The following is a 288,358-nucleotide window of genomic DNA, read 5'->3' on the forward strand; positions in this document are numbered from 1 at the left end:
AATAAAAATATTATACGCATTTCAAAAATATAAAGGTAGTGCAAAAATCAATTTTGGTTGATTTTAAATATTGCTATGCAATATTTGGTAATTTGTAATTTTCCTTAGTGTTCTCTGGCCCCATTTTAACCTGGTTTCCAGACTCCACCAAGGGCTGCATAGCGTCTTTGTTTCTGTGTTAAACACAGACACTGAAGGGGATGATTTACTGCTTTGTCCCCGTAACCCTCTTACTTCTCTTCTCATCTGTCTGAACATGGGATGGGGGGGGGGGTTAAAACCCCATCCCTTTTGACAACACTACCTTTTCCCATACATTTGTACATTTTTACTTTTGATCAACATTTAACAAGTGGTTTCTAAATCACCCAGGGTACCTTATGCAACAGAGTCAATAAGAAACAAACCTATTAACAAAAACATTAAGATACCAGGTAGCTCAAAGCACAGTGAATTGATGACATTCAAATTCTGAAACCAGTACATGATTACATGATTGTATTAGTAATTGAAACCTTCCCACCTTCAACATGAAAACACAAAATTTGACCTCATGAGCAACTCATGTCACTTTTAAAGTTAAAGACCAAATAATCCTTTTTTATACTTGTACTCTGCAAGATTCTATGTGTTTTAAGGTCTGTTTCCCAATCCCCTAACATGCAGCGCAGTGAATGTGGCAGAATTGAGAACCCCTTCGTGCAGGGTTCTATTCCTGGTGCCTCTGCAGAGCACATATCTTTTTTTTTCTTTTTTTTCCCCGACCCCACGTGTTGGCAATACAATACAAGCCAACTGGACGCACCTATGCTGGTTACTGCCAGAATACAGAAAGGAGCTTAAAGGGTTTTTTTCAACTGTAGCTTGAGATTTCCAATTGTCCAAAAAGAACAAACACTGCAAGGGGGTCGGTTTACTTTTTCTTTTCTTTTCTTTTTTTTCTTTTTCTTTCCCTTAACCTCTGGGACACTCCGTCCACCTAACGTTGTTTCTCACTCAGTCACCTTTCTCCGCGTCCTGTTAGTGGCCTAGACGGACTCGCGTCACTAGGAACCGCACCTTACAAGGACCACACTTCGCTTCGTCAGCGGCTCTGAGCCTCAATGTCTCATCCACTCAAAACATTCACTGGAGTGTCCCCATACAAAAATAAATACACATACATACAAACCCCCATACACATACAAACCCCATGCACCTCCCCAATCCCCTTTACCCACAAACTTCCCAAGACCGGTGGCACTTTACTGCTCTTCTACCGGCAAACCAGCGGCACACTACTGCTCTCTACTGGCTAAACCCAGCGGCACTTTACTGCTCCTACTGGGCGGGGCTGATCAAACCCCTGACTCCCACAAAACAAGCTGTGGAGCCTACCTTTCCCCTGGGTACCCTTCTCCCGTGCAGCTGCTGTCTTTCTTCCGTCTCTGCTGCGTCTCCACTCAGGTACGGGGTGGGGGGCTCCCCCTAGAAAATGTAGGGTGCGCGCTTGGAGCCACCAACGCCGACCGAGCTGTTCGCTGAGCAGTGACGCCCCGGTCCTTCGTCCTTGTCCTCAGAGAAGGCGGATTCCCGGCCAATGCACCAAGAAATGTAGCCTTATTGGAGTTCACCGATTGGGTCTGCGTTGCTCCGGGACAGGAGGAAGGAAGTCAAAATGACACCGAGGTTGTTTCAAAGAAAGAGTTTATTCTGCTCTCCGGATAGCAGAAGGAACCTGCGTGGTGAGTCCACAGCAAGTACAAAGAAATGACAGGTTTCATGCAGTTTATATATCATCCAGGCACCCTCTCACTCCTCCCCTAGGAGCCCAACCACGTCGGCGTACGTACACAGGTTGACATCACATATGTTCCTGCTCTGGTACTCTCAACCATAAAGGGATCTTCCTTCCTGCACTCCTGACCATAAAAGGATATTCCTGTTCCTACTCCTATCTTGGAGCAAGAGGTCACTACTTCCGAGAACATGCTCTGGCGTTAGTCCCAGACTTGGGTCTCTGCATCATTTGTGTTCAGAACATAAGATATGTCTGTGTCTGTTCTACTGGTAGAGTCAAGGCCAGTCTTGCCGTCAAACTGATAAGGGAGATAGCTGTGTTCTTGTTTTGCATTTGCTCAACGGCTGAAGTTTATGCATTTTAGCTAAGGAGAAATGGGGATTTTGGTGCAGTTTAAAAACTGCCTGCACAGTCAGTTTTTGGGTTTTGGAAACCCAATTCCTTCACCTCTCCACCTTGAATCGAGAATTTCCGCGGCTTGACCACTGAGTTCCCTTTCCTCCACCTGTGGGTGCATGGGGATTTCTCTTTCTTGCCCCAGAAATTCCCTCCCTTCCCGGTACGGTGAGAGTAATGACCTGTGGAACACCGGGTGCAGTTTCATGTTGGTGGGCAAGTTGAGTCTAAAGGCCACAGGATTCACCTGTTGTGTTACCTCGAAAGGTTCCAGTCGCCTTGGCCGTAATTTCTTACAACCCCCTTTGAATGGTAGCCCTTGGGTTGACAACCACACCCGGTCCCCAACCCTTATTCTCTCCCCTTCTCTGTGGTGCTTGTCTGCCTGCCTCTTGTATGCTTCCTTCGCCCTCTCCAGGTTAACCTTAAGTTGTTGGTGTAAAGCCTCCATTTCTTCCACAAACCGCTCGGCCGCCGGCACACTCCACCTCCCCTCCCCCTCCCCTGGGAAGGCCCTGGGGTGACACGCGTAATTGGCCATGAACGGACTCATCCCCGTGGACTCATGTTCAGTGTTATTGTATGCAAATTCGGCCAGCGCTAGTTTTTCCACCCAATCGTTCTCCCTTTCGTTGACGTAGCAGCGTAGGTACTGTTGGAGTGTATGCTATTAGCTCTTTCTGCTTGTCCGTTGGTCTCCGGGTGTCTGGCCGTCGAGCAGCTCACCTCGACGTCCAGCAGGCTCACGAGCTTCCTCCAGAATCTGGAAGTAAATTGCCTTCCTTTGTCGGACAAAACCCTCAAGGGGGTGCCATGCAACCTGAAGACGTGATCTACAAACAGCCTAGCTGTTTCCTCTGCCGTCACTGCATGCGAGCAAGCAATGAAATGGCACATTTTGGTCAACAAGTCAACTACCACCATGACTGCTGTTTTCCCCCTGGACTTGGGTAAATCGGTCATAAAATCTATGGATACCACCTCCCATGGTCTTTCCGGGGTGGGTAAGGGTTCCAGTAACCCTGCGGGTGCTGCCTTCTCCCCTTTAGCCCGCTGGCAGCGTTCGCACCCCCGTACGTATTCCCGCACATCTTCCCTCACCCTTGGACACCAGAACTGCCTGGTGACAAGCAACATGGTTTTGTGTTGACCAAAATGCCCCGCCGTGGGGTTGTCATGTATTTGTTTGAGTACTCTTCTCCTCAAGTCCCCTTCTGGTATGTACAATGCTCCCCTATAGTACAGTGCCCCTTCCTTTTCCTCAAAACCCTCCTGATTTTCTTCTGCGTCTCTGATCTCCCTGATTTTTGTTTGGGCGTACTCGTCATTCCTTGTCAACCCGGCTAGTTCTCGTCACTCTACCACTACTCCCCCACACACCCATCGGTCCTCCGGTATCACATGTGGTAGTTCCGGCGCTCCCTCTCCTTCCAAGTACTCCGGTTTCCGGGAGAGGGCGTCTGCTCTGACGTTTTCCTTCCCCGGCACGTAGCGAATTTCAAAAAAGAACTTGGAAAACTCCTGTGCCCATCGCACCTGTCTTTGGTTGAGGACTCGTGCAGTCCTCCAATATTCCAGGTTCTTATGGTCCGTGCACACCTGGATCTTGTGTTGCGCGCCTATTAGAAAATGTATCCAGCGTCGAAAAGCTTCATGAATTGCAAGCACTTCCCGGTCATACACCGTGTAGTTCTGTTCTGACTTGTTCAGCTTCCTTGAAAAAAAAGCGCACGGCCTCCACTCGGACTGATTTCCCGTCTGGAGCAGTACGGCCCCCACCGCTCTGTCTGACGCGTCGGTCTCCAGCCTCATAGGCTTCTGCAGATCCACGTGTAAGAGCTGCTCTTCCGAAGCGAACGCCCTCTTTAGCCTTTCAAAGGACTGCTGTGCCTCTTCTGTCCATTCAAACTTCTTTTTGCTGCTGAGACAATCGGTGATGGGTGCAGTTAAGTGGGCGAAGTTCTTGATAAACTTCCTATAGAAGTTCCCAAACCCCAGGAACCTCTGCACGTCCTTCCGGTTCTTGGGAGTCTTCCATTCTAGCACCGCCTGCACCTTGCCTGGGTCCATGGCTAAGCCTTTGTCCGACAACCTGTATCCCAGGAACTCCACCTCTCGGGCGTGGAATTGGCATTTCTCCAGTTTGACCCACAGCTGGTGCTCCTGCAGCCTTTTCAGCACTTCCCTGACGTCCTTAACATGCTGCTCCTCGTTCTCCGAGTAGATTAACACGTCATCTAGGAAAGCCACGCAATTCTTGTACAGCAGGGACCCCAACACGTGGTGCATGAAAGCTTGAAAGCAGGCCGAGCCTGATTGTAATCCGAAGGGCATAACTAAGTACTCAAAGGCCCCCAGAGGGGTGAACATGGTGGTTTTCCATTCATTCCCCTCCCTCATCCTTATCAAATTGTACTCCCCCCGAAGGTCCAGCTTGGTAAAAACCTTCCCCTTCCTTACCCTGGTCAAAATGTCATCAATTCTGGGCATTGGGAAGGTCACTGGTTCCGACACAAGGTTGACCTGGCTCTGGCTCTGGCTCCTGGCTCTGGCTCCTGGCTCTGACTCCTGACTCTGACTCCTGACTCCTGACTCCTGACTCTGATTCAGGGTCTCGCTCTGATTCAGGGTCTCGCTCTGGCTCTGGCTCTGGCACTCTATCAAGGACTGTTTCAGACTCAGGCTGTGGCTGTGGCTTTGCCTCTGTTTCAGGCTCAGGCTCTGTTTGAGGCTGTGTCTCTGTTTCAGGCTCCGGCACTGTATCAAGTACTGTTGCAGACTCAGGCTGTGGCTCTAGGCTGTGGCTGTTGCTCTGGTTCGGGCTGTGGCTCTTTTTCAGGCTCTGGTTCTGAATGAGGGCTTGGTTATGGCACTGATTCAGGGTCTCGCTCTGTCTCTGGCTGTGTCTCTGTTGCACCAAAAACGGTGGTTTGTTGTTGTTGTTGTTAGTTTCTTTCTTGGGTGGGACAAATGTTTAGTTGGGGCGGTTTAGCATAATTGTTTCTTGCTTTGTTTTTCTTTTACTATTTTTTTTGGTTATTGTATAGTTTGTATTTTGCTTTTCAAGGGGAAAGGGTCAGGGCTGCCTGGGAGGGGGCCTCAGCCAACAGAATGGCTGGGGCAGGTTCCCTACCCAATCTCTGTTATCGCTGGTGGGAGGAGCAGTTGCGCTAAGACCAGACCACGTCTTTACCGAAGATCTGGTTCTGACGCTGATTCTGATTATCTGATTCTGGCTCTCTATCAAGGGCTGTTTCAGACTCAGGCTGTGGCTGTTGCTCTGGTTCTGGCTCTGGCTCTTTCTCAGGCTCTGGTTCTGAATGAGGGCTTGGTTCTGGGCCTGATTCAGGGTCTCGCTCTGGCTCTGGCTCTGGCACTCTATCAAGGACTGTTTCAGACTTAGGCTGTGGCTCTGGCTCTGGCTCTGTTTCCATTCTTACAATGGAATGTACACAAAACAATAATCCTCTCTTAGATTTTTTGGGATCTCTTTATCTAAAATACTCATGTCACCGTTACTTCCTCCACATCTCCAACAAGCATTCGCCAAATTTTTATACATTCTTGATCATCTGGAAGGAGTGAGGTACCACCTACGAGCCATTTTCATCATGTTCTCTCTTATATTATAGCTGGCTGTAAATTTCAAATTTCCATTCCATCAGTTTTCCCCATCTTTTAGCATAATTGGACGGCCCACATCTTGGGCCCACTTTATCATTGAAGCCTTAACCTCCTCATCCATTACTTCGTAGTCTAAAAGAAGTCTATAGATTTTTGCAATTAATTTGGTTTTACAATTCAGTAGTTCTCTTTCAAATCTTGAAGGCTCCTTTTCAAAACCTATCTGCTTATCCTGTCTGAACACTTCATTCACCTGGAAGTAATCTAGCCAACTAGAAAAGTGATCTTTTATTTTCTCATAACTTATCAATATTAGTTGACCCTCCTCCCCCCCCCCTTAATATTGTGTTATACGTTATCCAGTTCTCTTTGATGTTGTTCCTTTTTTTAACAGCGATTGCTTCTAGTGGAGAGTTCCATCTTGGGGTTTTCTGTTCCAAATATCTTTTGTATTTTCCCCATACCTTATATATAGCATTTCTTATTATATGATTTGAAAAACTCCTATGCGTCTTTATTTTCCCATAATTAAGATAGCCATGCCACCCAAAACGGGTGTCATGACCTTCTAGATCTAAAATATTCCAATTTTTAAATAAATACCAATCTTTCAACCGGAGAAGACATGAGGCTTCGCAATATAGCTTCAAATCCGGTAACCCGTAGCCACCTCTTTCTACAGTATCTATTAATATCTTATGCTTTACTCTTGGTCTTTTACCCTTCCACAAAAATTTAGAAATTTCTTTTTGCCACTTGTTGATACTGCTGGTCTTTCCTGTAATTGGAATCGTTTGGAATAGAAAGAGTAGCTTCGGTAAAACTATCATTTTAATTACCGAAATACGGCCCAGGAATGATAAATTTAACCTTGTCCATGTCTCCAACTGTCTTTTGATATCTTTCCAACAATTGGTATAATTATCTTCATATAAGTTAATATTCTTTGGTGTTATCCATAATCCTAAATACTTGATTTGGGGGTAGATTTTAATGCGTATTATTTGTTCTAATTCTGCTTTTTCATCTGGCGACATATTTTTAACTAATAGCTTTGTCTTGTTTAAATTCATTTTGAACCCCGCAACTTTACCGTAGCCATATATTATTTCCAACGCCTTTCTTAAACTCTGTTTTGGTTGCTGCGTAGTTATAATTAAATCATCAGCAAATGCCCTCATTTTGTAACTTCTATTTCCTAGCATAATCCCTTTTATTTCTTTTTCTTCCCTAATTTGTTTACATAAAACTTCCAATGTTAATATGAAAATTAAGGGGGATAGTGGGCAACCTTGTCTGACCCCTTTACTGATTTCACACTCCTGTGATAAATTTCCATTGATTATGATTTTAGCTTTTTGTTTTGATTTTATTGCTTCAATCCCTTTTATATACTGTACTGTATACCAAAATCCATATGGTGTAATAGACCTTTCAGAAATTTCCAGAATACCCTGTCGAAAGCCTTTTCTGCATCTATAGCCATTAAGACTGCCTTCTTTTCTATTCTTAAGTCTAAATACGCTAATAAGTGTATAATGTTTCTAGTGTTGCTATAAATGTGCCTCCCGGGCAAAAAGCCAGCTTGGTCATTGTGTATCATCATCTGGAAGACTTTTTTTGATCTTTCGGCTAAAATATTTGCATATAATTTATAATCGTTATTTAGAAGTGCGATAGGCCTATAGTTGTTAATAAGATTGTCCATTCCCTGTTTTGGAATTAATGCAATAAGGCTGTCTTTCCAAGAATCCGGCATGGTTCCGTCTTTTAAGATACTTCTTAATGGGTCAGACAGTAAGTCCTCAATTTTTTTATAATATATTGCCGGTAGGCCGTCTGGCCCTGGTGGCTTTCCTATCTTTGCTTCCTTAATTGCTCTTTGAATTTCGTACGATGTAATATGGGCATTCAACAGTTCTTTTTGTTCTTTAGTAAGTTTCGGAAGACAGTTGTGTTCTAAATGTTCTTTAACTTCTTCTTGTTTCATTTCCTTCCTTATAGATTTATCCTTATCGTTTCTCTCTTTCTTTAGGGTTGTTTATTATTTTGCCTTCGCACTTAACTCTATTTATAAGCCTTTCTGCCTCTCTCTTCTTTAATTGCCATGCTAATAACCAGGCTCAGGTTCTGTTTCAGGCTGTGTCTCTGTTTCAGGCTCCGGCGCTGTATCAACCACTGTTGCAGACTCAGGCTGTGGCGCTATGGCTGTAGCTGTGGCTCTGGTTCTGTTTCAGGCTCTGGCACTGTATCAAGCACTGTTTCAGGCACTCAGGCTCAGGCTTCTGCTCTTTATTAGGCTTTGTCTCAGTCTTTGGCTCTAGCACTTATTCTAGCTCTATTTCATTTTTTTAAAAAATATTTATTAAAGTTTCAAAAAAGTTACAAAAATGAGAAAGAAAAAAAGAAAAAAAGAAAAAAAGAAACAAAATACAGAAAAATAAAAGCAGTTAAAAACATTTCCATGTCTTGTCTTTCATTAACTTATTTCCCTGACCTTCTCACACCTCCCTTTTTTGTACTCTAGTTCACTTAAGTATTCCAGCAAATCCTTTCCAACTTGGTTTTTATCCTAATAGTTTATCCTAATGTAGTATAATATTACATTCTGATCTTTCAACAGTTAAAAAATCAATTTTTACCTAATCTTTTGTATCATTTCTGCTAATACCACATTACTTCATTCCAACATCCTTCTAACATTCCTGAATTTTACAATGTTTCTGTAGATAAACTTTAATTTTTTTCCAATCTTCTTCCACCAACTCTTCACCTTGGTCTCGGATTCTGCCAGTCATCTCCGCCAGTTCCCTATAGTCCATCACTTTCATCTGCCATTCTTCCCGGTTGGGTAAATCTTGTGTCTTCCAATACTTTGCGATGAGTATTCTTGCTGCTGTTGTTGCATACATAAAAAAGGTTCTATCCTTCTTTGGCACCATTTTCATTATATTCTCTCTTAAGGCAATACTTAATACCTGTGGTCCATAACTGTTCCCAGTCAGCCATCATAATGTTATGTCCAACATCTTGAGCCCATTTAATCATAGCTGATTTCACCGTTTCATCCTGAGTATTCCATTTCAACAGCAAGTTATACATTCTTGACAAATTCTTAGTTTTAGGATCTAACAATTCTGTTTCCAATTTTGATTTCTCCACCTGAAACCCAATTTTCTTATCCAAATTATAAACCTCCGTTATTTGATAATAATGAAGCCAATCCCATACTTTGTTTTTTAATTTTTCAAAACTCTGCAGCTTTAACCTGTCTCCTTCTTGTTCCAATATCTCCCAATATTTCGGCCAATTGGCCTCCATATTGAGCTTTTTCAGAGCCTTTGCTTCCATTGGTGACAACCACCTTGGAGTTTTGTTTTCAAGCAGATCCTTGTATCTTATCCAAACAATAAACAAAGCTTTCCTGACAATATGGTTTTTAAACGCTTTATGTGCTTTGACTTTATCATACCACAAGTATGCATGCCAACCAAATACATTATTAAACCCTTCCAAATCCAATACATCAGTGTTTTCAAGAAATAGCCATTCCTTCAGCCAACAAAATGCGGCTGACTCATAATATAGTTTAAGGTCTGGCAGGGCAAAACCACCCCTTTCTTCAGCATCAGTTAGTATTTTAAATTTTATTCGGGGCTTCTTGCCCTGCCAGACAAATCTAGAAATATCTTTCTGCCACTTCTTGAAACATTCCATTTTGTCCAAAATTTGCAATGTTTGAAACAGAAACAACATCCTTGGCAATACATTCATTTTTATCGCTGCAATTCGGCCTAGCAATAAAAGCTTCAAATTTGACCATATTTCTAAGTCCTTTTTCACTTCCGTCCAACATTTTTCATAATTATCTTTAAATAGGTTCACATTCTTAGCAGTCATGTTAACCCCAAGGTATTTCACTTTCTTAACCAATGTTAATCCTGTCTCTTTCTGAAACCTCTCTCTCTCAACCGGTGTTAGATTTTTCTCTAAGACCTTAGTTTTCAAGTTATTCAACTTAAAACCTGCTACCTGACCAAATTCTTCAATCAATTCCAATACTCTTTTAGTACTAGATTCTGGCTCCTGTAATGTCAATACCAAATCATCCGCAAATGCTTTCAATTTGTACTGTTTAGCTCCGACTTGTATACCTTTAACCAATTGGTCCTTTCTAATCATATTTAGCAAAACCTCCAGGACCGATATAAAAAGCAATGGAGAGATTGGGCACCCCTGTCGTGTTCCTTTCTCAATCTTAAACTCTTCTGTAACTACGTTATTCACAATCAATTTAGCTTTTTGTTCTGAATAAATTGCACCTATACCGTTTTCAAAACCTTGGCCTACCCCCATTCCCTGTAAATTTTTCTTCATAAAACTCCAAGAAATATTGCCGAAGGCTTTCTCCGCGTCCACAAATATCAAAACTGCTTTTGTATTGATATTCACTTGTAATTTTTCTAAGATGTTAATTATATTCCTCGTATTGTCAGACAAGTGTCTCCCCGGGAGAAAGCCCGCTTGGTCTTTATGGATTTCTTCTACCAATATCTTTCTTAACCTTTTAGCCATGATATCAGCGAAAGTTTTGTAATCCACATTGAGCTATGATATAGGGCGGTAGTTCTTAAGCTGTGTCTTCTCAGACTCCGTTTTCGGTATAAGTGTAATATATGCTTCCTTCCACGACTCTGGTGCCTTTTTCCCTTCCAGTATTTCATTGCACACATCATTTAAAGGCCGTACTAACCATTCTTTCAAGGATCTGTAATATCTTGAGGTCAAGCCGTCCGGCCCTGGGGATTTGCCCAATTGCATGTTCTGAATGGCTCCTTCAACCTCCTGGTCTGTTATTTTATAGTTCAGCATTAGCTTATTTTCTTGAGAGATTTTTTGTAATCCATTTGTTTTCAAAAATCGGTCAATGTCAATTTCTTTCTGAGTCTCTTGTGTATATAAATGTTTAAAATACTTCTGAAAGCACTTCCGAATCTCCACTGGATTCTGTATATTCTTTCCCTCCACTTCCAAATTGGTAATAGTATTAAGCTTTTGTCTTTTTTTCATTTGCCAGGCCAACAATTTCCCACATTTATTTGCCAATTCAAATGTCTTTTGTCTCATCTGTTTGATCTTCCATTTGATTTCCTGATTGATCAGTTTCGTGTATTGTACTTGATATAACTTTATCTCTTTCAGGATTTCCTGTGATTTTGGTTTTGCTCTCAGTCTCTTTTCTCCTTCCTTTATTTTCTCCAGAATTTTATCCTTTTTTTCATTTTGGGTTTTCTTCTTAATTGCGTTCTGCTGTATCAAAAACCCTCTCATGACTGCTTTACTTGCGTCCCAGATTACTCTTTTTTCAACTGTGGTGTTCAAATTTATCTCAAAATAGTCTCTCAAGTTCTTTTGAGCCTTTTTAGTCACTTCTTCATTCCTAAACAAAGTGTCATTCATCCTCCATCTAAAGGAACCAATTGGTGTTAGTTTCATTTCCATCTTCACCGCATCGTGGTCGGAGCAAGTTTTAGGGCAAATTTCCACTTTTCTAATCTTCGGGGCCAGCCCCCTAGTTAGCCAAATTTGGTCGATTCTTGTCCATGTCATTTTGGCCTCAGAATAGAAAGTTCCTTCTATTCCCATGGGGTTCTTAGTTCTCCAAATGTCAACTATGTCCATATTGTCAGTCATATCAAAAAACATCTTTGGTAGTCTACCATCTTTTGTTACTACCTGTCTCTGTGCCTTATCCATATTAGTGGACACTACTCCATTCATATCTCCCATCAAAATCATATTATAGTCCAAATAGTCCATCAGAATCTCGTGTAGCTTCTTGAAAAACTCCGATTTCCCCTCATTTGGTGCATAAATACTGTCAGGACTGCCTCTAGGTCCCAGCTCACAGAGGACCAACGCACGGTCGATGTAATGTACAAAAGTCTTTATTGAAGTTTAGTTTCCATTTCAAACCCCAGAGCGCGCAGCCCTACGTCTTGACTCTAGATCGGCGAAGTCCCCTCTGAGTCACTATCCCTTCCGCACCAGTTCAAGATCCTAGCCCGGCTCCACCTCCTGCGCTGTTACTTCCTCCTCTGGGTCCTTCTGCCCCCTGGGGTTTCCCCCTTCCTGGACTCTTCTGATGCTGACCCCCCTGAGTCTTGCCCTTCCTTCTGCCGGGCTTTAGGACCTGGCTCCCTATCCGGGCTCCCTGCTGTGCCGCTCGCCTGTACATTTGAACTTGGCGCGCGCGCCCAGCCGGTAACCTTCCTCCTGACCGTTTCCCCGCTCTCCGATGTGGGCGTGGTAAAACCTGACTCATCTCCTCTCGCTGGTGGTGAGAACACTGGTCCCGATTCCTGGGACCTCCCCTCCCTACTGCGCTCTGGTGGGGAAGCTGGTCCTGATTTCCAACTGCTGCTCAGGGAGAACCCGCTGGCCCCTTCCTCCTGGGGTTTGCCCCCTGGAGCCCCCCTTGCCCTGGCCATCGGCGCTCCCTTCTGTGAATCTTCCGATTCGCTGGAGAGGCTCGTGGAATGACTCTGGCCACTGTCACTGCCTCCACCCCACTCGGATTCCTCCTCCTCGCTCTCCATTTGCTCCCCCTCCTGTGTCTCTGCTCCTGAACCCCTGACAAATACCTAATATCAAAAATTTCTCTCCCTGTGATTGAATTTCAATTGCAACAAATCTTCCTTGATCATCTTTAAATAAAAATTTCCGTAATAGGCTCTCCTTTGCATAAAGTACTACTCCTCTTTTCTTTACTTTATATGATGAAATAAATTCTTGTCCTAATCTTTTATTACTTAGAATCTTCCTGTGTAGCCTTATCACATGTGTTTCTTGTAAACAAATCAGGTCCAATTGTTCATTTTTTTAAAAATGAAAGACTCTCCGTCTCTTTTCCGGGGAGTTAAGTCCATTCACATGCCAGCTTAATACTTGCAGTGCCATGATGTAGTTACTTTGCTTCTCCTCCTTCAGCACCTAGTAGTTGTTTTAGTTCTAACAATGATGTTGGTTTCCCTCCTTTTGGTGGGCTTCTGTCCAAAACTCCTGGCTCTTTTCCAAATTCTTTCTGCAGATCTTCTCCGTGGTCTCTCAAAAACTTGTCTTTTTCCTCAACTGATCTGATTTTTATCTTCCTTCCTTTAAAGCTAAAGAATAGGCCTTGGGGGAATTCCCACCTGAAGATAATTTTGTTCCTTCTCAGAAGGGCAACCAAATCTCCAAAGTTGGACCTAAGATCCAAAAGATGTTTCGGTATATCTTTAAAGATTTCCACTCTTTACTGCAGAATTGTCAAAGGAGTCTGAAAGTGCAGACCCAAGATTTTATCTCTCTCTTCCTTAGATCGGAGAGTAATCAGACAATCTCTTATTTTAATCTTCTTTCCTCCTCTTCCCAGTCTGAAGGCCCTCACGATTTTAAAGTCTTCTTGTTTCAAATCCGACTTCCAAAACTCTGCAAATTCCTGTGTCAAAAAGTCTATCAAACTGCCCTTCTCCAATTCAGGTACTGCTCTAATCCTTAAGTTCGTCTGTTTTTCCTTGAGTTCAATCATAGAAAGCGTCAATTTCTGATCCTTAATTTGCCTCTCCAAATCTGGGACTTTCTCTGTTTCCAATTGAACTAGTTGTCTTGAATTCCACGGCATCAGCTTTCTTCTTGGCTTCCTCTGCGGTCTGTCGGGTCAGAGTTGATTCCTGCAGCAATTTCTGAATAGATTATGTGTTGGTGTTCACCTTTTGTCCCAAACTATTTAAGCTTTCTGTATTTAAATCAATTTTAGTAGTTGCTGCATCTACCTTCGATTTTGTCTCATCCACTATCACCTTTGTCTCTTCGACCCTCTTATTTGTCTCTTCAGCCCTTTTATTAAGTCTCTCCAAAGATTCATTAATCTTAGCCAATGCAGCCGCCAGAGTATCTTCTGATGACATTCCACTAGGTTTAGGTTGTGATGGTACAGTCACTGATGAAGTGGGAAGGCCAGCAACTGATTGTCTTCGCGCCCAATTCTTCCCAGACCTTGTTGTTTTGTCTGGGAATTGTGAATCTACTTTTTCTCTCCCATCTGCCATAACACTTAAACAATAGAGAGGCCAAGGTCAATCCCAGCTACGCAGTTTGTCTTTACAAGTGGAAAATTCCCCTGGTAACAGTTTAACAGTTTCAGAATCTTCCTCTAGGGGGAAAAAGTTGCAATAGTCCAGGAAAAACTCTTTTTAAACTCAAGCAAGAAAAGAAATAAACAGTTCAAATTTTTGTTACTTTTCAGTTACTTTCCCTCTTTCTTAGCAGCAGCAGAGGAAACTGGCCATAATGTATCTCTCTTGCTGAACTAACTGTCAGCAAGTCCCCTGTTCACAGTCAAAGCTCAGTTCAAAGCACGGCAGTCTTTGTCTATTGGCAGCCGTTCCCAAGTTTAGAGCGGTGAATTTTAGGATTTTTCCCTCTCTCTTGCAGGTATATACGGTCCAAAACTTCCCCCCTCCTGCCCCTGCTTCCTTGGGGGGGGGGGTGTTACGATATTTTAGTGTTAGAAATTTAGTCCTTTCCAGTCAGTTTTCCCAGGCTTTAGCTTGTTTTCTCTTTGCTTTGATCTATTTACAAAAGAGGAAGGCGGACTTCCTGCTTAAACCTTCCCCGCTTTGGTGTCAAATTAAGTCTCTCTTATACTTCCAAATTTCCCCTACTCACAGGTAGTTGCTTTTATAATTTTCACAAGAAGAAGTCAGCGCTCTCCGGTAACGGCTGTGCGGCTTCACTCCGGGGAAGAAGCAATCAATTCACAGCACCGCGCCGCTCACCCGCTTCGCTCCGGAACCCGTAGTCGAGGTTCCCCACGAATTTGGGGGGCGCAAAGGGTGCCCGCTGAATCCCACGCTCACAGGCTTCGCCTGCCTGTGGTTTTGGAAGGGTCTCCGCTTTCGCCGTAGCTGTAAGACCCGATTCCCCCGAGGCAAATCCCTCCTAGTCAGAAGGATTCCGCCATTACCGCCATTACATTTATATATATATAAATTTATTGATTTTCCAAACAGTTATACAATTTTACCCAAAATACAACAAATTGTTTCTTTTTTGAACTTCCTTCAGCGTCTCTGACAATCATCCGTATTTATAACTTTGGTTACACATTCCCTTCTTTCGTATTGCCATTATACTTCCCTTCTCCCACTATTTCATATTAACAATACTTCTCCATTTTTACAGTGCCTCTTGAAATCCCACTAGCGTTGTGTTCACGCCACATATGTTTTTCAGATAATCTACAAACTTTCCCCAGTCTTCGATGAACTTTTGGTCTTTGGTGTCTCAGCCTTTGTCTCTGTTTCACGCTGTTTCTATGTTTCAGGCTCTGACGCTGTTTCAAGCCCTGTATCTGCCTCTGCCTCTGTTTCAGGCTCTGGCACTCTATCAAGCACTGTTTCTGGCTCTGGCTCTCTTTCAGGCTCTGGTTCTGAATTAGGGTTTTATTCTGGCTCTGGCTGTGTCTCTGGATCTGGCTGTGTCTCTTCTTCAGGCTCCTACGCTGTATCAAGCACTGTATCAGGCTCTGCCTCTCCCTCTGCCCCTGGCTACGTTTAAGCGTCAGGCTCAGTTTCAGACAGTGTCTCTGTTTCAGGATCCAGCACTCTATCAAGCACTATTTCAGACTCAGGCTGTGGATCTCGGCTGTGGCTGTGGATCTCGGCTGTGGCTCTAGGCTCCGTCTGTGGTTCTGTCTGTGGCTCTGGCTCTCTTTCAGGGTCTGGTTCTGAATGAAGATCTGGTTCTGACTCTGATTCAGGGTCTCATGATGGCTCTTCCTCTGACCCAGCTATGTTTCAGGGTCTGGCTCTCTTTCAGGCTCTGGTTCTGAATTAGGGTTTTGTTCTGGCTCTGGCTCTGGCTGTGTCTCTGACTCTGGCTCCAGCTCCGGCACTGTATCAAGTACTGTTGCAGACTCAGGCTGTGGCTCTAGGCTGTGGCTGCAGCTATGTTTTGTGCTCCAGCCCTGTATCATGATGGCTCTTCCTCTGCCTCTGACCCAGCTATGTTTCAGGGTCTGGCTCTCTTTCAGGCTCTGGTTCTGAATTAGGGTTTTGTTCTGGCTCTGGCTGTGTCTCTGACTCTGGCTCCAGCTCCAGCTCCGGCACTGTATCAAGTACTGTTGCAGACTCAGGCTGTGGCTCTAGGCTGTGGCTGCAGCTATGTTTTGCGCTCCGGCTTTGTATCAAGCCCTATTTCTGGCTCTGGCTCTGGCTCTGGCTCTGGCTCTGGCTCTGGCTCTGGCTCTGGCTCTGGCACTCTATCAAGGACTGTTTCAGACTTAGGCTGTGGCTGTGGCTCTGGCTCTGTTTCCATTCTTACAATGGAATGTACACAAAACAATAATCCTTTCTATATAAATTTTCCAATACATTCTGAAAACATAATAAATCCTTAATTGTTGTCCACCTCCTTTTAGGTCCTTTATCACTCAAATGCTAGCACGGAGTCAAAACTATTATTGTATTTTTGAACATATCTTGTATAACCATCCCATTTTTCTGCAAATTTTTGCTTTGAGATTCCTCTGAGTTTGCTAGTCAATTGAGCCGTCTCCACCAATTCCTGTAATTTGATTTGCCAATCTGTTATTTTTGGAGCCTCGTGATCTTTCCATCCCTTGGCCACAAGTATACGAGCTGCTGCGGTTGCATACAATAATACCTCTCTTAGATTTGTTGGGATCTCTTTATCTAAAATACTTCATAGAAATGCCTCCGTTTTTTTCGTAAAAGTTATCCCCATCATCTTTTTTATTTCACTGTATATCCCCCCCCCCCAAATCTTAATCTTTTCACAGGTCCACCACATGTGGCTCTCTGTTTCAGGCTCCGACGTTGTTTCAAGCCCTGTATCTGCCTCTGCCTCTGTTTCAGGCTCTGGCACTCTATCAAGCACTGTTTCTGGCTCTGGCTCTCTTTCAGGCTCTGGTTCTGAAGTAGGGTTTTGTTCTGGCTCTGCCTCTCCCTCTGCCCCTGGCTACGTTTAAGCGTCAGGCTCAGTTTCAGACAGTGTCTCTGTTTCAGGATCCAGCACTCTATCAAGCACTATTTCAGACTCAGGCTGTGGATCTCGGCTGTGGCTCTAGGCTCCGTCTGTGGTTCTGGCTGTGGCTCTGGCTCTGTTTCAGGGTCTGGTTCTGAATGAAGATCTGGTTCTGACTCTGATTCAGGGTCTCATGATGGCTCTTCCGCTGCCTCTGACCCAGCTATATTTCAGGGTCTTGCTCTCTTTCAGGCTCTGGTTCTGAATTAGGGTTTTGTTCTGGCTCTGGCTCTGGCTGTGTCTCTGGCTCTGGCTCCAGCTCCAGCTCCGGCACTGTATCAAGTGCTGTGGCTCTAGGCTGTGGCTGTTGCTCTGGTTTGGGCTGTGGCTCTTTTTCAGGCTCTGGTTCTGAATGAGGGCTTGGTTATGGCACTGATTCAGGGTCTCGCTCTGTCTCTGGCTGTGTCTCTGTTGCACCACAAACGGTGGTTTGTCGCAAATTGAAATTGCAGAGTTATGAGAAGCTTAAAGAGAAGGTGCGAGACTGGTTACACTATTTTCAAATAAGAGAGGTGTACAACCAGGACAAAAAAGTGGGTTTCCAGGTGGAAAGATCAAAGTTAGAGACAGAATTGCTAGAACCCAATGCTAAGATTGTATCAAGGATGTATAATTTGCTGCTGAAATGGAACACTGAGGAAGAAACAGTAAAATCGGCAATGATAAAATGGGCACAAGATATAGGATACAATATCATGTTTGCTGACTGGGAGAAGTTGTGGACCACCGGGATTAAATTTACGGCATGTAATGCCCTAAGAGAGAATATTATGAAAATGATGTACAGGTGGTACATGACCCCAGTCAAGCTTGCAAAAATTTATCATTTGCCCGATAATAAATGCTGGAAATGTAAAGAAAATGAAGGTACATTCTTTCACCTTTGGTGGACGTGCCCAAGGATTAAGGTTTTCTGGGAGATGATCTATAATGAATTGAAAAAGGTATTTAAATACACTTTCCCTAAGAAACCAGAGGCCTTTCTCCTGGGCATAGCCGGCCAATTGGTGCCAAAGAAGGATAGAACTTTCTTTATGTATGCTACAGCAGCAGCAAGAATATTTATTGCAAAGCATTGGAAGACACAAGACCTACCCACTCTGGAAGAATGGCAGATGCAAGTAATGGACTACATGGAAATGGTGGAAATGACTGGCAGAATCCGAGACCAGGGAGAAGAGTTGGTGGAAGAAGATTGGAGGAAATTTAAAATTTATTTACAGAAATATTGCAAAATTTTTGAATGTTGATGACATTGAAATGAACTGAAGGGGTTCTAGCAACAAGGTTAAAAATAAGATTGGATTGATAATAGATAAATTAATTGGATATGAATTTGCTGAATTAATTTTCAAAAGGGATACAAAAAAGGGAGACGTGAGGAAGTCAGGAAAATAAGTGAATCAAAGATGAGAAATTAAAAAGAGGGATTTTTGTTTTTTCTTTTTAGTGTTTTTTTCTGCTTTTCTTTTTCTATAAGTTAAATGTCTGTATTTTTTGTATTTTGTAACTTTATATTTTTGCGTATGTGTTTTTTCCTTTTTCTGCTTGTTACTATTCCTTAAACTTAATAAAATATTATTATAAAAAAACAAACAAACGGTGGTTTGTTGTTGTTGTTGTTGTTATTTTCTTTCTGGGGTGGGACAAATGTTTAGTTGGGGCGGGGATTATTTAAAGTTTATCATAATTGTTTTTAATTTGTTTTTCTTTTACTATTTTTTTAGGTTATTGTATAGTTTGTATTTTGCTTTTTAAGGGGAAAGGGTCAGGGCTGCCTGGGAGGGGGCCTCAGCCAACAGAATGGCTGGAGCAGGTTCCCTACGGGGGGATGTATTGGAACACCCAATCTCTGTTATTGCGGGTGGGAGGAGCAGTTGCGCTAAGACCAGACCACGTCTTTACCGAAGATCTGGTTCTGACTCTGATTCTGATTCTCTGATTCTGACTCTCTATCAAGGGCTGTTTCAGACTCTGGCTGTTGCTCTGGTTCTGGCTCTGTCTCTTTCTCAGGCTCTGGTTCTGAATGAGGGCTTGGTTCTGGCACTGATTCAGAGTCTCCGTCTGGCTCTGGCAATCAAGCAAGGACTGTTTCAGACTGTTTCAGAGTGAGGTACCACCTATGAGCCATTTCCATTATGTTCTCTCTTATATTATAGCTGGCTGTAAATTTCAAATTTACATTCCATCAGTTTTCCCCATCTTTTAGCATAATTGGACGGCCCACATCTTGGGCCCACTTTATCATTGAAGCCTTAACCTCCTCATCCATTACTTCGTAGTCTAAAAGAAGTCTATAGATTTTTGCGATTATTTTGGTTTTACTATTCAGTAGTTCTCTATCAAATCTTGAAGGCTCCTTTTCAAAACCTATCTGCTTATCCTGTCTGAACACTTCATTCACCTGGAAGTAATGTAGCCAACTAGAAAAGTGATCTTTTATTTTCTCATAACTTATCAATATTATTTGACCCTCCTCCCCCCCCTTAATATTGTGTTATACGTTATCCAGTTCTCTTTGATGTTGTTCCTTTTTTTAACAGCGATTGCTTCTAGTGGAGAGTTCCATCTTGGGGTTTTCTGTTCCAAATATCTTTTGTATTTTCCCCATACCTTATTGTAATGGGAATTGGGGTTGCTTGTGCGTAAGCCACAAACTGCTCCAAGCTGGTTGTATGGCTAAACCTTCCCCTGGCTTGACAGCCCTTAAAACGCGGCTGTCTCAGTCACTGGCAGAATCCGTCAGTGGGCGTTTCCTGAATTTCTTCCAACATAAAAATTCCTTGACTCCAAGTCTCCGCCTAGCTTCTCTGCGCGGAAGCTTTCTGCGCAGCGTAGGCGTGCCAAGCGGAGGTCCTGTGCTCTCCCCGCTGATCTCACTGGAAGAGTCTCGGAGCCTTCCCTCCGAAGTACTCTCAGCCTCCCCTTTCTTCCTGGTGTCACCTTGATTTCCTTCCCCAGCGGAAGCTCTCCCTCTCTCCTTGCTAGTTCCCTCTCCGGCATCATTGGGGAGCCTTACCTCTCCTCTTGGCTCCGATGGCAGTTCCCTGACATCCACCTTCCCCCCAGGGCCCTCCTCTCCCCCCGTCCGTTCCTTGGACGGTGATGTGGGGAATCCCTGGAAGGAACTATCCCCTTCCTCAGATGATTCAGAGCATTACCTCTCCTCTTGGCTCCGATGGCAGTTCCCTGACACTTATATATAGCATTTCTTATTATATGATTTGAAAAACTCCTATGCGTCTTTATTTTCCCATAATTAAGATAGCCATGCCACCCAAAACGGGTGTCATGACCTTCTAGATCTAAAATATCCCAATTTTTTAAATAAATACCAATCTTTCAACCAGAGAAGACATGAGGCTTCGTAATATAGCTTCAAATCCGGTAACCCGTAGCCACCTCTTTCTACAGTATCTATTAATATCTTATGCTTTACTCTTGGTCTTTTACCCTTCCACAAAAATTTAGAAATTTCTTTTTGCCACTTGTTGATACTGCTGGTCTTTCCTGTAATTGGAATCGTTTGGAATAGAAAGAGTAGCTTCGGTAAAACTATCTTTTTAATTACCGAAATACGGCCCAGGAATGATAAATTTAACCTTGTCCATGTCTCCAACTGTCTTTTGATATCTTTCCAACAACTGGTATAATTATCTTCATATAAGTTAATATTCTTTGGTGTTATCCATAATCCTAAATACTTGATTTGGGGGTAGATTTTAATGCGTATTATTTGTTCTAATTCTGCTTTTTTCATTTGGCGACATATTTTTAACTAATAGTTTTGTCTTGTTTAAATTCATTTTGAACCCCGCAACTTTACCGTAGCCATATATTATTTCCAACGCCTTTCTTAAACTCTGTTTTGGTTGCTCCGTAGTTATAATTAAATCGTCAGCAAATGCCCTCATTTTGTAACTTCTATTTCCCAGCATAATCCCTTTTATTTCTTTTTCTTCCCTAATTTGTTTACATAAAACTTCCAATGTTAATATGAAAATTAAGGGAAATAGTGGGCAAACGGAGACGGAATGCCACAGGCGAGACCTGGTCCACGATAGGAAACGGGCCGGTGAAATGGGCGTCCAGCTTCCGCGAAGGTCGAGAGGGGTGGAGGTGGTGAGTGGAGAGCCATACCAGGTCACTGACGTGGAGTTCCGGCCCCACCTGGCGGTGGTGGTCGGCCTGGGCCTTGTACGCCTCCTTGGCCTGGCGCAGTTGCTCCATCAATAGCTGTTGCTGGGACTGGAGCTCCTGTAGCCACTCCGTCACCACAGGGACCGCGGATGCCGGCAGCACATCCGGAAACAGCCGTGGATGATAACCGTAACTGGCCTGGAACGGGGTCTGCTGGGTGGACGCATTCACCGCGTTGTTGTAGGCGAACTCCGCCAATGCTAGGTGGTCGACCCAGTCATCCTGCTGGTAGCTGCAGTAACACCGGAGGTACTGCTCCAGCACCGCGTTCGCCCGTTCCGTCTGGCCATCGGTCTGTGGGTGGTAGGCTGATGAGAGACAGACCTCTGTCCCAAGGGTCTGGTGCAAAGCTCGCCAGAACCGGGATGTGAACTAAACGCCCCGGTCGGACACCACACGCTCAGGTAGGCCATGCAGGGGGAAGACATGCTGAAGGTACAGCTGAGCGGTTTCCTTAGCTGAGGGTACGGATGGGCAGGGGGCACAGTGCACCATCTTAGTGAAATGGTCGGAGAAAACTAGAAGGCAGGTACAGCCACGAGACGGGGGTAAGTCCACTACAAAGTCCAGAGAAACCGTGTGCCAAGGACGTGGTGGAACTGGCAACGGCTGAAGAAGGCCGGGGGGTCGCCCGGTAGGGCCCTTGGCCCGCCGGCAGACATCACAACCAGCGACGTAGCGAGCCACGTCAGCCTTCAGGCAGGGCCACCAAGCCTCACGGCTTACCAGATGGATGGTCCGATACCGCCCAAAGTGTCCCGTTGCTGGGGCATCATGGGTCATCCGGAGAACCTCAGCCCGCAGTGGCCCTGGCGGGATGTACAGGCGACCGTGGTGCAGCAGAAGGCCCTGATGCAAGGCCAGCCCTGGATACTGAGGGCATGACCCTTTGGCCAGTTCCCGGAGTCGTTCCTGGGCCCAAGCGTCGACCCGCTGCTGTTCCAGCACCCGAGCCTGCAGTGGCTCAGCCTCCTGGGTGGCCAGGAATGCAGCCGGTGGTAGGATTGTGGTGGGTACTGCTTGCTGTACCGTGTCTGCGTTGTCTTCAGGTTTCCGGGACAGGGCATCCGCCTTCTGGTTTTGGGAGCTAGGGATGTAGCGGATCCGGAACTGGAACCGGGAAAAGAACAACGCCCACCGGATCTGCCTTTGGTTCAGCTTGCGGGTGGTCTGGAGGTACTCCAGGTTCTGGTGGTCGGTTCTCACCTCCACCGGGTGTCGTGTCCCTTCAAGATGGTGGCACCAGACCTCAAAGGCCACCTTGATGGCCAGTAGTTCCCGCTCCCACACGGTATAGTTACGCTCTGCTGGAAGGAGCTGGCGGGAATAGAAGGCGCAGGGTAAGAGTGGCACATCAGGTCCGTACTGCTGAGATAAGACGGCACCGAGAGCCGTACTGGAGGCATCGGTCTCTACCACAAAGGGTCGAGAGGGATCAGGATATTGCAAGATCGGCGCTCTCTGGAAACAGGCCTTCAACCCCTGAAAGGCCTCCTCTGCCTCCTTGTCCCAGGAAAACGGCATCTTGGGGCGCAGTAGCCAGGTCAACGGGGTGGTGCAATGAGCATAATCTGCAATGAAGGTTCGGTACTAGTTGGCGAACCCCAGGAATCGCTGTAGGTCCTTGCGGTTCCGAGGTGCTGCCCAATCCCAAACCGCTGCCACCTTCCCAGGATCCATCTGCACCCCATCTGGAGAGAGTCGGTGACCAAGGAAGTCCACTGACCGCTGATGGAACTCGCACTTGCTGAGCTTCGCATACAGGCGGTGCTCCCGCAAGCGCTGCAGCACGGTCCGGACATGACCCTCATGGCGAGCCGGGTCACGGGAGAAAACCAGAATGTCATCCAAGGACACCACCACGTACTTGTCTAGCAAGTCCTGGAACACGTGGTTGATGTACCGTTGGAACACAGCGGGCGCGTTGCACAATCCGAAGGGCATAACCAGGTATTCGAAATGCCCGTACCGGGTCCCGAATGCTGTCTTCCACTCATCCCCGGCTCGGATCCGAATTAAATTGTAGGCCCCCCGGAGGTCTAGCTTGGTGAACACCTGCGCCCCTTGCACCCGCTCCAGCAACTCCGAAATAAGGGACAAGGGGTACCGGTCTGGGATGGTAATTTTGTTCAGGGCCCGGTAATCATGGCAAAGGCGAAGCTCCCCACATTTCTTCTTAACGAAGAGCACTGGTGCAGCGGTGGGCGAGGTAGAAGGCCTAATGAAACCACGCTCCAGGTTCTTGCGCAGGAAGTCCTGCAAAGCTTTGCGCTCTGGCTCTGTTAGAGAGTATAAGCGACTCACCGGCAGGGGCGCTCCGGGCTGGAGGTCTATGCCGCAGTCAAAAGACCGATGCGGCGGCAGCTGGTCTGCCCCCCGTTCCTCGAACACGTCGTGATAGTCCCGGTACCCGGCGGGGAGCGTTGATGCAGCCTCCTCAGTGGGCGCAGCTGCTAGCATCTCGGACTGAGCATGGGAACATGGGTCTGGGAAGTGCACAGTCCGTTTGACCCAGTCAATCTGAACATTGTGAGCCTCCAGCCAGTCCATCCCGAGCACCAGGGGGAACCGGGGCATGGAGGCAATGTCCAAAGTTCGCATCTCCCGGTGCTGCTGGAGACACAGGACCAAGGGCTGGGTCTCCTGAGTAATGGCACCTAAATGCAGGAGCCGTCCGTCAATTGCCTCCACCTGTACCGGTTCTGGCTTGTTCTGAAGTGGCACCTGATGTTACGATAATGAAGCAATGCTGCTGCAAAGTCCTAGCTTGAAGAGTAAACATGATGGGACTGTCTGTGGGAACAGAGGGGCAGTCATTTCACAGTGCGAAGCACCGGAATTACCTCAGAGTGTAATATGAGCTGTACAGGAAGTACAGGAAGTGTTTTGTCTCAACACTGCTGGAGTATGGAGAGAGCAGTCATGTTTTTTGTAACGCTGCAAAGACAGAAATAAAAGCATGTAAATACATTTCTGTCTATCTCTTTCCCTTGCCAGGGGGAGAGGGGGTGTGTTCTTCTCACGTTTGAGAAGAATCGCCGATCGAGACCTTGCCTGCGCTTGCTGGGGAATGCAGCCAGGGAGGTCAACAGGGAATCAAGCCAGGTGCCTGGGACTGCTGCCAGCTTCTCCTGAGAAGGGCTTGAATTTCCCGACATATGGTAGCACCGAGCCGATGGCATCGATCCATGAAAGCAGCTAAAGAGCTTGATGGATCGTACTTCATCCTCTGCAGGGAGATAAAGGAGTTTGTGGTAGCGTGCGGATGGAGGCTACAACGAACGGCTGAACACCTGAGCAGACGTTTTTGCTGATAAGCAAGGAGCAACGGAACCCCCAAGGTATGCCGATTTATGGGGAAAAAGAGTGAACGCAGATTGATTCTTCTCTGGTTCACAAAAGCTGTTTTTTGGATAAGGAAACAGCACTGGGAGAGTGCCACATTCCTGGCATTCTTGGGGCTGATAACGGTTTGCTGCTCAAAGCCTGGAATGTCCAGTTGCTAAGCAACGAGACGTCAGTCTTTTCAGCTTGAAAAGTGGAAAGTTACTAGCCAACACGGAAGTGAGGCTGGGACTGTAAGAGGCAAGAAAAACAACGTTTGTTTTGTCTGCCAATCTCACTGCTCTTGGAGGGACTTTCCAAAGCAGCCTGCGTTTACCTGCCAGGTGCAAAGAGTAAACAGCCAGCTATTGGATTTTAGAAGGCTCGAGAGTGAGAGCTCAGACTTGGATTCAAAGTGGATACCAAGAAGGGGGGAGGCTTACCTTACCCACCTCCACTGACTAATGACAATTATGCCTCATGGTCTGTAAAGATGAAAGCCCTGCTTCAGAATCAGAGGATTTTGGGGGTGATTGATAACCCCATCCCTCCTGCACCAACACCAGGTTGGAATTCACAGAATGTGAAAGCCAGGGCGGCCATAATTCTGTGTGTCTCGGATGATCAACTTGTGCATATTCAGGATTTGGAATACGCGCGTGAGATTTGGCAAACGCTGCGTAGAATACATCAAAGAGATGCTGGTTCTTCAGCGTTGCTGCATTTTGAAAAGCTGACCAATCTTAGGCTAACGCCTGATGGGGATGTACAAGAGCATCTGACAGAGATGAAATTCTTACGCCAGCAGATGGCGCAACGCAATTTTCCTCTACAGGAAGAGATATTCTCTTTCATGATTATTAACAGCCTTAATCGGACTTATAAAACGGTTGCAAGTCAGCTGGGTTCTCTACCAGCCAGAGATCTAACGGCGGAGAGAATTTGTGCCGTGATTCTCAATGAAAGAGACAGACTTGCTGCAATAGTTGTCAAAGACAGGGGGAGAGAAGCTCGGAGTTCTGACACCCCCACTGCTAGTGCAAGTGAAGAACAGGCTGTTGCTTTGAACGTTGTCCGTTGTTTCAATTGTGGACAGACTGGGCATCTTCAGCGGAACTGTAAGAGGCCGCGTCAACAGAAAGGAGCTAAAGGGAGCTCTGCAAAGCCTGAGGCGTCAGGCAAAAGTCGTACCAAGTCCCAGGTGAAACCTGCAAAGGCTTTGATGGCACTAAAAGCCACACCAGAAGTGGAAAACACTTTTGTTTTGGACACTGGAGCGACACAACACATGACGTCGCACCGAGGACTGTTTTCTACGTTTAAGAAGCAAAGCTTTGCTGTGAAACAGGCCAATGGCCAGGAGCTGGAAGCGACCAGGTTTGGAACTGTGTATCTTGAAAGTCTGAACTTGACTATTAACAATGTGTATTTGGTTCCTGATTTAAAGTTCAATCTGCTGAGTGTTTCGCAGATCACAAAGAAAGGACTGACTTTGTCCTATGATAGAGAAAGCTGCAAAATCTTCAAAGATGGAGAGCTGTATCTTTCCGCCAGAGAGAAAGATGGACTGTATTTGTTGACTTTTGATCAAAGTGATTGCATAAAGTGTAATGCATCTGAATCTAACATAATTTATCTTGCAGGTATGGCGAACGACGTCCGGAAGGCGACCAAAGTTAGCAGTGCATTTCAGCGAGTGTATGCTGATGTGATTGGTCCTCTAGCCCCATCTAGAGGCAATGCAAGATATTATCTTGTGTGTGTGGATTATTTCACTCATTATGTATGGATATACATATTGCAGAAACCACAAGAAGCCTTAGAAAGGTTTAAAGAGTTTTGTGACAAGGTTAAAACTGTTCATGATGCTAACATTGATTGTCTTTTCACAGATGAAAAGCCAGTTTTTCTTTTACAGGATTTTCAGGATTTCCTGGATAAGAAAGGGATAAGGCACAAGACTGCTGTTTCTGCAGGAGCATGGAAAAAAAGTGTCTGTGTGCAAGTGAACAAAGAATTGCAAAATGGGATGAAGGCGCAATTGCTGAGTTCACATTTGCCACATGAGTTTTGGGCGGAATCGCTATTGTGTTTTTGTTACTTGTGGTTGAGAAAGGTTTCAAAAGGTTTGGGATGTTCTCCTTTTGAAAAGCTATTTCACAGAAAACCTTCTGTAGCCCATTTTAAGGTTTTTGGGTCTCAAGTCAGGACTGAAGCTCCAGGTGGAGTAAAGAATGCCAGAGGCATTTTTATGGGTTATGAAAAGGGTCTCTACAGAGTAATTTTGTCTGAATCTGGTCAGGTGATTCTCACAAAATTTATAGAGAGTGCTCCTGAACAGGAGAGAGTAATTGTTCACACATTTCCCACTGAGGATAATTCAGATGATGATGATGATTTTACTGACTATAGTGGTACTGAGAGTGACAGTGATAGCTCAAGGAGCTCAGTTGACACAGTCATTGAGAAGAAATCTCACACAATGGCTAGACCTTCACAGGTAGAGGACGAACCACTGTTTACTATTGGAACTGGTTCTCCAAAGAGTCCTGAGACTGAACCAGTGAGCAGAGAGGATCAGCACTTCATACGCAGGTCCGAGAGAGTTACAAAGGGTGTACCACCCAAGAGGTATTCAAAAGAGTTTGCTAACTCAGCTGTTGCATGTGTTACTATTGTTGACAACTCAAGACAGGTTGAAGCTGTGTCTAAGTCAGAGACAAAGACACAACAGGGAGTTGCTAAGCGTAACACTACATTCCCTAGCCAAGGTAATGCAGATGCACTCATTCCTTGGAAGTCAGACAACCAGAGAGGTACGCTGGGGAAACCAGTGGAGGGCAGTTCCAAGGGTGGAACTGAAACAACAGGGGAGTGTTATATGTATAACAACTGTTTGTTTTCTTCTCTGGATCAAGCTATGTTCGCAGCGCACCTTGATTCTTATGGGGGAGTATGTTACGATAATGAAGCAATGCTGCTGCAAAGTCCTAGCTTGAAGAGTAAACTTGATGGGAATGTTGGGACTGTCTGTGGGAACAGAGGGGCAGTCATTTCACAGTGCGAAGCACTGGAATTACCTCAGAGTGTAATATGAGCTGTACAGGAAGTACAGGAAGTGTTTTGTCTCAACACTGTTGGAGTATGGAGAGAGCAGTCATGTTTTTTGTAACGCTGCAAAGACAGAAATAAAAGCATGTAAATACGTTTCTGTCTATCTCTTTCCCCTGCCAGGGGAAGAGGGGGTGTGTTCTTCTCACGTTTGAGAAGAATCGCCGATCGAGACCTTGCCTGCGCTTGCTGGGGAATGCAGCCAGGGAGGTCAACAGGGAATCAAGCCAGGTGCCTGGGACTGCTGCCAGCTTCTCCTGAGAAGGGCTTGAATTTCCCGACACCTGGTGATGGGCAGCAAAAGCAGCGTCCATATAGGAGCGGGTTGCCCCTGAATCCACCAGAGCATGGGTAAGAATCCAGGGCCCACCTGGAGGGTATAGACGTACCGGGACCATAAGGTGTTGCAATTCCATTGGTGCGGGCCCATTCTGCGCTCTTTGGGACCCCAGGTAGCCAGGGCCATCAGCTACTGGGGTTGGCGGTTTCCCTGTGGCTGGCGTTTCTCAGGACAGGACCGGGCATAGTGTCCGCTTCCGCCACAGTAGAGACATAGATTCCCCTCCCGACGCCGCGTCTTCTCCGCGGGGGAGAGGCGTGGCCGCACTGCCCCAAGCTGCATAGGCTCCTCCGATGACTCGGCTGTGGCCGTGGAGCTGCTGGTAGAAACTGGCGCCGAGAACTGGAAGTGCCGGTGGCCCCGGGCCTGACGACGGTCCTCCAGCCGATCGTCTATCTGTAGACTACGTTGAATGAGGGTGTATAGCGTGGTGGGGCGTTCCATTGTGGCCAGCTGGTCCAGTATCTCGTCTGAAAGCCCCTCGAGATACTGGTCCCGAAGAGCAGAGTCATTCCAGGTCAAGTCCTGTGCCAGCAGCCGGAATTCCGTGGTGTATGCAGCCACAGTGGACTTGCCCTGTTTCAACCGCCTGATTGCCCGGTTGGCTTGACTCCCCTTCTGGGGGTTGCCGAATGCGGCCTCCAAATGATTGCAAAACCCCATATAGTCTGTCAGCAAGGGGGAGTCTTGTCTGAGCAGCGGCAACGCCCACTTGGCCGCCTGGTCCTTTAACAAACTAATCAAAAAGTGCACCTTGGTGCGGTCGTCAGGGAAGTTCCGGGCTCGCCCCTGAATATACAACCTGGCCTGGGCAAGGAACATGGGAAAGCTGGCCGGGGCCCCATCAAATTTCTCTGGCAAAGCCACTGGGTACTTGCCAGGAGCTGGGGCGTCGGCCCCAGGAGCCGGTAGGGCGTCCAACCGCTGCTGAAGTGCCGTAACCGCATTGCTGAGCTGCTGCACTGTGTGAGTCAAGGCTTGGTTCTCCTGGGCCAATGCCACCAGCGCAGCTGTTTGGTCGCCATGGCTTCTGGCTCTTCCCGAACGCACCCCAATGAAGGGGGAGTGCGGGTGTGGTGCGAGCAAACTGCTGGTCCCGGGGGGAAGGTTACCGTTGGCGTAGTCAAAGTCCGGTCCTGGGTCACTAGCCTGGAAACAGTTCACAAGAAGCGGGGCGAGGTCCGAAGTTATCCCCATCATCTTTTTTAATTCATCGTATATCCCCCCCCCAAAAAAATCTTAATCTCTTCTTGATCATCTGGAAGGAGTGAGGTACCACCTATGAGCCATTTTCATCATGTTCTCTCTTATATTATAGCTGGCTGTAAATTTCAAATGTACATTTCATCAGTTTTCCCCATCTTTTAGCATAATTGGACGGCCCACATCTTGGGCCCACTTTATCATTGAAGCCTTAACCTCCTCATCCATTACTTCATAGTCTAAAAGAATTTTAGTCTATAGATTTTTGCGGTTATTTTATATATTATATATATTATATATTATTATATAGATTATATAGATTATATATCTGGAAGATTTTTTTTTGATCTTTCGGCTAAAATATTTGCATATAATTTATAATCGTTATTTAGAAGTGCGATAGGCCTATTGTTGTTAATAAGTAGATTGTCCGTTCCCTGTTTTGGAATTAATGCAATAAGGCTGTCTTTCCAAGAATCCGGCATGGTTCCGTCTTTTAAGATACTTCTTAATGGGTCAGACAGTAAGTCCTCAATTTTTTATAATATATTGGCGGTAGGCCGTCTGGCCCTGGTGGCATTCCTATCTTTGCTTCCTTAATTGCTCTTTGAATTTCGTACGATGTGATAGGGTCATTCAACAGTTCTTTTTGTTCTTTAGTAAGTTTCGGAAGACAGTTCTGTTCTAAATGTTCTTTAACTTCTTCTGTTGTTTCATTCCCTTCCTTATAAAGGTAAAGGTAAAGGTACCCCTGCCCGTACGGGCCAGTCTTGACAGACTCTGGGGTTGTGCGCCCATCTCACTTAAGAGGCCAGGGCCCAGCGCTGTCCGGAGACACTTCCGGGTCACATGGCCAGCGTGACAAAGCTGCATCTGGCGAGCCAGAGCCGCACACGGAAACACCGTTTACCTTCCCGCTGGTAAGCGGTCCCTATTTATCTACTTGCACCCGGAGGTGCTTTCGAACTGCTAGGTTGGCAGGCGCTGGGACCGAGCAGCCGGGAGCGCACCCCGCCGCAGGGATTCGAACCGCCGACCTTTCGATCGGCAAGTCCTAGGCGCTGAGGCTTTTAACCCACAGCGCCACCTGCGTCCCTATATTCCTTCCTTATAGATTTCTCTAAAGAATTCGAGAAATCATTTCTCTATTTCTTTAGGGTTGTTTATTATTTTGCCTTCGCACTTAACTCTATTTATAAGCCTTTCTGCCTCTCTCTTCTTTAATTGCCATGCTAATAACCAGGCTCAGGTTCTGTTTCAGGCTGTGTCTCTGTTTCAGGCTCCGGCGCTGTATCAACCACTGTTGCAGACTCAGGCTGTGGCGCTATGGCTGTAGCTGTGGCTCTGGTTCTGTTTCAGGCTCTGGCACTGTATCAAGCACTGTTTCAGGCTCAGGCTCAGGCTTCTGCTCTTTATTGGGCTTTGTCTCAGTCTCCGACGCTGTTTCAAGCCCTGTATCTGCCTCTGTTTCAGGCTCTGGCACTCTATCAAGCACTGTTTCTGGCTCTGGCTCTCTTTCAGGCTCTGGTTCTGAATTAGGGTTTTGTTCTGGCTCTGGCTGTGTCTCTGGCTCTGGCTCCAGCTCCAGCTCCGGCACTGTATCAAGTACTGTTGCAGACTCAGGCTGTGGCTCTAGGCTGTGGCTGCAGCTATGTTTTGCGCTCCGGCTTTGTATCAAGCCCTATTTCTGGCTCTGGCTCTGGCTCTGGCTCTGGCTCTGGCTCTGGCTCTGGCTCTGGCTCTGGCTCTGGCTCTGGCTCTGGCTCTGGCTCTGGCTCTGGCTCTGGCTCTGGCTCTGGCTCTGGCTCTGGCTCTGGCTCTGCTCTTCTGCTCTTCTGCTCTTCTGCTCTTCTGCTCTTCTGCTCTTCTGCTCTGCTCTGCTCTGCTCTGCTCTGCTCTTAGATTACTTCGTAGTCTAAAAGAAGTCTATACATTTTTGCGATTATTTTGGTTTTACTATTCAGTAGTTCTCTTTCAAATCTTGAAGGCTCCTTTTCAAAACCTATCTGCTTATCCTGTCTGAACACTTCATTCACCTGGAAGTAATCTAGTCAACAAGAAAAGTGATCTTTTATTTTCTCATAACTTATCAATATCACTTGACCCTCCTCCTCCCCACTTAATATTGTGTTTAATGGTTATATGGGGTTGCTCGTGCGTAGGTTGCCGCCACTCCTGGCTAGGTAGCCTGGTTAAACCTTTCCTGGCTGGACAGCCCTTCACTTCGTGGCTGTTCAGTCGCTAGCAGAATCCGTCAGTGGGCGTTTCTTGAACTTCTTCCAGCAAAGAAGTTCTTTGACGCCAAGTCTCCGCCTACTTTCCCTGCGCGGAAGTCTTCTGCGCAGGGTGGGTGTGGGTAGCAGAGGACCTGTGCTCTCCCCGCTGGTCTCCAGCGAAGAGTCCTGGAGCCCTCTCTCCGATTCCCCCATCCGCCCCCCTTTATCCCTGGTGTTACGCTGATTTCCTTCCCCAGCTGCTGAGTCCCCTCTCTCCCTGCTTGGCCCTTCTCCGGCATCGCTTGGGAGCCCTGCCTCCACTTCTGGCTCCGATGTCAGTTCACTGACATCCACCCCCCCCCAGGACCCCCTCCACCCCCGGCCCGACCTTTTGACCCAACTTCGTCCTTTTCCTCAGCCGACGATGCGGGGAATCCCCGGAAGGAGCTGTCGCCCTGAGGATTCAAACTCCGCTTCCCGCCCGCTCCGATCTCTTCCCGCGGGGTGGCCCTCCCAGTCCGATTCCTCTTCCTCTGACGCCTCTCCTCCCTCCTCTTCGGAGGCAGGAAAACCCACAAAATCCTCTTCAAGATTGTCCTTTCAGGGCTCTACCATCGCCATCGATCCCTGGCATTGAATGTGTTGGCCTAGTGTGGGGCTCCGAGGAGAGCTTGGCTGTTTGGCTGGTGTACCGACCACCTAGCGCACCAGCAGCCACCCTGTCAGGCCCATTGGAGGCGGTGGCTGGCTGGGCCTTGGAGTTCCCTAACCTATTGGTATTGGGGGACTTCAACATCCATGCTGATGCCACTCCCTCCTCATAGGCTCTGGACCTGGTGTCTTCCATGGCGACACTAGGGTTCTCCCAGTTTGTTTCGGGCCCCACACATCAAGCAGGCCACACGCTGGATTTGATCTTTGGCGTAGGTATAGATGTGATCATGTCTCCTTCGATGAAAGTGCCATGGTCTGATCACTACGCTCTGAAAGCCAGGATTGACTTTCCACCCCCACCCTGCTTAGGTGGCGAGCCAATTTGGGCTCGCCCACAGAGGCTGATGGACCCTGATAGATTCCGTCAAGCCTTGCGGGACCTTGCTCCCCCTGGCGACTCATTGACTGAGCTTGTTGAGGGCTGGAATATCCAGCTCTTGGCAGCCATCGATGAGATCGCACCTAAGCGCCCTCTGCGACCCCGCAGAAACAGGGCTCCCTGGTTTACCGAAGAGCTCCGGAAAATGAAGCGGGACCTCAGACGGCTAGAGCGAGTATGGCGGGGTGCCCGTGACGGAGCCTCAAGAACATCTTATAGGGCTTTTATGAAAACCTACGAGATGGCGGTGAAGGCTGCTAAGAAGTCTTACTTCTCGGCCTCCATTGCATCCGCTAGCTATCGCCCGGCACAATTATTTAGTATAATCAGGTCTTTAACGTCCCTTGAGGGACAGCCAAATTTAAATAATAATTTGGCACATAGCTGTGAGGCATTTGCGAGCTTTTTTGCGGAGAAGGTCTTGTTGCTCCGCCATGACCTCCCTGCCAATTTGGATACAATAAAGGAACTGGAGGCCCCTCGACTGTCCTCGGGTCCAGTATTGGACCACTTCGACCCGATATCCCCAGCCGATGTGGACAGACTCCTCCGAGCTGGAAAGCCCACCACCTGTCCTCTCGACCCGTGCCCGTCTTGGCTGATTAGAGCGTGTCCAGACGAGGTGCGGGCCCTCCTGGGGGATATCATCAATTTGTCCCTTGGCACGGGGACATTCCCTGCAGAACTGAAGGAGGCAGTGGTGCGCCCGCTCTTAAAGAAAACATCATTAGATCCTTTAGATCTATTCAATTACCGCCCGGTTTCGAATCTTCCGTTCCTGGGTAAGGTGATTGAGAGAGCGGTTGCCGAACAGCTTGGTAGGTTTCTGGATGAAACATCGGCTCTGGATCCATTCCAGTCCGGCTTCCGCACGGGTCATGGGACCGAGACGGCTCTGGTTGCCCTAACAGATGATCTTCGTAGACAGCTGGATCGAGGCGGGTCGGGGCTGCTGATTCTTCTAGATCTGTCAGCAGCTTTCGACATGGTCGATCACGAACTACTGGACCACCGCCTTGCCGATGTGGGGATTCAGGGCACAGTCCTTCAATGGCTGCGCTCGTTTCTCTCTGGTCGGGGACAGAGGGTGGCGCTTGGGGCGGAATTGTCATCGCGCCACTCCTTGGTGTGTGGAGTACCTCAGGGTGCGATAATCTCCCCGATGCTTTTCAACATCTTTATGCGCCCCCTCGCCCAGCTTGTCCGGAGTTTTGGGCTGGGTTGCCATCAGTATGCTGATGACACCCAACTCTATCTGTTGATGGATGGCCATCCTGACTCAGCCCCAGACACACTGACCAGATGTTTGGAAGCTGTGTCTGTATGGTTACAAGGGAGCCGGTTGAAGCTAAATCCTTCGAAGACAGAGGTCCTGTGGCTGGGACAGGACGATATGGGATTGGGGGGGCAACTCCCATCTCTTGCGGGGGTGCAATTAGTGCCAGCACCATCCGTTAAGAGTTTGGGTGTAATCTTCGACACCTCCCTTTCCATGGAGGCACAGACTGCAGCTATAACAAAGGCAGCATTTTTTCATCTCCGCCAAGCTAAGCAGTTGGCTCCTTACCTCTCTCGCCCTGACCTAGCCACTGTGATCCATGCGACGGTCACCTCCAGCCCTGGATTATTGTAACTCGCTCTACGTGGGGCTGCCCTTGAGACTGACCCAGAAACTCCAGCGGGTGCAGAATGCTGCAGCGAGACTCCTTACGGGGTCTTCGCTACGAGACCACATTCACCCGGTGCTATACCAGCTGCACTGGCTCCCGGTGGAGTACAGGATCAGGTTTAAGGTGCTGGTTTTAACCTTTAAAGCCCTATACGGCCTAGGACCCTCATACCTACGGGACCGCCTCTCCTGGTATGCCCCACAGAGAAGTTAGGCTGGCCTCAACTAGAGCCAGGGCTTTTTTGGCTGTGGCTCCGATCTGGTGGAACGCTCTGTCACTAGAGACTAGGGCCCTGCGGGACTTGACATCTTTCCGCAGGGCCTGCAAGACAGAGCTGTTCCACCAGGCCTTTGACCAGGGCACAGCCTGACTCCCTCCCTCGGCAATCTTCGTGGAGCTCTGGCACAATGGTTACCAGTGGCTTGATTTGAACCAATTTTATAATGAATGATTTTAGAGTGTTGTTTGTGCTGTACTTTTGTACTGTTTTATTGTTGTTAGCCACCCTGAGCCCGGCTTCGGCTGGGGAAGGCGGGATATAAATAATTTTATTATTATTATTATTATTATTATTATTATTATTATTATTATTCATCTGTGGTACCAAATTGCTCCTCCCAGAATCTCGCTAGTGGTTTAGGTTTATCTGGGAACAGGCTGTGGAACTCCTCCGCAAGATACCCATCATTGATAGCCTCCGCTGGAACCCACGTGTTTTCTGACTCGGGTTCTCCCTCCCAAGCTACCAAGTACTCCACCTTGTGCCCTCACCATCTTGAATCGAGTATTTCCGTGGCTTGGTTGTGGTGTTCCCAAGTTCATCTTAAGTTGCTGGTGCAAGGCCTCCATTTCTTCCACAAACTGCTCTGCCGCAGGTACGCTCCCCCCTTCCTCCCCCCTCCCCGGGAAGGCCCTGGGGTGAGACCCATAATTGGCCATGAACGGGCTCATTCCTGTGGAAGCCCACCTCGACCTGTAGCAAGCCCATGAGCTTCCTCCAGAACCGGGAAGTAAATTGTTTCCCGCGATCGGAGATGACCCTCGAGGGAGTCCCATGCAGCCTGAAGATGTGATCTACAAACAACCTGTCTGTTTCCTCTGCCGTTACCGCATGCGAGCAAGCTATGAAATGGCACATTTTTGTTAGCAGATCGACTACTACCATGACTGCTGTCTTCCCCCTTGATTTGGGCAAATCTGTCATAAAATCTATGGATACCACCTCCCAGGGTGTTCCCGGCGTGGGTAAGGGTTCCAGTAACCCTGCGGGTGCAGCCCTCTCCCCCTTTGCCCTCTGGCAGCGGTCGCACCCCCGTACATATTCCCGTACATCTTCCCTTACCCTTGGCCACCAGAACTGCCTGGTGACAAGCAACATGGTTTTGTGTTGACCAAAATGTCCCGCTGTTGGGTTGTCGTGGAGTTGTTTGAGTACCCTTCCCCTCAAGGTCTCCCCCGGTACGTACAGCGCTCCCTTGTAGTACAGTACCCCTTCCTTTTCCTCAAACCCTCCCTGGTTTTCCCTTCCGTTCCGGAGTTCCCTGATTTTTGTTTGAGCGAATTCGTCGTTTCTAGTAAGCCCGGCTAGTTCTCGTTTCCCAACCAACACTCCCCCACACACCCATCGGTTCTCGGGGAACACGTGTCTGACTTCCGGTGGTCTCTCTCCTTCCATGTACTCCGGCTTCCGGGAGAGAGCATCTGCTCTTACGTTCTCCTCCCCCGGCACGTACCGGATCTCGAAGAAAAACTTGGAGAACTCCTGTGCCCATCAAATCTGTCTCTGGTTGAGTACTCGCGCAGTCCTCCAGTATTCCAAGTTCTTGTGATCCGTACACACCTGGATCTTGTGCTGCGCCCCTATTAGCAGATGTCTCCATCGTCGAAATGCTGCATAAATTGCAAGCAGTTCGCGGTCATACACCGTGTAGTTTTGCTCCGACTTGCTCAGCTTCCTCGAGAAAAAGGCGCACGGCCTCCAGCTCTGCTGGGGCCCCGGCTGCAACAGTACCGCTCCGATGGCCCGGTCTGACGCGTCGGTCTCCAGCCTCATTGGCTTCTGCAAATCCACGTGCAGGAGCTGCTCTTCCGAAGCGAACGCCTTCTTCAGCCTTTCGAAGGATTGCTGGGCACTTTCTGTCCAGACGAACTTCTTTTGCTACTGAGACAATCTGTGATAGGTGCTGTCAAGTGGGCGAAGTTCCTGATGAACCTCCGGTAGAAGTTGCTGAACCCTAGGCACCTCTGCACGTCCTTCCGGGTTTTGGGGGTCTTCCACTCCAGCACCGCCTGCACCTTGCTGGGGTCCATAGCTAGGCCCCTGTCTGACAACTTGTACCCCAGAAACTCGACTTCTCTGGCATGAAATTGGCATTTTTCCAGCTTGACCCACAACTGGTGCTTCTGCAGTCTCTTTAGCACTTCTCTGAGGTCTCTGACATGTTGCTTCTCATTGTCCGAATAGATTAAGACATTGTCCAAAAAGGCTACGCAGTTCTTGTACAGTAGGGACCCCAACACGTGGTGCATGAAAGCTTGAAAAGAGGCGGAGCCCGACTGTAATCCAAATGGTATAAGTACTCAAAGGCCCCCAGGGGGGTGAACATGGTGGTTTTCCATTCGTCCCCCTCCCTCATTCTAATCAGGTTGTACGCTCCCCTGAGGTCCAGCTTGGTAAAAATTTCCCCCTGCCTCACCCGTGTTAAAATGTCGTCAATCCTGGGCATTGGGAAGGTCACGGGTTCTGATACAAGGTTCAAGGCCCTGAAATCTACGACTAATCTAGGCTGATTAGTATCCTTTTTGTCCACAAAGAACACCGGACTGCCCCCCACCGCCTTTGATTCTCTTATGAAACCTCTTTTCAGGTTCTTGTCAATAAATTCCCGCGACTCCTGCATTTCCCGGTCAGACATGGCATACAGTTTACCCACTGGCAGCTGAGCCCCTGGGAGTAAGTTGATGTGGCACTCAAAGGGCCTATGGGGGGGTAGTCTATCCGCCTCCTTCTCGCTGAAGACCTCCTGTAGGTCAGCATATTGTGGTGGCACCTCCCCTTTTGGCTCCACAGCCATCCCAGCCACCCTGGCCACGGTCATCCTTGGGTCGTCCCCCCCAGACAGTGTTCCAAGCAGTGAGCTGACCCAAAGGTGACCGTCCGCTGATGCCATGCCACTACTGGATCATGTAGTGCCAGCCAGCTCATCCCTAATATTATTGGGGGTCCTGCCAGTGTCGCTACGTGAAAGGCAATGGTCACTTCCCCTCCCAGAAGTTCTCTGCCATTGATGGTGGTCACTTGCAAGGGGAAATCTAGGGGCAGCAGGTGGAGTTGGTGCTCCAGAGTGAAGTCCTTGTTGAAGGAATTGCAGGAGCTGCCTAAATCCAGCAGCGCCTTCACCTTGACTGGGTGCCCATTTGGGAGTTCTAGCACCACTTCTATGGCTATAGCTGCCTTGGGGGGGGGGGGTCTGGCTGGGGCACTTCTATTGGTTGCTGGCCTGGCTGCTGTGCCCGCTGAGTGGCAGCCAAGCGTTGGTGTTTCCCTGCGCCTGCCCCTTTCCCCCCTCCTCCTCACAGCCAGCGGCTCCCACCATCCCTTGCCATGCCTTTCTTTGAGGGCAGACCCTGGCAAAATGTCCTGGCTGTTGGCAGAGGAAGCACTTCTTGGGGGTTGTTTCAAGCCCTGTATCTGCCTCTGCCTCTGTTTCTGGCTCTGGCTCTCTTTCAGGCTCTGGTTCTGAATTAGGGTTTTGTTCTGGCTCTGGCTGTGTCTCTGGATCTGGCTGTGTCTCTGCTTCAGGCTCCTACGCTGTATCAAGCACTGTATCAGGCTCTGCCTCTCCCTCTGCCGCTGGCTACGTTTAAGCGTCAGGCTCAGTTTCGGATAGTGTCTCTGTTTCAGGATCCAGCACTCTATCAAGCACTATTTCAGACTCAGGCTGTGGATCTCGGCTGTGGCTCTAGGCTCTGTCTGTGGCTCTGGCTGTGGCTCTGGCTCTCTTTCAGGGTCTGGTTCTGAATGAAGATCTGGTTCTGACTCTGATTCAGGGTCTCATGATGGCTCCTCCTCTGCCTCTGACCCAGGCTCTGGTTCTGAATGAGGGCTTGGTTATGGCACTGATTCAGGGTCTCGCTCTGTCTCTGGCTGTGTCTCTGTTGCACCACAAACGGTGGTTTGTTGTTGTTGTTGTTATTTTCTTTCTGGGGTGGGACAAATGTTTAGTTGGGGCGGGGATTATTTTAAGTTTAGCATAATTGTTTCTTGCTTTGTTTTTCTTTTACTATTTTTTTAGGTTATTGTATAGTTTGTATTTTGCTTTTTAAGGGGAAAGGGTCAGGGCTGCCTGGGAGGGGGCCTCAGCCAACAGAATGGCTGGGGCAGGTTCCCTACGGGGGGATGTATTGGAACACCCAATCTCTGTTATCGCGAGTGGGAGGAGCAGTTGCGCTAAGACCAGACCACGTCTTTACCGAAGATCTGGTTCTGACTCTGATTCTGATTCTCTGATTCTGGCTCTCTATCTGGAAGGAGCCATTTTCATCATGTTCTCTCTTATATTATAGCTGGCTGTAAATTTCAAATTTACATTCCATCAGTTTTCCCCATCTTTTAGCATAATTGGATGGCCCACATCTTGGGCCCACTTTATCATTGAAGCCTTAACCTCCTCATCCATTACTTCGTAGTCTAAAAGAAGTCTATAGATTTTTGCGATTATTTTGGTTTTACTATTCAGTAGTTCTCTTTCAAATCTTGAAGGCTCCTTTTCAAAACCTATCTGCTTATCCTGTCTGAACACTTCATTCACCTGGAAGTAATGTAGCCAACTAGAAAAGTGATCTTTTATTTTCTCATAACTTATCAATATTAGTTGACCCTCCTCCTCCCCCCTTAATATTGTGTTATACGTTATCCAGTTCTCTTTGATGTTGTTCCTTTTTTTAACAGCAATTGCTTCTAGTGGAGAGTTCCATCTTGGGGTTTTCTGTTCCAAATATCTTTTGTATTTTCCCCATACCTTATTGTAATGGGAATTGGGGTTGCTTGTGCGTAAGCCACAAACTGCTCCAAGCTGGTTGTATGGCTAAACCTTTCCCTGGCTTGACAGCCCTTACAACGCAGCTGTCTCAGTCACTGGCAGAATCCGTCAGTGGGCGTTTCCTGAATTTCTTCCAACATAAAAATTCCTTGACTCCAAGTCCGCCTAGTCTCTGCGCGGAAGCTTTCTGCGCAGCGTAGGCGTGCCAAGCGGAGGTCCTGTGCTCTCCCCGCTGATCTCACTGGAAGAGTCTCGGAGCCTTCCCTCCGAAGTACTCTCAGCCTCCCCTTTCTTCCTGGTGTCACCTTGATTTCCTTCCCCAGCGGAAGCTCTCCCTCTCTCCTTGCTAGTTCCCTCTCCGGCATCATTGGGGAGCCTTACCTCTCCTCTTGGCTCCGATGGCAGTTCCCTGACATCCACCTTCCCCCCAGGGCCCTCCTCTCCCCCCGTCCGTTCCTTGGACGGTGATGTGGGGAATCCCTGGAAGGAACTATCCCCTTCCTCAGATGATTCAGAGCATTACCTCTCCTCTTGGCTCCGATGGCAGTTCCCTGACACTTATATATAGCATTTCTTATTATATGATTTGAAAAACTCCTATGCGTCTTTATTTTCCCATAATTAAGATAGCCATGCCACCCAAAACGGGTGTCATGACCTTCTAGATCTAAAATATCCCAATTTTTTAATAAATACCAATCTTTCAACCGGAGAAGACATGAGGCTTCGTAATATACCTTCAAATCCGGTAACCCGTAGCCACTTCTTTCTACAGTATCTATTAATATCTTATGCTTTACTCTTGGTCTTTTACCCTTCCACAAAAATTTAGAAATTTCTTTTTGCCACTTGTTGATACTGCTGGTCTTTCCTGTAATTGGAATCGTTTGGAATAGAAAGAGTAGCTTCGGTAAAACTATCATTTTAATTACCGAAATACGGCCCAGGAATGATAAATTTAACCTTGTCCATGTCTCCAACTGTCTTTTGATATCTTTCCAACAATTGGTATAATTATCTTCATATAAGTTAATATTCTTTGGTGTTATCCATAATCCTAAATACTTGATTTGGGGGTAGATTTTAATGCGTATTATTTGTTCTAATTCTGCTTTTTTCATTTGGCGACTGTCAGAGTTGCCTCTAGGTCCCAGCTCACAGAGGACCAACGCTAGTCAGTAATAACGTATAAAAGTCTTTATTGAAGATTAGTTTCCATTTTCAAACCGCAGCGTGCAACTCTACGTCTTAGAACCTAGACCGGCGAAGCTCCATCTGAGTCTCCGCCTCCTAGACACCAGTTTAAGACTCTAGCCTTACTCCACCTCTTCCGTTGTTCTTTCCTCCTCTGGGTCCTTCTGCCCCCTGGGGTTTCCTCCTTTCTGGACTCTTCTGACGCTGACCCCCCTGAGTCTTGCCCCTCCTTCCAGCGGGCTTTAGGACCTGGCTCCCTATCCGGGCTACCTGCTGTGCCGCTCGCCTGTACATTTGAACTTGGCGCGCGTGCCCAGCCGGTAACTTTCCTCTTGACCGTTTCCCCGCTCTCCGATGGAGGCGTGGTCAATCCTGACTCATCTCCTCTCGCTGGTGGTGAGAACACTGGTCCCGATGCCTGGGACTCCTCCCCCCCACTGCGCTCTGGTGGGGAAGCTGGTCCTGATTTCCAACTGCTGCTCTGGGAGTCCCCGCTGGCCCCTTCCTTCTGGGGTTTCCCCCTTGGCACCCCCCTTGCCCTGGCCATCGGCGCTCCCTTCTGTGAATCTTCTGATTCGCTGGAGAGGCTCATGGAATCCCTCTGACCACTGTCACCGCCTACGCTCCCCTCGGATTCCTCCCCCTCGCTCTCCATTTCCTCCCTCTCCTGTGCCTCTGCTCCTGAGCCCCTGACATCCATCCCCCCCTCAAAGGCCCCCCTTCCCCCCTCCCCCTCTTCAGGTGCGGGTTCTGGGTGCTCCAGTGTTGTGGGGGTGAGTGCAGGATACAGTTCGTCCCCCGTGGCGTGCAGCCAGCCGGATAAGTCCGGGAAGTCCTCCATGGTGTCGTCGACGGCGATCTCCTCTGCTTCCATCTCCTGGGCGGTGTGTTCGAACCCGGGATCTTCCCCCAACTCTCCCATGACCCCCTCTTCCCGTCGCCTGGGGTGATGCTGCGTGCAATGGCCCTCTCGGCAGTTCTCTGCGCCACCCCACCTCAGGTTGATCCTCCCACCAATAGGAGCCCCCTGTGCCAAACCCCGAGAGCGATCCCTCTGGAGAGCTAGTCTCTAGCGTCGTGTCCTCAGCTGAAGAGAACCCCTGAAACGTGCTGGCTGAGAGTGTGGGTGTGAAAAGATATTCGTCGAAATAATCTGCCGGCATGGGCCTGTGTGGGAAAATTGCATGGAATTCGTCTTTGAGCCATTGCTCCTCCACGGCATAGTCCGGTACCCACCTGTTGGCGCTGACCGGGGTGTCTTCCCTCGCAAGGAGATATTCAATCCCTTCCTCCCCCATCTCGAGTCTAAAATCTCTGTGGCCTCGTTGAGTGGCTCCCCTCTCGGTGACCTCCCCCCTTCGTGGGCGCTCCCCTGAGCGGGTCTGGTGCTGTCCCTGGCGCCTGAAACCTGTGAGGTGCCTTGTAGGGCGTGAGCACCGATCTATGAAAGACTGGGTGCATTCTGGATCCCTCCGGGAGTGTCAACCGGAAGGCCACTAGGTTGATCTGTGCCTCGACTTGGTAAGGGCCTATCTGCTTGTGTCCGAGCTTCTTCTTAGCTAACGATCTGGCCGGCACTGCCTGGGCTGCCAACCAGACCCAGTCCCCCACCCGGATGTCCTCCCCAACTCTCCTGTGTCTGTCCGCTTGCATTTTGTACGTGCGTTTAGCTAGCTCTAACTGCCTTCGGAGTTGCTCATGGACCTCCTGTAACTCTGCTGCCAAGGCCTCTGCTCCCTGCGGCTCCCCCTCCCTCACTTTCTCTAAACCCGGGAAGGTTCTGGGATGCCGCCCATTGTTGGCAAAAAACGGTGTCACCCCCCGTAGACACGTGTTTCGTGTTGTTGTAGGCAAACTCGGCCAGCGGTAGGTAGTCCACCCAGGTCGAGGGCTGCTGGTTCGCGTAGCATCTCAGGTACTGCTGCATGATGGCGTTGACCCTCTCCGCTTGTCCGTTGGTCTGCGGGTGTCTTGCTGACGCTAGGCTGACCTTGACGTTCAGGATGCCCATCAGCTTCTGCCAGAAGTTCGAGATGAACTGGCGCCCCCGGTCGGACAGGATAGACCGTGGTAGGCCGTGCACCTTGAACACGTGGTCTATGAACAGCTTGGCGGTCTGCTCCGCTGTGGCCACCTTCGCGCAAGGAATGAAGTGGGCCATCTTGGTGAGCAAGTCTACTACCACGAGTACTGCTGTTTTGCCCCTCGAGCTGGGCAGATCAGTGACAAAGTCCAGGGCCACCCTCTCCCACGGTTCGAGCGGGGTCTGTAGCGGTTCCAACAGTCCCGCCTGCGGCCTGTGTACTGGCTTGGCCCTTTGGCAGGTGTCACACCTATTGACGTAATCCGCGACTTCTCCCCGCATCTTGGGCCACCAAAAGTCTCTGGCTACTAATTCCACAGTCTTCTCTTTGCCGAAGTGCCCAGCGCTGGGCGCGTCGTGTAACTGTTGCAGTACTCTCGCGCGGAGGTCGTCTCCCGGCACGTAGAGGGCCCCTTTGCGGATGAGCAGTGCGTCGCATATCTGGAACTCATCGTCCTTCGCTGTGCCGCTGCGCACCTCCTCCATCTTGGCTCGTGCGAAGGAATCTGTTCGCAGCGCGCGACGTACTGCGTCCAGGTCCACCGCGGCTGAGGCGCATGCCCACGCTTTCGGTGTGAAAATGTGCTTGGCCGCCGCCGGTGCCTCTTCCTCGAGATACTGCGGTTTCCTGGATAGCGCATCCGCCATGATGTTGTTGTCTCCCGGGATGTATTCTATCCTGAAGTCGAAATCTGCAAAGAACTCCGCCCAGCGGATGTGTCTCTGGTTCAGGAACCTCGCCGTGCGCCAGTACTCCAAGTTCTTATGGTCCGTGCGGACCTGCACTGTGTGCTTGGCTCCGATGAGGAAGTGCCGCCACGCCTTGAATGCTGCATGAATGGCCAGCAACTCTCTGTCCCAGATGGTGTAGTTCTGCTCCAACCTGCTGAGTTTCCTGGAGTAGAAAGCGCACGGCCTCCAGTCCCCCTGCGGATCTCGCTGCAACAGGACTGCCCCCACGGCTCTGTCTGAGGCATCCGTCTCAACCCTCATGGGTTTGCTGGGGTTCACATGTAGCAGCTGTTCTTCGGATGCGAAGAGACGCTTGAGCTTCTGAAAGGACTGCTCCGCCTGCTCCGTCCAGATGAACCTCTTCTTCTTGGAGCTGAGGGTGTCGGTGATGGCCGCCGTCTGCATAGCGAAACCCTTGATAAACTTGCGATAAAAGTTGGCAAAGCCGACAAACCTCTGGACCTCCTTCCGATTGCGCGGGCTTTTCCAGTCCAGCACCGAGCGGACCTTGGCGCTGTCCATGGCGAGCCCCTTGTCGGACAGCTTGTAGCCCAGGAAATCCACCTCCGTCATGTCGAACTGGCACTTCTCCAGCTTGGCATAAAGCCTGTGCTCCCTCAGCCTTTGCAGGACTTCCTTGACATCTCTCTCGTGGGCCTCCAGCGACTCCGAGAAGATCAGGATGTCGTCCAGGAAGCAGACGCACTTCTTGTAGAGGAGACCCGCTAAGACGTGGTGCATGAAGGCTTGAAAACAGTGGGAACCATTTTGTAATCCAAAAGGCATAACTCTATATTCATAGATGCCTAGCGGCGTAAACATGGCTGTCTTCCACTCGTCGCCCTCCCGCACGCGTATGAGATTGTACGCTCCGCGTAGATCCAACTTGGTAAAGATGCGACCCTTCCTCACCGTCGCCAGCAGGTCATTGATTTTGGGCATGGGGAAGGCTGTGGGCTTGGTTTTCGAATTCAAAATTCTGTAATCAACTACAAGCCTCTTTTTGGGCGTGTCCCGCTTCCTCACAAAAAACACGGGACTGCCCCCCACTGCCTTGGATTCTCGGATGAATCCCCGCTTCAAGTTGTGATCTATGAACTCCCTGAGTTCCTGCATTTCATCCTCAGACATGGAATACAGTTTCCCCGTCGGCAGCGTCGCCCCCGGCAGGAGGTCAATCTTGCAGTCGTAGGGCCTGTGGGGAGGCAGCTTGTCCGCTTCCTTCTCGCAGAAGACCTCCAAAAACGCCTTGTACTTGTCGGGTACTGCTTGCAGCATGCCTAGTCGCAGTTGTGGAGCATCCTCTTGCCCCTCATCCTCCTGGTTAGTCAGGATGCAGCGTTCTGCGCAGTAGGAGGAGCCGAAAGTCAATTGGCGCTGGTACCATGCTAATGCCGGACTGTGCCGGTCCAGCCAGCTCATGCCCAACACTATGGGAGTGTCTGACAGTTGGGTGACGTTGAAGCTGATGATTTCGCGGTGATTCCCAATTTGCATCACCATTGGCGGCGTTTGCTGTACCACTTGTCCCCCTAGCAGCTCCCTGCCGTCGACTGTTACCACTTTCAGAGGCATCGTGGCAGGCAGGAGCGCTATGCCATGTTGAGTGACGAAATCCACTCCTATAAAGTCTGCATTGCTGCCAGAGTCAATGGTAATAGGGACTTCCATGGTGAGTCCAGTGGGCAGCTGAAGCGATGCCGTGAGTTGCACCACTGGTTTGGGTGGGAGGGGGTCTGTGGGCTGTAAGATCCCTGGGGACTGCTTCACTGACTCGTTTGGCTGGGCCCCCGTTCCTCTGATTCCAGCCAGACTCCGTCGTTTCCCTGCTGTGGTGCACTCTGCTGAACTACTTCTGTTACTGTCGCTGAGGCTGCAGTGTGCTTGTGAATCCTCTGGGGACACTCTTTCACCATGTGCTGAGCACTGTCGCAGATGTAACACTTCCTGTTCCCTCTAGGAGGCTTCGGTTTGACTGCTCCCGGCGTTAGGGCTCTGGCTGCTGACTGAGCCTTGGCACCACCTAACTCCATCGGCTCCTCTCCCCCTCCCAATGGTGGCGTGGATTGAGCGTGCGCTGTCTCCCTGGGAAAGAAAGGAGGTGCTCTTGCTGGTGTGCGTCCCCAACGCCCTTCGTCCTTGCTCCAGAAACGTTCCTCCAGCCTCACCCCAATCGTCAGCGCTCTCTGGATCACGTCTTTAGTGGTCTGGGGTCGCTCCCCCCTCGCAATTTCGTCTTTCACAGCCCCGTTCAACCCCTCCCAGAACAGGTCCCTGACGGCAGCTGACTCTTTTTCCCATCCCAGCGCGTTGACCAAAGCAAAAAAGCGGGAGTGATATTGCCTTACAGTGGCTCTGCCTTGCTTCAATCCATGTATCTCTTTCCTGGCGATATCTACATCAATCTCCGATAAAAAGCACACATCCATCGCCTTAAGGAAGGCTTTCGCATTTTGGAGGGCTGGGTCTTTATCTCGGTACAGATTCCGCAGCCACGCTTTAGCGTCTCCGTGGAGATGCGTTAGTATGAAGCCTACTTTCTCCTGCTCATCTCTAAAGTCCTTCTCCAGCAACTCTAGGGCGAAAACCACGTCTGCTCTGAAGTTAGGATACTGCTGCAGATTCCCATCGAAATGCGACACAAGGCTGCCTCCTCTCTTTCCCAGCCCAATCCCCTCTGGTCTGGTTCCCGGCGCCCCCTGTTTAGCCAATATTTCCAACCTGATTTGCAGATCCTTGCAGACAGCAGCGGATTCTTCTTCCCTTTTCCTGAATGCCAGTACTTCCGAGTTAAGTTGTGCCACCGCGTTTTGCAGGGCTGTTATTTGTTGTTCGGTATTCATCTTGTCCTGCCTTCGTGAGCTCGCGAAGCACCAATCTTCGCCCCTCGCTGCGTCCACTCACGTTGCGAGGTTTTATTTTTTTTGGCAGATGGAGCTTACTGTCAGAGTTGCCTCTAGGTCCCAGCTCACAGAGGACCAACGCTAGTCAGTAATAACGTATAAAAGTCTTTATTGAAGATTAGTTTCCATTTCCAAACCGCAGCGTGCAACTCTACGTCTTAGAACCTAGACCGGCGAAGCTCCATCTGAGTCTCCGCCTCCTAGACACCAGTTTAAGACTCTAGCCTTACTCCACCTCTTCCGTTGTTCTTTCCTCCTCTGGGTCCTTCTGCCCCCTGGGGTTTCCTCCTTTCTGGACTCTTCTGACGCTGACCCCCCTGAGTCTTGCCCCTCCTTCCGGCGGGCTTTAGGACCTGGCTCCCTATCCGGGCTACCTGCTGTGCCGCTCGCCTGTACATTTGAACTTGGCGCGCGCGCCCAGCCGGTAACTTTCCTCTTGACCGTTTCCCCGCTCTCCGATGGAGGCGTGGTCAATCCTGACTCCTCTCCTCTCGCTGGTGGTGAGAACACTGGTCCCGATGCCTGGGACTCCTCCCCCCCACTGCGCTCTGGTGGGGAAGCTGGTCCTGATTTCCAACTGCTGCTCTGGGAGTCCCCGCTGGCCCCTTCCTTCTGGGGTTTCCCCCTTGGCACCCCCCTTGCCCTGGCCATCGACGCTCCCTTCTGTGAATCTTCCGATTCGCTGGAGAGGCTCATGGAATCCCTCTGACCACTGTCACCGCCTACGCTCCCCTCGGATTCCTCCCCCTCGCTCTCCATTTCCTCCCTCTCCTGTGCCTCTGCTCCTGAGCCCCTGACAGCGACATATTTTTAACTAATAGTTTTGTCTTGTTTAAATTCATTTTGAACCCCACAACTTTACCGTAGCCATATATTATTTCCAACGCCTTTCTTAAACTCTGTTTTGGTTGCTCCGTAGTTATAATTAAATCGTCAGCAAATGCCCTCATTTTGTTACTTCTATTTCCTAGCATAATCCCTTTTATTTCTTTTTCTTCCCTAATTTGTTTACATAAAACTTCCAATGTTAATATGAAAATTAAGGGGGATAGTGGGCAAACGGAGACGGAATGCCACATTGGAGACCTGGTCCACGATAGGAAACGGGCCGGTGAAACGGGCGTCCAGCTTCCGCGAAGGTCGAGAGGGGTGGAGGTGGCGAGTGGAGAGCCATACCAGGTCACTGACGTGGAGTTCCGGCCCCACCTGGCGGTGGCGGTCGGCCTGGGCCTTGTACGCCTCCTTGGCCTGGCGCAGTTGCTCCATCAATAGCTGTTGCTGGGACTGGAGCTCCTGAAGTCACTCCGTCACAGCAGGGACCGCGGATGCCGGCAGCACATCCGGAAACGGCTGTGGATGATAACCGTAACTGGCCTGGAACGGGGTCTGCTGGGTGGACGCATTCACCGCGTTGTTGTAGGCGAACTCCGCCAATGCTAGGTGGTCGACCCAGTCATCCTGCTGGTAGCTGCAGTAACACCGGAGGTACTGCTCCAGCACCGCGTTCACCCGTTCCATCTGGCCATCGGTCTGTGGGTTGGAACACAGCGGGCGCGTTGCACAATCCGAAGGGCATAACCAGGTATTCGAACTGCCCGTACCGGGTCCCGAATGCTGTCTTCCACTCATCCCCGGCTCGGATCCGAATTAAATTGTAGGCCCCCCGGGGGTTTAGCTTGGTGAACACCTGCGCCCCTTGCACCCGCTCCAGCAACTCCGAAATAAGGGGCAAGGGGTACCGGTCTGGGATGGTAATATTGTTCAGGGCCCGGTAATCATGGCAAAGGCGAAGCTCCCCACATTTCTTCTTAACGAAGAGCACTGGTGCAGCGGTGGGCGAGGTAGAAGGCCTAATGAAACCACGCTCCAGGTTCTTGCGCAGGAAGTCCTGCAAAGCTTCGCGCTCTGGCTCTGTTAGAGAGTATAAGCGACTCACCGGCAGGGGCGCTCCGGGCTGGAGGTCTATGCTGCAGTCAAAAGACCGATGCGGCGGCAGCTGGTCTGCCCCCCGTTCCTCGAACACGTCGTGATAGTCCCGGTACTCGGCGGGGAGCGTTGATGCAGCCCCCTCAGTGGGCGCAGCTGCTAGCATCTCGGACTGAGCATGGGAACATGGGTCTGGGAAGTGCACAGTCCGTTTGACCCAGTCAATCGAACATTGTGAGCCTCCAGCCAGTCCATCCCGAGCACCAGGGGAAACCGGGGCATGGAGGCAATGTCCAAAGTTCGCATCTCCCGGTGCTGCTGGAGACACAGGACCAAGGGCTGGGTCTCCTGAGTAATGGCACCTGAACGCAGGAGCCGTCCGTCAATTGCCTCCACCTGTACCGGTTCTTAAGGCGAACACTCCTCCTGGGAGAAACCAGTTCCCTCCGCCTCTCTGCCCTAAGCCTCTGCAGTTCAGGAGAGGCTGGGGAGTTACTGGACCCAGGGGGAGACTCTCCTTCCTCTGGCAGGGCCGGGAGAGGCGCACCTGTAGGCACTGTGTCCTTAATCACCTCTGGAGCTAGAGTGGAATCACCTGGTGCCTGCTCCTGATGATCCGGCACAGGTGCAGGCTCTTCAGATCCAAGGCCCTGCCCCAGTTCAGCCGGCCCTGGAGGCAGGGACTCCGGTGCTGGCTGGAATTCCTCCGGTTCAGCCTCTAAATCGGATTCCCAGGCCATCACAGCTATAAATGTGCCTCCCGGCAAAAAGCCAGCTTGGTCATTGTGTATCATCACCTGGAAGACTTTTTTTGATCTTTCGGCTAAAATATTTGCATATAATTTATAATCGTTATTTAGAAGTGCGATAGGCCTATAGTTGTTAATAATTCTGTTTTGGAATTAATGCAATAAGGCTGTCTTTCCAAGAATCCGGCATGGTTCCGTCTTTTAAGATACTTCTTAATGGGTCAGACAGTAAGTCCTCAATTTTTTATAATATATTGCCGGTAGGCCGTCTGGCCCTGGTGGCATTCCTATCTTTGTTTCCTTAATTGCTCTTTGAATTTCGTACGATGTGATAGGGTCATTCAACAGTTCTTTTTGTTCTTTAGTAAGTTTCGGAAGACAGTTCTGTTCTAAATGTTCTTTAACTTCTGTTTCCAACTTCGATTTTTCCACCTGGAAGCCAATTTTCCTGTCCGAATTATAGGCCTCTCTTACTTGGAAATAGTGTAACCAATCCTGCACCTTATCTTTAAGTTTCTCATAACTCTGCAATTTCAGTTTGTCCCCATCCTGTTCCAAAATTTCCCAATATTTTGGCCAGTTCGATCTCATGTTAAGTTTTTTCAAGGCCTTAGCTTCCATGGGTGAAAGCCACCTTGGGGTTTTATTCTCCAAAAAATCTTAATATCTGACCCAGACATTGAACAATGCTTTTCTGACAATATGGTTTTTAAACGCCATATGAGCTTTGTCCTTACCATACCATAAGTATGCATGCCATCCAAAAACATTATCATGTCCTTCCAAATCAAGAATTTCTGTATTCTCAAGAAGTAGCCATTCCTTTAACCAGCAAAAGGCTGCCGCCTCGTAGTATAGTTTAAAGTCCGGCCGGGCAAACCCCCCTCTATCCTTTGCATCAGTAAGAATTTTATATTTAATTCTGGGCTTTTTGCCCTGCCAGACAAATCTAGAAATTTCTTTTTGCCACTTCTTGAAACAGTCCATCTTGTCAATTATTTGTAAGGTTTGAAACAGAAATACCTGACCAAATTCTTGTATTATTTCCAAAGCTCTTCTAGTACTAGGGATTGGCTCCTGTAATGTCAAAACTAGGTCATCTGCATAGGCTTTCAATTTATAATGTTTGGCTCCGACCTGTATACCTTGAATCTGTTGGTCCCTTCTAATCATGTTCAGCAAGACCTCCAGGACTGAAATAAAAAGCAGAGGGGAAATTGGGCAGCCTTGTCGTGTCCCTTTCTCTACCTTAAATTCTTCTGTAACTGCGTTATTCACTATCAATTTTGCCTTTTGTTCTGAATAAATCGCCCCTATACCGTTTCCAAACCTTTCTCCCACCCCCATCCCTTGCAGGTTTTTCTTCATAAAACTCCAAGAAATGTTGTCAAAGGCTTTCTCTGCGTCGATGAATATCAATACTGCTTTTGTATTAATATCAACTTGTAATTTTTCCAAGATGTCAATTAAGTTCCTTGTGTTGTTTGTCATATGTCTGCCTGGGAGAAAGCCTGCTTGGTCTTTATGTATGATTCCCGCTAGGACTTTTTTTAATCTTTTAGCTAAAATGTCAGCAAAAATTTTATAATCCACATTAAGTAGGGATATGGGGCGGTAGTTCTTAAGTTGTGTCTTTTCTGACTCATTTTTCGGTATAAGCGTGATATAGGCATCTTTCCACGACTCTGGCGCTCTTTTCCCCTCCATAATTTCATTGCAGACCTCCATTAATGGCTGAATTAAATAGTCCTTCATTACTTTGTAATATTTGGAGGAAAGCCCATCTGGGCCTGGAGACTTGCCAAGCTGTAAATTCTTAATGGCACCTTCAACCTCCTGTTCAGAAATTCTGTCATTCAATATTAATTTGCTCTCCTGAGATATATTTTGTAATCCATTTGTTTTTAAGAATTTCTCGATTTTGGTCTCATTCTGTGGTCCTTGTGCATACAATTGTTTGAAGTATCTCTGGAAACAGTCTTTGATCTCCTGTGGGTTTTGTATAATCCTTCCATTTACTTCAAGATTGGTCACTGTATTTAATTTTTGTCTTTTCTTCAGCTGCCAAGCTAGCAGCTTTCCACACTTATTATCTGATTCAAAAGTTTTTTGTCTCATTTGTTTAATCTTCCATTCTATGTCCTGATTAACCAATTTCAAATACTGTGCCTGATATGACTTAATTTCTCGCAGGATCTCCTGTGATTTTGGTTTAGACCTTAATCTCTTTTCTCCTTCTCTGATTTTCTCCAAAATCTTTCCTTTTCTTTCCTCTTGAAGTCTCCTCTTTATAGCATTTTGTTGAATCAGAAAACCTCTAATAATGGCTTTACTTGCGTCCCAGATTACTCTTTTTTCCACAGTTGTCTTTAAATTTATTTCAAAATAGTCTTTTATAATTTTTTGGGCCTTCTTAATAATTTCAGGATCTCTAAACAAGGTGTCATTCATTCTCCACCTAAAGGAACCAATCGGTGTTAATTTCATGTCCATTCTCACAGGGTTATGGTCGGAGCAGATTTTTGGGCAGATTTCCACCTTCCGAGTCTTGGGTGCCATCCCTCTTGTAATCCAAATTTGGTCAATTCTTGTCCAAGTCATGTTAGCTTCAGAGAAGAAAGTTCCCTCCCTTCCTAGGGGGTTTTTAGTTCTCCAAATGTCAATCAAGTCCATATTGTCTGTCATTTCAAAAAAAGTCTTTGGTAGTCTTCCATCTTTTGTAACTACCTGTCTTTCAGATTTGTCCATATGTGTTGACACAACTCCATTCATATCTCCCATCAAAATAATGTTCTGGTCCATATGATCCAACAACGTCTCATGCAGTTTCTTGTAAAACTCTGATTTCCCCTCATTAGGTGCGTAGACTCCAATTATTAATACTTTCTCTCCTTGTATTTGTATTTCAATTGCTACAAATCGTCCATGTTCATCCTTGAAAAGAAATTTTGGTGACAACTTCTCTTTTGCATATATCACAACTCCTCTTTTTTTAACTTTGTCCGATGAGATAAATTCTTGACCTAGTCTCTTGTTTACCAATAATTTCCTGTGGAGTCTTGTTATATGTGTTTTTTGTAAGCAAATCAAATCCAATTGTTCCTTTTTTAACATATGAAAAATTCTCTTCCTCTTGCTAGGGGAATTAAGACCCCGGATGTTCCAAGTTAACATCTGCAGAGACATGTTGTAGTTATTGTAAAGTTCCTCCAACTGCTCCCAAAAGTTGTTCTTCTTCTGATGGTTGTGTCTCTTTCTCTAGTCGGTTCGACCCCAAGGGGTGTCTGTCTAGATCAGGTGGTCCCAATCCTAGTATCTCCAAATCTCTTGTCCTTGCCTCCCTTCTTAGTTCTTCCCAAAGTCCTCCAGGAAACTCACTTTATCTTCCTTTGATCTTATCTTTATTTTCTTTCCTTTAAATGTAAACGAGAGGCCTTGCGGAAATTCCCACCTGAACAAGATATTGTTCTTCCTTAGTAGGTCAACCAAGTCACTGTAGTTAGTTCTGAGGTCTAGTAGGTATTTTGGGATATCTTTGAAAATCTCGATTCTCTCACTTCCAATCTCCAGTGCTTTCTTGTAATGCAGGCCCAGTATTTTGTCTCTTTCTTCTTTCGATCTTAGTGAAATCAGGCAGTCCCTCGCTCTGTTCTTCCTTTTGACTCTTCCCAGCCGAAAGGCACTCACTATCTCAAATTCTTCTGAATCTAGACCCCAAAAGGTCTCAAATTCCAATGCGAGAAACTCTACTAGTTCTGCTTCCTCTGTTTCTGGAACTGATCTTAATCTCAAATTGGCCTGTTTTTCCTTAAGTTCAATCAGAGAGAATTGTGCCTTGTAATCATCCAGTTTTCTGTTTATTGGCGGTATTTTTTCCTCTACCGCCAAAACCCTCTCCCTGGCTTCCTCTGCTGTCTGTCTGGTCTCCTTGGATTCCTGCAGTAACCTGTCAATTGCCTGGGTATTGGAATTCACTTTCTGTCCTACGTCATTCACTTTTTGTCCAAGGTCTTGGATAGTTGAGGTGTTTAAATCTATCTTAGCTGTCAGATTCTGTAAAGCTGAAAGGATCTTGTCCAGTGTTGTAGATTCTGGTCCTGCTGGTCTTGCTCCCTTAAATTCTTCTCTTTCTGTAGCTTGTGAAGCAGAAAGACCTGTTACAGATGCTCTTCTAGAGTGTTGTTGTTGCTGTGTCTGCAGTTGCGACTGTTGTCTGGTTTTATATTTTATTACTTTCTCTTTCTCTTGTGCCTTCTCCTGCGGCTTATCTTGTGGAATGTCTTGATCCATTCCTGTGTCTCAGAAAAGTCAAGGTCACTTACACAGTTCTCACAGCTCCCAGGTTTATTTCTCAGCAGTGAACAAAAATAACAGCTGCAGCGGAAAATCCCCAGCTATAACAAAGAGTTCCTCTAGGAGAGCAGAGTAGCAAAATGTATCCTGGATGAATAGTTTTAAAACAGTATCTTTACTGGCATGTCAATGTTACTCAAAAAGCAACAGTTACAGGCTGCTTGACAAATTGCATCCCCACGAAATCGGCGTTGCTCCCCGAATCGATCGTGAGGGGCACTTCTAGGGTGGTCCCATTTGGCAACTGAAGTGTTGCAGTGAGCTGCACCGCTGGCTTGGGTGGTAAAGGGTCTGTGGGTTGCAAAGATGCTGGGGACTGTTCTACAGATTCGCCTGGCTGAGCCCCAGCAATTCTGCTTCCAGCCAGGCATTGTCGTTTCCCTGAGGTTCCTCTTCCTGGATCACTTCTGCAGCTACCGTCGCTAAAGCTGCAGTGTGTTTCTGGAGCCTCTGGGGGCACTCTTTCGCCATGTGCAGTGCACTGTCGCAGATGTAACACTTCCTGGTCCCTCTAGGAGGCTTCGCCTTTACTGCACCGGAAGCTGGGGCTCTGGCTGTTGCTTGAGCCTTAGCACCACCAAGTTCCATCGGCTCCTCCCCCTGCCTCCCCAGCGGCGAGGGATGTGACTGACTGAACTCCCTGGGGATGAAAGAAGACGTCCTCGCTGGTGGACGCACCTGACGTTCTTCCTCATTGTGCCAAGGACGTCCCTCGTGACGTATCCCAATCGCCAGAGCCCTCTGCACCACCTCCTCCAGGGTCTGAGGTCTGTCTCCCCTGGCAAGTTCGTCCTTTATGGGACCGCTGAGACCCTCCCAGAACAAATCCCTCACAGGTGTGCAGTCTTTCTCCCAGCGTAACGCAGTCAGTAAAGCAAAAAATCTGGAATGGTACTGACGCACAGTGGCTTTGCCTTGCCGCAGTCCAAATATCTCCCTGCGTGCAAGATCCAGATCTACGGTTGACTGGAAGCAGGCATCCATCGCTTTAATGAATTCATCAGAATCGCGGCGGGCAGGGCCATCTTCACGCCACAAATTGCGCAACCAGTCTCTGGCCGGCCCATGCAAGTGAGAAACAATAAACCCCACTTTCTCCTCCTCATCTTTAAAGTCATGACGAAGCAAGTGCAATGCATACAAAACGTCTGCTCTGAAATTGGGGTAGTGCTTCAGGTTCCCATCGAAGTGGGTGACTAGGCTGCCCCCCCCCGCCTTCCAAGTCCAATCCCCTCTGATCTGGACCCTGGGAACCCTTCCCTGTTTGCACGCTCCCACCTTGTTTGCAGGTCCTGGCAGCGCTTCTCCATTTCGTCATGCTTCTTCTGAGATGCAAGGACTGCAGCGGTGAGTTCGGAAACTGTAGTTCGCAGTGCTGTCAGCTGATCCTCCGCACTCATGGCTGTCACCGTTTGTGAGCTTTGCAAAAAAAAAAATTTGCGTTCTTTGGGAGGGGACTTACTGTCAGAGCCACCCGAGGTCCCAGCTCACAAGAGACCAAAGTCCAGTCCAAGTTATATACAAAAGGTTTTATTGAAGAACATTGTTGTCGTTACATCCAAGCTCCGTGGCTCCGCATCTGTTACCCTTAGATGTTAGAAGTCCCCTCTGAGTCAGTCCCGCCCCTGCACCAGCTTAAGAGGCTTGTACTGCTCCACCTTTTCCTCTCCTTCCTTTTCCGCAGGGTCTTCCTGCCCCCCTGTGCTCCCTCCCTCCGGGACTCCCCCGAGGCTGAGTCTTCTGCCGCCTGCTCCCCCCTCCTTCGTGCTTTGGGACCAGGCTCCTCCTCAGGGCTCTCCTCATTTCCGCGCGCCTCCACATTTGAACTTGGCGCGCGTACGTTGCCTCTGACCTTCCTTTCGACCGTTACGCTACTCTCGGTACTACACTCCTCCCCTTCCGGCAGGACGTTTTGCTCCGAACTCCTTCCCCTCTCTGCTTCCTGTTCTGCTCTTTCTGACACACTGGCAACTCCACCCCCTTCACTCCGTTCCGACGGAGAGACCGGTCCCGATCTCCAACCCCCACTGGGGATTCCCCCTTCGTTCCCCTGCTTCTGACTGCCTCCCTCTCTACTGCCCCTTGGCCTGACCAGGGGGGCTCCCTTTTGGGAATCCTCCGATTCACTTGACGGACTCACTGACAACCTCGGGTCGTCGTCGTCCTCTTCCTCGTCGCCCTGAAACCCTGACAGTATTCTTTTGCAGAAGTCTGCAGTAATGCTTACAATGTAATGCTTACAATGTCTCTTAAGCGGTGCAATCAGGGTGGCCGTTCAATTACTTGAGGCAGTCCGGGATCAAAGATTGAGTGGTGGGTTCTATCTGTTAGGGTGTGAAACCTAAGACGCTGGCAAGTTAGCAATGTCATGTGACTTTAAGTAGTCAAGCTCGTTAAGTTGTTAAGTTGCTCAGTATATAAAGAGTGTTTGTTTTCTCTGCCTGCGGGGCGTGAAGCAAAAATGTCTGAAAGCTCCGGAGGCGTTTCTGTTATCTGTCTGCAATAAACCTGTCTTTGGAAAGACAGGCTTCCCTGTGTTGTTATTTCTTTGCTGCTGAGACTCTGAAGCTTGTACTGCAACAAGAATCTCTGCACTGGATTTAATTAATGCTCTGCAAAGAGAACTGTTGCTGGTTGCGCAGCGGAAGCATTTACTGGACCAGTACACAGACTCTCTTAGGTTATGGCTCCTTCTATGTTTCTACAGCTGTATTGTGTGCAGAGAAAGTGAAAGCAGCTTTCGGATGAGAGAAGACTGGCTTGGTCGTAAATCCAGCTCTTAAAGGAACTGAGAGGCTGCAGAAAGTTGAGAGAGCTGCGTAAGTGAAGATTTACAGCTTCATTAGCTGCAAAAGGCTAGCTTGACCTCCCGTTGTGTTTTTGTTTTGTTAATAAAAACAGAGGACGGTGGTAGGTTGCTAGTGAAGAGACGGAGGGAAAAAAGGTTTAAAAGGCTTCAGAGGAGGCTGGAGGCGTCTGAAAAGTGAGTAAAACAAATCTCAAGGGGAAAGAGAAGCAAGGGCACACAGAGGGAGTAGCAGCCGACCCCAAGAATGGCAGTGGAAAATTTCCAGGTTCCCTTTACAAAGTTGAACTCTGCTAATTACGTGCAGTGGTCTAAGAGGGCTCAAGTCTGGTTGGAAGCCAAAGAAGTGTGGGCTGACTATGTCCAGAGGCGAAAGCCGTTTGTGGCTGTTGCAGTAGATGCCACAGCAGAGCAAGAGGCTGCTGCACATGCTCAGAACAGGGAACATGACAAAATGGACACGAAAGCTAGATGCATGTTGATGGTATCGATAGACGATTCCCAATTACCTCATGTGGAAAATTTAAGGTCTGCATTTGAAATTTGGGAAGCTCTTAGGCGAATTCACCATAGAGCCACGCCCGGAGAGAAGGTGAGCATTATACGTGCTTTGTATGAGTTGAAACTGAAGCCAGGGGATAGTGTGGTTGAACACACGTCACAGATGACTGAGTATTTCAACCGACTGTCATCTCTAGGTGTGAATTTTCCTGAAAATATTAAAGTTTATACTCTGCTTAGCAGCCTGCATGCAGGGTTTGAAAACTTAATACTAACTTTACAAGTTTTGCCAGAGGAGCAGCTGAATATGAATTATGTGACTGGTAGATTGTGTGAGCAAGAATATCAACATCATCGAAAACGTATTGATAATTCAAATACCCCAAGGGTTGGATGTTCAGATAATTCCCAGCGTGGGGGAACTAGCAGGCAGAGCTGTAAGGAAGTCTCACAAGTGTCTGCTATGGCCAGCAAGTCATGTTTTCGATGTGGCAGCAGGTTTCATTTGATAGCAAAGTGTCCTGAAAAGCAACAGGAATTTCAACAGTCCAAGGTCAGTTTCCGGAGCTACAGGGGAAGACGACGTGAGAGCTACAAGAATCAACGATCCAGAGGGGGAGCAGGTGCTGATAAGGGACTATCTGCAATGGCAGCACAACAGAGTCCTAAAAGGAGCCAACAAACCTTGAAGTGGATAATTGACAGTGGAGCCAGTCACAGTTTAGTTCCAGCGACATCTAGTGGCAGCTTGAAGAACTGCAAGACATTGCCAGTTGCAAAAACTGTGACTATAGCAGACAATAGTAAACGAGAAATGAGCCTTAAAGGCACAATTTATGTTAATTGTTTGCAAACTAACCTTCCTGTTTTTGTTCTTCCAGGAATGAAGAATGGACTTTTGAGTGTGTCATGCCTGGTAAAAAGTGGTTTTAAGGTTGAGTTTGAAAATGATGTGTGCACCATTTCGAAACAGGGGAAGGAGCTAGTTAAAATTCCCTGTGAAGATGGGCTTTTTGTTTTGGATGAAGAGCAGTTAGCAGCAGGTAGATGTTCAACAGGTGAAGCGCAAGCTAAGTGTGTAAATAAGGCTCCTCATACAGGTTGTGCACATCTACTACACAGAAGGTTAGCTCATAAATGCTTTAAGTATGTAAGCAAGATGCCAGATTTAGCTGAGGAGTGTAACATTAAACCCTGTCCAAATTTTCTGGATTGTTGTGCTTGTAAACATGCTAAGGTTAAGACATGTAACTATCCTAGATCTGACAGAGTAAGCAAGAAACCCTTTGAACTTGTGCACACAGACGTGTGTGGCCCTATGCCAGTCAAATCGCTTGGAGGTGCGAGATTTATGCAAATTTTGGTGGATGATTTTTCAAGGGCTAGTTGGGTTTTCTTTCTGAAAGAAAAATCGCAAGCAGCTTCCATCCTGATGGATTGGATTGAAGAAGTCGAATGTAAATTTGACACCAGGGTGCGTAAAATACAATCAGATCGTGGTGGGGAATATGTGAACCACACGCTGGAGACGTGGTTAAAAAGGAAAGGTATAGTTCATAGACTTACCAATCCCTATTCACCACAGGAGAATGCAGTTGCTGAAAGAAAATTTCGAACATTACAGGAAGCCATTACTGCTTTGCTGTTTGATTCTGGACTTCCACAGCAGTTTTGGGCTGAGGCTGCACTGTATGCGAATTATACTTTTAACAGAGTGTACAATAGCACAGTAGGCAACACTCCTTACTTCATACTATTTGGGGAAAAACCAAAAATTGATCATCTAAGAGTTTTTGGATGTCGTGCTTATGTGCTGGTGCCTAGGGCACAACGTAGGAAAGGCGATCCTAGATCTAAAGAAATGTTGTTCTGTGGTTATCAAGCAAACACAAAAGGTTGGAGATTTGTGAATGTAGAAGGCAATCAAACGAAAATCACAATCAGCAGAAGTGCAGAATTTTGTGAACAGGATGGTTGGAATAAAATTCATGGAAATCCTGACATACTATTTGACGTGGTGAACAGTAACAACGAAACTCAGGCCCCAGGGCAGGTATTAGTTCCAGAACAGGCTGAGGAATTTGAGTCTGAGGACAAGGGTGAGAAATCGTTTAGTTCACCCAAGTCTGTAAAGTCAGAATCTTCTAGCTCTAAAAGTTCACCTGTACAGCAAGAGAGTGTAAAGTCAGAATCAGAAAGTTCTTCAACTACTAGTGACAAACAGGTGACGACTAGTGATTCTGGGTCAGAGGGGGAAACTGAAGGAACATCACAGGAACTGTTAAGGCGTTCCAAGCGTGCCAACAAAGGTATACCTCCTGAAAGGTACCAAGCTATTAGTGTTTGGGCTGGTTTGGCAAATTGCGAACCTGAAAGTTTTGAGGAGGTTGAGCAATTACCCCAGGAGGAGGCCAGTAGGTGGCGTGAGGCCATGCAAAAAGAGTTGAATTCTATGAAAGAACTGGGTGTGTTTTCCATCACCAAACTGCCAGAAGGTACCAAGGCAGTAAGTTGTAGGTGGGTGTACAGGATAAAGACAACAGCGATGGGGAAACCAGAGTACAAAGCAAGGCTTGTAGCTCGAGGTTTTACGCAAAGAGAGGGGTTACATTATTCTGAAGTCTATGTGCCCACTTCAAGGAGTGAAACCCTACGGGCACTATTAGCAGTTGCTGCTCAGAAAGGGTTCAAAGTGAAGCAATTTGATGTCTCTACAGCTTATCTTCATTCAGACTTGGCTGAAGAGCTCTATATGGAGCTTCCGCCAGGATTGAAAGTTGGTAAATCAAATCAGGTATGGAAACTACATAAATCTATTTATGGACTCAAGCAATCTGCTCATAATTGGAATGAGTGTTTGAATGACGTTTTGGTAGGCATTGGTTTTAGCAGGAGCAAGGCTGACAATTGCTTATATTTCAGAGGTTCAGGAGATGCTCAAGAATCTTTGCTTGTCTATGTAGATGACCTGATTTATACTTCAAAGACACAAGAACAAGTAAAAAAACTAGCCAAAGAGTTAAATAAACACTTCAAAGTTAAGAATCTTGGTGATGTAAAGGTCTATCTTGGTGTTCAGATAGATAGGACCAAAAATGGCAGTTTTCTACTGAATCAAAAAGGCAAGATATTGCAAATGTTGAAAAAGTTTGGCATGACAGAGTGTGCAGGTGTTAGAACACCAATGGAAATGGGTTTTGTAAAAGACAATGAGTTCAAGGATAGTGCTGAATTCAAGAGTGCTGAAATCTTTCAGTCAGCACTGGGAAGCTTACTTCATCTTTCGCAATGGAGTAGACCAGATATTGCTTACACTGTTAACTTACTCAGCAGAGAAGCTTCAAGACCTAGTGTAAATGCATGGAAAGGAATTCAAAGAGTGTTAAGATATTTACAATACACCAAAGATTTTTGCCTTGAATTATCTGCTGAAGGACAAGCACAGATTACTTGTTGGGCAGATAGTGATTGGGGAAATTTAAAGGATAGAAAATCAGTGTCTGGCTGTGTAATAAAATTTGGTAACTCTCTGATTGGGTGGAGATCCAAGAAACAGAACCTGATTGCTTTGTCGTCAACGGAAGCTGAGTTCTGTGCCTTATCTGAGTTATGTAGAGATCTAGAATTTTACAAATGCTTGGCACAAGAGATGTATGAAAAGGCCATCACTCCAATCACTGTATGGGGTGATAATCAACCGTGTCTTAAGTTAGCACAAAATGGGCAGTTTAAAGGTCGTACAAAACATTTGGATATCCGCTTTCAAAATGTTTGTCAAACGGTAAAAGCAGGAATTGTTAAATTAAATTACTGTCCCAGTCATGAAAATCAAGCTGATGGTTTTACAAAACCGCTTGGGTTTCAGCGGCATGAAAACTTTTGTGAAGAAATGGGTCTGAAGTAATTTTGTTTTTGTATTGCCAGCGAGAGGGGGTGTTAGGGTGTGAAACCTAAGACGCTGGCAAGTTAGCAATGTCATGTGACTTTAAGTAGTCAAGCTCGTTAAGTTGTTAAGTTGCTCAGTATATAAAGAGTGTTTGTTTTCTCTGCCTGCGGGGCGTGAAGCAAAAATGTCTGAAAGCTCCGGAGGCGTTTCTGTTATCTGTCTGCAATAAACCTGTCTTTGGAAAGACAGGCTTCCCTGTGTTGTTATTTCTTTGCTGCTGAGACTCTGAAGCTTGTACTGCAACAAGAATCTCTGCACTGGATTTAATTAATGCTCTGCAAAGAGAACTGTTGCTGGTTGCGCAGCGGAAGCATTTACTGGACCAGTACACAGACTCTCTTATATCCCCCCTTTCTCTTTTAAGGGGGGGGGTCTCCTGTCAGGCAATGCAATTTAGCTCTTTATAACAAAGTCCATTTCTTTGGTTCCAAGCTTCTTTATCCCTTGCTTTCAAACTGTCTACAGATCGGCAAAGCGGGCTTCCTGTTTAGACTCTGCCGATTTCAGGTTCAAATTCAAGATCAAAATCCCGGATCAAAGTATCAAAGTCAAGTTCAGGTTCACTTCTATTGGGTCTTATTCTTTGATCCTTCCAGATTTCCCCAGATCTTACTCACGGGTAGATGTTTCAGATCGATGTTTCACAGGAAAAAGGTCAGCGCTCTCCAGGCAATTGCTGTGCAGCTTCGCTCCGTAGAAGTAGCGATCGACTCCCAGCACAGCGCCAAACCCCCGCTCCGCTCCGGAGCTCTTTTCAGGGCTCCTTTGACAGTTCGGGGGGCGCGCGATGTGCCCACTGAGTCCCACGGCCCCAGGCTTCTCCCGCCTGCGGGTTTTTTAAGGGTCCTCCGCTTTGCTGCAGCGGTGGACCCGATTTCCACGGAGCTTCTCCCTCCTGTCAGAGGGAATCCGCCATTACCGATAGGTTAGAACCTAGTGCTAAGATACTGTCGAGAATGTATAACCTGCTGTTGAAATGGAAAACTGAGGATGAAACGGTTAAATCTGCTATGATAAAATGGGCACAAGATATTGGTCATAACATCATGTTTGCTGACTGGGAACGGTTGTGGACCACCGGTATGAAATTTACGGCATGTAATGCCTTAAGAGAAAATATTATGAAAATGATTTACAGGTGGTACATGACCCCAGTCAAGCTAGCAAAAATTTACCACTTGCCCGATAATAAATGTTGGAAATGTAAAGGAACGGAAGGAACATTCTTTCACCTTTGGTGGGCCTGCCCAAAGATTAAGGCTTTCTGGGAAATGATTTATAATGAACTGAAAAAAGTATTTAGGTATACTTTCCTGAAGAAACCAGAGGCCTTTCTCCTGGGCATGGTCGGCCAATTGGTGCCAAAGAAGGATAGAACCTTTTTTATGTATGCCACAGCAGCAGCAAGAATACTTATCGCAAAGCACTGGAAGACACAAGACTTACCCACCCTGGAAGAATGGCAGATGCAAGTCATAGACTATATGGAACTGGCAGAAATGACCGGCAGAATCCGAGATCAAGGAGAAGAGCAGGTGGAAGAGGACTGGAAGAAGTTTAAAGTTTATCTACAAAAACATTGTAAAACTTATGAATGTTAAGGGCATTGTAAATGAAATGAAGGGGTTCCAGTGATTAAGATAAATAAGAGTATAAAGGTAAAGATAAAAAATGAATTTGAATAATATGATAATTGCTGAACTAATTTTAAATTGGAATACATGAAAGGAAAGCGGGTGGAAGCAAGGAAAATAAGATCTGGAAGGTTATTAATTCGAAACAGAGTTTGTTTTTAATCTTGAATTGTCTTTGTTATGTTTTTTATTGTCGTTTTCTTTTTTTTGTCTTTTGTTGGTATTTTTTGTTGTATGCGTTTGTTGGGTTTTTGTGATTTGGGTTGTTTTTACTGTTGTTAATTTCTGTGAAATTTAATAAAATATCATTTAAAAAAATAAATAAAGAAATGTTCTTTAACTTCTTCTGTTGTTTCATTTCCTTATAGATTTCTCTAAAGAATTCGAGAAATCATTTCTCTATTTCTTTAGGGTTGTTTATTATTTTGCCTTCGCACTTAACTCTATTTATAAGCCTTTCTGCCTCTCTCTTCTTTAATTGCCATGCTAATAACCAGGCTCAGGTTCTGTTTCATGCTGTGTCTCTGTTTCAGGCTCCGGCGCTGTATCAACCACTGTTGCAGACTCAGGCTGTGGCGCTATGGCTGTAGCTGTGGCTCTGGTTCTGTTTCAGGCTCTGGAACTGTATCAAGCACTGTTTCAGGCTCAGGCTTCTGCTCTTTATTGGGCTTTGTCTCAGTCTCCGACGCTGTTTCAAGCCCTGTATCTGCCTCTGTTTCAGGCTCTGGCACTCTATCAAGCACTGTTTCTGGCTCTGGCTCTCTTTCAGGCTCTGGTTCTGAATTAGGGTTTTGTTCTGGCTCTGGCTGTGTCTCTGGCTCTGGCTCCAGCTCCAGCTCCGGCACTGTATCAAGTACTGTTGCAGACTCAGGCTGTGGCTCTAGGCTGTGGCTGCAGCTATGTTTTGCGCTCCGGCTTTGTATCAAGCCCTATTTCTGGCTCTGGCTCTGGCTCTGGCTCTGGCTCTGGCTCTGGCTCTGGCTCTGGCTCTGGCTCTGGCTCTGGCTCAGGCTCAGGCTCATGGTCTCACTCTGACTCTGCTCTTAGATTACTTCGTAGTCTAAAAGAAGTCTATACATTTTTGCGATTATTTTGGTTTTACTATTCAGTAGTTCTCTTTCAAATCTTGAAGGCTGCTTTTCAAAACCTATCTGCTTATCCTGTCTGAACACTTCATTCACCTGGAAGTAATCTAGTCAACAAGAAAGTGATCTTTTATTTTCTCATAACTTATCAATATTAGTTGACCCTCCTCCTCCCCCCTTAATATTGTGTTTAATGGTTATATGGGGTTGCTCGTGCGTAGGTTGCCGCCACTCCTGGCTAGGTAGCCTAGTTAAACCTTTCCTGGCTGGACAGCCCTTCACTTCGTGGCTGTTCAGTCGCTAGCAGAATCCGTCAGTGGGCGTTTCTTGAACTTCTTCCAGCAAAGAAGTTCTTTGACGCCAAGTCTCCGCCTACTTTCCCTGCGCGGAAGTCTTCTGCGCAGGGTGGGTGTGGGTAGCAGAGGACCTGTGCTCTCCCCGCTGGTCTCCAGCGAAGAGTCCTGGAGCCCTCTCTCCGATTCCCCCATCCGCCCCCCTTTATCCCTGGTGTTACGCTGATTTCCTTCCCCAGCTGCTGAGTCCCCTCTCTCCCTGCTTGGCCCTTCTCCGGCATTGCTTGGGAGCCCTGCCTCCACTTCTGGCTCCGATGTCAGTTCACTGACATCCACCCCCCCCCCCAGGACCCCCTCCACCCCCGGCCCGACCTTTTGATCCAACTTCGTCCTTTTCCTCAGCCGACGATGCGGGGAATCCCCGGAAGGAGCTGTCGCCCTGAGTATTCAAACTCCGCTTCCCACCCGCTCCGATCTCTTTCCGCGGGGTGGCCCTCCCAGTCCGATTCCTCTTCCTCTGACGCCTCTCCTCCCTCCTCTTCGGAGGCAGGAAAACCCACAAAATCCTCTTCAAGATTGTCTTTTCAGGGCTCTACCATCGCCATCGATCCCCGGCATTGAATGTGTTGGCCTAGTGTGGGGCTCCGAGGAGAGCTTGGCTGTTTGGCTGGTGTACCGGCCACCTAGCGCACCAGCAGCCACCCTGTCAGGCCTATTGGAGGCGGTGGCTGGCTGGGCCTTGGAGTTCCCTAACCTATTGGTATTGGGGGACTTCAACATCCATGCTGATGCCACTCCCTCCTCACAGGCTCTGGACCTGGTGTCTTCCATGGCGACACTAGGGTTCTCCCAGTTTGTTTCGGGCCCCACACATCAAGCAGGCCACACGCTGGATTTGATCTTTGGCGTAGGTATAGATGTGATCATGTCTCCTTCGATGAAAGTGCCATGGTCTGATCACTACGCTCTGAAAGCCAGGATTGACATTCCACCCCCACCCTGCTTAGGTGGCGAGCCAATTTGGGCTCGCCCACAGAGGCTGATGGACCCTGATAGATTCCGTCAAGCCTTGCGGGACCTTGCTCCCCCTGGCGACTCATTGACTGAGCTTGTTGAGGGCTGGAATATCCAGCTCCTGGCAGCCATCGTAGAGATCGCACCTAAGCGCCCTCTGCGACCCCGCAGAAACAGGGCTCCCTGGTTTACCGAAGAGCTCTGGAAAATGAAGCGGGACCTCAGACGGCTAGAGCGAGTATGGCGGGGTGCCCGTGACGGAGCCTCAAGAACATCTTATAGGGCTTTTATGGAAACCTACGAGATGGCGGTGAAGGCTGCTAAGAAGTCTTACTTCTCGGCCTCCATTGCATCCGCTAGCTCTCGCCCGGCACAATTATTTAGTATAATCAGGTCTTTAACGTCCCTTGAGGGACAGCCAAATTTAAATAATAATTTGGCACATAGCTGTGAGGCATTTGCGAGCTTTTTTGCGGAGAAGGTCTTGTTGCTCTGCCATGACCTCCCTGCCAATTTGGATACAATAAAGGAACTGGAGGCCCCTCGACTGTCCTCGGGTCCAGTATTGGACCACTTCGACCGGATATCCCCAGCCGATGTGGACAGACTCCTCCGAGCTGGAAAGCCCACCACCTGTCCTCTCGACCCGTGCCCGTCTTGGCTGATTAGAGCGTGTCCAGACGAGGTGCGGGCCCTCCTGGGGGATATCATCAATTTGTCCCTTGGCACGGGGACATTCCCTGCAGAACTGAAGGAGGCAGTGGTGCGCCCGCTCTTAAAGAAAACATCATTAGATCCTTTAGATCTATCCAATTACCGCCCGGTTTCGAATCTTCCGTTCCTGGGTAAGGTGATTGAGAGAGCGGTTGCCGAACAGCTTGGTAGGTTTCTGGATGAAACATCGGCTCTGGATCCATTCCAGTCCGGCTTCCGCGCGGGTCATGGGACCGAGACGGCTCTGGTTGCCCTAACAGATGATCTTCGTAGACAGCTGGATCGAGGCGGGTCGGGGCTGCTGATTCTTCTAGATCTGTCAGCAGCTTTCGACATGGTCGATCACGAACTCCTGGACCACCGCCTTGCCGACGTGGGGATTCAGGGCACAGTCCTTCAATGGCTGCGCTCGTTTCTCTCTGGTCGGGGACAGAGGGTGGTGCTTGGGGGGGAATTGTCATCGCGCCACTCCTTGGTGTGTGGAGTACCTCAGGGTGCGATACTCTCCCCGATGCTTTTCAACATCTTTATGTGCCCCCTCGCCCAGCTTGTCCGGAGTTTTGGGCTGGGTTGCCATCAGTATGCTGATGACACCCAACTCTATCTGTTGATGGATGGCCATCCTGACTCGGCCCCAGACACACTGACCAGATGTTCGGAAGCTGTGGCTGGATGGTTACGAGGGAGCCGGTTGAAGCTAAATCCTTCGAAGACAGAGGTCCTGTGGCTGGGACAGGACGATATGGGATTGGGGGGGCAACTCCCATCTCTTGCGGGGGTGCAATTAGTGCCAGCACCATCCGTTAAGAGTTTGGGTGTAATCTTCGACACCTCCCTTTCCATGGAGGCGCAGACTGCAGCTATAACAAAGGCAGCATTTTTTCATCTCCGCCAAGCTAAGCAGTTGGCTCCTTACCTCTCTCGCCCTGACCTAGCCACTGTGATCCATGCGACGGTCACCTCCAGCCTGGATTATTGTAACTCGCTCTACGTGGGGCTGCCCTTGAGACTGACCCAGAAACTCCAGCGGGTGCAGAATGCTGCAGCGAGACTCCTTACGGGGTCTTCGCTGCGAGACCACATTCACCCGGTGCTATACCAGCTGCACTGGCTCCTGGTGGAGTACAGGATCAGGTTTAAGGTGCTGGTTTTAACCTTTAAAGCCCTATACGGCCTAGGACCCTCGTACCTACGGGACCGCCTCTCCTGGTATGCCCCACAGAGAAACTTACGGTCTTCAAATAAAAACATCTTGAAGGTCCCAGGCCACAGAGAAGTTAGGCTGGCCTCAACTAGAGCCAGGGCTTTTTCGGCTGTGGCTCCGATCTGGTGGAACGCTCTGTCACTAAGAGACTAGGGCCCTGCGGGACTTGACATCTTTCCGCAGGGCCTGCAAGACAGAGCTGTTCCACCAGGCCTTTGGCCAGGGCACAGCCTGACTCCCTCCCTTGGCAATCTTCATGGAGCTCTGGCACAATGGTTGCCAGTGGCTTGATTTGAACCAATTTTATAATGAATGATTTTAGAGTGTTGTTTGTGCTGTACTTTTGTACTGTTTTATTGTTGTTAGCTGCCCTGAGCCCGGCTTCAGCTGGGGAGGGCGGGATATAAATAAAATTTATTATTATTATTATTATTATTATTATTATTATTATTATTATTATTATTATTAATCTGTGGTTCCAAATTGCTCCTCCCAGAATCTCGCTGGTGGTTTAGGTTTATCTGGGAACAGGCTGTGGAACTCCTCCGCAAGATACCCATCATTGATAGCCTCCGCTGGAACCCACGTGTTTTCTGACTCGGCTTCTCCCTCCCAAGCTACGAAGTACTCCACCTGGCGCCCTCACCATCTTGAATCGAGTATTTCCGTGGCTTGGTTGTGGTGTTCCCAAGTTCATCTTAAGTTGCTGGTGCAAGGCCTCCATTTATTCCACAAACCGCTCTGCCACAGGTACGCTCCCCCCTTCCTCCCCCCTCCCCGGGAAGGCCCTGGGGTGACACCCATAATTGGCCATGAACGGGCTCATTCCCGTGGAAGCCCGCCTCGACCTGTAGCAAGCCCATGAGCTTCCTCCAGAACCGGGAAGTAAATTGTTTCCCGCTGTCAGAGCTGCCCAAGGTCCCAGCTCACAGAGGACCAACGCCAGGTCGTTGTTATATACAAAAGTCTTTATTGAAGTTCAGTTTCTATTTCGAAGCCGTGGCGCGCAGCTCTACGTCTTAAACCCTAGACCGCCGAAGCTCCGTCTGAATCTCCTCCCCCCAGACACCAGTTTAAGACTCTAGCCTTGCTCCACCTCTTCCTTTGCTCCTTTCTCCTCTGGGTCCGCCTGTCCGCTGGGGTCTCGCCCTTTCTGGACTCTTCTGATGCTGAGTCCCCTGAGTCATCCCCCACCCTCCGGCGGGCTTTAGGACCTGGTTCCTCATCCGGGCTACCTGCTGTGCCGCGCGTCTGTACATTTGAACTTGGCGCACGCGCCCAGCCGGCAACCCTCCTCCTGACCGTTCCCTCACTCCCCGATGGAGGCGTGGTCAGCCCTAACTCATCTTGTCTCCCTCATGGAGGAGACGCTGGCCCTGATACCTGGGATTCTTCCCCCCCACTACGCTCTGGTGGGGAAGCTGGTCCTGATCTCCAGCCGCTGCTCTGGGAGTCCCCGCTGGCCCCTTGCTTCTGGTGCGTCCCCCCTGGGACCCCCCTTGCCCTGGCCATCGGCGCCCCCCTCTGGGAATCTTCTGATTCGCTGGAGAGGCTCATGGAATCTCTCGGGCCACTGTCATCTTCTCCCACGCTGCCCTCAGATTCTTCCCCTTCGCTCTCCATTCCCTCTCTTCCCTGTGCCTCTGCTCCTGAGCCCCTGACATCCATCCCCCCCTCGAAGCCCCCCCTTCCCCCCTCCCCCTCTTCTGGTGTGGGTTCCGGGTGCTCCAGTGCTGTGGGGGTGAGTGCAGGATACAGTTCTTCCCCCCTGGTGTGCAGCTGGCCGGCTGGATCCGGCCAGTCCGTAATGGGCTCGTCTACGTCGATCTCCTCTGCTTCCATCTCTCTGCAGGTGTGCTCGAACCCAGGATCCTCCCCCAACACGTCCATGTCCCTCTCTCCCCCTGTTGCCTCGGGTGACGCTGCGTGCAAGGACCCTCCCGGCAGTTCCCTGCTCCACCCCACCTCCGGTTGATTGTCCCACCAATAAGAGCGGTCTGTGCCAAACCCCGAGAGTGATCCCTCTGGGGAGCTTGTTTCTGGCGCCGTTTCCTCAGCTGAAGAGAACCCCTGGAACGTGCTGGTTGAAAGTGTGGGTGTGAAAAGATATTCATCGAAATAATCTGCCGGCATGGGTCTGTGTGGGAAGAGTGCATGGAACTCGTCCTTGAGGTAGTGCTCCTCCACAGCATAGTACGGTACCTTCCCTGGCGAGGAGATATTCAACCCCCTCTTCCCCCCATCTGGAGTCTAAAATCTCCGTGACCTCGTTGAGTGGCGCCCCCCTCGGTGACCTCCCCTTCGTGGGCGATTCGCTGAGTGGGTCTGGTGCGTTCCCTGGCGCCTGAAACCTGTGGGGTTCCTTGTAGGGTGTGAGCACTGATCTATGAAAGACCGGGTGCATTCTTGAACCCTCCGGGAGTGTCAACCGGAAGGCCACTGGATTGATTTGTGCCTCAACTTGGTAAGGCCCTAGCTGCTTGTGTCCGAGCTTCTTCTTAGCTAACGTTCTGGCCGGCACTGCCTGGGCTGCCAACCAGACCCAGTCCCCCACCTGGATGTCTTCCCCAACCCTCCTGTGTCTGTCTGCCTGCATCTTGTAGGCGTGTTTTGCTAGCTCCAAGTGCCTTCGGAGTTGCTCATGGACCTCCTGTAACTCCGCTGCCCAAGGCCTCTGCTCCCTGTGGCTCCCCCTCCCCCACTCTCTCTAATCCCGGGAAGGTTCTGGGATGCCGCCCATTGTTGGCGAAGAACGGTGTCACCCCCGTAGACACGTGCTTCGTGTTGTTGTAGGCAAACTCGGCCAACGGTAGGTAGTCCACCCAGGTCGAGGGCTGTTGATTCGCGTAGCATCTCAGGTACTGCTGCATGATGGCGTTGACCCTCTCCGCTTGGCCGTTGGTCTGCAGGTGCCATGCCGACGCTAAATTGATCTTGAAGTTCAGGATGCCCAGCAGCTTCTGCCAGAAGCTCGAGATGAATTGGCGACCGCGGTCGGACAGGATGGACCGCGGCAAGCCGTGAACCTTGAATACGTGGTCTATGAACAGCTTGGCGGTCTGTTCCGCTGTGGCCACCTTCGCGCAAGGAATGAAGTGCGCCATCTTGGTGAACATGTCTACGACCACGAGCACCGCTGTTTTGCCTCGCGAGCTGGGCAGATCTGTGACAAAGTCCAGGGCCACTTTCTCCCACGGCTCCAGCGGCGTCTGTAGCGGTTCCAGCAGTCCCGCCGGCGGCCTGTGTACTGGTTTGGCCCTTTGGCATGTGTCACACCTAGTGACGTAATCTGCAACTTCTCCCCTCATCTTGGGCCACCAAAAGTCTCTGGCTACTAATTCCGCCGTCTTGTCCTTGCCAAAGTGCCCGGCGCTGGGCGCGTCGTGTAACTGCTGCAGTACTTTCGCGTGGAGGTCGTCTCCCGGCATGTAGAGGGCTCCTTTGCGGATGAGCAGTCCGTCGCGTATCTGGAACTCGGCGTCCTTCGCAGTGCCTCTTCGCACCTCCTCCATCTTGGATTGTGCAAACGAATCCGTCTGCAGCGCGCGACGTACCGCGTCCAGGTCCACGGTGGCTGAAGCGCACGCCCACGCCTTCGGTGCGAAAATGTGTTTGGCCGCCACCGGTGCCGCTTCCTCGAGATACTGCGGCTTCCTGGATAGCGCATCCGCCATGACGTTGTTGTCTCCCGGGATGTATTCTATCCGGAAGTCGAAATCCGCAAAGAACTCCGCCCAGCGGATGTGTCTCTGGTTCAGGAACCGCGCCGTGCGCCAATACTCCAGGTTCTTATGGTCCGTGCGGACCTGCACTGTGTGTTTGGCTCCGATGAGGAAGTGCCGCCACGCTTTGAAGGCTGCATGAATGGCCAGCAACTCCCTGTCCCAGATGGTGTAGTTCTGCTCCGACTTGCTGAGTTTCCTGGAGTAGAATGCGCACGGCCTCCAGTCCCCTTGCGGATCTTGCTGCAACAGGACCGCCCCCACCGCTCTGTCTGAGGCGTCCGTTTCAACCCTCAGTGGTTTGCTGGGGTTGACGTGTAGCAGCTGTTCTTCGGACGCGAAGAGACAAGAGACGCTTGAGTCTCCGAAAGGACTGCTCCGCCTGGTCCGTCCAGGTGAACTTCTTCTTCTTGGAGCTGAGGGTGTCCGTGATGGCCGCCGTCTCCATCGCGAACCCCTTGATGAACTTGCGATAAAAGTTGGCGAAGTCGACAAACTTCTGGACCTCCTTCCGATTGCGCGGGCTCTTCCAGTCCAACACCGAGCGGACCTTGGTGCTGTCCATGGCGAGTCCCTTGTCGGACAGCTTGTAGCCCAGGAAATCCACCTCCGTCATGTCGAACTGGCACTTCTCCAGTTTGGCGTAAAGTCTGTGCTCCCGTAGTCTCTGCAGGACCTCCTTGACGTCTCTGTCGTGAGCCTCCTGCGATTCCGAGAAAATCAGGATGTCGTCTAGGAAGCAGACGCACTTCTTGTAGAGGAGTCCCGCTAACACGTGGTGCATGAAGGCTTGGAAACAGTGGGAACCATTTTGCAAACCAAATGGCATAACTCGGTATTCATAGGTGCCCAAAGGCGTAAACATGGCTGTCTTCCACTCATCGCCCTCCCGCATGCGTATAAGGTTGTACGCCCCTCGAAGATCCAGCTTGGTGAAGATGCGTCCCTTCCTCACCGTCGCGAGCAGGTCGTCGATCTTGGGCATGGGGAATGCCGTGGGCTTCGTCCTGGAATTGATAATTCTGTAATCAACTATCAACCTCCGTTGGGGCGTGTCTTTTTTCTTCACGAAAAACACGGGACTGCCCCCCGCTGCTTTGGATTCTTGGATGAATCCCCGCTTCAAGTTGTGATCTATGAATTCCCTGAGTTCTTGCAGTTCGTCTTCAGACATGGAATACAGTTTCCCAGTCGGCAGCGTCGCCCCCGGCAGGAGGTCAATCTTGCAGTCGTAGGGCCTGTGGGGAGGCAGCTTGTCCGCTTCCTTCTCGCAGAAAACCTCCAAAAACGCCTTGTACGTGTTGGGTACCGCTTGCAGCATGCCTAAGTGTAGCTGTGGTTCATCCTCTTGCCCCTCATCTTCCTGGCTAGTCAGGATGCAGTGTTCTGCGCAGTAGGAGGAGCAGAAGGTCAATTGACGCTGGTACCACGCTAATGCCGGGCTGTGCCTGTCCAGCCAACTCATGCCCAATACTATGGGCGTGTCTGACAGGTGGGTGACGTTGAAGCTGATGACTTCGCGGTGATTTCCAATTTGCATCACCATTGGCGGTGTTTGCTGTACCACCTGTCCTCCCAGTAGCTCTCTTCCATCAACCGTGACGACGTTTAGGGGCATCGTGGCTGGTAAAAGCGCTATGCGATGTTGCTTGATGAAATCCACTCCTATAAAGTCTGCATTACTACCACAGTCAATGGTAATAGGGACTTCCATGGTGAGTCCATTGGGCAGCTGGAGTGATGCGGTGAGTTGCACCACTGGTTTGGGCGGGAGGGGGTCTGTGGGCTGTAAAATCTCTGGGGACTGCTTCACTGACTCGCCTGGCTGGGCCCCAGTGCCTCTGCCTCCAACCAGGCTTCGTCGTTTCCCTGTAGCTGTTCCCCCTGCTGAACTGCTCCTTTTACTGTTGCCGAGGCTGCAGTGTGCTTGTGGAGCCTCTGGGGACACTCTTTGGCCATGTGCTGTGCACTGTCGCAGATGTAACACTTCCTGCTCCCTCTAGGAGTCTTCGCCTTGACTGCTCCTGGTGTTTGGGCTCTGGTAGCTGTCTGAGCCCTGGCACCACCTATCTCCATCGGCTCTTCTCCCCCTCCCAGTGGAGGCGTGGACTGGGCACGCGCTGTCTCTCTGGGTAGGAAGGGAGGCGTTCTGGCTGGTGTGCGTGTCATACGTCCCTCATCCCTGCTCCAAGGGCGTTCTTCCAGGCGCACCCCAACTGCCAGCGCTCTTTGCACAACTTCTGTGGTGCTGTGGGGCCTCTCCCCCCTCGCCAGTTCATCTTTCACGGCCCCATTCAGCCCCTCCCAGAACAGATCTCTGACGGCAGCGGAGTCCTTCTCCCAGCCCAGCGCATTCACCAAGGCAAAAAAGCGGGCGTGATATTGTCTCACCGTGGCTTTGCCCTGCTTCAACCCATGCATTTCCCTCCTGGCCACATCCACATCAACCGTTGATTTAAAACAAGCGTCCATAGCTTTAATAAAGGCTGTTGAATCTTTGAGGGCAGGGTCATCTTCGCGCCATAAATTGCGCAGCCACAATTTAGCTTCCCCATGCAGATGAGTTATTATGAAGCCTACTTTCTCCTCCTCATCTCTAAAGTCTTTCCGAAGCAAATTGAGCGCGAACACTATGTCTGCTCTGAAGTTAGGATACTGCTGCAGGTTCCCGTCGAAGTGGGATACGATGCTGCCCCCCCTTTTCCCGAGGCCAACTCCCTCTGGCTTAGGTCCTGGCAGTCGCTCCTTGCCCAAACGTTCCCACCTGGTCTGCAGATCCTGGCAGAGCGCTAGTGCTTCTTCCTCTCTCTTCCTGGATGCTGCTATCTCCACGGAAAGCCTCGTGACTGCGTCTTGCAGCTGTTTTACCTTCTCCTCTGTAGTCATCTTTGCCAATCTTCGTGAGCTCGCAAAACACCGAGTTTTGCCCCCCGCTGCGCCAACTCATGCTGCGAGGGTAAATTTTCTTTTGGGGATGGAGCTTACTGTCAGAGCTGCCCAAGGTCCCAGCTCACAGAGGACCAACGCCAGGTCGTTGTTATATACAAAAGTCTTTATTGAAGTTCAGTTTCTATTTCAAAGCCGTGGCGCGCAGCTCTACGTCTTAAACCCTAGACCGCCGAAGCTCCGTCTGAATCTCCTCCCCCCCAGACACCAGTTTAAGACTCTAGCCTTGCTCCACCTCTTCCTTTGCTCCTTTCTCTTCTGGGTCCGCCTGTCCGCTGGGGTCTCGCCCTTTCTGGACTCTTCTGATGCTGAGTCCCCTGAGTCATCCCCCACCCTCCGGCGGGCTTTAGGACCTGGTTCCTCATCCGGGCTACCTGCTGTGCCGCGCGTCTGTACATTTGAACTTGGCGCGCGCGCCCAGCCGGCAACCCTCCTCCTAACCGTTCCCTCGCTCCCCGATGGAGGCGTGGTCAGCCCTAACTCATCTTGTCTCCCTCCTGGAGGAGACGCTGGCCCTGATACCTGGGATTCTTAACCCCCACTACGCTCTGGTGGGGAAGCTGGTCCTGATCTCCAGCCGCTGCTCTGGGAGTCCCCGCTGGCCCCTTGCTTCTGGTGCGTCCCCCCCTGGGACCCCCCTTGCCCTGGCCATCGGCGCCCCCCTCTGGGAATCTTCTGATTCGCTGGAGAGGCTCATGGAATCTCTCGGGCCACTGTCATCTTCTCCCACGCTGCCCTCAGATTCTTCCCCTTCGCTCTCCATTCCCTCTCTTCCCTGTGCCTCTGCTCCTGAGCCCCTGACACCCGCGATCCGAGATGACCCTCAAGGGAGTCTCATGCAGCCTGAAGATGTGATCTACAAACAACCTGGCTGTTTCCTCTGCCGTTTCCGCATGCGAGCAAGCTACGAAATGGCACATTTTTGTTAGCAGATCGACTACTACCATGACTGCTGTCTTCCCCCTTGATTTGGGCAAATCTGTCATAAAATCTATGGATACCACCTCCCAGGGTCTTCCCGGCATGGGTAAGGGTTCCAGTAACCCTGCGGGTGCAGCCCTCTCCCCCTTTGCCCTCTGGCAGCGGTCGCACCCCCGTACATATTCCCGTACATCTTCCCTTACCCTTGGCCACCAGAACTGCCTGGTGACAAGCAACATGGTTTTGTGTTGACCCGGCTAGTTCTCGTTTCCCAACCAACACTCCCCCACACACCCATCGGTTCTCAGGGAACACGTGTCTGACTTCCGGCGGTCTCTCTCCTTCCATGTACTCCGGCTTCCGGGAGAGAGCATCTGCTCTTACGTTCTCCTCCCCCGGCACGTACCGGATCTCGAAGAAAAACTTGGAGAACTCCTGTGCCCATCGAATCTGTCTCTGGTTGAGTACTCGCGCAGTCCTCCAGTATTCCAAGTTCTTGTGATCCGTACACACCTGGATCTTGTGCTGCGCCCCTATTAGCAGATGTCTCCATCGTCGAAATGCTGCATAAATTGCAAGCAGTTCGCGGTCATACACCGTGTAGTTTTGCTCCGACTTGCTCAGCTTCCTCGAGAAAAAGGCGCAAATATTAGCATATAATTTATGCTAAAATATGCTAAAATATTAGCATATAATTTATAATCGTTATTTAGAAGTGCGATAGGCCTATAGTTGTTAATAAGTAGATTGTCCGTTCCCTGTTTTGGAATTAATGCAATAAGGCTGTCTTTCCAAGAATCCGGCATGGTTCCGTCTTTTAATATACTTCTTAATGGGTCAGTCAGTAAGTCCTAAATTTTTTTATAATATATTGCCGGTAGGCCGTCTGGCCCTGGTGGCTTTCCTATCTTTGCTTCCTTAATTACTCTTTGAATTTCGTACGATGTGATAGGGGCATTCAACAGTTCTTTTTGTTCTTTAGTACGTTTCGGAAGACAGTTGTGTTCTAAATGTTCTTTAACTTCTTGTGTTGTTTCATTTCCTTCCTTATAGATTTCTCTAAAGAATTCGAGAAATCGTTTCTCTATTTCTTTAGGGTTGTTTATTATTTTGCCTTCGCACTTAACTCTATTTATAAGCCTTTCTGCCTCTCTCTTCTTTAATTGCCATGCTAATAACCAGGCTCAGGTTCTGTTTCAGGCTGTGTCTCTGTTTCAGGCTCCGGCGCTGTATCAACCATTGTTGCAGACTCAGGCTGTGTCGCTATGGCTGTAGCTGTGGCTCTGGTTCTGTTTCAGGCTCTGGCATTGTATCAAGCACTGTTTCAGGCTCAGGCTCAGGCTTCTGCTCTTTATTAGGCTTTGTCTCAGTCTCCGACGCTGTTTCAAGCCCTGTATCAGCCTCTGCTTCAGGCTCTGGCACTCTATCAAGCACTGTTTCTGGCTCTGGCTCTCTTTCAGGCTCTGGTTTTGAATTAGGGTTTTGTTCTGGCTCTGGCTCCAGCTCCGGCACTGTATCAAGTAGTGTTGCAGTCTCAGGCTGTGCCTCTAGGCTGTGGCTGCAGCTATGTTTTGCGCTCCGGCCCTGTATCAAGCCCTATTTTGGGCTCGGGCTCGGGCTCGGGCTCGGGCTCGGGCTCGGGCTCGGGCTCGGGCTCGGGCTCGGGCTCGGGCTCGGGCTCGGGCTCGGGCTCGGGCTCGGGCTCGGGCTCGGGCTCGGGCTCGGGCTCGGGCTCGGGCTCGGGCTCGGGCTCGGGCTCGGGCTCGGGCTCGGGCTCGGGCTCGGGCTCGGGCTCGGGCTCGGGCTCGGGCTCGGGCTCGGGCTCGGGCTCGGGCTCGGGCTCGGGCTCGGGCTCGGGCTCGGGCTCCGGCTCCGGCTCCGGCTCCGGCTCCGGCTCCGGCTCGGGCTCGGGCTCGGGCTCCGGCTCCGGCTCCGGCTCCGGCTCCGGCTCCGGCTCCGGCTCCGGCTCCGGCTCGGGCTCGGGCTCGGGCTCGGGCTCGGGCTCGGGCTCGGGCTCCGGCTCCGGCTCCGGCTCCGGCTCCGGCTCCGATTCTGATTCTGATTCTGATTCTGATTCTGATTCAGGGTCTCGCTCTGGCACTCTATCAAGGACTGTTTCAGACTCAGGCTCTGGCTGTGGCTCTGCCTCTGTTTCAGGCTCAGGCTCTGTTTGAGGCTGTGTCTCTGTTTCAGGCTCCGGCACTGTATCAAGTACTGTTGTAGACTCAGGCTGTGGCTCTAGGCTGTGACTGTGGCTGTTGCTCTGGTTCGGGCTGTGGCTCTTTTTCAGGCTCTGGTTCTGAATGAGGGCTTGGTTATGGCACTGATTCAGGGTCTCGCTCTGTCTCTGGCTGTGTCTCTGTTGCACCTCAAACGGTGGTTTGTTGTTGTTGTTATTTTCTTTCTGGGGTGGGACTGTTCGTGTGAATATAAATCCTGCGTCCAGCCAGGCTTCCCTGCGCAGCCTCTGTGTCTCCGAAGCTGGCCTAGCAGGATAGCAGAGTAGCAGCGGTCCTGCGTCCGTGTGAGAAAAAGGGATAAATCAAGTCCAGAGACAGTTCGGTTCTTATCTCTAGTAGCGTTTATTTACAAGCCATAAATCAGTCTCTTTCCATCAGAGCTTTCCGGCATTTCTCTGTGCCAAAAGCACACACAGCCTGCAGCCTCGGAGCTGAGCTGTGTCTCTCAGGCAGAAGCGAAAGCAAGTCTGCTCACAGACTGTGACGCACTTCTCTGCGTCAAGCTCCTCCCAGATACAGGACACCACGGAGTTTTAACCCTGTCTGTTCCAAACTCCACACCCCTCTTGTCCTGCATCTGGGGACAATAGCCAACAATGCTTTCCCCATACACAGACCCTCACAGAACTCCTCGTGCTTCCGGAAGGTTAATGGTTTTGTGAAACCATCAGCGAGGTTCTTTGTTGAGGGACAGTATTTCAGAGCAACTAGCCCCTCACGAACGCTCTGACACACATTTTGAAAACGTATGTCCAAATGTTTGGTCCTCGCCTTAAATTGCCCCGTCTCAGCCAATTTAAGGCACGGTTGATTGTCTTCATGCACCACAACGGGCAGACAATTCTCTCCACAGATTTCCTCGACCAAACACACATAGAACTCCAGCTCTCTGCAAGCATCTGATAGCGCACTGAACTCAGCTTCAGTAGATGAAAGCGCTATGAGATTTTGCTTCCGGGACCTCCACCCAATCACTGAGTCCCCAAACTTCACCACTAGGCCTGACACTGATCTGCGGTCCTCAGAGTTACCCCAATCTGCGTCCACAAAGCAAGTCAGTTTGACTTCTCCTTGGGCTGGCAACCTAAGACAAAAAATCTTTGGTATCTTGCAGGTAACGCAGCACCCGCTTTATACCGTTCCAGACCTGCACACTAGGACTTGAAGCCTCTCTACTGAGCAGATTGACAGCAAATGCAATGTCTGGCCTGCTCCACTGTGACAGATACAACAGACTACCCAGAGCTGACTGAAAGAGTTCAGTATTTTCGAACACCACGCGTTCTACTTGCTGACACTCCTTCACGTATCCAGTCTCCATGGGTGATCTGGCACCTGCACAATCAGACATTCTGAACTTCTCAAGCAACTGTTCAATCTTACCTTTCTGGCAAAGCAAGAAGCTTCCATCACTTGCTTTTGTGATCTGCACGCCTAAATAGGACTTGACATCTCCAAGCTGCTTTAGCTTGAACCGCTTTCCAAGCTCTTTAGCAAACTTCTCCACCTGTTCACCTGTCTGTGTCATGACTAAGATATCATCAACAAACACCTGCACCACTTGCTGTTTTACGCCTGAACCTCTAATGTAAAGACAACTGTCTGCAAGAGATCTCTTAAAACCTAGCTCTTCTTTTTTTTTTAACATACATACATATCACAAACATAGTTACACAGCCAAGAAAAAAGGAAAAGAAAAAAAAAGAAAAACGAAACATGTAATACATAAAAACATAGACAACTCAACTTACATTGACAAACACTCATCGACTTCCCTTTATCTCGATTTCGGAATAAAGTTATCATATTTTTTATCCGCAGTGTCTCATTTTTCAAGCAATTTTTACGTAGTAAGCGTTATCTCATACCTACTGTGATTTTTCAAATATATATTTGTTTTTTATCAACATTTTTATTTTCCTTGTATTTCTGTTTCCATATATAACTTAAATTTATCCCATTCATTATTAAATTTTGTACTTTTTTGATTTCTTATTTTCTGTGTCAATTTTGCCAGTTCTAAATAGTCAAATAGTTTAGATTGCCACTCTATTATCGTTGGGATTTTAGACGTTTTCCAATACTGTGCTATGAGGGTTCTGGCAGCCACTGTTGCGTATTGAAAAAATGTTTTATCTTCCTTTTTGATTTCTTCACCAATTATCCCCAGGAGGAAAGCTTCGGGTTTTTTGCTAAAGGTGTATTTGAGGACTTTTTTTAATTCATTATAGATAGATTCCCAAAAAATTTTAAGTGTCTCACATGACCACCACATATGTATAAAGTCGCCCTCCTTACTCTTGCATTTCCAACACATTTTATCACCTGTTTTATAAATTTTATCCAATTTTACCGGCGTCATGTACCATCTGTACATCATCTTATACATGTTCTCCTTGAGTGTTGTACATGCCGTGAAGTTCATACCTTTACACCATAAAGCCTTCCATTTGTCAAACTCTATATTATAACCCAAGTCCACTGCCCACTTCACCATCACCTCCTTCACTTCCTCATCTTTGGTGTCCCACTCAAGTAACTGGTTATACATTTTTGATAGTAATTTTGTTCTTCCTTCTATTATTTCAATCTGAAATCTAGATTTCTTCTCATTTATCCCAATCTTTTTATCTTCCGTCCACATGGAGTTAATTTGGTGATATTGAATCCAGCCAGTCAACTTATTTTTTATTTCTTCATATGGTCTGATTCTCCACCCGGATTCATTTCTAACTAATAGATCTTCATATGTCCATCTTTCCCCTTCAGTGTTTATTTTCCTTTTTGTCAGTATATCGATTGGTGATAACCACCAGGGGGTTTTCTGTTCCAATAATTTTTTATTCCTTTCCCACACTTCTAACAGTGGCCCTCTAATAATATGGTTAGAAAAATCTTTATGTTTCTTTCCTTTATCCCACCACAGATAGTCATGCCATCCAAATCTTAAGTTGAAACCCTCTAGATCTAACAAATCTTTATTTTTAATGACAATCCATTCTTTTACCCAGCAAAGGCATGCTGCTTCATAATATAACTGTAAATTTGGGACCGCAAATCCCCCCCTGTCTTTTTGATCCGTGAGCAATTTGAATTTAATCCTTGGTCTTTTTCCTTGCCAAATAAATTTAGAAAGTAGTCTCTGCCAATCTTTAAATAGTGAAATTCCCCTAATTATCGGTAAATTTTGGAATAAAAAGAGTAATTTTGGTAATAGATTCATTTTGATCGCAGCCATTCTCCCCAACCAAGAGAGGTGTATTCTGTTCCAAGTATCCAAGTCCTTTGTTATTTCTTTCCTTGTGTTCTTGTAATTATTTTCAATCAGATTTATGTTCTTCATGGTTAACCAGATTCCGAGATATTTTACTTTTTTGGCAATTTTAATCCCTGTTTGAGTTTCGAGATCATTTTTTGTCTTTTCTTCTAGATTTTTGGTCATTATTTTGGTTTTTGCTCTGTTCAATTTAAAACCGGATAGTTTTCCAAATTCCTCTAGTAGTTCCCATACTTTCCCAACACTCTTTTTTGGGTCTTCCAGCGACAACATAAGATCATCAGCATATGATTTCAATTTGTGTTCTTTCACTCCTATTTTTATACCCCAAATATCTTGAGTTTTCCTTATCTTATTTGTAATTATCTCTAGCACCATAATGAACAGTAACGGGGACAGAGGGCACCCCTGTCGGGTACCTTTCGCTATCTTAAAAGGATCTGTCAAATTGTTATTTATGATTAGTCTAGCACTTTGCTGTGTATAAATCGCTTTCATTCCTTCCAGGAATGTGCCCTCTATCCCCGACCTTTCCAAACATTTTATCATGAAAACCCAAGACACATTATCAAATGCCTTTTCGGCGTCAACGAACATTAAAACTGCTGGAATTTCATTATGGCATTCTAGATATTCAATGATGTCTATTGTATATCTTATGTTGTCTTTAATTTGTCTATTGGGTAGAAAACCGGCCTGGTCAGTATGGATAAGATTACTCAGACACTTTTTAAGTCGGTGTGCCATTATATCGGCAAAGATCTTATAATCATTATTCAGTAATGAGATCGGTCTGTAGTTCTTGATGTTAAGTTTGTCTGAATCTGGTTTCGGAATCAACGTGATGTATGCTTCTTTCCAAGATATTGGTGTTTTTCCTCCTCTTAATATCTCATTCATTACATCACATAATACCGGTGTTATATATTCTTCTAGGGTCTTGTAATACTTAGCAGATAACCCATCTGGGCCTGGGCCTTTCCTCAGTTTCATCCTCTTTTTTTTTTAATTTTTTTTATTAAGTTTCATATACCATACACATACAACGAAACGAAAAAACAAAACATTCAAAAAGGAAAAAAAAGAAAAAAAAAAGAACGAAAACTAAATAAAAATAACAATTAACATACAAAGCCTGACTTCCTTCCCTACTGATTTCAGATTTCTGATTTTCATAAATTCATTTTACAGCTGGTATTGGTTATTAGTTAATACATCGGAAGTTTTATAACAGACCTGCTATAGTTGGTAGGTTTCTAAAGTTACCTTCGATATAGACCATAAATTTGTTCCAGTCGTCCTTTAACTTTGTATTTTTTTGGTTTCTAATTCTTTGCGTCATTTTTGCCAATTCAACAAAGTCATATAATTTTATTTGCCAATCGCTCACCGTTGGTATGTTTGTACTTTTCCAATTTTGGGCGATTAGCATTCTGGCCGCTGCTGTTGAGTATGGAAACAGGGTTTTATCTTCTCTCCTAATTTCTTCTCCAATAACACCTAATAGGAAGGCCTCTGGTTTTTTTGGGAATGTGTATCTAAATATTTTTTTTAATTCATTATATATCTGATCCCAGAACTTTTTCGTTTCCTCACATGCCCACCACATATGTATAAAATTACCTTCTTTTGTTTTGCACCTCCAGCAGGCCTTATTTCCGGTCTTATACATCCTACTTAATTTTTCTGGTGTTATATACCATCTGTATATCATCTTCTCTAGGTTTTCTCTAATTGCAGCGCTTGCCGTGAATTTTATCCCCTCATTCCACAATTTTGACCATTTCTCATATTCTATGTTATGCCCCAGATCTATCGCCCACTTGACCATAACTTCCTTAATTTCCTCGTCTTTTGTATCCCATTCCAAAAGTATGTTGTACATTTTAGACAATAGCCTAGACTTACTCTCAATTATTTCGATCTGGAATTTGGATTTCTTTTCATTCATTCCGATTTTTTTGTCTTCTGTCCCTATTGCATTGATTTGATGGTACTGTATCCAGCCTGTCAGCTTTCCCTTCAATTCCTCATACGGTCTTAGTTTCCAACTGTCTTGAGATCTCACCAATAAGTCTTCATATGTCAATCTTTGCTCTTCCATGTTTGTTTTTTTAATTATTAGGATATCTGTTGGGGACAGCCACCAAGGTGTTTTCCGCTCTAACAGTTTTTTATTTTTTTCCCAAACTTCGTACAATGAGCCCCTGATAGTGTGGCTCGAAAATCCTTTATGGGCCTTCTCTTTGTTTGACCACAGGTAGGCATGCCAGCCAAACCTGTTGTCTGCCCCCTCTAAATCTAGTAGGTCGGTATTCTCCAAGGTTATCCAATCTTTAACCCAACAAAGGCAGGCAGCCTCGCAGTACAATTTTAAGTTGGGGACTGCAAACCCTCCTCTCTCCTTTCTGTCCGTAAGCAATTTAAATCTAATCCTTGGCCTTCTTCCCTGCCATATGAATCTTGACAGGGTTTTCTGCCAGTCTTTAAATATTTTGGTTCCTCTGATAACAGGAATATTTTGAAACAGAAACAACATCTTGGGGAGTACATTCATTTTTATTGCCTCCATCCTGCCCAACCACGAGAGGTTGATTCTATTCCAGACGTCCAAATCTTTTTAAATTTCTTTCCACTTTGTCGAATAGTTGTCTTCAATTAGGTTTATATTTTTTGGTGTAAGCCATATTCCTAAATATTTTATTTTTTTAGCCACCTTAATTCCATATTGTCTCTCTAATTTTCCTTTTTCATTGTTTCCCAGGTTCTTTATCAGCATTTTTGTTTTTAATTTGTTCAATTTGAAGCCAGATGTCTTACCAAATTCCTCTAGTGTCTCCAGCGCTTTGCCAATACTTTCTTGCGGCTCTTCCAAAGATAACATCAAGTCGTCCGCATAGGCTTTTAGTTTATACTCCTTTACTCCTATTTTGATCCCTTGTATCTCTGATATCGATCTTATTCTATTCGCCAATACTTCTAAGACCATGATAAATAAGAGCGGGGAGAGGGGGCATCCCTGTCTCGTTCCCTTTCTCAATTTTAAATATATTTGTAAGATTATTATTTATTACCAATTTGGCAGATTGGGTTGAGTATATTGCCTGTATTCCTTTCATAAATTCGCCCTCTATCCCCGCCTTTTCCATAGATTTTAATAGAAACAGCCAAGAGACATTATCAAACACCTTTTCCGCGTCTATAAAAATCAGTGCCGCAGGTATGTCGTTGTTGATCTCCAAATATTCTATTATATTTATGACATGTCTCACGTTGTATTTCAAGAACCTATTTGGGAGGAAACCCGCCTGGTCCTTGTGGATTAGATTTGTTAAACACTTTTTCAATCTATCTGCCATAATATCGGCGTATATTTTATAATCGTTATTTAGTAAAGATATTGGTCTGTAATTCTTGATATTTAATTTGTCTGTATCTGGTTTAGGGATTAGCGTTATAAATGCTTCCCTCCAGGACTCAGGTATTTTCCCTCCTCTTAGGATATTATTCATGGTGTCGCAAAGCGCTGGTGACAGTTGATTTTCCAGAGCCTTATAGTACTTAGCTGATAAGCCATCCGGCCCTGGTGCCTTTCCCGATTTCATTTTTTTTATCGCATTTTGAATCTCTTCTATGTTTATGGGTCTGTTTAATTGAAGTCTTTCTTCTTCTGTTACGATCTTCCCTTTGCAATTCTCTAAGTATCTTTCTATTTGGGTTGGGTCTTCTTCTCCTTTCTTATATAACTCCTCATAGAATTTAAGGAAGTTTTTTTGTATTTTTTTGGGGTCTACTATCAGTTCTTCCTCTACCATTATTTTATTTATCACATTTTGTTTTTGTCTTTTTCTCAGTTGCCAAGCTAAGAATTTTCCCGTTTAATTTTCCATTCAATTTCTTGGTTCGTTAACATCGAGTATTGTGTTTGTAATATTTTTATTGTTTGTATACTTTGCTCATCTTTCGGGTGCTCTATTAATTTTTTCTCATACTCTCTTAGCTGTCTGAGAATTTCTTCCTTCTTCTGCTGTCTTATTTTCTTCTTGTAATTGTTTTGTTGAATGAAAAGACCTCTTAGGACCGCCTTACTGGCGTCCCATACCACATCTATATTTGTTCCTGTGTTAAGATTCAATTCAAAGTACTCTTTTAGAGTGGCTTTAGCTTTTTCAGTAACCTCATCATTATCCAATAAATATTCATTCAGTCTCCATCTATAGCCCCCCTGCGTTGCACCTTTTATTTCCAATGTTATTGAATTATGGTCGGAGAGGGTTCTCGGTTGGATTTCGCATTTTGTGGTTCTTAAGGTAAATTCCCTCAAAGTCCAAATTTGATCTATTCTGCCCCAGCTTTTATGTACCTCTGAGAAAAAGGTAAACTGCTTTTCTGTTGGGTGCTTATGTCTCCAAATATCTATCAACTCCATGTTTTCTTCCAAGTCCTGGAATGCTTTTGGTAATTTTCCTTGATTTCGTTTTTTCTTTTCTGTTTGTCTGTCGATTTCTGGTATAGGCACTGCATTGAGATCTCCCAAAAGTATCGTCCTATTGTTTTCAAATTTTACTAACACTTGTTCTAATTTCTTGAAAAACTCTGGCTTATTTGAATTTGGGGCATATATATTTACCACATTAATCTTTTCCCCCTGGAAGCTTATCTGTACCCCCAATATCCTTCCTTCTTCGTCTTTATAGATCAATTTGGGTTCCCATTTTTCATTGACATATGTTACTACTCCTTTTTTTTCCTCTGCCGTGGAATTTATAAATTCTGTACCCAGATTTTTGTTTGACAAAACATGTTTATGCTTTTTGGCTACATGAGTCTCTTGTATACAGATTACATCCAGTTTTTTCTTTTTCAGCACATTTACAATTTTATTCCTTTTAGTTTTTTCGTTCAGGCCATTTACATTCCATGTTAAAATTTTAAGATTCATTGTCACTTTTATCTACTGATAAGTCAGAAATTTACCGATTTGGGTTTTTGTCGATTCAAATTCGGGTGGTTTTACTCTCTGTTTCTTCTTCCTCCTCCCCCACTTCTTCCCCCCTGTCTCTCCCCCCTCCTCCTCCTCTTCACCCCCTCCCCCCGCCCCCATCTCGTCCTCTCCCCTCCCCCCAATCCCGCACCACCCCTCTCCTCCCCCTCTCCACTCCTCCCTGCATATCTCTCCTCCAACCCTCCAAGATCTTTTTCATATCTACGTAGAAATTTACTGACTTCCTGATTTTCCATTATCTTAAATCTTTCCCAGTTTCATCCTCTTAATTGCCTCTCTAATTTCCTCTACTTTTATAGGTTTATTTAAACCGTTTCTTTCCTCTTCCGATATGTTATTTGGGCTGTTTTCTTCGAAATATTTTTCTATACCTGTTAAGTCTTCTTCCTCTATTTTATATAACTTTTCATAGAATTTAAGGAAGTTCTTTTTTATTTCGTTGGGGTCCTCTAGCACTTGTTCTTCCACTTTTATTTTGTTGATAAGACTGAGTTTTCTCCTTTTTCTCAATTGCCACGCCAGGAACTTTCCAGTTTTGTTTGCAGATTCAAAAAACTTTTGTTTCATTAACTTGATTCCCCATTCCACTTCTTGATTTATTAATATTGAGTATTGTGTTTGGAGCATCTTATATTCTTGTTTATAACCATTGTTGTTCGAATTTTTTATCATGTTTTTCTCACATATTCTCATTTTATTAATTACTTCTTCTTTTTTCTGTTCTTTGGCCTTTTTTCTTTGAATATTTTGCTGTATCAGGAGGCCTCTTAACACTGCCTTGCTAGCGTCCCACACTACATCTATGTCTGTCCCCTTATTCATATTTAGGTCAAAATAGTCTTTTATAGTAGTTTTTGCTTTTTCAATCACTTCTTCTGTTTCAAATAAGTAGTCATTCATTCTCCATCTGTATAGCCCCTGGGTGTTCCACTTTAGTTGTAGTGTTATTGGGTTATGGTCCGACAGAGTTCTGGGTTGGATCTCACAATTCACCACTCTTGTTGTTAATTCTCTTGAGATCCAAATCTGATCCAACCTACTCCAGCTCTGGTGTGGTTCAGAGAAGTGGGTGAATTGTTTTGTCGTAGGGTTTTTGTATCTCCATATATCTATTAGATCTAAATTTTCCTCAAGGTCATTGAAGGATTTCGGTAATTTCCCTTGGTTTAACTTCTTTTTTCTTACACTTCTATCTAGTTCTGGTGTCGGTACTCCATTTAAATCTCCAAGTAAGACCAATTTGTTATTATCTAAGTCTAATAAAAATTGCTCCAATTTTTTAAAAAAACTCCAGTCTATTTGAGTTTGGGGCATAAACTGTTACCACATTTATTTTTTCTCCCTGGTATTTAATTTGTACTCCTAGGATTCTTCCTTCCTCATCCTTACATATTTGCTTGGGTTCTAATTTTTCTTTCACATAAATTACTACCCCTCTTTTCTTTTTTGAGTCTGAGTTGATAAATTCTGTTCCCAGCTTCTTATTTATTAAAATATGCTTGTGTTTTTTGGCAACATGAGTTTCTTGGCAACAAATGACATCGATATTTTTTTTCTTTATAATTTTTTCAAATTTATTCCTCTTGGACTTATCATTAAAGCCATTCACATTCCACGATATAAACTTAATGGTCATTTCAAGTTATGACTAAGTACACTTTATCCTACTTTCTGATTTAAAGTCTGGTGCTTCCCTTTCTGTTGAACTCTCTGTCTTCTCCCTCCTCCTCTTCCTCCGATCTAAAATCCTCCGTTTCCTCCTCTGACTCCCCCCCCTCCTCGACTCCACCCCCTCCACTCCCCCCTGCGACCAAGTTGCCTCCTCGCTGTCCTACTTCTTCTTTACCCAGGTCTTTTTCGTATCTTCTCACGAACTTTTCTGCTTCATGAATATCTGTCAGCTTGAATTTTTTATTTTTATGATAGAAGGAAACCCCCTCTGGGAATTCCCATTTGTACTGTATTGCGTTCCTCTTCAAAACACTTGTTAACTGTCTGTATCCTTCCCTTTTGCGCAGGATCCTAATTGGAATTTCTTTAAAGATGGTGATTGGACGGTCTCCGATCATCAACTTTCTTTTAAAACTATTTCTTAATATTATATTTTTCATTTCAATGGAGTTGAATATTACTAAACAGTCTCCGGGGATTCTTTTGGACTTAAATTGTTGTGGTTTTCCTCTTATTCTAAACGCGTTCTCTATTGTATATGCTATTTGTTCTTCTTTCATCTCCAACCATTTTGCAAGTTCCTGAACTATTTTTCCTCTTATGTTTTCATTTGCTTCTTCGGCGATCCCTTTAAATTTTAAATTAAGATGTTTTTGATGCATTTCTGTCATAGCTAAATTGTCCAATAATTGGTCTTGTGTTTTATTTAATTTTTTTACTTCTTCCTTCAGCTTTTCTGTTTCCTTCTTTTGGTCCCTCAAATCTTTTTGTGTTTTTTTTATTGGAGTCTTCAATTATTTTTGTTTTTGTTTTTTAAATATTTATTAAGAGTTTTTAATTACAATACAAATAAATAAAACACAATAATATATATCATAACACATTTTCTTGTCATCTTTGGACTTCCTCACGTCTCCCGTTTCTGCGTTCCCAGTTATAAAAAATTTAATCCAGCAATTTATCACCTTGTTTACATTCTTACTAACTAATTTTCCAATATTACATCACACATTTTAAATGAATTTGTTTTATATCTTGAAAAAATTTGGTTTAGCCTAATCATTGTCTAATTAAGTTTAACTTAACCTCATAATTCACCTCATCTGTTTTAATGGTGCCGAATTGTTTATAATCTAGCATCCTGCTTAACATTCATACAATTTACAATATTTTTGTAGATAAATCTTATATTTCTTCCAGTCTTCTTCTACCGTCTCCTCTCCCAGGTCTCGGATTCTGCCAGTCATTTCAGCCAGTTCCATATAGTCTATCAGTTGCATCTGCCATTCTTCCAGCGTGGGTAAATCTTGGGTTTTCCAATACTTAGCGACGAGTATCCTTGCTGCTGTTGTTGCGTACATAAAAAATGTTCGGTCCTTCTTTAACACCTTCTGGCCGACAATACCCAGAAGGAAGGCCTCTGGTTTCTTGGTGAAGGTATACTTAAATACCTTTTTCAGCTCGTTATATATCATTTCCCAGAAAGCCTTCACTCTAGGGCAGGTCCACCAGAGGTGAAAGAATGTTCCTTCATTTTCTTTACATTTCCAACATTTGTTATCAGACAAATGGTATATTTTTGCAAGTTTAACTGGGGTCATGTACCATCTATATATCATTTTCATAACATTTTCTTTCAGAGCATTACATGCAGTGAAATTCAGCCCGTTGGTCCACAACCTTTCCCAGTCCTCAAACATGATATTATACCCAATGTCCTGTGCCCACTTTATCATAGCTGATTTTACCATTTCATCTTGTGTATTCCATTTTAACAGCAAGTTATACATTCTTGAAAGTACCTTAGTCTTAGGCTCTAACAATTCCGTTTCCAACTTCGATTTTTCCACCTGGAATCCTAACTTTTTGTCAAGTTTAAAAACTTATTTAATCTGAGCGTAATGTAACCAGTCTCGCACTTTATCTTTCATTTTCTCCAAACTCTGCAGTTTCCAATTATCTCCATCCTTCTCTAGTATTTCCCAATACTTCGGCCATTTGGCCTCCATATTGAGTCTTTTTCGGGCCTTTGCTTCCAATGGTGAAAGCCACCTTGGAGTTTTGTTTTCCAATAAGTCTTTGTATTTTGTCCAGACATTAAATACTGCTTTTCTGACAATATGGTTCTTGAAAGCCTTATGAATCTTAACCTTGTCATACCATAAATATGCATGCCAACCAAAAGCATTGTTAAAACCTTCCAAATCCAATACATCAGTGTTTTCAAGAAGCAGCCAATCCTTTAACCAGCAGAAAGCTGCTGATTCGTAATACAACCTTAAGTCTGGCAGGGCAAAGCCTCCTCTTTCTTTCGCGTCAGTTAGTATCTTAAACTTAATTCTGGGCGTTTTGCCCTGCCAGACAAATTTGGAAATATCTCTCTGCCACTTCCGGAAACATTCTGTTTTGTCCACAATCTGTAATGTTTGAAACAAAAACAGCATTTTTGGCAATACATTCATTTTTATAGCAGCAATACGGCCTAACAAGGAAAGTTTCAATCTTGTCCAACTTTCTAAGTCTCTCTTAATTTCTGACCAACATTTCTCATAATTGTCCTTGAATAAACTCAGATTTTTAGCTGTTATGTTTACCCCTAGGTATTTTACTTTTTTAACCACGTTTAACTCTGTTTCTTTCTGAAACCGTTCTGACTCTGTATCTGTCAGGTTTTTTCCCAATACCTTAGTTTTCTGCTTGTTCAATTTAAATCCCGCCACCCGACCAAACTCTTGAATCAATTGTAATACTCTTTTCGTACTAGATTCTGGCTCCTGCAGGGTCAAAACTAGGTCATCTGCAAAAGCTTTAAGTTTGTATTGTTTCGCTCCGACCTGAATTCCTTCCACCAACCGGTCCCCTCTAATCATGTTCAAGAGCACCTCCAGAACCGAAATAAATAACAATGGGGAAATAGGACAGCCTTGTCGTGTTCCTTTTTCAATTTTGAACTCTTCTGTAACCACATTGTTAACTATCAGTTTAGCCTTCTGTTCTGAATAAATTGCGTCAATCCCATTTTCAAAACCCCGTCCCACTCCCATCCCTTCTAGATTTTCCTTCATAAATTTCCAAGAAATATTATCAAAGGCCTTCTCCGCGTCTATAAAAATCAACACTGCTTTTGTGTTAATATTTGTTTGCAAGAGCTCCAAAATGTCAATAATGTTCCTTGTGTTAGCAAACAAATGTCTACCTGGGAGAAAGCCTGCCTGGTCCTTATGAATTACTTCATTTAAAACTTTTTAAAATCTACTTGCTAAAATGTCTGCAAATATTTTGTAATCCACATTTAAGAGAGAGATGGGACGGTAGTTCTTAAGTTGTGTCTTTTCAGTTTCCAATTTCGGTATTAATGTGATAAACGCTTCTTTCCACGATTCCGGCGCCTTCTTCCCCTCCAAAATTTCATTGCTAACCTCCATCAGTGGTTGTATCAAATAATCTTTCAGTGTCTTATAGTACTTGGAGGTAAGCCCATCTGGCCCTGGAGATTTGCCCAATTGCATGTTCTGAATGGCTTGTTCGATCTCTTGTCGTGTTATTTTACAATTCAGGATTGATCTATTTTCTTGTGACAATTTTGATAGTCCATTCTTTTTCAAAAATTGTTTTATCTCATCCTCATCTTGTGGCCCTTGAGTATATAGTTTTTTGAAGTATCTCTGGAAGCACTTTCTAATATCCACAGGGTTCTGAATGTTTCTTCCTTCAATCTCTAAGTTTGTGACTGTATTTAATTTTTGTCTCTTCTTCAACTGCCATGCTAGCAGTTTCCCACATTTGTTCGCCGATTCAAATGTTCTTTGTTTCATTTGTTTAACTTTCCACTCTATTTCCTGGTTTATCAATTTAGAATATTGTGCTTGATAGAGTTTAATTTCTCTCAGAATCGGCTGTGACTTCGGATTTAATCTTAACTTCTTCTCTAATTCTTTAATTTTCTCCAAAATCTTATCTTTTTTCTCATTTTGTATCCTTTTCTTTACAGCATTCTGTTGTATCAGAAACCCCCTCATCACGGCCTTGCTTGCGTCCCAGATGATCCTTTTTTCCACCGTAGTATTCAAGTTTATCTCAAAGTAATCCTTCAGAGCTTTTTGGGCCTTCTTGATGATCTCCTGATCTCTAAACAAATTGTCATTCATCTTCCATCTAAAGGAGCCGGTTGGTAGTAGTGTCATATCCATCTTTACTGCATTATGGTCGGAGCAGGTCTTTGGGCAGATTTCCACCTTTCTGGTCTTGGGTGCCAGACCTCTAGAAATCCAAATTTGGTCGATTCTTGTCCATGTCAGTTGGGCTTCAGAAAAGAATGTTCCCGGAAATTCTCGGGAGGCAGCATGGCGGCTGCAGCAGCAGAAAAGAGCTCCTGAAGCCAGCCAGAGTGAAAGGCTCTGTCTGGCCGATTCCCGGGCTCCCAGGTCTGCTGCTGCCAACACTGCCAATGGAGAGGAATCGGGGGTGCCCGGGGCGTCTTTCAAGGGAGCCAAAACACCCCCCCACGACCTTGATTGAGTCGGAAAGGCACCCGACCCCCCCCCCCAACAGCCGAGAGGAGCTCCAAATCCAGGAAGACAGTGGAGCTAACGCAGAGAGGGAGAAAAAGAGAAGGGGGAAGGAAGAAGGAGAAAAAAGAAAGAAAGAAGGAGGAGCCCTAACTTTACCGCTGCTGCCCCCATCGCCCCCATCTCTGCCGACAAAGAAGAGGGGAGGTAGGTGAACACGGGAAGGCAAAGGACGCTGCGAAAAAGCACGTGGCTGAGCCGACCGGAGCCTACCCCTCCATGCAAAGCCGCATGACAAAAGGAGATCACAGAAAGGAAGAAACTACCCCCTTCTTTTCTCCTTTTTTCTAAAAAACAACAACAACCAACAAACAAAATCCTTTTTTTAACCCCTTCCTACCCCTCCCCCCGTTTTTTAAAAAGAAATTCTTTTTTATCCCCCCCCCCCATATACCTACTTTTATCATTTTTCTTTTTAAAAGAGGGGCCACTGCTGCTGCAACCACCCTTTATTTGAATCTTTATTTTTATTTCTATCTTTTCTACACACTATTTAAAGACACACTTTTCCACACACACCCACCCTCAATTTAAACCTCATTTTATTTTCACCTCAAACTCCCCTCTTAAGAATTAAAATGGCAGTACCCAGAAAACAGCCCTGAACCATCACAGGCCATTTCCTGGGAATGCCACTTCGCCCCAGACTTTCCACTCTCTTTTACCTATCCTCTTTTACCTATACTTTACTCATTTTTATTTTTATATTTAAATAAAAAGCTCTATCTATCTAAAGACAACCCCCCCTTTTTTTTACCTCTAATTCTCATTTTTATCTTTTACCTGTACATTTTTAATTACTTTTTTACAAATAAAAAATAATAACAATAATTAGGGGAAAATATTATTATTTATTTTATTTTTATTTTATTTTTTTAAAAAAACCCACACATTTTTCCCCCTTTCTCTTTTTAAAGCCCGTTCTTTTCTATTTGTTGGCTTGTTCTTGAGGGGGGAATCTTTCGCCCCCAGCTACGACCACCACTCTCTTTTAAAACAAAAATTTCCTCTATATCACTGCTATTGTTACTGATACTCTCCCCCTCAACTCCCCCCTTTTATTTTTCTCTCCCTTTTTGCTCTCCCCTCTCTCTCTTCACCCCTCCTCATTTTTTCCCCTTATCCCACCTTTTATTTTCCATCCCCAATTTTGTTTTCTATCCCTTTTATTTTTTAAAATCAACCCCCCCTTTTTAGCCTGTCCGTCAGTTTGTTTTTGAGGGGGGAGCCCTTTCCCCCCCACCCCCTCTTTTAAAATAAGACTTTCCCCCATACCATTGCAGCAGCTCACCCTCCCTCCCTCCTCCCCTCTCCCCCTCTCTTTTCTTCTCCTTCCCTCCCCCACCCTTCCCCCTCCTCCTCTCATTTTCTCTCCCTCCTCCCTCTCTCCATCCCCCCCTTCCCCTAAAGGAAACACATACACACATTCATATCACCCTATCATAATTTGCCCCCTCATACTATAGCTAAAACTACTGCTGCAATCTAATACCTCTGATATTACTGTACTATCTCTCCTCTCTTTCAACTCTCTTTTTGTCACTCTCTCTCTCTTCTCTCTTACTCCAATCTCCCCTCTCCCCCCCGCCTCCCCCCTTCTTCTCTCTTTCTTCTTCTTCTTCCCTTTTCTCCCTCCACCCTTTACATATAGCCTATTTGTCTGTCCCTGTTTCTAAGCGCACTCCCAACCCCAATTTCCACCTTAACTGGACCCCAGTACCCCTTTTGGGTATATACAACCCCCTCCTAAACACATATTTCCCCTGGCCCCACCCCTCTAATCTCTTGCATCTCTACCTGCTAACCCCCCTCCCTTTATATGAACTGTCTGTCCGTTAGTCTACCCACCTCTGCTTACCTGCCCTCCCCCCCAGCCTCGGCGGCACCGCTGAGGCAACTACAGAAAACCCAAGAGAAGTTCTTAAAACACAGGCTAGAAGTGACACAAATGACCGCCTAATCCAAACGCTCTGTAAAAGCCACCAGCCAACAAAGCCTGATCAGCTCAACAACCCAACAATACCCAGGAATCACCACTGGCACAACTCCTAACCACCACACGCCCTACCCCAAGTGGACGCCAAGCCAACCTCAAACCAAAACTATCAGGGAGACTGAGATGACACCAACCAGGGAGATGGCAAACAATGCTAAGATGGTAACTCCCCTTCAAGATGATGACCACCCAATAACGAAACGAGATCTGAGGGAAATGGAAGCAAGATTAGAAGAAACACTGAAGGCCACAATGGCTCCCATGCAGGCACTAATCAACAATCTAACCTCCAAAGTGGAAGCTCTAGAGAACAAGAACCAAATGCAAGAAAGAATAATAGAGCAATACCGGGAGGAGAACGCACGTGTGAACAAGAAACTGGACGAACTGGTAAACCAAATGGAAGCAGAACACAGAGAGATGAAAATTAAGCAAGCCGACCTTGAAGATCGCAATAGACGCTGTAACATCCGCTTCCGCAACTTTCCTGAAAAAACAGAGGAGAAAAGCCCAACAGACCTAATTATACGCTGGCTGAAAAACACACAATCCCAGGCCTGAAACTTGAGGCAGATGACTTGGAGAGGGCTCACAGAGCCCTAAAACCTATGCCAAAACCCAGCGCCCCCCCCCAAGAGACATCATTGTATGCTTCACGCGCTACAAAAAGAAGGAAGAGGTATGGAACAACCTCAGAAACTCAACCAACCTTCGATATGGAGAAACCCCCATTCTGGCCCTAAAGGACCTATCTCAGGATACTCTAAACCGGAGGAAAAGCCTGCGCCCATGCACCCAACGTCTCCAACAAGCAGGGATCAAATACCGATGGGGCTTCCCCTTCCGTCTCATTGTAACAACCAATACAACACAACACATGGTTACCAACATACCTGAGGCCCTGCAACTACTAAAGAACCTTGAACTCGACCTCCCACCGGAATGGCAACCGACAAACCCACCAAGTGACAGCCCCAACCACGAGGAAACAACAGCAAGCAACTGGACGACGGTACAGAGCAAAAAGAAACAACAGAAGCGGCAGAACAACGCAAACCAATACAGGCAAGCACAATGCTCAGAACCGTCCCGCCGGCCATACGACACAAGAAACCAGACCAAGATCAACCAAACCAATTCATCGCAGATGGACAACCCTACAACAACAACAACAACAACAACAACAACCGCAGCTGAATGAAGCAACCAGGGGAAAAAACCCCACAAACTGAAGGACTGGTGATTTCTCCCCCCCCTTTCCCCCTCTCCCCCCCCCAAAACATAGATTTAGTTAACACCATCAACATCCCCCCCAGCCCCGCACCCCCACAGAAACCCCCACCCCAACACCAGTCCAGACGACCTCAACCACATTCCCCATCACCCACACCTTCAACATCCTCATACTCCATACCAAGGAAAAACAACTCCAACCTTAATAACACAACCCACAATCAGGCTAAAATCTGATACCCAACCAGCAATATGGTGGCACCAGAGCATACCAGCACCCACATTCCCACCCCAACACACCAACAATGTTGCTTATAACATTGGCAACATTGCTTACGAACCTTATACCTGACAGCTACGTTACAAAGTCACTTCACACTGTCTCACTGATCACCCCCTATCGCAGACAACAGGGGGGATGGCCTGTCCTTGAACATGGCCTTCCACACCAGCTGAGACCTAGGACCAACCGGCTAAATGCCAGATGGCCCAAAATACCCCAAACAAACACCTATATGTCTACATATAGGAAACTCCCTACAACCTACCCCCTACTCTTTAACCCAAATCTCACTCTACTCCCACTAGCCCCCCACCCACCACACCCTAGGTCAGCGCAACCCCACTGGTTCTTTAAACAACACGAAGAGAGAGACACAAGACAACCCGAACGGGTTGGCAGGGAATCGCCCCACATAATAGATAAGCAAGATGGCTAACCTAAAAGCAATTACATTAAATGTGAGGGGGCTGGGAAACCCCATCAAAAGAAAACGCATCACCTCATACATAAACACCATGAAACCACACATCACCTTCCTACAAGAAATACACAACCCACCCAAAGGCAGCAAACTCCTGAGCGACCCCCGCTTCAGTCAACAGTGGGTCGCACAAGGCTCAGGGAAAGCTCGTGGTGTAGCCATAATACTCAGTAGAGACCTGAACTTCACTGCCACAACAGTCCTCAAGGACAAAAAAGGCAGATTCATTTTCGCTAAAGGGACACTAGATGGCAAAATCAAACTGACAATCGGCTCCATATATGCCCCAAACACGAAACAATTAGAATTCTTCCAGAAGACACTAAACAAATTCCTCTCCTTCTCTGAAGGGGAAGCAATCCTAGGAGGGGACCTCAATCTAAATATGAAAGGTTTATCCCTGAAAGATATCCACCCCACAACCCCATGGGCAACCTTCCTCCGAAGGAAACCCCCAACAACTAGGAACTCTTACAAGTTACTAAAAATGCTAAAAAACAGGGGTCTCTACGACATTTGGGGTGAGCAAAACCCGGGAGACATCAGCCATACATTCCAATCAGGACGCCATGATACAGTGTCCAGACTGGACAGCATTCTACTCACACAGGGTCTGATCCCCTCAGTGGAATCAACAAACATAGGTAACATTAAAATCACAGATCACGCCCCAGTAGAAGTCATCGTTAAAATAGGAGAAGGAACACAAACCACCCCATCATGGTCCTTCAGTCCCATCCTAACTACAAACAAACAAATTAGAGAGAGTCTCACAAAAACCCTCCAAAACTACTTCAAGGAAAACGATGTAAACAATATAACAACCCCCCTCCTATGGGACGCAATGAAAGCGGTCACCAGAGGAGCTTGCATAAAAGAGAAAACATTCCTTAAAAAACAAACCTCCTCAAAAATTAGCAAAATAGAACAAGACATCACAGCCCTCTCATCACGCTACAAACAAACAGGATCTAAAAAACTCCTCAAACTTATAGAACAAAAAAGGAGAGAACTAGACTCCCTAGAAATTAACAAAACAATGATCAACATTCTATACTCTAAACAACGTTTCTACGAATATGGAGGGAAAAACTCCAGATTACTAGCAAATAGATGTAGGAAAAAAGCACTCAAAACAAGAATACACTGCATCACCAAAAAAGACGGCAACATAACATTCTCCCCCGAAGAAATAACCTCAGAATTTGCAGAATTCTACTCCAACCTATACACCTCCCATAACCCACCAGAGAAGGAAATCAGAACATTTCTAGCAGGACTGACCATGCCTACCCTAACTGATGAGGAACAGGAATTCATGGACAGCCCTATCACCCCAGAGGAAATAGATGCGGTCCTCAAAAACCTGAAACCACACAAAGCCCCAGGCCCAGATGGCTTCACAGCAGAATTCTATAGGAAATTCAAAGAACCCTTGATGCCCTACATGACCCGCCTATTCAACGACATCATAAAAGGGGCCCCCATCCCCAAAACCTGGACCCACTCCAAAATAGTCTCCATCCCAAAACCACTAAAAGACAGCCTCAAAGTAGAATCATACCGCCCAATCTCATTAATAAACCAAGACTACAAGATATTCACATCAATCTTGGCCAACCGCCTAAAAATCTTCCTACACAAGTTAATAGCCCCAGACCAGACTGGTTTTGTCCCTGGCTGCAATATAACAGACCCCATCAGGAAACTACTGAACCTGATCGAACACAGCAAGGCAACCAAACTCCCATTGACAATTATGTCCCTAGACATCCTCAAAGCCTTTGATTGCTTGGAGTGGAAATACATATTAGCAGTCCTAACTAACATGAAATTTGGCCCCAACTTCCTACAAATCCTCAAACAAATATACTCCCAAGCCGCAGCAAAATGCAGAACTAACAATATGGATTCTAATACTATAGCTATCCAAAGAGGCATGAAACAAGGATGCCCACTGTCTCCCTTCTTATTTATCCTGGCTCTGGAACCCTTAGCAATCCGCATCCGAGCAGCCACAGATATCAAGGGAGTGGAAATAAAAGGCAGAACCTATAAATTAGGGCTCTTTGCAGATGACCTAATGGTCACAACACCAGACCCCATAAGCACAGCAACCTCCCTCATCAGAGAACTCAACACATTTGCAATGGTGTCGGGCCTACAGGTAAATTTTACAAAGTCAGAAGCTATGTGCTTCAACACCCCTCCTCACACCCAAAAAGAACTCACGAAGGTCACCAAAATAAAACTTTGCCACACCAAGTTCAGATACCTAGGGGTACAAATAACCAGAAACCTCAATAAACTGTACCTCCACAACTACAAGCCCCTGTGGCGACAAATTAACAAAGACCTAAAGAGATGGAATAACACGAATTTCACTCTCTCAGACAAAATAGCCATGATCAAAATGATCACACTCCCAAAACTAATCTACCTATTCCAAACCCTCCCAATCTGGATCCCCTCAACCCAACTTCGCAGTTGGCAGAGAAAACTACACTCTTTCATCTTCTCACATAAAAAACCAAGAATAAGCCCCAAATACCTGCACCTCCCCACCTCAGAAGGAGGATGGGGAATCCCCAACATAGAAGCATATTACAATGCCAACCAAATATGCCATATAATCCCATATATACTAGAAGATGAGACAAAACAATGGGTACACCTAGAGAGGGACACAATTGAAAACACCTGCACCACAACATACCCACTCCTCCCAAACAAACTAAAGAAAATTCCCACAACACTTAACAGGTACACACAGACCATGCTCAAAGCATGGAAAACACAAATAGGCAAACTATCCCCAACCCCATGCCCACTAATCCCCCTGGCGTACCACCCATTATTCTACCATGCAGCACAAAACCTCCAGACAAAAACCTGGCGAACCAAAGGCTTATATCGCCTAATAGACTTTTATAAAAATAACAAACCCTTGTCAACACAAGAAATACAAGACAAACTAGAAGACACCCAAATGACCTGGTTAACACAACACCAACTACATGCCCTCTTAAACAACCCAACAGTAAAATCAGCAGCAACTAGGCCCCTGACAACCTTCGAAAACCTCCTCCTAACAACAAAGGGAAACGGTAAAGGGACGGTATCCGCAATATACAAAATACTACTCCAAAATCCCGCAAATCCCCTAGACACAATCAAAAAACAATGGGAGAATGACATAGGCTATGAGATTAACCCTACTCAATGGACCAGAATGTGGTCTAAACCCCCCTTTAAATCCATATCAACAAAAAGAAAAGAACTCACACTGAAACTCACCTACAGGTGGTACCTAACACCAAGGAAACTAGCGCTAATACACCCAGGAACCTCACCAAAATGCTGGAGAGGGTGCACCTCCTCAGGCACATACCTCCACATGTGGTGGGAGTGTCCCAAAATTCAACTATTCTGGACAACAGCCATACAAGAAATATGTAAAATAACTAAGCAAGTAATAGACATCACCCCAGAATTGGCCCTACTAAACATCTTCCAAGACAACAATGCCCATTTACACCACAAAGAACTCATAACCCACCTGCTCTCAGCAGCCAGAAACATCATAACCAGACACTGGAGAGACCTGTCAGGAGTAAGCATGGACCAATGGTACCAAATAGTATGGGAAACAGCCCTACTAGAAAAATTAACTAATAAACTGAAACTGACACGGGGACAAACAGAAGAAGACGCCTTCACCCCGGTATGGCTCCCCTTTATCACATACACAGCCCAACAGGACAATGACAATAATCCACCAACAGCATACAAATCAATATGGCTAACCTGATCCAAAACACCCACCCACCTCACTCACACACGAAAACAAAGATCACCACAGCCAATCACAAGCAAACAATCACACCCTAAGCCAACCCCAACCTCTCTCACCACCAAAGGAACACAAGCAACGCTGACACCAAACTCTACATACATTAAACATAATAGAAACACCACCACCCGACCCCACCCCCACCCATCCTCCCTCACCCCACCCCCCTTTCTTTTTTCTTTCTGTTTTCTTCTCCCCCTAATGCCTCAACAAATGAAACGGATTTGTAAAAACGTTACATGGAAGAAGAAGAAGAAAAAAAAATACGAGGCACTACACTTCTGTAAAACAAGAAAATCCTTAATAAAAAAAATATCAATGAGAAAAGAATGTTCCCTCTCTTCCCAAGGGGTTCTTTGTCCTCCAAATGTCAATCAAGTCCATATTGTCAGTCAGTTCAAAAAAAGTCTTAGGTAGTCTGCCATCTTTTGTCACAATTTGACTTTGTGACTTATCCATGTTGGTTGATACGACCCCATTCATATCTCCCATCATGATGATGTTATCATAGTCCAGATAATCCAGCATACTCTCGTGCAACTTCTTGTAGAATTCCGATTTCCCCTCATTTGGTGCATAAATTCCTAGAATCAAAAGCTTCTCTCCTTGGTGTTGTATCTCAATTGCCAAAATTCTTCCTTGCTCATCTGTAAATAGGAGTTTAGGTGACAGGCTCTCCTTTGCATAAATCACCACTCCTCTCTTCTTCACTCGATCCGAAGAAATAAATTCTTGGCCTAGTCTTTTGTTTATTAACACTTTTTTGTGGAGCCTAGGCACATGTGTTTCTTGCAAACAAATAATGTCCAATTGTTCTTTTTTCAATATGTGAAACATCTTCCTCCTTTTTTCCGGGGAGTTGCATCCATTAATGTTCCAGCTTAGAAGTTGCAGAGACATCCTGAATAGATCTGTTATTTTTCTGGGGGTGGTATCTTTTTTTCTGGGTCTTCAGGTTCCAAGGGTGAAGGTGCAGCTGGTAATCCAGACCCCAAAGGTGTTTCAATTCCTTTCTGAAGGTCCTCTCCGTAGGCAATTAAAAATTTATCTCTATCTTCAGGTGTTCTAATTTTAACCTTCTTCCCTCTGAAGGTAAAAGATAATCCCTGAGGAAATTCCCACCTAAAGATGATTGAATTACTCCTTAACAATCTAGCCAATTCAAGATAGATGGATCTAAGGTCCAAAAGTTGTTTCGGGATATCTTTGTAAATTTCAGCTCTCCTGTCCGAAATGTCCAGTGATTTTTCGTAATGTAGGCCCAATATCTTGTCTCTTTCCTCCTTCGATCTCAAAATTATCAAACAATCTCTGGGCTTGTCCTTCCTTGTAGATTTTCCAAGTCTAAAAGCCGACAGAATTTTAAAGTCCTTTTCCTCCTCTAAAGGCCAAAATTTAGAAAATTCTTTAGTCAAGAACTCAATTAAATTTCCTTGTTCAAGTTCTGGTATTGACCTTAACCTCAGGTTATTTTCCCGGTTTCGCAGTTCTATCATAGACAAATACGTCTGTTGCTCTCCAACTTGCTTGTGCAGTGGTTTTACCTCTTGTTCCAAATTTTCAACTTTCAGGGCTGTTGCCTCAGCCAATTTGCGATTTTCTGCAGTGTCCTCAGCTAACTGTCCAATTGATTTTACATTCAGAGCCACTTGTTCAGTTATTTTATTTAGACAGGTTGTGTTTTGGTCAATCTTGGCCGTTTGTTCATCCGCTTTCTTGTCCAAAGATTCCACTCTCCTGTCCAGAGATTCTAACTTTTCCAAGTTTTTTTCTAAAATTGAAGCCGTTGTTCCTGCAGCCATATCTTCCAGCTGCAATTGCTCAGTTTCTTCTTCCCCTGCCAGTGAGAGAATAGGCACAGTTTCTTCTTCCCCTGCCGACGGCAGAGTAGGCACAGACGATCTACGTGTCTGTAAGGCTGAGGCTAAGGTTGTTTGTCTAGTTCTTACTCTATGCTCCTTTTCTTTGGGCTCCTTTTTTCTTGCGCCGCTCATTCCAATTTTATCTAATAGTCAAGGTCAAACCAACTTGTTCCCATGGGAATGCAACAGCCCAGAGAGTAAACAGTCACACAGGAGGAAAGGAAAGAGAAAGTAAAGTAAAATCCTCTAGAGGGAGCTCAAAATGTCTTGAGGGGAAAAGCCATACCGATAAGAGTCCATAAAATCCAATTTAATGTCCAGGAACCTTCACAAACTTGAGTTTAGCAGAGTTGGTTTGAGTATATTACACTGTTTCTGATAAGTGCCAATTTAATGTTTCAAAGTAGCAAGTCTTTAGGCACTCAGGTTATAACAGATCCCAGATACCATGTAACTAAAACTGCAAACTGACAGTTCTATTGTTCAGGCAGCCCAAGCACCTGGGTCTCTCAGTCAAAATTTGTAATTCCCAAAAGAAGAAGTTTGACACAGTTCCATAAAAGATAAGTCAGGAAAATAACTTAAATCTTCACTTTGCCCTAACCCAACTTCTGTGGAAGCCAAGATCAGTTAATTTTAACGCCTCTTCACAGGCTCCATTCCTCAGGATCTTTGCTTTGATATTACCGCAGCAGCGGAAGACGGACTTCCTTTTGACGTCTCTCCGCTTTCAACCCAATTTCTGTTAATTTTGGCTCAAAATTTTGTTACAGTCTCATCTTTACTCACGGGCTGTTGTTTCCTGAAGTCAAATTTTTCAAGGAAAAAAGGTCAGCGCTCACCAGCAGCAGCTGCGCGGCTTCACTCTGCAGAGTAGCGATCGACTCACAGCGCCGCGACCCCCTCCACGGTCAGAGGCTCCTTACGGGGTCTCTTCTCGGTGTTAGGAGCCGCTTCTGGCGCCCGCCGAGTCCCACGGCCACAGGCTCTTGCTGCCTGTGGTTTTTCGATGAGGGTCTCCGCTTTGCGTAGCGGACGACCCGATTCTGCAGAGCTTCCTCCTCAGCGCAAGAGGAGGACCGCCATTGCCGTTTCGCGCCGCCTCCGGAAGTCCCAATTATTTTTGATTTAACTGTCAAATCTTGTATCTTTTTCGAGAGTTCGCCTACAGCACTTTCTATTTTCCTATCAATTTGCTCCTGTATTTCTCCTAGTTTGTTTTCCATGTGTGTTTCCCTTTGCTTAAATTCCTCTTTAATCTTAAAGCACAAAAAGTCTAAGTCTTTAATTTCCTCTTGTCGAGATGCTTTTCTTTCTCCCGGGGTCCCTCCAACTTTTTTACCATTTTCCCCCGACATCCTGTGGTTTATATTTCTCTCCCCTAAAGGGCTCACAATCTATTTCCCCCCCTTTTTTATGTTTTCCACACCATAAACACCTTAAACTGTATTAGTTTAAAACTCTTGCCCTCCTGACCTCCTATCCTCTTTTGTTTTCTTAGTATCAAGGGGGCTTTCAATACCTTATTTCAGTTTACTTACATCAATTATTCACACAATATTAACCAGTCCCGCTTATATTTCCAGAAACTTTTTGTTGTTAAATATTTGCTTTGTATTAGTATATTAGTATAATTGTTTCAGAGACAGAGGGGAGATGAGCAAAAAACAAAAAAGCGTAAACAAAAATTGGTGACATTCTGTTATATTCCAGGGGGGGGGGGGGGGAGAAGAAATTGTATAGTCTCTATATATTCAGTAGTTTCAGCCACTTGTATAATCCTGTAGTTTTCAGCCACTTATTTATTTAGTCCAGTTCGCTGGGGGCTGTGCAAAGTTTTATTGCACTTTGGAATTTCCAGTTCCAAATTCCAATGCGTCTCTTTTTTCGGTCTTAGGTGAGGTGTAGTTATATCCAGGAAACCACACTGGGTGCCTCAGATGTTCCGTTAGCTGTTATCCCATTGATTGTGTTTTCAGGAGATAAAGGATCGTCCTAAATTAAATGTTATGATTCCGATGATTTAGAGTTCCTCCAAAAATTGGTGAGTAGAAAGTAGGTTGGATAAGTTGTTACTTATGTTATTAAAATAAAGAGGAAAGAGAAACAGACAGTAAAACAGAGTTGGAGGGGAGGGAGGAGGGAACAGGAGAGGGGAAGGAAAAAAATATAGAGTAACCAATTTATTTTTTGACTTAACACAAAAATGTAAATGTCATGAATGGTATAACTGAACGTGGGGTAGAAGGGGGGACCAGGGGAGGGGGAAAAAATGATAATCACGAACTTATGAGCATGGTATATGTACAGTTTTGACAGGGTGGGCTGGAGGAATATATTTTAGCTTCGTATGGTTTTTTGTTTCAGTCGTAGAGGCCTTGAGCAAACCTCCAGCGTGTCCACGAGAGCCAAGAAGTTAGGGAGAGTTCTTTTTATTAATATTTCCGACGGTTTTCTCGAGCCGTTTTTTCCGTGCCCTTCTACATAGAGTTCCATAGGCAGCTCTTCTCTCCCGATCTGCAAAGCTCCATTTCAAACTGCTCTGCAGCCTTCCGTTATTTACTCTCTCTCTTTTTAGATTTTAGATTTAAGCCGCTCCTCTCCAAAGAGGCTGGCTGTCCAGGATTGTGGAATGTTTCAAATTTTTACGTTCGTTACATTAGAAGTCCAAGACAGTTACTTAGTAACTCACACAGTCGGGCGGAAAGAAAAAACTTCCTGTCTCCTCCTTGCTACTTTGTAGCCAGCGCCATTTTAGTCCTCTATCGAGATAAATTCCCAGATTAAATCTTCTAACATCCGACGTTCTCTTAGTGTAACATTAAATTTTTCGGCATAAAAAAAGACTACTCACACTAAGGGTTCCGTTCTTATGGTTGAGGAGGTTCATCGCATTCTTCAGAGGGAGCCAGAGGCATCGTAATACAGGGTCGCTGTTTCCCCTTTTGTGCTAGCAGGCTCTCCGCTTCGAGCTCCTTAACAAAAGAAACCCGGAAAAACGGGGAGCTGCATCCACACGGCTGGGGCTCTTTCCCTCAAGGGCTTCCCCCTTGAGCTTTCTGGGGGGGCGCAGTGCCTTTGCGACACCCCCAAGCCCCTGTATTACTCGGAGAACTCCTCCGGAGTTTCTCCACACTCCCTTTCAGTTCAGCGACGGAAACCGGAAGCTCTGATTCAGGGTCTCGCTCTGGCTCTGGCACTCTATCAAGGACTGTTTCAGACTCAGGCTCTGGCTGTGGCTCTGCCTCTGTTTCAGGCTCAGGCTCTATTTGAGGCTGTGTCTCTGTTTCAGGCTCCGGCACTGTATCAAGTACTGTTGTAGACTCAGGCTGTGGCTCTAGGCTGTGGCTGTGGCTGTTGCTCTGGTTCGGGCTGTGGCTCTTTTTCAGGCTCTGGTTCTGAATGAGGGCTTGGTTATGGCACTGATTCAGGGTCTCGCTCTGTCTCTGGCTGTGTCTCTGTTGCACCTCAAACGGTGGTTTGTTGTTGTTGTTGTTGTTATTTTCTTTCTGGGGTGGGACTGTTTGTGTGAATATAAATCCTGCGTCCAGCCAGGCTTCCCTGAGCAGCCTCTGTGTCTCCGAAGCTGGCCTAGCAGGATAGCAGAGTAGCAGCGGTCCTGCGTCCGTGTGAGAAAAAGGGATAAATCAAGTCCAGAGACAGTTCGGTTCTTATCTCTAGTAGCGTTTATTTACAAGCCATAAATCAGTCTCTTTCCATCAGAGCTTTCCGGCATTTCTCTGTGCCAAAAGCACACACAGCCTGCAGCCTCGGAGCTGAGCTGTGTCTCTCAGGCAGAAGCGAAAGCAAATCTGCTCACAGACTGTGACGCACTTCTCTGCGTCAAGCTCCTCCCAGATACAGGACACCACGGAGTTTTAACCCTGTCTGTTCCAAACTCCACACCCCTCTTGTCCTGCATCTGGGGACAATAGCCAACAATGCTTTCCCCATACACAGACCCTCACAGAACTCCTCGTGCTTCTGGAAGGTTAATGGTTTTGTGAAACCATCAGCGAAGTTCTTTGTTGAGGGACAGTATTTCAGAGCAACTAGCCCCTCACGAACGCTCTGACACACATTTTGAAAACGTATGTCCAAATGTTTGGTCCTCGCCTTAAATTGCCCCGTCTCAGCCAATTTAAGGCACGGTTGATTGTCTTCATGCACCACAACGGGCAGACAATTCTCTCCACAGATTTCCTCGACCAAACACACATAGAACTCCAGCTCTCTGCAAGCATCTGATAGCGCACTGAACTCAGCTTCAGTAGATGAAAGCGCTATGAGATTTTGCTTCTGGGACCTCCACCCAATCACTGAGTCCCCAAACTTCACCACTAGGCCTGACACTGATCTGCGGTTCTCAGAGTTACCCCAATCTGCGTCCACAAAGCATGTCAGTTTGACTTCTCCTTGGGCTGGCAACCTAAGACAAAAATCTTTGGTATCTTGCAGGTAAAGCCACTCCCGATCTCAGGAGGGGGGGGGGGGTTTGCGGGCTCACGACCCCGCCCACAATCTAGCGGGGCTAGCAAAGCCCCGCGGGAACTAGATTTCATTATTATTCAGTGGCAGCGTCGCTAGCCAATGGGACGGCTTCAGGGGCGGGCCTTCCTGAGGGCACTTAAGGTCAGGCTGGCCTGGGCTCGCCCCTTTTCGTCCGGTCTTTCGGTAGGGGTGCCTTTATGGCAAAATGTGATATTGAGTCGGCATTCCACCTTCTCCCAGTCCACCCACAGGACCACCGATGGTTAGGCTTCAAATTTCAGGGCTATTACTTTATCGACAAAGCCATGCCGATGGGATGCTCGATCGCCTGTGCCGCCTTCGAGACATTTAGCACCTTTCTGGAATGGGCACTCAAGTTCAAGACTGGCTCCAGGGGGGTGGGGCATTACTTAGATGACTTTATTCTGGTAGCAAGTAATGCGGATCACTGCAAGGCCCTGCTACATGCCTTCGAGGCCTTGGCGGCGGAGCTGGGCGTCCCTCTGGCAAATGATAAGATGGAGGGCCCCGTCACCAAGATGACATATCTGGGCATAGAACTCGATACAATCGCTCAAACTTCTCGCCTTTCTATCGAGAAACTGGTGGCCCTAAAGGAGCTTATTTCGCAGATATTGCCCCTCAAAAAGGTCACTCTCAGACAGATTCAATCACTCTTGGGCCATCTCAATTTTGCATGCCGCGTAGTGTCCCCTGGTCGCCCCTTTTGTGGTCGTCTAGCAAAGCTATCAGCAGGGCTAAAATCGCCACATCATAGGGTCCGCCTCTCAAAGGCAGTGAAGGCAGATCTCCAAGTTTGGCTCCAATTCCTAGATTGTTATAACGGGATTTCGCTTTGGCAAGACAGCATGGCCTTGCTAGAGGATTTCCAGGTGCATTCGGACACGGCGGGTTCTTTGGGTTTCGGGGTGTACTTCAGAGGTCAGTGGTGTGCTCAACGTTGGCCCTCAGCCTGGCAAGGAAAACCCATATTACGTGATCTAACATTCTTAGAATTCTTCCCCATTGTAGTTGCAATCCACATCTGGGCAGAGCAATTTAGAAACCACAGGGTGTGCTTCTGGACAGACAACCAAGCAGTCGTGTCTGTCTTAAACAAACAATCTTCACATTCCCCCAGAGTGGCGGCACTCCTTCGGTATTTTGTCCTTTCTTGCCTCCAGCTAAACTTATATGCCTCAGCCAGATTTGTTCCGGGAGTCGATAATAACATCGCGGATGCTCTGTCTCGGTTTCAGATGGACAGCTTTCGCTTATTGGCGCCGGATGCGCAGCAGCTGCCGCAACCGTTTCCGGAGCACCTCTGGAGTATTGGCAACGAGAAGCTATAAAGGGAGTATTGTCGGCAGTGGCACCCTCAACCTTAAGATCATATAACAAGGCCTGGCTAGATTTTACATCATTCCGCCAACAAAAAGAGCGGTTTAAACTTGGCAGGCCCCCATCTAGTTCAGAGGTCATAGAGTATCTTGTTCGCCTCCGCGATCTGGGTCGGGCCCCCAAAACCCTCAACATTCATTCAGCAGCAATATCCTTCTTCTCTAAAGCCCTGTCCTCAGTAGACCCCTGTGCTCATTTCGTCGTGCGGAAAATGCTAGAGGGGTGGCGCAGGTCGCGGCCTCCCAGCTCTGATAGCAGGAGGCCCATTACCTACGACATACTCACCCAGATTCGCAGGAAGCTCAGGGTCCTCTGCTGGTCCAAGTACGAGGCCAGGCTGTTTTCCGCAGCATTTTCCTTCGCCTTCTTCGGGGCCTTGCGCATAGGCGAGTTGGTCTGTGAGGGCCAGCTGTCTAGTAGCAACAGGGGGCTACTGTTGGAGGACATTACCTTGTCCAGCTCTGAGGTAATACTCAAAATACGCAGCTCTAAGACCGATCAGCTGGGTAGAGGGGCGCTAATCCGTCTGCAGGCAACTCAAAAGGCTGGCCCTTGCCCAGTAAAGGATGCTAGAAAGTTTCTGTGCGCAAGACCTAAGGCCAGCGGCCCTTTCTTCATTCATGCCAATGGCGCGCATCTGTCTAAACACCAGTTCACGAGGATTATGCGCAAGGCGATCGCGGCCATTGGTCTTCCACCCGAGGAGTATGCCACACACTCTTTCCGCATTGGAGCTGCGACCACTGCAGTCCACATGGGTTTACCGGCCGAGAGAATAATGGACATGGGGCGGTGGAAGTCTAGTGCATACAGGGGTTACATCCGCAACCCCCGTTAACTCCCCCTTACGTCACCAACCCCCCTGACCTGGTTTTCTCACACTCTTATTTCAGGTACCGGGTCGGTGCGGCTCTGGATCATTGGCCATAGTATCGTGCACTGGGCAAGATTGCGTGCGGCCTCCAGAGGCTGGTGTGGGGACCTGCAACTCCCTGGCTATGTTGAAGTGTCTTGGATTTCGCGGCGGGGAATGCGTTGGGAGGAGTTCCTCCCAACGGTTATAAAAAGAGTTACAGTGCAAGGTCCACCTGATGCGCTGGTCATACAACTAGGCGAGAATGACCTGGCTTATAGAAAATGGGTGGACTTGAGGTGGAGCATTTTCAATGACCTGGAGGAGTTGCGGGCCCGGCATGCTAATTTGACAATAATCTGGTCTTCCTTGCTAGAGAGGCGCTTTTGGCGGGACGCAGCAAATCCCGTGGCAGTGAGCAGAGCAAGGAGGATCTTGGAACGCTCGGTGGCGCGGAGAGTGGCAGCCATGGGTGGCCTGGTTATCAAACATCCGCGCATTCAGTTCATGAATGAATCACTCTACCGCGGGGATGGCGTGCATCTTTCTGATGCGGGGAATGACATTTGGCTGTCAGACATTTTTCAGGGAATCAGGGATTGGTTGCAGGTTTGAGGGTATTGGCGGCGAGCCTGGCTCGTGTGGCGGTTAGGCATTGGCCGGGGTATTGTTATGCAAATGAGGTCGGGGGGGAGGATCGCCATCACCTCCCCCAATTCTTGAAGGGTGGTTCGTTAAAGGATTCCGAGGAGCGTCGCCTTGTCCGAAACCTACGGAGGCTAGGGCCTAAAGCGCGCTCCCGAGCGGTAACCCCTTGGGGAGCGCCTACGGATGTACATCTGGGGTGGCTCCCCCTGTTGGTGTTAACCCTTCCTGGTTAGTACCGGATAGTCTGTTAGGGCCAATGCCTAAGGCCAATACCGCTCTTACCTGTAATCAATAAAGTTGTGGCCATTTTCGCCCATTAACCTAAATTCTGTTGTCCGTGTCTTTATTTAACCATCTGTGGGAAGGGGGCGGGTATTGCCACGCAACGCAGCACCCGCTTTATACCGTTCCAGACCTGCACACTAGGACTTGAAGCCTCTCTACTGAGCAGATTGACAGCAAATGCAATGTCTGGCCTGCTCCACTGTGACAGATACAACAGACTACCCAGAGCTGACTGAAAGAGTTCAGTATTTTCGAACACCACGCGTTCTACTTGCTGACACTCCTTCACGTATCCAGTCTCCATGGGTGATCTGGCACCTGCACAATCAGACATTCTGAACTTCTCAAGCAACTGTTCAATCTTACCTTTCTGGCAAAGCAAGAAGCTTCCATTACTTGCTTTTGTGATCTGCACGCCTAAATAGGACTTGACATCTCCAAGCTGCTTTAGCTTGAACCGCTTTCCAAGCTCTTTAGCAAACTTCTCCACCTGTTCACCTGTCTGTGTCATGACTAAGATATCATCAACAAACACCTGCACCACTTGCTGTTTTACGCCTGAACCTCTAATGTAAAGACAACTGTCTGCAAGAGATCTCTTAAAACCTAGCTCTTCTAAGGCTTCATGTAGGCACATATTCCAATTCCTGGCAGATTGGCGTAATCCATAGATGGATTTGTGCAACCGCCACACGACGCCTGGCTCACTGACTTCAAACCCTGGAGGAGGAAGCATGTACAACTCCTCCTTGAGATCTGAGTTCAGGTAGGCGACATCTACATCAAAATGGTTCACCTTCCAACCTCTCTGTGCTGCTATCGCCAAAAGCGTTCTTAGAGTCTCCGCTCGTGACGTTGGCGAATACACCTCCGTGAAGTGGACACCCTTTTTCTGTGTGAATCCTCGGGCCACTAATCTCGCTTTATACTGTGGTTCTCCCGCTTCTGTGGGTTTCAAACGGTAAACCCACCTGCAACTAAGAGCTCTCTGGTTAGCCGGCAGCTGAGTGAGTGAGAACACACCAAGAGACTCCATTGAGTTCATCTCCTTCTGCATCGCCTCACGCCATTTGCTGGCTTCTTCCTGAGGCAACTTTTGAACATCCTCAAAGGATTCAGGTTCACATCTAGCCACACCAACCCAGACACTAGTGGCTTCATACCTTTCAGGTGGCTTTCCCTTGGTTGATCTTGCTGACCTCCTCAGCGTGAATTCTGGAACTGCGCCTGATTCACCTGGATCAGCCCTACTATCCTCTGTGTCTGAAACATCCCCCTCTGACTTGCTGCGCCGTTTCGAGCGTACAGCTGGTTCTGCTGGCGAGGATGGTTCACTCCTTAGCTCAGACTTGACAGAAACCTGTGGAGGGGTCCTGGGACTCCCTTTTGGAGAGATACGGAGCCTCCCCCTTGGAGATCCCTGCTCTGGACTCTGTGGCTGTGGACCGTGCATCTCAGCAACAGGTTCAGCCTCGTCCTCCTCCTCTTTCTCACCTGAGTCTAACAGAACATCCGGGTTCCCATGAAGACGTTTCCACCCACTCTGCTCACAAAACTCAGCACTGCCGCTAATAAGCAGCTTAGACTGGTTGCCAGTAGGGTATGCAAAACGCCATGCCTTTGAACCCGGCTCATAGCCTACAAAGATCATCTTCCTGGACCTTGGCTCACCCTTTCTGCGCATGGCCTTTGGAATGAGAACCCAAGCCTGAGAACCAAAGACATGAAAGTAGTGTACTTTCGGCTTCTTCTGATGCAACAAGAAATACGGTGTGTTGCCTACACTGGAATTGTACACCCCGTTTTGCAAAAAACATGCTGTCTTATAACTCTCAGCCCAAAAGCGCTGTGGTAAACCCGAGTCTGCCAGCATAGCGTTTGCAGATTCCTGTAGTGTGCGAAACTTTCTCTCTGCAACCCCATTCTGTTGCGGAGAGTGGGGGGTCGTCAGTCGATGACTGATACCCTTCTGCCTGAAAAACAATTGCAGCGCAGAACCTGTGAACTCCCCCCCCCCCCCGTGATCAGATTGAAAGGAAATCACCCTGGTAGAGAACTGCAGCTCTATCGCTGTGATCCAATCCCTGATCAGCGCAGCTGCTTCTGACTTACATTTAAGCGCAAAAACCCAAGAAAATTTTGAAAAATCGTCAATCAGAACCAGAATCCATTTTGACCCAGCTAAAGAAGGTGTTGGCACGGGACCTGACAAATCTGCATGCACAAGTTTAAAGGGTTTGCTGGTTCTCCTCTCTGACCTGGGATATGTGCATGTTGTGACCTTCGACTGCTTACAGGCTTGACAATCTAGGTATTTGTCACAAGCCTTGAACCTACAACCAATGGTGTTTTCTGCAGCTTTTCGCACAAGCGACCACCCAGCGTGCCCAAAATTTCGGTGCCACATGTGTATACAATAATTGTGTGGTGGGACATTTGCACACTGCACATGGGCATCTTCAATGGACTCTCCACTAGCCCCATTTTCCACCAGCCCCATTTTTCCACCAGTCCCATTTTCAACAGGCATTTGCACCAGAAAGAGCCTGTTTTTTCGCTCAACACTGTAGACCTTCTTCCCATCCCTGTAAAAGGAGCACAAATTGTTAGAGAACAGAACATCGAACTCCTCATCATCTAGTGCTGGCACACTTAAAAGAGAGTGTGCAAGCTCTGGGACCACAAAAGCCTGCACCCAATGATCCAAGAAAAAACAATATAAAAACCCAGATTCAGTCAATGGTCTCTGAGACCCATCTGCTAATTTGACATAGCGTTCAGTTTTAACTGTCTTGCAGTTCCTCAGGAACTCTCTAGATGGCACTAGACTGTGAGAAGCTCCAGAGTCGATAATAAGAGATAAAGTGTCTCTCTGGCTGTTTTCCAAAGCTGCCATGGCATTGCTCGCACCCCCACCGGTTGCCATGGACACAGCCTCCCCCCGACCAAGGCTTTTGCCTTTTCCCAGAGACGCCATCGCAGCTGTGAGGTGATAAGACGCCTTGTCTTTGTTTTTCTCCTGGCCTGCCGTTTTCCCACGTCGCTGCTGAGAACCGGCCTTGGGAAACTGCTTTGTTAACATTCAACTCCAGCTGGTGTCCTTGGCAGCCTGGGCTTCAAGCGGATGCTTCCCAGCGCTGTTGGACGTCGCAGCAAAGCACAAACAACTTTCGGAGACTTTCGCTTTCTCAGAGCTCTTGGATCGGCCTGCACCCCCACTCTTGGGTGCACTGTTGCCTGAGGAACAGCTTGCCACTGCTTTCCTCTTTTCAGCTCTCAGCCTTTCTCCTGTACACAGTCCATCACACAGACGTGTTGAAGCATTGCAACAGCTTCCCAACACAGTGCCAGCCCCCACTGGGCTTTCTGGGCATCCTTCAGCCCCTCCTGGGCTTCCATCCCCCTCTGGTCTGGCTCCCGCTGAGCTTTCACACAGACTCCTCAGCGCCTGCCAGGCGGCCTGGGCCAATTTAATGCCCTCCAGATGAGGCAACAGCAAAGCGTCCAGAGATGCTTGCAACATGCAAAGCTGCCTCTGCTCTCTCTCCCTCAGCAGAGCAGTAGCTTGCGTGGGTGGGGCCGGCTCCTTCTGGACTGGACTCCAGAGCCCTGTGGCCACAAACCACCCCCTGGCTCTTCTTGACCAGGCCTCCCAATTGGCCCCATTTAATCTTTCGAAGGGGATATTGAAACTCTCATGGCCCTGCTGTGCCTGAGCAGCCATCTTCCACCCACCGGGGCTTAAAGCGTACTCACTCTGCCAGCAAGCTGGACCTCCGAAGCAGCCGTCTCTCTTGGCTCTTGGCTCCAATCACCAGCATCTCCCACTGCCCTTCCTGGCAGGAGATCACAGCAACTCAAAGCTGGCGGTCTTCCTCCCTTCTCACACTTGTCAGGAAACGCGGAACTTCCATAACCTGTTCGTGTGAATATAAATCCTGCGTCCAGCCAGGCTTCCCTGCGCAGCCTCTGTGTCTCCGAAGCTGGCCTAGCAGGATAGCAGAGTAGCAGCGGTCCTGCGTCCGTGTGAGAAAAAGGGATAAATCAAGTCCAGAGACAGTTCGGTTCTTATCTCTAGTAGCGTTTATTTACAAGCCATAAATCAGTCTCTTTCCATCAGAGCTTTCCGGCATTTCTCTGTGCCAAAAGCACACACAGCCTGCAGCCTCGGAGCTGAGCTGTGTCTCTCAGGCAGAAGCGAAAGCAAGTCTGCTCACAGACTGTGACGCACTTCTCTGCGTCAAGCTCCTCGCAGATACAGGACACCACGGAGTTTTAACCTTGTCTGTTCCAAACTCCACAGGGACAAATGTTTAGTTGGGGCGGGGATTATTTTAAGTTTAGCATAATTGTTTCTTGCTTAATTTTTCTTTTACTATTTTTTTTAGGTTATTGTATAATTTGTATTTTGCTTTTTAAGGGGAAAGGGTCAGGGCTGCCTGGGAGGGGGCCTCAGCCAACAGAATGGCTGGGGCAGGTTCCCTACGGGGGGATGTATTGGAACACCCAATCTCTGTTATCGCGGGTGGGAGGAGCAGTTGCGCTAAGACCAGACCATGTCTTTACCGAAGACCTGGTTCTGACTCTGATTCTGATTCTCTGATTCTGGCTCTTTATCAAGGGCTGTTTCAGACTCAGGCTGTGGCTATGGCTGTTGCTCTGGTTCTGGCTCTGGCTCTTTCTCAGGCTCTGGTTCTGAATGAGGGCTTGGTTATGGCACTGATTCAGGGTCTCGCTCTGGCTCTGGCTCTGGCTCTGGCACTCTATCAAGGACTGTTTCAGACTTAGGCTGTGACTGTGGCTCTGACTCTGTTTCCATTCTTACAATGGAATGTACACAAAACAATAATCCTCTCTTAGATTTTTGGGATCTCTTTATCTAAAATACTTTATAGAAATGCCTCCGTTTTTTTCGTAAAAGTTATCCCCATCATCTTTTTTAATTCATCGTATATCCCCCCCCCCCAAATCTTAATCTTTTCACATGTCCACAACATGTGGCTCATGTCACCGTCATTTCCTCCACATTTCGCCAAATTTTTATACATTCTTGATCATCTGGAAGGAGTGAGGTACCACCTACGAGCCATTTTCATCATGTTCTCTCTTATATTATAGCTGGCTGTAAATTTCAAATTTCCATTCCATCAGTTTTCCCCATCTTTTAGCATAATTGGACAGCCCACATCTTGGGCCCACTTTATCACTGAAGCCTTAACCTCCTCATCCATTACTTCGTAGTCTAAAAGAAGTCTATAGATTTTTGCAATTATTTTGGTTTTACTATTCAGTAGTTCTCTATCAAATCTTGAAGACTCCTTTTCAAAACCTATCTGCTTATCCTGTCTGAACACTTCATTCACCTGGAAGTAATCTAGCCAACTAGAAAAGTGATCTTTTATTTTCTCATAACTTATCAATATTAGTTGACCCTCCTCCTCCCCCCTTAATATTGTGTTATACGTTATCCAGTTCTCTTTGATGTTGTTCCTTTTTTTAACAGCGATTGCTTCTAGTGGAGAGTTCCATCTTGGGGTTTTCTGTTCCAAATATCTTTTGTATTTTCCCCATACCTTATATATAGCATTTCTTATTATATGATTTGAAAAACTGCTATGCGTCTTTATTTTCCCATAATTAAGATAGCCATGCCACCCAAAACGGGTGTCATGACCTTCTAGATCTAAAATATCCCAATTTTTTAATAAATACCAATCTTTCAACCGGAGAAGACATGAGGCTTCGTAATATAGCTTCAAATCTGGTAACCCGTAGCCACCTCTTTCTACAGTATCTATTAATATCTTATGCTTTACTCTTGGTCTTTTACCCTTCCACAAAAATTTAGAAATTTCTTTTTGCCACTTGTTGATACTGCTGGTCTTTCCTGTAATTGGAATCGTTTGGAATAGAAAGAGTAGCTTCGGTAAAACTATCATTTTAATTACCGAAATACGGCCCAGGAATGATAAATTTAACCTTGTCCATGTCTCCAACTGTCTTTTGATAATCTTTCCAACAATTGGTATAATTATCTTCATATAAGTTAATCTTCTTTGGTGTTATCCATAATCCTAAATACTTGATTTGGGGGTAGATTTTAATGCGTATTATTTGTTCTAATTCTGCTTTTTCATCTGGCGACATATTTTTAACTAATAGTTTTGTCTTGTTTAAATTCATTTTGAACCCCGCAACTTTACCGTAGCCATATATTATTTCCAACGCCTTTCTTAAACTCTGTTTTGGTTGCTCCATAGTTATAATTAAATCGTCAGCAAATGCCCTCATTTTGTAACTTCTATTTCCCAGCATAATCCCTTTTATTTCTTTTTCTTCCCTAATTTGTTTACATAAAACTTCCAATGTTAATATGAAAATTAAGGGGGATAGTGGGCAACCTTGTCTGACCCCTTTACTGATTTCACACTCCTGTGATAAATTTCCATTATGATTTTAGCTTTTTGTTTTGATTATATTGCTTCAGTCCCTTTTATATACTGTACACCAAAATCCATATGGTGTAATAGACCTTTCATAAATTTCCAGGATACCCTGTCGAAAGCTTTTTCTGCATCTATAGCCATTAAGACTGCCTTCTTTTCTATTCTTAAGTCTAAATACGCTAATAGGTTTATAATGTTTCTAGTGTTGCTATTGTGCTGGTCCCGGGGGAAGGTTACCGTTGGCGTAGTCAAAGTCCGGTCCTGGGTCACTAGCCTGGAAACAGTTCACAAGGAGCGGGGCGAGGTCCGAAGCAGGAAGCCGGGCGGGGACAGGAACACTGGAGGGTCAGGTCTGGGTCCGGGCAGGAGCAGGTACTCAACGACGTTGCTCCCACAACCTGGGACCGGGCTGACTGGCCTTTATCTTCTCTGAGGCCAGGGGCAGCCCCAGCCCCCAGGAGACCCGCATCGCTTGGCCTTAAGGCGAGCACTCCTCCTGGGAGAAACTAGTTCCCTCCGCCTCTCTGCCCTAAGCCTCTGCAGTTCAGGAGAGGCTGGGGAGTTACTGGACCCAGGGGGAGACTCTCCTTCCACTGGCAGGGCCGGGAGAGGCGCACCTGTAGGCACTGTGTCCTTAATCACCTCTGGAGCTAGAGTGGAATCACCTGGTGCCTGCTCCTGAGGATTCGGCACAGGTGCAGGCTCTTCAGATCCAAGGCCCTGCCCCAGTTCAGCCGGCCCTGGAGGCGGGGATTCCTGTGCAGGCTGGGATTCCTCCGGTTCAGCCTCTGAATCGGATTCCCAGGCCATCACAGCTATAAATGTGCCTCCCAGGCAAAAAGCCAGCTTGGTCATTGTGTATCATCATCTGGAAGACTTTTTTGGATCTTTCGGCTAAAATATTTGCATATAATTTATAATCGTTATTTAGAAGTGCGATAGGCCTATAGTTGTTAATAATTCTGTTTTGGAATTAATGCAATAAGGCTGTCTTTCCAAGAATCCGGCATGGTTCCGTCTTTTAAGATACTTCTTAATGGGTCAGACAGTAAGTCCTCAATTTTTTTATAATATATTGCCGGTAGGCCGTCTGGCCCTGGTGGCTTTCCTATCTTTGCTTCCTTAATTGGTCTTTGAATTTCGTACGATGTGATAGGGGCATTCAACAGTTCTTTTTGTTCTTTAGCAAGTTTCGGAAGACAGTACTGTTCTAAATGTTCTTTAACTTCTTCTGTTGTTTCATTTCCTTCCTTATAGATTTCTCTAAAGAATTCGAGAAATCATTTCTCTATTTCTTTAGGGTTGTTTATTATTTTGCCTTCGCACTTAACTCTATTTATAAGCTTTTCTGCCTCTCTCTTCTTTAATTGCCATGCTAATAACCAGGCTCAGGTTCTGTTTCAGGCTGTGTCTCTGTTTCAGGCTCCGGCGCTGTATCAACCACTGTTGCAGACTCAGGCTGTGGCGCTATGGCTGTAGCTGTGGCTCTGGTTCTGTTTCAGGCTCTGGCACTGTATCAAGCTCTGCTTCAGGCTCAAGCTCAGGCTCAGGCTCAGGCTTCTGCTCTTTATTAGGCATTGTCTCAGTCTTTGGCTCTAGCACTTATTCTGGCTCTATTTCAGGCTCGGCCTGTGTCTCAGCCTTTGTCTCTGTTTCACGCTGTTTCTCTGTTTCAGGCTCCGATGCTGTTTCAAGCCCTGTATCTGCCTCTGCCTCTGTTTCAGGCTCTGGCACTCTATCAAGCACTGGCTTTGGCTCCGGCTCCGGCTCCGGCTCTGGCTCTGATTCATGGTCTCACTCTGCCTCTGATTCAGGGTCTCGCTCTGGCTCTGGTTCTGGCACTCTATCAAGGACTGTTTCAGACTCAGGCTGTGGCTGTGGCTCTGCCTCTGTTTCATGCTCAGGCTCTGTTTGAGGCTGTTTCTCTGTTTCAGGCTCCGGCACTCTATCAAGTACTGTTGCAGACTCAGGCTGTGGCTCTAGGCTGTGGCTGTTGCTGTTGCTCTGGTTCGGGCTGTGGCTCTTTTTCAGGCTCTGGTTCTGAATGAGGGCTTGGTTATGGCACTGATTCAGGTTCTCGCTCTGTCTCTGGCTGTGTCTCTGTTGCACCTCAAACGGTGGTTTGTTGTTGTTGTTGTTGTTGTTATTTTCTTTCTGGGGTGGGACAAATGTTTAGTTGGGCCGGGGATTATTTTAAGTTTAGCATAATTGTTTCTTGCTTTGTTTTTCTTTTACATTTTATGGAATGTACACAAAACAATAATCCTTTCTATATAAATTTTCCAATACATTCTGAAAACATAATAAATCCTTAATTGTTGTCCACGTCCTTTTAGGTCCTTTATCACTCAAATGCTAGCACGGAGTCAAAACTATTATTGCATTTTTGAACATATCTTGGAGAGGAGGGGCCAACATGGCGCCGAGGTAAGACGCGCTTACCGGTGCTCTTCGGACTTCTTTTAATCTTTTATATTTTATCTTAACTGACCCAGTCAGTTTTTGAAGTATTTTATAATTGCTGCAGAAACTCTCTGAGAGATTTGGCCCTGCTGCAGACTGCTGCAGGCTGCTCTTTGTTTCTCTCTTAGCTGCTAAAAGAGTTGAGAATCGCCATTATCTTAATTGTGTGTCAAGTGCTATGTTATTTCAAGAATTGTATAATCCCTGGCCTGAGGAAAGTATGGGTCAGAAAAAACGCTTGAGAGACTTTGACGAGCCCCTATCATCCCCTAAACCAAAACTATCAAGGTTGGTGCCTCACCGGAATAGAGGAGGGAGTGACCATGCCGAGCAGTGCTTTGCAGTGGAAACCCAAAATCGCTTCCTACCTCTAATTGATTTAGAAGCTACTCCAATTTCGATGACTCAAAATGTTTCAAAAGTAAAGCCTGTAAAGGAGAATACGAAAGAAAAACTCTCAGCACAGGAAGATGGCTTGGCATCTGACACGGGGGAGCTCCCTGGTTGTGAGCAGTTACACTTAGTAATTAAGACCCTTCACTGTATTTTTAAAAGGCTGGACGAGATATCTTCACAATTATCCAATATCCTGCTGAAAATCGAAAAACTTGAATCAACAACACAATCCTCAGTTTGTGAGGTCAAAAACTTACTGCCTCACCCCAATTCAGATAAAATAAAGGAGACTAAAATTAAATATATCTTAAATTCCCAATTGAACAATCAGATATTAACTCTGCAACCCAAGAAAAGTTGCCTTTCTGTCAGGTCGGAAATAGGAAGATGGTCAACGCTAGAAGGGGCTAAAGACTGTTTAAGCAAACTTTTAAAAACTAAGAAACATCAGATTGACCTATATGCTGTGATGCCCCTTCCTCGGCAGTCCAACTTCTTGAAGGTGATACTTGCGTTCCGCTCTGAAAAGATACCATCTATTATTGTTAGGAGGAAAACGCTTTTGTCCATGGCCGACATCGTAGCAACGAGGGTTTTTACAGACACCAAGATCAAACCCCTTCTAAATAGGTGCCCTGGCGGTGAGGACATTAGGACAAGAGACTCTGCCTTACTTCAAAATACTGTCAGGCCCCACCGCGATGACTCTGCAGCGTGCCATCCTCGACCAAACTCGATACCCTCTCAAACAGCCATATATGAGGACGATAATCTGCAGACTGCCCTTGACGAAAGGGAACTTATTGATTCGTTCAGAGCCCTCCCTCCGAAAGAACAGTCGGTGATGATGCAAAGATTTGACACGCTTAAATCTCAGCTTTTGCAAGTCCAACATAGAGGGGAAGATACTAACGATGTCTCAAATAATCCCACTTGGGCTCACCGGACAGAAGTGGTTGACCTTCTTCAGCTCAGCCCCACTCTGAAAACAAAAACCATCCGACAAGACTCAAATCTTCAAGTTGCTTCTGCCCCGTGCGCTACATCACGAGACGACCAGGCTCTGCCATCCTCACTGAACCTTCATCTATATTCATCGACCAACATACCCAAGGACGAAATTCTGATTTCCCTGCTTGACTCAAATCCCCCTTTAACTCACTCATCTATGCCAGAGCTAGAATCTTCTCCAGTTTCGACCAGATATAGAAGTAGTCCACAAGTGATGCCCCTGAGAGAGCCTTCCACAATTCCTGCCCCCGTGATGCCCCCTCAATTACCTTCCTCAAAGGAAACTGCAAATGTTACACCTCGGGACCCGCCGTCGGAAACGATTGAAGACCCGATGGGACGCATCAATAAAATCATCCGAATGTCGGATGATAAATCTGCGAGAGGGTTTCCTCCGACGGACTCAATTTCTCCCTCCCTGGGTATTTCGCTGTCAAGTTGTACCAAGAATCTCGAAATGAAGAGATTTCCTGTTCAGGGATCTACTTTCAGTGGATCATCCACAGTGTGCCAACAGACGAACCAAATTGTTAAAAACTTTAATTTGGAGGGCTCCTCACAGTTACCATCTTCCCAAAGTAAAATAACTGACTTTTTTGTTACATCTTCTGTCTCTAACAGAGAGTCTGACCCCCCCCCCCTCCGTTTTGACTGTTAAAAGAACAACACAGAAGTCCCCAGCTAGCAGTCCTAAGTTGGAACATTGCTGGCTGGAAAAGGAAAAGATTAGATCCCGAATTTCTGTCCTATATAAACTCTTTTCAGATAATCCTTTTGCAAGAAACATGGGAAGAAGATAAAATAGATATAAATGGCTTTGAACTGATATCACTTCCAGCTGTCCCCTCCCAGAAAGGTGGCCGGTCCAGAGGCGGTCTTGCAATCGCCATATCGCTTAAAATGAGAGCTAAACTCTCGCTAGTTCAGACTTTTCCTCCTTTTGCTTTTACTGGTCTGATCTCAAGTGAAAAATTCTCACTATTAATCACCAATGTTTATCTTCCTCCAAGTGGTCTTATATCAGACCTCCATTATAGATGGGATTCTCTGGAAGATCATTTATTGGCATGCTATGTTATGTACCCTAATATTCCATCAATAATGGGTGGTGACTTTAATGCACGTACAGCCGCCAACTGGAATGGGATAATTAAGGCCAAGTGGTGGGTATCTCCCCCCTACCCAAAATCTGATCTAATCTCTTTTACATCAAGAAGATCTAAGGACATCAGAGTGAATGAGGCGGGAGTCCTTCTTTATCAATTGGCCATCCGTATGAATTTGAACATTTTAAATGGCAACTGCCCTCCGGACGTGCCAGGTGAATTCACTCACTTGGGCACATCATCAAATAGTGTCCTAGACTATCTTCTAGTTTCAGAAGACCTATTTTCAAACTTCTTTTATTTCAAAGTAGATAATGTACATTCCAGTGACCACCTACCTCTAGCGGCCAAGCTAACGCTTGACTGGCACCCGGTTAGCGGTACACACCCAATTCATGTAGGTTTAAATGCCACAGCTCAAGTAAGAGGCATTAAATGGTCTATGAAACAGGCCCAAAAATATGCAGAATTCTTCCAGAGGAATATCTTCGAATCCCTTATTGTTTCATTGGCGGAGTTGTCTGAAGCAAATAAGATACTGGAGTGGTTCTCCCACTTCTCTGCAGATTTAACTAGCTTCTTTACGATGCCGGCTCACCTGGTTAACCGAGATCAACCCAGGTTCGGTGCACCTTGGTTTGATGCCAAATGTAAGCAAGCTAGACTCTCTCTCTGTTGTATCTACAACAGATATAAATCTTCTGGAGCTGAAACTCTCCCCCCAGAGTACTTGCAGGCCAAAATTGCTTACAAACAGGCACAGAAGTCAGCCAAGCACGAGTGGCAGCTAGGACGTTGGCAAGCGTTGATTGCTGCCTCTAAGCCTCGCAGCTCTCGCGCTTTTTGGAATTTAATCAACAAAAGATCGAGGAAATACCCATTGACGGTTATCCCAGCCCCGACATGGGAACAATTTCTAAGAAAATATTTCTCCCAGACAGATATCTCTAACACTCAATCTGATACTCTTTCAAGTCACTTGCCCATATGGCCAGATACTGACCCGGAGGAAATAGTAGATTTAATTGCTAAACTGAAAACTGATAAAGCCCCAGGGCCCGATCTGATCCCGGCGGAAGCTATTAAACAACACCCAACATGGTGGGCTAAAATTCTTGCAAAAATCTTTGATGCAATCAATGCCACGGGCCAGATACCTAGATCATGGAAGGAGTCCATCATAATTCCTATATATAAAAAAGGACCACCAGAGGACCCAGGAAACTATCGTAACATCAGTTTATTATCAATCATCGGGAAAATCTATACTCGCTTCCTGCTAACCAGACTAACCCAATGGGCCGAAGATTCCAATCTGATAGGTCATGAACAGGTTGGGTTTAGACCAAATCGCGCTTCTATTGACCATGCTATAATTCTATATCATTTGGCGCGGAAGTATTCTTCCCCTACTCATGGTCTTCTGTGTGCCGCTTTTATAGACCTGAAGGCGGCTTTTGACAGTATCTCTAGAGAGCTGTTATGGGAAAAACTGGCAAAGTGGGGCATAGATAAAAGGCTGTTGTGGCTTATGATTAAATTACATGAAGGTACGGCCGCTAGGGTGAGGTTAACACCTGAGGGCGATCTCACAAACCCTGTACCAATAAATAAGGGGGTACGACAAGGGTGCATCCTTGCCCCCTATCTTTTTAACCTCTATATTAGTGACATGAGAACGCCCCTAGCTGAGGCCCAAACCTCCATTCATGCACCCAGGCTTGCAGACTATCGCTGCCCCTTATTATTGTACGCTGACGATGCGGTGATCCTCTCTTATTCTCGAATCGGTTTGAGGAGGGCCCTTAAGATTTTTGCGTTATACTGCCAAACAAATTTACTTACTATTAACCATTCCAAATCTAAAGTCCTAATTTTTTCCAGGAGTCGTAAACTGTATAGATGGGAACTCGAGGGGAAGCCAATTGAACAAGTTTACAAATTTCAATATCTAGGAATTTACTTCCAGTATAATATGGGATGGAAAGCGCATATCACATATTTACAAAATAAGGTTAAAGCCCTTATCTATGCTCTATTACGCTTCTTCTTTACGGAGGGGGCTATGCATGTTCCATCTGCCTTAAAAGTTTATAGTGCGAAAGTGGTTGCAACTATGGCCTATGCGGTCCCTCTGGTGACATTGCAAAATCTTTTTCTAAGACGCCTTTTGAAACTACCCTCCTGTGTAAGCAACTCTGCCATTCGCCTAGATCTTAAGATCCCCTCCCTAGAGATTCTGATGTGGAGACATGACTTTAATTATTGGCTGTCCCTTTGGCATAAATTGCCAAACTACCATCTTATTCAGTGCCTTTGGAGAGATGAATTCACCAGCCCATGGGCAACAAAAATCCATTCCAAACTGTTGTCTTATGGAATCTCTCCTTCCGATATACTTAATTTAGATCTAATTACTGCTAAAAAGGTCATCAAACAAAGATTGGAGGAGGTAGATTTGCAACAAAATCTTACTACAGGTGGAGGTACATGTTCCCCGATAAATCAGGGCATTACATCTATGTCCCAGATACCTCGATATCTGTCTACTTTATCGGCTGCGTCGCATAGACTCGCATTTGTTAGAGCCAGATTTAATGTGTTCCCCTCAAATGTGCTGAGCAATAGATTTTCTAACGGTAAAACCTCTGTTTTATGCGCATGTGACAACAAATCAATAGAATCCCTCTATCATATCTGTCAGGGAACTGCCATCAGAGCAGGTGGTGGAAGGGCTCCAGGAGGTTAGGAGAGACTCAACAGCAGAGGAAGGAACCAGCAGGGGGAGAGAAGGAGCTCCGAGGGAAAGGGAGTCGGAAAGGGGGCTCTGGGACACTTCAAGCGAAAACAGTGAGGAGGTTTCAGGACCTCCTATAGGGACACCCACACCTCGCCGGAAACTGTCACGCCGAGAGTCCAGAAGACGCGTTTCCGTTAAGGAGCTTTTATGTTGGAAGAGATTCCGCAAACGCCCACTGTCGGATTCTGCCAGCGACTGAGGGAGCCATGCTTAAGGGCTCCGCTAAGGACAGAGTTTTGCTAAGCTGAGCAAACCCTGAGGGACTAAGCTTTTACGCACAAGCAGCTCATCATCCCATCACAGCAATCCAACAGTCTCTGAAAGCAGCTTGTGCAAGGAGAGGCATCATGAGCAACCCAGCAGGAGCCGGAGCAGCGGGAGGAGCTGGAGAGGGTCCAAGCCTGGAAGAAAGGTACAGGATGTTGGAGGTCCAGCTAGCTCTGCAAACGGCTAGGCTCGAGGAAAGGAGGGCTCAGGATGCAGAAAAGGGAAAAACCACCCCACTCACGAGGAAGGTGCCAGGATTGGTGCAGAAGTTTGGGGGGGATCCCAAGAACTATCAAGACTTTAGAACAGAGATGCAATATGCCCTCAATCTGCAGTTTGATGACTTTCCTGATGAGGAATCGAGAGTTGCGTTTGTGATTGGGCACCTCGAGGGAGGGGCGAAAGACTGGGTGAGGCCCCTGATGGCAGCGAATAATGACGCCTTAAAGGACTCGAGAAAGTTTTTTCGCGCCATGGATCTGATGTTTTCCAGCGAGATTGAGCAGGGAGTGGTGCGCAGACAATTAATGGCGTGTAAACAGGGGAGCCGATCTGTCCGTGAGTACTGGACTGAGTTCACCATGTTGATCCATAAATTGGGGTGGGATTTATCGGCGGAACCGATACAAATGCTGTTCGAAGAAGGACTATCTTCGGCAGTGAAGGACGAACTTTCCCGGGCGCCCAGGGCGGGGTCTATGGACCAGCTGACTAAATCAGCGCTGGCCATAGGAGCACGCCAGGAGGCGAGAGCTTTGGAGAAGCGGGAAGGGAAGGGGGAACGTTGGAGGGATTTTCACATTCCAGAGATTCCTGAGCAGCATTCCCCGCCAGCAGAGCCGATGGAAATTGGCACAGCGCGCGCAGTTTCAAACCCCAGCGAAGGGCGGAAGAAGGAGGGAAAGAGCGCCAAGAAATGTTTTCTCTGCCAACAGCCAGGTCACTTTGCCAGAGTCTGCCCGCAAAGAAAGGAATGGCAAGGGATGGCGGGAGCTGTTGGAGGGGAGGAGGAGGGGGTTAAGGAGCAAGTAAAAGCCAACGCCTGGCTGCCACCATCGGGGCACAGCAGCCAGGCCAAAGAGCAGTGAATGTGCCCACGCCGGAACCCCCAAGGCCAGCGCTTGTAATAGAGGTGTTGCTTGAGCTGCCAAACGGACACCCATTAAAGATGAAGGCGCTATTGGACTCAGGCAGCTCCTGCAATTTTATGAGTAAGGAGTTTGCAGCCGAACACCAGATACAGACTATCCCTTTGAGCAACCCGTTGCAGGTGACCACGATTGATGGGAGGGAGCTGTTGGGGGGAGAAGTTAACCAACAGACTGTCCCAATGATAATGAGGGTGGCAAGACACACCAAACTGATAGCGTTTAATGTGGCCACCTTGGGAGGAGCGCCCATTATTTTGGGGATGAGCTGGCTGGCACTGCATGATCCGCTAGTGGGATGGCTTTGATTTTTTGCTTTGAGATTCCTCTGAGTTTGCTAGTCAGTTGAGCCGTCTCCACCAATTCCTGTACGGTAATCTTTTCTTGATCATATATTATATATGTTATGTTATATAAATTATATATTATTATATAGATTATATAGATTATACATCTGGAAGACTTTTTTTTATCTTTCGGCTAAAATATTTGCATATAATTTATAATCGTAATTTAGAAGTGCGATAGGCCTATAGTTGTTAATAAGTAGATTGTCCGTTCCCTGTTTTGGAATTAATGCAATAAGGCTGTCTTTCCAAGAATCCGGCATGGTTCCATCTTTTAAGATACTTCTTAATGGGTTAGACAGTAAGTCCTCAATTTTTTAATAATATATTACCGGTAGGCCGTCTGGCCCTGGTGGCTTTCCTATCTTTCCTATCTTTGCTTCCTTAATTGCTGTGCTGATCCCGGGGGGCAGGTTACCATAGGCGTAGTCAAAGTCCGGTCCTGAGTCAATAGCCTGGAAATCAGTCCACAAGGAGCGGGGCGAGGTCCGAAACAGGAAGCTGGGCGGGGAACAGGAGCACTGGAGAGTCAGGTCTGGGTCCGGGCAGGAACAGGAACTCAACAACGATGTTGCTCCCACAACCTGGGACCGGGCCGACTAGCCTTTATCTATTCTGAGGCTAGGGGCGGTCCCGGCCCCCAGGAGACCCGCCTCTCTTGGCCTTAAGGCGAGCACTCCTCCTGGGAGCAACCAGTTCCCTTCGCCTCTCTGCCCTGAGTCTCTGCAGATCAGGAGAGGCTAAAAGGTTACTGGGCCCAGGGGGAGACTCACCTGCAGGCACTGAGTCCTCAACCACTCCTGGAGCCAGAGTGGGATCACCTGATGCCTGCTCCTGAGGATCTAACACAGGTGCAGGTGCTTCAGAATCCAAGCCCTGCCCCAATTCAGCCGGCCCTGGAGGCGGGGACTCCTGTGCAGGCTGGGATTCCTCTGGTTCAGCCTCTGAATCGGAATCCCAGGCCATCACACCATCCCCCCTCCCAAGCCCCCCCCCTCAATCGAGGGTCTGGACCCGGCTTGCTGGGGTACGCCGCATGGAAATCTCGGAGGCAAGCAGGCGCGTGGACGTTGGCTGCTGGTTCCCAGGAACGGTCCTCCGGTCCATATCCCTTCCAGTCTATGAGATACTGCAGCTTTCCCCTGCGGTATCGGGAGTCCAGAATGCGTTCCACCTCGTACTCAGGCTCCCCCTGAACCAAAACTGGCTGCGGTCGGGGACGGTCCGGGTGGAACTCATCGGGTGGGGCCACCGGACTCAGAAGGGACCTGTGGAATACCGGGTGAACCTTCAGGGTTGCGGGCAACCGGAGACGGAATGCCACAGGCGAGACCTGGTCCACGATAGGAAACGGGCCGGTGAAACGGGCGTCCAGCTTCCGGGAAGGTCGAGAGGGGTGGAGGTGGCGAGTGGAGAGCCATACCAGGTCACCGACATGGAGTTCCAGCCCCACCTGGCGGTGGCGGTCGGCCTGGGCCTTGTACGCCTCCTTGGCCTGGCGCAGTTGCTCCATCAATAGCTGTTGTTGGGACTGGAGCTCCTGGAGCCACTCTGTCACCGCAGGGACCGCGGATGCCGGCAGCACATCCGGAAACAATCGTGGATGAAAACCGTAACTGGCCTGGAACGGGGTCTGCTGGGTGGACGCATTCACCGCGTTGTTGTAAGCGAACTCCGCCAATGCTAGGTGGTCGACCCAGTCATCCTGCTGGTAGCTGCAGTAACACCGGAGGTACTGCTCCAGCACCGCGTTCGCCCGTTCCGCCTGGCCATCGGTCTGTGGGTGGTAGGCTGATGAGAGACAGACCTCTGTCCCGAGGGCCTGGTGCAAAGCTCGCCAGAACCAGGATGTGAACTGAACGCCCCGGTCGGACACCACACGCTCAGGTAGGCCATGCAGGCGGAAGACATGCTGGAGGTACAGCTGAGCGGTTTCCTTAGCTGAGGGTACGGATGGGCAGGGAGCACAGTGCACCATCTTAGTGAAATGGTCGGAGAAAACTAGGAGGCAGGTATAGCCACGAGACGGGGGTAAGTCCACTACAAAGTCAAGAGAAACCGTATGCCAAGGACGTGGTGGAACTGGCAACGGCTGAAGAAGGCCGGGGGGTCGCTCGGATGGGCCCTTGGCCCGCCGGCAGACATCACAACCAGCGACGTAGCGAGCCACATCAGCCTTCAGGCGGGGCCACCAAAACTCACGGCTTACCAGATGGGTGGTCCGATACCGTCCAAAGTGTCCCGCGGCTGGGGCATCATGGGTCATCCGGAGAACCTCAGCCCGCAGTGGCCCAGGCGGGATGTATAGGCGACTGTGGTGCAGCAGAGGGCCCTGATGCAAGACCAGCCCTGGATACTGAGGGCATGACCCTTCGGCCAGTTCCCGGAGTCGTTCCTGGGCCCAAGCATCGATCCGCTGCTGTTGCAGCACCCGAGCCTGCAGTGGTTCCACCTCCTGGGTGGCCAGGAAAGCCGCCGGTGGCAGGATCGTGGTAGGTGCTGCTTGCTGTACCGTGTCTGCGTTGTCTTCGGGTTTCCGGGACAGGGCATCCGCCTTCTGGTTTTGGGAACTCGGGATGTAGCGGATCCGGAACTGGAACCGGGGAAAGAACAACGCCCACCGGATCTGCCTTTGGTTCAGATTGCGGGTGGTCTGGAGGTACTCCAGGTTCCGGTGGTCGGTTCTCACCTCCACCGGGTGTCGTGCCCCCTCAAGATGGTGGCGCCAGACCTCAAAGGCCACCTTGATGGCCAGTAGTTCCCGCTCCCACACGGTATAGTTACGCTCCGCTGGAAGGAGCTGGCGGAAATAGTAGGCGCAGGGTAGGCGTGGCGCATCAGGTCCGAACTGCTGAGACAAGACGGCACCGAGAGCCATACTGGAGGCATCGGTCTCTACCACAAAGGGTCGAGAGGGATCAGGGTGTTGCAAGATCGGCGCTCTCTGGAAACAGGCCTTCAACCCCTGAAAGGCCTCCTCTGCCTCCTTGTCCCAGGAAAACGGCGTCTTGGGGCGCAGTAGCCGGGTCAATGGGATGGTGCGATGAGCGTAATCCGCAATGAAGGTCCGGTAATAGTTGACGAACCCCAGGAACCGCTGTATGTCCTTGCGGTTCCGAGGTGCCGCCCATTCCCGAACCGCTGCCACCTTTCCAGGATCCATCTGCACCCCATCTGGAGAGAGTCGGTGACCAAGGAAGTCCACTGACCGCTGATGGAACTCGCACTTGCTGAGCTTCGCATACAGGCGGTGCTCTCGCAAGCGCTGCAGCACGGTCCGGACATGATCCTCGTGGCGAGCCGGGTCACGGGATAAGACCAGAATGTCATCCAAGTACACCACCACGTACTTGTCTAGCAAGTCCTGGAACACATGGTTAATGTACCGTTGGAACACAGCGGGCGCGTTGCACAAACCGAAGGGCATCACCAGGTATTCGAACTGTCCGTACCGGGTCCCGAATGCTGTCTTCCACTCATCACCGGCTCGGATCCGAATCAAATTGTAGCCCCCCCGGAGGTCTAGCTTGGTGAACACCTGCGCCCCTTGCACCCGCTCCAGCAACTCCGAAATAAGGGGCAAGGGGTACCGGTCTGGGATGGTAATTTTGTTCAGGGCCCGATAATCATGGCAAAGGCGGAGCTCCCCACATTTCTCCTTAACAAAGAGCACTGGCGCGGCGGTGGGCGAGGTAGAAGGCCTAATGAAACCACACTCCAGGTTCTTGCGCAAGAAGTCTTGCAAAGCCTCGCGCTCTGGCTCTGTAAGAGAGTATAAGCGACTCACCGGTAGAGGCGCTCCGGGCTGGAGGTCTATGCCGCAGTCAAAAGACCGATGCGGCGGCAGCTGGTCTGCCCCCCGTTCCTCGAACACGTCGTGATAGTCCCGGTACTCAGCGGGGAGCGTAGATGCAGCCTCCTCAGAGGGCGCAGCTGCTAGCATTTCAGTTTGGGCGTGGGAGCTTGGGTCTGGGAAGTGCACAGTCCGTTTGACCCAGTCAATCTGCACATTGTGAGCCTCCAGCCAGTCCATCCCGAGCACCAGGGGGAACCGGGGCATGGAGGCAATGTCCAAGGTTCGCATCTCCCGGTGCTGCTGGAGACACAGGACCAAGGGCTGGGTCTCCTGAGTAACGGCACCTGCACGCAGGAGCCGTCCATCAATTGCCTCCACCTGTACCGGTTCTGGCTTGTTCTGAAGTGGCACCCGATGATGGGCAGCAAAGGCAGCATCCATATACGAGCGAGTTGCCCCCGAATCCACCAGAGCATGGGTAAGGATCCAGGGCCCACCTGGAGGGTATAGACGTACCGGAACCATAAGGTGTTGCAATTCAATTGGTGCGGGCCCATTCTGCGCTGTTTGGGACCCCAGGTAGCCAGGGCCATCAGCTACTGGGGGTTGGCGGTTTCCCTGTGGCTGGCGTTTCTCAGGACAGGACCGGGCGTAGTGTCCGCTTCCGCCACAGTAGAGACATAGATTCCCCTCCCGACGCCGCACCTTCTCCGCGGGGGAGAGGCGTGGCCACACTGCCCCAAGCTGCATAGGCTCCTCCGATGACTCGGCTGTGGCCGTGGAGCTGCTAGTAGAAACTGGCGCCGAGAACTGGAAGTGCCGGCGACCCCGGGCCTGGCGACGGTCCTCCAGCCGATCGTCTATTTGCAGACTCCGTTGAATGAGGGCGTCTAGCGTGGTGGGAGTTCCATTGTGGCAAGCTGGTACAGTATCTCGTCTGAAAGCCCCTCGAGATACTGGTCCCGAAGAGCAGAGTCATTCCAGGTCAAGTCCTGTGCCAGCAGCCGGAATTCCGTGGTGTATGCGGCCACAGTGGACTTGCCCTGTTTCAACCGCCTGATTGCCCGGTTGGCTTGACTCCCCTTCTGGGGGTTGCCGAATGCGGCCTCCAAATGATTGCAAAACCCCATATAGTCTATCAGCAAGGGGGAGTCTTGCCTGAGCAGCGGCAACGCCCATTTGGCCGCCTGGTCCTTTAACAAACTAATCAAAAAGTGTACCTTGGTGCGGTCGTCAGGGAAGTTCCGAGCTCTCCCTTGAATATACAACTTGGCCTGGGCAAGGAACATGGGGAAGCTGGCCGGGTCCCCATCAAATTTCTCTGGCAAAGCCACTGGGTACTTGCCAGGAGCCGGGGCGTCGGCCCCAGGAGCCGGTAGGGCGTCCAACCGCTGCTGAAGTGCCGTGACCACATCGCTGAGCTGCTGCACGGTGTGGGTCAAGGCCTGGTTCTCCTGGGCCAATGCCACCAGGGCAGCTGCTTGGTCGGCCATGGCTTCTGGCTTTTCCCGAACGCACCCCAACGAAGGGGGAGTACGGACTGGTGGGAGCAAACTGTGCTGATCCCGGGGGGCAGGTTACCATAGGCGTAGTCAAAGTCCGGTCCTGAGTCAATAGCCTGGAAATCAGTCCACAAGGAGCGGGGCGAGGTCCGAAACAGGAAGCTGGGCGGGGAACAGGAGCACTGGAGAGTCAGGTCTGGGTCCGGGCAGGAACAGGAACTCAACAATGATGTTGCTCCCACTACCTGGGACCGGGCCGACTAGCCTTTATCTATTCTGAGGCTAGGGGCGGTCCCGGCCCCCAGGAGACCCGCCTCTCTTGGCCTTAAGGCGAGCACTCCTCCTGGGAGCAACCAGTTCCCTTCGCCTCTCTGCCCTGAGTCTCTGCAGATCAGGAGAGGCTAAAGGGTTACTGGGCCCAGGGGGAGACTCACCTGCAGGCACTGAGTCCTCAACCACTCCTGGAGCCAGAGAGGGATCACCTGATGCCTGCTCCTGAGGATCTAACACAGGTGCAGGTGCTTCAGAATCCAAGCCCTGCCCCAATTCAGCCGGCCCTGGAGGCGGGGACTCCTGTGCAGGCTGGGATTCCTCTGGTTCAGCCTCTGAATCGGAATCCCAGGCCATCACAATTGCTCTTTGAATTTCGTACGATGTAATAGGGGCAGTGGCGTAGCGTGGGTTGTCAGCACCCGGGCAAGGCAAGTAATTTGCGCCCCCTAACCCGTGGATTTGCGCCCCCTAACCCTAACCCCCAGATGTTGCGCCCTGTGCGGCCGGCCCCCCCTGCACCCCTACGCTACGCCACTGAATAGGGGCATTCAACAGTTCTTTTTGTTCTTTAGTAAGTTTCGGAAGACAGTTCTGTTCTAAATGTTCTTTAACTTCTTCTGTTGTTTCATTTCCTTCCTTCTTCTCTAAAGAATTCGGGAAATCGTTTCTCTATTTCTTTAGGGTTGTTTATTATTTTGCCTTCGCACTTAACTCTATTGATAAGCCTTTCTGCTCCTCTCTTCTTCCCTGCCTCCACTTCTGGCTCCGATGTCAGTTCACTGACATCCACCCTCCCCAGGACCTGCCCCACCCCCGGCCCGACCTTTTGACCCAACTACGTCCTTTTCTTCAGCCGTCGTTGCGGGGAATCCCCGGAAGGAGCTGTCGCCATCCCCTGATGATTCAAACTCCGCTTCCCACCCGCTCCGATCTCTTCCCGCGGGGTGGCCCTCCCAGTCCGATTCCTCTTCCTCTGACGCCTCTCCTCCCTCCTCTTCGGAGGCAGGAAAACCCACAAAATCCTCTTCATCATCTGTGGTTCCAAATTGCTCCTCCCAGAATCTCGCTAGTGGTTTAGGTTTATCTGGGAACAGGCTGTGGAACTCCTCCGCAAGATACCCATCATTGATAGCCTCCGCTGGAACCCACGTGTTTTCTGACTCGGGTTCTCCCTCCCAAGCTACCAAGCACTCCACCTGGCGCCCTCACCATCTTGAATCGAGTATTTCCGTGGCTTGGTTGTGGTGTTCCCTCTCCTCTACCTGCGGGTGTGTGGTGACTTCTCCCTCTCGCCCCGGGAATTCCCGCCCGTCCCTGTACGGTGAGAGTAGGGACCTATGGAACACCGGGTGTATTTTCATGCTGTCAGGCAACTTGAGCTTGAATGCCACGGGGTTCACCTGCTGTGTTACCTCAAAACGTCCCAGCCGCCTTGGCCGCAACTTCTTACACCCCCCCTAAAAGGGTAACCCTTGGGTTGACAACCACACCCGGTCTCCCACCCTTATGGTCTCCCCTTCCCGACGGTGCTTGTCTGCCTGCCTCTTGTAAATTTCCTTGGCCCGTTCCAAGTTCATCTTAAGTTGCTGATGCAAGGTCTCCATTTCTTCCACAAACTGCTCTGCCGCAGGTACGCTCCCCCCTTCCTCCCCCCTCCCCGGGAAGGCCCTGGGGTGACACCCATAATTGGCCATGAACGGGCTCATTCCCGTGGAAGACCACCTCGACCTGTAGCAAGCCCATGAGCTTCCTCCAGAACCGGGAAGTAAATTGTTTCCCGCGATCGGAGGTGACCCTCGAGGGAGCCCCATGCAGCCTGAAGATGTGATCTACAAACAACCTGGCTGTTTCCTCTGCCGTTACCGCATGCGAGCAAGCTATGAAATGGCACATTTTTGTTAGCAGATCGACTACTACCATGACTGCTGTCTTCCCCCTTGATTTGGGCAAATCTGTCATAAAATCTATGGATACCACCTCCCAGGGTCTTCCCGGCGTGGGTAAGGGTTCCAGTAACCCTGCGGGTGCAGCCCTCTCCCCCTTTGCCCTCTGGCAGCGGTCGCACCCCCGTACATATTCCCGTACATCTTCCCTTACCCTTGGCCACCAGAACTGCCTGGTGACAAGCAACATGGTTTTGTGTTGACCAAAATGTCCCGCTGTTGGGTTGTCGTGGAGTTGTTTGAGTACCCTTCCCCTCAAGGTCTCCCCCGGTACGTACAGCGCTCCCTTGTAGTACAGTACCCCTTCCTTTTCCTCAAACCCTCCCTGGTTTTCCCTTCCTTTCCGGAGTTCCCTGATTTTTGTTTGAGCGAATTCGTCGTTTCTAGTACGCCCAGCTAGTTCTCGTTTCCCAACCAACACTCCCCCACACACCCATCGGTTCTCGGGGAACACGTGTCTGACTTCCGGCGGTCTCTCTCCTTCCATGTACTCCGGCTTCCGGGAGAGAGCATCTGCTCTTACGTTCTCCTCCCCCGGCATGTACCGGATCTCGAAGAAAAACTTGGAGAACTCCTGTGCCCATCGAATCTGTCTCTGGTTGAGTACTCGCGCAGTCCTCCAGTATTCCAAGTTCTTGTGATCCGTACACACCTGGATCTTGTGCTGTGCCCCTATTAGCATATGTCTCCATCGTCGAAATGCTGCATAAATTGCAAGCAGTTCGCGGTCATACACCGTGTAGTTTTGCTCCGACTTGCTCAGCTTCCTCGAGAAAAAGGCGCACGGCCTCCAGCTCTGCTGGGGCCCCGGCTGCAACAGTACCGCTCCGATGGCCCGGTCTGACGTGTCGGTCTCCAGCCTCATTGGCTTCTGCAAATCCACGTGCAGGAGCTGCTCTTCCAAAGCGAACGCCTTCTTCAGCCTTTCGAAGGATTGCTGGGCACTTTCTGTCCAGACGAACTTCTTTTGCTACTGAGACAATCTGTGATAGGTGCTGTCAAGTGGGCGAAGTTCCTGATGAACTTCCGGTAGAAGTTGCTGAACCCTAGGCACCTCTGCACGTCCTTCCGGGTTTTGGGGGTCTTCCACTCCAGCACCGCCTGCACCTTGCTGGGGTCCATAGCTAGGCCCCTGTCTGACAACTTGTACCCCAGAAACTCGACTTCTCTGGCGTGAAATTGGCATTTTTCCAGCTTGACCCACAACTGGTGCTTCTGCAGTCTCTTTAGCACTTCTCTGAAGTCTCTGACATGTTGCTTCTCATTGTCCGAATAGATTAAGACGTTGTCCAAAAAGGCTACGCAGTTCTTGTACAGTAGGGACCCCAACACGTGGTGCATGAAAGCTCTGGGTCTGGCTCTGGCTCTGGCTTTGATAAAGGGTCTGGCACTCTATCAAGGACTGTTTCAGACTCAGGCTGTGGCTGTGGCTGTGGCTCTGCCTCTGTTTCAGGCTCAGGCTCTGTTTGAGGCTGTGTCCCTGTTTCAGGCTCCGGGACTGTATCAAGTACTGTTGCAGAATCAGGCTGCTGCTCTAGGCTGTGGCTGTTGCGCTGGTTCGGGCTGTGGCTCTTTTTCAGGCTCTGGTTCTGAATGAGGGCTTGGTTATGGCACTGATTCAGGGTCTCGCTCTGTCCCTGGCTGTGTCTCTGTTGCACCTCAAACTGGGTTTGTTGTTGTTGTTATTTTCTTTCTGGGGTGGGACAAATGTTTAGTTGGGGCGGGGATTATTTTAAGTTTAGCATAATTGTTTCTTGCTTTGTTTTTCTTTTACATTTTATGGAATGTACACAAAACAATAATCCTTTCTATATAAATTTTCCAATACATTCTGAAAAAATAATAAATCCTTAATTGTTGTCCACGTCCTTTTAGGTCCTTTATCACTCAAATGCTAGCACGGAGTCAAAACTATTATTGTATTTTTTAACATATCTTGTATAACCATCCCATTTTCCTGCAAATTTTTGCTTTGAGATTCCTCTGAGTTTGCTAGTCAATTGAGCCGTCTCCACCAATTCCTGTAATCTTTTCTTGATCATCTGGAAGGAGTGAGGTACCACCTATGAGCCATTTTCATCACGTTCTCTCTTATATTATAGCTGGCTGTAAATTTCAAATGTACATTCCATCAGTTTTCCCCATCTTTTAGCAAAATAGGACGGCCCACATCTTGGGCCCACTTTATCATTGAAGCCTTAACCTCCTCATCCATTACTTCGTAGTCTAAAAGAAGTCTATAGATTTTTGCGGTTATTTTATATATTATATATATTATAAAAATTATATATTATTATATATATTATATAGATTATATATCTTTCGGCTAAAATATTTGCATATAATTTATAATCGTTATTTAGAAGTGTGATAGGCCTATAGTTGTTAATAAGTAGATTGTCCGTTCCCTGTTTTGGAATTAATGCAATAAGGCTGTCTTTCCAAGAATCCGGCATGGTTCCGTCTTTTAAGATACTTCTTAATGGGTTAGACAGTAAGTCCTCAATTTTTTAATAATATATTACCGGTAGGCCATCTGGCCATGGTGGCTTTCCTATATTTCCTATCTTTGCTTCCTTAATTGCTCTTTGAATTTCGTACGATGTAATAGGGGCAGTGGAGTAGCGTGGGTTGTCAGCACCCGGGGCAAGGCAAGTAATTTGCGCCCCCTAACCCGTGGATTTGCGCCCCCTAACCCTAACCCCCAGATGTTGCGCCCTGTGCAGCCGGCCCCCCCTGCACCCCCATGCTACGCCACTGAATAGGGGCATTCAACAGTTCTTTTTGTTCTTTAGTAAGTTTCAGAAGACAGTTCTGTTCTAAATGTTCTTTAACTTCTTCTGTTGTTTCATTTCCTTCCTTCTTCTCTAAAGAATTCGAGAAATCGTTTCTCTATTTCTTTAGGGTTGTTTATTATTTTGCCTTTGCACTTAACTCTATTGATAAGCCTTTCTGCTCCTCTCTTCTTTAATTGCTATGCTAATAACCAGGCTCAGGTTCTGTTTCAGGCTGTGTCTCTGTTTCAGGCTCCGGCGCTGTATCAACCACTGTTGCAGACTCAGGCTGTGGCGCTATGGCTGTAGCTGTGGCTCTGGTTCTGTTTCAGGCTCTGGCACTGTATCAAGCACTGTTTCAGGCTCAGGCTCAGCCTCAAGCTTCTGCTCTTTATTAGGCTTTGTCTCAGTCTTTGGCTCTAGCACTTATTCTAGCTCTAGTTCAGGCTCGGCCTGTGTCTCAGCCTTTGTCTCTGTTTCACGCTGTTTCTCTGTTTCAGGCTCTGACTCTGTATCAAGCCCTGTATCTGCCTCTGCCTCTGTTTCAGGCTCTGGCACTCTATCAAGCACTGTTTCTGGCTCTGGCTCTCTTTCAGGCTCTGGTTCTGAATTAGGGTTTTGTTCTGGCTCTGGCTCTGGCTCTGGCTCTGGCTCTGGCTCTGGCTCTGGCTCTGGCTCTGGCTCTGGCTCTGGCTCTGGCTCTGGCTCTGGCTCAGGCTCTGGCTCTGGCTCAGGCTCAGGCTCAGGCTCAGGCTCATGGTCTCACTCTGACTCTGATTCAGGGTCTCGCTCTGGCTCTGGCTCTGGCACTCTATCAAAGACTGCTTCAGACTCGGCCTCTGGCTGTGGCTCTGCCTCTGTTTCAGGCTCAGGCTCTGTTTGAGGCTGTGTCTCCGTTTCAGGCTCTGGCAATGTATCAAGTACTGTTGCAGGCTGTGGATCTCGGCTGTGGCTGTGGATCTCGGCTGTGGCTCTAGGCTCCGTCTGTGGCTCTGTCTGTGGCTCTGGCTCTCTTTCAGGGTCTGGTTCTGAATGAAGATCTGGTTCTGACTCTGATTCAGGGTCTCATGATGGCTCTTCCTCTGCCTCTGACCCAGCTATATTTCAGGGTCTGGCTCTCTTTCAGGCTCTGGTTCTGAATTAGGGTTTTGTTCTGGCTCTGGCTGTGTCTCTGGCTCCAGCTCCAGCTCCGGCACTGTATCAAGTACTGTTGCAGACTCAGGCTGTGGCTCTAGGCTGTGGCTGTGGCTGTTGCTCTGGTTCGGGCTGTGGCTCTTTTTCAGGCTCTGGTTCTGAATGACGGCTTGGTTATGGCACTGATTCAGGGTCTCGCTCTGTCTTTGGCTGTGTCTCAGTTGCACCTCAAACGGTGGTTTGTTGTTGTTGTTCTTGCTATTTTCTTTCTGGGGTGGGACAAATGTTTAGTTGGGGCGGGATTATTTTAAGTTTAGCATAATTGTTTCTTGCTTTGTTTTTCTTTTACTATTTCTTTAGGTTATTGTATAGTTTGTATTTTGCTTTTTAAGGGGAAAGGGTCAGGGCTGCCTGGGAGGGGTCCGCAGCCAACAGAATGGCTGGGGCGGGTTCCCTACGGGGGGATGTACTTATCAATATTAGTTGACCCTCCTCCTCCCCCCTTAATATTTTGTTTAATGGTTATATGGGGTTGCTCGTGCGTAGGTTGCCGCCACTCCTGGCTAGGTAGCCTGGTTAAACCTTTCCTGGCTGGACAGCCCTTCACTTCGTGGCTGTTCAGTCGCTAGCAGAATCCGCCAGTGGGCGTTTCTTGAACTTCTTCCAGTAAAGAAGTTCTTTGACGCCAAATCTCCGCCTACTTTCCCTGCGCGGATGTCTTCTGCGCAGGGTGGGTGTGGGTAGCGGAGGACCTGTGCTCTCCCCGCTGGTCTCCAGCGAAGAGTCCTGGCGCCCTCTCTCTGATTCCCCCATCCGCCCCCCTTTATCCCTGGTGTTACGCTGATTTCCTTCCCCAGCTGCTGAGTCCCCTCTCTCCCTGCTTGTCCCTTCTCCGGCATCGCTTGGGAGCCCTGCCTCCACTTCTGGCTCCGATGTCAGTTCACTGACATCCACCCCCCCCAGGACCCCCTCCACCCCCGGCCCGACCTTTTGACCCAACTTCGTCCTTTTCCTCAGCCGACGATGCGGGGAATCCCCGGAAGGAGCTGTCGCCATCCCCTGATGATTCAAACTCCGCTTCCCACCCGCTCTGATCTCTTCCCGCGGGGTGGCCCTCCCATTCCGATTCCTCTTCCTCTGACGCCTCTCCTCCCTCCTCTTCGGAGGCAGGAAAACCCACAAAATCCTCTTCATCATCTGTGGTTCCAAATTGCTCCTCCCAGAATCTCGCTAGTGGTTTAGGTTTATCTGGGAACAGGCTGTGGAACTCCTCCACAAGATACCCATCATTGATAGCCTCCGCTGGAACCCACGTGTTTTCTGACTCGGGTTCTCCCTCCCAAGCTACCAAGTACTCCACCTGGCGCCCTCACCATCTTGAATCGAGTATTTCCGTGGCTTGGTTGTGGTGTTCCCTCTCCTCTACCTGCGGGTGTGTGGTGACTTCTCCCTCTCGCCCCGGGAATTCCCGCCCGTCCCTGTACGGTGAGAGTAGGGACCTATGGAACACCGGGTGTATTTTCATGCTGTCAGGCAACTTGAGCTTGAATGCCACGGGGTTCACCTGCTGTGTTACCTCAAAACGTCCCAGCCGCCTTGGCCGCAACTTCTTACACCCTCCCTAAAAGGGTAACCCTTGGGTTGACAACCACACCCGGTCTCCCACCCTTATGGTCTCCCCTTCCTGACGGTGCTTGTCTGCCTGCCTCTTGTAAATTTCCTTGGCCCGTTCCAAGTTCATCTTAAGTTGCTGGTGCAAGGCCTCCATTTCTTCCACAAACTGCTCTGCCGCAGGTACGCTCCCCCCTTCCTCCCCCCTCCCCGGGAAGGCCCTGGGGTGACGCCCATAATTGGCCATGAACGGGCTCATTCCCATGGAAGCCCACCTCGACCTGTAGCAAGCCCATGAGCTTCCTCCAGAACCGGGAAGTAAATTGTTTCCCGCGATCGGAGATGACCCTCGAGGGAGTCCCATGCAGCCTGAAGATGTGCTCTACAAACAACCTGGCTGTTTCCTCTGCCGTTACCGCATGCGAGCAAGCTATGAAATGGCACATTTTTGTTAGCAGATCGACTACTACCATGACTGCTGTCTTCCCCCTTGATTTGGGCAAATCTGTCATAAAATCTATGGATACCACCTCCCAGGGTGTTCCCGGCGTGGGTAAGGGTTCCAGTAACCCTGCGGGTGCAGCCCTCTCCCCCTTTGCCCTCTGGCAGCGGTCGCACCCCCGTACATATTCCCGTACATCTTCCCTTACCCTTGGCCACCAGAACTGCCTGGTGACAAGCAACATGGTTTTGTGTTGACCAAAATGTCCCGCTGTTGGGTTGTCGTGGAGTTGTTTGAGTACCTTTCCCCTCAAGGTCTCCCCCGGTACATACAGCGCTCCCTTGTAGTACAGTACCCCTTCCTTTTCCTCAAACCCTCCCTGGTTTTCCCTTCCGTTCCGGAGTTCCCTGATTTTTGTTTGAGCGAATTCGTCGTTTCTAGTAAGCCCGGCTAGTTCTCGTTTCCCAACCAACACTCCCCCACACACCCATCGGTTCTCGGGGAACACGTGTCTGACTTCCGGCGGTCCCTCTCCTTCCATGTACTCCGGCTTCCGGGAGAGAGCATCTGCTCTTACGTTCTCCTCCCCCGGCACATACCGGATCTCGAAGAAAAACTTGGAGAACTCCTGTGCCCATCGAATCTGTCTCTGGTTGAGTACTCGCGCAGTCCTCCAGTATTCCAAGTTCTTGTGATCCGTACACACCTGGATCTTGTGCTGCGCCCCTATTAGCAGATGTCTCCATTGTCGAAATGCTGCATAAATTGCAAGCAGTTCGCGGTCATACACCGTGTAGTTTTGCTCCGACTTGCTCAGCTTCCTCGAGAAAAAGGCGCACGGCCTCCAACTCTGCTGGGGCCCCGGCTGCAACAGTACCGCTCCGATGGCCCGGTCTGACGCGTCGGTCTCCAGCCTCATTGGCTTCTGCAAATCCACGTGCAGGAGCTGCTCTTCCAAAGCGAACGCCTTCTTCAGCCTTTCGAAGGATTGCTGGGCACTTTCTGTCCAGACGAACTTCTTTTTGCTACTGAGACAATCTGTGATGGGCGCTGTCAAGTGGGCGAAGTTCCTGATGAAGCTCCGGTAGAAGTTGCTGAACCCTAGGCACCTCTGCACGTCCTTCCGGTTTTTGGGGGTCTTCCACTCCAGCACCGCCTGCACCTTGCTGGGGTCCATAGCTAGGCCCCTGTCTGACAACTTGTACCCCAGAAACTCGACTTCTCTGGCGTGAAATTGGCATTTTTCCAGCTTGACCCACAACTGGTGCTTCTGCAGTCTCTTTAGCACTTCTCTGAGGTCTCTGACATGTTGCTTCTCATTGTCCGAATAGATTAAGACGTTGTCCAAAAAGGCTACGCAGTTCTTGTACAGTAGGGACCCCAACACGTGGTGCATGAAAGCTTGAAAAGAGGCGGAGCCATCGATGGTGGTCACTTGCAAGGGGAAATCTAGGGGCAGCAGGTGGAGTTGATGCTCCAGAGCGAAGTCCTTGTTGAAGAAATTGCAGGAGCTGCCTGAATCCAGCAGCGCCTTCACCTTGACTGGGTGCCCATTTGGGAGTTCTAGCACCACTTCTATGGCTATAGCTGCCTTGGGGGGGTCTGGCTGGGGCACTTCTATTGGTTGCTGGCCTGGCTGCTGTGCCCGCTGAGTGGCAGCCAAGGGTTGGTGTTTCCCTGCGCCTGCCCCTTTCCCCCCTCCTCCTCACAGCCAGCGGCTCCCACCATCCCTTGCCATGCCTTTCTTTGAGGGCAGACCCTGGCAAAATGTCCTGGCCGTTGGCAGAGGAAGCACTTCTTGGGGGTTGTTTCAAGCCCTGTATCTGCCCTGTATCTGCCTCTGCCTCTGTTTCTGGCTCTGGCTCTCTTTCAGGCTCTGGTTCTGAATTAGGGTTTTGTTCTGGCTCTGGCTGTGTCTCTGGATCTGGCTGTGTCTCTGCTTCAGGCTCCTACGCTGTATCAAGCACTGTATCAGGCTCTGCCTCTCCCTCTGCCCCTGGCTACGTTTAAGCGTCAGGCTCAGTTTCAGACAGTGTCTCTGTTTCAGGATCCAGCAGTCTATCAAGCACTATTTCAGACTCAGGCTGTGGATCTCGGCTGTGGCTCTAGGCTCCGTCTGTGGCTCTGGCTCTCTTTCAGGGTCTGGTTCTGAATGAAGATCTGGTTCTGACTCTGATTCAGGGTCTCATGATGGCTCCTCCTCTCCCTCTGACCCAGCTATATTTCAGGGTCTGGCTCTCTTTCAGGCTCTGGTTCTGAATTAGGGTTTTGTTCTGGCTCTGGCTGTGTCTCTGGCTCTGGCTCCGGCTCCAGCTCCGGAACTGTATCAAGTACTGTTGCAGACTCAGGCTGTGGCTCTAGTCTGTGGCTGCAGCTATGTTTTGCGCTCCGGCCCTGTATCAAGCCCTATTTCTGGCTCTGGCTCTGGCTCTGGCTCATGGTCTCACTCTGACTCTGATTCAGGGTCTCTCTCTGGCTCTGGCTCTGGCACTCTATCAAGGACTGTTTCAGACTCAGGCTCTGGCTGTGGCTCTGCCTCTGTTTCAGGCTCAGGCTCTGTTTGAGGCTGTGTCTCTGTTTCAGACTCCGGCACTGTATCAAGTACTGTTGTAGACTCAGGCTGGCTCTTTTTCAGGCTCTGGTTCTGAATGAGGGCTTGGTTATGGCACTGATTCAGGGTCTCGCTCTGTCTCTGGCTGTGTCTCTGTTGCACCACAAACGGTGGTTTGTTGTTGTTGTTGTTGCTATTTTCTTTCTGGGGCTGGACAAATGTTTAGTTGGGGCGGGGATTATTTTAAGTTTAGCATAATTGTTTCTTGCTTTGTTTTTCTTTTACTATTTTTTTAGGTTATTGTATAGTTTGTATTTTGCTTTTTAAGGGGAAAGGGTCAGGGCTGCCTGGGAGGGGGCCTCAGCCAACAGAATGGCTGGGGCAGGTTCCCTACGGGGGGATGTATTGGAACACCCAATCTCTGTTATTGCGGGTGGGAGGAGCAGTTGCGCTAAGACCAGACCACGTCTTTACCGATGATCTGGTTCTGACTCTGATTCTGATTCTCTGATTCTGGCTCTCTATCTGGAAGGAGCCATTTTCATCATGTTCTCTCTTATATTATAGCTGGCTGTAAATTTCAAATTTACATTCCATCAGTTTTCCCCATCTTTTAGCATAATTGGACAGCCCACATCTTGGGCCCACTTTATCATTGAAGCCTTAACTTCCTCATCCATTACTTCGTCGTCTAAAAGAAGTCTATAAATTTTTGCGATTATTTTGGTTTTACTATTCAGTAGTTCTCTTTCAAATCTTGAAAGCTCCTTTTCAAAACCTATCTGCTTATCCTGTCTGAACACTTCATTCACCTGGAAGTAATCTAGCCAACTAGAAAAGTGATCTTTTATTTTCTCATAACTTATCAATATTAGTTGACCCTCCTCCTCCCCCCTTAATATTGTGTTATACGTTATCCAGTTCTCTTTGATGTTGTTCCTTTTTTTAACAGCGATTGCTTCTAGTGGAGAGTTCCATCTTGGGGTTTTCTGTTCCAAATATCTTTTGTATTTTCCCCATACCTTATTGTAATGGGAATTGGGGTTGCTTGTGCGTAAGCCACATACTGCTCCAAGCTGGTTGTATGGCTAAACCTTTCCCTGGCTTGACAGCCCTTACAACGCGGCTGTCTCAGTCACTGGCAGAATCCGTCAGTGGGCGTTTCCTGAATTTCTTCCAACATAAAAATTCCTTGACTCCAAGTCCGCCTAGTCTCTGCGCGGAAGCTTTCTGTGCAGCGTAGGCGTGCCAAGCGGAGGTCCTGTGCTCTCCCCGCTGATCTCACTGGAAGAGTCTCGGAGCCTTCCCTCCGAAGTACTCTCAGCCTCCCCTTTCTTCCTGGTGTCACCTTGATTTCCTTCCCCAGCGGAAGCTCTCCCTCTCTCCTTGCTAGTTCCCTCTCCGGCATCATTGGGGAGCCTTACCTCTCCTCTTGGCTCCAATGGCAGTTCCCTGACATCCACCTCCCCCCCAGGGCCCTCCTCTCCCCCCGTCCGTTCCTTGGACGGTGATGCGGGGAATCCCTGGAAGGAACTATCCCCTTCCTCAGATGATTCAAACACCGCTCTCCACCTGCTGCTGTCTCTTTCCGCTGCCCAATCTCCCCAGTCGGATTCCTCTCCCTCGGATACCCCCCCCTTCCTCCTCTTCGGAGGCTGGAAATCCCATAAAATCTTCTTCATCATCCGTGGTGCCAAATTGCTCCTCCCAGAACCTCCCTAGTGGTTTCGGCTTCCTTGGGAACCTGCGATGAAACTCCTCCTGCAGATACTCATCCTTGATCTCTTCTGTTTTCCGACTCGGGCTCCCCCTGTTAGGGTGTGAAACCTAAGACGCTGGCAAGTTAGCAATGTCATGTGACTTTAAGTAGTCAAGCTCGTTAAGTTGTTAAGTTGCTCAGTATATAAAGAATGTTTGTTTTCCCTGCCTGTGGGGCGTGAAGCAAAAATGTCTGAAAGCTCCGGAGGTGTTTCTGTTATCTGTCTGCAATAAACCTGTCTTTGGAAAGACAGGCTTCCCTGTGTCGTTATTTCTTTGCTACTGAGACTCTGAAGCTTGTACTGCAACAAGAATCTCTGCACTGGACTTAATTAATGCTCTGCAAAGAGAACTGTTGCTGGTTGCGCAGCGGAAGCGTTTACTGGACCAGTACACAGACTCTCTTACCCCCTCCCAAGACACCAAATATTCCACCCGTCTCCCTCTGTAGCCTTATTGGAGTTCACCGATTGGGTCTGCGTTGCTCCGGGACAGGAGGAAGGAAGTCAAAATGACACCGAGGTTGTTTCAAAGAAAGAGTTTATTCTGCTCTCCGGATAGCAGAAGGAACCTGCGTGGTGAGTCCACAGCAAGTACAAAGAAATGACAGGTTTCATGCAGTTTATATATCCTCCAGGCACCCTCTCACTCCTCCCCTAGGAGCCCAACCACGTCGGCGTACGTACACAGGTTGACATCACATATGTTCCTGCTCTGGTACTCTCAACCATAAAGGGATCTTCCTTCCTGCACTCCTGACCATAAAAGGATATTCCTGTTCCTACTCCTATCTTGGAGCAAGAGGTTACTACTTCCGAGAACATGCTCTGGCGTTAGTCCCAGACTTGGGTCTCTGCATCATTTGTGTTCAGAACATAAGATATGTCTGTGTCTGTTCTACTTGTAGAGTCAAGGCCAGTCTTGCCGTCAAACTGATAAGGGAGATAGCTGTGTTCTTGTTTTGCATTTGCTCAACGGCTGAAGTTTATGCATTTTAGCTAAGGAGAAATGGGGATTTTGGTGCAGTTTAAAAACTGCCTGCACAGTCAGTTTTTGGGTTTTGGAAACCCATTCCTTCATTCCCTACTCTTCTTTTGGACAGCCTTTCGGCTCGTCCCAAGGTACTGGCCGGTATTCTCGTGTCAGTGCTGTAATCTGGGGCCGAATCATTCGTAACATCGTTTATGCATCATATTTTGCAGGCATTGCGTTGAGCAGGGTATACAGGAGCAGAAAAGAAGCAAGATTAGTCTATTAACATCATTACAAGTCCTCTAAGCCACCCAAGGTTTGGAAGCCACTCAGTCAAAGAACAGGAACATGGGCTACTTTCTCTCTTTCTGTTGCCAGGTGTCGAATAGCTACACCATGGTCAGAGATGTTAAAGCAACAGGCTCCTCCTGTCAAATTTAACGCAGCCCAAAATCCGGCAGAACCCAAAATCGGGGCCGTAGCTGAGGACTCATTCCAAGGCACAGGGAGGAGGGGTACTCCTCCCAAAGCATCTGTAGGTCACAGAGTGCGAGAGGTTCCAGGTGCAGACCGTGCAATTGGTTCGGTTTTGCAGAATAGGCTTCCATTTCTGCGTGTTGCGGGCACCCCATTCTCTCATTAGCCGCTGGGTTACCTTAAGTGGTGTGGGCGCGGTGATGGCTAGAAATAAGAAGATCACCATCCCGGCCAAAACCATGTCCCCCCTCAGCCCTACCTGCATCATTTGGGCACAGGGATATATATCTATTTCCTAATACCTTCCTTCTTCTAATACCTGGGGTACCTCCCACAAAGCAATATACAAAGCTACATATTCATTCAAGGGGAAAGAAAAGAAAATGTCCTCTTTTAGTCCACACTGGAATTTTCTCTTGCTGTGCGTAGAGATGCCAGTTTCCCGGGGTGGCACCAGCAGGGTGGTCGTTTGGTGGGCGCTGAGCCGATGCGGTGAGGAGAAGCATGAGGCGATGTCTGTAGGGCACCGAGAGATGGTGAGTCGAAGGGGTTGGTGTAGATCAATCGTAGCAGTCCAATCTCATACTGCCTGGGGTTTGCTTCATCCTTCAAATCAGGCCTGCTGTAATATATGCAGTCAGGTGTTGGAGGCCCATCCTCTCCCATAGGTAACCAGGTTAAGAGTCTCAGTAATTTGCAGCTGCAACCGTGGGTGCATGGGCAATATAAGTCAGCTGCTAGGCGCTTCATCATCTCTGCTTGGGATAGAAAAATAAGTTCCTTTCATGTCCACCAATGCTGGCACAGCATGAGGAGTGACGCACGTAGTTTCTTGTCCAAAGGTGAACCTGTCAGTTCTCTTTTAGTCAGTGGCAGCCGCCACTACTGCTCACATGCAGGGAGGCAAACCTTGTTCCGTAGTGGTTAATTTTTCAGACAAATAGGCTATGGGTTGGTCATCAACAGGGTCTAACAATTACCTTGATAAAATTACCTTGATAAAAACATACTTTGCCATGTGCAAATGGCTTTAGATACCTACTAGGTCCACAAATCACCATATAGCATATATTCAACACACACACAAAACGACAATTTGATCCCAACAAAGGACTGCTGGACCTCCAAAGGGCCCCATTACCCCATTAATGCCTTCTGTTTCTTCAGCCAATTCCCATCCCTGTACTCTGCTGCCCTCAGGACCAAAGGCGCTACACCCACTTTATCGCTATATGATCTTATATCCTGAAGCTCCCTTTTGTACTGTCCTTTTGTCCACTTCACCTCCTTTTCTTAAGTCCTTTCTAAATTATTCAATCCCAACATCATCATTATTATTATTTTCCCTTCTCATCCTCTCTCTCTCTCTCTCTCTCTTGTTTGTGTGTGTGACACTGACACAAAGATGAAGTACATTAACAAGGTAACACAGGTGATGATCTGGCATCTGAAATCATTCACACAAACAGAAAGCTTAAAAACACAAAAAAGCATACCAGATGCTGGCTCTCTTCTCCAGGGTTAAATGTGATTGTAGCATATACACACAAATTGCAAGCAGAAATTAAATCACAAAAGAATGAGATCCTCTTGGAGGGTAGCATATTACCGTGATTACCCTTCCTTTGCCTTTTAAGATATGCTTCTGTTTTAAATTCTTTCTGCAGAATATTTACTGCGAAAGGGTGTTTATGTTGGCTGCATTTGAAAGTCGATTGAACTTTTGAATAAACTGTAGGACAGTCCTTCCCAGTTTTCTGTATTATTATCTATTATTTATCTGCAAATAATTTAATCCTTGATATCCATATTCATGTACTTAATTGACTTGGGACAGTGCTTCAGTTAAATTAGGGTACAGCAATAGGTTAAGTTCCACCTGCTGTATGGCTCAATTTTCTTATAAAAAGCATCTGATAACAGTTTGACAGGGTGCAACTCAACTTTTAACACCAACTTTTTTCTTCATTTCTATTCAATTCAATCCTATATACATATCAGATGGGGGGTCGGGGGGGGGGGTTGAGAGAGCAGGTACCAAGACACTGTTTAGGGGAAAGGTTCCTGCTTGTTCCTTTTCATAATGTGAAACTAAATATCTGACCTAGAGCACTAGGAACATTTTAGAGAACACCACGTAGAAGGCTATGACAGCATACAAGCAGCCCTGATAAGAAGTGCCTGATAACTTCCATATTTGAAACCACAAAGAAAGGCACAAACCACAAATGAACGAATACAGGCAGTGGGGCCTCTTGCTTGGTGTTATTTGCTTTATGAATTAAGGTCCCAGTTTCTCAATACACACACTTGCTATTCACCCCAACACTCTTCCTACATGGATTCACACACACAGAATTCTTATCAAGTAGTTACAAGAATATTAAACTGGAGTGTGCCTGAATTTGCGTCAGTGTAACCATGTTTGGTAATAATAAAATTCTGCACATAATAAAATAATAAAATTCTGCACATTTATGTAATTCAGACATACAAATTATAATGCATTCAGTTGGGCCAGTGTTCACAACATTCTGTTTTACTTAGCATTTTGGTTTGAAAACCCAAGTTCCACCTTCTCTGCACTTGCTGCAAGATTGTATATTATTAAACAATAAAAGGCACAATTTTCCAAGAGAAAATATGTCTTGGAGTTGCATATAATCCCCACCAGGCGTCAGAAACTGGCAGATATTACTCGGAAATTTCAAAATTAATGCCCAGATAATTCATATCTTTTTCCTCTGGGTGGTCGCAAATATAAACTTGAAAGTCTTTTGATACATTCATATAAAAGTTCATTTACACCTTACATACTTCAGATAGAAATGGTTCTGGAAAAGTGCAGTTACAATCAGAACACAAAATTCTTCCTCCATCCAATTATTTACCATGGTTCAGTAGCATACCAGTGATTAGTTCATTGTACATACTTTCTCCATTTACTTTAATACATCAATTTGCATGCAAACATTAAAAATCACTTTTCCTTCAAAGGAACCATACATAAGGTAACTTTGTTCAATATTGCCTTTCACCCAAGGGAAACCTAGGAGGAATCACCTACTGGGTAACTGTATCAATAAGCATCGAGGTATTTGTCTATCAACATCTTAAGTCTGCTGTCACTAATGCATTTGAAAACTTTGGAGGTTCAATCAACACGAAGAGCTTCAGTATCTCCTTTTCTCATATAAGATGTTTGTTTTGGAACACTTTCCACAGTCAAATGTGAACAGGGAAATAAAAGTTATTTTGCCTAAGACCTCTTCTGGCATGTACACTTAGAAATCAAAAAGGCCCATCTCAATTTTCAATTAATAGATATCCAAGGAGTATCTTTCATGGGAGGGACATACTAAAAAGAGCACAAACAATATTCCAGGTCCCTACTCTTGCTGTTAGTTTATGGATGGTTAGCTGTCCAGCCAGCCAAAAAGAGGGCTGTTCCATAATATATTATATTCTTAGTTCTTAATTCAGAATTCTTTAAAAGTTGGTTTTTACTCATGAAAACCTCAACCAATAATCTGAGTGCTGTTTAACAGCACATGCAAGACTTTGACTAAGTGTGTCGCTGGTCACACACCACCTTTATGCAATTCAGCTTTTACTATATTTAGTAAACTCTCAATAATAGCATCTTAATATATTGCTTTCATTAATACTCATCAGCATAAACACTCAACCATCTTTACAGCCCATTGCCCAACTTTCCTCCTGTTCCAACATTCTCACTTCTCTACCCTCTACCTCTCACCTTTTCTACTTCCCTCTACCTTCTCCAGCCCAGACCACTACTTCACCTTCTGCATACACCTCTCTTCAAAAGAAGAGCCTTCTCCGACAGACCACTACTTCACCTTCTGCATACAATTGTTCATCCCTTTTACAAATAAAAATATTATACGCATTTCAAAAATATAAAGGTAGTGCAAAAATCAATTTTGGTTGATTTTAAATATTGCTATGCAATATTTGGTAATTTGTAATTTTCCTTAGTGTTCTCTGGCCCCATTTTAACCTGGTTTCCAGACTCCACCAAGGGCTGCATAGCGTCTTTGTTTCTGTGTTAAACACAGACACTGAAGGGGATGATTTACTGCTTTGTCCCCGTAACCCTCTTACTTCTCTTCTCATCTGTCTGAACATGGGATGGGGGGGGGGGTTAAAACCCCATCCCTTTTGACAACACTACCTTTTCCCATACATTTGTACATTTTTACTTTTGATCAACATTTAACAAGTGGTTTCTAAATCACCCAGGGTACCTTATGCAACAGAGTCAATAAGAAACAAACCTATTAACAAAAACATTAAGATACCAGGTAGCTCAAAGCACAGTGAATTGATGACATTCAAATTCTGAAACCAGTACATGATTACATGATTGTATTAGTAATTGAAACCTTCCCACCTTCAACATGAAAACACAAAATTTGACCTCATGAGCAACTCATGTCACTTTTAAAGTTAAAGACCAAATAATCCTTTTTTATACTTGTACTCTGCAAGATTCTATGTGTTTTAAGGTCTGTTTCCCAATCCCCTAACATGCAGCGCAGTGAATGTGGCAGAATTGAGAACCCCTTCGTGCAGGGTTCTATTCCTGGTGCCTCTGCAGAGCACATATCTTTTTTTTTCTTTTTTCCCCCCGACCCCACGTGTTGGCAATACAATACAAGCCAACTGGACGCACCTATGCTGGTTACTGCCAGAATACAGAAAGGAGCTTAAAGGGTTTTTTTCAACTGTAGCTTGAGATTTCCAATTGTCCAAAAAGAACAAACACTGCAAGGGGGTCGGTTTACTTTTTCTTTTCTTTTCTTTTTTTTCTTTTTCTTTCCCTTAACCTCTGGGACACTCCGTCCACCTAACGTTGTTTCTCACTCAGTCACCTTTCTCCGCGTCCTGTTAGTGGCCTAGACGGACTCGCGTCACTAGGAACCGCACCTTACAAGGACCACACTTCGCTTCGTCAGCGGCTCTGAGCCTCAATGTCTCATCCACTCAAAACATTCACTGGAGTGTCCCCATACAAAAATAAATACACATACATACAAACCCCCATACACATACAAACCCCATGCACCTCCCCAATCCCCTTTACCCACAAACTTCCCAAGACCGGTGGCACTTTACTGCTCTTCTACCGGCAAACCAGCGGCACACTACTGCTCTCTACTGGCTAAACCCAGCGGCACTTTACTGCTCCTACTGGGTGGGGCTGATCAAACCCCTGACTCCCACAAAACAAGCTGTGGAGCCTACCTTTCCCCTGGGTACCCTTCTCCCGTGCAGCTGCTGTCTTTCTTCCGTCTCTGCTGCGTCTCCACTCAGGTACGGGGTGGGGGGCTCCCCCTAGAAAATGTAGGGTGCGCGCTTGGAGCCACCAACGCCGACCGAGCTGTTCGCTGAGCAGTGACGCCCCGGTCCTTCGTCCTTGTCCTCAGAGAAGGCGGATTCCCGGCCAATGCACCAAGAAATGTAGCCTTATTGGAGTTCACCGATTGGGTCTGCGTTGCTCCGGGACAGGAGGAAGGAAGTCAAAATGACACCGAGGTTGTTTCAAAGAAAGAGTTTATTCTGCTCTCCGGATAGCAGAAGGAACCTGCGTGGTGAGTCCACAGCAAGTACAAAGAAATGACAGGTTTCATGCAGTTTATATATCCTCCAGGCACCCTCTCACTCCTCCCCTAGGAGCCCAACCACGTCGGCGTACGTACACAGGTTGACATCACATATGTTCCTGCTCTGGTACTCTCAACCATAAAGGGATCTTCCTTCCTGCACTCCTGACCATAAAAGGATATTCCTGTTCCTACTCCTATCTTGGAGCAAGAGGTCACTACTTCCGAGAACATGCTCTGGCGTTAGTCCCAGACTTGGGTCTCTGCATCATTTGTGTTCAGAACATAAGATATGTCTGTGTCTGTTCTACTGGTAGAGTCAAGGCCAGTCTTGCCGTCAAACTGATAAGGGAGATAGCTGTGTTCTTGTTTTGCATTTGCTCAACGGCTGAAGTTTATGCATTTCAGCTAAGGAGAAATGGGGATTTTGGTGCAGTTTAAAAACTGCCTGCACAGTCAGTTTTTGGGTTTTGGAAACCCAATTCCTTCACCTCTCCACCTTGAATCGAGAATTTCCGCGGCTTGACCACTGAGTTCCCTTTCCTCCACCTGTGGGTGCATGGGGATTTCTCTTTCTTGCCCCAGAAATTCCCTCCCTTCCCGGTACAGTGAGAGTAATGACCTGTGGAACACCGGGTGCAGTTTCATGTTGGTGGGCAAGTTGAGTCTAAAGGCCACAGGATTCACCTGTTGTGTTACCTCGAAAGGTTCCAGTCGCCTTGGCCGTAATTTCTTACAACCCCCTTTGAATGGTAGCCCTTGGGTTGACAACCACACCCGGTCCCCAACCCTTATTCTCTCCCCTTCTCTGTGGTGCTTGTCTGCCTGCCTCTTGTATGCTTCCTTCGCCCTCTCCAGGTTAACCTTAAGTTGTTGGTGTAAAGCCTCCATTTCTTCCACAAACCGCTCGGCCGCCGGCACACTCCACCTCCCCTCCCCCTCCCCTGGGAAGGCCCTGGGGTGACACGCGTAATTGGCCATGAACGGACTCATCCCCGTGGACTCATGTTCAGTGTTATTGTATGCAAATTCGGCCAGCGCTAGTTTTTCCACCCAATCGTTCTCCCTTTCGTTGACGTAGCAGCGTAGGTACTGTTGGAGTGTATGCTATTAGCTCTTTCTGCTTGTCCGTTGGTCTCCGGGTGTCTGGCCGTCGAGCAGCTCACCTCGACGTCCAGCAGGCTCACGAGCTTCCTCCAGAATCTGGAAGTAAATTGCCTTCCTTTGTCGGACAAAACCCTCAAGGGGGTGCCATGCAACCTGAAGACGTGATCTACAAACAGCCTAGCTGTTTCCTCTGCCGTCACTGCATGCGAGCAAGCAATGAAATGGCACATTTTGGTCAACAAGTCAACTACCACCATGACTGCTGTTTTCCCCCTGGACTTGGGTAAATCGGTCATAAAATCTATGGATACCACCTCCCATGGTCTTTCCGGGGTGGGTAAGGGTTCCAGTAACCCTGCGGGTGCTGCCTTCTCCCCTTTAGCCCGCTGGCAGCGTTCGCACCCCCGTACGTATTCCCGCACATCTTCCCTCACCCTTGGACACCAGAACTGCCTGGTGACAAGCAACATGGTTTTGTGTTGACCAAAATGCCCCGCCGTGGGGTTGTCATGTATTTGTTTGAGTACTCTTCTCCTCAAGTCCCCTTCTGGTATGTACAATGCTCCCCTATAGTACAGTGCCCCTTCCTTTTCCTCAAAACCCTCCTGATTTTCTTCTGCGTCTCTGATCTCCCTGATTTTTGTTTGGGCGTACTCGTCATTCCTTGTCAACCCGGCTAGTTCTCGTCACTCTACCACTACTCCCCCACACACCCATCGGTCCTCCGGTATCACATGTGGTAGTTCCGGTGCTCCCTCTCCTTCCAAGTACTCCGGTTTCCGGGAGAGGGCGTCTGCTCTGACGTTTTCCTTCCCCGGCACGTAGCGAATTTCAAAAAAGAACTTGGAAAACTCCTGTGCCCATCGCACCTGTCTTTGGTTGAGGACTCGTGCAGTCCTCCAATATTCCAGGTTCTTATGGTCCGTGCACACCTGGATCTTGTGTTGCGCGCCTATTAGAAAATGTATCCAGCGTCGAAAAGCTTCATGAATTGCAAGCACTTCCCGGTCATACACCGTGTAGTTCTGTTCTGACTTGTTCAGCTTCCTTGAAAAAAAAGCGCACGGCCTCCACTCGGACTGATTTCCCGTCTGGAGCAGTACGGCCCCCACCGCTCTGTCTGACGCGTCGGTCTCCAGCCTCATAGGCTTCTGCAGATCCACGTGTAAGAGCTGCTCTTCCGAAGCGAACGCCCTCTTTAGCCTTTCAAAGGACTGCTGTGCCTCTTCTGTCCATTCAAACTTCTTTTTGCTGCTGAGACAATCGGTGATGGGTGCAGTTAAGTGGGCGAAGTTCTTGATAAACTTCCTATAGAAGTTCCCAAACCCCAGGAACCTCTGCACGTCCTTCCGGTTCTTGGGAGTCTTCCATTCTAGCACCGCCTGCACCTTGCCTGGGTCCATGGCTAAGCCTTTGTCCGACAACCTGTATCCCAGGAACTCCACCTCTCGGGCGTGGAATTGGCATTTCTCCAGTTTGACCCACAGCTGGTGCTCCTGCAGCCTTTTCAGCACTTCCCTGACGTCCTTAACATGCTGCTCCTCGTTCTCCGAGTAGATTAACACGTCATCTAGGAAAGCCACGCAATTCTTGTACAGCAGGGACCCCAACACGTGGTGCATGAAAGCTTGAAAGCAGGCCGAGCCTGATTGTAATCCGAAGGGCATAACTAAGTACTCAAAGGCCCCCAGAGGGGTGAACATGGTGGTTTTCCATTCATTCCCCTCCCTCATCCTTATCAAATTGTACTCCCCCCGAAGGTCCAGCTTGGTAAAAACCTTCCCCTTCCTTACCCTGGTCAAAATGTCATCAATTCTGGGCATTGGGAAGGTCACTGGTTCCGACACAAGGTTGACCTGGCTCTGGCTCTGGCTCTGGCTCCTGGCTCTGGCTCCTGGCTCTGACTCCTGGCTCTGACTCCTGACTCTGACTCCTGACTCCTGACTCCTGACTCTGATTCAGGGTCTCGCTCTGATTCAGGGTCTCGCTCTGATTCAGGGTCTCGCTCTGGCTCTGGCTCTGGCACTCTATCAAGGACTGTTTCAGACTCAGGCTGTGGCTGTGGCTTTGCCTCTGTTTCAGGCTCAGGCTCTGTTTGAGGCTGTGTCTCTGTTTCAGGCTCCGGCACTGTATCAAGTACTGTTGCAGACTCAGGCTGTGGCTCTAGGCTGTGGCTGTTGCTCTGGTTCGGGCTGTGGCTCTTTTTCAGGCAGGCTCTGGTTCTGAATGAGGGCTTGGTTATGGCACTGATTCAGGGTCTCGCTCTGTCTCTGGCTGTGTCTCTGTTGCACCAAAAACGGTGGTTGTTGTTGTTGTTAGTTTCTTTCTTGGGTGGGACAAATGTTTAGTTGGGGCGGTTTAGCATAATTGTTTCTTGCTTTGTTTTTCTTTTACTATTTTTTTTGGTTATTGTATAGTTTGTATTTTGCTTTTCAAGGGGAAAGGGTCAGGGCTGCCTGGGAGGGGGCCTCAGCCAACAGAATGGCTGGGGCAGGTTCCCTACCCAATCTCTGTTATCGCTGGTGGGAGGAGCAGTTGCGCTAAGACCAGACCACGTCTTTACCGAAGATCTGGTTCTGACGCTGATTCTGATTATCTGATTCTGGCTCTCTATCAAGGGCTGTTTCAGACTCAGGCTGTGGCTGTTGCTCTGGTTCTGGCTCTGGCTCTTTCTCAGGCTCTGGTTCTGAATGAGGGCTTGGTTCTGGGCCTGATTCAGGGTCTCGCTCTGGCTCTGGCTCTGGCACTCTATCAAGGACTGTTTCAGACTTAGGCTGTGGCTCTGGCTCTGGCTCTGTTTCCATTCTTACAATGGAATGTACACAAAACAATAATCCTCTCTTAGATTTTTTGGGATCTCTTTATCTAAAATACTCATGTCACCGTTACTTCCTCCACATCTCCAACAAGCATTCGCCAAATTTTTATACATTCTTGATCATCTGGAAGGAGTGAGGTACCACCTACGAGCCATTTTCATCATGTTCTCTCTTATATTATAGCTGGCTGTAAATTTCAAATTTCCATTCCATCAGTTTTCCCCATCTTTTAGCATAATTGGACGGCCCACATCTTGGGCCCACTTTATCATTGAAGCCTTAACCTCCTCATCCATTACTTCGTAGTCTAAAAGAAGTCTATAGATTTTTGCAATTAATTTGGTTTTACAATTCAGTAGTTCTCTTTCAAATCTTGAAGGCTCCTTTTCAAAACCTATCTGCTTATCCTGTCTGAACACTTCATTCACCTGGAAGTAATCTAGCCAACTAGAAAAGTGATCTTTTATTTTCTCATAACTTATCAATATTAGTTGACCCTCCTCCCCCCCCCTTAATATTGTGTTATACGTTATCCAGTTCTCTTTGATGTTGTTCCTTTTTTTAACAGCGATTGCTTCTAGTGGAGAGTTCCATCTTGGGGTTTTCTGTTCCAAATATCTTTTGTATTTTCCCCATACCTTATATATAGCATTTCTTATTATATGATTTGAAAAACTCCTATGCGTCTTTATTTTCCCATAATTAAGATAGCCATGCCACCCAAAACGGGTGTCATGACCTTCTAGATCTAAAATATTCCAATTTTTAAATAAATACCAATCTTTCAACCGGAGAAGACATGAGGCTTCGCAATATAGCTTCAAATCCGGTAACCCGTAGCCACCTCTTTCTACAGTATCTATTAATATCTTATGCTTTACTCTTGGTCTTTTACCCTTCCACAAAAATTTAGAAATTTCTTTTTGCCACTTGTTGATACTGCTGGTCTTTCCTGTAATTGGAATCGTTTGGAATAGAAAGAGTAGCTTCGGTAAAACTATCATTTTAATTACCGAAATACGGCCCAGGAATGATAAATTTAACCTTGTCCATGTCTCCAACTGTCTTTTGATATCTTTCCAACAATTGGTATAATTATCTTCATATAAGTTAATATTCTTTGGTGTTATCCATAATCCTAAATACTTGATTTGGGGGTAGATTTTAATGCGTATTATTTGTTCTAATTCTGCTTTTTCATCTGGCGACATATTTTTAACTAATAGCTTTGTCTTGTTTAAATTCATTTTGAACCCCGCAACTTTACCGTAGCCATATATTATTTCCAACGCCTTTCTTAAACTCTGTTTTGGTTGCTGCGTAGTTATAATTAAATCATCAGCAAATGCCCTCATTTTGTAACTTCTATTTCCTAGCATAATCCCTTTTATTTCTTTTTCTTCCCCAATTTGTTTACATAAAACTTCCAATGTTAATATGAAAATTAAGGGGGATAGTGGGCAACCTTGTCTGACCCCTTTACTGATTTCACACTCCTGTGATAAATTTCCATTGATTATGATTTTAGCTTTTTGTTTTGATTTTATTGCTTCAATCCCTTTTATATACTGTACTGTATACCAAAATCCATATGGTGTAATAGACCTTTCAGAAATTTCCAGAATACCCTGTCGAAAGCCTTTTCTGCATCTATAGCCATTAAGACTGCCTTCTTTTCTATTCTTAAGTCTAAATACGCTAATAAGTGTATAATGTTTCTAGTGTTGCTATAAATGTGCCTCCCGGGCAAAAAGCCAGCTTGGTCATTGTGTATCATCATCTGGAAGACTTTTTTTGATCTTTCGGCTAAAATATTTGCATATAATTTATAATCGTTATTTAGAAGTGCGATAGGCCTATAGTTGTTAATAAGATTGTCCATTCCCTGTTTTGGAATTAATGCAATAAGGCTGTCTTTCCAAGAATCCGGCATGGTTCCGTCTTTTAAGATACTTCTTAATGGGTCAGACAGTAAGTCCTCAATTTTTTTATAATATATTGCCGGTAGGCCGTCTGGCCCTGGTGGCTTTCCTATCTTTGCTTCCTTAATTGCTCTTTGAATTTCGTACGATGTAATATGGGCATTCAACAGTTCTTTTTGTTCTTTAGTAAGTTTCGGAAGACAGTTGTGTTCTAAATGTTCTTTAACTTCTTCTTGTTTCATTTCCTTCCTTATAGATTTATCCTTATCGTTTCTCTCTTTCTTTAGGGTTGTTTATTATTTTGCCTTCGCACTTAACTCTATTTATAAGCCTTTCTGCCTCTCTCTTCTTTAATTGCCATGCTAATAACCAGGCTCAGGTTCTGTTTCAGGCTGTGTCTCTGTTTCAGGCTCCGGCGCTGTATCAACCACTGTTGCAGACTCAGGCTGTGGCGCTATGGCTGTAGCTGTGGCTCTGGTTCTGTTTCAGGCTCTGGCACTGTATCAAGCACTGTTTCAGGCACTCAGGCTCAGGCTTCTGCTCTTTATTAGGCTTTGTCTCAGTCTTTGGCTCTAGCACTTATTCTAGCTCTATTTCATTTTTTTAAAAAATATTTATTAAAGTTTCAAAAAAGTTACAAAAATGAGAAAGAAAAAAAGAAAAAAAGAAAAAAAGATACAAAATACAGAAAAATAAAAGCAGTTAAAAACATTTCCATGTCTTGTCTTTCATTAACTTATTTCCCTGACCTTCTCACACCTCCCTTTTTTGTACTCTAGTTCACTTAAGTATTCCAGCAAATCCTTTCCAACTTGGTTTTTATCCTAATAGTTTATCCTAATGTAGTATAATATTACATTCTGATCTTTCAACAGTTAAAAAATCAATTTTTACCTAATCTTTTGTATCATTTCTGCTAATACCACATTACTTCATTCCAACATCCTTCTAACATTCCTGAATTTTACAATGTTTCTGTAGATAAACTTTAATTTTTTTCCAATCTTCTTCCACCAACTCTTCACCTTGGTCTCGGATTCTGCCAGTCATCTCCGCCAGTTCCCTATAGTCCATCACTTTCATCTGCCATTCTTCCCGGTTGGGTAAATCTTGTGTCTTCCAATACTTTGCGATGAGTATTCTTGCTGCTGTTGTTGCATACATAAAAAAGGTTCTATCCTTCTTTGGCACCATTTTCATTATATTCTCTCTTAAGGCAATACATGCCGTAAACTTAATACCTGTGGTCCATAACTGTTCCCAGTCAGCCATCATAATGTTATGTCCAACATCTTGAGCCCATTTAATCATAGCTGATTTCACCGTTTCATCCTGAGTATTCCATTTCAACAGCAAGTTATACATTCTTGACAAATTCTTAGTTTTAGGATCTAACAATTCTGTTTCCAATTTTGATTTCTCCACCTGAAACCCAATTTTCTTATCCAAATTATAAACCTCCGTTATTTGATAATAATGAAGCCAATCCCATACTTTGTTTTTTAATTTTTCAAAACTCTGCAGCTTTAACCTGTCTCCTTCTTGTTCCAATATCTCCCAATATTTCGGCCAATTGGCCTCCATATTGAGCTTTTTCAGAGCCTTTGCTTCCATTGGTGACAACCACCTTGGAGTTTTGTTTTCAAGCAGATCCTTGTATCTTATCCAAACAATAAACAAAGCTTTCCTGACAATATGGTTTTTAAACGCTTTATGTGCTTTGACTTTATCATACCACAAGTATGCATGCCAACCAAATACATTATTAAACCCTTCCAAATCCAATACATCAGTGTTTTCAAGAAATAGCCATTCCTTCAGCCAACAAAATGCGGCTGACTCATAATATAGTTTAAGGTCTGGCAGGGCAAAACCACCCCTTTCTTCAGCATCAGTTAGTATTTTAAATTTTATTCGGGGCTTCTTGCCCTGCCAGACAAATCTAGAAATATCTTTCTGCCACTTCTTGAAACATTCCATTTTGTCCAAAATTTGCAATGTTTGAAACAGAAACAACATCCTTGGCAATACATTCATTTTTATCGCTGCAATTCGGCCTAGCAATAAAAGCTTCAAATTTGACCATATTTCTAAGTCCTTTTTCACTTCCGTCCAACATTTTTCATAATTATCTTTAAATAGGTTCACATTCTTAGCAGTCATGTTAACCCCAAGGTATTTCACTTTCTTAACCAATGTTAATCCTGTCTCTTTCTGAAACCTCTCTCTCTCAACCGGTGTTAGATTTTTCTCTAAGACCTTAGTTTTCAAGTTATTCAACTTAAAACCTGCTACCTGACCAAATTCTTCAATCAATTCCAATACTCTTTTAGTACTAGATTCTGGCTCCTGTAATGTCAATACCAAATCATCCGCAAATGCTTTCAATTTGTACTGTTTAGCTCCGACTTGTATACCTTTAACCAATTGGTCCTTTCTAATCATATTTAGCAAAACCTCCAGGACCGATATAAAAAGCAATGGAGAGATTGGGCACCCCTGTCGTGTTCCTTTCTCAATCTTAAACTCTTCTGTAACTACGTTATTCACAATCAATTTAGCTTTTTGTTCTGAATAAATTGCACCTATACCGTTTTCAAAACCTTGGCCTACCCCCATTCCCTGTAAATTTTTCTTCATAAAACTCCAAGAAATATTGCCGAAGGCTTTCTCCGCGTCCACAAATATCAAAACTGCTTTTGTATTGATATTCACTTGTAATTTTTCTAAGATGTTAATTATATTCCTCGTATTGTCAGACAAGTGTCTCCCCGGGAGAAAGCCCGCTTGGTCTTTATGGATTTCTTCTACCAATATCTTTCTTAACCTTTTAGCCATGATATCAGCGAAAGTTTTGTAATCCACATTGAGCTATGATATAGGGCGGTAGTTCTTAAGCTGTGTCTTCTCAGACTCCGTTTTCGGTATAAGTGTAATATATGCTTCCTTCCACGACTCTGGTGCCTTTTTCCCTTCCAGTATTTCATTGCACACATCATTTAAAGGCCGTACTAACCATTCTTTCAAGGATCTGTAATATCTTGAGGTCAAGCCGTCCGGCCCTGGGGATTTGCCCAATTGCATGTTCTGAATGGCTCCTTCAACCTCCTGGTCTGTTATTTTATAGTTCAGCATTAGCTTATTTTCTTGAGAGATTTTTTGTAATCCATTTGTTTTCAAAAATCGGTCAATGTCAATTTCTTTCTGAGTCTCTTGTGTATATAAATGTTTAAAATACTTCTGAAAGCACTTCCGAATCTCCACTGGATTCTGTATATTCTTTCCCTCCACTTCCAAATTGGTAATAGTATTAAGCTTTTGTCTTTTTTTCATTTGCCAGGCCAACAATTTCCCACATTTATTTGCCGATTCAAATGTCTTTTGTCTCATCTGTTTGATCTTCCATTTGATTTCCTGATTGATCAGTTTCGTGTATTGTACTTGATATAACTTTATCTCTTTCAGGATTTCCTGTGATTTTGGTTTTGCTCTCAGTCTCTTTTCCCCTTCCTTTATTTTATCCAGAATTTTATCCTTTTTTTCATTTTGGGTTTTCTTCTTAATTGCGTTCTGCTGTATCAAAAACCCTCTCATGACTGCTTTACTTGCGTCCCAGATTACTCTTTTTTCAACTGTGGTGTTCAAATTTATCTCAAAATAGTCTCTCAAGTTCTTTTGAGCCTTTTTAGTCACTTCTTCATTCCTAAACAAAGTGTCATTCATCCTCCATCTAAAGGAACCAATTGGTGTTAGTTTCATTTCCATCTTCACCGCATCGTGGTCGGAGCAAGTTTTAGGGCAAATTTCCACTTTTCTAATCTTCGGGGCCAGCCCCCTAGTTAGCCAAATTTGGTCGATTCTTGTCCATGTCATTTTGGCCTCAGAATAGAAAGTTCCTTCTATTCCCATGGGGTTCTTAGTTCTCCAAATGTCAACTATGTCCATATTGTCAGTCATATCAAAAAACATCTTTGGTAGTCTACCATCTTTTGTTACTACCTGTCTCTGTGCCTTATCCATATTAGTGGACACTACTCCATTCATATCTCCCATCAAAATCATATTATAGTCCAAATAGTCCATCAGAATCTCGTGTAGCTTCTTGAAAAACTCCGATTTCCCCTCATTTGGTGCATAAATACTGTCAGGACTGCCTCTAGGTCCCAGCTCACAGAGGACCAACGCACGGTCGATGTAATGTACAAAAGTCTTTATTGAAGTTTAGTTTCCATTTCAAACCCCAGAGCGCGCAGCCCTACGTCTTGACTCTAGATCGGCGAAGTCCCCTCTGAGTCACTATCCCTTCCGCACCAGTTCAAGATCCTAGCCCGGCTCCACCTCCTGCGCTGTTACTTCCTCCTCTGGGTCCTTCTGCCCCCTGGGGTTTCCCCCTTCCTGGACTCTTCTGATGCTGACCCCCCTGAGTCTTGCCCTTCCTTCCGCCGGGCTTTAGGACCTGGCTCCCTATCCGGGCTCCCTGCTGTGCCGCTCGCCTGTACATTTGAACTTGGCGCGCGCGCCCAGCCGGTAACCTTCCTCCTGACCGTTTCCCCGCTCTCCGATGTGGGCGTGGTAAAACCTGACTCATCTCCTCTCGCTGGTGGTGAGAACACTGGTCCCGATTCCTGGGACCTCCCCTCCCTACTGCGCTCTGGTGGGGAAGCTGGTCCTGATTTCCAACTGCTGCTCAGGGAGTCCCCGCTGGCCCCTTCCTCCTGGGGTTTGCCCCCTGGAGCCCCCCTTGCCCTGGCCATCGGCGCTCCCTTCTGTGAATCTTCCGATTCGCTGGAGAGGCTCGTGGAATGACTCTGGCCACTGTCACTGCCTCCACCCCACTCGGATTCCTCCTCCTCGCTCTCCATTTGCTCCCCCTCCTGTGTCTCTGCTCCTGAACCCCTGACAAATACCTAATATCAAAAATTTCTCTCCCTGTGATTGAATTTCAATTGCAACAAATCTTCCTTGATCATCTTTAAATAAAAATTTCCGTAATAGGCTCTCCTTTGCATAAAGTACTACTCCTCTTTTCTTTACTTTATATGATGAAATAAATTCTTGTCCTAATCTTTTATTACTTAGAATCTTCCTGTGTAGCCTTATCACATGTGTTTCTTGTAAACAAATCAGGTCCAATTGTTCATTTTTTTAAAAATGAAAGACTCTCCGTCTCTTTTCCGGGGAGTTAAGTCCATTCACATGCCAGCTTAATACTTGCAGTGCCATGATGTAGTTACTTTGCTTCTCCTCCTTCAGCACCTAGTAGTTGTTTTAGTTCTAACAATGATGTTGGTTTCCCTCCTTTTGGTGGGCTTCTGTCCAAAACTCCTGGCTCTTTTCCAAATTCTTTCTGCAGATCTTCTCCGTGGTCTCTCAAAAACTTGTCTTTTTCCTCAACTGATCTTATTTTTATCTTCCTTCCTTTAAAGCTAAAGAATAGGCCTTGGGGGAATTCCCACCTGAAGATAATTTTGTTCCTTCTCAGAAGGGCAACCAAATCTCCAAAGTTGGACCTAAGATCCAAAAGATGTTTCGGTATATCTTTAAAGATTTCCACTCTTTACTGCAGAATTGTCAAAGGAGTCTGAAAGTGCAGACCCAAGATTTTATCTCTCTCTTCCTTAGATCGGAGAGTAATCAGACAATCTCTTATTTTAATCTTCTTTCCTCCTCTTCCCAGTCTGAAGGCCCTCACGATTTTAAAGTCTTCTTGTTTCAAATCCGACTTCCAAAACTCTGCAAATTCCTGTGTCAAAAAGTCTATCAAACTGCCCTTCTCCAATTCAGGTACTGCTCTAATCCTTAAGTTCGTCTGTTTTTCCTTGAGTTCAATCATAGAAAGCGTCAATTTCTGATCCTTAATTTGCCTCTCCAAATCTGGGACTTTCTCTGTTTCCAATTGAACTAGTTGTCTTGAATTCCACGGCATCAGCTTTCTTCTTGGCTTCCTCTGCGGTCTGTCGGGTCAGAGTTGATTCCTGCAGCAATTTCTGAATAGATTATGTGTTGGTGTTCACCTTTTGTCCCAAACTATTTAAGCTTTCTGTATTTAAATCAATTTTAGTAGTTGCTGCATCTACCTTCGATTTTGTCTCATCCACTATCACCTTTGTCTCTTCGACCCTCTTATTTGTCTCTTCAGCCCTTTTATTAAGTCTCTCCAAAGATTCATTAATCTTAGCCAATGCAGCCGCCAGAGTATCTTCTGATGACATTCCACTAGGTTTAGGTTGTGATGGTACAGTCACTGATGAAGTGGGAAGGCCAGCAACTGATTGTCTTCGCGCCCAATTCTTCCCAGACCTTGTTGTTTTGTCTGGGAATTGTGAATCTACTTTTTCTCTCCCATCTGCCATAACACTTAAACAATAGAGAGGCCAAGGTCAATCCCAGCTACGCAGTTTGTCTTTACAAGTGGAAAATTCCCCTGGTAACAGTTTAACAGTTTCAGAATCTTCCTCTAGGGGGAAAAAGTTGCAATAGTCCAGGAAAAACTCTTTTTAAACTCAAGCAAGAAAAGAAATAAACAGTTCAAATTTTTGTTACTTTTCAGTTACTTTCCCTCTTTCTTAGCAGCAGCAGAGGAAACTGGCCATAATGTATCTCTCTTGCTGAACTAACTGTCAGCAAGTCCCCTGTTCACAGTCAAAGCTCAGTTCAAAGCACGGCAGTCTTTGTCTATTGGCAGCCGTTCCCAAGTTTAGAGCGGTGAATTTTAGGATTTTTCCCTCTCTCTTGCAGGTATATACGGTCCAAAACTTCCCCCCTCCTGCCCCTGCTTCCTTGGGGGGGGGGGGTGTTACGATATTTTAGTGTTAGAAATTTAGTCCTTTCCAGTCAGTTTTCCCAGGCTTTAGCTTGTTTTCTCTTTGCTTTGATCTATTTACAAAAGAGGAAGGCGGACTTCCTGCTTAAACCTTCCCCGCTTTGGTGTCAAATTAAGTCTCTCTTATACTTCCAAATTTCCCCTACTCACAGGTAGTTGCTTTTATAATTTTCACAAGAAGAAGTCAGCGCTCTCCGGTAACGGCTGTGCGGCTTCACTCCGGGGAAGAAGCAATCAATTCACAGCACCGCGCCGCTCACCCGCTTCGCTCCGGAACCCGTAGTCGAGGTTCCCCACGAATTTGGGGGGCGCAAAGGGTGCCCGCTGAATCCCACGCTCACAGGCTTCGCCTGCCTGTGGTTTTGGAAGGGTCTCCGCTTTCGCCGTAGCTGCAAGACCCGATTCCCCCGAGGCAAATCCCTCCTAGTCAGAAGGATTCCGCCATTACCGATGGCGCTAAACCCGGAAGTCTTATTCTAGCTCTATTTCATATATATATATATATATATATATGCTTTCGTAGATTTTCACGGGTACAGGAATGCAGGTTTTGGTGTCCTCGGGTGTCTTCCCGTGTAAAAGTTGGGGTGTCTAGGCGACGTTTCGACGAGGTCTCACTCGTCATCTTCAGGCTGGTGCTTTCGGCTTCTTGTTACTGGAACAGAGCGGGATCTCAATGTTTGAGTTCCTATAAATACTGTAGAGGGGGTGTGGTGTCTAGCCTCCAATGTTCTGGGCAGAGAGGAAGTTCCCAGGCTAGTGTGCCTTTTCTTCTTTTGTTCCTTAATTACTTGAGAGATACCTTGAGTGATTTCTTGAGTGATATCCTGAGTACCACTTAGGTGGGTCATTAGGTGTGGATTAGTTGCTAAAGTCTTTGTGTCTTGACCTCTTGAACTTTGTGAAGAGTTTTCCTGAGAAGATGGCTGTATTGCACTTAGTTGTGTTTTGGCTTGGCTTCGTGTATAGGGGCGAGCTGTGGTTTTGTGGCTTGTGTCAGCCAGATCTGTGTAGGGATTGCAGGGGGGTGCAGCATCCGGAGGTGCCACCATGGATTGGCTACTGGATGGTGTCAGTAATTCATCTGTGGAGAGGGTCTGGGTTTGGGTCTGGTGTGGTTGATTGGTGTTGGCGTTCTGTGTGCCTCTGGATCTGGTGTCAGTTTTTGTGGGGAGGGCTAATTTCCAGATGTCTGGCAAGCGGGATGTGTCGTCACGCTTGTTCATGTTGTGAGGGTGTTTCTCTATCTCGATGGCTTCCATGATTATTCTCTTGTGGTGATGTTCCGTGTTAAAGAGCAATTTGGAATCTGCAAAATTAATTTCGTGTCCTGTTTCTTTCATGTGTTGGAAAAGAGAGGAAGTTTTTTCTTCTTTTTTGACGGCATTCTTGTGTTCTGCGATACGTGCATTTATTCGTCTGTTTGTTTGTCCAATGTACGTGGCTGGGCAGACTTTGCAGGGTATTTCATAGATCCCTTGGTTTTCCAACTGGATTTTATCCTTGGGGTTTCTGAGGATATTGGCTATTTTTTGGTTGGTGCAAAAGGCTGTTTTGATATTGTGTTTATGGAGGATTTTGCTAATTTTATCTGTAGTGCCCTTGATATAAGGAAGGAGGGCCATGCCATTGTTTTCTTCTGTGTCTTGGTTTTTGGGGGGTGTTTCCTTTTGGATTAGCTTCGTAATCCTGTTTTGCTGGTATCCATTGGCAATTAACACATTTGAGAGATTCTGTAACTCAGTTGTCAAGTGGTCTTTGTCAGCCAGGCGTTTGGTTCTGGAGATGAGAGTCTTGGCTACGGAGTTTATTTGTGCAGGGTGGTGGTGTGATTGTGCATGTAAGTAGCGGTTGGTGTGTGTTTTTTTCTGGTAGATAGTGTGTCCTAGGGAGCCATCAGGTTTTTTGTAGATTAGGACGTCAAGGAAGGGAAGTTGGTTGTTGGCTTCTATTTCCATAGTGAATTGTATTTTGGGGTGTAAGTTGTTGAGATGTGTGAGGAAGCTATCCAGTTTTTCCTTCCCGTGTGGCCAAATTACAAAGGTGTCGTCAACATCATATATATATATATATATATATATATATATAAATTTATTGATTTTCCAAACAGTTATACAATTTTACCCAAAATACAACAAATTGTTTCTTTTTTGAACTTCCTTCAGCGTCTCTGACAATCATCCGTATTTATAACTTTGGTTACACATTCCCTTCTTTCGTATTGCCATTATACTTCCCTTCTCCCACTATTTCATATTAACAATACTTCTCCATTTTTACAGTGCCTCTTGAAATCCCACTAGCGTTGTGTTCACGCCACATATGTTTTTCAGATAATCTACAAACTTTCCCCAGTCTTCGATGAACTTTTGGTCTTTGGTGTCTCAGCCTTTGTCTCTGTTTCACGCTGTTTCTATGTTTCAGGCTCTGACGCTGTTTCAAGCCCTGTATCTGCCTCTGCCTCTGTTTCAGGCTCTGGCACTCTATCAAGCACTGTTTCTGGCTCTGGCTCTCTTTCAGGCTCTGGTTCTGAATTAGGGTTTTGTTCTGGCTCTGGCTGTGTCTCTGGATCTGGCTGTGTCTCTTCTTCAGGCTCCTACGCTGTATCAAGCACTGTATCAGGCTCTGCCTCTCCCTCTGCCCCTGGCTACGTTTAAGCGTCAGGCTCAGTTTCAGACAGTGTCTCTGTTTCAGGATCCAGCACTCTATCAAGCACTATTTCAGACTCAGGCTGTGGATCTCGGCTGTGGCTGTGGATCTCGGCTGTGGCTCTAGGCTCCGTCTGTGGTTCTGTCTGTGGCTCTGGCTCTCTTTCAGGGTCTGGTTCTGAATGAAGATCTGGTTCTGACTCTGATTCAGGGTCTCATGATGGCTCTTCCTCTGACCCAGCTATGTTTCAGGGTCTGGCTCTCTTTCAGGCTCTGGTTCTGAATTAGGGTTTTGTTCTGGCTCTGGCTCTGGCTGTGTCTCTGACTCTGGCTCCAGCTCCGGCACTGTATCAAGTACTGTTGCAGACTCAGGCTGTGGCTCTAGGCTGTGGCTGCAGCTATGTTTTGTGCTCCAGCCCTGTATCATGATGGCTCTTCCTCTGCCTCTGACCCAGCTATGTTTCAGGGTCTGGCTCTCTTTCAGGCTCTCGTTCTGAATTAGGGTTTTGTTCTGGCTCTGGCTGTGTCTCTGACTCTGGCTCCAGCTCCAGCTCCGGCACTGTATCAAGTACTGTTGCAGACTCAGGCTGTGGCTCTAGGCTGTGGCTGCAGCTATGTTTTGCGCTCCGGCTTTGTATCAAGCCCTATTTCTGGCTCTGGCTCTGGCTCTGGCTCTGGCTCTGGCTCTGGCTCTGGCTCTGGCTCTGGCACTCTATCAAGGACTGTTTCAGACTTAGGCTGTGGCTGTGGCTCTGGCTCTGTTTCCATTCTTACAATGGAATGTACACAAAACAATAATCCTTTCTATATAAATTTTCCAATACATTCTGAAAACATAATAAATCCTTAATTGTTGTCCACCTCCTTTTAGGTCCTTTATCACTCAAATGCTAGCACGGAGTCAAAACTATTATTGTATTTTTGAACATATCTTGTATAACCATCCCATTTTTCTGCAAATTTTTGCTTTGAGATTCCTCTGAGTTTGCTAGTCAATTGAGCCGTCTCCACCAATTCCTGTAATTTGATTTGCCAATCTGTTATTTTTGGAGCCTCGTGATCTTTCCATCCCTTGGCCACAAGTATACGAGCTGCTGCGGTTGCATACAATAATACCTCTCTTAGATTTGTTGGGATCTCTTTATCTAAAATACTTCATAGAAATGCCTCCGTTTTTTTCGTAAAAGTTATCCCCATCATCTTTTTTATTTCATCGTATATCCCCCCCCCCCAAATCTTAATCTTTTCACAGGTCCACCACATGTGGCTCTCTGTTTCAGGCTCCGACGTTGTTTCAAGCCCTGTATCTGCCTCTGCCTCTGTTTCAGGCTCTGGCACTCTATCAAGCACTGTTTCTGGCTCTGGCTCTCTTTCAGGCTCTGGTTCTGAAGTAGGGTTTTGTTCTGGCTCTGCCTCTCCCTCTGCCCCTGGCTACGTTTAAGCGTCAGGCTCAGTTTCAGACAGTGTCTCTGTTTCAGGATCCAGCACTCTATCAAGCACTATTTCAGACTCAGGCTGTGGATCTCGGCTGTGGCTCTAGGCTCCGTCTGTGGTTCTGGCTGTGGCTCTGGCTCTGTTTCAGGGTCTGGTTCTGAATGAAGATCTGGTTCTGACTCTGATTCAGGGTCTCATGATGGCTCTTCCGCTGCCTCTGACCCAGCTATATTTCAGGGTCTTGCTCTCTTTCAGGCTCTGGTTCTGAATTAGGGTTTTGTTCTGGCTCTGGCTCTGGCTGTGTCTCTGGCTCTGGCTCCAGCTCCAGCTCCGGCACTGTATCAAGTGCTGTGGCTCTAGGCTGTGGCTGTTGCTCTGGTTTGGGCTGTGGCTCTTTTTCAGGCTCTGGTTCTGAATGAGGGCTTGGTTATGGCACTGATTCAGGGTCTCGCTCTGTCTCTGGCTGTGTCTCTGTTGCACCACAAACGGTGGTTTGTCGCAAATTGAAATTGCAGAGTTATGAGAAGCTTAAAGAGAAGGTGCGAGACTGGTTACACTATTTTCAAATAAGAGAGGTGTACAACCAGGACAAAAAAGTGGGTTTCCAGGTGGAAAGATCAAAGTTAGAGACAGAATTGCTAGAACCCAATGCTAAGATTGTATCAAGGATGTATAATTTGCTGCTGAAATGGAACACTGAGGAAGAAACAGTAAAATCTGCAATGATAAAATGGGCACAAGATATAGGATACAATATCATGTTTGCTGACTGGGAGAAGTTGTGGACCACCGGGATTAAATTTACGGCATGTAATGCCCTAAGAGAGAATATTATGAAAATGATGTACAGGTGGTACATGACCCCAGTCAAGCTTGCAAAAATTTATCATTTGCCCGATAATAAATGCTGGAAATGTAAAGAAAATGAAGGTACATTCTTTCACCTTTGGTGGACGTGCCCAAGGATTAAGGTTTTCTGGGAGATGATCTATAATGAATTGAAAAAGGTATTTAAATACACTTTCCCTAAGAAACCAGAGGCCTTTCTCCTGGGCATAGCCGGCCAATTGGTGCCAAAGAAGGATAGAACTTTCTTTATGTATGCTACAGCAGCAGCAAGAATATTTATTGCAAAGCATTGGAAGACACAAGACCTACCCACTCTGGAAGAATGGCAGATGCAAGTAATGGACTACATGGAAATGGTGGAAATGACTGGCAGAATCCGAGACCAGGGAGAAGAGTTGGTGGAAGAAGATTGGAGGAAATTTAAAATTTATTTACAGAAATATTGCAAAATTTTTGAATGTTGATGACATTGAAATGAACTGAAGGGGTTCTAGCAACAAGGTTAAAAATAAGATTGGATTGATAATAGATAAATTAATTGGATATGAATTTGCTGAATTAATTTTCAAAAGGGATACAAAAAAGGGAGACGTGAGGAAGTCAGGAAAATAAGTGAATCAAAGATGAGAAATTAAAAAGAGGGATTTTTGTTTTTTCTTTTTAGTGTTTTTTTCTGCTTTTCTTTTTCTATAAGTTAAATGTCTGTATTTTTTGTATTTTGTAACTTTATATTTTTGCGTATGTGTTTTTTCCTTTTTCTGCTTGTTACTATTCCTTAAACTTAATAAAATATTATTATAAAAAAACAAACAAACGGTGGTTTGTTGTTGTTGTTGTTGTTATTTTCTTTCTGGGGTGGGACAAATGTTTAGTTGGGGCGGGGATTATTTAAAGTTTATCATAATTGTTTTTAATTTGTTTTTCTTTTACTATTTTTTTAGGTTATTGTATAGTTTGTATTTTGCTTTTTAAGGGGAAAGGGTCAGGGCTGCCTGGGAGGGGGCCTCAGCCAACAGAATGGCTGGAGCAGGTTCCCTACGGGGGGATGTATTGGAACACCCAATCTCTGTTATTGCGGGTGGGAGGAGCAGTTGCGCTAAGACCAGACCACGTCTTTACCGAAGATCTGGTTCTGACTCTGATTCTGATTCTCTGATTCTGACTCTCTATCAAGGGCTGTTTCAGACTCTGGCTGTTGCTCTGGTTCTGGCTCTGTCTCTTTCTCAGGCTCTGGTTCTGAATGAGGGCTTGGTTCTGGCACTGATTCAGAGTCTCCGTCTGGCTCTGGCAATCAAGCAAGGACTGTTTCAGACTGTTTCAGAGTGAGGTACCACCTATGAGCCATTTCCATTATGTTCTCTCTTATATTATAGCTGGCTGTAAATTTCAAATTTACATTCCATCAGTTTTCCCCATCTTTTAGCATAATTGGACGGCCCACATCTTGGGCCCACTTTATCATTGAAGCCTTAACCTCCTCATCCATTACTTCGTAGTCTAAAAGAAGTCTATAGATTTTTGCGATTATTTTGGTTTTACTATTCAGTAGTTCTCTATCAAATCTTGAAGGCTCCTTTTCAAAACCTATCTGCTTATCCTGTCTGAACACTTCATTCACCTGGAAGTAATGTAGCCAACTAGAAAAGTGATCTTTTATTTTCTCATAACTTATCAATATTATTTGACCCTCCTCCCCCCCCCTTAATATTGTGTTATACGTTATCCAGTTCTCTTTGATGTTGTTCCTTTTTTTAACAGCGATTGCTTCTAGTGGAGAGTTCCATCTTGGGGTTTTCTGTTCCAAATATCTTTTGTATTTTCCCCATACCTTATTGTAATGGGAATTGGGGTTGCTTGTGCGTAAGCCACAAACTGCTCCAAGCTGGTTGTATGGCTAAACCTTCCCCTGGCTTGACAGCCCTTAAAACGCGGCTGTCTCAGTCACTGGCAGAATCCGTCAGTGGGCGTTTCCTGAATTTCTTCCAACATAAAAATTCCTTGACTCCAAGTCTCCGCCTAGCTTCTCTGCGCGGAAGCTTTCTGCGCAGCGTAGGCGTGCCAAGCGGAGGTCCTGTGCTCTCCCCGCTGATCTCACTGGAAGAGTCTCGGAGCCTTCCCTCCGAAGTACTCTCAGCCTCCCCTTTCTTCCTGGTGTCACCTTGATTTCCTTCCCCAGCGGAAGCTCTCCCTCTCTCCTTGCTAGTTCCCTCTCCGGCATCATTGGGGAGCCTTACCTCTCCTCTTGGCTCCGATGGCAGTTCCCTGACATCCACCTTCCCCCCAGGGCCCTCCTCTCCCCCCGTCCGTTCCTTGGACGGTGATGTGGGGAATCCCTGGAAGGAACTATCCCCTTCCTCAGATGATTCAGAGCATTACCTCTCCTCTTGGCTCCGATGGCAGTTCCCTGACACTTATATATAGCATTTCTTATTATATGATTTGAAAAACTCCTATGCGTCTTTATTTTCCCATAATTAAGATAGCCATGCCACCCAAAACGGGTGTCATGACCTTCTAGATCTAAAATATCCCAATTTTTTAAATAAATACCAATCTTTCAACCAGAGAAGACATGAGGCTTCGTAATATAGCTTCAAATCCGGTAACCCGTAGCCACCTCTTTCTACAGTATCTATTAATATCTTATGCTTTACTCTTGGTCTTTTACCCTTCCACAAAAATTTAGAAATTTCTTTTTGCCACTTGTTGATACTGCTGGTCTTTCCTGTAATTGGAATCGTTTGGAATAGAAAGAGTAGCTTCGGTAAAACTATCTTTTTAATTACCGAAATACGGCCCAGGAATGATAAATTTAACCTTGTCCATGTCTCCAACTGTCTTTTGATATCTTTCCAACAACTGGTATAATTATCTTCATATAAGTTAATATTCTTTGGTGTTATCCATAATCCTAAATACTTGATTTGGGGGTAGATTTTAATGCGTATTATTTGTTCTAATTCTGCTTTTTTCATTTGGCGACATATTTTTAACTAATAGTTTTGTCTTGTTTAAATTCATTTTGAACCCCGCAACTTTACCGTAGCCATATATTATTTCCAACGCCTTTCTTAAACTCTGTTTTGGTTGCTCCGTAGTTATAATTAAATCGTCAGCAAATGCCCTCATTTTGTAACTTCTATTTCCCAGCATAATCCCTTTTATTTCTTTTTCTTCCCTAATTTGTTTACATAAAACTTCCAATGTTAATATGAAAATTAAGGGAAATAGTGGGCAAACGGAGACGGAATGCCACAGGCGAGACCTGGTCCACAATAGGAAACGGGCCGGTGAAATGGGCGTCCAGCTTCCGCGAAGGTCGAGAGGGGTGGAGGTGGTGAGTGGAGAGCCATACCAGGTCACTGACGTGGAGTTCCGGCCCCACCTGGCGGTGGTGGTCGGCCTGGGCCTTGTACGCCTCCTTGGCCTGGCGCAGTTGCTCCATCAATAGCTGTTGCTGGGACTGGAGCTCCTGTAGCCACTCCGTCACCACAGGGACCGCGGATGCCGGCAGCACATCCGGAAACAGCCGTGGATGATAACCGTAACTGGCCTGGAACGGGGTCTGCTGGGTGGACGCATTCACCGCGTTGTTGTAGGCGAACTCCGCCAATGCTAGGTGGTCGACCCAGTCATCCTGCTGGTAGCTGCAGTAACACCGGAGGTACTGCTCCAGCACCGCGTTCGCCCGTTCCGTCTGGCCATCGGTCTGTGGGTGGTAGGCTGATGAGAGACAGACCTCTGTCCCAAGGGTCTGGTGCAAAGCTCGCCAGAACCGGGATGTGAACTAAACGCCCCGGTCGGACACCACACGCTCAGGTAGGCCATGCAGGGGGAAGACATGCTGAAGGTACAGCTGAGCGGTTTCCTTAGCTGAGGGTACGGATGGGCAGGGGGCACAGTGCACCATCTTAGTGAAATGGTCGGAGAAAACTAGAAGGCAGGTACAGCCACGAGACGGGGGTAAGTCCACTACAAAGTCCAGAGAAACCGTGTGCCAAGGACGTGGTGGAACTGGCAACGGCTGAAGAAGGCCGGGGGGTCGCCCGGTAGGGCCCTTGGCCCGCCGGCAGACATCACAACCAGCGACGTAGCGAGCCACGTCAGCCTTCAGGCAGGGCCACCAAGCCTCACGGCTTACCAGATGGATGGTCCGATACCGCCCAAAGTGTCCCGTTGCTGGGGCATCATGGGTCATCCGGAGAACCTCAGCCCGCAGTGGCCCTGGCGGGATGTACAGGCGACCGTGGTGCAGCAGAAGGCCCTGATGCAAGGCCAGCCCTGGATACTGAGGGCATGACCCTTTGGCCAGTTCCCGGAGTCGTTCCTGGGCCCAAGCGTCGACCCGCTGCTGTTCCAGCACCCGAGCCTGCAGTGGCTCAGCCTCCTGGGTGGCCAGGAATGCAGCCGGTGGTAGGATTGTGGTGGGTACTGCTTGCTGTACCGTGTCTGCGTTGTCTTCAGGTTTCCGGGACAGGGCATCCGCCTTCTGGTTTTGGGAGCTAGGGATGTAGCGGATCCGGAACTGGAACCGGGAAAAGAACAACGCCCACCGGATCTGCCTTTGGTTCAGCTTGCGGGTGGTCTGGAGGTACTCCAGGTTCTGGTGGTCGGTTCTCACCTCCACCGGGTGTCGTGTCCCTTCAAGATGGTGGCACCAGACCTCAAAGGCCACCTTGATGGCCAGTAGTTCCCGCTCCCACACGGTATAGTTACGCTCTGCTGGAAGGAGCTGGCGGGAATAGAAGGCGCAGGGTAAGAGTGGCACATCAGGTCCGTACTGCTGAGATAAGACGGCACCGAGAGCCGTACTGGAGGCATCGGTCTCTACCACAAAGGGTCGAGAGGGATCAGGATATTGCAAGATCGGCGCTCTCTGGAAACAGGCCTTCAACCCCTGAAAGGCCTCCTCTGCCTCCTTGTCCCAGGAAAACGGCATCTTGGGGCGCAGTAGCCAGGTCAACGGGGTGGTGCAATGAGCATAATCTGCAATGAAGGTTCGGTACTAGTTGGCGAACCCCAGGAATCGCTGTAGGTCCTTGCGGTTCCGAGGTGCTGCCCAATCCCGAACCGCTGCCACCTTCCCAGGATCCATCTGCACCCCATCTGGAGAGAGTCGGTGACCAAGGAAGTCCACTGACCGCTGATGGAACTCGCACTTGCTGAGCTTCGCATACAGGCGGTGCTCCCGCAAGCGCTGCAGCACGGTCCGGACATGACCCTCATGGCGAGCCGGGTCACGGGAGAAAACCAGAATGTCATCCAAGGACACCACCACGTACTTGTCTAGCAAGTCCTGGAACACGTGGTTGATGTACCGTTGGAACACAGCGGGCGCGTTGCACAATCCGAAGGGCATAACCAGGTATTCGAAATGCCCGTACCGGGTCCCGAATGCTGTCTTCCACTCATCCCCGGCTCGGATCCGAATTAAATTGTAGGCCCCCCGGAGGTCTAGCTTGGTGAACACCTGCGCCCCTTGCACCCGCTCCAGCAACTCCGAAATAAGGGACAAGGGGTACCGGTCTGGGATGGTAATTTTGTTCAGGGCCCGGTAATCATGGCAAAGGCGAAGCTCCCCACATTTCTTCTTAACGAAGAGCACTGGTGCAGCGGTGGGCGAGGTAGAAGGCCTAATGAAACCACGCTCCAGGTTCTTGCGCAGGAAGTCCTGCAAAGCTTTGCGCTCTGGCTCTGTTAGAGAGTATAAGCGACTCACCGGCAGGGGCGCTCCGGGCTGGAGGTCTATGCCGCAGTCAAAAGACCGATGCGGCGGCAGCTGGTCTGCCCCCCGTTCCTCGAACACGTCGTGATAGTCCCGGTACCCGGCGGGGAGCGTTGATGCAGCCTCCTCAGTGGGCGCAGCTGCTAGCATCTCGGACTGAGCATGGGAACATGGGTCTGGGAAGTGCACAGTCCGTTTGACCCAGTCAATCTGAACATTGTGAGCCTCCAGCCAGTCCATCCCGAGCACCAGGGGGAACCGGGGCATGGAGGCAATGTCCAAAGTTCGCATCTCCCGGTGCTGCTGGAGACACAGGACCAAGGGCTGGGTCTCCTGAGTAATGGCACCTAAATGCAGGAGCCGTCCGTCAATTGCCTCCACCTGTACCGGTTCTGGCTTGTTCTGAAGTGGCACCTGATGTTACGATAATGAAGCAATGCTGCTGCAAAGTCCTAGCTTGAAGAGTAAACATGATGGGACTGTCTGTGGGAACAGAGGGGCAGTCATTTCACAGTGCGAAGCACCGGAATTACCTCAGAGTGTAATATGAGCTGTACAGGAAGTACAGGAAGTGTTTTGTCTCAACACTGCTGGAGTATGGAGAGAGCAGTCATGTTTTTTGTAACGCTGCAAAGACAGAAATAAAAGCATGTAAATACATTTCTGTCTATCTCTTTCCCTTGCCAGGGGGAGAGGGGGTGTGTTCTTCTCACGTTTGAGAAGAATCGCCGATCGAGACCTTGCCTGCGCTTGCTGGGGAATGCAGCCAGGGAGGTCAACAGGGAATCAAGCCAGGTGCCTGGGACTGCTGCCAGCTTCTCCTGAGAAGGGCTTGAATTTCCCGACATATGGTAGCACCGAGCCGATGGCATCGATCCATGAAAGCAGCTAAAGAGCTTGATGGATCGTACTTCATCCTCTGCAGGGAGATAAAGGAGTTTGTGGTAGCGTGCGGATGGAGGCTACAACGAACGGCTGAACACCTGAGCAGACGTTTTTGCTGATAAGCAAGGAGCAACGGAACCCCCAAGGTATGCCGATTTATGGGGAAAAAGAGTGAACGCAGATTGATTCTTCTCTGGTTCACAAAAGCTGTTTTTTGGATAAGGAAACAGCACTGGGAGAGTGCCACATTCCTGGCATTCTTGGGGCTGATAACGGTTTGCTGCTCAAAGCCTGGAATGTCCAGTTGCTAAGCAACGAGACGTCAGTCTTTTCAGCTTGAAAAGTGGAAAGTTACTAGCCAACACGGAAGTGAGGCTGGGACTGTAAGAGGCAAGAAAAACAACGTTTGTTTTGTCTGCCAATCTCACTGCTCTTGGAGGGACTTTCCAAAGCAGCCTGCGTTTACCTGCCAGGTGCAAAGAGTAAACAGCCAGCTATTGGATTTTAGAAGGCTCGAGAGTGAGAGCTCAGACTTGGATTCAAAGTGGATACCAAGAAGGGGGGAGGCTTACCTTACCCACCTCCACTGACTAATGACAATTATGCCTCATGGTCTGTAAAGATGAAAGCCCTGCTTCAGAATCAGAGGATTTTTGGGGTGATTGATAACCCCATCCCTCCTGCACCAACACCAGGTTGGAATTCACAGAATGTGAAAGCCAGGGCGGCCATAATTCTGTGTGTCTCGGATGATCAACTTGTGCATATTCAGGATTTGGAATACGCGCGTGAGATTTGGCAAACGCTGCGTAGAATACATCAAAGAGATGCTGGTTCTTCAGCGTTGCTGCATTTTGAAAAGCTGACCAATCTTAGGCTAACGCCTGATGGGGATGTACAAGAGCATCTGACAGAGATGAAATTCTTACGCCAGCAGATGGCGCAACGCAATTTTCCTCTACAGGAAGAGATATTCTCTTTCATGATTATTAACAGCCTTAATCGGACTTATAAAACGGTTGCAAGTCAGCTGGGTTCTCTACCAGCCAGAGATCTAACGGCGGAGAGAATTTGTGCCGTGATTCTCAATGAAAGAGACAGACTTGCTGCAATAGTTGTCAAAGACAGGGGGAGAGAAGCTCGGAGTTCTGACACCCCCACTGCTAGTGCAAGTGAAGAACAGGCTGTTGCTTTGAACGTTGTCCGTTGTTTCAATTGTGGACAGACTGGGCATCTTCAGCGGAACTGTAAGAGGCCGCGTCAACAGAAAGGAGCTAAAGGGAGCTCTGCAAAGCCTGAGGCGTCAGGCAAAAGTCGTACCAAGTCCCAGGTGAAACCTGCAAAGGCTTTGATGGCACTAAAAGCCACACCAGAAGTGGAAAACACTTTTGTTTTGGACACTGGAGCGACACAACACATGACGTCGCACCGAGGACTGTTTTCTACGTTTAAGAAGCAAAGCTTTGCTGTGAAACAGGCCAATGGCCAGGAGCTGGAAGCGACCAGGTTTGGAACTGTGTATCTTGAAAGTCTGAACTTGACTATTAACAATGTGTATTTGGTTCCTGATTTAAAGTTCAATCTGCTGAGTGTTTCGCAGATCACAAAGAAAGGACTGACTTTGTCCTATGATAGAGAAAGCTGCAAAATCTTCAAAGATGGAGAGCTGTATCTTTCCGCCAGAGAGAAAGATGGACTGTATTTGTTGACTTTTGATCAAAGTGATTGCATAAAGTGTAATGCATCTGAATCTAACATAATTTATCTTGCAGGTATGGCGAACGACGTCCGGAAGGCGACCAAAGTTAGCAGTGCATTTCAGCGAGTGTATGCTGATGTGATTGGTCCTCTAGCCCCATCTAGAGGCAATGCAAGATATTATCTTGTGTGTGTGGATTATTTCACTCATTATGTATGGATATACATATTGCAGAAACCACAAGAAGCCTTAGAAAGGTTTAAAGAGTTTTGTGACAAGGTTAAAACTGTTCATGATGCTAACATTGATTGTCTTTTCACAGATGAAAAGCCAGTTTTTCTTTTACAGGATTTTCAGGATTTCCTGGATAAGAAAGGGATAAGGCACAAGACTGCTGTTTCTGCAGGAGCATGGAAAAAAAGTGTCTGTGTGCAAGTGAACAAAGAATTGCAAAATGGGATGAAGGCGCAATTGCTGAGTTCACATTTGCCACATGAGTTTTGGGCGGAATCGCTATTGTGTTTTTGTTACTTGTGGTTGAGAAAGGTTTCAAAAGGTTTGGGATGTTCTCCTTTTGAAAAGCTATTTCACAGAAAACCTTCTGTAGCCCATTTTAAGGTTTTTGGGTCTCAAGTCAGGACTGAAGCTCCAGGTGGAGTAAAGAATGCCAGAGGCATTTTTATGGGTTATGAAAAGGGTCTCTACAGAGTAATTTTGTCTGAATCTGGTCAGGTGATTCTCACAAAATTTATAGAGAGTGCTCCTGAACAGGAGAGAGTAATTGTTCACACATTTCCCACTGAGGATAATTCAGATGATGATGATGATTTTACTGACTATAGTGGTACTGAGAGTGACAGTGATAGCTCAAGGAGCTCAGTTGACACAGTCATTGAGAAGAAATCTCACACAATGGCTAGACCTTCACAGGTAGAGGACGAACCACTGTTTACTATTGGAACTGGTTCTCCAAAGAGTCCTGAGACTGAACCAGTGAGCAGAGAGGATCAGCACTTCATACGCAGGTCCGAGAGAGTTACAAAGGGTGTACCACCCAAGAGGTATTCAAAAGAGTTTGCTAACTCAGCTGTTGCATGTGTTACTATTGTTGACAACTCAAGACAGGTTGAAGCTGTGTCTAAGTCAGAGACAAAGACACAACAGGGAGTTGCTAAGCGTAACACTACATTCCCTAGCCAAGGTAATGCAGATGCACTCATTCCTTGGAAGTCAGACAACCAGAGAGGTACGCTGGGGAAACCAGTGGAGGGCAGTTCCAAGGGTGGAACTGAAACAACAGGGGAGTGTTATATGTATAACAACTGTTTGTTTTCTTCTCTGGATCAAGCTATGTTCGCAGCGCACCTTGATTCTTATGGGGGAGTATGTTACGATAATGAAGCAATGCTGCTGCAAAGTCCTAGCTTGAAGAGTAAACTTGATGGGAATGTTGGGACTGTCTGTGGGAACAGAGGGGCAGTCATTTCACAGTGCGAAGCACTGGAATTACCTCAGAGTGTAATATGAGCTGTACAGGAAGTACAGGAAGTGTTTTGTCTCAACACTGTTGGAGTATGGAGAGAGCAGTCATGTTTTTTGTAACGCTGCAAAGACAGAAATAAAAGCATGTAAATACGTTTCTGTCTATCTCTTTCCCCTGCCAGGGGAAGAGGGGGTGTGTTCTTCTCACGTTTGAGAAGAATCGCCGATCGAGACCTTGCCTGCGCTTGCTGGGGAATGCAGCCAGGGAGGTCAACAGGGAATCAAGCCAGGTGCCTGGGACTGCTGCCAGCTTCTCCTGAGAAGGGCTTGAATTTCCCGACACCTGGTGATGGGCAGCAAAAGCAGCGTCCATATAGGAGCGGGTTGCCCCTGAATCCACCAGAGCATGGGTAAGAATCCAGGGCCCACCTGGAGGGTATAGACGTACCGGGACCATAAGGTGTTGCAATTCCATTGGTGCGGGCCCATTCTGCGCTCTTTGGGACCCCAGGTAGCCAGGGCCATCAGCTACTGGGGTTGGCGGTTTCCCTGTGGCTGGCGTTTCTCAGGACAGGACCGGGCATAGTGTCCGCTTCCGCCACAGTAGAGACATAGATTCCCCTCCCGACGCCGCGTCTTCTCCGCGGGGGAGAGGCGTGGCCGCACTGCCCCAAGCTGCATAGGCTCCTCCGATGACTCGGCTGTGGCCGTGGAGCTGCTGGTAGAAACTGGCGCCGAGAACTGGAAGTGCCGGTGGCCCCGGGCCTGACGACGGTCCTCCAGCCGATCGTCTATCTGTAGACTACGTTGAATGAGGGTGTATAGCGTGGTGGGGCGTTCCATTGTGGCCAGCTGGTCCAGTATCTCGTCTGAAAGCCCCTCGAGATACTGGTCCCGAAGAGCAGAGTCATTCCAGGTCAAGTCCTGTGCCAGCAGCCGGAATTCCGTGGTGTATGCAGCCACAGTGGACTTGCCCTGTTTCAACCGCCTGATTGCCCGGTTGGCTTGACTCCCCTTCTGGGGGTTGCCGAATGCGGCCTCCAAATGATTGCAAAACCCCATATAGTCTGTCAGCAAGGGGGAGTCTTGTCTGAGCAGCGGCAACGCCCACTTGGCCGCCTGGTCCTTTAACAAACTAATCAAAAAGTGCACCTTGGTGCGGTCGTCAGGGAAGTTCCGGGCTCGCCCCTGAATATACAACCTGGCCTGGGCAAGGAACATGGGAAAGCTGGCCGGGGCCCCATCAAATTTCTCTGGCAAAGCCACTGGGTACTTGCCAGGAGCTGGGGCGTCGGCCCCAGGAGCCGGTAGGGCGTCCAACCGCTGCTGAAGTGCCGTAACCGCATTGCTGAGCTGCTGCACTGTGTGAGTCAAGGCTTGGTTCTCCTGGGCCAATGCCACCAGCGCAGCTGTTTGGTCGCCATGGCTTCTGGCTCTTCCCGAACGCACCCCAATGAAGGGGGAGTGCGGGTGTGGTGCGAGCAAACTGCTGGTCCCGGGGGGAAGGTTACCGTTGGCGTAGTCAAAGTCCGGTCCTGGGTCACTAGCCTGGAAACAGTTCACAAGAAGCGGGGCGAGGTCCGAAGTTATCCCCATCATCTTTTTTAATTCATCGTATATCCCCCCCCCCAAAAAATCTTAATCTCTTCTTGATCATCTGGAAGGAGTGAGGTACCACCTATGAGCCATTTTCATCATGTTCTCTCTTATATTATAGCTGGCTGTAAATTTCAAATGTACATTTCATCAGTTTTCCCCATCTTTTAGCATAATTGGACGGCCCACATCTTGGGCCCACTTTATCATTGAAGCCTTAACCTCCTCATCCATTACTTCATAGTCTAAAAGAATTTTAGTCTATAGATTTTTGCGGTTATTTTATATATTATATATATTATATATTATTATATAGATTATATAGATTATATATCTGGAAGATTTTTTTTTGATCTTTCGGCTAAAATATTTGCATATAATTTATAATCGTTATTTAGAAGTGCGATAGGCCTATTGTTGTTAATAAGTAGATTGTCCGTTCCCTGTTTTGGAATTAATGCAATAAGGCTGTCTTTCCAAGAATCCGGCATGGTTCCGTCTTTTAAGATACTTCTTAATGGGTCAGACAGTAAGTCCTCAATTTTTTATAATATATTGGCGGTAGGCCGTCTGGCCCTGGTGGCATTCCTATCTTTGCTTCCTTAATTGCTCTTTGAATTTCGTACGATGTGATAGGGTCATTCAACAGTTCTTTTTGTTCTTTAGTAAGTTTCGGAAGACAGTTCTGTTCTAAATGTTCTTTAACTTCTTCTGTTGTTTCATTCCCTTCCTTATAAAGGTAAAGGTAAAGGTACCCCTGCCCGTACGGGCCAGTCTTGACAGACTCTGGGGTTGTGCGCCCATCTCACTTAAGAGGCCAGGGCCCAGCGCTGTCCGGAGACACTTCCGGGTCACATGGCCAGCGTGACAAAGCTGCATCTGGCGAGCCAGAGCCGCACACGGAAACACCGTTTACCTTCCCGCTGGTAAGCGGTCCCTATTTATCTACTTGCACCCGGAGGTGCTTTCGAACTGCTAGGTTGGCAGGCGCTGGGACCGAGCAGCCGGGAGCGCACCCCGCCGCAGGGATTCGAACCGCCGACCTTTCGATCGGCAAGTCCTAGGCGCTGAGGCTTTTAACCCACAGCGCCACCTGCGTCCCTATATTCCTTCCTTATAGATTTCTCTAAAGAATTCGAGAAATCATTTCTCTATTTCTTTAGGGTTGTTTATTATTTTGCCTTCGCACTTAACTCTATTTATAAGCCTTTCTGCCTCTCTCTTCTTTAATTGCCATGCTAATAACCAGGCTCAGGTTCTGTTTCAGGCTGTGTCTCTGTTTCAGGCTCCGGCGCTGTATCAACCACTGTTGCAGACTCAGGCTGTGGCGCTATGGCTGTAGCTGTGGCTCTGGTTCTGTTTCAGGCTCTGGCACTGTATCAAGCACTGTTTCAGGCTCAGGCTCAGGCTTCTGCTCTTTATTGGGCTTTGTCTCAGTCTCCGACGCTGTTTCAAGCCCTGTATCTGCCTCTGTTTCAGGCTCTGGCACTCTATCAAGCACTGTTTCTGGCTCTGGCTCTCTTTCAGGCTCTGGTTCTGAATTAGGGTTTTGTTCTGGCTCTGGCTGTGTCTCTGGCTCTGGCTCCAGCTCCAGCTCCGGCACTGTATCAAGTACTGTTGCAGACTCAGGCTGTGGCTCTAGGCTGTGGCTGCAGCTATGTTTTGCGCTCCGGCTTTGTATCAAGCCCTATTTCTGGCTCTGGCTCTGGCTCTGGCTCTGGCTCTGGCTCTGGCTCTGGCTCTGGCTCTGGCTCTGGCTCTGGCTCTGGCTCTGGCTCTGGCTCTGGCTCTGGCTCTGGCTCTGGCTCTGGCTCTGGCTCTGGCTCTGGCTCTGGCTCTGGCTCTGGCTCTGGCTCTGGCTCTGGCTCTGGCTCTGGCTCTGGCTCTGGCTCTGGCTCTGGCTCTGGCTCTGGCTCTGGCTCTGGCTCTGGCTCTGGCTCTGGCTCTGGCTCTGGCTCTGGCTCTGGCTCTGGCTCTGGCTCTGGCTCTGGCTCTGGCTCTGGCTCTGGCTCTGGCTCTGGCTCTGGCTCTGGCTCTGGCTCTGGCTCTGGCTCTGGCTCTGGCTCTGCCTCTGCCTCTGCCTCTGCCTCTGCCTCTGCCTCTGCCTCTGCCTCTGCCTCTGCCTCTGCCTCTGCCTCTGCCTCTGCCTCTGCCTCTGCTCTTCTGCTCTTCTGCTCTTCTGCTCTTCTGCTCTGCTCTGCTCTGCTCTGCTCTGCTCTTAGATTACTTCGTAGTCTAAAAGAAGTCTATACATTTTTGCGATTATTTTGGTTTTACTATTCAGTAGTTCTCTTTCAAATCTTGAAGGCTCCTTTTCAAAACCTATCTGCTTATCCTGTCTGAACACTTCATTCACCTGGAAGTAATCTAGTCAACGAGAAAAGTGATCTTTTATTTTCTCATAACTTATCAATATCACTTGACCCTCCTCCTCCCCACTTAATATTGTGTTTAATGGTTATATGGGGTTGCTCGTGCGTAGGTTGCCGCCACTCCTGGCTAGGTAGCCTGGTTAAACCTTTCCTGGCTGGACAGCCCTTCACTTCGTGGCTGTTCAGTCGCTAGCAGAATCCGTCAGTGGGCGTTTCTTGAACTTCTTCCAGCAAAGAAGTTCTTTGACGCCAAGTCTCCGCCTACTTTCCCTGCGCGGAAGTCTTCTGCGCAGGGTGGGTGTGGGTAGCAGAGGACCTGTGCTCTCCCCGCTGGTCTCCAGCGAAGAGTCCTGGAGCCCTCTCTCCGATTCCCCCATCCGCCCCCCTTTATCCCTGGTGTTACGCTGATTTCCTTCCCCAGCTGCTGAGTCCCCTCTCTCCCTGCTTGGCCCTTCTCCGGCATCGCTTGGGAGCCCTGCCTCCACTTCTGGCTCCGATGTCAGTTCACTGACATCCACCCCCCCCAGGACCCCCTCCACCCCCGGCCCGACCTTTTGACCCAACTTCGTCCTTTTCCTCAGCCGACGATGCGGGGAATCCCCGGAAGGAGCTGTCGCCCTGAGGATTCAAACTCCGCTTCCCGCCCGCTCCGATCTCTTCCCGCGGGGTGGCCCTCCCAGTCCGATTCCTCTTCCTCTGACGCCTCTCCTCCCTCCTCTTCGGAGGCAGGAAAACCCACAAAATCCTCTTCAAGATTGTCCTTTCAGGGCTCTACCATCGCCATCGATCCCTGGCATTGAATGTGTTGGCCTAGTGTGGGGCTCCGAGGAGAGCTTGGCTGTTTGGCTGGTGTACCGACCACCTAGCGCACCAGCAGCCACCCTGTCAGGCCCATTGGAGGCGGTGGCTGGCTGGGCCTTGGAGTTCCCTAACCTATTGGTATTGGGGGACTTCAACATCCATGCTGATGCCACTCCCTCCTCATAGGCTCTGGACCTGGTGTCTTCCATGGCGACACTAGGGTTCTCCCAGTTTGTTTCGGGCCCCACACATCAAGCAGGCCACACGCTGGATTTGATCTTTGGCGTAGGTATAGATGTGATCATGTCTCCTTCGATGAAAGTGCCATGGTCTGATCACTACGCTCTGAAAGCCAGGATTGACTTTCCACCCCCACCCTGCTTAGGTGGCGAGCCAATTTGGGCTCGCCCACAGAGGCTGATGGACCCTGACAGATTCCGTCAAGCCTTGCGGGACCTTGCTCCCCCTGGCGACTCATTGACTGAGCTTGTTGAGGGCTGGAATATCCAGCTCTTGGCAGCCATCGATGAGATCGCACCTAAGCGCCCTCTGCGACCCCGCAGAAACAGGGCTCCCTGGTTTACCGAAGAGCTCCGGAAAATGAAGCGGGACCTCAGACGGCTAGAGCGAGTATGGCGGGGTGCCCGTGACGGAGCCTCAAGAACATCTTATAGGGCTTTTATGAAAACCTACGAGATGGCGGTGAAGGCTGCTAAGAAGTCTTACTTCTCGGCCTCCATTGCATCCGCTAGCTATCGCCCGGCACAATTATTTAGTATAATCAGGTCTTTAACGTCCCTTGAGGGACAGCCAAATTTAAATAATAATTTGGCACATAGCTGTGAGGCATTTGCAAGCTTTTTTGCGGAGAAGGTCTTGTTGCTCCGCCATGACCTCCCTGCCAATTTGGATACAATAAAGGAACTGGAGGCCCCTCGACTGTCCTCGGGTCCAGTATTGGACCACTTCGACCCGATATCCCCAGCCGATGTGGACAGACTCCTCCGAGCTGGAAAGCCCACCACCTGTCCTCTCGACCCGTGCCCGTCTTGGCTGATTAGAGCGTGTCCAGACGAGGTGCGGGCCCTCCTGGGGGATATCATCAATTTGTCCCTTGGCACGGGGACATTCCCTGCAGAACTGAAGGAGGCAGTGGTGCGCCCGCTCTTAAAGAAAACATCATTAGATCCTTTAGATCTATTCAATTACCGCCCGGTTTCGAATCTTCCGTTCCTGGGTAAGGTGATTGAGAGAGCGGTTGCCGAACAGCTTGGTAGGTTTCTGGATGAAACATCGGCTCTGGATCCATTCCAGTCCGGCTTCCGCACGGGTCATGGGACCGAGACGGCTCTGGTTGCCCTAACAGATGATCTTCGTAGACAGCTGGATCGAGGCGGGTCGGGGCTGCTGATTCTTCTAGATCTGTCAGCAGCTTTCGACATGGTCGATCACGAACTACTGGACCACCGCCTTGCCGATGTGGGGATTCAGGGCACAGTCCTTCAATGGCTGCGCTCGTTTCTCTCTGGTCGGGGACAGAGGGTGGCGCTTGGGGCGGAATTGTCATCGCGCCACTCCTTGGTGTGTGGAGTACCTCAGGGTGCGATAATCTCCCCGATGCTTTTCAACATCTTTATGCGCCCCCTCGCCCAGCTTGTCCGGAGTTTTGGGCTGGGTTGCCATCAGTATGCTGATGACACCCAACTCTATCTGTTGATGGATGGCCATCCTGACTCAGCCCCAGACACACTGACCAGATGTTTGGAAGCTGTGTCTGTATGGTTACAAGGGAGCCGGTTGAAGCTAAATCCTTCGAAGACAGAGGTCCTGTGGCTGGGACAGGACGATATGGGATTGGGGGGGCAACTCCCATCTCTTGCGGGGGTGCAATTAGTGCCAGCACCATCCGTTAAGAGTTTGGGTGTAATCTTCGACACCTCCCTTTCCATGGAGGCACAGACTGCAGCTATAACAAAGGCAGCATTTTTTCATCTCCGCCAAGCTAAGCAGTTGGCTCCTTACCTCTCTCGCCCTGACCTAGCCACTGTGATCCATGCGACGGTCACCTCCAGCCCTGGATTATTGTAACTCGCTCTACGTGGGGCTGCCCTTGAGACTGACCCAGAAACTCCAGCGGGTGCAGAATGCTGCAGCGAGACTCCTTACGGGGTCTTCGCTACGAGACCACATTCACCCGGTGCTATACCAGCTGCACTGGCTCCCGGTGGAGTACAGGATCAGGTTTAAGGTGCTGGTTTTAACCTTTAAAGCCCTATACGGCCTAGGACCCTCATACCTACGGGACCGCCTCTCCTGGTATGCCCCACAGAGAAGTTAGGCTGGCCTCAACTAGAGCCAGGGCTTTTTTGGCTGTGGCTCCGATCTGGTGGAACGCTCTGTCACTAGAGACTAGGGCCCTGCGGGACTTGACATCTTTCCGCAGGGCCTGCAAGACAGAGCTGTTCCACCAGGCCTTTGACCAGGGCACAGCCTGACTCCCTCCCTCGGCAATCTTCGTGGAGCTCTGGCACAATGGTTACCAGTGGCTTGATTTGAACCAATTTTATAATGAATGATTTTAGAGTGTTGTTTGTGCTGTACTTTTGTACTGTTTTATTGTTGTTAGCCACCCTGAGCCCGGCTTCGGCTGGGGAAGGCGGGATATAAATAATTTTATTATTATTATTATTATTATTATTATTATTATTATTCATCTGTGGTACCAAATTGCTCCTCCCAGAATCTCGCTAGTGGTTTAGGTTTATCTGGGAACAGGCTGTGGAACTCCTCCGCAAGATACCCATCATTGATAGCCTCCGCTGGAACCCACGTGTTTTCTGACTCGGGTTCTCCCTCCCAAGCTACCAAGTACTCCACCTTGTGCCCTCACCATCTTGAATCGAGTATTTCCGTGGCTTGGTTGTGGTGTTCCCAAGTTCATCTTAAGTTGCTGGTGCAAGGCCTCCATTTCTTCCACAAACTGCTCTGCCGCAGGTACGCTCCCCCCTTCCTCCCCCCTCCCCGGGAAGGCCCTGGGGTGAGACCCATAATTGGCCATGAACGGGCTCATTCCTGTGGAAGCCCACCTCGACCTGTAGCAAGCCCATGAGCTTCCTCCAGAACCGGGAAGTAAATTGTTTCCCGCGATCGGAGATGACCCTCGAGGGAGTCCCATGCAGCCTGAAGATGTGATCTACAAACAACCTGTCTGTTTCCTCTGCCGTTACCGCATGCGAGCAAGCTATGAAATGGCACATTTTTGTTAGCAGATCGACTACTACCATGACTGCTGTCTTCCCCCTTGATTTGGGCAAATCTGTCATAAAATCTATGGATACCACCTCCCAGGGTGTTCCCGGCGTGGGTAAGGGTTCCAGTAACCCTGCGGGTGCAGCCCTCTCCCCCTTTGCCCTCTGGCAGCGGTCGCACCCCCGTACATATTCCCGTACATCTTCCCTTACCCTTGGCCACCAGAACTGCCTGGTGACAAGCAACATGGTTTTGTGTTGACCAAAATGTCCCGCTGTTGGGTTGTCGTGGAGTTGTTTGAGTACCCTTCCCCTCAAGGTCTCCCCCGGTACGTACAGCGCTCCCTTGTAGTACAGTACCCCTTCCTTTTCCTCAAACCCTCCCTGGTTTTCCCTTCCGTTCCGGAGTTCCCTGATTTTTGTTTGAGCGAATTCGTCGTTTCTAGTAAGCCCGGCTAGTTCTCGTTTCCCAACCAACACTCCCCCACACACCCATCGGTTCTCGGGGAACACGTGTCTGACTTCCGGTGGTCTCTCTCCTTCCATGTACTCCGGCTTCCGGGAGAGAGCATCTGCTCTTACGTTCTCCTCCCCCGGCACGTACCGGATCTCGAAGAAAAACTTGGAGAACTCCTGTGCCCATCGAATCTGTCTCTGGTTGAGTACTCGCGCAGTCCTCCAGTATTCCAAGTTCTTGTGATCCGTACACACCTGGATCTTGTGCTGCGCCCCTATTAGCAGATGTCTCCATCGTCGAAATGCTGCATAAATTGCAAGCAGTTCGCGGTCATACACCGTGTAGTTTTGCTCCGACTTGCTCAGCTTCCTCGAGAAAAAGGCGCACGGCCTCCAGCTCTGCTGGGGCCCCGGCTGCAACAGTACCGCTCCGATGGCCCGGTCTGACGCGTCGGTCTCCAGCCTCATTGGCTTCTGCAAATCCACGTGCAGGAGCTGCTCTTCCGAAGCGAACGCCTTCTTCAGCCTTTCGAAGGATTGCTGGGCACTTTCTGTCCAGACGAACTTCTTTTGCTACTGAGACAATCTGTGATAGGTGCTGTCAAGTGGGCGAAGTTCCTGATGAACCTCCGGTAGAAGTTGCTGAACCCTAGGCACCTCTGCACGTCCTTCCGGGTTTTGGGGGTCTTCCACTCCAGCACCGCCTGCACCTTGCTGGGGTCCATAGCTAGGCCCCTGTCTGACAACTTGTACCCCAGAAACTCGACTTCTCTGGCATGAAATTGGCATTTTTCCAGCTTGACCCACAACTGGTGCTTCTGCAGTCTCTTTAGCACTTCTCTGAGGTCTCTGACATGTTGCTTCTCATTGTCCGAATAGATTAAGACATTGTCCAAAAAGGCTACGCAGTTCTTGTACAGTAGGGACCCCAACACGTGGTGCATGAAAGCTTGAAAAGAGGCGGAGCCCGACTGTAATCCAAATGGTATAAGTACTCAAAGGCCCCCAGGGGGGTGAACATGGTGGTTTTCCATTCGTCCCCCTCCCTCATTCTAATCAGGTTGTACGCTCCCCTGAGGTCCAGCTTGGTAAAAATTTCCCCCTGCCTCACCCGTGTTAAAATGTCGTCAATCCTGGGCATTGGGAAGGTCACGGGTTCTGATACAAGGTTCAAGGCCCTGAAATCTACGACTAATCTAGGCTGATTAGTATCCTTTTTGTCCACAAAGAACACCGGACTGCCCCCCACCGCCTTTGATTCTCTTATGAAACCTCTTTTCAGGTTCTTGTCAATAAATTCCCGCGACTCCTGCATTTCCCGGTCAGACATGGCATACAGTTTACCCACTGGCAGCTGAGCCCCTGGGAGTAAGTTGATGTGGCAGTCAAAGGGCCTATGGGGGGGTAGTCTATCCGCCTCCTTCTCGCTGAAGACCTCCTGTAGGTCAGCATATTGTGGTGGCACCTCCCCTTTTGGCTCCACAGCCATCCCAGCCACCCTGGCCACGGTCATCCTTGGGTCGTCCCCCCCAGACAGTGTTCCAAGCAGTGAGCTGACCCAAAGGTGACCGTCCGCTGATGCCATGCCACTACTGGATCATGTAGTGCCAGCCAGCTCATCCCTAATATTATTGGGGGTCCTGCCAGTGTCGCTACGTGAAAGGCAATGGTCACTTCCCCTCCCAGAAGTTCTCTGCCATTGATGGTGGTCACTTGCAAGGGGAAATCTAGGGGCAGCAGGTGGAGTTGGTGCTCCAGAGTGAAGTCCTTGTTGAAGGAATTGCAGGAGCTGCCTGAATCCAGCAGCGCCTTCACCTTGACTGGGTGCCCATTTGGGAGTTCTAGCACCACTTCTATGGCTATAGCTGCCTTGGGGGGGGGTCTGGCTGGGGCACTTCTATTGGTTGCTGGCCTGGCTGCTGTGCCCGCTGAGTGGCAGCCAAGCGTTGGTGTTTCCCTGCGCCTGCCCCTTTCCCCCCTCCTCCTCACAGCCAGCGGCTCCCACCATCCCTTGCCATGCCTTTCTTTGAGGGCAGACCCTGGCAAAATGTCCTGGCTGTTGGCAGAGGAAGCACTTCTTGGGGGTTGTTTCAAGCCCTGTATCTGCCTCTGCCTCTGTTTCTGGCTCTGGCTCTCTTTCAGGCTCTGGTTCTGAATTAGGGTTTTGTTCTGCCTCTGGCTGTGTCTCTGGATCTGGCTGTGTCTCTGCTTCAGGCTCCTACGCTGTATCAAGCACTGTATCAGGCTCTGCCTCTCCCTCTGCCGCTGGCTACGTTTAAGCGTCAGGCTCAGTTTCGGATAGTGTCTCTGTTTCAGGATCCAGCACTCTATCAAGCACTATTTCAGACTCAGGCTGTGGATCTCGGCTGTGGCTCTAGGCTCCGTCTGTGGCTCTGGCTGTGGCTCTGGCTCTCTTTCAGGGTCTGGTTCTGAATGAAGATCTGGTTCTGACTCTGATTCAGGGTCTCATGATGGCTCCTCCTCTGCCTCTGACCCAGGCTCTGGTTCTGAATGAGGGCTTGGTTATGGCACTGATTCAGGGTCTCGCTCTGTCTCTGGCTGTGTCTCTGTTGCACCACAAACGGTGGTTTGTTGTTGTTGTTGTTATTTTCTTTCTGGGGTGGGACAAATGTTTAGTTGGGGCGGGGATTATTTTAAGTTTAGCATAATTGTTTCTTGCTTTGTTTTTCTTTTACTATTTTTTTAGGTTATTGTATAGTTTGTATTTTGCTTTTTAAGGGGAAAGGGTCAGGGCTGCCTGGGAGGGGGCCTCAGCCAACAGAATGGCTGGGGCAGGTTCCCTACGGGGGGATGTATTGGAACACCCAATCTCTGTTATCGCGAGTGGGAGGAGCAGTTGCGCTAAGACCAGACCACGTCTTTACCGAAGATCTGGTTCTGACTCTGATTCTGATTCTCTGATTCTGGCTCTCTATCTGGAAGGAGCCATTTTCATCATGTTCTCTCTTATATTATAGCTGGCTGTAAATTTCAAATTTACATTCCATCAGTTTTCCCCATCTTTTAGCATAATTGGATGGCCCACATCTTGGGCCCACTTTATCATTGAAGCCTTAACCTCCTCATCCATTACTTCGTAGTCTAAAAGAAGTCTATAGATTTTTGCGATTATTTTGGTTTTACTATTCAGTAGTTCTCTTTCAAATCTTGAAGGCTCCTTTTCAAAACCTATCTGCTTATCCTGTCTGAACACTTCATTCACCTGGAAGTAATGTAGCCAACTAGAAAAGTGATCTTTTATTTTCTCATAACTTATCAATATTAGTTGACCCTCCTCCTCCCCCCTTAATATTGTGTTATACGTTATCCAGTTCTCTTTGATGTTGTTCCTTTTTTTAACAGCAATTGCTTCTAGTGGAGAGTTCCATCTTGGGGTTTTCTGTTCCAAATATCTTTTGTATTTTCCCCATACCTTATTGTAATGGGAATTGGGGTTGCTTGTGCGTAAGCCACAAACTGCTCCAAGCTGGTTGTATGGCTAAACCTTTCCCTGGCTTGACAGCCCTTACAACGCAGCTGTCTCAGTCACTGGCAGAATCCGTCAGTGGGCGTTTCCTGAATTTCTTCCAACATAAAAATTCCTTGACTCCAAGTCCGCCTAGTCTCTGCGCGGAAGCTTTCTGCGCAGCGTAGGCGTGCCAAGCGGAGGTCCTGTGCTCTCCCCGCTGATCTCACTGGAAGAGTCTCGGAGCCTTCCCTCCGAAGTACTCTCAGCCTCCCCTTTCTTCCTGGTGTCACCTTGATTTCCTTCCCCAGCGGAAGCTCTCCCTCTCTCCTTGCTAGTTCCCTCTCCGGCATCATTGGGGAGCCTTACCTCTCCTCTTGGCTCCGATGGCAGTTCCCTGACATCCACCTTCCCCCCAGGGCCCTCCTCTCCCCCCGTCCGTTCCTTGGACGGTGATGTGGGGAATCCCTGGAAGGAACTATCCCCTTCCTCAGATGATTCAGAGCATTACCTCTCCTCTTGGCTCCGATGGCAGTTCCCTGACACTTATATATAGCATTTCTTATTATATGATTTGAAAAACTCCTATGCGTCTTTATTTTCCCATAATTAAGATAGCCATGCCACCCAAAACGGGTGTCATGACCTTCTAGATCTAAAATATCCCAATTTTTTAATAAATACCAATCTTTCAACCGGAGAAGACATGAGGCTTCGTAATATACCTTCAAATCCGGTAACCCGTAGCCACTTCTTTCTACAGTATCTATTAATATCTTATGCTTTACTCTTGGTCTTTTACCCTTCCACAAAAATTTAGAAATTTCTTTTTGCCACTTGTTGATACTGCTGGTCTTTCCTGTAATTGGAATCGTTTGGAATAGAAAGAGTAGCTTCGGTAAAACTATCATTTTAATTACCGAAATACGGCCCAGGAATGATAAATTTAACCTTGTCCATGTCTCCAACTGTCTTTTGATATCTTTCCAACAATTGGTATAATTATCTTCATATAAGTTAATATTCTTTGGTGTTATCCATAATCCTAAATACTTGATTTGGGGGTAGATTTTAATGCGTATTATTTGTTCTAATTCTGCTTTTTTCATTTGGCGACTGTCAGAGTTGCCTCTAGGTCCCAGCTCACAGAGGACCAACGCTAGTCAGTAATAACGTATAAAAGTCTTTATTGAAGATTAGTTTCCATTTTCAAACCGCAGCGTGCAACTCTACGTCTTAGAACCTAGACCGGCGAAGCTCCATCTGAGTCTCCGCCTCCTAGACACCAGTTTAAGACTCTAGCCTTACTCCACCTCTTCCGTTGTTCTTTCCTCCTCTGGGTCCTTCTGCCCCCTGGGGTTTCCTCCTTTCTGGACTCTTCTGACGCTGACCCCCCTGAGTCTTGCCCCTCCTTCCAGCGGGCTTTAGGACCTGGCTCCCTATCCGGGCTACCTGCTGTGCCGCTCGCCTGTACATTTGAACTTGGCGCGCGTGCCCAGCCGGTAACTTTCCTCTTGACCGTTTCCCCGCTCTCCGATGGAGGCGTGGTCAATCCTGACTCATCTCCTCTCGCTGGTGGTGAGAACACTGGTCCCGATGCCTGGGACTCCTCCCCCCCACTGCGCTCTGGTGGGGAAGCTGGTCCTGATTTCCAACTGCTGCTCTGGGAGTCCCCGCTGGCCCCTTCCTTCTGGGGTTTCCCCCTTGGCACCCCCCTTGCCCTGGCCATCGGCGCTCCCTTCTGTGAATCTTCTGATTCGCTGGAGAGGCTCATGGAATCCCTCTGACCACTGTCACCGCCTACGCTCCCCTCGGATTCCTCCCCCTTGCTCTCCATTTCCTCCCTCTCCTGTGCCTCTGCTCCTGAGCCCCTGACATCCATCCCCCCCTCAAAGGCCCCCCTTCCCCCCTCCCCCTCTTCAGGTGCGGGTTCTGGGTGCTCCAGTGTTGTGGGGGTGAGTGCAGGATACAGTTCGTCCCCCGTGGCGTGCAGCCAGCCGGATAAGTCCGGGAAGTCCTCCATGGTGTCGTCGACGGCGATCTCCTCTGCTTCCATCTCCTGGGCGGTGTGTTCGAACCCGGGATCTTCCCCCAACTCTCCCATGACCCCCTCTTCCCGTCGCCTGGGGTGATGCTGCGTGCAATGGCCCTCTCGGCAGTTCTCTGCGCCACCCCACCTCAGGTTGATCCTCCCACCAATAGGAGCCCCCTGTGCCAAACCCCGAGAGCGATCCCTCTGGAGAGCTAGTCTCTAGCGTCGTGTCCTCAGCTGAAGAGAACCCCTGAAACGTGCTGGCTGAGAGTGTGGGTGTGAAAAGATATTCGTCGAAATAATCTGCCGGCATGGGCCTGTGTGGGAAAATTGCATGGAATTCGTCTTTGAGCCATTGCTCCTCCACGGCATAGTCCGGTACCCACCTGTTGGCGCTGACCGGGGTGTGTTCCCTCGCAAGGAGATATTCAATCCCTTCCTCCCCCATCTCGAGTCTAAAATCTCTGTGGCCTCGTTGAGTGGCTCCCCTCTCGGTGACCCCCCCCCTTCGTGGGCGCTCCCCTGAGCGGGTCTGGTGCTGTCCCTGGCGCCTGAAACCTGTGAGGTGCCTTGTAGGGCGTGAGCACCGATCTATGAAAGACTGGGTGCATTCTGGATCCCTCCGGGAGTGTCAACCGGAAGGCCACTAGGTTGATCTGTGCCTCGACTTGGTAAGGGCCTATCTGCTTGTGTCCGAGCTTCTTCTTAGCTAACGATCTGGCCGGCACTGCCTGGGCTGCCAACCAGACCCAGTCCCCCACCCGGATGTCCTCCCCAACTCTCCTGTGTCTGTCCGCTTGCATTTTGTACGTGCGTTTAGCTAGCTCTAACTGCCTTCGGAGTTGCTCATGGACCTCCTGTAACTCTGCTGCCAAGGCCTCTGCTCCCTGCGGCTCCCCCTCCCTCACTTTCTCTAAACCCGGGAAGGTTCTGGGATGCCGCCCATTGTTGGCAAAAAACGGTGTCACCCCCCGTAGACACGTGTTTCGTGTTGTTGTAGGCAAACTCGGCCAGCGGTAGGTAGTCCACCCAGGTCGAGGGCTGCTGGTTCGCGTAGCATCTCAGGTACTGCTGCATGATGGCGTTGACCCTCTCCGCTTGTCCGTTGGTCTGCGGGTGTCTTGCTGACGCTAGGCTGACCTTGACGTTCAGGATGCCCATCAGCTTCTGCCAGAAGTTCGAGATGAACTGGCGCCCCCGGTCGGACAGGATAGACCGTGGTAGGCCGTGCACCTTGAACACGTGGTCTATGAACAGCTTGGCGGTCTGCTCCGCTGTGGCCAGCTTCGCGCAAGGAATGAAGTGGGCCATCTTGGTGAGCAAGTCTACTACCACGAGTACTGCTGTTTTGCCCCTCGAGCTGGGCAGATCAGTGACAAAGTCCAGGGCCACCCTCTCCCACGGTTCGAGCGGGGTCTGTAGCGGTTCCAACAGTCCCGCCTGCGGCCTGTGTACTGGCTTGGCCCTTTGGCAGGTGTCACACCTATTGACGTAATCCGCGACTTCTCCCCGCATCTTGGGCCACCAAAAGTCTCTGGCTACTAATTCCACAGTCTTCTCTTTGCCGAAGTGCCCAGCGCTGGGCGCGTCGTGTAACTGTTGCAGTACTCTCGCGCGGAGGTCGTCTCCCGGCACGTAGAGGGCCCCTTTGCGGATGAGCAGTGCGTCGCATATCTGGAACTCATCGTCCTTCGCTGTGCCGCTGCGCACCTCCTCCATCTTGGCTCGTGCGAAGGAATCTGTTCGCAGCGCGCGACGTACTGCGTCCAGGTCCACCGCGGCTGAGGCGCATGCCCACGCTTTCGGTGTGAAAATGTGCTTGGCCGCCGCCGGTGCCTCTTCCTCGAGATACTGCGGTTTCCTGGATAGCGCATCCGCCATGATGTTGTTGTCTCCCGGGATGTATTCTATCCTGAAGTCGAAATCTGCAAAGAACTCCGCCCAGCGGATGTGTCTCTGGTTCAGGAACCTCACCGTGCGCCAGTACTCCAAGTTCTTATGGTCCGTGCGGACCTGCACTGTGTGCTTGGCTCCGATGAGGAAGTGCCGCCACGCCTTGAATGCTGCATGAATGGCCAGCAACTCTCTGTCCCAGATGGTGTAGTTCTGCTCCAACCTGCTGAGTTTCCTGGAGTAGAAAGCGCACGGCCTCCAGTCCCCCTGCGGATCTCGCTGCAACAGGACTGCCCCCACGGCTCTGTCTGAGGCATCCGTCTCAACCCTCATGGGTTTGCTGGGGTTCACATGTAGCAGCTGTTCTTCGGATGCGAAGAGACGCTTGAGCTTCTGAAAGGACTGCTCCGCCTGCTCCGTCCAGATGAACCTCTTCTTCTTGGAGCTGAGGGTGTCGGTGATGGCCGCCGTCTGCATAGCGAAACCCTTGATAAACTTGCGATAAAAGTTGGCAAAGCCGACAAACCTCTGGACCTCCTTCCGATTGCGCGGGCTTTTCCAGTCCAGCACCGAGCGGACCTTGGCGCTGTCCATGGCGAGCCCCTTGTCGGACAGCTTGTAGCCCAGGAAATCCACCTCCGTCATGTCGAACTGGCACTTCTCCAGCTTGGCATAAAGCCTGTGCTCCCTCAGCCTTTGCAGGACTTCCTTGACATCTCTCTCGTGGGCCTCCAGCGACTCCGAGAAGATCAGGATGTCGTCCAGGAAGCAGACGCACTTCTTGTAGAGGAGACCCGCTAAGACGTGGTGCATGAAGGCTTGAAAACAGTGGGAACCATTTTGTAATCCAAAAGGCATAACTCTATATTCATAGGTGCCTAGCGGCGTAAACATGGCTGTCTTCCACTCGTCGCCCTCCCGCACGCGTATGAGATTGTACGCTCCGCGTAGATCCAACTTGGTAAAGATGCGACCCTTCCTCACCGTCGCCAGCAGGTCATCGATTTTGGGCATGGGGAAGGCTGTGGGCTTGGTTTTCGAATTCAAAATTCTGTAATCAACTACAAGCCTCTTTTGGGGCGTGTCCCGCTTCCTCACAAAAAACACGGGACTGCCCCCCACTGCCTTGGATTCTCGGATGAATCCCCGCTTCAAGTTGTGATCTATGAACTCCCTGAGTTCCTGCATTTCATCCTCAGACATGGAATACAGTTTCCCCGTCGGCAGCGTCGCCCCCGGCAGGAGGTCAATCTTGCAGTCGTAGGGCCTGTGGGGAGGCAGCTTGTCCGCTTCCTTCTCGCAGAAGACCTCCAAAAACGCCTTGTACTTGTCGGGTACTGCTTGCAGCATGCCTAGTCGCAGTTGTGGAGCATCCTCTTGCCCCTCATCCTCCTGGTTAGTCAGGATGCAGCGTTCTGCGCAGTAGGAGGAGCCGAAAGTCAATTGGCGCTGGTACCATGCTAATGCCGGACTGTGCCGGTCCAGCCAGCTCATGCCCAACACTATGGGAGTGTCTGACAGTTGGGTGACGTTGAAGCTGATGATTTCGCGGTGATTCCCAATTTGCATCACCATTGGCGGCGTTTGCTGTACCACTTGTCCCCCTAGCAGCTCCCTGCCGTCGACTGTTACCACTTTCAGAGGCATCGTGGCAGGCAGGAGCGCTATGCCATGTTGAGTGACGAAATCCACTCCTATAAAGTCTGCATTGCTGCCAGAGTCAATGGTAATAGGGACTTCCATGGTGAGTCCAGTGGGCAGCTGAAGCGATGCCGTGAGTTGCACCACTGGTTTGGGTGGGAGGGGGTCTGTGGGCTGTAAGATCCCTGGGGACTGCTTCACTGACTCGTTTGGCTGGGCCCCCGTTCCTCTGATTCCAGCCAGACTCCGTCGTTTCCCTGCTGTGGTGCACTCTGCTGAACTACTTCTGTTACTGTCGCTGAGGCTGCAGTGTGCTTGTGAATCCTCTGGGGACACTCTTTCACCATGTGCTGAGCACTGTCGCAGATGTAACACTTCCTGTTCCCTCTAGGAGGCTTCGGTTTGACTGCTCCCGGCGTTAGGGCTCTGGCTGCTGACTGAGCCTTGGCACCACCTAACTCCATCGGCTCCTCTCCCCCTCCCAATGGTGGCGTGGATTGAGCGTGCGCTGTCTCCCTGGGAAAGAAAGGAGGTGCTCTTGCTGGTGTGCGTCCCCAACGCCCTTCGTCCTTGCTCCAGAAACGTTCCTCCAGCCTCACCCCAATCGTCAGCGCTCTCTGGATCACGTCTTTAGTGGTCTGGGGTCGCTCCCCCCTCGCAATTTCGTCTTTCACAGCCCCGTTCAACCCCTCCCAGAACAGATCCCTGACGGCAGCTGACTCTTTTTCCCATCCCAGCGCGTTGACCAAAGCAAAAAAGCGGGAGTGATATTGCCTTACAGTGGCTCTGCCTTGCTTCAATCCATGTATCTCTTTCCTGGCGATATCTACATCAATCTCCGATAAAAAGCACACATCCATCGCCTTAAGGAAGGCTTTCGCATTTTGGAGGGCTGGGTCTTTATCTCGGTACAGATTCCGCAGCCACGCTTTAGCGTCTCCGTGGAGATGCGTTAGTATGAAGCCTACTTTCTCCTGCTCATCTCTAAAGTCCTTCTCCAGCAACTCTAGGGCGAAAACCACGTCTGCTCTGAAGTTAGGATACTGCTGCAGATTCCCATCGAAATGCGACACAAGGCTGCCTCCTCTCTTTCCCAGCCCAATCCCCTCTGGTCTGGTTCCCGGCGCCCCCTGTTTAGCCAATATTTCCAACCTGATTTGCAGATCCTTGCAGACAGCAGCGGATTCTTCTTCCCTTTTCCTGAATGCCAGTACTTCCGAGTTAAGTTGTGCCACCGCGTTTTGCAGGGCTGTTATTTGTTGTTCGGTATTCATCTTGTCCTGCCTTCGTGAGCTCGCGAAGCACCAATCTTCGCCCCTCGCTGCGTCCACTCACGTTGCGAGGTTTTATTTTTTTTGGCAGATGGAGCTTACTGTCAGAGTTGCCTCTAGGTCCCAGCTCACAGAGGACCAACGCTAGTCAGTAATAACGTATAAAAGTCTTTATTGAAGATTAGTTTCCATTTTCAAACCGCAGCGTGCAACTCTACGTCTTAGAACCTAGACCGGCGAAGCTCCATCTGAGTCTCCGCCTCCTAGACACCAGTTTAAGACTCTAGCCTTACTCCACCTCTTCCGTTGTTCTTTCCTCCTCTGGGTCCTTCTGCCCCCTGGGGTTTCCTCCTTTCTGGACTCTTCTGACGCTGACCCCCCTGAGTCTTGCCCCTCCTTCCGGCGGGCTTTAGGACCTGGCTCCCTATCCGGGCTACCTGCTGTGCCGCTCGCCTGTACATTTGAACTTGGCGCGCGCGCCCAGCCGGTAACTTTCCTCTTGACTGTTTCCCCGCTCTCCGATGGAGGCGTGGTCAATCCTGACTCCTCTCCTCTCGCTGGTGGTGAGAACACTGGTCCCGATGCCTGGGACTCCTCCCCCCCACTGCGCTCTGGTGGGGAAGCTGGTCCTGATTTCCAACTGCTGCTCTGGGAGTCCCCGCTGGCCCCTTCCTTCTGGGGTTTCCCCCTTGGCACCCCCCTTGCCCTGGCCATCGACGCTCCCTTCTGTGAATCTTCCGATTCGCTGGAGAGGCTCATGGAATCCCTCTGACCACTGTCACCGCCTACGCTCCCCTCGGATTCCTCCCCCTCGCTCTCCATTTCCTCCCTCTCCTGTGCCTCTGCTCCTGAGCCCCTGACAGCGACATATTTTTAACTAATAGTTTTGTCTTGTTTAAATTCATTTTGAACCCCACAACTTTACCGTAGCCATATATTATTTCCAACGCCTTTCTTAAACTCTGTTTTGGTTGCTCCGTAGTTATAATTAAATCGTCAGCAAATGCCCTCATTTTGTTACTTCTATTTCCTAGCATAATCCCTTTTATTTCTTTTTCTTCCCTAATTTGTTTACATAAAACTTCCAATGTTAATATGAAAATTAAGGGGGATAGTGGGCAAACGGAGACGGAATGCCACATTGGAGACCTGGTCCACGATAGGAAACGGGCCGGTGAAACGGGCGTCCAGCTTCCGCGAAGGTCGAGAGGGGTGGAGGTGGCGAGTGGAGAGCCATACCAGGTCACTGACGTGGAGTTCCGGCCCCACCTGGCGGTGGCGGTCGGCCTGGGCCTTGTACGCCTCCTTGGCCTGGCGCAGTTGCTCCATCAATAGCTGTTGCTGGGACTGGAGCTCCTGAAGTCACTCCGTCACAGCAGGGACCGCGGATGCCGGCAGCACATCCGGAAACGGCTGTGGATGATAACCGTAACTGGCCTGGAACGGGGTCTGCTGGGTGGACGCATTCACCGCGTTGTTGTAGGCGAACTCCACCAATGCTAGGTGGTCGACCCAGTCATCCTGCTGGTAGCTGCAGTAACACCGGAGGTACTGCTCCAGCACCGCGTTCACCCGTTCCATCTGGCCATCGGTCTGTGGGTTGGAACACAGCGGGCGCGTTGCACAATCCGAAGGGCATAACCAGGTATTCGAACTGCCCGTACCGGGTCCCGAATGCTGTCTTCCACTCATCCCCGGCTCGGATCCGAATTAAATTGTAGGCCCCCCGGGGGTTTAGCTTGGTGAACACCTGCGCCCCTTGCACCCGCTCCAGCAACTCCGAAATAAGGGGCAAGGGGTACCGGTCTGGGATGGTAATATTGTTCAGGGCCCGGTAATCATGGCAAAGGCGAAGCTCCCCACATTTCTTCTTAACGAAGAGCACTGGTGCAGCGGTGGGCGAGGTAGAAGGCCTAATGAAACCACGCTCCAGGTTCTTGCGCAGGAAGTCCTGCAAAGCTTCGCGCTCTGGCTCTGTTAGAGAGTATAAGCGACTCACCGGCAGGGGCGCTCCGGGCTGGAGGTCTATGCTGCAGTCAAAAGACCGATGCGGCGGCAGCTGGTCTGCCCCCCGTTCCTCGAACACGTCGTGATAGTCCCGGTACTCGGCGGGGAGCGTTGATGCAGCCCCCTCAGTGGGCGCAGCTGCTAGCATCTCGGACTGAGCATGGGAACATGGGTCTGGGAAGTGCACAGTCCGTTTGACCCAGTCAATCGAACATTGTGAGCCTCCAGCCAGTCCATCCCGAGCACCAGGGGAAACCGGGGCATGGAGGCAATGTCCAAAGTTCGCATCTCCCGGTGCTGCTGGAGACACAGGACCAAGGGCTGGGTCTCCTGAGTAATGGCACCTGAACGCAGGAGCCGTCCGTCAATTGCCTCCACCTGTACCGGTTCTTAAGGCGAACACTCCTCCTGGGAGAAACCAGTTCCCTCCGCCTCTCTGCCCTAAGCCTCTGCAGTTCAGGAGAGGCTGGGGAGTTACTGGACCCAGGGGGAGACTCTCCTTCCTCTGGCAGGGCCGGGAGAGGCGCACCTGTAGGCACTGTGTCCTTAATCACCTCTGGAGCTAGAGTGGAATCACCTGGTGCCTGCTCCTGATGATCCGGCACAGGTGCAGGCTCTTCAGATCCAAGGCCCTGCCCCAGTTCAGCCGGCCCTGGAGGCAGGGACTCCGGTGCTGGCTGGAATTCCTCCGGTTCAGCCTCTAAATCGGATTCCCAGGCCATCACAGCTATAAATGTGCCTCCCGGCAAAAAGCCAGCTTGGTCATTGTGTATCATCACCTGGAAGACTTTTTTTGATCTTTCGGCTAAAATATTTGCATATAATTTATAATCGTTATTTAGAAGTGCGATAGGCCTATAGTTGTTAATAAGTAGATTGTCCATTCCCTGTTTTGGAATTAATGCAATAAGGCTGTCTTTCCAAGAATCCGGCATGGTTCCGTCTTTTAAGATACTTCTTAATGGGTCAGACAGTAAGTCCTCAATTTTTTATAATATATTGCCGGTAGGCCGTCTGGCCCTGGTGGCATTCCTATCTTTGTTTCCTTAATTGCTCTTTGAATTTCGTACGATGTGATAGGGTCATTCAACAGTTCTTTTTGTTCTTTAGTAAGTTTCGGAAGACAGTTCTGTTCTAAATGTTCTTTAACTTCTGTTTCCAACTTCGATTTTTCCACCTGGAAGCCAATTTTCCTGTCCGAATTATAGGCCTCTCTTACTTGGAAATAGTGTAACCAATCCTGCACCTTATCTTTAAGTTTCTCATAACTCTGCAATTTCAGTTTGTCCCCATCCTGTTCCAAAATTTCCCAATATTTTGGCCAGTTCGATCTCATGTTAAGTTTTTTCAAGGCCTTAGCTTCCATGGGTGAAAGCCACCTTGGGGTTTTATTCTCCAAAAAATCTTAATATCTGACCCAGACATTGAACAATGCTTTTCTGACAATATGGTTTTTAAACGCCATATGAGCTTTGTCCTTACCATACCATAAGTATGCATGCCATCCAAAAACATTATCATGTCCTTCCAAATCAAGAATTTCTGTATTCTCAAGAAGTAGCCATTCCTTTAACCAGCAAAAGGCTGCCGCCTCGTAGTATAGTTTAAAGTCCGGCCGGGCAAACCCCCCTCTATCCTTTGCATCAGTAAGAATTTTATATTTAATTCTGGGCTTTTTGCCCTGCCAGACAAATCTAGAAATTTCTTTTTGCCACTTCTTGAAACAGTCCATCTTGTCAATTATTTGTAAGGTTTGAAACAGAAACACCTGACCAAATTCTTGTATTATTTCCAAAGCTCTTCTAGTACTAGGGATTGGCTCCTGTAATGTCAAAACTAGGTCATCTGCATAGGCTTTCAATTTATAATGTTTGGCTCCGACCTGTATACCTTGAATCTGTTGGTCCCTTCTAATCATGTTCAGCAAGACCTCCAGGACTGAAATAAAAAGCAGAGGGGAAATTGGGCAGCCTTGTCGTGTCCCTTTCTCTACCTTAAATTCTTCTGTAACTGCGTTATTCACTATCAATTTTGCCTTTTGTTCTGAATAAATCGCCCCTATACCGTTTCCAAACCTTTCTCCCACCCCCATCCCTTGCAGGTTTTTCTTCATAAAACTCCAAGAAATGTTGTCAAAGGCTTTCTCTGCGTCGATGAATATCAATACTGCTTTTGTATTAATATCAACTTGTAATTTTTCCAAGATGTCAATTAAGTTCCTTGTGTTGTTTGTCATATGTCTGCCTGGGAGAAAGCCTGCTTGGTCTTTATGTATGATTCCCGCTAGGACTTTTTTTAATCTTTTAGCTAAAATGTCAGCAAAAATTTTATAATCCACATTAAGTAGGGATATGGGGCGGTAGTTCTTAAGTTGTGTCTTTTCTGACTCATTTTTCGGTATAAGCGTGATATAGGCATCTTTCCACGACTCTGGCGCTCTTTTCCCCTCCATAATTTCATTGCAGACCTCCATTAATGGCTGAATTAAATAGTCCTTCATTACTTTGTAATATTTGGAGGAAAGCCCATCTGGGCCTGGAGACTTGCCAAGCTGTAAATTCTTAATGGCACCTTCAACCTCCTGTTCAGAAATTCTGTCATTCAATATTAATTTGCTCTCCTGAGATATATTTTGTAATCCATTTGTTTTTAAGAATTTCTCGATTTTGGTCTCATTCTGTGGTCCTTGTGCATACAATTGTTTGAAGTATCTCTGGAAACAGTCTTTGATCTCCTGTGGGTTTTGTATAATCCTTCCATTTACTTCAAGATTGGTCACTGTATTTAATTTTTGTCTTTTCTTCAGCTGCCAAGCTAGCAGCTTTCCACACTTATTATCTGATTCAAAAGTTTTTTGTCTCATTTGTTTAATCTTCCATTCTATGTCCTGATTAACCAATTTCAAATACTGTGCCTGATATGACTTAATTTCTCGCAGGATCTCCTGTGATTTTGGTTTAGACCTTAATCTCTTTTCTCCTTCTCTGATTTTCTCCAAAATCTTTCCTTTTCTTTCCTCTTGAAGTCTCCTCTTTATAGCATTTTGTTGAATCAGAAAACCTCTAATAATGGCTTTACTTGCGTCCCAGATTACTCTTTTTTCCACAGTTGTCTTTAAATTTATTTCAAAATAGTCTTTTATAATTTTTTGGGCCTTCTTAATAATTTCAGGATCTCTAAACAAGGTGTCATTCATTCTCCACCTAAAGGAACCAATCGGTGTTAATTTCATGTCCATTCTCACAGGGTTATGGTCGGAGCAGATTTTTGGGCAGATTTCCACCTTCCGAGTCTTGGGTGCCATCCCTCTTGTAATCCAAATTTGGTCAATTCTTGTCCAAGTCATGTTAGCTTCAGAGAAGAAAGTTCCCTCCCTTCCTAGGGGGTTTTTAGTTCTCCAAATGTCAATCAAGTCCATATTGTCTGTCATTTCAAAAAAAGTCTTTGGTAGTCTTCCATCTTTTGTAACTACCTGTCTTTCAGATTTGTCCATATGTGTTGACACAACTCCATTCATATCTCCCATCAAAATAATGTTCTGGTCCATATGATCCAACAACGTCTCATGCAGTTTCTTGTAAAACTCTGATTTCCCCTCATTAGGTGCGTAGACTCCAATTATTAATACTTTCTCTCCTTGTATTTGTATTTCAATTGCTACAAATCGTCCATGTTCATCCTTGAAAAGAAATTTTGGTGACAACTTCTCTTTTGCATATATCACAACTCCTCTTTTTTTAACTTTGTCCGATGAGATAAATTCTTGACCTAGTCTCTTGTTTACCAATAATTTCCTGTGGAGTCTTGTTATATGTGTTTTTTGTAAGCAAATCAAATCCAATTGTTCCTTTTTTAACATATGAAAAATTCTCTTCCTCTTGCTAGGGGAATTAAGACCCCGGATGTTCCAAGTTAACATCTGCAGAGACATGTTGTAGTTATTGTAAAGTTCCTCCAACTGCTCCCAAAAGTTGTTCTTCTTCTGATGGTTGTGTCTCTTTCTCTAGTCGGTTCGACCCCAAGGGGTGTCTGTCTAGATCAGGTGGTCCCAATCCTAGTATCTCCAAATCTCTTGTCCTTGCCTCCCTTCTTAGTTCTTCCCAAAGTCCTCCAGGAAACTCACCTTATCTTCCTTTGATCTTATCTTTATTTTCTTTCCTTTAAATGTAAACGAGAGGCCTTGAAGAAATTCCCACCTGAACAAGATATTGTTCTTCCTTAGTAGGTCAACCAAGTCACTGTAGTTAGTTCTGAGGTCTAGTAGGTATTTTGGGATATCTTTGAAAATCTCGATTCTCTCACTTCCAATCTCCAGTGCTTTCTTGTAATGCAGGCCCAGTATTTTGTCTCTTTCTTCTTTCGATCTTAGTGAAATCAGGCAGTCCCTCGCTCTGTTCTTCCTTTTGAGTCTTCCCAGCCGAAAGGCACTCACTATCTCAAATTCTTCTGAATCTAGACCCCAAAAGGTCTCAAATTCCAATGCGAGAAACTCTACTAGTTCTGCTTCCTCTGTTTCTGGAACTGATCTTAATCTCAAATTGGCCTGTTTTTCCTTAAGTTCAATCAGAGAGAATTGTGCCTTGTAATCATCCAGTTTTCTGTTTATTGGCGGTATTTTTTCCTCTACCGCCAAAACCCTCTCCCTGGCTTCCTCTGCTGTCTGTCTGGTCTCCTTGGATTCCTGCAGTAACCTGTCAATTGCCTGGGTATTGGAATTCACTTTCTGTCCTACGTCATTCACTTTTTGTCCAAGGTCTTGGATAGTTGAGGTGTTTAAATCTATCTTAGCTGTCAGATTCTGTAAAGCTGAAAGGATCTTGTCCAGTGTTGTAGATTCTGGTCCTGCTGGTCTTGCTCCCTTAAATTCTTCTCTTTCTGTAGCTTGTGAAGCAGAAAGACCTGTTACAGATGCTCTTCTAGAGTGTTGTTGTTGCTGTGTCTGCAGTTGCGACTGTTGTCTGGTTTTATATTTTATTACTTTCTCTTTCTCTTGTGCCTTCTCCTGCGGCTTATCTTGTGGAATGTCTTGATCCATTCCTGTGTCTCAGAAAAGTCAAGGTCACTTACACAGTTCTCACAGCTCCCAGGTTTATTTCTCAGCAGTGAACAAAAATACCAGCTGCAGCGGAAAATCCCCAGCTATAACAAAGAGTTCCTCTAGGAGAGCAGAGTAGCAAAATGTATCCTGGATGAATAGTTTTAAAACAGTATCTTTACTAGCATGTCAATGTTACTCAAAAAGCAACAGTTACAGGCTCAAAATTTCTCTTAAAAGAGTAGGTATTCTTTTGCAGAAGTCTGCAGTAATGCTTACAATGTAATGCTTACAATGTCTCTTAAGCGGTGCAATCAGGGTGGCCGTTCAATTACTTAAGGCAGTCCGGGATCAAAGATTGAGTGGTGGGTTCTATCTGTTAGGGTGTGAAACCTAAGACGCTGGCAAGTTAGCAATGTCATGCGACTTTAAGTAGTCAAGCTCGTTAAGTTGTTAAGTTGCTCAGTATATAAAGAGTGTTTGTTTTCTCTGCCTGCGGGGCGTGAAGCAAAAATGTCTGAAAGCTCCGGAGGCGTTTCTGTTATCTGTCTGCAATAAACCTGTCTTTGGAAAGACAGGCTTCCCTGTGTTGTTATTTCTTTGCTGCTGAGACTCTGAAGCTTGTACTGCAACAAGAATCTCTGCACTGGATTTAATTAATGCTCTGCAAAGAGAACTGTTGCTGGTTGCGCAGCGGAAGCATTTACTGGACCAGTACACAGACTCTCTTAGGTTATGGCTCCTTCTATGTTTCTACAGCTGTATTGTGTGCAGAGAAAGTGAAAGCAGCTTTCGGATGAGAGAAGACTGGCTTGGTCGTAAATCCAGCTCTTAAAGGAACTGAGAGGCTGCAGAAAGTTGAGAGAGCTGCGTAAGTGAAGATTTACAGCTTCATTAGCTGCAAAAGGCTAGCTTGACCTCCCGTTGTGTTTTTGTTTTGTTAATAAAAACAGAGGACGGTGGTAGGTTGCTAGTGAAGAGACGGAGGGAAAAAAGGTTTAAAAGGCTTCAGAGGAGGCTGGAGGCGTCTGAAAAGTGAGTAAAACAAATCCCAAGGGGAAAGAGAAGCAAGGGCACACAGAGGGAGTAGCAGCCGACCCCAAGAATGGCAGTGGAAAATTTCCAGGTTCCCTTTACAAAGTTGAACTCTGCTAATTACGTGCAGTGGTCTAAGAGGGCTCAAGTCTGGTTGGAAGCCAAAGAAGTGTGGGCTGACTATGTCCAGAGGCGAAAGCCGTTTGTGGCTGTTGCAGCAGATGCCACAGCAGAGCAAGAGGCTGCTGCACATGCTCAGAACAGGGAACATGACAAAATGGACACGAAAGCTAGATGCATGTTGATGGTATCGATAGACGATTCCCAATTACCTCATGTGGAAAATTTAAGGTCTGCATTTGAAATTTGGGAAGCTCTTAGGCGAATTCACCATAGAGCCACGCCCGGAGAGAAGGTGAGCATTATACGTGCTTTGTATGAGTTGAAACTGAAGCCAGGGGATAGTGTGGTTGAACACACGTCACAGATGACTGAGTATTTCAACCGACTGTCATCTCTAGGTGTGAATTTTCCTGAAAATATTAAAGTTTATACTCTGCTTAGCAGCCTGCATGCAGGGTTTGAAAACTTAATACTAACTTTACAAGTTTTGCCAGAGGAGCAGCTGAATATGAATTATGTGACTGGTAGATTGTGTGAGCAAGAATATCAACATCATCGAAAACGTATTGATAATTCAAATACCCCAAGGGTTGGATGTTCAGATAATTCCCAGCGTGGGGGAACTAGCAGGCAGAGCTGTAAGGAAGTCTCACAAGTGTCTGCTATGGCCAGCAAGTCATGTTTTCGATGTGGCAGCAGGTTTCATTTGATAGCAAAGTGTCCTGAAAAGCAACAGGAATTTCAACAGTCCAAGGTCAGTTTCCGGAGCTACAGGGGAAGACGAAGTGAGAGCTACAAGAATCAACGATCCAGAGGGGGAGCAGGTGCTGATAAGGGACTATCTGCAATGGCAGCACAACAGAGTCCTAAAAGGAGCCAACAAACCTTGAAGTGGATAATTGACAGTGGAGCCAGTCACAGTTTAGTTCCAGCGACATCTAGTGGCAGCTTGAAGAACTGCAAGACATTGCCAGTTGCAAAAACTGTGACTATAGCAGACAATAGTAAACGAGAAATGAGCCTTAAAGGCACAATTTATGTTAATTGTTTGCAAACTAACCTTCCTGTTTTTGTTCTTCCAGGAATGAAGAATGGACTTTTGAGTGTGTCATGCCTGGTAAAAAGTGGTTTTAAGGTTGAGTTTGAAAATGATGTGTGCACCATTTCGAAACAGGGGAAGGAGCTAGTTAAAATTCCCTGTGAAGATGGGCTTTTTGTTTTGGATGAAGAGCAGTTAGCAGCAGGTAGATGTTCAACAGGTGAAGCGCAAGCTAAGTGTGTAAATAAGGCTCCTCATACAGGTTGTGCACATCTACTACACAGAAGGTTAGCTCATAAATGCTTTAAGTATGTAAGCAAGATGCCAGATTTAGCTGAGGAGTGTAACATTAAACCCTGTCCAAATTTTCTGGATTGTTGTGCTTGTAAACATGCTAAGGTTAAGACATGTAACTATCCTAGATCTGACAGAGTAAGCAAGAAACCCTTTGAACTTGTGCACACAGACATGTGTGGCCCTATGCCAGTCAAATCGCTTGGAGGTGCGAGATTTATGCAAATTTTGGTGGATGATTTTTCAAGGGCTAGTTGGGTTTTCTTTCTGAAAGAAAAATCGCAAGCAGCTTCCATCCTGATGGATTGGATTGAAGAAGTCGAATGTAAATTTGACACCAGGGTGCGTAAAATACAATCAGATCGTGGTGGGGAATATGTGAACCACACGCTGGAGACGTGGTTAAAAAGGAAAGGTATAGTTCATAGACTTACCAATCCCTATTCACCACAGGAGAATGCAGTTGCTGAAAGAAAATTTCGAACATTACAGGAAGCCATTACTGCTTTGCTGTTTGATTCTGGACTTCCACAGCAGTTTTGGGCTGAGGCTGCACTGTATGCGAATTATACTTTTAACAGAGTGTACAATAGCACAGTAGGCAACACTCCTTACTTCATACTATTTGGGGAAAAACCAAAAATTGATCATCTAAGAGTTTTTGGATGTCGTGCTTATGTGCTGGTGCCTAGGGCACAACGTAGGAAAGGCGATCCTAGATCTAAAGAAATGTTGTTCTGTGGTTATCAAGCAAACACAAAAGGTTGGAGATTTGTGAATGTAGAAGGCAATCAAACGAAAATCACAATCAGCAGAAGTGCAGAATTTTGTGAACAGGATGGTTGGAATAAAATTCATGGAAATCCTGACATACTATTTGACGTGGTGAACAGTAACAACGAAACTCAGGCCCCAGGGCAGGTATTAGTTCCAGAACAGGCTGAGGAATTTGAGTCTGAGGACAAGGGTGAGAAATCGTTTAGTTCACCCAAGTCTGTAAAGTCAGAATCTTCTAGCTCTAAAAGTTCACCTGTACAGCAAGAGAGTGTAAAGTCAGAATCAGAAAGTTCTTCAACTACTAGTGACAAACAGGTGACGACTAGTGATTCTGGGTCAGAGGGGGAAACTGAAGGAACATCACAGGAACTGTTAAGGCGTTCCAAGCGTGCCAACAAAGGTATACCTCCTGAAAGGTACCAAGCTATTAGTGTTTGGGCTGGTTTGGCAAATTGCGAACCTGAAAGTTTTGAGGAGGTTGAGCAATTACCCCAGGAGGAGGCCAGTAGGTGGCGTGAGGCCATGCAAAAAGAGTTGAATTCTATGAAAGAACTGGGTGTGTTTTCCATCACCAAACTGCCAGAAGGTACCAAGGCAGTAAGTTGTAGGTGGGTGTACAGGATAAAGACAACAGCGATGGGGAAACCAGAGTACAAAGCAAGGCTTGTAGCTCGAGGTTTTACGCAAAGAGAGGGGTTACATTATTCTGAAGTCTATGTGCCCACTTCAAGGAGTGAAACCCTACGGGCACTATTAGCAGTTGCTGCTCAGAAAGGGTTCAAAGTGAAGCAATTTGATGTCTCTACAGCTTATCTTCATTCAGACTTGGCTGAAGAGCTCTATATGGAGCTTCCGCCAGGATTGAAAGTTGGTAAATCAAATCAGGTATGGAAACTACATAAATCTATTTATGGACTCAAGCAATCTGCTCATAATTGGAATGAGTGTTTGAATGACGTTTTGGTAGGCATTGGTTTTAGCAGGAGCAAGGCTGACAATTGCTTATATTTCAGAGGTTCAGGAGATGCTCAAGAATCTTTGCTTGTCTATGTAGATGACCTGATTTATACTTCAAAGACACAAGAACAAGTAAAAAAACTAGCCAAAGAGTTAAATAAACACTTCAAAGTTAAGAATCTTGGTGATGTAAAGGTCTATCTTGGTGTTCAGATAGATAGGACCAAAAATGGCAGTTTTCTACTGAATCAAAAAGGCAAGATATTGCAAATGTTGAAAAAGTTTGGCATGACAGAGTCTGCAGGTGTTAGAACACCAATGGAAATGGGTTTTGTAAAAGACAATGAGTTCAAGGATAGTGCTGAATTCAAGAGTGCTGAAATCTTTCAGTCAGCACTGGGAAGCTTACTTCATCTTTCGCAATGGAGTAGACCAGATATTGCTTACACTGTTAACTTACTCAGCAGAGAAGCTTCAAGACCTAGTGTAAATGCATGGAAAGGAATTCAAAGAGTGTTAAGATATTTACAATACACCAAAGATTTTTGCCTTGAATTATCTGCTGAAGGACAAGCACAGATTACTTGTTGGGCAGATAGTGATTGGGGAAATTTAAAGGATAGAAAATCAGTGTCTGGCTGTGTAATAAAATTTGGTAACTCTCTGATTGGGTGGAGATCCAAGAAACAGAACCTGATTGCTTTGTCGTCAACGGAAGCTGAGTTCTGTGCCTTATCTGAGTTATGTAGAGATCTAGAATTTTACAAATGCTTGGCACAAGAGATGTATGAAAAGGCCATCACTCCAATCACTGTATGGGGTGATAATCAACCGTGTCTTAAGTTAGCACAAAATGGGCAGTTTAAAGGTCGTACAAAACATTTGGATATCCGCTTTCAAAATGTTTGTCAAACGGTAAAAGCAGGAATTGTTAAATTAAATTACTGTCCCAGTCATGAAAATCAAGCTGATGGTTTTACAAAACCGCTTGGGTTTCAGCGGCATGAAAACTTTTGTGAAGAAATGGGTCTGAAGTAATTTTGTTTTTGTATTGCCAGCGAGAGGGGGTGTTAGGGTGTGAAACCTAAGACGCTGGCAAGTTAGCAATGTCATGTGACTTTAAGTAGTCAAGCTCGTTAAGTTGTTAAGTTGCTCAGTATATAAAGAGTGTTTGTTTTCTCTGCCTGCGGGGCGTGAAGCAAAAATGTCTGAAAGCTCCGGAGGCGTTTCTGTTATCTGTCTGCAATAAACCTGTCTTTGGAAAGACAGGCTTCCCTGTGTTGTTATTTCTTTGCTGCTGAGACTCTGAAGCTTGTACTGCAACAAGAATCTCTGCACTGGATTTAATTAATGCTCTGCAAAGAGAACTGTTGCTGGTTGCGCAGCGGAAGCATTTACTGGACCAGTACACAGACTCTCTTATATCCCCCCTTTCTCTTTTAAGGGGGGGGGTCTCCTGTCAGGCAATGCAATTTAGCTCTTTATAACAAAGTCCATTTCTTTGGTTCCAAGCTTCTTTATCCCTTGCTTTCAAACTGTCTACAGATCGGCAAAGCGGGCTTCCTGTTTAGACTCTGCCGATTTCAGGTTCAAATTCAAGATCAAAATCCCGGATCAAAGTATCAAAGTCAAGTTCAGGTTCACTTCTATTGGGTCTTATTCTTTGATCCTTCCAGATTTCCCCAGATCTTACTCACGGGTAGATGTTTCAGATCGATGTTTCACAGGAAAAAGGTCAGCGCTCTCCAGGCAATTGCTGTGCAGCTTCGCTCCGTAGAAGTAGCGATCGACTCCCAGCACAGCGCCAAACCCCCGCTCCGCTCCGGAGCTCTTTTCAGGGCTCCTTTGACAGTTCGGGGGGCGCGCGATGTGCCCACTGAGTCCCACGGCCCCAGGCTTCTCCCGCCTGCGGGTTTTTTAAGGGTCCTCCGCTTTGCTGCAGCGGTGGACCCGATTTCCACGGAGCTTCTCCCTCCTGTCAGAGGGAATCCGCCATTACCGATAGGTTAGAACCTAGTGCTAAGATACTGTCGAGAATGTATAACCTGCTGTTGAAATGGAAAACTGAGGATGAAACGGTTAAATCTGCTATGATAAAATGGGCACAAGATATTGGTCATAACATCATGTTTGCTGACTGGGAACGGTTGTGGACCACCGGTATGAAATTTACGGCATGTAATGCCTTAAGAGAAAATATTATGAAAATGATTTACAGGTGGTACATGACCCCAGTCAAGCTAGCAAAAATTTACCACTTGCCCGATAATAAATGTTGGAAATGTAAAGGAACGGAAGGAACATTCTTTCACCTTTGGTGGGCCTGCCCAAAGATTAAGGCTTTCTGGGAAATGATTTATAATGAACTGAAAAAAGTATTTAGGTATACTTTCCTGAAGAAACCAGAGGCCTTTCTCCTGGGCATGGTCGGCCAATTGGTGCCAAAGAAGGATAGAACCTTTTTTATGTATGCCACAGCAGCAGCAAGAATACTTATCGCAAAGCACTGGAAGACACAAGACTTACCCACCCTGGAAGAATGGCAGATGCAAGTCATAGACTATATGGAACTGGCAGAAATGACCGGCAGAATCCGAGATCAAGGAGAAGAGCAGGTGGAAGAGGACTGGAAGAAGTTTAAAGTTTATCTACAAAAACATTGTAAAACTTATGAATGTTAAGGGCATTGTAAATGAAATGAAGGGGTTCCAGTGATTAAGATAAATAAGAGTATAAAGGTAAAGATAAAAAATGAATTTGAATAATATGATAATTGCTGAACTAATTTTAAATTGGAATACATGAAAGGAAAGCGGGTGGAAGCAAGGAAAATAAGATCTGGAAGGTTATTAATTCGAAACAGAGTTTGTTTTTAATCTTGAATTGTCTTTGTTATGTTTTTTATTGTCGTTTTCTTTTTTTTGTCTTTTGTTGGTATTTTTTGTTGTATGCGTTTGTTGGGTTTTTGTGATTTGGGTTGTTTTTACTGTTGTTAATTTCTGTGAAATTTAATAAAATATCATTTAAAAAAATAAATAAAGAAATGTTCTTTAACTTCTTCTGTTGTTTCATTTCCTTATAGATTTCTCTAAAGAATTCGAGAAATCATTTCTCTATTTCTTTAGGGTTGTTTATTATTTTGCCTTCGCACTTAACTCTATTTATAAGCCTTTCTGCCTCTCTCTTCTTTAATTGCCATGCTAATAACCAGGCTCAGGTTCTGTTTCATGCTGTGTCTCTGTTTCAGGCTCCGGCGCTGTATCAACCACTGTTGCAGACTCAGGCTGTGGCGCTATGGCTGTAGCTGTGGCTCTGGTTCTGTTTCAGGCTCTGGAACTGTATCAAGCACTGTTTCAGGCTCAGGCTCAGGCTTCTGCTCTTTATTGGGCTTTGTCACAGTCTCCGACGCTGTTTCAAGCCCTGTATCTGCCTCTGTTTCAGGCTCTGGCACTCTATCAAGCACTGTTTCTGGCTCTGGCTCTCTTTCAGGCTCTGGTTCTGAATTAGGGTTTTGTTCTGGCTCTGGCTGTGTCTCTGGCTCTGGCTCCAGCTCCAGCTCCGGCACTGTATCAAGTACTGTTGCAGACTCAGGCTGTGGCTCTAGGCTGTGGCTGCAGCTATGTTTTGCGTTCCGGCTTTGTATCAAGCCCTATTTCTGGCTCTGGCTCTGGCTCTGGCTCTGGCTCTGGCTCTGGCTCTGGCTCTGGCTCTGGCTCTGGCTCTGGCTCTGGCTCAGGCTCATGGTCTCACTCTGACTCTGCTCTTAGATTACTTCGTAGTCTAAAAGAAGTCTATACATTTTTGCGATTATTTTGGTTTTACTATTCAGTAGTTCTCTTTCAAATCTTGAAGGCTCCTTTTCAAAACCTATCTGCTTATCCTGTCTGAACACTTCATTCACCTGGAAGTAATCTAGCCAACTAGAAAAGTGATCTTTTATTTTCTCATAACTTATCAATATTAGTTGACCCTCCTCCTCCCCCCTTAATATTGTGTTTAATGGTTATATGGGGTTGCTCGTGCGTAGGTTGCCGCCACTCCTGGCTAGGTAGCCTAGTTAAACCTTTCCTGGCTGGACAGCCCTTCACTTCGTGGCTGTTCAGTCGCTAGCAGAATCCGTCAGTGGGCGTTTCTTGAACTTCTTCCAGCAAAGAAGTTCTTTGACGCCAAGTCTCCGCCTACTTTCCCTGCGCGGAAGTCTTCTGCGCAGGGTGGGTGTGGGTAGCAGAGGACCTGTGCTCTCCCCGCTGGTCTCCAGCGAAGAGTCCTGGAGCCCTCTCTCCGATTCCCCCATCCGCCCCCCTTTATCCCTGGTGTTACGCTGATTTCCTTCCCCAGCTGCTGAGTCCCCTCTCTCCCTGCTTGTCCCTTCTCCGGCATCGCTTGGGAGCCCTGCCTCCACTTCTGGCTCCGATGTCAGTTCACTGACATCCACCCCCCCCCCAGGACCCCCTCCACCCCCGGCCCGACCTTTTGACCCAACTTCGTCCTTTTCCTCAGCCGACGATGCGGGGAATCCCCGGAAGGAGCTGTCGCCCTGAGTATTCAAACTCCGCTTCCCACCCGCTCCGATCTCTTTCCGCGGGGTGGCCCTCCCAGTCCGATTCCTCTTCCTCTGACGCCTCTCCTCCCTCCTCTTCGGAGGCAGGAAAACCCACAAAATCCTCTTCAAGATTGTCTTTTCAGGGCTCTACCATCGCCATCGATCCCCGGCATTGAATGTGTTGGCCTAGTGTGGGGCTCCGAGGAGAGCTTGGCTGTTTGGCTGGTGTACCGGCCACCTAGCGCACCAGCAGCCACCCTGTCAGGCCTATTGGAGGCGGTGGCTGGCTGGGCCTTGGAGTTCCCTAACCTATTGGTATTGGGGGACTTCAACATCCATGCTGATGCCACTCCCTCCTCACAGGCTCTGGACCTGGTGTCTTCCATGGCGACACTAGGGTTCTCCCAGTTTGTTTCGGGCCCCACACATCAAGCAGGCCACACGCTGGATTTGATCTTTGGCGTAGGTATAGATGTGATCATGTCTCCTTCGATGAAAGTGCCATGGTCTGATCACTACGCTCTGAAAGCCAGGATTGACATTCCACCCCCACCCTGCTTAGGTGGCGAGCCAATTTGGGCTCGCCCACAGAGGCTGATGGACCCTGATAGATTCCGTCAAGCCTTGCGGGACCTTGCTCCCCCTGGCGACTCATTGACTGAGCTTGTTGAGGGCTGGAATATCCAGCTCCTGGCAGCCATCGTAGAGATCGCACCTAAGCGCCCTCTGCGACCCCGCAGAAACAGGGCTCCCTGGTTTACCGAAGAGCTCCGGAAAATGAAGCGGGACCTCAGACGGCTAGAGCGAGTATGGCGGGGTGCCCGTGACGGAGCCTCAAGAACATCTTATAGGGCTTTTATTGAAACCTACGAGATGGCGGTGAAGGCTGCTAAGAAGTCTTACTTCTCGGCCTCCATTGCATCCGCTAGCTCTCGCCCGGCACAATTATTTAGTATAATCAGGTCTTTAACGTCCCTTGAGGGACAGCCAAATTTAAATAATAATTTGGCACATAGCTGTGAGGCATTTGCGAGCTTTTTTGCGGAGAAGGTCTTGTTGCTCCGCCATGACCTCCCTGCCAATTTGGATACAATAAAGGAACTGGAGGCCCCTCGACTGTCCTCGGGTCCAGTATTGGACCACTTCGACTGGATATCCCCAGCCGATGTGGACAGACTCCTCCGAGCTGGAAAGCCCACCACCTGTCCTCTCGACCCGTGCCCGTCTTGGCTGATTAGAGCGTGTCCAGACGAGGTGCGGGCCCTCCTGGGGGATATCATCAATTTGTCCCTTGGCACGGGGACATTCCCTGCAGAACTGAAGGAGGCAGTGGTGCGCCCGCTCTTAAAGAAAACATCATTAGATCCTTTAGATCTATCCAATTACCGCCCGGTTTCGAATCTTCCGTTCCTGGGTAAGGTGATTGAGAGAGCGGTTGCCGAACAGCTTGGTAGGTTTCTGGATGAAACATCGGCTCTGGATCCATTCCAGTCCGGCTTCCGCGCGGGTCATGGGACCGAGACGGCTCTGGTTGCCCTAACAGATGATCTTCGTAGACAGCTGGATCGAGGCGGGTCGGGGCTGCTGATTCTTCTAGATCTGTCAGCAGCTTTCGACATGGTTGATCACGAACTCCTGGACCACCGCCTTGCCGACGTGGGGATTCAGGGCACAGTCCTTCAATGGCTGCGCTCGTTTCTCTCTGGTCGGGGACAGAGGGTGGTGCTTGGGGGGGAATTGTCATCGCGCCACTCCTTGGTGTGTGGAGTACCTCAGGGTGCGATACTCTCCCCGATGCTTTTCAACATCTTTATGCGCCCCCTCGCCCAGCTTGTCCGGAGTTTTGGGCTGGGTTGCCATCAGTATGCTGATGACACCCAACTCTATCTGTTGATGGATGGCCATCCTGACTCGGCCCCAGACACACTGACCAGATGTTTGGAAGCTGTGGCTGGATGGTTACGTGGGAGCCGGTTGAAGCTAAATCCTTTGAAGACAGAGGTCCTGTGGCTGGGACAGGACGATATGGGATTGGGGGGGCAACTCCCATCTCTTGCGGGGGTGCAATTAGTGCCAGCACCATCCGTTAAGAGTTTGGGTGTAATCTTCGACACCTCCCTTTCCATGGAGGCGCAGACTGCAGCTATAACAAAGGCAGCATTTTTTCATCTCCGCCAAGCTAAGCAGTTGGCTCCTTACCTCTCTCGCCCTGACCTAGCCACTGTGATCCATGCGACGGTCACCTCCAGCCTGGATTATTGTAACTCGCTCTACGTGGGGCTGCCCTTGAGACTGACCCAGAAACTCCAGCGGGTGCAGAATGCTGCAGCGAGACTCCTTACGGGGTCTTCGCTGCGAGACCACATTCACCCGGTGCTATACCAGCTGCACTGGCTCCTGGTGGAGTACAGGATCAGGTTTAAGGTGCTGGTTTTAACCTTTAAAGCCCTATACGGCCTAGGACCCTCGTACCTACGGGACCGCCTCTCCTGGTATGCCCCACAGAGAAACTTACGGTCTTCAAATAAAAACATCTTGAAGGTCCCAGGCCACAGAGAAATTAGGCTGGCCTCAACTAGAGCCAGGGCTTTTTCGGCTGTGGCTCCGATCTGGTGGAACGCTCTGTCACTAAGAGACTAGGGCCCTGCGGGACTTGACATCTTTCCGCAGGGCCTGCAAGACAGAGCTGTTCCACCAGGCCTTTGGCCAGGGCACAGCCTGACTCCCTCCCTCGGCAATCTTCATGGAGCTCTGGCACAATGGTTGCAGTGGCTTGATTTGAACCAATTTTATAATGAATGATTTTAGAGTGTTGTTTGTGCCGTACTTTTGTACTGTTTTATTGTTGTTAGCCGCCCTGAGCCCGGCTTCGGCTGGGGAGGGCGGGATATAAATAAAATTTATTATTATTATTATTATTATTATTATTAATCTGTGGTTCCAAATTGCTCCTCCCAGAATCTCGCTAGTGGTTTAGGTTTATCTGGGAACAGGCTGTGGAACTCCTCCGCAAGATACCCATCATTGATAGCCTCCGCTGGAACCCACGTGTTTTCTGACTCGGGTTCTCCCTCCCAAGCTACCAAGTACTCCACCTGGCGCCCTCACCATCTTGAATCGAGTATTTCCGTGGCTTGGTTGTGGTGTTCCCAAGTTCATCTTAAGTTGCTGGTGCAAGGCCTCCATTTATTCCACAAACTGCTCTGCCGCAGGTACGCTCCCCCCTTCCTCCCCCCTCCCCGGGAAGGCCCTGGGGTGACACCCATAATTGGCCATGAACGGGCTCATTCCCGTGGAAGCCCGCCTCGACCTGTAGCAAGCCCATGAGCTTCCTCCAGAACCGGGAAGTAAATTGTTTCCCGCTGTCAGAGCTGCCCAAGGTCCCAGCTCACAGAGGACCAACGCCAGGTCGTTGTTATATACAAAAGTCTTTATTGAAGTTCAGTTTCTATTTCAAAGCCGTGGCGCGCAGCTCTACGTCTTAAACCCTAGACCGCCGAAGCTCCGTCTGAATCTCCTCCCCCCAGACACCAGTTTAAGACTCTAGCCTTGCTCCACCTCTTCCTTTGCTCCTTTCTCCTCTGGGTCCGCCTGTCCGCTGGGGTCTCGCCCTTTCTGGACTCTTCTGATGCTGAGTCCCCTGAGTCATCCCCCACCCTCCGGCGGGCTTTAGGACCTGGTTCCTCATCCGGGCTACCTGCTGTACATTTGAACTTGGAGCGCGCCCAGCCGGCAACCCTCCTCCTGACCGTTCCCTCACTCCCCGATGGAGGCGTGGTCAGCCCTAACTCATCTTGTCTCCCTCATGGAGGAGACGCTGGCCCTGATACCTGGGATTCTTCCCCCCCACTACGCTCTGGTGGGGAAGCTGGTCCTGATCTCCAGCCGCTGCTCTGGGAGTCCCCGCTGGCCCCTTGCTTCTGGTGCGTCCCCCCTGGGACCCCCCTTGCCCTGGCCATCGGCGCCCCCCTCTGGGAATCTTCTGATTCGCTGGAGAGGCTCATGGAATCTCTCGGGCCACTGTCATCTTCTCCCACGCTGCCCTCAGATTCTTCCCCTTCGCTCTCCATTCCCTCTCTTCCCTGTGCCTCTGCTCCTGAGCCCCTGACACCCGCGATCCGAGATGACCCTCGAGGGAGTCTCATGCAGCCTGAAGATGTGATCTACAAACAACCTGGCTGTTTCCTCTGCCGTTTCCGCATGCGAGCAAGCTACGAAATGGCACATTTTTGTTAGCAGATCGACTACTACCATGACTGCTGTCTTCCCCCTTGATTTGGGCAAATCTGTCATAAAATCTATGGATACCACCTCCCAGGGTCTTCCCGGCATGGGTAAGGGTTCCAGTAACCCTGCGGGTGCAGCCCTCTCCCCCTTTGCCCTCTGGCAGCGGTCGCACCCCCGTACATATTCCCGTACATCTTCCCTTACCCTTGGCCACCAGAACTGCCTGGTGACAAGCAACATGGTTTTGTGTTGACCCGGCTAGTTCTCGTTTCCCAACCAACACTCCCCCACACACCCATCGGTTCTCAGGGAACACGTGTCTGACTTCCGGCGGTCTCTCTCCTTCCATGTACTCCGGCTTCCGGGAGAGAGCATCTGCTCTTACGTTCTCCTCCCCCGGCACGTACCGGATCTCGAAGAAAAACTTGGAGAACTCCTGTGCCCATCGAATCTGTCTCTGGTTGAGTACTCACGCAGTCCTCCAGTATTCCAAGTTCTTGTGATCCGTACACACCTGGATCTTGTGCTGCGCCCCTATTAGCAGATGTCTCCATCGTCGAAATGCTGCATAAATTGCAAGCAGTTCGCGGTCATACACCGTGTAGTTTTGCTCCGACTTGCTCAGCTTCCTCGAGAAAAAGGCGCAAATATTAGCATATAATTTATGCTAAAATATGCTAAAATATTAGCATATAATTTATAATCGTTATTTAGAAGTGCGATAGGCCTATAGTTGTTAATAAGTAGATTGTCCGTTCCCTGTTTTGGAATTAATGCAATAAGGCTGTCTTTCCAAGAATCCGGCATGGTTCCGTCTTTTAATATACATCTTAATGGGTCAGTCAGTAAGTCCTCAATTTTTTTATTATATATTGCCGGTAGGCCGTCTGGCCCTGGTGGCTTTCCTATCTTTGCTTCCTTAATTACTCTTTGAATTTCGTACGATGTGATAGGGGCATTCAACAGTTCTTTTTGTTCTTTAGTACGTTTCGGAAGACAGTTGTGTTCTAAATGTTCTTTAACTTCTTGTGTTGTTTCATTTCCTTCCTTATAGATTTCTCTAAAGAATTCGAGAAATCTCTAGGCTGTGGCTGTTGCTCTGGTTCGGGCTGTGGCTCTTTTTCAGGCTCTGGTTCTGAATGAGGGCTTGGTTATGGCACTGATTCAGGGTCTCGCTCTGTCCCTGGCTGTGTCTCTGTTGCACCTCAAACTGGGTTTGTTGTTGTTGTTGTTATTTTCTTTCTGGGGTGGGACAAATGTTTAGTTGGGGCGGGGATTATTTTAAATTTAGCATAATTGTTTCTTGCTTTGTTTTTCTTTTACATTTTATGGAAATTAGCCCTCCCCACAAAAACTGACACCAGATCCAGAGGCACACAGAACGCCAACACCAATCAACCACACCAGACCCAAACCCAGACCCTCTCCACAGATGAATTACTGACACCATCCAGTAGCCAATCCATGGTGGCACCTCCGGATGCTGCACCCCCCTGCAATCCCTACACATATCTGGCTGACACAAGCCACAAAACCACAGCTCGCCCCTATACACGAAGCCAAGCCAAAGCACAACTAAGTGCAATACAGCCATCTTCTCAGGAAAACTCTTCACAAAGTTCAAGAGGTCAAGACACAAAGACTTTAGCAACTAATCCACACCTAATGACCCACCTAAGTGGTACTCAGGATATCACTCAAGAAATCACTCAAGGTATCTCTCAAGTAATTAAGGAACAAAAGAAGAAAAGGCACACTAGCCTGGGAACTTCCTCTCTGCCCAGAACATTGGAGGCTAGACACCACACCCCCTCTACAGTATTTATAGGAACTCAAACATTGAGATCCCGCTCTGTTCCAGTAACAAGAAGCCGAAAGCACCAGCCTGAAGATGACGAGTGAGACCTCGTCGAAACGTCGCCTAGACACCCCAACTTTTACACGGGAAGACACCCGAGGACACCAAAACCTGCAAAACAATAATCCTTTCTATATAAATTTTGCAATACATTCTGAAAACATAATGAATCCTTAATTGTTGTCCACGTCCTTTTAGGTCCTTTATCACTCAAATGCTAGCACGGAGTCAAAACTATTATTGTATTTTTTAACATATCTTGTATAACCATCCCATTTTCCTGCAAATTTTTGCTTTGAGATTCCTCTGAGTTTGCTAGTCAATTGAGCCGTCTCCACCAATTCCTGTAATCTTTTCTTGATCATCTGGAAGGAGTGAGGTACCACCTATGAGCCATTTTCATCATGTTCTCTCTTATATTATAGCTGGCTGTAAATTTCAAATGTACATTCCATCAGTTTTCCCCATCTTTTAGCAAAATAGGACGGCCCACATCTTGGGCCCACTTTATCATTGAAGCCTTAACCTCCTCATCCATTACTTCGTAGTCTAAAAGAAGTCTATAGATTTTTGCGGTTTTTTATATATTATATATATTATATTATATAAATTATATATTATTATATATATTATATAGATTATATATCTTTCGGCTAAAATATTTGCATATAATTTATAATCGTTATTTAGAAGTGTGATAGGCCTATAGTTGTTAATAAGTAGATTGTCCGTTCCCTGTTTTGGAATTAATGCAATAAGGCTGTCTTTCCAAGAATCCGGCATGGTTCCGTCTTTTAAGATACTTCTTAATGGGTTAGACAGTAAGTCCTCAATTTTTTAATAATATATTACCGGTAGGCCGTCTGGCCCTGGTGGCTTTCCTATCTTTCCTATCTTTGCTTCCTTAATTGCTCTTTGAATTTCGTACGATGTAATAGGGGCAGTGGCGTAGCGTGGGTTGTCAGCACCCGGGGCAAGGCAAGTAATTTGCGCCCCCCTAACCCGTGGATTTGCGCCCCCTAACCCTAACCCCCAGATGTTGCGCCCTGTGCGGCCGGCCCCCCCTGCACCCCCACGCTACGCCACTGAATAGGGGCATTCAACAGTTCTTTTTGTTCTTTAGTAAGTTTCGGAAGACAGTTGTGTTCTAAATGTTCTTTAACTTCTTGTGTTGTTTCATTTCCTTCCTTAAAGATTTCTCTAAAGAATTCGAGAAATCGTTTCTCTATTTCTTTAGGGTTGTTTATTATTTTGCCTTCGCACTTAACTCTATTTATAAGCCTTTCTGCCTCTCTCTTCTTTAATTGCCATGCTAATAACCAGGCTGAGGTTCTGTTTCAGGCTGTGTCACTGTTTCAGGCTCCGGCGCTGTATCAACCACTGTTGCAGACTCAGGCTGTGGCGCTATGGCTGTAGCTGTGGCTCTGGTTCTGTTTCAGGCTCTGGCACTGTATCAAGCACTGTTTCAGGCTCAGGCTTCTGCTCTTTATTAGGCTTTGTCTCAGTCTCCGACGCTGTTTCAAGCCCTGTATCAGCCTCTGCCTCTGTTTCAGGATCTGGCACTCTATCAAGCACTGTTTCTGGCTCTGGCTCTCTTTCAGGCTCTGGTTCTGAATTAGGGTTTTGTTCTGGCTCCAGCTCCAGCTCCGGCACTGTATCAAGTAGTGTTGCAGTCTCAGGCTGTGCCTCTAGGCTGTGGCTGCAGCTATGTTTTGTGCTCCGGCCCTGTATCAAGCCCTATTTCTGTTTCTGTTTCTGGCTCTGTTTCTGGCTCTGTTTCTGTTTCTGGCTCTGTTTCTGGCTCTGTTTCTGGCTCTGTTTCTGGCTCTGTTTCTGGCTCTGTTTCTGTTTCTGTTTCTGTTTCTGTTTCTGTTTCTGTTTCTGGCTCTGGCTCTGGCTCTGGCTCTGGCTCTGGCTCTGGCTCTGGCTCTGGCTCTGGCTCTGGCTCTGGCTCTGGCTCTGGCTCTGGCTCTGGCTCTGGCTCTGGCTCTGGCTCTGGCTCTGGCTCTGGCTCTGGCTCTGGCTCTGGCTCTGGCTCTGGCTCTGGCTCTGGCTCTGGCTCTGGCTCTGGCTCTGGCTCTGGCTCTGGCTCTGGCTCTGGCTCTGGCTCTGGCTCTGGCTCCGGCTCCGGCTCCGGCTCCGGCTCCGGCTCCGGCTCCGGCTCCGGCTCCGGCTCCGGCTCCGGCTCCGGCTCCGGCTCCGGCTCCGGCTCCGGCTCCGGCTCCGGCTCCGGCTCCGGCTCCGGCTCCGGCTCCGGCTCCGGCTCCGGCTCCGGCTCCGGCTCCGGCTCCGGCTCCGGCTCCTCTGATTCTGATTCTGATTCTGATTCTGGGTCTCGCTCTCGCACTCTATCAAGGACTGTTTCAGACTCAGGCTCTGGCTGTGGCTCTGCCTCTGTTTCAGGCTCAGGCTCTGTTTGAGGCTGTGTCTCTGTTTCAGGCTCCGGCACTGTATCAAGTACTGTTGTAGACTCAGGCTGTGGCTCTAGGCTGTGACTGTGGCTGTTGCTCTGGTTCGGGCTGTGGCTCTTTTTCAGGCTCTGGTTCTAAATGAGGGCTTGGTTATGGCACTGATTCAGGGTCTCGCTCTGTCTCTGGCTGTGTCTCTGTTGCACCTCAAACGGTGGTTTGTTGTTGTTTTTATTTTCTTTCTGGGGTGGGACTGTTCGTGTGAATATAAATCCTGCGTCCAGCCAGGCTTCCCTGCGCAGCCTCTGTGTCTCCGAAGCTGGCCTAGCAGGATAGCAGAGTAGCAGCGGTCCTGCGTCCGTGTGAGAAAAAGGGATAAATCAAGTCCAGAGACAGTTCGGTTCTTATCTCTAGTAGCGTTTATTTACAAGCCATAAATCAGTCTCTTTCCATCAGAGCTTTCCGGCGTTTCTCTGTGCCAAAAGCACACACAGCCTGCAGCCTCGGAGCTGAGCTGTGTCTCTCAGGCAGAAGCGAAAGCAAGTCTGCTCACAGACTGTGACGCACTTCTCTGCGTCAAGCTCCTCCCAGATACAGGACACCACGGAGTTTTAACCCTGTCTGTTCCAAACTCCACACCCCTCTTGTCCTGCATCTGGGGACAATAGCCAACAATGCTTTCCCCATACACAGACCCTCACAGAACTCCTCGTGCTTCCGGAAGGTTAATGGTTTTGTGAAACCATCAGCGAGGTTCTTTGTTGAGGGACAGTATTTCAGAGCAACTAGCCCCTCACGAACGCTCTGACACACATTTTGAAAACGTATGTCCAAATGTTTGGTCCTCGCCTTAAATTGCTCCGTCTCAGCCAATTTAAGGCACGGTTGATTGTCTTCATGCACCACAACGGGCAGACAATTCTCTCCACAGATTTCCTCGACCAAACACACATAGAACTCCAGCTCTCTGCAAGCATCTGATAGCGCACTGAACTCAGCTTCAGTAGATGAAAGCGCTATGAGATTTTGCTTCCGGGACCTCCACCCAATCACTGAGTCCCCAAACTTCACCACTAGGCCTGACACTGATCTGCGGTCCTCAGAGTTACCCCAATCTGCGTCCACAAAGCAAGTCAGTTTGACTTCTCCTTGGGCTGGCAACCTAAGACAAAAAATCTTTGGTATCTTGCAGGTAACACAGCACCCGCTTTATACCGTTCCAGACCTGCACACTAGGACTTGAAGCCTCTCTACTGAGCAGATTGACAGCAAATGCAATGTCTGGCCTGCTCCACTGTGACAGATACAACAGACTACCCAGAGCTGACTGAAAGAGTTCAGTATTTTCGAACACCACGCGTTCTACTTGCTGACACTCCTTCACGTATGCAGTCTCCATGGGTGATCTGGCACCTGCACAATCAGACATTCTGAACTTCTCAAGCAACTGTTCAATCTTACCTTTCTGGCAAAGCAAGAAGCTTCCATCACTTGCTTTTGTGATCTGCACGCCTAAATAGGACTTGACATCTCCAAGCTGCTTTAGCTTGAACCGCTTTCCAAGCTCTTTAGCAAACTTCTCCACCTGTTCACCTGTCTGTGTCATGACTAAGATATCATCAACAAACACCTGCACCACTTGCTGTTTTACGCCTGAACCTCTAATGTAAAGACAACTGTCTGCAAGAGATCTCTTAAAACCTAGCTCTTCTTTTTTTTTTAACATACATACATATCATACATATCACAAACATAGTTACACAGCCAAGAAAAAAGGAAAAGAAAAAAAAAGAAAAACGAAACATGTAATACATAAAAACAAAGACAACTCAACTTACATTGACAAACACTCATCGACTTCCCTTTATCTCGATTTCGGAATAAAGTTATCATATTTTTTATCCGCAGTGTCTCATTTTTCAAGCAATTTTTACGTAGTAAGCGTTATCTCATACCTACTGTGATTTTTCAAATATATATTTGTTTTTTATCAACATTTTTATTTTCCTTTTATTTCTGTTTCCATATATAACTTAAATTTATCCCATTCATTATTAAATTTTGTACTTTTTTGATTTCTTATTTTCTGTGTCAATTTTGCCAGTTCTAAATAGTCAAATAGTTTAGATTGCCACTCTATTATCGTTGGGATTTTAGACGTTTTCCAATACTGTGCTATGAGGGTTCTGGCAGCCACTGTTGCGTATTGAAAAAATGTTTTATCTTCCTTTTTGATTTCTTCACCAATTATCCCCAGGAGGAAAGCTTCGGGTTTTTTGCTAAAGGTGTATTTGAGGACTTTTTAAAATTCATTATAGATAGATTCCCAAAAAATTTTAAGTGTCTCACATGACCACCACATATGTATAAAGTCGCCCTCCTTACTCTTGCATTTCCAACACATTTTATCACCTGTTTTATAAATTTTATCCAATTTTACCGGCGTCATGTACCATCTGTACATCATCTTATACATGTTCTCCTTGAGTGTTGTACATGCCGTGAAGTTCATACCTTTACACCATAAAGCCTTCCATTTGTCAAACTCTATATTATAACCCAAGTCCACTGCCCACTTCACCATCACCTCCTTCACTTCCTCATCTTTGGTGTCCCACTCAAGTAACTGGTTATACATTTTTGATAGTAATTTTGTTCTTCCTTCTATTATTTCAATCTGAAATCTAGATTTCTTCTCATTTATCCCAATCTTTTTATCTTCCGTCCACATGGAGTTAATTTGGTGATATTGAATCCAGCCAGTCAACTTATTTTTTATTTCTTCATATGGTCTGATTCTCCACCCGGATTCATTTCTAACTAATAGATCTTCATATGTCCATCTTTCCCCTTCAGTGTTTATTTTCTTTTTTGTCAGTATATCGATTGGTGATAACCACCAGGGGGTTTTCTGTTCCAATAATTTTTTATTCCTTTCCCACACTTCTAACAGTGGCCCTCTAATAATATGGTTAGAAAAATCTTTATGTTTCTTTCCTTTATCCCACCACAGATAGTCATGCCATCCAAATCTTAAGTTGAAACCCTCTAGATCTAACAAATCTTTATTTTTAATGACAATCCATTCTTTTACCCAGCAAAGGCATGCTGCTTCATAATATAACTGTAAATTTGGGACCGCAAATCCCCCCCTGTCTTTTTGATCCGTGAGCAATTTGAATTTAATCCTTGGTCTTTTTCCTTGCCAAATAAATTTAGAAAGTAGTCTCTGCCAATCTTTAAATAGTGAAATTCCCCTAATTATCGGTAAATTTTGGAATAAAAAGAGTAATTTTGGTAATAGATTCATTTTGATCGCAGCCATTCTCCCCAACCAAGAGAGGTGTATTCTGTTCCAAGTATCCATGTCCTTTGTTATTTCTTTCCATGTGTTCTTGTAATTATTTTCAATCAGATTTATGTTCTTCATGGTTAACCAGATTCCGAGATATTTTACTTTTTTGGCAATTTTAATCCCTGTTTGAGTTTCGAGATCATTTTTTGTCTTTTCTTCCAGATTTTTGGTCATTATTTTGGTTTTTGCTCTGTTCAATTTAAAACCGGATAGTTTTCCAAATTCCTCTAGTAGTTCCCATACTTTCCCAACACTCTTTTTTGGGTCTTCCAGCGACAACATAAGATCATCAGCATATGATTTCAATTTGTGTTCTTTCACTCCTATTTTTATACCCCGAATATCTTGAGTTTTCCTTATCTTATTTGTAATTATCTCTAGCACCATAATGAACAGTAACGGGGACAGAGGGCACCCCTGTCGGGTACCTTTCGCTATCTTAAAAGGATCTGTCAAATTGTTATTTATGATTAGTCTAGCACTTTGTTGTGTATAAATCGCTTTCATTCCTTCCAGGAATGTGCCCTCTATCCCCGACCTTTCCAAACATTTTATCATGAAAACCCAAGACACATTATCAAATGCCTTTTCGGCGTCAACGAACATTAAAACTGCTGGAATTTCATTATGGCATTCTAGATATTCAATGATGTCTATTGTATGTCTTATGTTGTCTTTAATTTGTCTATTGGGTAGAAAACCGGCCTGGTCAGTATGGATAAGATTACTCAGACACTTTTTAAGTCGGTGTGCCATTATATCGGCAAAGATCTTATAATCATTATTCAATAATGAGATCGGTCTGTAGTTCTTGATGTTAAGTTTGTCTGAATCTGGTTTCGTTTTTTTTTTTTTAATATTTTTTATTGCTTTTTAGAAATACAGAAATACAGAAAAAAGAATAAAGGGTGGTTATAAGAAAATAGAATAGACAAATAACAAGTTTCCATATTCTTTTTCCATCTATTCTATAGGACTTCCCCACATCCTCCGAACCCTGCGTTCTCTGTCTTATAAAGCATCAGCAATTTGTTAACTTATTTCAAAACTTATTGTAACTTCCATTTTATCATGTTCCCTATTTTCAATTTTACTATAACTCAATTCTTATATGTTTTATATTAAACACAATAAAGTTGTTTCATTATTTTACCTCTGAATTCTTGTGTCTTAATTTTCATTTCATTAGCTTACATTTGCTGAAGCTAGAATTTCCTGAAAGGTGCATTTTTTAACATTCATACAGCTTATAGTGTTTTTTCAAATAGTCCTTAAACTTTTCCCAATCCTCCTCAGTTGTTTCTTCTCCCACGTCTCGGATTCTGCCAGTCATTTCAGCCAATTCCATATAGTCCATCAACTGCGATTGCCATTCCTCCAGCGTGGGTAAATCTTGTGTCTTCCAATATTTTGCAATCAGGATCCTTGCTGCTGTGGTAGCATACATGAAAAAGGTTCTGTCCTTCTTAAGCACTCTCTGGTCCACCATGCCCAGAAGGAAGGCCTCTGGTTTCTTAGGTAAGGTAAATCTCAGTACCTTTTTTAGTTCATTATGGATCATTTCCCAGAAGGCCTTCACTTTCGGGCAGGTCCACCAGAGATGAAAGAATGTCCCTTCCGCCTCTCCACATTTCCAACATTTATTGTCAGACAGATGATATATCTTAGCTAACTTGACTGGGGTCATGTACCACCGGTATACCATTTTCATAATATTTTCCTTCAAGGCAGTGCATGCCGTGAATTTCAAACCGGTGTTCCATAACCTTTCCCAGTCTGCAAACATAATGTTATGCCCCACATCCTGAGCCCATTTTATCATAGCGGATTTGACTGTCTCACCCTGTGTGTTCCACTTAAGCAGCAAGTTATACATTCTCGAAAGTAGCTTACTTTTTGGCTCTAACAATTCAGTCTCTAGTTTCGATTTTTCCACCTGGAATCCAACTTTTTTATCTATTTTAAATACCTCTTGAATTTGCGCATAGTGCAGCCAGTCTCGTACCTTAGTTTTCAATTTCTCCAAGCTTAGCAGCCTCCAATTGTCTCCAGTTTTTTCAATTATTTCCCAATATTTAGGCCAATGGGCCTCCATGTTGGGTCTCTTACGTGCCTTGGCCTCCACCGGTGAGAGCCACCTCGGAGTTTTACTCTCCAATAAGTCTTTGTATTTTATCCAGACCCTCCAAATTGCTCTTCTGACAATATGGTTTTTAAACAATTTGTGCACTTTAGCCTTGTCATACCACAAATATGCATGCCACCCAAACGCATTGTCAAACCCTTCCAGATCCAGGACGTCAGTGTTCTCCAATAAGATCCAATCTAACAACCAGCAGAAGGCTGCAGATTCATAATATAGCCTCAAGTCTGGCAGGGCAAATCCCCCTCTTTCTTTCGCGTCAGTTAATATTTTAAACTTTATTCGGGGCTTTTTGCCCTGCCAAACAAACTTAGAAATATCCTTCTGCCACTTTCCAAAACATTCCACCTTGTCCACGATCTGTAGGGCCTGAAACAAAAATAACATTTTCGGCAATACATTCATCTTTACTTTACATACATTCATCTATTCGGCCTAACAAGGAAAGTTTCAATCTTGACCATATTTCCAAGTCTCTTTTGATTTCTGACCAGCATTTCTCATAGTTATCTTTAAACAAATTCAGATTTTTGGAGGTCAAGTACACCCCTAGGTATTTTACTTTTTTAACCACATTCAGCTCCGTTTCTTTGGAGAACTCATCTGTTTCTGTAACTGTCAAATTTTTTGCTAAGACCTTGGTTTTTTGCTTATTTAACTTAAACCCCGCCACCCGACCAAAATCAGAAATTAATTCTAACACTCTTTTAGTGCTGGAGACTGGTTCCTGAAGTGTTAATACCAAGTCATCTGCAAATGCTTTCAATTTGTATTGTTTCACTCCGACCTCGATTCCCTGAACCAACCGGTCCTTTCTAATCATATTTAGCAACACCTCCAGAACTGAGATGAACAATAGGGGGGATAGGGGGCACCCCTGACGTGTCCCTTTTTCAATTTTAAACTCCTCTGTCACCACATTGTTTACTATCAATTTAGCTTTTTGTTCTGTATAGATTGCTTCTATACCATTTTCGAACCCCCGCCCCACTCCCATCCCTTCCAAATTTTTCTTCATAAACATCCAAGAAATATCATCAAAGGCCTTCTCTGCATCAACAAAAATCAAAACCGTTCTGGTGTTCAGATTTGTTTGTAGAAGTTCCAAAATGTCAATAATGTTTCTTGTGTTATCAAACAAATGCCTACCAGGGAGAAAGCCGGCCTGGTCCTTGTGAATCACTTCATTTAGTACTTTTTTAAGTCTATTTGCCAAGATATCAGCAAAAATTTTATAATCCACATTTAGGAGTGAAATGGGGCGGTAATTCTTAAGTTGGGTCTTTTCAGTCTCTAATTTAGGTATCAATGTGATGAAAGCTTCTTTCCACGTTTCCGGTGCCTTCCTTCCCTCCATTATCTGGTTACAAACCTCCATCAAAGGTTGTATCAAATAGTCCTTTAAAACTTTATAGTATTTGGAGGTTAGGCCGTCCGGGCCTGGGGACTTGCCAAGTTGAAGATTTTGAATGGCACTTTCAATTTCTTGCTGTGTAATGTTACAGTTCAGGTTTGTTCTCATTTCCAGGGGTATTTTTTGTAATCCATTAGTTTTAAGAAATTGATCCACCTCTGAGGCTTTTTGCGGCCCTTGTGAATAAAGTTCTTTGAAGTACCTCTGGAAGCCCTTTCTGATTTCCTCGGGTTTCTGAACCATTCTCCCTTCGATCTCTAGATTTGTAACCGTATTAAGCTTTTGTCTCTTTTTCAACTGCCAGGCTAGCAGTTTCCCACACTTATTCGCCGATTCGAAGGATCTTTGTTTCATTTGTTTAATTTTCCATTCCACCTCTTGGTTTATCAATTTTGAATATTGCGCCTGGAAAAATTTCACTTCTCTTAGCACATTCTTCGACTTAGGCCTAGATCTTAATTTTTTCTCTCCTTCTCTTATTTTCTCCAATATCTTCTCCTTCTTTTCATTCCAGAGCCTTTTCTTAATCGTGTTTTGTTGTATTAGAAACCCTCTCATGACTGCCTTACTTGCGTCCCAGATTGTTCTTTTTTCCACGGTAGTATTCAAATTTATCTCAAAATAGTCCTTTAAAGTTTTTTGGGCCTTCTTCACAATCTCCTGATCTCTTAATAAAGTGTCATTCATTTTCCATCTAAAGGAACCGGTTGTGTTAAGTCTCAATTCCACTTTCAAAGCACTATGGTCGGAGCAGGTTTTTGGGCAGATTTCCACTTTTCTAGTCTTAGGTGCCAGTCCTCTAGTTGTCCAGATTTGGTCGATTCGTGTCCATGTCAGATGAGCTTCAGAGAAGAAAGTCCCTTCTTTCCCTAGAGGGTTCTTAACGTCTGAATCTGGTTTCGGAATCAACGTGATGTATGCTTCTTTCCAAGATATTGGTGTTTTTCCTCCTCTTAATATCTCATTCATTACATCACATAATACCGGTGTTATATATTCTTCTAGGGTCTTGTAATACTTAGCAGATAACCCATCTGGGCCTGGGCCTTTCCCCAGTTTCATCCTCTTAATTGCCTCTCTAATTTCCTCTACTTTTATAGGTTTATTTAAACCGTTTCTTTCCTCTTCCGATATGTTATTTGGGCTGTTTTCTTCTAAATATTTTTCTATACCTGTTAAGTCTTCTTCCTCTATTTTATATAACTTTTCATAGAATTTAAGGAAGTTCTTTTTTATTTCGTTGGGGTCCTCTAGCACTTGTTCTTCCACTTTTATTTTGTTGATAAGACTGAGTTTTCTCCTTTTTCTCAATTGCCACGCCAGGAACTTTCCAGTTTTGTTTGCAGATTCAAAAAACTTTTGTTTCATTAACTTGATTCCCCATTCCACTTCTTGATTTATTAATATTGAGTATTGTGTTTGGAGCATCTTATATTCTTGTTTATAACCATTGTTGTTCGAATTTTTTATCATGTTTTTCTCGCATATTCTCATTTTATTAATTACTTCTTCTTTTTTCTGTTCTTTGGCCTTTTTTCTTTGAATATTTTGCTGTATCAGGAGGCCTCTTAACACTGCCTTGCTAGCGTCCCACACTACATCTATGTCTGTCCCCTTATTCATATTTAGGTCAAAATAGTCTTTTATAGTAGTTTTTGCTTTTTCAATCACTTCTTCTGTTTCAAATAAGTAGTCATTCATTCTCCATCTGTATAGCCCCTGGGTGTTCCACTTTAGTTGTAGTGTTATTGGGTTATGGTCCGACAGAGTTCTGGGTTGGATCTCGCAATTCACCACTCTTGTTGTTAATTCTCTTGAGATCCAAATCTGATCCAACCTACTCCAGCTCTGGTGTGGTTCAGAGAAGTGGGTGAATTGTTTTGTCGTAGGGTTTTTGTATCTCCATATATCTATTAGATCTAAATTTTCCTCAAGGTCATTGAAGGATTTCGGTAATTTCCCTTGGTTTAACTTCTTTTTTCTTACACTTCTATCTAGTTCTGGTGTCGGTACTCCATTTAAATCTCCAAGTAAGACCAATTTGTTATTATCTAAGTCTAATAAAAATTGCTCCAATTTTTTAAAAAAACTCCAGTCTATTTGAGTTTGGGGCATAAACTGTTACCACATTTATTTTTTCTCCCTGGTATTTAATTTGTACTCCTAGGATTCTTCCTTCCTCATCCTTACATATTTGCTTGGGTTCTAATTTTTCTTTCACATAAATTACTACCCCTCTTTTCTTTTTTGAGTCTGAGTTGATAAATTCTGTTCCCAGCTTCTTATTTATTAAAATATGCTTGTGTTTTTTGGCAACATGAGTTTCTTGGCAACAAATGACATCGATATTTTTTTTCTTTATAATTTTTTCAAATTTATTCCTCTTGGACTTATCATTAAAGCCATTCACATTCCACGATATAAACTTAATGGTCATTTCAAGTTATGACTAAGTACACTTTATCCTACTTTCTGATTTAAAGTCTGGTGCTTCCCTTTCTGTTGAACTCTCTGTCTTCTCCCTCCTCCTCTTCCTCCGATCTAAAATCCTCCGTTTCCTCCTCTGACTCCCCCCCTCCTCGACTCCCCCCCCTCCACTCCCCCCTGCGACCAAGTTGCCTCCTCGCTGTCCTACTTCTTCTTTACCCAGGTCTTTTTCGTATCTTCTCACGAACTTTTCTGCTTCATGAATATCTGTCAGCTTGAATTTTTTATTTTTATGATAGAAGGAAACCCCCTCTGGGAATTCCCATTTGTACTGTATTGCGTTCCTCTTCAAAACACTTGTTAACTGTCTGTATCCTTCCCTTTTGCGCAGGATCCTAATTGGAATTTCTTTAAAGATGGTGATTGGACGGTCTCCGATCATCAACTTTCTTTTAAAACTATTTCTTAATATTATATTTTTCATTTCAATGGAGTTGAATATTACTAAACAGTCTCCGGGGATTCTTTTGGACTTAAATTGTTGTGGTTTTCCTCTTATTCTAAACGCGTTCTCTATTGTATATGCTATTTGTTCTTCTTTCATCTCCAACCATTTTGCAAGTTCCTGAACTATTTTTCCTCTTATGTTTTCATTTGCTTCTTCGGCGATCCCTTTAAATTTTAAATTAAGATGTTTTTGACGCATTTCTGTCATAGCTAAATTGTCCAATAATTGGTCTTGTGTTTTATTTAATTTTTTTACTTCTTCCTTCAGCTTTTCTGTTTCCTTCTTTTGGTCCCTCAAATCTTTTTGTGTTTTTTTTATTGGAGTCTTCAATTATTTTTGTTTTTGTTTTTTAAATATTTATTAAGAGTTTTTAATTACAATACAAATAAATAAAACACAATAATATATATCATAACACATTTTCTTGTCATCTTTGGACTTCCTCACGTCTCCCGTTTCTGCGTTCCCAGTTATAAAAAATTTAATCCAGCAATTTATCACCTTGTTTACATTCTTACTAACTAATTTTCCAATATTACATCACACATTTTAAATGAATTTGTTTTATATCTTGAAAAAATTTGGTTTAGCCTAATCATTGTCTAATTAAGTTTAACTTAACCTCATAATTCACCTCATCTGTTTTAATGGTGCCGAATTGTTTATAATCTAGCATCCTGCTTAACATTCATACAATTTACAATATTTTTGTAGATAAATCTTATATTTCTTCCAGTCTTCTTCTACCGTCTCCTCTCCCAGGTCTCGGATTCTGCCAGTCATTTCAGCCAGTTCCATATAGTCTATCAGTTGCATCTGCCATTCTTCCAGCGTGGGTAAATCTTGGGTTTTCCAATACTTAGCGACGAGTTTCCTTGCTGCTGTTGTTGCGTACATAAAAAATGTTCGGTCCTTCTTTAACACCTTCTGGCCGACAATACCCAGAAGGAAGGCCTCTGGTTTCTTGGTGAAGGTATACTTAAATACCTTTTTCAGCTCGTTATATATCATTTCCCAGAAAGCCTTCACTCTAGGGCAGGTCCACCAGAGGTGAAAGAATGTTCCTTCATTTTCTTTACATTTCCAACATTTGTTATCAGACAAATGGTATATTTTTGCAAGTTTAACTGGGGTCATGTACCATCTATATATCATTTTCATAACATTTTCTTTCAGAGCATTACATGCAGTGAAATTCAGCCCGTTGGTCCACAACCTTTCCCAGTCCTCAAACATGATATTATACCCAATGTCCTGTGCCCACTTTATCATAGCTGATTTTACCATTTCATCTTGTGTATTCCATTTTAACAGCAAGTTATACATTCTTGAAAGTACCTTAGTCTTAGGCTCTAACAATTCCGTTTCCAACTTCGATTTTTCCACCTGGAATCCTAACTTTTTGTCAAGTTTAAAAACTTCTTTAATCTGAGCGTAATGTAACCAGTCTCGCACTTTATCTTTCATTTTCTCCAAACTCTGCAGTTTCCAATTATCTCCATCCTTCTCTAGTATTTCCCAATACTTCGGCCATTTGGCCTCCATATTGAGTCTTTTTCGGGCCTTTGCTTCCAATGGTGAAAGCCACCTTGGAGTTTTGTTTTCCAATAAGTCTTTGTATTTTGTCCAGACATTAAATACTGCTTTTCTGACAATATGGTTCTTGAAAGCCTTATGAATCTTAACCTTGTCATACCATAAATATGCATGCCAACCAAAAGCATTGTTAAAACCTTCCAAATCCAATACATCAGTGTTTTCAAGAAGCAGCCAATCCTTTAACCAGCAGAAAGCTGCTGATTCGTAATACAACCTTAAGTCTGGCAGGGCAAAGCCTCCTCTTTCTTTCGCGTCAGTTAGTATCTTAAACTTAATTCTGGGCGTTTTGCCCTGCCAGACAAATTTGGAAATATCTCTCTGCCACTTCCGGAAACATTCTGTTTTGTCCACAATCTGTAATGTTTGAAACAAAAACAGCATTTTTGGCAATACATTCATTTTTATAGCAGCAATACGGCCTAACAAGGAAAGTTTCAATCTTGTCCAACTTTCTAAGTCTCTCTTAATTTCTGACCAACATTTCTCATAATTGTCCTTGAATAAACTCAGATTTTTAGCTGTTATGTTTACCCCTAGGTATTTTACTTTTTTAACCACGTTTAACTCTGTTTCTTTCTGAAACCGTTCTGACTCTGTATCTGTCAGGTTTTTTCCCAATACCTTAGTTTTCTGCTTGTTCAATTTAAATCCCGCCACCCGACCAAACTCTTGAATCAATTGTAATACTCTTTTCGTACTAGATTCTGGCTCCTGCAGGGTCAAAACTAGGTCATCTGCAAAAGCTTTAAGTTTGTATTGTTTCGCTCCGACCTGAATTCCTTCCACCAACCGGTCCCCTCTAATCATGTTCAAGAGCACCTCCAGAACCGAAATAAATAACAATGGGGAAATAGGACAGCCTTGTCGTGTTCCTTTTTCAATTTTGAACTCTTCTGTAACCACATTGTTAACTATCAGTTTAGCCTTCTGTTCTGAATAAATTGCGTCGATCCCATTTTCAAAACCCCGTCCCACTCCCATCCCTTCTAGATTTTCCTTCATAAATTTCCAAGAAATATTATCAAAGGCCTTCTCCGCGTCTATAAAAATCAACACTGCTTTTGTGTTAATATTTGTTTGCAAGAGCTCCAAAATGTCAATAATGTTCCTTGTGTTAGCAAACAAATGTCTACCTGGGAGAAAGCCTGCCTGGTCCTTATGAATTACTTCATTTAAAACTTTTTTAAATCTACTTGCTAAAATGTCTGCAAATATTTTGTAATCCACATTTAAGAGAGAGATGGGACGGTAGTTCTTAAGTTGTGTCTTTTCAGTTTCCAATTTCGGTATTAATGTGATAAACGCTTCTTTCCACGATTCCGGCGCCTTCTTCCCCTCCAAAATTTCATTGCTAACCTCCATCAGTGGTTGTATCAAATAATCTTTCAGTGTCTTATAGTACTTGGAGGTAAGCCCATCTGGCCCTGGAGATTTGCCCAATTGCATGTTCTGAATGGCTTGTTCGATCTCTTGTCGTGTTATTTTACAATTCAGGATTGATCTATTTTCTTGTGACAATTTTGATAGTCCATTCTTTTTCAAAAATTGTTTTATCTCATCCTCATCTTGTGGCCCTTGAGTATATAGTTTTTTGAAGTATCTCTGGAAGCACTTTCTAATATCCACAGGGTTCTGAATGTTTCTTCCTTCAATCTCTAAGTTTGTGACTGTATTTAATTTTTGTCTCTTCTTCAACTGCCATGCTAGCAGTTTCCCACATTTGTTCGCCGATTCAAATGTTCTTTGTTTCATTTGTTTAACTTTCCACTCTATTTCCTGGTTTATCAATTTAGAATATTGTGCTTGATAGAGTTTAATTTCTCTCAGAATCGGCTGTGACTTCGGATTTAATCTTAACTTCTTCTCTAATTCTTTAATTTTCTCCAAAATCTTATCTTTTTTCTCATTTTGTATCCTTTTCTTTACAGCAGTCTGTTGTATCAGAAACCCCCTCATCACGGCCTTGCTTGCGTCCCAGATGATCCTTTTTTCCACCGTAGTATTCAAGTTTATCTCAAAGTAATCCTTCAGAGCTTTTTGGGCCTTCTTGATGATCTCCTGATCTCTAAACAAATTGTCATTCATCTTCCATCTAAAGGAGCCGGTTGGTAGTAGTGTCATATCCATCTTTACTGCATTATGGTCGGAGCAGGTCTTTGGGCAGATTTCCACCTTTCTGGTCTTGGGTGCCAGACCTCTAGAAATCCAAATTTGGTCGATTCTTGTCCATGTCAGTTGGGCTTCAGAAAAGAATGTTCCCGGAAATTCTCGGGAGGCAGCATGGCGGCTGCAGCAGCAGAAAAGAGCTCCTGAAGCCAGCCAGAGTGAAAGGCTCTGTCTGGCCGATTCCCGGGCTCCCAGGTCTGCTGCTGCCAACACTGCCAATGGAGAGGAATCGGGGGTGCCTGGGGCGTCTTTCAAGGGAGCCAAAACACCCCCCACGACCTTGATTGAGTCGGAAAGGCACCCGACCCCCCCCCCAACAGCCGAGAGGAGCTCCAAATCCAGGAAGACAGTGGAGCTAACGCAGAGAGGGAGAAAAAGAGAAGGGGGAAGGAAGAAGGGAAAAAAAGAAAGAAAGAAAGAAGGAGCCCTAACTTTACCGCTGCTGCCCCCATCGCCCCCATCTCTGCCGACAAAGAAGAGGGGAGGTAGGTGAACACGGGAAGGCAAAGGACGCTGCGAAAAAGCACGTGGCTGAGCCGACCGGAGCCTACCCCTCCATGCAAAGCCGCATGACAAAAGGAGATCACAGAAAGGAAGAAACTACCCCCTTCTTTTCTCCTTTTTTCTAAAAAACAACAACAACCAACAAACAAAATCCTTTTTTTAACCCCTTCCTACCCCTCCCCCCGTTTTTTAAAAAGAAATTCTTTTTTACCCCCCCCCCCCCATATACCTACTTTTATCATTTTTCTTTTTAAAAGAGGGGCCACTGCTGCTGCAACCACCCTTTATTTGAATCTTTATTTTTATTTCTATCTTTTCTACACACTATTTAAAGACACACTTTTCCACACCCACCCACCCTCAATTTAAACCTCATTTTATTTTCACCTCAAACTCCCCTCTTAAGAATTAAAATGGCAGTACCCAGAAAACAGCCCTGAACCATCACAGGCCATTTCCTGGGAATGCCACTTCGCCCCAGACTTTCCACTCTCTTTTACCTATCCTCTTTTACCTATACTTTACTCATTTTTATTTTTATATTTAAATAAAAAGCTCTATCTATCTAAAGACAACCCCCCCTTTTTTTTACCTCTAATTCTCATTTTTATCTTTTACCTGTACATTTTTAATTACTTTTTTACAAATAAAAAATAATAACAATAATTAGGGGAAAATATTATTATTTATTTTATTTTTATTTTATTTTTTTAAAAAAACCCACACATTTTTCCCCCTTTCTCTTTTTAAAGCCCGTTCTTTTCTATTTGTTGGCTTGTTCTTGAGGGGGGAATCTTTCGCCCCCAGCTACGACCACCACTCTCTTTTAAAACAAAAATTTCCTCTATATCACTGCTATTGTTACTGATACTCTCCCCCTCAACTCCCCCCTTTTATTTTTCTCTCCCTTTTTGCTCTCCCCTCTCTCTCTTCACCCCTCCTCATTTTTTCCCCTTATCCCACCTTTTATTTTCCATCCCCAATTTTGTTTTCTATCCCTTTTATTTTTTTAAAATCAACCCCCCCCCTTTTAGCCTGTCCGTCAGTTTGTTTTTGAGAGGGGAGCCCTTTCCCCCCCACCCCCTCTTTTAAAATAAGACTTTCCCCCATACCATTGCAGCAGCTCACCCTCCCTCCCTCCTCCCCTCTCCCCCTCTCTTTTCTTCTCCTTCCCTCCCCCACCCTTCCCCCTCCTCCTCTCATTTTCTCTCCCTCCTCCCTCTCTCCATCCCCCCCTTCCCCTAAAGGAAACACATACACACATTCATATCACCCTATCATAATTTGCCCCCTCATACTATAGCTAAAACTACTGCTGCAATCTAATACCTCTGATATTACTGTACTATCTCTCCTCTCTTTCAACTCTCTTTTTGTCACTCTCTCTCTCTTCTCTCTTACTCCAATCTCCCCTCTCCCCCCCGCCTCCCCCCTTCTTCTCTCTTTCTTCTTCTTCTTCTTCTTCCCTTTTCTCCCTCCACCCTTTACATATAGCCTATTTGTCTGTCCCTGTTTCTAAGCGCACTCCCAACCCCAATTTCCACCTTAACTGGACCCCAGTACCCCTTTTGGGTATATACAACCCCCTCCTAAACACATATTTCCCCTGGCCCCACCCCTCTAATCTCTTGCATCTCTACCTGCTAACCCCCCTCCCTTTATATGAACTGTCTGTCCGTTAGTCTACCCACCTCTGCTTACCTGCCCTCCCCCCCAGCCTCGGCGGCACCGCTGAGGCAACTACAGAAAACCCAAGAGAAGTTCTTAAAACACAGGCTAGAAGTGACACAAATGACCGCCTAATCCAAACGCTCTGTAAAAGCCACCAGCCAACAAAGCCTGATCAGCTCAACAACCCAACAATACCCAGGAATCACCACTGGCACAACTCCTAACCACCACACGCCCTACCCCAAGTGGACGCCAAGCCAACCTCAAACCAAAACTATCAGGGAGACTGAGATGACACCAACCAGGGAGATGGCAAACAATGCTAAGATGGTAACTCCCCTTCAAGATGATGACCACCCAATAACGAAACGAGATCTGAGGGAAATGGAAGCAAGATTAGAAGAAACACTGAAGGCCACAATGGCTCCCATGCAGGCACTAATCAACAATCTAACCTCCAAAGTGGAAGCTCTAGAGAACAAGAACCAAATGCAAGAAAGAATAATAGAGCAATACCGGGAGGAGAACGCACGTGTGAACAAGAAACTGGACGAACTGGTAAACCAAATGGAAGCAGAACACAGAGAGATGAAAATTAAGCAAGCCGACCTTGAAGATCGCAATAGACGCTGTAACATCCGCTTCCGCAACTTTCCTGAAAAAACAGAGGAGAAAAGCCCAACAGACCTAATTATACGCTGGCTGAAAAACACACAATCCCAGGCCTGAAACTTGAGGCACATGACTTGGAGAGGGCTCACAGAGCCCTAAAACCTATGCCAAAACCCAGCGCCCCCCCCCCAAGAGACATCATTGTATGCTTCACGCGCTACAAAAAGAAGGAAGAGGTATGGAACAACCTCAGAAACTCAACCAACCTTCGATATGGAGAAACCCCCATTCTGGCCCTACAGGACCTATCTCAGGATACTCTAAACCGGAGGAAAAGCCTGCGCCCATGCACCCAGCGTCTCCAACAAGCAGGGATCAAATACCGATGGGGCTTCCCCTTCCGTCTCATTGTAACAACCAATACAACACAACACATGGTTACCAACATACCTGAGGCCCTGCAACTACTAAAGAACCTTGAACTCGACCTCCCACCGGAATGGCAACCGACAAACCCACCAAGTGACAGCCCCAACCACGAGGAAACAACAGCAAGCAACTGGACGACGGTACAGAGCAAAAAGAAACAACAGAAGCGGCAGAACAACGCAAACCAATACAGGCAAGCACAATGCTCAGAACCGTCCCGCCGGCCATACGACACAAGAAACCAGACCAAGATCAACCAAACCAATTCATCGCAGATGGACAACCCTACAACAACAACAACAACAACCGCAGCTGAATGAAGCAACCAGGGGAAAAAACCCCACAAACTGAAGGACTGGTGATTTCTCCCCCCCCCTTTCCCCCTCTCTCCCCCCCCCCCAAACATAGATTTAGTTAACACCATCAACATCCCCCCCAGCCCCGCACCCCCACAGAAACCCCCACCCCAACACCGTCCAGACGACCTCAACCACATTCCCCATCACCCACACCTTCAACATCCTCATACTCCATACCAAGGAAAAACAACTCCAACCTTAATAACACAACCCACAATCAGGCTAAAATCTGATACCCAACCAGCAATATGGTGGCACCAGAGCGTACCAGCACCCACATTCCCACCCCAACACACCAACAATGTTGCTTATAACATTGGCAACATTGCTTACGAACCTTATACCTGACAGCTACGTTACAAAGTCACTTCACACTGTCTCACTGATCACCCCCTATCGCAGACAACAGGGGGGATGGCCTGTCCTTGAACATGGCCTTCCACACCAGCTGAGACCTAGGACCAACCGGCTAAATGCCAGATGGCCCAAAATACCCCAAACAAACACCTATATGTCTACATATAGGAAACTCCCTACAACCTACCCCCTACTCTTTAACCCAAATCTCACTCTACTCCCACTAGCCCCCCCACCCACCACACCCTAGGTCAGCGCAACCCCACTGGTTCTTTAAACAACACGAAGAGAGAGACACAAGACAACCCGAACGGGTTGGCAGGGAATCGCCCCACATAATAGATAAGCAAGATGGCTAACCTAAAAGCAATTACATTAAATGTGAGGGGGCTGGGAAACCCCATCAAAAGAAAACGCATCACCTCATACATAAACACCATGAAACCACACATCACCTTCCTACAAGAAATACACAACCCACCCAAAGGCAGCAAACTCCTGAGCGACCCCCGCTTCAGTCAACAGTGGGTCGCACAAGGCTCAGGGAAAGCTCGTGGTGTAGCCATAATACTCAGTAGAGACCTGAACTTCACTGCCACAACAGTCCTCAAGGACAAAAAAGGCAGATTCATTTTCGCTAAAGGGACACTAGATGGCAAAATCAAACTGACAATCGGCTCCATATATGCCCCAAACACAAAACAATTAGAATTCTTCCAGAAGACACTAAACAAATTCCTCTCCTTCTCTGAAGGGGAAGCAATCCTAGGAGGGGACCTCAATCTAAATATGAAAGGTTTATCCCTGAAAGATATCCACCCCACAACCCCATGGGCAACCTTCCTCCGAAGGAAACCCCCAACAACTAGGAACTCTTACAAGTTACTAAAAATGCTAAAAAACAGGGGTCTCTACGACATTTGGGGTGAGCAAAACCCGGGAGACATCAGCCATACATTCCAATCAGGACGCCATGATACAGTGTCCAGACTGGACAGCATTCTACTCACACAGGGTCTGATCCCCTCAGTGGAATCAACAAACATAGGTAACATTAAAATCACAGATCACGCCCCAGTAGAAGTCATCGTTAAAATAGGAGAAGGAACACAAACCACCCCATCATGGTCCTTCAGTCCCATCCTAACTACAAACAAACAAATTAGAGAGAGTCTCACAAAAACCCTCCAAAACTACTTCAAGGAAAACGATGTAAACAATATAACAACCCCCCTCCTATGGGACGCAATGAAAGCGGTCACCAGAGGAGCTTGCATAAAAGAGAAAACATTCCTTAAAAAACAAACCTCCTCAAAAATTAGCAAAATAGAACAAGACATCACAGCCCTCTCATCACGCTACAAACAAACAGGATCTAAAAAACTCCTCAAACTTATAGAACAAAAAAGGAGAGAACTAGACTCCCTAGAAATTAACAAAACAATGATCAACATTCTATACTCTAAACAACGTTTCTACGAATATGGAGGGAAAAACTCCAGATTACTAGCAAATAGATGTAGGAAAAAAACACTCAAAACAAGAATACACTGCATCACCAAAAAAGACGGCAACATAACATTCTCCCCCGAAGAAATAACTTCAGAATTTGCAGAATTCTACTCCAACCTATACACCTCCCATAACCCACCAGAGAAGGAAATCAGAACATTTCTAGCAGGACTGACCATGCCTACCCTAACTGATGAGGAACAGGAATTCATGGACAGCCCTATCACCCCAGAGGAAATAGATGCGGTCCTCAAAAACCTGAAACCACACAAAGCCCCAGGCCCAGATGGCTTCACAGCAGAATTCTATAGGAAATTCAAAGAACCCTTGATGCCCTACATGACCCGCCTATTCAACGACATCATAAAAGGGGCCCCCATCCCCAAAACCTGGACCCACTCCAAAATAGTCTCCATCCCAAAACCACTAAAAGACAGCCTCAAAGTAGAATCATACCGCCCAATCTCATTAATAAACCAAGACTACAAGATATTCACATCAATCTTGGCCAACCGCCTAAAAATCTTCCTACACAAGTTAATAGCCCCAGACCAGACTGGTTTTGTCCCTGGCTGCAATATAACAGACCCCATCAGGAAACTACTGAACCTGATCGAACACAGCAAGGCAACCAAACTCCCATTGACAATTATGTCCCTAGACATCCTCAAAGCCTTTGATTGCTTGGAGTGGAAATACATATTAGCAGTCCTAACTAACATGAAATTTGGCCCCAACTTCCTACAAATCCTCAAACAAATATACTCCCAAGCCTCAGCAAAATGCAGAACTAACAATATGGATTCTAATACTATAGCTATCCAAAGAGGCATGAAACAAGGATGCCCACTGTCTCCCTTCTTATTTATCCTGGCTCTGGAACCCTTAGCAATCCGCATCCGAGCAGCCACAGACATCAAGGGAGTGGAAATAAAAGGCAGAACCTATAAATTAGGGCTCTTTGCAGATGACCTAATGGTCACAACACCAGACCCCATAAGCACAGCAACCTCCCTCATCAGAGAACTCAACACATTTGCAATGGTGTCGGGCCTACAGGTAAATTTTACAAAGTCAGAAGCTATGTGCTTCAACACCCCTCCTCACACCCAAAAAGAACTCACGAAGGTCACCAAAATAAAACTTTGCCACACCACGTTCAGATACCTAGGGGTACAAATAACCAGAAACCTCAATAAACTGTACCTCCACAACTACAAGCCCCTGTGGCGACAAATTAACAAAGACCTAAAGAGATGGAATAACACGAATTTCACTCTCTCAGACAAAATAGCCATGATCAAAATGATCACACTCCCAAAACTAATCTACCTATTCCAAACCCTCCCAATCTGGATCCCCTCAACCCAACTTCGCAGTTGGCAGAGAAAACTACACTCTTTCATCTTCTCACATAAAAAACCAAGAATAAGCCCCAAATACCTGCACCTCCCCACCTCAGAAGGAGGATGGGGAATCCCCAACATAGAAGCATATTACAATGCCAACCAAATACGCCATATAATCCCATATATACTAGAAGATGAGACAAAACAATGGGTACACCTAGAGAGGGACACAATTGAAAACACCTGCACCACAACATACCCACTCCTCCCAAACAAACTAAAGAAAATTCCCACAACACTTAACAGGTACACACAGACCATGCTCAAAGCATGGAAAACACAAATAGGCAAACTATCCCCAACCCCATGCCCACTAATCCCCCTGGCGTACCACCCATTATTCTACCATGCAGCACAAAACCTCCAGACAAAAACCTGGCGAACCAAAGGCTTATATCGCCTAATAGACTTTTATAAAAATAACAAACCCTTGTCAACACAAGAAATACAAGACAAACTAGAAGACACCCAAATGACCTGGTTAACACAACACCAACTACATGCCCTCTTAAACACCCCAACAGTAAAATCAGCAGCAACTAGGCCCCTGACAACCTTCGAAAACCTCCTCCTAACAACAAAGGGAAACGGTAAAGGGACGGTATCCGCAATATACAAAATACTACTCCAAAATCCCGCAAATCCCCTAGACACAATCAAAAAACAATGGGAGAATGACATAGGCTATGAGATTAACCCTACTCAATGGACCAGAATGTGGTCTAAACCCCCCTTTAAATCCATATCAACAAAAAGAAAAGAACTCACACTGAAACTCACCTACAGGTGGTACCTAACACCAAGGAAACTAACGCTAATACACCCAGGAACCTCACCAAAATGCTGGAGAGGGTGCACCTCCTCAGGCACATACCTCCACATGTGGTGGGAGTGTCCCAAAATTCAACTATTCTGGACAACAGCCATACAAGAAATATGTAAAATAACTAAGCAAGTAATAGACATCACCCCAGAATTGGCCCTACTAAACATCTTCCAAGACAACAATGCCCATTTACACCACAAAGAACTCATAACCCACCTGCTCTCAGCAGCCAGAAACATCATAACCAGACACTGGAGAGACCTGTCAGGAGTAAGCATGGACCAATGGTACCAAATAGTATGGGAAACAGCCCTACTAGAAAAATTAACTAATAAACTGAAACTGACACGGGGACAAACAGAAGAAGACGCCTTCATCCCGGTATGGCTCCCCTTTATCACATACACAGCCCAACAGGACAATGACAATAATCCACCAACAGCATACAAATCAATATGGCTAACCTGATCCAAAACACCCACCCACCTCACTCACACACGAAAACAAAGATCACCACAGCCAATCACAAGCAAACAATCACACCCTAAGCCAACCCCAACCTCTCTCACCACCAAAGGAACACAAGCAACGCTGACACCAAACTCTACATACATTAAACATAATAGAAACACCACCACCCGACCCCACCCCCACCCATCCTCCCTCACCCCACCCCCCTTTCTTTTTTCTTTCTGTTTTCTTCTCCCCCTAATGCCTCAACAAATGAAACGGATTTGTAAAAACGTTACATGGAAGAAGAAGAAGAAAAAAAAAATACGAGGCACTACACTTCTGTAAAACAAGAAAATCCTTAATAAAAAAAATATCAATGAGAAAAGAATGTTCCCTCTCTTCCCAAGGGGTTCTTTGTCCTCCAAATGTCAATCAAGTCCATATTGTCAGTCAGTTCAAAAAAAGTCTTAGGTAGTCTGCCATCTTTTGTCACATTTTGACTTTGTGACTTATCCATGTTGGTTGATACGACCCCATTCATATCTCCCATCATGATGATGTTATCATAGTCCAGATAATCCAGCATACTCTCGTGCAACTTCTTGTAGAATTCCGATTTCCCCTCATTTGGTGCATAAATTCCTAGAATCAAAAGCTTCTCTCCTTGGTGTTGTATCTCAATTGCCAAAATTCTTCCTTGCTCATCTGTAAATAGGAGTTTAGGTGACAGGCTCTCCTTTGCATAAATCACCACTCCTCTCTTCTTCACTCGATCCGAAGAAATAAATTCTTGGCCTAGTCTTTTGTTTATTAACACTTTTTTGTGGAGCCTAGGCACATGTGTTTCTTGCAAACAAATAATGTCCAATTGTTCTTTTTTCAATATGTGAAATATCTTCCTCCTTTTTTCCGGGGAGTTGCATCCATTAATGTTCCAGCTTAGAAGTTGCAGAGACATCCTGAATAGATCTGTTATTTTTCTGGGGGTGGTATCTTTTTTTCTGGGTCTTCAGGTTCCAAGGGTGAAGGTGCAGCTGGTAATCCAGACCCCAAAGGTGTTTCAATTCCTTTCTGAAGGTCCTCTCCGTAGGCAATTAAAATTTTATCTCTATCTTCAGGTGTTCTAATTTTAACCTTCTTCCCTCTGAAGGTAAAAGATAATCCCTGAGGAAATTCCCACCTAAAGATGATTGAATTACTCCTTAACAATCTAGCCAATTCAAGATAGATGGATCTAAGGTCCAAAAGTTGTTTCGGGATATCTTTGTAAATTTCAGCTCTCCTGTCCGAAATGTCCAGTGATTTTTCGTAATGTAGGCCCAATATCTTGTCTCTTTCCTCCTTCGATCTCAAAATTATCAAACAATCTCTGGGCTTGTCCTTCCTTGTAGATTTTCCAAGTCTAAAAGCCGACAGAATTTTAAAGTCCTTTTCCTCCTCTAAAGGCCAAAATTTAGAAAATTCTTTAGTCAAGAACTCAATTAAATTTCCTTGTTCAAGTTCTGGTATTGACCTTAACCTCAGGTTATTTTCCCGGTTTCGCAGTTCTATCATAGACAAATACGTCTGTTGCTCTCCAACTTGCTTGTGCAGTGGTTTTACCTCTTGTTCCAAATTTTCAACTTTCAGGGCTGTTGCCTCAGCCAATTTGCGATTTTCTGCAGTGTCCTCAGCTAACTGTCCAATTGATTTTACATTCAGAGCCACTTGTTCAGTTATTTTATTTAGACAGGTTGTGTTTTGGTCAATCTTGGCCGTTTGTTCATCCGCTTTCTTGTCCAAAGATTCCACTCTCCTGTCCAGAGATTCTAACTTTTCCAAGTTTTTTTCTAAAATTGAAGCCGTTGTTCCTGCAGCCATATCTTCCAGCTGCAATTGCTCAGTTTCTTCTTCCCCTGCCAGTGAGAGAATAGGCACAGTTTCTTCTTCCCCTGCCGACGGCAGAGTAGGCACAGACGATCTACGTGTCTGTAAGGCTGAGGCTAAGGTTGTTTGTCTAGTTCTTACTCTATGCTCCTTTTCTTTGGGCTCCTTTTTTCTTGCGCCGCTCATTCCAATTTTATCTAATAGTCAAGGTCAAACCAACTTGTTCCCATGGGAATGCAACAGCCCAGAGAGTAAACAGTCACACAGGAGGAAAGGAAAGAGAAAGTAAAGTAAAATCCTCTAGAGGGAGCTCAAAATGTCTTGAGGGGAAAAGCCATACCGATAAGAGTCCATAAAATCCAATTTAATGTCCAGGAACCTTCACAAACTTGAGTTTAGCAGAGTTGGTTTGAGTATATTACACTGTTTCTGATAAGTGCCAATTTAATGTTTCAAAGTAGCAAGTCTTTAGGCACTCAGGTTATAACAGATCCCAGATACCATGTAACTAAAACTGCAAACTGACAGTTCTATTGTTCAGGCAGCCCAAGCACCTGGGTCTCTCAGTCAAAATTTGTAATTCCCAAAAGAAGAAGTTTGACACAGTTCCATAAAAGATAAGTCAGGAAAATAACTTAAATCTTCACTTTGCCCTAACCCAACTTCTGTGGAAGCCAAGATCAGTTAATTTTAACGCCTCTTCACAGGCTCCATTCCTCAGGATCTTTGCTTTGATATTACCGCAGCAGCGGAAGACGGACTTCCTTTTGACGTCTCTCCGCTTTCAACCCAATTTCTGTTAATTTTGGCTCAAAATTTTGTTACAGTCTCATCTTTACTCACGGGCTGTTGTTTCCTGAAGTCAAATTTTTCAAGGAAAAAAGGTCAGCGCTCACCAGCAGCAGCTGCGCGGCTTCACTCTGCAGAGTAGCGATCGACTCACAGCGCCGCGACCCCCTCCACGGTCAGAGGATCCTTACGGGGTCTCTTCTCGGTGTTAGGAGCCGCTTCTGGCGCCCGCCGAGTCCCACGGCCACAGGCTCTTGCTGCCTGTGGTTTTTCGATGAGGGTCTCCACTTTGCGTAGCGGACGACCCGATTCTGCAGAGCTTCCTCCTCAGCGCGAGAGGAGGACCGCCATTGCCGTTTCGCGCCGCCTCCGGAAGTCCCAATTATTTTTGATTTAACTGTCAAATCTTGTATCTTTTTCGAGAGTTCGCCTACAGCACTTTCTATTTTCCTATCAATTTGCTCCTGTATTTCTCCTAGTTTGTTTTCCATGTGTGTTTCCCTTTGCTTAAATTCCTCTTTAATCTTAAAGCACAAAAAGTCTAAGTCTTTAATTTCCTCTTGTCGAGATGCTTTTCTTTCTCCCGGGGTCCCTCCAACTTTTTTACCATTTTCCCCCGACATCCTGTGGTTTATATTTCTCTCCCCTAAAGGGCTCACAATCTATTTTCCCCCCTTTTTTATGTTTTCCACACCATAAACACCTTAAACTGTATTAGTTTAAATCTCCTGTCCTCCTGACCTCCTATCCTCTTTTGTTTTCTTAGTATCAAGGGGGCTTTCAATACCTTATTTCAGTTTACTTACATCAATTATTCACACAATATTAACCAGTCCCGCTTATATTTCCAGAAACTTTTTGTTGTTAAATATTTGCTTTGTATTAGTATATTAGTATAATTGTTTCAGAGACAGAGGGGAGATGAGCAAAAAACAAAAAAGCGTAAACAAAAATTGGTGACATTCTGTTATATTCCAGGGGGGGAAAAGAAGAAGTTGTATAGTCTCTATATATTCAGTAGTTTCAGCCACTTGTATAATCCTGTAGTTTTCAGCCACTTATTTATTTAGTCCAGTTCGCTGGGGGCTGTGCAAAGTTTTATTGCACTTTGGAATTTCCAGTTCCAAATTCCAATGCGTCTCTTTTTTCGGTCTTAGGTGAGGTGTAGTTATATCCAGGAAACCACACTGGGTGCCTCAGATGTTCCGTTAGCTGTTATCCCATTGATTGTGTTTTCAGGAGATAAAGGATCGTCCTAAATTAAATGTTATGATTCCGATGATTTAGAGTTCCTCCAAAAATTGGTGAGTAGAAAGTAGGTTGGATAAGTTGTTACTTATGTTATTAAAATAAAGAGGAAAGAGAAACAGACAGTAAAACAGAGTTGGAGGGGAGGGAGGAGGGAGAGAGGGGACAGGAGAGGGGAAGGAAAAAAATATAGAGTAACCAATTTATTTTTTGACTTAACACAAAAATGTAAATGTCATGAATGGTATAACTGAATGTGGGGTAGAAGGGGGGACCAGGGGAGGGGGAAAAAATGATAATCACGAACTTATGAGCATGGTATATGTACAGTTTTGACAGGGTGGGCTGGAGGAATATATTTTAGCTTCGTATGGTTTTTTGTTTCAGTCGTAGAGGCCTTGAGCAAACCTCCAGCGTGTCCACGAGAGCCAACAAGTTAGGGAGAGTTCTTTTTATTAATATTTCCGACGGTTTTCTCGAGCCATTTTTTCCGTGCCCTTCTACATAGAGTTCCATAGGCAGCTCTTCCCTCCCGATCTGCAAAGCTCCATTTCAAACTGCTCTGCAGCCTTCCGTTATTTACTCTCTCTCTTTTTAGATTTTAGATTTAAGCCGCTCCTCTCCAAAGAGGCTGGCTGTCCAGGATTGTGGAATGTTTCAAATTTTTACGTTCGTTACATTAGAAGTCCAAGACAGTTACTTAGTAACTCACACAGTCGGGCGGAAAGAAAAAACTTCCTGTCTCCTCCTTGCTACTTTGTAGCCAGCGCCATTTTAGTCCTCTATCGAGATAAATTCCCAGATTAAATCTTCTAACATCCGACGTTCTCTTAGTGTAACATTAAATTTTTCGGCATAAAAAAAGACTACTCACACTAAGGGTTCCGTTCTTATGGTTGAGGAGGTTCGTCGCATTCTTCAGAGGGAGCCAGAGGCATCGTAATACAGGGTCGCTGTTTCCCCTTTTGTGCTAGCAGGCTCTCCGCTTCGAGCTCCTTAACAAAAGAAACCCGGAAAAACGGGGAGCTGCATCCACACGGCTGGGGCTCTTTCCCTCAAGGGCTTCCCCCCTTGAGCTTTCTGGGGGGGGCGCAGTGCCTTTGCGACACCCCCAAGCCCCTGTATTACTCGGAGAACTCCTCCGGAGTTTCTCCACACTCCCTTTCAGTTCAGCGACGGAAACCGGAAGCTCTGATTCAGGGTCTCGCTCTGGCTCTGGCACTCTATCAAGGACTGTTTCAGACTCAGGCTCTGGCTGTGGCTCTGCCTCTGTTTCAGGTTCAGGCTCTGTTTGAGGCTGTGTCTCTGTTTCAGGCTCCGGCACTGTATCAAGTACTGTTGTAGACTCAGGCTGTGGCTCTAGGCTGTGGCTGTGGCTGTTGCTCTGGTTCGGGCTGTGGCTCTTTTTCAGGCTCTGGTTCTGAATGAGGGCTTGGTTATGGCACTGATTCAGGGTCTCGCTCTGTCTCTGGCTGTGTCTCTGTTGCACCTCAAACGGTGGTTTGTTGTTGTTGTTGTTATTTTCTTTCTGGGGTGGGACTGTTTGTGTGAATATAAATCCTGCGTCCAGCCAGGCTTCCCTGAGCAGCCTCTGTGTCTCCAAAGCTGGCCTAGCAGGATAGCAGAGTAGCAGCGGTCCTGCGTCCGTGTGAGAAAAAGGGATAAATCAAGTCCAGAGACAGTTCGGTTCTTATCTCTAGTAGCGTTTATTTACAAGCCATAAATCAGTCTCTTTCCATCAGAGCTTTCCGGCATTTCTCTGTGCCAAAAGCACACACAGCCTGCAGCCTCGGAGCTGAGCTGTGTCTCTCAGGCAGAAGCGAAAGCAAATCTGCTCACAGACTGTGACGCACTTCTCTGCGTCAAGCTCCTCCCAGATACAGGACACCACGGAGTTTTAACCCTGTCTGTTCCAAACTCCACACCCCTCTTGTCCTGCATCTGGGGACGATAGCCTACAATGCTTTCCCCATACACAGACCCTCACAGAACTCCTCGTGCTTCTGGAAGGTTAATGGTTTTGTGAAACCATCAGCGAAGTTCTTTGTTGAGGGACAGTATTTCAGAGCAACTAGCCCCTCACGAACGCTCTGACACACATTTTGAAAACGTATGTCCAAATGTTTGGTCCTCGCCTTAAATTGCTCCGTCTCAGCCAATTTAAGGCACGGTTGATTGTCTTCATGCACCACAACGGGCAGACAATTCTCTCCACAGATTTCCTCGACCAAACACACATAGAACTCCAGCTCTCTGCAAGCATCTGATAGCGCACTGAACTCAGCTTCAGTAGATGAAAGCGCTATGAGATTTTGCTTCCGGGACCTCCACCCAATCACTGAGTCCCCAAACTTCACCACTAGGCCTGACACTGATCTGCGGTTCTCAGAGTTACCCCAATCTGCGTCCACAAAGCATGTCAGTTTGACTTCTCCTTGGGCTGGCAACCTAAGACAAAAATCTTTGGTATCTTGCAGGTAAAGCCACTCCCGATCTCAGGAGGGGGGGGTTGCGGGCTCACGACCCCGCCCACAATCTAGCGGGGCTAGCAAAGCCCCGCGGGAACTAGATTTCATTATTATTCAGTGGCAGCGTCGCTAGCCAATGGGACGGCTTCAGGGGCGGGCCTTCCTGAGGGCACTTAAGGTCAGGCTGGCCTGGGCTCGCCCCTTTTCGTCCGGTCTTTTGGTAGGGGTGCCTTTATGGCAAAATGTGATATTGAGTCGGCATTCCACCTTCTCCCAGTCCACCCACAGGACCACCGATGGTTAGGCTTCAAATTTCAGGGCTATTACTTTATCGACAAAGCCATGCCGATGGGATGCTCGATCGCCTGTGCCGCCTTCGAGACATTTAGCACCTTTCTGGAATGGGCACTCAAGTTCAAGACTGGCTCCAGGGGGGTGGGGCATTACTTAGATGACTTTATTCTGGTAGCAAGTAATGCGGATCACTGCAAGGCCCTGCTACATGCCTTCGAGGCCTTGGCGGCGGAGCTGGGCGTCCCTCTGGCAAATGATAAGATGGAGGGCCCCGTCACCAAGATGACATATCTGGGCATAGAACTCGATACAATCGCTCAAACTTCTCGCCTTCCTATCGAGAAACTGGTGGCCCTAAAGGAGCTTATTTCGCAGATATTGCCCCTCAAAAAGGTCACTCTCAGACAGATTCAATCACTCTTGGGCCATCTCAATTTTGCATGCCGCGTAGTGTCCCCTGGTCGCCCCTTTTGTGGTCGTCTAGCAAAGCTATCAGCAGGGCTAAAATCGCCACATCATAGGGTCCGCCTCTCAAAGGCAGTGAAGGCAGATCTCCAAGTTTGGCTCCAATTCCTAGCTTGTTATAACGGGATTTCGCTTTGGCAAGACAGCATGGCCTTGCTAGAGGATTTCCAGGTGCATTCGGACGCGGCGGGTTCTTTGGGTTTCGGGGTGTACTTCAGAGGTCAGTGGTGTGCTCAACGTTGGCCCTCAGCCTGGCAAGGAAAACCCATATTACGTGATCTAACGTTCTTAGAATTCTTCCCCATCGTAGTTGCAATCCACATCTGGGCAGAGCAATTTAGAAACCACAGGGTGTGCTTCTGGACAGACAACCAAGCAGTCGTGTCTGTCTTAAACAAACAATCTTCACATTCCCCCAGAGTGGCGGCACTCCTTCGGTATTTTGTCCTTTCTTGCCTCCAGCTAAACTTATATGCCTCAGCCAGATTTGTTCCGGGAGTCGATAGTAACATCGCGGATGCTCTGTCTCGGTTTCAGATGGACCGCTTTCGCTTATTGGCGCCGGATGCGCAGCAGCTGCCGCAACCGTTTCCGGAGCACCTCTGGAGTATTGGCAACGAGAAGCTATAAAGGGAGTATTGTCGGCAGTGGCACCCTCAACCTTAAGATCATATAACAAGGCCTGGCTAGATTTTACATCATTCCGCCAACAAAAAGAGCGGTTTAAACTTGGCAGGCCCCCATCTAGTTCAGAGGTCATAGAGTATCTTGTTCGCCTCCGCGATCTGGGTCGGGCCCCCAAAACCCTCAACATTCATTCAGCAGCAATATCCTTCTTCTCTAAAGCCCTGTCCTCAGTAGACCCCTGTGCTCATTTCGTCGTGCGGAAAATGCTAGAGGGGTGGCGCAGGTCGCGGCCTCCCAGCTCTGATAGCAGGAGGCCCATTACCTACGACATACTCACCCAGATTCGCAGGAAGCTCAGGGTCCTCTGCTGGTCCAAGTACGAGGCCAGGCTGTTTTCCGCAGCATTTTCCTTCGCCTTCTTCGGGGCCTTGCGCATAGGCGAGTTGGTCTGTGAGGGCCAGCCGTCTAGTAGCAACAGGGGGCTACTGTTGGAGGACATTACCTTGTCCAGCTCTGAGGTAATACTCAAAATACGCAGCTCTAAGACCGATCAGCTGGGTAGAGGGGCGCTAATCCGTCTGCAGGCAACTCAAAAGGCTGGCCCTTGCCCAGTAAAGGATGCTAGAAAGTTTCTGTGCGCAAGACCTAAGGCCAGCGGCCCTTTCTTCATTCATGCCGATGGCGCGCATCTGTCTAAACACCAGTTCACGAGGATTATGCGCAAGGCGATCGCGGCCATTGGTCTTCCACCCGAGGAGTATGCCACACACTCTTTCCGCATTGGAGCTGCGACCACTGCAGTCCACATGGGTTTACCGGCCGAGAGAATAATGGACATGGGGCGGTGGAAGTCTAGTGCATACAGGGGTTACATCCGCAACCCCCGTTAACTCCCCCTTACGTCACCAACCCCCCTGACCTGGTTTTCTCACACTCTTATTTCAGGTACCGGGTCGGTGCGGCTCTGGATCATTGGCCATAGTATCGTGCACTGGGCAAGATTGCGTGCGGCCTCCAGAGGCTGGTGTGGGGACCTGCAACTCCCTGGCTATGTTGAAGTGTCTTGGATTTCGCGGCGGGGAATGCGTTGGGAGGAGTTCCTCCCAACGGTTATAAAAAGAGTTACAGTGCAAGGTCCACCTGATGCGCTGGTCATACAACTAGGCGAGAATGACCTGGCTTATAGAAAATGGGTGGACTTGAGGTGGAGCATTTTCAATGACCTGGAGGAGTTGCGGGCCCGGCATGCTAATTTGACAATAATCTGGTCTTCCTTGCTAGAGAGGCGCTTTTGGCGGGACGCAGCAAATCCCGTGGCAGTGAGCAGAGCAAGGAGGATCTTGGAACGCTCGGTGGCGCGGAGAGTGGCAGCCATGGGTGGCCTGGTTATCAAACATCCGCGCATTCAGTTCATGAATGAATCACTCTACCGCGGGGATGGCATGCATCTTTCTGATGCGGGGAATGACATTTGGCTGTCAGACATTTTTCAGGGAATCAGGGATTGGTTGCAGGTTTGAGGGTATTGGCGGCGAGCCTGGCTCGTGTGGCGGTTAGGCATTGGCCGGGGTATTGTTATGCAAATGAGGTCGGGGGGGAGGATCGCCATCACCTCCCCCAATTCTTGAAGGGTGGTTCGTTAAAGGATTCCGAGGAGCGTCGCCTTGTCCGAAACCTACGGAGGCTCCCGAGCGGTAACCCCTTGGGGAGCGCCTACGGATGTACATCTGGGGTGGCTCCCCCTGTTGGTGTTAACCCTTCCTGGTTAGTACCGGATAGTCTGTTAGGGCCAATGCCTAAGGCCAATACCGCTCTTACCTGTAATCAATAAAGTTGTGGCCATTTTCGCCCATTAACCTAAATTCTGTTGTCCGTGTCTTTATTTAACCATCTGTGGGAAGGGGGCGGGTATTGCCACGCAACGCAGCACCCGCTTTATACCGTTCCAGACCTGCACACTAGGACTTGAAGCCTCTCTACTGAGCAGATTGACAGCAAATGCAATGTCTGGCCTGCTCCACTGTGACAGATACAACAGACTACCCAGAGCTGACTGAAAGAGTTCAGTATTTTCGAACACCACGCGTTCTACTTGCTGACACTCCTTCACGTATCCAGTCTCCATGGGTGATCTGGCACCTGCACAATCAGACATTCTGAACTTCTCAAGCAACTGTTCAATCTTACCTTTCTGGCAAAGCAAGAAGCTTCCATCACTTGCTTTTGTGATCTGCACGCCTAAATAGGACTTGACATCTCCAAGCTGCTTTAGCTTGAACCGCTTTCCAAGCTCTTTAGCAAACTTCTCCACCTGTTCACCTGTCTGTGTCATGACTAAGATATCATCAACAAACACCTGCACCACTTGCTGTTTTACGCCTGAACCTCTAATGTAAAGACAACTGTCTGCAAGAGATCTCTTAAAACCTAGCTCTTCTAAGGCTTCATGTAGGCACATATTCCAATTCCTGGCAGATTGGCGTAATCCATAGATGGATTTGTGCAACCGCCACACGACGCCTGGCTCACTGACTTCAAACCCTGGAGGAGGAAGCATGTACAACTCCTCCTTGAGATCTGAGTTCAGGTAGGCGACATCTACATCAAAATGGTTCACCTTCCAACCTCTCTGTGCTGCTATCGCCAAAAGCGTTCTTAGAGTCTCCGCTCGTGACGTTGGCGAATACACCTCCGTGAAGTGGACACCCTTTTTCTGTGTGAATCCTCGGGCCACTAATCTCGCTTTATACTGTGGTTCTCCCGCTTCTGTGGGTTTCAAACGGTAAACCCACCTGCAACTAAGAGCTCTCTGGTTAGCCGGCAGCTGAGTGAGTGAGAACACACCAAGAGACTCCATTGAGTTCATCTCCTTCTGCATCGCCTCACGCCATTTGCTGGCTTCTTCCTGAGGCAACTTTTGAACATCCTCAAAGGATTCAGGTTCACATCTAGCCACACCAACCCAGACACTAGTGGCTTCATACCTTTCAGGTGGCTTTCCCTTGGTTGATCTTGCTGACCTCCTCAGCGTGAATTCTGGAACTGCGCCTGATTCACCTGGATCAGCCCTACTATCCTCTGTGTCTGAAACATCCCCCTCTGACTTGCTGCGCCGTTTCGAGCGTACAGCTGGTTCTGCTGGCGAGGATGGTTCACTCCTTAGCTCAGACTTGACAGAAACCTGTGGAGGGGTCCTGGGACTCCCTTTTGGAGAGATACGGAGCCTCCCCCTTGGAGATCCCTGCTCTGGACTCTGTGGCTGTGGACCGTGCATCTCAGCAACAGGTTCAGCCTCGTCCTCCTCCTCTTTCTCACCTGAGTCTAACAGAACATCCGGGTTCCCATGAAGACGTTTCCACCCACTCTGCTCACAAAACTCAGCACTGCCGCTAATAAGCAGCTTAGACTGGTTGCCAGTAGGGTATGCAAAACGCCATGCCTTTGAACCCGGCTCATAGCCTACAAAGATCATCTTCCTGGACCTTGGCTCACCCTTTCTGCGCATGGCCTTTGGAATGAGAACCCAAGCCTGAGAACCAAAGACATGAAAGTAGTGTACTTTCGGCTTCTTCTGATGCAACAAGAAATACGGTGTGTTGCCTACACTGGAATTGTACACCCCGTTTTGCAAAAAACATGCTGTCTTATAACTCTCAGCCCAAAAGCGCTGTGGTAAACCCGAGTCTGCCAGCATAGCGTTTGCAGATTCCTGTAGTGTGCGAAACTTTCTCTCTGCAACCCCATTCTGTTGCGGAGAGTGGGGGGTCGTCAGTCGATGACTGATACCCTTCTGCCTGAAAAACGATTGCAGCGCAGAACCTGTGAACTCCCCCCCCCCCCCCGTGATCAGATTGAAAGGAAATCACCCTGGTAGAGAACTGCAGCTCTATCGCTGTGATCCAATCCCTGATCAGCGCAGCTGCTTCTGACTTACATTTAAGCGCAAAAACCCAAGAAAATTTTGAAAAATCGTCAATCAGAACCAGAATCCATTTTGACCCAGCTAAAGAAGGTGTTGGCACGGGACCTGACAAATCTGCATGCACAAGTTTAAAGGGTTTGCTGGTTCTCCTCTCTGACCTGGGATATGTGCATGTTGTGACCTTCGACTGCTTACAGGCTTGACAATCTAGGTATTTGTCACAAGCCTTGAACCTACAACCAATGGTGTTTTCTGCAGCTTTTCGCACAAGCGACCACCCAGCGTGCCCAAAATTTCGGTGCCACATGTGTATACAATAATTGTGTGGTGGGACGTTTGCACACTGCACATGGGCATCTTCAATGGACTCTCCACTAGCCCCATTTTCCACCAGCCCCATTTTTCCACCAGTCCCATTTTCAACAGGCATTTGCACCAGAAAGAGCCTGTTTTTTCGCTCAACACTGTAGACCTTCTTCCCATCCCTGTAAAAGGAGCACAAATTGTTAGAGAACAGAACATCGAACTCCTCATCATCTAGTGCTGGCACACTTAAAAGAGAGTGTGCAAGCTCTGGGACCACAAAAACCTGCACCCAATGATCCAAGAAAAAACAATATAAAAACCCAGATTCAGTCAATGGTCTCTGAGACCCATCTGCTAATTTGACATAGCGTTCAGTTTTAACTGTCTTGCAGTTCCTCAGGAACTCTCTAGATGGCACTAGACTGTGAGAAGCTCCAGAGTCGATAATAAGAGATAAAGTGTCTCTCTGGCTGTTTTCCAAAGCTGCCATGGCATTGCTCGCACCCCCACCGGTTGCCATGGACACAGCCTCCCCCCGACCAAGGCTTTTGCCTTTTCCCAGAGACGCCGTCGCAGCTGTGAGGTGATAAGACGCCTTGTCTTTGTTTTTCTCCTGGCCTGCCGTTTTCCCACGTCGCTGCTGAGAACCGGCCTTGGGAAACTGCTTTGTTAACATTCAACTCCAGCTGGTGTCCTTGGCAGCCTGGGCTTCAAGCGGATGCTTCCCAGCGCTGTTGGACGTCGCAGCAAAGCACAAACAACTTTCGGAGACTTTCGCTTTCTCAGAGCTCTTGGATCGGCCTGCACCCCCACTCTTGGGTGCACTGTTGCCTGAGGAACAGCTTGCCACTGCTTTCCTCTTTTCAGCTCTCAGCCTTTCTCCTGTACACAGTCCATCACACAGACGTGTTGAAGCATTGCAACAGCTTCCCAACACAGTGCCAGCCCCCACTGGGCTTTCTGGGCATCCTTCAGCCCCTCCTGGGCTTCCATCCCCCTCTGGTCTGGCTCCCGCTGAGCTTTCACACAGACTCCTCAGCGCCTGCCAGGCGGCCTGGGCCAATTTAATGCCCTCCAGATGAGGCAACAGCAAAGCGTCCAGAGATGCTTGCAACATGCAAAGCTGCCTCTGCTCTCTCTCCCTCAGCAGAGCAGTAGCTTGCGTGGGTGGGGCCGGCTCCTTCTGGACTGGACTCCAGAGCCCTGTGGCCACAAACCACCCCCTGGCTCTTCTTGACCAGGCCTCCCAATTGGCCCCATTTAATCTTTCGAAGGGGATATTGAAACTCTCATGGCCCTGCTGTGCCTGAGCAGCCATCTTCCACCCACCGGGGCTTAAAGCGTACTCACTCTGCCAGCAAGCTGGACCTCCAAAGTAGCCGTCTCTCTTGGCTCTTGGCTCCGATCACCAGCATCTCCCACTGCCCTTCCTGGCAGGAGATCACAGCAACTCAAAGCTGGCGGTCTTCCTCCCTTCTCACACTTGTCAGGAAACGCGGAACTTCCATAACCTGTTCGTGTGAATATAAATCCTGCGTCCAGCCAGGCTTCCCTGCGCAGCCTCTGTGTCTCCGAAGCTGGCCTAGCAGGATAGCAGAGTAGCAGCGGTCCTGCGTCCGTGTGAGAAAAAGGGATAAATCAAGTCCAGAGACAGTTCGGTTCTTATCTCTAGTAGCGTTTATTTACAAGCCATAAATCAGTCTCTTTCCATCAAAGCACACACAGCCTGCAGCCTCGGAGCTGAGCTGTGTCTCTCAGGCAGAAGCGAAAGCAAGTCTGCTCACAGACTGTGACGCACTTCTCTGCGTCAAGCTCCTCGCAGATACAGGACACCACGGAGTTTTAACCTTGTCTGTTCCAAACTCCACAGGGACAAATGTTTAGTTGGGGCGGGGATTATTTTAAGTTTAGCATAATTGTTTCTTGCTTTGTTTTTCTTTTACTATTTTTTTAGGTTATTGTATAGTTTGTATTTTGCTTTTTAAGGGGAAAGGGTCAGGGCTGCCTGGGAGGGGGCCTCAGCCAACAGAATGGCTGGGGCAGGTTCCCTACGGGGGGATGTATTGGAACACCCAATCTCTGTTATCGCGGGTGGGAGGAGCAGTTGCGCTAAGACCAGACCATGTCTTTACCGAAGACCTGGTTCTGACTCTGATTCTGATTCTCTGATTCTGGCTCTTTATCAAGGGCTGTTTCAGACTCAGGCTGTGGCTATGGCTGTTGCTCTGGTTCTGGCTCTGGCTCTTTCTCAGGCTCTGGTTCTGAATGAGGGCTTGGTTATGGCACTGATTCAGGGTCTCGCTCTGGCTCTGGCTCTGGCTCTGGCACTCTATCAAGGACTGTTTCAGACTTAGGCTGTGGCTGTGGCTCTGGCTCTGTTTCCATTCTTACAATGGAATGTACACAAAACAATAATCCTCTCTTAGATTTTTGGGATCTCTTTATCTAAAATACTTTATAGAAATGCCTCCGTTTTTTTCGTAAAAGTTATCCCCATCATCTTTTTTAATTCATCGTATATCCCCCCCCCCCAAATCTTAATCTTTTCACATGTCCACAACATGTGGCTCATGTCACCGTCATTTCCTCCACATTTCGCCAAATTTTTATACATTCTTGATCATCTGGAAGGAGTGAGGTACCACCTACGAGCCATTTTCATCATGTTCTCTCTTATATTATAGCTGGCTGTAAATTTCAAATTTCCATTCCATCAGTTTTCCCCATCTTTTAGCATAATTGGACAGCCCACATCTTGGGCCCACTTTATCACTGAAGCCTTAACCTCCTCATCCATTACTTCGTAGTCTAAAAGAAGTCTATAGATTTTTGCAATTATTTTGGTTTTACTATTCAGTAGTTCTCTATCAAATCTTGAAGACTCCTTTTCAAAACCTATCTGCTTATCCTGTCTGAACACTTCATTCACCTGGAAGTAATCTAGCCAACTAGAAAAGTGATCTTTTATTTTCTCATAACTTATCAATATTAGTTGACCCTCCTCCTCCCCCCTTAATATTGTGTTATACGTTATCCAGTTCTCTTTGATGTTGTTCCTTTTTTTAACAGCGATTGCTTCTAGTGGAGAGTTCCATCTTGGGGTTTTCTGTTCCAAATATCTTTTGTATTTTCCCCATACCTTATATATAGCATTTCTTATTATATGATTTGAAAAACTGCTATGCGTCTTTATTTTCCCATAATTAAGATAGCCATGCCACCCAAAACGGGTGTCATGACCTTCTAGATCTAAAATATCCCAATTTTTTAATAAATACCAATCTTTCAACCGGAGAAGACATGAGGCTTCGTAATATAGCTTCAAATCTGGTAACCCGTAGCCACCTCTTTCTACAGTATTTATTAATATCTTATGCTTTACTCTTGGTCTTTTACCATTCCACAAAAATTTAGAAATTTCTTTTTGCCACTTGTTGATACTGCTGGTCTTTCCTGTAATTGGAATCGTTTGGAATAGAAAGAGTAGCTTCGGTAAAACTATCATTTTAATTACCGAAATATGGCCCAGGAATGATAAATTTAACCTTGTCCATGTCTCCAACTGTCTTTTGATAATCTTTCCAACAATTGGTATAATTATCTTCATATAAGTTAATCTTCTTTGGTGTTATCCATAATCCTAAATACTTGATTTGGGGGTAGATTTTAATGCGTATTATTTGTTCTAATTCTGCTTTTTCATCTGGCGACATATTTTTAACTAATAGTTTTGTCTTGTTTAAATTCATTTTGAACCCCGCAACTTTACCGTAGCCATATATTATTTCCAACGCCTTTCTTAAACTCTGTTTTGGTTGCTCCATAGTTATAATTAAATCGTCAGCAAATGCCCTCATTTTGTAACTTCTATTTCCCAGCATAATCACTTTTATTTCTTTTTCTTCCCTAATTTGTTTACATAAAACTTCCAATGTTAATATGAAAATTAAGGGGGATAGTGGGCAACCTTGTCTGACCCCTTTACTGATTTCACACTCCTGTGATAAATTTCCATTATGATTTTAGCTTTTTGTTTTGATTATATTGCTTCAGTCCCTTTTATATACTGTACACCAAAATCCATATGGTGTAATAGACCTTTCATAAATTTCCAGGATACCCTGTCGAAAGCTTTTTCTGCATCTATAGCCATTAAGACTGCCTTCTTTTCTATTCTTAAGTCTAAATACGCTAATAGGTTTATAATGTTTCTAGTGTTGCTATTGTGCTGGTCCCGGGGGAAGGTTACCGTTGGCGTAGTCAAAGTCCGGTCCTGGGTCACTAGCCTGGAAACAGTTCACAAGGAGCGGGGCGAGGTCCGAAGCAGGAAGCCGGGCGGGGACAGGAACACTGGAGGGTCAGGTCTGGGTCCGGGCAGGAGCAGGTACTCAACGACGTTGCTCCCACAACCTGGGACCGGGCTGACTGGCCTTTATCTTCTCTGAGGCCAGGGGCAGCCCCAGCCCCCAGGAGACCCGCATCGCTTGGCCTTAAGGCGAGCACTCCTCCTGGGAGAAACTAGTTCCCTCCGCCTCTCTGCCCTAAGCCTCTGCAGTTCAGGAGAGGCTGGGGAGTTACTGGACCCAGGGGGAGACTCTCCTTCCTCTGGCAGGGCCGGGAGAGGCGCACCTGTAGGCACTGTGTCCTTAATCACCTCTGGAGCTAGAGTGGAATCACCTGGTGCCTGCTCCTGAGGATTCGGCACAGGTGCAGGCTCTTCAGATCCAAGGCCCTGCCCCAGTTCAGCCGGCCCTGGAGGCGGGGATTCCTGTGCAGGCTGGGATTCCTCCGGTTCAGCCTCTGAATCGGATTCCCAGGCCATCACAGCTATAAATGTGCCTCCCAGGCAAAAAGCCAGCTTGGTCACTGTGTATCATCATCTGGAAGACTTTTTTGGATCTTTCGGCTAAAATATTTGCATATAATTTATAATCGTTATTTAGAAGTGCGATAGGCCTATAGTTGTTAATAATTCTGTTTTGGAATTAATACAATAAGGCTGTCTTTCCAAGAATCCGGCATGGTTCCGTCTTTTAAGATACTTCTTAATGGGTCAGAGAGTAAGTCCTCAATTTTTTTATAATATATTGCCGGTAGGCCGTTTGGCCCTGGTGGCTTTCCTATCTTTGCTTCCTTAATTGGTCTTTGAATTTTGTACGATGTGATAGGGGCATTCAACAGTTCTTTTTGTTCTTTAGCAAGTTTCGGAAGACAGTTCTGTTCTAAATGTTCTTTAACTTCTTCTGTTGTTTCATTTCCTTCCTTATAGATTTCTCTAAAGAATTCGAGAAATCATTTCTCTATTTCTTTAGGGTTGTTTATTATTTTGCCTTCGCACTTAACTCTATTTATAAGCTTTTCTGCCTCTCTCTTCTTTAATTGCCATGCTAATAACCAGGCTCAGGTTCTGTTTCAGGCTGTGTCTCTGTTTCAGGCTCCGGCGCTGTATCAACCACTGTTGCAGACTCAGGCTGTGGCGCTATGGCTGTAGCTGTGGCTCTGGTTCTGTTTCAGGCTCTGGCACTGTATCAAGCTCTGCTTCAGGCTCAAGCTCAGGCTCAGGCTCAGGCTTCTGCTCTTTATTAGGCATTGTCTCAGTCTTTGGCTCTAGCACTTATTCTGGCTCTATTTCAGGCTCGGCCTGTGTCTCAGCCTTTGTCTCTGTTTCACGCTGTTTCTCTGTTTCAGGCTCCGATGCTGTTTCAAGCCCTGTATCTGCCTCTGCCTCTGTTTCAGGCTCTGGCACTCTATCAAGCACTGGCTTTGGCTCCGGCTCCGGCTCCGGCTCCGGCTCCGGCTCTGGCTCTGATTCATGGTCTCACTCTGCCTCTGATTCAGGGTCTCGCTCTGGCTCTGGTTCTGGCACTCTATCAAGGACTGTTTCAGACTCAGGCTGTGGCTGTGGCTCTGCCTCTGTTTCATGCTCAGGCTCTGTTTGAGGCTGTTTCTCTGTTTCAGGCTCCGGCACTCTATCAAGTACTGTTGCAGACTCAGGCTGTGGCTCTAGGCTGTGGCTGTTGCTGTTGCTCTGGTTCAGGCTGTGGCTCTTTTTCAGGCTCTGGTTCTGAATGAGGGCTTGGTTATGGCACTGATTCAGGTTCTCGCTCTGTCTCTGGCTGTGTCTCTGTTGCACCTCAAACGGTGGTTTGTTGTTGTTGTTGTTGTTGTTATTTTCTTTCTGGGGTGGGACAAATGTTTAGTTGGGCCGGGGATTATTTTAAGTTTAGCATAATTGTTTCTTGCTTTGTTTTTCTTTTACATTTTATGGAATGTACACAAAACAATAATCCTTTCTATATAAATTTTCCAATACATTCTGAAAACATAATAAATCCTTAATTGTTGTCCACGTCCTTTTAGGTCCTTTATCACTCAAATGCTAGCACGGAGTCAAAACTATTATTGCATTTTTGAACATATCTTGGAGAGGAGGGGCCAACATGGCGCCGAGGTAAGACGCGCTTACCGGTGCTCTTCGGACTTCTTTTAATCTTTATATTTTATCTTAACTGACCCAGTCAGTTTTTGAAGTATTTTATAATTGCTGCAGAAACTCTCTGAGAGATTTGGCCCTGCTGCAGACTGCTGCAGGCTGCTCTTTGTTTCTCTCTTAGCTGCTAAAAGAGTTGAGAATCGCCATTATCTTAATTGTGTGTCAAGTGTTATGTTATTTCAAGAATTGTATAATCCCTGGCCTGAGGAAAGTATGGGTCAGAAAAAACGCTTGAGAGACTTTGACGAGCCCCTATCATCCCCTAAACCAAAACTATCAAGGTTGGTGCCTCACCGGAATAGAGGAGGGAGTGACCATGCCGAGCAGTGCTTTGCAGTGGAAACCCAAAATCGCTTCCTACTTCTAATTGATTTAGAAGCTACTCCAATTTCGATGACTCAAAATGTTTCAAAAGTAAAGCCTGTAAAGGAGAATACGAAAGAAAAACTCTCAGCACAGGAAGATGGCTTGGCATCTGACACGGGGGAGCTCCCTGGTTGTGAGCAGTTACACTTAGTAATTAAGACCCTTCACTGTATTTTTAAAAGGCTGGACGAGATATCTTCACAATTATCCAATATCCTGCTGAAAATCGAAAAACTTGAATCAACAACACAATCCTCAGTTTGTGAGGTCAAAAACTTACTGCCTCACCCCAATTCAGATAAAATAAAGGAGACTAAAATTAAATATATCTTAAATTCCCAATTGAACAATCAGATATTAACTCTGCAACCCAAGAAAAGTTGCCTTTCTGTCAGGTCGGAAATAGGAAGATGGTCAACGCTAGAAGGGGCTAAAGACTGTTTAAGCAAACTTTTAAAAATTAAGAAACATCAGATTGACCTATATGCTGTGATGCCCCTTCCTCGGCAGTCCAACTTCTTGAAGGTGATACTTGCGTTCCGCTCTGAAAAGATACCATCTATTATTGTTAGGAGGAAAACGCTTTTGTCCATGGCCGACATCGTAGCAACGAGGGTTTTTACAGACACCAAGATCAAACCCCTTCTAAATAGGTGCCCTGGCGGTGAGGACATTAGGACAAGAGACTCTGCCTTACTTCAAAATACTGTCAGGCCCCACCGCGATGACTCTGCAGCGTGCCATCCTCGACCAAACTCGATACCCTCTCAAACAGCCATATATGAGGACGATAATCTGCAGACTGCCCTTGACGAAAGGGAACTTATTGATTCGTTCAGAGCCCTCCCTCCGAAAGAACAGTCGGTGATGATGCAAAGATTTGACACGCTTAAATCTCAGCTTTTGCAAGTCCAACATAGAGGGGAAGATACTAACGATGTCTCAAATAATCCCACTTGGGCTCACCGGACAGAAGTGGTTGACCTTCTTCAGCTCAGCCCCACTCTGAAAACAAAAACCATCCGACAAGACTCAAATCTTCAAGTTGCTTCTGCCCCGTGCGCTACATCACGAGACGACCAGGCTCTGCCATCCTCACTGAACCTTCATCTATATTCATCGACCAACATACCCAAGGACGAAATTCTGATTTCCCTGCTTGACTCAAATCCCCCTTTAACTCACTCATCTATGCCAGAGCTAGAATCTTCTCCAGTTTCGACCAGATATAGAAGTAGTCCACAAGTGATGCCCCTGAGAGAGCCTTCCACAATTCCTGCCCCCGTGATGCCCCCTCAATTACCTTCCTCAAAGGAAACTGCAAATGTTACACCTCGGGACCCGCCGTCGGAAACGATTGAAGACCCGATGGGACGCATCAATAAAATCATCCGAATGTCGGATGATAAATCTGCGAGAGGGTTTCCTCCGACGGACTCAATTTCTCCCTCCCTGGGTATTTCGCTGTCAAGTTGTACCAAGAATCTCGAAATGAAGAGATTTCCTGTTCAGGGATCTACTTTCAGTGGATCATCCACAGTGTGCCAACAGACGAACCAAATTGTTAAAAACTTTAATTTGGAGGGCTCCTCACAGTTACCATCTTCCCAAAGTAAAATAACTGACTTTTTTGTTACATCTTCTGTCTCTAACAGAGAGTCTGACCCCCCCCCTCCGTTTTGACTGTTAAAAGAACAACACAGAAGTCCCCAGCTAGCAGTCCTAAGTTGGAACATTGCTGGCTGGAAAAGGAAAAGATTAGATCCCGAATTTCTGTCCTATATAAACTCTTTTCAGATAATCCTTTTGCAAGAAACATGGGAAGAAGATAAAATAGATATAAGTGGCTTTGAACTGATATCACTTCCAGCTGTCCCCTCCCAGAAAGGTGGCCGGTCCAGAGGCGGTCTTGCAATCGCCATATCGCTTAAAATGAGAGCTAAACTCTCGCTAGTTCAGACTTTTCCTCCTTTTGCTTTTACTGGTCTGATCTCAAGTGAAAAATTCTCACTATTAATCACCAATGTTTATCTTCCTCCAAGTGGTCTTATATCAGACCTCCATTATAGATGGGATTCTCTGGAAGATCATTTATTGGCATGCTATGTTATGTACCCTAATATTCCATCAATAATGGGTGGTGACTTTAATGCACGTACAGCCGCCAACTGGAATGGGATAATTAAGGCCAAGTGGTGGGTATCTCCCCCCTACCCAAAATCTGATCTAATCTCTTTTACATCAAGAAGATCTAAGGACATCAGAGTGAATGAGGCGGGAGTTCTTCTTTATCAATTGGCCATCCGTATGAATTTGAACATTTTAAATGGCAACTGCCCTCCGGACGTGCCAGGTGAATTCACTCACTTGGGCACATCATCAAATAGTGTCCTAGACTATCTTCTAGTTTCAGAAGACCTATTTTCAAACTTCTTTTATTTCAAAGTAGATAATGTACATTCCAGTGACCACCTACCTCTAGCGGCCAAGCTAACGCTTGACTGGCACCCGGTTAGCGGTACACACCCAATTCATGTAGGTTTAAATGCCACAGCTCAAGTAAGAGGCATTAAATGGTCTATGAAACAGGCCCAAAAATATGCAGAATTCTTCCAGAGGAATATCTTCGAATCCCTTATTGTTTCATTGGCGGAGTTGTCTGAAGCAAATAAGATACTGGAGTGGTTCTCCCACTTCTCTGCAGATTTAACTAGCTTCTTTACGATGCCGGCTCACCTGGTTAACCGAGATCAACCCAGGTTCGGTGCACCTTGGTTTGATGCCAAATGTAAGCAAGCTAGACTCTCTCTCTGTTGTATCTACAACAGATATAAATCTTCTGGAGCTGAAACTCTCCCCCCAGAGTACTTGCAGGCCAAAATTGCTTACAAACAGGCACAGAAGTCAGCCAAGCACGAGTGGCAGCTAGGACGTTGGCAAGCGTTGATTGCTGCCTCTAAGCCTCGCAGCTCTCGCGCTTTTTGGAATTTAATCAACAAAAGATCGAGGAAATACCCATTGACGGTTATCCCAGCCCCGACATGGGAACAATTTCTAAGAAAATATTTCTCCCAGACAGATATCTCTAACACTCAATCTGATACTCTTTCAAGTCACTTGCCCATATGGCCAGATACTGACCCGGAGGAAATAGTAGATTTAATTGCTAAACTGAAAACTGATAAAGCCCCAGGGCCCGATCTGATCCCGGCGGAAGCTATTAAACAACACCCAACATGGTGGGCTAAAATTCTTGCAAAAATCTTTGATGCAATCAATGCCACGGGCCAGATACCTAGATCATGGAAGGAGTCCATCATAATTCCTATATATAAAAAAGGACCACCAGAGGACCCAGGAAACTATCGTAACATCAGTTTATTATCAATCATCGGGAAAATCTATACTCGCTTCCTGCTAACCAGACTAACCCAATGGGCCGAAGATTCCAATCTGATAGGTCATGAACAGGTTGGGTTTAGACCAAATCACGCTTCTATTGACCATGCTATAATTCTATATCATTTGGCGCGGAAGTATTCTTCCCCTACTCATGGTCTTCTGTGTGCCGCTTTTATAGACCTGAAGGCGGCTTTTGACAGTATCTCTAGAGAGCTGTTATGGGAAAAACTGGCAAAGTGGGGCATAGATAAAAGGCTGTTGTGGCTTATGATTAAATTACATGAAGGTACGGCCGCTAGGGTGAGGTTAACACCTGAGGGCGATCTCACAAACCCTGTACCAATAAATAAGGGGGTACGACAAGGGTGCATCCTTGCCCCCTATCTTTTTAACCTCTATATTAGTGACATGAGAACGCCCCTAGCTGAGGCCCAAACCTCCATTCATGCACCCAGGCTTGCAGACTATCGCTGCCCCTTATTATTGTACGCTGACGATGCGGTGATCCTCTCTTATTCTCGAATCGGTTTGAGGAGGGCCCTTAAGATTTTTGTGTTATACTGCCAAACAAATTTACTTACTATTAACCATTCCAAATCTAAAGTCCTAATTTTTTCCAGGAGTCGTAAACTGTATAGATGGGAACTCGAGGGGAAGCCAATTGAACAAGTTTACAAATTTCAATTTATGGGGCGCCTTTGTAAACCTCTTGCCTCTGGTGACATTGCAAAATCTTTTTCTAAGACGCCTTTTGAAACTACCCTCCTGTGTAAGCAACTCTGCCATTCGCCTAGATCTTAAGATCCCCTCCCTAGAGATTCTGATGTGGAGACATGACTTTAATTATTGGCTGTCCCTTTGGCATAAATTGCCAAACTACCATCTTATTCAGTGCCTTTGGAGAGATGAATTCACCAGCCCATGGGCAACAAAAATCCATTCCAAACTGTTGTCTTATGGAATCTCTCCTTCCGATATACTTAATTTAGATCTAATTACTGCTAAAAAGGTCATCAAACAAAGATTGGAGGAGGTAGATTTGCAACAAAATCTTACTACAGGTGGAGGTACATGTTCCCCGATAAATCAGGGCATTACATCTATGTCCCAGATACCTCGATATCTGTCTACTTTATCGGCTGCGTCGCATAGACTCGCATTTGTTAGAGCCAGATTTAATGTGTTCCCCTCAAATGTGCTGAGCAATAGATTTTCTAACGGTAAAACCTCTGTTTTATGCGCATGTGACAACAAATCAATAGAATCCCTCTATCATATCTGTCAGGGAACTGCCATCAGAGCAGGTGGTGGAAGGGCTCCAGGAGGTTAGGAGAGACTCAACAGCAGAGGAAGGAACCAGCAGGGGGAGAGAAGGAGCTCCGAGGGAAAGGGAGTCGGAAAGGGGGCTCTGGGACACTTCAAGCGAAAACAGTGAGGAGGTTTCAGGACCTCCTATAGGGACACCCACACCTCGCCGGAAACTGTCACGCCGAGAGTCCAGAAGACGCGTTTCCGTTAAGGAGCTTTTATGTTGGAAGAGATTCCGCAAACGCCCACTGTCGGATTCTGCCAGCGACTGAGGGAGCCATGCTTAAGGGCTCCGCTAAGGACAGAGTTTTGCTAAGCTGAGCAAACCCTGAGGGACTAAGCTTTTACGCACAAGCAGCTCATCATCCCATCACAGCAATCCAACAGTCTCTGAAAGCAGCTTGTGCAAGGAGAGGCATCATGAGCAACCCAGCAGGAGCCGGAGCAGCGGGAGGAGCTGGAGAGGGTCCAAGCCTGGAAGAAAGGTACAGGATGTTGGAGGTCCAGCTAGCTCTGCAAACGGCTAGGCTCGAGGAAAGGAGGGCTCAGGATGCAGAAAAGGGAAAAACCACCCCACTCACGAGGAAGGTGCCAGGATTGGTGCAGAAGTTTGGGGGGGATCCCAAGAACTATCAAGACTTTAGAACAGAGATGCAATATGCCCTCAATCTGCAGTTTGATGACTTTCCTGATGAGGAATCGAGAGTTGCGTTTGTGATTGGGCACCTCGAGGGAGGGGCGAAAGACTGGGTGAGGCCCCTGATGGCAGCGAATAATGACGCCTTAAAGGACTCGAGAAAGTTTTTTCGCGCCATGGATCTGATGTTTTCCAGCGAGATTGAGCAGGGAGTGGTGCGCAGACAATTAATGGCGTGTAAACAGGGGAGCCGATCTGTCCGTGAGTACTGGACTGAGTTCACCATGTTGATCCATAAATTGGGGTGGGATTTATCGGCGGAACCGATACAAATGCTGTTCGAAGAAGGACTATCTTCGGCAGTGAAGGACGAACTTTCCCGGGCGCCCAGGGCGGGGTCTATGGACCAGCTGACTAAATCAGCGCTGGCCATAGGAGCACGCCAGGAGGCGAGAGCTTTGGAGAAGCGGGAAGGGAAGGGGGAACGTTGGAGGGATTTTCACATTCCAGAGATTCCTGAGCAGCATTCCCCGCCAGCAGAGCCGATGGAAATTGGCACAGCGCGCGCAGTTTCAAACCCCAGCGAAGGGCGGAAGAAGGAGGGAAAGAGCGCCAAGAAATGTTTTCTCTGCCAACAGCCAGGTCACTTTGCCAGAGTCTGCCCGCAAAGAAAGGAATGGCAAGGGATGGCGGGAGCTGTTGGAGGGGAGGAGGAGGGGGTTAAGGAGCAAGTAAAAGCCAACGCCTGGCTGCCACCATCGGGGCACAGCAGCCAGGCCAAAGAGCAGTGAATGTGCCCACGCCGGAACCCCCAAGGCCAGCGCTTGTAATAGAGGTGTTGCTTGAGCTGCCAAACGGACACCCATTAAAGATGAAGGCGCTATTGGACTCAGGCAGCTCCTGCAATTTTATGAGTAAGGAGTTTGCAGCCGAACACCAGATACAGACTATCCCTTTGAGCAACCCGTTGCAGGTGACCACGATTGATGGGAGGGAGCTGTTGGGGGGAGAAGTTAACCAACAGACTGTCCCAATGATAATGAGGGTGGCAAGACACACCAAACTGATAGCGTTTAATGTGGCCACCTTGGGAGGAGCGCCCATTATTTTGGGGATGAGCTGGCTGGCACTGCATGATCCGCTAGTGGGATGGCTTTGATTTTTTGCTTTGAGATTCCTCTGAGTTTGCTAGTCAGTTGAGCCGTCTCCACCAATTCCTGTACGGTAATCTTTTCTTGATCATATATTATATATGTTATGTTATATAAATTATATATTATTATATAGATTATATAGATTATACATCTGGAAGACTTTTTTTTATCTTTCGGCTAAAATATTTGCATATAATTTATAATCGTAATTTAGAAGTGCGATAGGCCTATAGTTGTTAATAAGTAGATTGTCCGTTCCCTGTTTTGGAATTAATGCAATAAGGCTGTCTTTCCAAGAATCCGGCATGGTTCCATCTTTTAAGATACTTCTTAATGGGTTAGACAGTAAGTCCTCAATTTTTTAATAATATATTACCGGTAGGCCGTCTGGCCCTGGTGGCTTTCCTATCTTTCCTATCTTTGCTTCCTTAATTGCTGTGCTGATCCCGGGGGGCAGGTTACCATAGGCGTAGTCAAAGTCCGGTCCTGAGTCAATAGCCTGGAAATCAGTCCACAAGGAGCGGGGCGAGGTCCGAAACAGGAAGCTGGGCGGGGAACAGGAGCACTGGAGAGTCAGGTCTGGGTCCGGGCAGGAACAGGAACTCAACAACGATGTTGCTCCCACAACCTGGGACCGGGCCGACTAGCCTTTATCTATTCTGAGGCTAGGGGCGGCCCCGGCCCCCAGGAGACCCGCCTCTCTTGGCCTTAAGGCGAGCACTCCTCCTGGGAGCAACCAGTTCCCTTCGCCTCTCTGCCCTGAGTCTCTGCAGATCAGGAGAGGCTAAAGGGTTACTGGGCCCAGGGGGAGACTCACCTGCAGGCACTGAGTCCTCAACCACTCCTGGAGCCAGAGTGGGATCACCTGATGCCTGCTCCTGAGGATCTAACACAGGTGCAGGTGCTTCAGAATCCAAGCCCTGCCCCAATTCAGCCGGCCCTGGAGGCGGGGACTCCTGTGCAGGCTGGGATTCCTCTGGTTCAGCCTCTGAATCGGAATCCCAGGCCATCACACCATCCCCCCTCCCAAGCCCCCCCCTCAATCGAGGGTCTGGACCCGGCTTGCTGGGGTACGCCGCATGGAAATCTCGGAGGCAAGCAGGCGCGTGGACGTTGGCTGCTGGTTCCCAGGAACGGTCCTCCGGTCCATATCCCTTCCAGTCTATGAGATACTGCAGCTTTCCCCTGCGGTATCGGGAGTCCAGAATGCGTTCCACCTCGTACTCAGGCTCCCCCTGAACCAAAACTGGCTGCGGTCGGGGACGGTCCGGGTGGAACTCATCGGGTGGGGCCACCGGACTCAGAAGGGACCTGTGGAATACCGGGTGAACCTTCAGGGTTGCGGGCAACCGGAGACGGAATGCCACAGGCGAGACCTGGTCCACGATAGGAAACGGGCCGGTGAAACGGGCGTCCAGCTTCCGGGAAGGTCGAGAGGGGTGGAGGTGGCGAGTGGAGAGCCATACCAGGTCACCGACATGGAGTTCCGGCCCCACCTGGCGGTGGCGGTCGGCCTGGGCCTTGTACGCCTCCTTGGCCTGGCGCAGTTGCTCCATCAATAGCTGTTGTTGGGACTGGAGCTCCTGGAGCCACTCTGTCACCGCAGGGACCGCGGATGCCGGCAGCACATCCGGAAACAATCGTGGATGAAAACCGTAACTGGCCTGGAACGGGGTCTGCTGGGTGGACGCATTCACCGCGTTGTTGTAAGCGAACTCCGCCAATGCTAGGTGGTCGACCCAGTCATCCTGCTGGTAGCTGCAGTAACACCGGAGGTACTGCTCCAGCACCGCGTTCGCCCGTTCCGCCTGGCCATCGGTCTGTGGGTGGTAGGCTGATGAGAGACAGACCTCTGTCCCGAGGGCCTGGTGCAAAGCTCGCCAGAACCAGGATGTGAACTGAACGCCCCGGTCGGACACCACACGCTCAGGTAGGCCATGCAGGCGGAAGACATGCTGGAGGTACAGCTGAGCGGTTTCCTTAGCTGAGGGTACGGATGGGCAGGGAGCACAGTGCACCATCTTAGTGAAATGGTCGGAGAAAACTAGGAGGCAGGTATAGCCACGAGACGGGGGTAAGTCCACTACAAAGTCAAGAGAAACCGTATGCCAAGGACGTGGTGGAACTGGCAACGGCTGAAGAAGGCCGGGGGGTCGCTCGGATGGGCCCTTGGCCCGCCGGCAGACATCACAACCAGCGACGTAGCGAGCCACGTCAGCCTTCAGGCGGGGCCACCAAAACTCACGGCTTACCAGATGGGTGGTCCGATACCGTCCAAAGTGTCCCGCAGCTGGGGCATCATGGGTCATCCGGAGAACCTCAGCCCGCAGTGGCCCAGGCGGGATGTATAGGCGACCGTGGTGCAGCAGAAGGCCCTGATGCAAGACCAGCCCTGGATACTGAGGGCATGACCCTTCGGCCAGTTCCCGGAGTCGTTCCTGGGCCCAAGCATCGATCCGCTGCTGTTGCAGCACCCGAGCCTGCAGTGGTTCCACCTCCTGGGTGGCCAGGAAAGCCGCCGGTGGCAGGATCGTGGTAGGTGCTGCTTGCTGTACCGTGTCTGCGTTGTCTTCGGGTTTCCGGGACAGGGCATCCGCCTTCTGGTTTTGGGAACTCGGGATGTAGCGGATCCGGAACTGGAACCGGGAAAAGAACAACGCCCACCGGATCTGCCTTTGGTTCAGATTGCGGGTGGTCTGGAGGTACTCCAGGTTCCGGTGGTCGGTTCTCACCTCCACCGGGTGTCGTGCCCCCTCAAGATGGTGGCGCCAGACCTCAAAGGCCACCTTGATGGCCAGTAGTTCCCGCTCCCACACGGTATAGTTACGCTCCACTGGAAGGAGCTGGCGGAAATAGGAGGCGCAGGGTAGGCGTGGCGCATCAGGTCCGAACTGCTGAGACAAGACGGCACCGAGAGCCATACTGGAGGCATCGGTCTCTACCACAAAGGGTCGAGAGGGATCAGGGTGTTGCAAGATCGGCGCTCTCTGGAAACAGGCCTTCAACCCCTGAAAGGCCTCCTCTGCCTCCTTGTCCCAGGAAAACGGCGTCTTGGGGCGCAGTAGCCGGGTCAATGGGATGGTGCGATGAGCGTAATCCGCAATGAAGGTCCGGTAATAGTTGACGAACCCCAGGAACCGCTGTATGTCCTTGCGGTTCCGAGGTGCCGCCCATTCCCGAACCGCTGCCACCTTTCCAGGATCCATCTGCACCCCATCTGGAGAGAGTCGGTGACCAAGGAAGTCCACTGACCGCTGATGGAACTCGCACTTGCTGAGCTTCGCATACAGGCGGTGCTCTCGCAAGCGCTGCAGCACGGTCCGGACATGATCCTCGTGGCGAGCCGGGTCACGGGAGAAGACCAGAATGTCATCCAAGTACACCACCACGTACTTGTCTAGCAAGTCCTGGAACACATGGTTAATGTACCGTTGGAACACAGCGGGCGCGTTGCACAAACCGAAGGGCATCACCAGGTATTCGAACTGTCCGTACCGGGTCCCGAATGCTGTCTTCCACTCATCACCGGCTCGGATCCGAATCAAATTGTAGGCCCCCCGGAGGTCTAGCTTGGTGAACACCTGCGCCCCTTGCACCCGCTCCAGCAACTCCGAAATAAGGGGCAAGGGGTACCGGTCTGGGATGGTAATTTTGTTCAGGGCCCGATAATCATGGCAAAGGCGGAGCTCCCCACATTTCTCCTTAACAAAGAGCACTGGCGCGGCGGTGGGCGAGGTAGAAGGCCTAATGAAACCACACTCCAGGTTCTTGCGCAAGAAGTCTTGCAAAGCCTCGCGCTCTGGCTCTGTAAGAGAGTATAAGCGACTCACCGGTAGAGGCGCTCCGGGCTGGAGGTCTATGCCGCAGTCAAAAGACCGATGCGGCGGCAGCTGGTCTGCCCCCCGTTCCTCGAACACGTCGTGATAGTCCCGGTACTCAGCGGGGAGCGTAGATGCAGCCTCCTCAGAGGGCGCAGCTGCTAGCATTTCAGTTTGGGCGTGGGAGCTTGGGTCTGGGAAGTGCACAGTCCGTTTGACCCAGTCAATCTGCACATTGTGAGCCTCCAGCCAGTCCATCCCGAGCACCAGGGGGAACCGGGGCGTGGAGGCAATGTCCAAGGTTCGCATCTCCCGGTGCTGCTGGAGACACAGGACCAAGGGCTGGGTCTCCTGAGTAACGGCACCTGCACGCAGGAGCCGTCCATCAATTGCCTCCACCTGTACCGGTTCTGGCTTGTTCTGAAGTGGCACCCGATGATGGGCAGCAAAGGCAGCGTCCATATACGAGCGAGTTGCCCCCGAATCCACCAGAGCATGGGTAAGGATCCAGGGCCCACCTGGAGGGTATAGACGTACCGGAACCATAAGGTGTTGCAATTCAATTGGTGCGGGCCCATTCTGCGCTGTTTGGGACCCCAGGTAGCCAGGGCCATCAGCTACTGGGGGTTGGCGGTTTCCCTGTGGCTGGCGTTTCTCAGGACAGGACCGGGCGTAGTGTCCGCTTCCGCCACAGTAGAGACATAGATTCCCCTCCCGACGCCGCACCTTCTCCGCGGGGGAGAGGCGTGGCCACACTGCCCCAAGCTGCATAGGCTCCTCCGATGACTCGGCTGTGGCCGTGGAGCTGCTAGTAGAAACTGGCGCCGAGAACTGGAAGTGCCGGCGACCCCGGGCCTGGCGACGGTCCTCCAGCCGATCGTCTATTTGCAGACTCCGTTGAATGAGGGCGTCTAGCGTGGTGGGGCGTTCCATTGTGGCCAGCTGGTCCAGTATCTCGTCTGAAAGCCCCTCGAGATACTGGTCCCGAAGAGCAGAGTCATTCCAGGTCAAGTCCTGTGCCAGCAGCCGGAATTCCGTGGTGTATGCGGCCACAGTGGACTTGCCCTGTTTCAACCGCCTGATTGCCCGGTTGGCTTGACTCCCCTTCTGGGGGTTGCCGAATGCGGCCTCCAAATGATTGCAAAACCCCATATAGTCTATCAGCAAGGGGGAGTCTTGCCTGAGCAGCGGCAACGCCCATTTGGCCGCCTGGTCCTTTAACAAACTAATCAAAAAGTGTACCTTGGTGCGGTCGTCAGGGAAGTTCCGAGCTCTCCCTTGAATATACAACTTGGCCTGGGCAAGGAACATGGGGAAGCTGGCCGGGTCCCCATCAAATTTCTCTGGCAAAGCCACTGGGTACTTGCCAGGAGCCGGGGCGTCGGCCCCAGGAGCCGGTAGGGCGTCCAACCGCTGCTGAAGTGCCGTGACCACATCGCTGAGCTGCTGCACGGTGTGGGTCAAGGCCTGGTTCTCCTGGGCCAATGCCACCAGGGCAGCTGCTTGGTCGGCCATGGCTTCTGGCTTTTCCCGAACGCACCCCAACGAAGGGGGAGTGCGGGCTGGTGGGAGCAAACTGTGCTGATCCCGGGGGGCAGGTTACCATAGGCGTAGTCAAAGTCCGGTCCTGAGTCAATAGCCTGGAAATCAGTCCACAAGGAGCGGGGCGAGGTCCGAAACAGGAAGCTGGGCGGGGAACAGGAGCACTGGAGAGTCAGGTCTGGGTCCGGGCAGGAACAGGAACTCAACAACGATGTTGCTCCCACAACCTGGGACCGGGCCGACTAGCCTTTATCTATTCTGAGGCTAGGGGCGGCCCCGGCCCCCAGGAAACCCGCCTCTCTTGGCCTTAAGGCGAGCACTCCTCCTGGGAGCAACCAGTTCCCTTCACCTCTCTGCCCTGAGTCTCTGCAGATCAGGAGAGGCTAAAGGGTTACTGGGCCCAGGGGGAGACTCACCTGCAGGCACTGAGTCCTCAAACACTCCTGGAGCCAGAGAGGGATCACCTGATGCCTGCTCCTGAGGATCTAACACAGGTGCAGGTGCTTCAGAATCCAAGCCCTGCCCCAATTCAGCCGGCCCTGGAGGCGGGGACTCCTGTGCAGGCTGGGATTCCTCTGGTTCAGCCTCTGAATCGGAATCCCAGGCTATCACAATTGCTCTTTGAATTTCGTACGATGTAATAGGGGCAGTGGCGTAGCGTGGGTTGTCAGCACCTGGGCAAGGCAAGTAATTTGCGCCCCCTAACCCGTGGATTTGCGCCCCCTAACCCTAACCCCCAGATGTTGCGCCCTGTGCGGCCGGCCCCCCCTGCACCCCTACGCTACGCCACTGAATAGGGGCATTCAACAGTTCTTTTTGTTCTTTAGTAAGTTTCGGAAGACAGTTCTGTTCTAAATGTTCTTTAACTTCTTCTGCTGTTTCATTTCCTTCCTTCTTCTCTAAAGAATTCGGGAAATCGTTTCTCTATTTCTTTAGGGTTGTTTATTATTTTGCCTTCGCACTTAACTCTATTGATAAGCCTTTCTGCTCCTCTCTTCTTCCCTGCCTCCACTTCTGGCTCCGATGTCAGTTCACTGACATCCACCCTCCCCAGGACCTGCTCCACCCCCGGCCCGACCTTTTGACCCAACTACGTCCTTTTCTTCAGCCGTCGTTGCGGGGAATCCCCGGAAGGAGCTGTCGCCATCCCCTGATGATTCAAACTCCGCTTCCCACCCGCTCCGATCTCTTCCCGCGGGGTGGCCCTCCCAGTCCGATTCCTCTTCCTCTGACGCCTCTCCTCCCTCCTCTTCGGAGGCAGGAAAACCCACAAAATCCTCTTCATCATCTGTGGTTCCAAATTGCTCCTCCCAGAATCTCGCTAGTGGTTTAGGTTTATCTGGGAACAGGCTGTGGAACTCCTCCGCAAGATACCCATCATTGATAGCCTCCGCTGGAACCCACGTGTTTTCTGACTCGGGTTCTCCCTCCCAAGCTACCAAGCACTCCACCTGGCGCCCTCACCATCTTGAATCGAGTATTTCCGTGGCTTGGTTGTGGTGTTCCCTCTCCTCTACCTGCGGGTGTGTGGTGACTTCTCCCTCTCGCCCCGGGAATTCCCGCCCGTCCCTGTACGGTGAGAGTAGGGACCTATGGAACACCGGGTGTATTTTCATGCTGTCAGGCAACTTGAGCTTGAATGCCACGGGGTTCACCTGCTGTGTTACCTCAAAACGTCCCAGCCGCCTTGGCCGCAACTTCTTACACCCCCCCTAAAAGGGTAACCCTTGGGTTGACAACCACACCCGGTCTCCCACCCTTATGGTCTCCCCTTCCCGACGGTGCTTGTCTGCCTGCCTCTTGTAAATTTCCTTGGCCCGTTCCAAGTTCATCTTAAGTTGCTGATGCAAGGTCTCCATTTCTTCCACAAACTGCTCTGCCGCAGGTACGCTCCCCCCTTCCTCCCCCCTCCCCGGGAAGGCCCTGGGGTGACACCCATAATTGGCCATGAACGGGCTCATTCCCGTGGAAGACCACCTCGACCTGTAGCAAGCCCATGAGCTTCCTCCACAACCGGGAAGTAAATTGTTTCCCGCGATCGGAGGTGACCCTCGAGGGAGCCCCATGCAGCCTGAAGATGTGATCTACAAACAACCTGGCTGTTTCCTCTGCCGTTACCGCATGCGAGCAAGCTATGAAATTGCACATTTTTGTTAGCAGATCGACTACTACCATGACTGCTGTCTTCCCCCTTGATTTGGGCAAATCTGTCATAAAATCTATGGATACCACCTCCCAGGGTCTTCCCGGCGTGGGTAAGGGTTCCAGTAACCCTGCGGGTGCAGCCCTCTCCCCCTTTGCCCTCTGGCAGCGGTCGCACCCCCGTACATATTCCCGTACATCTTCCCTTACCCTTGGCCACCAGAACTGCCTGGTGACAAGCAACATGGTTTTGTGTTGACCAAAATGTCCCGCTGTTGGGTTGTCGTGGAGTTGTTTGAGTACCCTTCCCCTCAAGGTCTCCCCCGGTACGTACAGCGCTCCCTTGTAGTACAGTACCCCTTTCTTTTCCTCAAACCCTCCCTGGTTTTCCCTTCCTTTCCGGAGTTCCCTGATTTTTGTTTGAGCGAATTCGTCGTTTCTAGTACGCCCAGCTAGTTCTCGTTTCCCAACCAACACTCCCCCACACACCCATCGGTTCTCGGGGAACACGTGTCTGACTTCCGGCGGTCTCTCTCCTTCCATGTACTCCGGCTTCCGGGAGAGAGCATCTGCTCTTACGTTCTCCTCCCCCGGCACGTACCGGATCTCGAAGAAAAACTTGGAGAACTCCTGTGCCCATCGAATCTGTCTCTGGTTGAGTACTCGCGCAGTCCTCCAGTATTCCAAGTTCTTGTGATCCGTACACACCTGGATCTTGTGCTGCGCCCCTATTAGCAGATGTCTCCATCGTCGAAATGCTGCATAAATTGCAAGCAGTTCGCGGTCATACACCGTGTAGTTTTGCTCCGACTTGCTCAGCTTCCTCGAGAAAAAGGCGCACGGCCTCCAGCTCTGCTGGGGCCCCGGCTGCAACAGTACCGCTCCGATGGCCCGGTCTGACGTGTCGGTCTCCAGCCTCATTGGCTTCTGCAAATCCACGTGCAGGAGCTGCTCTTCCGAAGCGAACGCCTTCTTCAGCCTTTCGAAGGATTGCTGGGCACTTTCTGTCCAGACGAACTTCTTTTGCTACTGAGACAATCTGTGATAGGTGCTGTCAAGTGGGCGAAGTTCCTGACGAACTTCCGGTAGAAGTTGCTGAACCCTAGGCACCTCTGCACGTCCTTCCGGGTTTTGGGGGTCTTCCACTCCAGCACCGCCTGCACCTTGCTGGGGTCCATAGCTAGGCCCCTGTCTGACAACTTGTACCCCAGAAACTCGACTTCTCTGGCGTGAAATTGGCATTTTTCCAGCTTGACCCACAACTGGTGCTTCTGCAGTCTCTTTAGCACTTCTCTGAAGTCTCTGACATGTTGCTTCTCATTGTCCGAATAGATTAAGACGTTGTCCAAAAAGGCTACGCAGTTCTTGTACAGTAGGGACCCCAACACGTGGTGCATGAAAGCTCTGGGTCTGGCTCTGGCTCTGGCTTTGATAAAGGGTCTGGCACTCTATCAAGGACTGTTTCAGACTCAGGCTGTGGCTCTGGCTCTGGCTCTGTTTCAGGCTCAGGCTCTGTTTGAGGCTGTGTCCCTGTTTCAGGCTCCGGGACTATATCAAGTACTGTTGCAGAATCAGGCTGCTGCTCTAGGCTGTGGCTGTTGCGCTGGTTCGGGCTGTGGCTCTTTTTCTGGCTCTGGTTCTGAATGAGGGCTTGGTTATGGCACTGATTCAGGGTCTCGCTCTGTCCCTGGCTGTGTCTCTGTTGCACCTCAAACTGGGTTTGTTGTTGTTGTTGTTATTTTCTTTCTGGGGTGGGACAAATGTTTAGTTGGGGCGGGGATTATTTTAAGTTTAGCATAATTGTTTCTTGCTTTGTTTTTCTTTTACATTTTATGGAATGTACACAAAACAATAATCCTTTCTATATAAATTTTCCAATACATTCTGAAAAAATAATAAATCCTTAATTGTTGTCCACGTCCTTTTAGGTCCTTTATCACTCAAATGCTAGCACGGAGTCAAAACTATTATTGTATTTTTTAACATATCTTGTATAACCATCCCATTTTCCTGCAAATTTTTGCTTTGAGATTCCTCTGAGTTTGCTAGTCAATTGAGCCGTCTCCACCAATTCCTGTAATCTTTTCTTGATCATCTGGAAGGAGTGAGGTACCACCTATGAGCCATTTTCATCACGTTCTCTCTTATATTATAGCTGGCTGTAAATTTCAAATGTACATTCCATCAGTTTTCCCCATCTTTTAGCAAAATAGGACGGCCCACATCTTGGGCCCACTTTATCATTGAAGCCTTAACCTCCTCATCCATTACTTCGTAGTCTAAAAGAAGTCTATAGATTTTTGCGGTTATTTTATATATTATATATATTATATTATATAAATTATATATTATTATATATATTATATAGATTATATATCTGGAAGACTTTTTTTTATCTTTCGGCTAAAATATTTGCATATAATTTATAATCGTTATTTAGAAGGGTGATAGGCCTATAGTTGTTAATAAGTAGATTGTCCGTTCCCTGTTTTGGAATTAATGCAATAAGGCTGTCTTTCCAAGAATCCGGCATGGTTCCGTCTTTTAAGATACTTCTTAATGGGTTAGACAGTAAGTCCTCAATTTTTTAATAATATATTACCGGTAGGCCATCTGGCCATGGTGGCTTTCCTATCTTTCCTATCTTTGCTTCCTTAATTGCTCTTTGAATTTCGTACGATGTAATAGGGGCAGTGGAGTAGCGTGGGTTGTCAGCACCCGGGGCAAGGCAAGTAATTTGCGCCCCCTAACCCGTGGATTTGCGCCCCCTAACCCTAACCCCCAGATGTTGCGCCCTGTGCAGCCGGCCCCCCCTGCACCCCCACGCTACGCCACTGAATAGGGGCATTCAACAGTTCTTTTTGTTCTTTAGTAAGTTTCAGAAGACAGTTCTGTTCTAAATGTTCTTTAACTTCTTCTGTTGTTTCATTTCCTTCCTTCTTCTCTAAAGAATTCGAGAAATCGTTTCTCTATTTCTTTAGGTTTGTTTATTATTTTGCCTTTGCACTTAACTCTATTGATAAGCCTTTCTGCTCCTCTCTTCTTTAATTGCCATGCTAATAACCAGGCTCAGGTTCTGTTTCAGGCTGTGTCTCTGTTTCAGGCTCCGGCGCTGTATCAACCACTGTTGCAGACTCAGGCTGTGGCGCTATGGCTGTAGCTGTGGCTCTGGTTCTGTTTCAGGCTCTGGCACTGTATCAAGCACTGTTTCAGGCTCAGGCTCAGCCTCAAGCTTCTGCTCTTTATTAGGCTTTGTCTCAGTCTTTGGCTCTAGCACTTATTCTAGCTCTATTTCAGGCTCGGCCTGTGTCTCAGCCTTTGTCTCTGTTTCACGCTGTTTCTCTGTTTCAGGCTCTGACTCTGTATCAAGCCCTGTATCTGCCTCTGCCTCTGTTTCAGGCTCTGGCACTCTATCAAGCACTGTTTCTGGCTCTGGCTCTCTTTCAGGCTCTGGTTCTGAATTAGGGTTTTGTTCTGGCTCTGGCTCTGGCTCTGGCTCTGGCTCTGGCTCTGGCTCTGGCTCTGGCTCTGGCTCTGGCTCAGGCTCAGGCTCAGGCTCATGGTCTCACTCTGACTCTGATTCAGGGTCTCGCTCTGGCTCTGGCTCTGGCACTCTATCAAAGACTGCTTCAGACTCAGGCTCTGGCTGTGGCTCTGCCTCTGTTTCAGGCTCAGGCTCTGTTTGAGGCTGTGTCTCCGTTTCAGGCTCTGGCAATGTATCAAGTACTGTTGCAGGCTGTGGATCTCGGCTGTGGCTGTGGATCTCGGCTGTGGCTCTAGGCTCCGTCTGTGGCTCTGTCTGTGGCTCTGGCTCTCTTTCAGGGTCTGGTTCTGAATGAAGATCTGGTTCTGACTCTGATTCAGGGTCTCATGATGGCTCTTCCTCTGCCTCTGACCCAGCTATGTTTCAGGGTCTGGCTCTCTTTCAGGCTCTGGTTCTGAATTAGGGTTTTGTTCTGGCTCTGGCTGTGTCTCTGGCTCCAGCTCCAGCTCCGGCACTGTATCAAGTACTGTTGCAGACTCAGGCTGTGGCTCTAGGCTGTGGCTGTGGCTGTTGCTCTGGTTCGGGCTGTGGCTCTTTTTCAGGCTCTGGTTCTGAATGAGGGCTTGGTTATGGCACTGATTCAGGGTCTCGCTCTGTCTTTGGCTGTGTCTCAGTTGCACCTCAAACGGTGGTTTGTTGTTGTTGTTCTTGCTATTTTCTTTCTGGGGTGGGACAAATGTTTAGTTGGGGCGGGATTATTTTAAGTTTAGCATAATTGTTTCTTGCTTTGTTTTTCTTTTACTATTTCTTTAGGTTATTGTATAGTTTGTATTTTGCTTTTTAAGGGGAAAGGGTCAGGGCTGCCTGGGAGGGGTCCGCAGCCAACAGAATGGCTGGGGCAGGTTCCCTACGGGGGGATGTACTTATCAATATTAGTTGACCCTCCTCCTCCCCCCTTAATATTGTGTTTAATGGTTATATGGGGTTGCTCGTGCGTAGGTTGCCGCCACTCCTGGCTAGGTAGCCTGGTTAAACCTTTCCTGGCTGGACAGCCCTTCACTTCGTGGCTGTTCAGTCGCTAGCAGAATCCGCCAGTGGGCGTTTCTTGAACTTCTTCCAGTAAAGAAGTTCTTTGACGCCAAATCTCCGCCTACTTTCCCTGCGCGGATGTCTTCTGCGCAGGGTGGGTGTGGGTAGCGGAGGACCTGTGCTCTCCCCGCTGGTCTCCAGCGAAGAGTCCTGGCGCCCTCTCTCTGATTCCCCCATCCGCCCCCCTTTATCCCTGGTGTTACGCTGATTTCCTTCCCCAGCTGCTGAGTCCCCTCTCTCCCTGCTTGTCCCTTCTCCGGCATCGCTTGGGAGCCCTGCCTCCACTTCTGGCTCCGATGTCAGTTCACTGACATCCACCCCCCCCAGGACCCCCTCCACCCCCGGCCCGACCTTTTGACCCAACTTCGTCCTTTTCCTCAGCCGACGATGCGGGGAATCCCCGGAAGGAGCTGTCGCCATCCCCTGAGGAATCAAACTCCGCTTCCCACCCGCTCTGATCTCTTCCCGCGGGGTGGCCCTCCCATTCCGATTCCTCTTCCTCTGACGCCTCTCCTCCCTCCTCTTCGGAGGCAGGAAAACCCACAAAATCCTCTTCATCATCTGTGGTTCCAAATTGCTCCTCCCAGAATCTCGCTAGTGGTTTAGGTTTATCTGGGAACAGGCTGTGGAACTCCTCCACAAGATACCCATCATTGATAGCCTCCGCTGGAACCCACGTGTTTTCTGACTCGGGTTCTCCCTCCCAAGCTACCAAGTACTCCACCTGGCGCCCTCACCATCTTGAATCGAGTATTTCCGTGGCTTGGTTGTGGTGTTCCCTCTCCTCTACCTGCGGGTGTGTGGTGACTTCTCCCTCTCGCCCCAGGAATACCCGCCCGTCCCTGTACGGTGAGAGTAGGGACTTATGGAACACCGGGTGTATTTTCATGCTGTCAGGCAACTTGAGCTTGAATGCCACGGGGTTCACCTGCTGTGTTACCTCAAAACGTCCCAGCCGCCTTGGCCGCAACTTCTTACACCCTCCCTAAAAGGGTAACCCTTGGGTTGACAACCACACCCGGTCTCCCACCCTTATGGTCTCCCCTTCCTGACGGTGCTTGTCTGCCTGCCTCTTGTAAATTTCCTTGGCCCGTTCCAAGTTCATCTTAAGTTGCTGGTGCAAGGCCTCCATTTCTTCCACAAACTGCTCTGCCGCAGGTACGCTCCCCCCTTCCTCCCCCCTCCCCGGGAAGGCCCTGGGGTGACGCCCATAATTGGCCATGAACGGGCTCATTCCCGTGGAAGCCCACCTCGACCTGTAGCAAGCCCATGAGCTTCCTCCAGAACCGGGAAGTAAATTGTTTCCCGCGATCGGAGGTGACCCTCGAGGGAGCCCCATGCAGCCTGAAGATGTGCTCTACAAACAACCTGGCTGTTTCCTCTGCCGTTACCGCATGCGAGCAAGCTATGAAATGGCACATTTTTGTTAGCAGATCGACTACTACCATGACTGCTGTCTTCCCCCTTGAATTGGGGAAATCTGTCATAAAATCTATGGATACCACCTCCCAGGGTGTTCCCGGCGTGGGTAAGGGTTCCAGTAACCCTGCGGGTGCAGCCCTCTCCCCCTTTGCCCTCTGGCAGCGGTCGCACCCCCGTACATATTCCCGTACATCTTCCCTTACCCTTGGCCACCAGAACTGCCTGGTGACAAGCAACATGGTTTTGTGTTGACCAAAATGTCCCGCTGTTGGGTTGTCGTGGAGTTGTTTGAGTACCTTTCCCCTCAAGGTCTCCCCCGGTACGTACAGCGCTCCCTTGTAGTACAGTACCCCTTCCTTTTCCTCAAACCCTCCCTGGTTTTCCCTTCCGTTCCGGAGTTCCCTGATTTTTGTTTGAGCGAATTCGTCGTTTCTAGTACGCCCAGCTAGTTCTCGTTTCCCAACCAACACTCCCCCACACACCCATCGGTTCTCGGGGAACACGTGTCTGACTTCCGGCGGTCCCTCTCCTTCCATGTACTCCGGCTTCCGGGAGAGAGCATCTGCTCTTACGTTCTCCTCCCCCGGCACATACCGGATCTCGAAGAAAAACTTGGAGAACTCCTGTGCCCATCGAATCTGTCTCTGGTTGAGTACTCGCGCAGTCCTCCAGTATTCCAAGTTCTTGTGATCCGTACACACCTGGATCTTGTGCTGCGCCCCTATTAGCAGATGTCTCCATTGTCGAAATGCTGCATAAATTGCAAGCAGTTCGCGGTCATACACCGTGTAGTTTTGCTCCGACTTGCTCAGCTTCCTCGAGAAAAAGGCGCACGGCCTCCAACTCTGCTGGGGCCCCGGCTGCAACAGTACCGCTCCGATGGCCCGGTCTGACGCGTCGGTCTCCAGCCTCATTGGCTTCTGCAAATCCACGTGCAGGAGCTGCTCTTCCGAAGCGAACGCCTTCTTCAGCCTTTCGAAGGATTGCTGGGCACTTTCTGTCCAGACGAACTTCCTTTTGCTACTGAGACAATCTGTGATGGGCGCTGTCAAGTGGGCGAAGTTCCTGATGAAGCTCCGGTAGAAGTTGCTGAACCCTAGGCACCTCTGCACGTCCTTCCGGTTTTTGGGGGTCTTCCACTCCAGCACCGCCTGCACCTTGCTGGGGTCCATAGCTAGGCCCCTGTCTGACAACTTGTACCCCAGAAACTCGACTTCTCTGGCGTGAAATTGGCATTTTTCCAGCTTGACCCACAACTGGTGCTTCTGCAGTCTCTTTAGCACTTCTCTGACGTCTCTGACATGTTGCTTCTCATTGTCCGAATAGATTAAGACGTTGTCCAAAAAGGCTACGCAGTTCTTGTACAGTAGGGACCCCAACACGTGGTGCATGAAAGCTTGAAAAGAGGCGGAGCCATCGATGGTGGTCACTTGCAAGGGGAAATCTAGGGGCAGCAGGTGGAGTTGATGCTCCAGAGCGAAGTCCTTGTTGAAGAAATTGCAGGAGCTGCCTGAATCCAGCAGCGCCTTCACCTTGACTGGGTGCCCATTTGGGAGTTCTAGCACCACTTCTATGGCTATAGCTGCCTTGGGGGGGTCTGGCTGGGGCACTTCTATTGGTTGCTGGCCTGGCTGCTGTGCCCGCTGAGTGGCAGCCAAGGGTTGGTGTTTCCCTGCGCCTGCCCCTTTCCTCCCTCCTCCTCACAGCCAGCGGCTCCCACCATCCCTTGCCATGCCTTTCTTTGAGGGCAGACCCTGGCAAAATGTCCTGGCCGTTGGCAGAGGAAGCACTTCTTGGGGGTTGTTTCAAGCCCTGTATCTGCCCTGTATCTGCATCTGCCTCTGCCTCTGTTTCTGGCTCTGGCTCTCTTTCAGGCTCTGGTTCTGAATTAGGGTTTTGTTCTGGCTCTGGCTGTGTCTCTGGATCTGGCTGTGTCTCTGCTTCAGGCTCCTACGCTGTATCAAGCACTGTATCAGGCTCTGCCTCTCCCTCTGCCCCTGGCTACGTTTAAGCGTCAGGCTCAGTTTCAGACAGTGTCTCTGTTTCAGGATCCAGCAGTCTATCAAGCACTATTTCAGACTCAGGCTGTGGATCTCGGCTGTGGCTCTAGGCTCCGTCTGTGGCTCTGGCTCTCTTTCAGGGTCTGGTTCTGAATGAAGATCTGGTTCTGACTCTGATTCAGGGTCTCATGATGGCTCCTCCTCTGCCTCTGACCCAGCTATATTTCAGGGTCTGGCTCTCTTTCAGGCTCTGGTTCTGAATTAGGGTTTTGTTCTGGCTCTGGCTGTGTCTCTGGCTCTGGCTCCGGCTCCAGCTCCGGAACTGTATCAAGTACTGTTGCAGACTCAGGCTGTGGCTCTAGTCTGTGGCTGCAGCTATGTTTTGCGCTCCGGCCCTGTATCAAGCCCTATTTCTGGCTCTGGCTCTGGCTCTGGCTCATGGTCTCACTCTGACTCTGATTCAGGGTCTCTCTCTGGCTCTGGCTCTGGCACTCTATCAAGGACTGTTTCAGACTCAGGCTCTGGCTGTGGCTCTGCCTCTGTTTCAGGCTCAGGCTCTGTTTGAGGCTGTGTCTCTGTTTCAGACTCCGGCACTGTATCAAGTACTGTTGTAGACTCAGGCTGGCTCTTTTTCAGGCTCTGGTTCTGAATGAGGGCTTGGTTATGGCACTGATTCAGGGTCTCGCTCTGTCTCTGGCTGTGTCTCTGTTGCACCACAAACGGTGGTTTGTTGTTGTTGTTGTTGCTATTTTCTTTCTGGGGCTGGACAAATGTTTAGTTGGGGCGGGGATTATTTTAAGTTTAGCATAATTGTTTCTTGCTTTGTTTTTCTTTTACTATTTTTTTAGGTTATTGTATAGTTTGTATTTTGCTTTTTAAGGGGAAAGGGTTAGGGCTGCCTGGGAGGGGGCCTCAGCCAACAGAATGGCTGGGGCAGGTTCCCTACGGGGGGATGTATTGGAACACCCAATCTCTGTTATTGCGGGTGGGAGGAGCAGTTGCGCTAAGACCAGACCACGTCTTTACCGATGATCTGGTTCTGACTCTGATTCTGATTCTCTGATTCTGGCTCTCTATCTGGAAGGAGCCATTTTCATCATGTTCTCTCTTATATTATAGCTGGCTGTAAATTTCAAATTTACATTCCATCAGTTTCCCCCATCTTTTAGCATAATTGGACAGCCCACATCTTGGGCCCACTTTATCATTGAAGCCTTAACTTCCTCATCCATTACTTCGTAGTCTAAAAGAAGTCTATAGATTTTTGCGATTATTTTGGTTTTACTATTCAGTAGTTCTCTTTCAAATCTTGAAAGCTCCTTTTCAAAACCTATCTGCTTATCCTGTCTGAACACTTCATTCACCTGGAAGTAATCTAGCCAACTAGAAAAGTGATCTTTTATTTTCTCATAACTTATCAATATTAGTTGACCCTCCTCCTCCCCCCTTAATATTGTGTTATACGTTATCCAGTTCTCTTTGATGTTGTTCCTTTTTTTAACAGCGATTGCTTCTAGTGGAGAGTTCCATCTTGGGGTTTTCTGTTCCAAATATCTTTTGTATTTTCCCCATACCTTATTGTAATGGGAATTGGGGTTGCTTGTGCGTAAGCCACATACTGCTCCAAGCTGGTTGTATGGCTAAACCTTTCCCTGGCTTGACAGCCCTTACAACGCGGCTGTCTCAGTCACTGGCAGAATCCGTCAGTGGGCGTTTCCTGAATTTCTTCCAACATAAAAATTCCTTGACTCCAAGTCCGCCTAGTCTCTGCGCGGAAGCTTTCTGTGCAGCGTAGGCGTGCCAAGCGGAGGTCCTGTGCTCTCCCCGCTGATCTCACTGGAAGAGTCTCGGAGCCTTCCCTCCAAAGTACTCTCAGCCTCCCCTTTCTTCCTGGTGTCACCTTGATTTCCTTCCCCAGCGGAAGCTCTCCCTCTCTCCTTGCTAGTTCCCTCTCCGGCATCATTGGGGAGCCTTACCTCTCCTCTTGGCTCCAATGGCAGTTCCCTGACATCCACCTCCCCCCCAGGGCCCTCCTCTCCCCCCGTCCGTTCCTTGGACGGTGATGCGGGGAATCCCTGGAAGGAACTATCCCCTTCCTCAGATGATTCAAACACCGCTCTCCACCTGCTGCTGTCTCTTTCCGCTGCCCAATCTCCCCAGTCGGATTCCTCTCCCTCGGATACCCCCCCCCTTCCTCCTCTTCGGAGGCTGGAAATCCCATAAACTCTTCTTCATCATCCGTGGTGCCAAATTGCTCCTCCCAGAACCTCCTTAGTAGTTTCGGCTTCCTTGGGAACCTGCGATGAAACTCCTCCTGCAGATACTCATCCTTGATCTCTTCTGCAGGAACCCAAGTGTTTTCCGACTCGGGCTCCCCCTGTTAGGGTGTGAAACCTAAGACGCTGGCAAGTTAGCAATGTCATGTGACTTTAAGTAGTCAAGCTCGTTAAGTTGTTAAGTTGCTCAGTATATAAAGAATGTTTGTTTTCCCTGCCTGTGGGGCGTGAAGCAAAAATGTCTGAAAGCTCCGGAGGTTTTTCTGTTATCTGTCTGCAATAAACCTGTCTTTGGAAAGACAGGCTTCCCTGTGTCGTTATTTCTTTGCTACTGAGACTCTGAAGCTTGTACTGCAACAAGAATCTCTGCACTGGACTTAATTAATGCTCTGCAAAGAGAACTGTTGCTGGTTGCGCAGCGGAAGCGTTTACTGGACCAGTACACAGACTCTCTTAGGTTATGGCTCCTTCTACGTTTCTACAGCTGTATTGTGTGCAGAGAAAGTGAAAGCAGCTTTCGGATGAGAGAAGACCGGCTTGGTCGTAAATCCAGCTCTTAAAGGAACTGAGAGGCTGCAGAAAGTTGAGAGAGCTGCGTAAGTGAAGATTTACAGCTTCATTAGCTGCAAAAGGCTAGCTTGACCTCCCGTTCTGTTTTTGTTTTGTTAATAAAAACAGAGGACGGTGGTAGGTTGCTAGTGAAGAGACGGAGGGAAAAAAGTTTAAAAGGCTTCAGAGGAGGCTGGAGGCGTCTGAAAAGTGAGTAAAACAAATCCCAAGGGGAAAGAGAAGCAAGGGCACACAGAGGGAGTAGCAGCAGACCCCAAGAATGGCAGTGGGAAATTTCCAGGTTCCCTTTACAAAGTTGAACTCTGCTAATTACGTGCAGTGGTCTAAGAGGGCTCAAGTCTGGTTGGAAGCCAAAGAAGTGTGGGCTGACTATGTCCAGAGGCGAAAGCCGTTTGTGGCTGTTGCAGCAGATGCCACAGCAGAGCAAGAGGCTGCTGCACATGCTCAGAACAGGGAACATGACAAAATGGACACTAAAGCTAGATGCAGCAAGAGAGACCTGTAAAGTCAGAATCTTCTAGCTCTAAAAGTTCACCTGTACAGCAAGAGAGTGTAAAGTCAGAATCAGAAAGTTCTTCAACTACTAGTGACAAACAGGTGACGACTAGTGATTCTGGGTCAGAGGGGGAAACTGAAGGAACATCACAGGAACTGTTAAGGCGTTCCAAGTGTGCCAACAAAGGTATACCTCCTGAAAGGTACCAAGCTATTAGTGTTTGGGCTGGTTTGGCAAATTGCGAACCTGAAAGTTTTGAGGAGGTTGAGCAATTACCCCAGGAGGAGGCCAGTAGGTGGCGTGAGGCCATGCAAAAAGAGTTGAATTCTATGAAAGAACTGGGTGTGTTTTCCATCACCAAACTGCCAGAAGGTACCAAGGCAGTAAGTTGTAGGTGGGTGTACAGGATAAAGACAACAGCGATGGGGAAACCAGAGTACAAAGCAAGGCTTGTAGCTCGAGGTTTTACGCAAAGAGAGGGGTTACATTATTCTGAAGTCTATGTGCCCACTTCAAGGAGTGAAACCCTACGGGCACTATTAGCAGTTGCTGCTCAGAAAGGGTTCAAAGTGAAGCAATTTGATGTCTCTACAGCTTATCTTCATTCAGACTTGGCTGAAGAGCTCTATATGGAGCTTCCGCCAGGATTGAAAGTTGGTAAATCAAATCAGGTATGGAAACTACATAAATCTATTTATGGACTCAAGCAATCTGCTCATAATTGGAATGAGTGTTTGAATGACGTTTTGGTAGGCATTGGTTTTAGCAGGAGCAAGGCTGACAATTGCTTATATTTCAGAGGTTCAGGAGATGCTCAAGAATCTTTGCTTGTTTATGTAGATGGCCTGATTTATACTTCAAAGACACAAGAACAAGTAAAAAAACTAGCCAAAGAGTTAAATAAACACTTCAAAGTTAAGAATCTTGGTGATGTAAAGGTCTATCTTGGTGTTCAGATAGATAGGACCAAAAATGGCAGTTTTCTACTGAATCAAAAAGGCAAGATATTGCAAATGTTGAAAAAGTTTGGCATGACAGAGTGTGCAGGTGTTAGAACACCAATGGAAATGGGTTTTGTAAAAGACAATGAGTTCAAGGATAGTGCAGAATTAAAGCGTGCTGAAATCTTTCAGTCAGCTCTGGGAAGCTTACTTCATCTTTCGCAATGGAGTAGACCAGATATTGCTTACGCTATTAACTTACTCAGCAGAGAAGCTTCAAGACCTAGTGTAAATGCATGGAAAGGAATTCAAAGAGTGTTAAGATATTTACAATACACCAAAGATTTTTGCCTTGAATTATCTGCTGAAGGACAAGCACAGATTACTTGTTGGGCAGATAGTGATTGGGGAAATTTAAAGGATAGAAAATCAGTGTCTGGCTGTGTAATAAAATTTGGTAACTCTCTGATTGGGTGGAGATCCAAGAAACAGAACCTGATTGCTTTGTCGTCAACAGAAGCTGAGTTCTGTGCCTTATCTGAGTTATGTAGAGATCTAGAATTTTACAAATGCTTGGCACAAGAGATGTATGAAAAGGCCATCACTCCAATCACTGTATGGGGTGATAATCAACCGTGTCTTAAGTTAGCACAAAATGGGCAGTTTAAAGGTCGTACAAAACATTTGGATATCCGCTTTCAAAATGTTTGTCAAACGGTAAAAGCAGGAATTGTTAAATTAAATTACTGTCCCAGTCATGAAAATCAAGCTGATGGTTTTACAAAACCGCTTGGGTTTCAGCGGCATGAAAACTTTTGTGAAGAAATGGGTCTGAAGTAATTTTGTTTTTGTATTGCCAGCGAGAGGGGGTGTTAGGGTGTGAAACCTAAGACGCTGGCAAGTTAGCAATGTCATGTGACTTTAAGTAGTCAAGCTCGTTAAGTTGTTAAGTTGCTCAGTATATAAAGAATGTTTGTTTTCCCTGCCTGTGGGGCGTGAAGCAAAAATGTCTGAAAGCTCCGGAGGTGTTTCTGTTATCTGTCTGCAATAAACCTGTCTTTGGAAAGACAGGCTTCCCTGTGTCGTTATTTCTTTGCTACTGAGACTCTGAAGCTTGTACTGCAACAAGAATCTCTGCACTGGACTTAATTAATGCTCTGCAAAGAGAACTGTTGCTGGTTGCGCAGCGGAAGCGTTTACTGGACCAGTACACAGACTCTCTTACCCCCTCCCAAGACACCAAATATTCCACCCGTCTCCCTCTGTAGCCTTATTGGAGTTCACCGATTGGGTCTGCGTTGCTCTGGGACAGGAGGAAGGAAGTCAAAATGACACCGAGGTTGTTTCAAAGAAAGAGTTTATTCTGCTCTCCGGATAGCAGAAGGAACCTGCGTGGTGAGTCCACAGCAAGTACAAAGAAATGACAGGTTTCATGCAGTTTATATATCCTCCAGGCACCCTCTCACTCCTCCCCTAGGAGCCCAACCACGTCGGCGTACGTACACAGGTTGACATCACATATGTTCCTGCTCTGGTACTCTCAACCATAAAGGGATCTTCCTTCCTGCACTCCTGACCATAAAAGGATATTCCTGTTCCTACTCCTATCTTGGAGCAAGAGGTCACTACTTCCGAGAACATGCTCTGGCGTTAGTCCCAGACTTGGGTCTCTGCATCATTTGTGTTCAGAACATAAGATATGTCTGTGTCTGTTCTACTGGTAGAGTCAAGGCCAGTCTTGCCGTCAAACTGATAAGGGAGATAGCTGTGTTCTTGTTTTGCATTTGCTCAACGGCTGAAGTTTATGCATTTTAGCTAAGGAGAAATGGGGATTTTGGTGCAGTTTAAAAACTGCCTGCACATCGAAGTTGGAAACAGAATTGTTAGAACCTAAGACCAAAGTACTCTCAAGAATGTATAACTTGCTGTTGAAATGGAATACACAAGATGAAATGGTTAAGTCGGCCATGATAAAGTGGGCACAGGATATTGGGCATAATATTATGTTTGAGGATTGGGAAAGGTTGTGGACCACGGGGATGAACTTCACGGCATGTAATGCTCTGAAGGAAAATGTAATGAAAATGATATATAGGTGGTACATGACCCCAGTTAAACTTGCCAAAATATGCCATGTGCCAGACAATAAATGTTGGAAATGTAAGGAAAATGAAGGAACATTCTTTCACCTCTGGTGGACTTGTCCCAGG

Source organism: Podarcis gaigeae (genome assembly GCF_964106915.1).
Source record: "Podarcis gaigeae genome assembly, chromosome: W".
Classification (NCBI taxonomy): Eukaryota; Metazoa; Chordata; class Lepidosauria; order Squamata; family Lacertidae; genus Podarcis; species Podarcis gaigeae.